This window comes from Anolis sagrei, chromosome X (genome assembly GCF_037176765.1).
Source record: "Anolis sagrei isolate rAnoSag1 chromosome X, rAnoSag1.mat, whole genome shotgun sequence".
In the NCBI taxonomy this organism is placed as follows: domain Eukaryota; kingdom Metazoa; phylum Chordata; class Lepidosauria; order Squamata; family Dactyloidae; genus Anolis; species Anolis sagrei.
Genome location: NC_090034.1, coordinates 25303339 through 25591696, shown reverse-complemented (window position 1 = coordinate 25591696; position 288358 = coordinate 25303339). Strand labels below are relative to the sequence as shown.

The 288358-nt window shown below is 42.1% G+C and overlaps 9 protein-coding genes and 1 long non-coding RNA gene across 15 annotated transcripts; 8 read left to right on the top strand and 2 right to left on the bottom strand.

Moving 5' to 3' along the window:
• The first annotated feature begins 4707 nt into the window (after window positions 1–4707).
• Window positions 4708–27760, top strand: TMC7 (transmembrane channel like 7). Its single transcript, XM_060786304.2, has 16 exons — window positions 4708–4834; window positions 7542–7776; window positions 8935–9083; window positions 11185–11352; window positions 11475–11560; window positions 13112–13257; window positions 14789–14936; window positions 15792–15965; window positions 16468–16622; window positions 18078–18195; window positions 19516–19613; window positions 20886–21069; window positions 21567–21697; window positions 22068–22223; window positions 25111–25189; window positions 26010–27760. The coding sequence occupies exons 1-16, from the start codon at window positions 4768–4770 to the stop codon at window positions 26067–26069; spliced, it is 2154 nt and encodes a 717-aa protein (XP_060642287.2). The 5' UTR covers window positions 4708–4767; the 3' UTR covers window positions 26070–27760.
• LOC132781822 (uncharacterized) lies at window positions 27750–38483 on the bottom strand. Of its 3 annotated transcripts, none has more exons than XM_067460947.1 (9): window positions 38400–38483; window positions 36739–36823; window positions 36114–36278; window positions 35880–35929; window positions 34719–34836; window positions 33757–33905; window positions 31016–32363; window positions 30247–30380; window positions 27750–29254 (listed from the first exon to the last, which is right to left on the bottom strand). In XM_067460947.1, the coding sequence occupies exons 1-9, from the start codon at window positions 38444–38446 to the stop codon at window positions 29158–29160; spliced, it is 2193 nt and encodes a 730-aa protein (XP_067317048.1). In that variant the 5' UTR covers window positions 38447–38483; the 3' UTR covers window positions 27750–29157. The 3 variants fall into 3 exon arrangements, with proteins under 3 accessions (XP_067317048.1, XP_067317049.1, XP_060642288.2); XM_067460948.1 differs by having other exon boundaries at window positions 38337–38476; XM_060786305.2 differs by lacking the exon at window positions 36114–36278.
• A 257-nt stretch (window positions 38484–38740) lies between these two features.
• On the top strand, window positions 38741–44097 carry COQ7 (coenzyme Q7, hydroxylase). The gene is made up of 6 exons (XM_060786311.2): window positions 38741–38834; window positions 40603–40802; window positions 41752–41866; window positions 41957–42096; window positions 42729–42797; window positions 43930–44097. Exons 1-6 carry the CDS (start codon window positions 38798–38800, stop codon window positions 44005–44007), a joined length of 639 nt encoding a protein of 212 aa, XP_060642294.2. The 5' UTR covers window positions 38741–38797; the 3' UTR covers window positions 44008–44097.
• A 7834-nt stretch (window positions 44098–51931) lies between these two features.
• On the top strand, window positions 51932–61572 carry ITPRIPL2 (ITPRIP like 2). Its single transcript, XM_060786312.2, has 2 exons — window positions 51932–55062; window positions 61056–61572. The coding sequence occupies exon 1, from the start codon at window positions 53144–53146 to the stop codon at window positions 54572–54574; it is 1431 nt and encodes a 476-aa protein (XP_060642295.2). The 5' UTR covers window positions 51932–53143; the 3' UTR covers window positions 54575–55062; window positions 61056–61572.
• A 22480-nt stretch (window positions 61573–84052) lies between these two features.
• On the top strand, window positions 84053–133783 carry SYT17 (synaptotagmin 17). 4 transcript variants are annotated; one of them, XM_060786314.2, is made up of 8 exons: window positions 84053–84454; window positions 105341–105363; window positions 108302–108450; window positions 114117–114268; window positions 115881–116500; window positions 119521–119641; window positions 122271–122426; window positions 130610–133783. In XM_060786314.2, exons 1-8 carry the CDS (start codon window positions 84217–84219, stop codon window positions 130804–130806), a joined length of 1656 nt encoding a protein of 551 aa, XP_060642297.2. In that variant the 5' UTR covers window positions 84053–84216; the 3' UTR covers window positions 130807–133783. The 4 variants fall into 4 exon arrangements, with proteins under 4 accessions (XP_060642297.2, XP_060642298.1, XP_060642300.1 ...); XM_060786315.2 differs by having other exon boundaries at window positions 84377–84454; window positions 105346–105363; XM_060786317.2 differs by lacking the exon at window positions 84053–84454 and adding an exon at window positions 94654–94709 and having other exon boundaries at window positions 105346–105363.
• A 4431-nt stretch (window positions 133784–138214) lies between these two features.
• CLEC19A (C-type lectin domain containing 19A) lies at window positions 138215–159055 on the top strand. The gene is made up of 5 exons (XM_060784367.2): window positions 138215–138433; window positions 149325–149490; window positions 153040–153133; window positions 156079–156211; window positions 158849–159055. The coding sequence occupies exons 1-5, from the start codon at window positions 138343–138345 to the stop codon at window positions 158926–158928; spliced, it is 564 nt and encodes a 187-aa protein (XP_060640350.1). The 5' UTR covers window positions 138215–138342; the 3' UTR covers window positions 158929–159055.
• On the bottom strand, window positions 142596–148732 carry LOC137094923 (uncharacterized). Its single transcript, XR_010908742.1, has 2 exons — window positions 147947–148732; window positions 142596–144836 (listed from the first exon to the last, which is right to left on the bottom strand). It is a non-coding gene; the product is annotated as an uncharacterized lncRNA (long non-coding RNA).
• A 23110-nt stretch (window positions 159056–182165) lies between the features above and the next one.
• SMG1 (SMG1 nonsense mediated mRNA decay associated PI3K related kinase) lies at window positions 182166–258681 on the top strand. Its single transcript, XM_060786319.2, has 62 exons — window positions 182166–182501; window positions 187939–188102; window positions 189619–189774; window positions 191958–192094; window positions 193840–193898; window positions 194768–194981; window positions 196073–196198; window positions 196282–196354; window positions 196636–196733; window positions 198942–199115; window positions 201583–201807; window positions 202712–202813; window positions 202966–203235; window positions 204185–204315; window positions 205251–205412; window positions 205796–205914; window positions 206600–206687; window positions 206782–206883; window positions 207402–207542; window positions 208273–208472; window positions 210907–211103; window positions 212395–212559; window positions 213758–213912; window positions 214027–214172; window positions 214534–214735; window positions 216415–216524; window positions 217020–217167; window positions 217550–217709; window positions 219889–220009; window positions 221502–221750; window positions 222569–222853; window positions 228018–228162; window positions 228902–229037; window positions 230402–230632; window positions 230740–230917; window positions 231137–231298; window positions 232383–232600; window positions 232765–232919; window positions 233299–233521; window positions 233733–233979; window positions 234395–234624; window positions 234984–235232; window positions 236978–237226; window positions 237455–237673; window positions 237942–238132; window positions 238645–238817; window positions 240363–240642; window positions 241151–241423; window positions 242077–242311; window positions 243326–243549; window positions 245990–246140; window positions 246229–246418; window positions 247656–248125; window positions 248655–248792; window positions 249616–249768; window positions 249902–250081; window positions 251152–251379; window positions 251890–252101; window positions 252441–252547; window positions 254003–254182; window positions 254297–254403; window positions 256258–258681. The coding sequence occupies exons 1-62, from the start codon at window positions 182398–182400 to the stop codon at window positions 256333–256335; spliced, it is 10995 nt and encodes a 3664-aa protein (XP_060642302.2). The 5' UTR covers window positions 182166–182397; the 3' UTR covers window positions 256336–258681.
• Window positions 258682–263903: 5222 nt separating this feature from the next.
• Window positions 263904–275085, top strand: ARL6IP1 (ADP ribosylation factor like GTPase 6 interacting protein 1). The gene is made up of 6 exons (XM_067460858.1): window positions 263904–264010; window positions 269882–270015; window positions 271128–271247; window positions 272347–272464; window positions 273003–273087; window positions 273244–275085. Exons 1-6 carry the CDS (start codon window positions 263975–263977, stop codon window positions 273360–273362), a joined length of 612 nt encoding a protein of 203 aa, XP_067316959.1. The 5' UTR covers window positions 263904–263974; the 3' UTR covers window positions 273363–275085.
• Window positions 275086–278080: 2995 nt separating this feature from the next.
• Window positions 278081–287810, top strand: RPS15A (ribosomal protein S15a). The gene is made up of 5 exons (XM_060786322.2): window positions 278081–278176; window positions 281490–281627; window positions 282394–282473; window positions 287081–287166; window positions 287669–287810. The coding sequence occupies exons 2-5, from the start codon at window positions 281495–281497 to the stop codon at window positions 287760–287762; spliced, it is 393 nt and encodes a 130-aa protein (XP_060642305.1). The 5' UTR covers window positions 278081–278176; window positions 281490–281494; the 3' UTR covers window positions 287763–287810.
• The last annotated feature ends 548 nt before the right edge of the window (window positions 287811–288358 follow it).

Below are 288358 nucleotides of genomic sequence, written 5' to 3'. Positions count from 1 at the left end.
GGGAACATTCAGGACTCATGGGATTACTGCCGGATTGCAATTAAGTATATTTGACCAGCTGAATCATCCTTGGTTGCTTTAATGAAAGATAAAAATGAAACCTTACAACAAATAAGTAAGTCTATGAGTTGTTTGACTATGGAAATAAATTTGAGATATTGGAAAGAAAAATGTTGATGTTAATAATGGGAGGACACTCAGAAGCCTTCCTGGAATTAACAAAATTACATTATTGGTTAAGAACAGATTATAAAGGATGAAGTAAGCTTGTCAAATATTCTTGGGAAGATGATATACTAAGATTGGAACTGGAAACCTTGGGGAAAATGGTCAATATTGAAGAAAATTTGGTTTGTGATATAGTTCCTATGCCTATGCATGTGGGGAAATGGTTCTGGGTTCCATATTTGTTATCCAAGAAAACCATATGCACAAGGTCCAAATATACAAATTTGAATGAAACAATTGATATTGATAGATGCAATAAATGGGATATGTATGTTCTTTAACAGTAAAACAAGTTGAACCATGTGCATTGGAAATGGCAGATGCAATCTGCAAGTTACAAAAGCTAAAGCCCAAAACCATGGTATATGACAATGGAATATAATGCCTATGTGTTATATCACCTAATGATTTATATTGATCTGATGGGGAAACACAGAACACCACTGGTATGATATCTTCACTGGATACATCCAATAGTATGGATAAGAATACTTATATTGCTGCTAAGCATTTGGATCTTATGGCCTCTTAGACGAATGACAGGACTGACAAATCGATTATCTATATTTGAAAACAAGTTAACGTGTTTAGAAACACATTTATGAACTATGATGTTTGATTAATCATACAAGTTCAATATTAACCTAAACATATGTACTCTACACTTAATCAAGTTTGATTATAAGTATAACCAACACTGAATTGCTTATCATGTATGGATCATGTATGTGATACGATAAATTAGCATTTATGTATCAAGGGGAGGAATATGTGAGGAATGAATGTTTGAATGCATGGAAAAGAGAAGAAACAGGCCTGAAGAAAAACCAACGTGGAGTTATGATATGGGACGAACTTGGCAGTCGAAGCGAGGAGGCAGTAAGGCATAACTGAACAACAATGGACAATGACGTGTGCGGCCGAGCATGTAAGGAGTGCAGGAGGTACCCCATAAGTCATGAGGCCTGGAATGCGAATGTCTTGAACTTTGGAGAGAACAAAGACATATTGTCCTTTAGTAAGAGGACAGAGCAACCTGACTGTTGAAATGAAGAAAAATGGATTTTGGCCTATAAATGCAGGGGACCCCTGACAATCTCCACGCTTCCTGAACTGCAGCAACAGAGCGTCCACGCTTCCTCGGAAAAGACTGATCATCTTCGCCGGAGGAGGCCTGTGTGTGCATGAGTATGAATGAATGTGTGTGTGCACGAGAGCTCTCCTTGATGTGATTCTGATATGATTCTATGATTTAGGCTGTAGCATCCTGATGCTATACCTGTGCCAAGAAGAAACTTGTGTGACTCTAAATACTACAGTTGCCGTTAGTACACATTTAGGACATTACCCCACCTGTGAGAAGATTGTTGCTATGGTACAATCTATCTACTCCCCAACAGGTGAAAGTTGGTGGAATTGGCTAACCTCAGGGTTACCAGATTTCGGATGGCTAAAGGGATTGTTCCTGGGTATTGTCCTGTTGATTATTGTATTTTTTATAATTGTGATGTGTTTTCCCATCATCATGAGGATGTGTTATAAGTTCACCACAAGTGCGGTTCCCAAATGCCAGGGTATCGTAAAAATGTTATAACTAGATATTGATCTTGCTTCAGCTTCTGTATGATCAGCTTTCGCAAAAAGAAAAGGGAGGAGTGAAAGGGTTAACAGAACTTAGAAGTGTTTAAGTGCTGAAATGCAAACCTAAAGAGGGGTTTGTCCCTCTCCTCTGGCCTGCAGAAGACCAAAAGCTAAGAGGAGATAATGAATCTGGAAGACACAAGATACTGTATTGTCAAGTTCGCCTAGAGAGTACTCAGGGTGGGTTAACACCCAAAATGCTTATCTGTAACAATAATGTGTGTGTTTACGTAGTTTGTAGAAGGTTAGCAGTGAAAGACACTGAAGTGGCAAAATATGAGAAAAACATGTTTTTGAATGGTTGATCCGATAAGAGAGGTGTGTGCCCATGACACAGTGAAAAGACATGTATATAAGGTGACTGAAATATCCAAATATGAGAGACAGCCTTTTTTGAAGACACTGGTTTGTCTTGGTTGTTTCTCCCTGTGTGGCCACACTTGAAATAAAGAGATTTTCTGCTTTACCTCTGGAGACTAGACTCTCTTCATTTTGCTGCCCTCTGTGACGGACTCAGCAAGGACCCCAAGCAGGGGGTCCCCTACAAAAGCAAATGCGAATGTTGCACTTAGCAAGCTTGAATAGCATTGAGTAGCCTTGCAGATGCAGAGTCAATCAGTGAAGGTATCTGCATGGAGGTAGCCTGGCTGTTGTGCCTGAAGGCATCATTGTTTAGGAGGTGTTAACTGGCACTTGATTGCTTCCTGTCTGGAGTTCTCCTGTTTCTGAGTGGTGTTCTTTATCCCTCGCCTCATCCCTTTTCCCCTTTCACTTTCCTTCCTTCCTTCCCTACCTTTTTTCATTCTCCCTTTCTTTCCATTCTTCTTCTCTTTCTCCCTTCAGCAACAGGACTCTCTTGGTGGCTCTTTCCTTCCTTTCCCCTCTCCCCTCATAGACACTTTCTTTCCCAGTGACACCACAGAGGGGCCACTCCACCCAATAACAGCTAAAGCTTATGACACCACAGAGGGGCCACTTCACCCAGAAGTCTGTGACACCAGAGGACCACTCCACCCAGCAACAGCCAAAGCCGGTGATCTCACAGAGGGGCCACTCCACCCAGTAGCCTGTGACACCAGAGGGCCACTCCACCTAGCAATAGCTGAAGCCTGCAATCTTGCTGAGGGGCCACTGCACCCAGCTACAGCTGAAGCCTGTGACACCACAGAGGGGACACTTCACCCAGAGGCATGTGACACCACAGATGGGCCAATCTCTCCAACAACAGCCAAAGCTTGTGATACCACAGAGGGGCTACTTCACCCAGAATTATGTGACACCAGAGGGCCACTCCACCCAACAACAGCCAAAGCCGGTGATCTCACAGAGGGGCCACTCCACCCAGCAACAGCCAAAGCCGGTGATCTCACAGAGGGACAACTCCACCCAGTAGCCTATGACACCACTCCACTTAGCAACAGCTGAAACCTGCAATCTCGCTGAGGGGCCACTGCACCCAGCTATAGCTGAAGCCTGTGACACCACAGAGGGGACACTTCACCCAGAAGCCTGTGACACCACAGAGGGGCCAATCCACCCAACAACAGCCAAAGCTTGTAAAACCACAGATGGGCCACTTCATCCAGAATTTTGTGACACCAGAGGGCCACTCCACCCAGGAACAGGGGAAGCCAGTGATCTCTCAGAGGGGCCACTCCACCCAGAAGCCTGTGACACCAGAGGGGCCACTCCACCCAGCAACAGCCGCAGCCGGTGATCTCACAGAGGAGCCACTCCACCCAGTAGCCTGTGACACCAGAGGGCCACTCAACCTAGCAACAGCTGAATCCTGCAATCTCACTGAGGGGCCACTGCACCCAGCTACAGCTGAAGCCTGTGACACCACAGAGGGGACACTTCACGCAGAAGCCTATGAAACCACAGACGGGCCAATCCCCCCAACAACAGCCAAAGGTTGTTGTTACAGTATATGATTTTGTAAGTCTTGACAAGAATCATCTCTTGCTTATATGTGTGTTGAGGAAGAACCACTCCCTGATTAGGATGTATATCAGGTGAAGTTTTCTTGATGCAGGTGTGGGTGAAATGAAGTAATCAGAGATGGAACTACACTACAAGGTTTGCTGGAAAGAAGCAGATTAATGCATTGTTTTGTAAGTTTCTTTTCCTTCTGCGATGGACAATGTGAACTATGTGTTTTCAAGGCTACTGTATTTTTCTTTATAAAATACATGTGTTGACTACTCAAGAGTAAAGACATTTTTCTTATATACTCTGTGTATTTTCAACTTGCTGCCTAGAGCTGAGAAGACTACTGTGTATTTTCAATATAAACTAACAAACTGCAACACTTGTGACACCACAGAGGGGCCACTTCACCCACAATTCTGTGACACCAGAAGGTTACTCCACCCAGCAACAGCCAAAGCCGGTGATCTCACAGAGGGGCCACTCCACCCAGTAGCCTGTGACACCAGAGGGCCACTCCACCTAGCAACAGGTGTCTGTCCACCATTTGTTGCCAACCAGTCAAAGGAACAGACGGGCGGAGACTGACGGCGGGAGGGCCCGCCCTCCACGTCCTCCCCGCTCCTCCCATTGGCTCCGGGCGGAAAGGGGCGGAGAAACAAGAGTCCTCCCTCCCTCGCTCCTCCCATTGGCTTCCCCTCCCTCGCTCCCTCCCACTTTCGCTCCTCCCATTGGCTCCCTCCCTCCCTTGCTCCCTTTCTCGCTCCTCTTATTGGCTCCAAGCGGAAAGGGGAGGGGAAGGCGCGGAAGCCAAGATCCCCAACAAGAGCCCGCCCTCGCTCCTCCCATTGGCTCCCTCCTTCTTCCTTCCCTCCCATTGGCTCCCTCCCATCGCTCCTCCCATTGGCTGCCTCCCTCCTCCTTCCCTCCAGGCGGAAAGAGCCGGAAGGCAGCGCGGGGCCGGCGGACATGAGCTGGGCGCGGGCCGCCCAGGATCCCGGCAACTCTGGCCGGGAAGAAGAGGAAGGCCGGCAAGGTACGCTAGGCTGAACTGAGCTGGACCATGAGGCCGGGTAGACCAGGCCTGGGCCTGCCCTCCCTCCCTCCCGGTGTTTGGGACTTCAACTCCCACAATTCCTAACAGCCTCCGGCCCCCTCCTTTTCCCCCTCAAAACACCTGAAGTTGGCCCAGACCTGGCTTATAGGATTCTTGCTGCTATAAAGATGTAAAGCAGTATTCTCTCCTCGTCATTATTATTATAACAACTAGATTCGGTTGTTTGAAAAGGGCATTGTTTGTTTTGGATGTTATGAATGGACTCATTAGAAATTGGCGCAGATCCATGGCCGATGGGCTTTGCAGTAGTCTCTGGATGTGGTTGAAGGTACAGCAAATCCCATCATCCAGGGTCCTTCCCCCCCAAACTGCACCAGAAGTTTAAGGGGGTCATGGGGTATGTGTGTGCCATGTTTGGTGCAGATCCATGGCTGATAGAAATAAACGATGGGGGAAAATGGACAAAACCTTGAATGGTAAAAGACTGCTAGGCCTTGTTAAGGCCCTGTGTATTTATTTATTTACTTTACTTGTATACCGCACTCTCTCAGCCCGCAGGCGACTCAGTGCGGTTTACAGCCAGGACAACATACAAAGTGCACAACATTAGCATTTAAAACAGTAACTAAAGCAACTACATCGATATAGCAATACAACAATACATCAATATAACATCTATACATCTATATAACTAATCCATCACGTCTCATCAGTAAAGTCATAATCCGATCTCGTCCATTATTCCAAGTTCCAAGATCAATCAGTTGGTTGCACTGCTTAATTAAACGCCTGTTCAAAGAGCCAGGTCTTTACTCTTCTCCTGAACGCCAGAAGGGAGGGGGCCGATCTAACGTCTGCGGGAAGGGCGTTCCACAGCCGGGGGGCCACCACTGAGAAGGCCCTGTCTCTCGTCCCCACCAGCCATGCTTGTGAGGCTGGCGGGATCGAGAGCAGGGCCTCCCCGGACGATCTTAATGTCCTAATTGTAGTGACAGTAAATTGCAGATCAGATGTGGCAATCTGGGATAACTTTCTGGAGAAATATCCATGTTCAAAGGAGTCAGACAAGGCTGCATTCTGGCCCCTACCTTGTTCTTCCTCCCTCCCTCTCTCTCTATATATATGGTTGCAGTTACATTTACAAAATGTACCTCTTGCAACTTACATGCAAATACAAATTAATATAATATAATATACTGTATATACATCTAAAATGTATAATATTATTATGTAATACAATATAATACTAATAATAATACAATACCATAATTATATATTTTATATTACATGTAATATTACTAATAATATTACAGTATAATGGTATAGTGCAATATAGTAATATATAATACTGATATAGTGCTATGCTAATAATACTGTATGTATATATATCTTGTAAGTCCCCTTCAGTTGGGGGTCCATCCCAGCAAAAATCCCAATGTATATGTGTATGTGTGTGTTCCGGCTTGTCTCCTGTGCTATGCTAATAATATAATATAATATGCCCATTCTGTTCGATTTTATATTGTGTTCATTTGCTTTATTTATGTTATTTTGCTACTGTATGTATTTTATTCTGATGTAATTTTTGTTTGCAGTCTTTATTTTATTTTGCTGTACTGTACCTTTGGGCTTGGCCTCATGTTAGCTGCCCCAAGTCCCCTTTGGGGAGATGGTGGCGGGGTATAAAGTTTATTATTATTGTTATTATTATTGTTGTTGTTTGTAACTTGGGGACTTTTCTGTATGTTCAATCTGTGGATATAGAGGGTCAATTGGAGCTGCTCCAGAGAAGCCTTGGAATTCCTAAGCTCATTTCCTAATCCTTGCTGTGAGTTTTCCAGGCTGTCTGGCCATGTTCCAGAAGCATTCTCTCCTGACGTTTTGCCCACATCTATAGCAGGCATCTTCAGAGGTTGTGAGATGTGTTGGAACCTGGGCAAGTGGGGTTTATACATCTGTGGAATAATGTCAAGGGTGGGAGAAAGAACTCTTGTCTGCTTGAGGCAAGTGTGAATGTTGCAATTGGCCAGCTTGATTAGCATTGAATGGCCTTGCAGCTTCAAAGCCTGGCTGGTTGCTGCCAGAGGGAATCCTTTGTTGGGAGGTGTTAACGGGCCCCGATTGTTTCATGTCAGGAATTCCCCAGTTTTTTGAGTGTTGCTCTTCATTTACTGTCCCTATTTTAAAGGTTTTTTTGATACTGGTAGCCAGATTTTGTTTATTTTCATGCTTTCCTCCTTTCTATTGAAATTGTCCACATACTTGTGGATTTCAGTGGCTTCTCTGTGTAGTCTGACATGGTAGTTGTTAGAGTGGTCCAGCATTTCTGTGTTCTCAAATAATATGCTGTGTCCAGGTTGGTTCATCAGGTGCTCTACTATGGCTGATTACTCTGGCTGGATTAGTCTGCAGTGCAGTTAAAAAAAACCCTCTAAAATCAGGACAATAAATAAGGAACATGGACATTCCACAGATATATAAACCCCACTGGCCTGGTTTCCAACAGACCTCACAGCCTCTGAGGATGCCTGCCATAGATGCAGGCAAAACGTCTGGAGAGACTGCTTCTGGAACGTGGCCATACAACCCAGAAAACTCACAGCAACCCAGTGATTCTGGTCATGAAAGCCTTCAACAACACATTAAATCCTTCTTCTCTTTCCTTCTCCCTCTATTGTTTGGATAGAGGTTTTCCTTTTTGATCCTCAGAGCGCATCACCCACCGTTGCCTTTCTGCAAGAGTTGCCCAGTTTCCAGTCAATGCGGAGGAGGAAACCCTCAATCAAAAGCTCACAGGATTATTACAGTTTAGTGCGGGTCACTTCTGGAGAGACCAACAACTTGTTGGATGGGGTCGGACCAAGCCCCACACGCCCACTTCGAGAATATGCCTTAACGATTGCAGAGAAACGGCGCTTAAGGTTTGACCCAATTTTTTTCTATGTATTTTTTTTCCTGTAAGTGTTCTGGAATCCATTTTTGATTTAAAATGACTTTTGGGAATATATGAGGGTGTGTCAAAAGGTTTTGCCTCCTGTGTCATAAAAACATTATGAATGAACATAGAACAGCAGAAGTTGCTCCAGATCCTAGCCTAGTTTGAGTCTCCTTGTTAAAAACATTATCCAATAGCATTGTCCAGTCATTCAGTTTTTTCCTCTTTGTCTGTTATATTGTATCTGCAAATGCCTGCTCAAAAAGCCAAGTTTTGACTTTTTTTCAGAATGTTAAAAGGGAAGGGGCCAATCTAATATCCCTAGGGAGGGCGTTCCATAACCAAGGGGCCACCACTGAGAAGGCCCTGTCTCTCATTCCCGCCAAACGTACTTGTGACAAAGGCGGGACCGAGGGTAGGGCCTCCCCAGACGATCTTAAAGTCCTGGAAGGTTCATAAGGGCAGATGTGTTCAGACAGGTAAGTTGGGCCAGAACCATTAAGGGCTTTATAGGCTAAAGCCAGCACTTTGAATTGTGCCCGGTAGCAGACTGGCAGCCAGTGGAGCTGGCGCAGCATGGGAATTGTGTGCTCCCTGAGCGCAGCTCCTGTTAGCAATCTGGCTGCCGTTCGTTGGACCATTTGAAGCTTCCGGACAGTCTTCAAAGCCAGCCCCACGTAGAAAGGGTTGCAGTAGTCTATACAGGATGTAACCAGAGGGCGTTCCATAGCTATAGCCAGATGTGCTCCCGCAAAGACAAAGTTTTTGTAGTCTAATAAACTTTCCCCATGTTTTTATGACAGAACCCTTTAGGGAATGACACTTATTACACTTTGTAACACGATTTTTGTTCCTGGGTGATAAAGAACAAAGTGTAACAAAGTGTAATAAGTGTCATGGCTTTCAAGCGTGTATTCCTACTAGAAAAGGGTTTGTGTATAATAAAAGGTCAGATCTGCGTAAATCTCTGCCAAATTCCACATTTCTCCTAAAACCAGGAGCAAAACAAGCCTCCGAAGGTGTGGAACAGGCATGGCCACAGTTGCAGGCCAAAGAGGATCTTACTGAACCCTCCAAAAAGTAACCGACCTTTCCGGGACTCAAAAACCTGATGCTCTTCTCATATTTTATTTCCTATTTTCAGAGATATCCAGGAAGCCAACAGGAAATACCTGTCAGGTTGGAATCAGTGGAGGCAGTCAAGCAAAAAGTCCCTGAAAAGAATTGTAGAGGATACCAAGGAACTGTCCTCCTATTTGGAGCTTTGGAGGCACGATATCCACAGCATTGAAGGTACCGTCATGCTTTTTCAAAGTTATTTATTTCTAATATCTTTATTTTTCCCAGGAGGTAAGAGGCTGAGTTTAAATATACAAATATTTAAACAGAATTAAATACAAACAGCACTTTAAAAAAATCACAGTTAAAATCCATCAAAACATATTCAAAGTTAGTAACCCGCCTAGAGCCACAAGGAGAGGCGGGTAAGAAATCAAATTATTATTATTAACTGCTATCGGTCTTAACACTACAGCTGCTCCAGTTTTGCACAGTTGTATTTTCTACCTTGAATTCTGCTATCTGCTACTTTTAGCTTACCTTTCTATCTTTAAACACCTAAAAGAAAATTCCCCAAAAGTCTTACCTCCCCCCCCCCCCCGTTTGCTCTCTGTCCCTAAACCACAACCTAAACCAGCCAGCAGAGTTTTAATTATCATTTAAATAAAAGTCAAGAGGCGTAAAATGGTTTTTGCACAACATTCAAAGTATGATAGGCTTTGTTCCAATCAGACTACGCGCAAAACATCCCGAAGGCAGGGAGCTACAGATGAATTTGTATTTATTTTAAGCAATGTCTACTCTATTAAGACTGCTTGCTTTAGGAAAGTGTATGTGTTGTGTTGCACATCTAACAATCAATGCATTGTGTCTTCAAAGGCTTTCATGGCCAGAATCATTAGGTTGCTGTGAGTTTTCCGGGCTGTATGGCCAAAGTGTTCCAGAAGCATTCTCTCCTGACGTTTTGCTTACATTTATGGCAGGCATCCTTAGAGGTTGTGAGGTCTGTTGCAAACTAAGAAAATGAGGTTTATATATCTGTGGAGTGTCCAGGGTGGGAGAAAGAACTCTTGTTTGTTGGAAGCAAGTGTGAATGTTTTAATTGGCCACCTTGATTATTTATTTATTTATTTATTTATTTATTTATTTACATCACTTATATCCCGCCCATATCAGCCCGCAGGCGACTCAGGGCGGTCTACATATCGGCACAATTCGATGCCATCAATACAATACAAAAGCAAAAACAATTAAGTGCATTTAGACAAAAAAGACAATAACAATTTAAAAAAAGCTATATCCTCTCAATCCAATCCTCATCCGTTTCATCGTCTTGGCCGTTCCTGGGTCATTCTCCATCTCAAGCTTGACTATTCCAGGGTTCCGAATGCCTGCTCGAAGAGCCAGGTTTTCACTTTCTTACGAAAGGTCAGGAGAAAGGGGGCTGATATAATATCCCTAGGCAGGGAGTTCCACAGCCGAGGGGCCACCACAGAGAAGGCCCTGTCTCTCGTCCCCGCCAAGCGTGCTTGCGAAGCAGACGGGATTGAGAGCAGGGCCTCCTCAGATGATCTTAACTTCCTGGAGGGTTCGTAGGAAGAGATGCGTTCGGATAGGTAGGCTGGGCCAGAACCGTTTAGGGCTTTGTAGGCTAAAGCCAGCACTTTGAATTGGGCCTGGTAGCAAACTGGCAGCCAGTGGAGCTGGCGCAGCAGAGGAGTTGTGTGCATTGAATGGTCTTGCAGCTTCAAAGCCTGGCTGTTTCCTGTCTGGGGGATTGCTTTGTTGGGAGATGTTAGCTGGCCCTGATTGTTTCCTGCCTGGAATTCTCCTGTTTTCCGAGTGTTGCTCTTTATTTACTGTCTTGATTTTAGAGTTTTTAAAATATTGGTAGCCAGATTGTGTTCATTTTCATGGTTTCCTCCTTTCCACTCTGGACATTATTCCACAGATAAACCACTGGTGTCTCTTTGGTGATTATTGCTAGAATAATAATCGGGGCCAGCTAATGACCTCCTGAGAAAGGTTTCCCCCAGGCAGGAAGCAGCCAAGTCTTGAAGCTGAAAGACTATTTAATGCTAATCAAGGTGATTGATTGCAACATTCACACTTGCCTCAAACAGACAAGAGGTCTTTCTCCCACCCTGGACACTCCCCAGATTTATAAATCCCACTTGCCTAGTTTCCAACAGACCTCACAACCTCTGAGGTGCCTGCCATAGATGTGGCCGAAAAGTCAGGAGAGAATGCTTCTGGAACATGGTCAGACAGCCTGGAAAACTCATAGCAACCCAATCAATTCATTCATTTCTAAATACCTCATTTCTTTTGGTAGGGAAATTTGGCACTGGGATCCAGTCTTATTTCTCCTTCCTTCGGTTCCTTGTGATCCTGAACTTGGTGATCTTTCTCCTTGTGTTCAGTTTTATAACTCTTCCGAGTGCTGTTTTCCGACATGGAATTGTCAATGGCAGCTACGTTAAAGTCTCCCCACAGGAAGCAGGTAGGCGCTTACTTCCTGCAGCGCGATTAGATTTTTTTTTTTTTTGCAGAAATGGAGATGTGTTTCATTCTTACCATTCTAATGATTTTTAAAAAATCAAAATCAAATCTTGTTACTTACAGACACACATTGCACGATTTATGAAGTCACTGGCACCAAGGGACTCATTTACTTCTACAATTATATTATAGATCTCCTGTCTGGCACAGTAAGTAATGGAATATACTCTCTTTTTTAGTTCAAGAAACATATGTAGAATAAGGAAAGAGGTTTCATTATTTTCCCCAAGAGTTTTCTCTTTCTACCTTTAAAGAAAAGTCCTGCCTTCTTAGTAGAATTTTTGTCTAGTGAGCTTGACAAGGGTTGGCTTGACGTGCCTCCTTCCTCTTGACACGCTCCTCCCTTTCACCCTCCATTCGTGCCTCTTCGAATTCCACAGTACTGTTGGTTACAACTCACCTCCAGTTTCAACGCTCAAGGGCCAGATTACCAGTTCTCTCTTGGTGTCTATGCCACCATTTTTAAGGTTAGGTTTACGCCCATCTTTCAGTCTCTCTTCCTGTCCATCAACATTCTGTTTTCTGTTCTTGATTTGGAAGTTTCGTAACTACTTTGGGAGATGGTGGTCTTTGGACATTTGGACAATGTGGCATTCAGTCCAGCGAAAGTTGATGGTGGAGGATCATGGCTTCAGTGCTGGTGGTCTTTGCCTCCTTCCAGAACGATGAAAGTTGTCCGCCTGTCTTCTTCCCAATAGATTTGCAGGATTTTTCAGAGGTTTATGCTGATGGAATCATTCCAGGAGTTGAGTGTGACATTTGTAGACAGTCCACGTTTCATAGGCTTATAAGAGCCGCCGCAAACTAGCGTCTTGGGAGAGCAAACTGTGCCAGCACGGCCGATGACGTCAAAGACTCTATCTCTTTCTCCACATTCACGTGGTTTTCCCTTTGCTAGGGCAGCGATGCGAGCATACTCTCGCTGTTGACAGAATTCAACAGCGAGAGTACGCTCGCATCGCTGCCCTAGCAAAGGGAAAACCACGCAGGTGCGGAGAAAGGGGCGGAGTCTTCGACGTCATTGGCCGTGCTGGCAGTTTGCTCTCCCAAGACGCTAGTTTGCGGCGGCTCTAACAGAGTTGGGAGGACAACGGCTTTATAGAAAAGCATCTTAGTCTCCCTACGAATGTCCTGATTCTTAAACTCTCTGCTTCATTTGGGAAAACGCTGCACTCGCAGAGCTCAGATGTTGTATTTCAGTGTCCATGTTGACTTTTGTGGAAAGGTGGCTGCCAAGGTTGTGGAAATGGTCAACAATTTCTAATGTTATACCATTAAGCTGTATTTCTGGCATTGCAAAGGAATTGGCTAGTGACTGCTGGAAGAGCACTTTGGTTTTCTCGATGTTCAGTGAGAGGCCAAGCTTTTTGTATGCTTCTACAAAGGTGTTTAGAGTGGCTTGTGGGTCTTCTGAATGAGCACAGACCACATTATCATCAGCAAATTGGAATTCTATAACATATGATGTTGTGACCTTGGTTTCGGCTTCCAATCTGCTGAGGTTAAACAGCTTGCCATTTGTCCAATAGATAGATGATTTCTGCACCGGTGGATAGCTTCCCCTCCACACGGTGCAGTATCATAGGTGTCAAACAGTGATGTGTTATTGCCCCAAACTTATTCTCCATCTCCATCTCTATGATACTGTACCTTGTTCCCTATTGTATATTTGTCTATATATTTGTGCTCACCTCTTGCAGGGTTTTCTTGAGATGACCAGCCTTTTCTATGGTTATTACACAGTCGATGCAATACATTTGGGCCGCCTGACATACCAAGTGCCGCTTGCTTATTTGCTCACCACGATGACCTACCTTTCATTGAGCTTCCTGTGGATTGTCAAGAGGTAAAGTGCACCTGAAGTGTCAGCTGTAATGACACATCATTGGCTTTTATGCTGTTTTTATTACACCTGCAGCTGAAATAATACATTTGAACTGGGAATAATCAAAAGTGTTTTTGACGATGTCTAAAAAAGGCTTTATATGTTTTTGCAAATGAGTAGATAAAAAAAACTAATAACAACAAAACCAAAGCTATAATGATATTTTTATTGCTGGCCTTTAAAAGCCACTAGCTATCCTTATTTTGAGTTGAGGATCAGAGGATTTAACCTGCATTTTAACTCTGAGTATCTTGTGTTTTAATAGTGTTTTATCTCTTGGTTTTAACAATGTTGTTCCCTGCCTTGAGCCACAAGGAGAGGCGGGTAATACATGTGTTGTTGTTGTTGTTGTTATTATAGCATGTAGTAATAATAATAAGTGCAGCATCTTGTAGGTGCATAATGCTCTGTAGGAGCTAAACTGTGATTCATGGCTTAAGTGATTTAGTAAAAACAAATTTCTTACAGTTATAGAGCCTTGTGTTACTACTCAAGTAATTTTATGTCCTATTTTCAAAAAAAGAGAGGGGGAAATGCTTAAACAGCTTTTGGACAGAGATGATTTGATTATTATGTTCATCCCACGCTCCTTTGTGTTAGTAAAAATCAAAAGAACTATTTCTGAAAACATGGTTGTAACAACAACAATTTTATTTCTTACCCACCTTGCTTTGTGGCTTGAGTTGGGACATAATATAATTAAAAGCACATTATCATAAAACATTATGTAAAGTACATATATTAAATGAATATGAAACACATATAGAAAAGTACACAGAACGAAGATTAAAATACAATAAAGAACGAACAAAACCTTGACTATAAGTATGTATGCTGGATTTCTGTGAGTTTTCTGGCTGTACGGCCATGAAGAATTCTCATCTGCTGTTTCACCCATTTCAATGACAGACATTTGCAGGATATTTCAGAGGTTTACACTGATGGAATCATTCCAGGAGTTGAGTGTGACATCTGTAGACAGTCCATGTTTCATGGGCTTATAACAGGGTTGGGAGGACAGTGGCTTTATAGATAAGCATCTTGGTCTCCCTATGAATGCTTGGGGGAATCCTTTGTTGGGATCTGTTAGCTGGCCCTGATTGTTTCCTGTCTGGAATTCCCCCGTCTTTTGAGTGTTGCTCTTTATTTACTGTCCTGATTTTAGAGGTTTTTTTAAAATACTGGTAGCCAGAATTTGTTCATTTTCATAATTTCCTCCTTTCTGTTGAAATTGTCCACGTGCTTGTGGATTTCAGTGGCTTCTCTGTGTAGTCTGATGTGGTGGTTGTTAGCATGTCAAGCATTTCTGTGTTCTCAAATAATATGCTGTGTGCATCAGGAGAGAATGCTTCACAGCAACCCACTGATTCCAGCCATGGAAGCTTTCAACAACAGAATGTATTGTCTTTCAATATTTGGACAAAAATGAAAAAGTTAATTGCGTTTCTAGTCCACTGGTTCATTGCTCAAATCATGGGGCTCTTTTTCTTAGAGCCGTCGAAGGGTTTAAACAAAGCCTGGTGTGCAGCGATGACCGGTTTCAGAGCTACTGCAACAAAATATTTGCTGGCTGGGATTTCTGTATTACGGATGTCAATGCTGCACGGCTGAAACACTGCAGCTTACATTATGAACTGAAAGTGAGTATGTGCATTGAGCTCTCCTACCTATTAGCAGGCTAATAATGCATGCACTGAAATAAACCATTTTTTTCCTGTCAGGAGTGACTTGGGAAATTGCAAGTCGCTTCTGGTATGAGAGAATTGGCTGTCTGCAAGGACGTTGCCCAGGGCACAATTGGGTGTTTTGATGTTTTACCATGCTTGTGGGAGGCTTTTCTCCTGTCCCCGCATGGGGAGCTGGAGCTGATAGAGGAGCTCATCCGTGCTCTCCCCGGATTTGAATCTGCGACCTGTCAGTCTTCAGTCCTGCCGGCACAAAGATTTAACCCAGGGGTCCTCAAACTAAGGCCCGAGGGCCGGAAATGGCCCTCCAAGGTCATTTACCCGGTCCTCACTCAGGGTCAACCTAAGCCTGAAACGACTTGAAAGCACACAACAACAACAACAATCCTATCTCATCAGCCAAAAGCAGGCCCACACTTCCCATTGAAATACTAATACGTTTATATTTGTTACAGTTGTTCTTCATTTTAATTATTGTATTGGTTTTAAGTGTTTTTTGCACTACAAATCAGATATGTGCAGTGTGCCATAGGGATTCATTCATGCTTTTTCCAAATTATAATCCGGCCCTCCAACAGACCTGGCCCTCTGTTTAAAAAGTTTGAAGACCCCTGGTTTAACCCATTGCGCCACCGGGGGCTCCAGTGAAATAAACATGATAGTACCAAACAACCACAACTGTTCTTATGGGAGAAAAACTGAACTAGTGGTAAGGCAAACTTCAGCAAAACAGTTAGTTTCAACCACAAGAGTCCTTTTTATGGGGATACGGACTAACTTTGTTTTATCTTTGAATATTTCCGCTTACAGACTGACTTGGAGGAAGAGAGGTTGAGGCAGAGAGTAGCGGAAAGAACTGCCAAAGAGAAGATACGCATCTATTGCTTGAGGATATTCTTAAATGCTGTAGTCCTTGCTGTTTTGTCAGCTTGTTTTTACTCTATCTATAGAGCAACTGTCTACTCGCAGGAAATTATTTCCAGTGTAAGTGACAGGCAAACATTGTTTATTGTGTTTAGATCTTATCTTGAGGCTGAGGTGCTGAAAGCAGTGTATGTAGTTTATTCCCACCACTGCCAACTTTTAATCTTACAATGAGCTTGAAAAATTAATTGTGCGTTCCTTACTTTGAAATATGTTGTTCTACTCCAGAAACTTTGTTTTTATGACTGCCACAAACGAGGTTGAGACTCAATGATGAGAGATTCATTGGAAAACTAGCAAACTGTGCTGCAAGATGATATCCCTCCCACAAAGACAAAGTTTTTTGTAATTACGTAAACTTTCCCCATGTTTTTATGATAGAACCAATTAGGAAATTACACTTATAAACCAGGAACAGAAAAAGTGTTACATAGTGTAATAGATTCTGTAGGCAGTAGGTTAAACACATGTCTTTGTGTACTACACAAACCCCGTAATCACCTGTGGAATCGTTTTACAACCAATCAGAGACAAGCTGAATGTGCCTACCTCCTATACACAGGACAACAAAACCCGATTTGAAGATAACCTCCTTGTGCAGTACCTTCCTTCGATGGTGATCACAATGGCCAACTTCATTGCCCCCCTGATATTTTCAATGATCATCAAACTGGAGGATTATTCGCCAGGCTTTGAAATCCGGTTGACTCTGATGAGGTAGGAATGAAGACTCGTATTTCCATTCATGTGTTGATTCCTGATGCAATATCAAAGGAATCCTTTCCCATATGAGGTTGACACTCTGGTACTTTAGTTTGAATTGGTGGCAGCTAGTTTTAACTACTGATGGTTTTGCATTTTAAATTGTGTTATTTTATTTTATGTGTCAATAGTGGTTGTTTTATAATTTTTATGCGATACTGATTTATACTCATTATTGTTTATGTTATATTATTATTTCATGCATTTCTACCTCACCCTACTCCCCCTGAAGGGGGACTCAGGGCAGCCTCACACAAGCATCATATGATGCTATCAGCATATAAACAATTAAAAATTACATTTAAAACATTAACAGTAATTAGAAACACGTTATACAATTCATTAAACAATAAATCAAACATGCCAATTAAAACCAAATCCAAGTCAGGGTAAATCCAATTTTGCAGATATCCTAAGTTTTCTTTCCAATTGCCACTGTCCACTAATCCAATGCCTGGTCCCAAATCCAAGTCTTCAGTTGTCTTCTAAAGGACAGGACGGAGGTGGCCAACCTGATGTCCTTAGGGAGAGAGTTCCACAGATGGGGGGCCACTGCCAAGAAGGCCCTTTCTCTCGTCACCACCAGCCGCATTTGTGAAAGTGTTGGGATCGAGAGCAGGGCCTCTCCTGACAATCTTAAGCTTCATGATGGTTTGTAGCAGGAGATACGTTTGGTCAGGTAATCTGGGCCAGAACCGTTTAAGGCTTTAAAGAACCATTTAGGGCTTTATATACTGCACCGTAGCGTCTTGTAAGCCACCCTGAGTCCCTTTTGGGAGATGATAGCAGGATATAAATAAAGTTTTTAATTATTATTATGCCCTATCTCCATGTACCTGTTCTCTTTCTTTTCTAACCACCTTGCATCCTATAGTAGCTTGTGGCTTCATGTGCCATGTATTCCTCACTCCCATTTTGAACATATTTGTGTAGTCCACTTCTTTTCTGCATACCTTTTGACAAGAATGCATCAAATTATACACTTGCCCTCTTCCTTCTCCTCTTCTCCTTCCTTTACTACTTCTTCTCTTCCTCCTCTTTTCCTTCTTCCTCCTCTTCTTCCTTTTTCTCTTCTTCTTTCTCCATCCTGTTCTTCTCCTTCCTCATCTCCTTCCCCTTCTTCTTCCTCCTCCTTCTTTTCTCCTCCTCCTTTTCTTCTTCTTTCTCCATCCTGCTCTTCTCCTTCCTCTTCTCCTTCTTTCTCCCCCTCTTCTTCCTGCTCTTCTTCTCCCCCTTCCCTTTATCTTTATCTCTGTCCCCTCTTTTTCTCTGTAGGGATTCCAGGCCATTATCAATCACTTTCACAGATGCTCCTTCCTCTTCTGCTACCAGAGTCTTGTATTTTAGCAGTTCTCATGTACAAGTCAGAGTATTGAGAAGGGTTTCTCCTCCCTTGTTTCCCCTTTGAAGGTGCGTCTTTGTACGGTTGGCCAATATTGGTGTTCTCTTGGCCTCACTCTGGATCCGGATCAAGTCCTGTGCCGATGAAAAGTGTGAGGCCTGTGGATACAACTACCAGGTCTATCCTGTAAGTAATGTCAAGTATCATCATTCCTAGACTAAGTTTCTGGAAAAATTGGCTGTAGGAGCAAAGGCACACTGCAGGAACTCATTGGGAGCTAAATGAGATGTTTTGTAACTAGATCAGAACACTTGGAAAGCTTCTTTTAAAAAGTAATTCTAACCACAAACTCTTTATACTATAATCTGTCACTGTTTCTGAAAACTGATCAATGGTATTGTATAGCATCCTTTTATTAATCATTCATTAGATGTGGGTAACAAGTGTTAGGTAATTTCAAAAAGGAAAAAAAGTTTTTAAAAGTAAAGAGCAGCAATAACTGTCATTTTAGCAGATCAGAAGCTTCTTGAGCAGAGCAGGAGAGCGAATGAGCTTAAGCAATCCAGGAGCAGAGTCAAGCTTTAAAGGTTTTCAGAAGACTGTGTTGAAAGACCTACATTATAGGAAAGTTGGGACCTATCTATCTATCGACATGTTGTCTCTCTCTATACTCATTGGAGAAGAATACAGTGGAGACTTAGAAGCTTACTATGTGGCTCGAAACTGAATAAAGAAGCATGTCTCTGAGAAGTAGCAAGTCTAACAGACAGAAAATTGCAGGAGAGAAAGCGAGAGAGGCAGACAAAGAGAAAGGGATTTCCCTGCCTGTCTAGTTCCTTGATCTGGAATATAAACATGTGCAGGATATGGTTGAGTTCCAACAACAAGGAACTGAAAAAATAGAGTAAAATGCCCTTTAATGAAAAACTTACAGTCAGTGAAAAGCCTGATTTGTTTCAGTAATCATGTAATTCCCACTCATTATATCACTGTTGATGTGCAACTTTTTTATGTCTTCATTACCAAAAAGATAACTTTGGTAAGGCACATGTTACATGTGACTCAAGGTGTCCATGTTCTAGTTGGGTGCTCTGCGGTTGGGCCTCACCCTCCCATTGGAGAATGGGGCAGTTGTCTCAGGGAGGCAGCATTGGCCATCTTTCAGCTGTTTGGCCTAGACTCCATAGCCTTGCTCCTTTTTCTGACTTTTTCTGGCCTGCCTAATCAGGTCTGATGCTTCCAGTGCATTGAAAGACATTCCCATCATGGCCAGTGTCAAAATAAGGTTGGATTGTCAATGTGTCAACCTTTGTACCATGAAATGCAGCGGATGTGGCATTTTTCTTCTTTGCATCATGCAATATAATATCAATGACTGGCGTCTCCTCACTGTGGCTCTTGTGAACTTGGTTTTGGAGAATGAAGTAAGAAGCAGTATCAGTTTGGTGATTAGCTAATTTCTTTTCCCCTGATTTATTCTGATAATGCTCTTCCCTTTTCTTTCAGTGCTGGGAGTCTCGTGTTGGCCAGGAGATGTATAAGCTTATGATCTTTGACTTTATCATCATTTTTGCTGTTACAGTCTTCATAGACTTTCCTAGAAAGTGAGTGTGAAACTCAATGGGGAGGGATCTCTTTCCCATAGAATAAAACCCAAATATAAGAGTCACACACCCCCTTTTTATTAAAAAAAAATGGGTGTGCGACTATTATGTGAAGAAAAAAACCCTGCCTTTGATTCTCCAGTTTCTGGGTTTTTTTAAAAAAAATCAAATGGCTTATCTATGAAAGTGGAAGAGGAGAAAGAATTATCCAGCCCCAGACAAACAGCTCAGATTCTTTTTGCTTGGCTTTTCAAAACTTCAGAGCCATTTGGGGCTGATTTTCCTTTCTTTCCTCCTTTCTTCAAAGGCAAGGCAGTTTAAAAACTATAAAATGAAGGTCTTTGAAGATCCACTCTTCTCTCCTCCCTTCTCCCTCCAGAACAAGGCAAATTAAAAAGCCTGAAAAGAGATTTCTGGGACTTGGATCTTCCCTCCTTCCTTCTTTTTGCAAATAACTCAATTCCAAGTTTTGTAAACTGCTTTGCTTGCAGAAGGAGAGAAGAAAGAAGAGTGGAGCTTCAGAGTCCTCCACTTAATATTTTTAAACTCTCTTCCCTTTGGAGGCAGAAGGAGGGAAAGAAGGAAGGGAAAATCAGCCCCAATTTCTTTTCTTTTTGGGGGGGGTGTGTGTGTGACTATTATGTGAGGAAAACAAAAACATTTTCAATATTGGCACCTAAAATGGGAGTGTGACTATTATGTGATGAAATTTGGTAGTTTTCTGTTAGCTTAATCAAAATACATGTTTCTTGTGACATCTGTAAAAATTTAGTTGGTGAAGATATATTAGCTATCAATTGTGTTTTCAGATCTTGGCTTATTGTAAAATTGTGTTTAGAATGTAACATTTCAGATTTAGTTTAGAAACAAAACCATTGAAAATTGTCCTTCCATACCCAGAACATGTGATTTAAATGAGTCTCAAGCTAAGCTCTAGTGTTGCTCCTCTATAGCAGTCTCAAGTAAAGGATGGATGTACTCCAGACGGGAAGAGAAGAGATGTAGTTGGATAGTGAGATATAAACTAAACTTGGAGGAGATGTCCACTCATCTTAAAGAAGCCTACTGTCTCTTCCTACTGTTCTCTTGGTGACCACTGACCATGTATTAGATTAATTCATTATCTGGTGATATTATGGTCCAATAGCTTGTCTCATCTGGAGTATATCACATTGAAAAAACTATAAATGCACTTCAAAAGTTTCTTTGATGCTAAGACGTTGTTTCTCTTAGTGGCTTGAAATAAGCTGTCGTTGTTCTAATTGTTATTAGATTGATGGTTACCCATTGTTCGGTGAAGGCCTTCCGGTGGTGTGGGCTGCAGGAGTTTGCCATTCCAGACAATGTTTTGGAAATAGTTTACGGACAAACAATTTGTTGGATTGGAACTTTCTACTGTCCACTCCTGCCTGCGATCGCAACAATAAAATATTTCATTGTATTTTACATTAAAAAGGTGAGTGGTCTTGTTTGTTTGTTTGTTTTGGTTTTTGCCCTTTCACCCACTTCCTCCCCACAAACATAACATCTGGAAGGTAAAATGTAAGGTCCAAGTGTTGTTGACCTCCAGGTCCCATTTGCTCTTACCAGCTGGACGTTACCTTAAAGCAGGGGTCAGGAACCTTCGGCCCTCCAGGTGTGGTGGACTTCAACTCCCACAATTCCTTGAGGCTTTGTAGGCTAAAGACAGCACAAGGAATTGTGGGAGTTGAAGTCCACCACACCTGGAGGGCCGAAGGTTCCCCATGCCTGCCTTAAAGGTTAGGTTGGGGTTGTATTTGCCAACCCATGGATACAAGACGGCCATAGATTAAATGATATCTGTAGTAGTGGTGCTTTTTGACAGGCCCATGCTTATAAGACAAATGAAGGCTTTGTCCCTGGCTTTTGTGTGCCTCAGAGCCAAAACATTAACCTTACAGCACCTAAACAGAGGCACTTTCCTATCTCCAGGTCAGTCTGATGCATACCTGTAAGCCTTCAACGCGTCCTTTCAGGGCATCCAGTTCCAACTTCTTCTTCTTGGTGGTGCTCTTGATTGGCCTCATCTTAGCTTTCATTCCAGTGGGACTTAGCATGACACGGTAAGTCAGTCATCATAGTTTCAAATATTAATCCATGTAGGTGAACTTGCTATTACCGTGAAACAAAATGGACTTTGTACTTCATGCTAGATGTTGCCAAAAATCTTGAAATGTCCATTGACATGTTATGAGGGTGAATAGAATACAAGATGGAGGGACCATGTTCTTCCAGGCGTTGGATCACAGCTCCTTTTTTCCCCATAAGCTTGGTCAGTAGTCCTTCAAACAGTCCTTCAAAAGGGGTTGTGGGAGCCATAGCCCAATATATTTAAAGAGCACTTTGCTTACTGTGTCCAGTCAACCATAAAGGAGGTAGATAACTTCCACTTCTTGTTCTCTTTCTCCTCCACCCCTCCCTCCAACGGAACAGCATTCCCTCCTCAAAGGCATGTGGACCTTTTGTGACATTTGAGCATTCGTGGGACATTCTGCATCACACTGTCAGTCAATTCCCAGATGTATTGAGAGCAGTCCTGGATGGCCTCGCATCCGAAGCCTTTGCAGTGCCTTTCTTTATATTGATCTGGTGAGTGCAGCCAGGACTGACCTTGGTCTTTTGTTTACGTTGGCAAATTGTAGATGACCATAAACTGACAGCCTGCACCCAAAGTCTCCTATATGAGGCAGCCATCTCATTTGGCACTATCATAGGACCAGCCCCATTTGTTGTTCTCATGGGCGACGGCTCTAGCTGTTTAATGCTGTTTATCTGTGTTTCCTTAATGCCACAACTGGCGGGTAGTTTCAATATGAGGTTCTTCTGTGTGATGTTTGATAAGTTTTTACATTGTTGAACATTTTTTATGTGTGTATCCTCCAGCATAACATACAGTGTTTTTGCATTTGAAGTTTCTACATGAAACATGGTAAGATCATTTGTTGCTGGGAGCATTTTTCTGTTAATTTCCTTGTTCCAGCCCTGAAAATATTCCAGGGTCAAGCCATTTCCCAAATTCTGTTTGGTGCTCTTTATCTGGGGATGGGATGATTCTCAGGTGACCAAACGGGAGACCCTTCAGAATATATTTCTCAAGAAACGTTTCATACTTCAATGTATTGTCGAAGGCTTTGATGGCCGGAATCACTGGGTTGTTGTAGGTTTTTTTCAGGCTATGTGGCCATGTTCTAGACGCATTCTCTCCTGACGTTTCGCCTGCATCTATGGCAAGCATCCTCAAAGGTAATGAGGTCTGTTGGAACTAGGAAAAAGGGGTTTATATATCTGTGGAATGACCAGGATGGGACAAAGGACTCTTGTCTCTGGAGGTAGGTGTGAATGTTTCAACTGACGATCTTGATTAGCATTTGATGGCCTGGCAGTGCCTGGGGCAATCTTTTGTTGAGAGGTGATTAGATTGTTTCCTCTCTGTTGTTTTGCTGTTTAAATTTTAGAGTTTTTTAATACTGGTAGCCAGATTTTGCTCATTTTCATGGTTTCCTCCTTTCTGTTGAAATTGTCCACATGCTTATGGATTTCAATGGCTTTTCTGTGTAGTCTGACATAGTGGTTGTTAGAGTGGTCCAGCATTTCTGTGTTCTCAAATAATATGCTGTGTCCAGGTTGGTTCATCAGGTGCTCTGCTATGGCTGACTTCTCTGGTTGAAGTAGTCTGCAGTGCCTTTCATGTTCCTTGATTCGTGTTCGGGCGCTGCGTTTGGTGGTCCCTATGTAGACTTGTCCACAGCTGCATGGTATATGGTAGACTCCTGCAGAGGTGAGAGGATCCCTCTTGTCCTTTGCTGAACGTAGCATTTTTTGGATTTTCTTGGTGGGTCTGTAGATAGTTTGTATGTTGTGTTTCCTCATCAGCTTCCCTATGTGGTTCCCTTGATGTATGGCAAAAACACTTTTCCTCTGGGTGGATCTTTGTCTTTACACTCGTGGCTTGTTCTCGGTCTTGCAGCTCTTCTGATGTCTGAGGTGGAGTATCCATTGGCCTGTAAAGCCCAGTTTAGGTGGTTCAGTTCATCTTGGAGGAGGTGGGGTTCGCAGATTCTTTTTGCACCATCTGCCAAGGCTTTAATGGTGCTTCCTTTTTGACTTGGGTGATGGTTGGAGTTTTTATGTAGATATCTATCTGTGTGTGTGGGTTTCCTGTAAACGGTGTGACCCAATTGTTGATCTGGTTTGCGGATGACTAGGAAATCTAGAAAAGGCAGTCTTCCTTCATTTTCTTTTTCCATTGTGAATTGGATGATTGGGTGGATGCTGTTAAGATGGTCCAGAAACCTGTTTAGTTCTTCTTCCCTATGGCTCCAAATGGTGAAAGTGTCATCCACATATCTGAACCATATCGTGGGCTTTTTTGTTGCTGTTTCCAGGGCTTGTTTTTCAAAGTGTTCCTTGTAGAAATTAGCTATGACCGGGCTGAGAGGGCTCCCCATAGCTACTCCATCTTTCTGTTCGTAGAATTCATTGTCCCATTGAAAGTAGATGGTGGTGGGTTGAAACAGTGAAACAGAGCTGTGATGTCTTCTGGGAACTTCTGGTTGATTAGTGTAATGGTGTCTGCTACCGGGACCATGGTAAATAGAGACACCACATCGAAGCTGATCAGTTTGTTGTTGGTATTTAGCTTGAGATTGCTGATTTTTTTCTATGAAGTGGGCTGAGTCCTTGATGTAGTGTGTAGTGAGCCCAATATGGCTTTGTAACTGTGCAGCAAGAAACATCACGAGAGAATGCCTCTAGAACATGGCCATATAGCCTGAAAAACCTACAACAACCCAGTTTCATACTTCCACCTTAATACTTCCACTTCCTGCAGCTCTGGTTTGAGCAGAGAGGTGTTTGCTGTTTGTTAGACTTCATATTAATTTTATTTTATTTAAATGCCATAGAATTCTAAGATTTTTCAGTTTGGATTCCCCTCCAAGTCCTGTTTTGAACAACTACCAAACTGCAAAGTTTTGAGTTCACCATGTCAAAAGTTGTCTGTCGTGTCTGACTCCACTTGACTTTTATACCTTGAACTCAAAAGAGAAGCTTCATCATCAATACATTGTAAGCCATGGTGCACAACTGGATATACAAGCTATCAACCATTCCCCCCCCCCCCCCCCCAATTGGGGCAGACTATAAACCTAACCAGCAATAAGCAGTTGACCTGGCAAAACTCACTTTTCCAAAACGTAGCCAAGCTTTGACAGCCCTTTGCCTTCAAAGCCAGCACGCAGCCATGTTCAATGGCCGATCTTCTCATGCCATATTGGGGAACCAAGAACACAAACTATCATTAGGGGACAAAATATGGAATGAACTTTTAGTCTGTAAATGGTATTCTTGTGTTTAGGACCTCTGCTTTTCTATTAAATCTGATGAATCCATCTCCTCGTGTATTTGTTTTCTAGATCGCGTTTTATCCATCTGTATTAATGTGCACTGTTGTATTCTTCCCCCATTTATTCGACAGCCTTGTTCTGTTCTATCTCATGGCCTTGGCTGGTGCACATAAACGAGTTGTTAATCAGCTGAGGGAACAATTAGTGATGGTAAGTTCTAATCCAGTCCTGTGATTTCTTTATTCTTTCCCTACTCCATTGAAATGCACCGATAGCCTTAAAATTATGAAGACGGAATGGATTAACATTTTAAAGACCCCTTTCTCTCTCCCCAGTTGGTTACTTTTTTGCATCATTTCTATGGTGCTCTATTTTGGTTAAGCTTTCTTTTGGATCTGATTGCTCACTGTAGCATTTGGAGGCTGTAGAAAGAGCTGTGCCATAGAAATGCTGTCATGAATTTTGGCCTTTAATAAAAATTATGGGACTGACGAATGGCTGCAGGGAAGTCTTATAAAACAGCTGATTGGATCTCTAGCAAAATTTAGACAAATTACTTTTTTCAAAATCTCTGTTGTGAATGCTGAAGTCCTAGACCGAATTTTGTTTGTTTGTCCCAACTACAACTGGACTAATTGAATACATGGGATACATGTAAGTTACATGAGGTGAATGTAAGACTGTGGCATAGGCAGAATTCATTGATGTTCCACTGATTCAATAAGTCTCCTCTAGTTTGGATTAACAGAGGGATTTAGATTCTCATAAATAACATTTCCAAGCTGTGTTCCTTGCATGAAAGTGTTTTCTACCCTGTAAAAGCGCTTCTGGTTGTCAGTCACAACTAAAAGAACGGCAAAAAATGCTAACATTTATATTCATATTTATAGTCATTTATATTATAATAATAATTAGTATTATTACTTGATCCTGAAGCAATCTTTTTAGTCACCTTGACACTGACATTGCATTGTGCAGATTGAAGGACCTGAACTTGTATTTATGATATCTTTCCTTCTCATTGCCTTAGGAGAGCCGGGACAAACTCTTCTTGATCAGGAAGTTGACTGAAGCCCAGAGACTTGGCTGAGAAAAAATTCATAACCTTTTATTTTCCTAGCGATTTTTGGAACAGCTACTTAAAGGACCACAGAAAAGTTGAACCTTGAGCAAATAGAGATTCATTGTTGCCGAGGAAGGGTTTTTGTGTACCTTCGGCAACATGGGCCTTTCTCCTTGTTTCAATGTGCTGAGAACAGTGGGTTCTTTCTTATTTTCTGGCTTTTTACAGCCTTGCTGTGTTCTCTTCTATGCATAAGTGAGTGGTTGATTGACTCAGGGAACTCTTACGCTGAGCTGTTATACTTGTCATCAAGTATATGTCTTCCTTTTTTATAAGCTTCTCCCTTGTAAAGAATGACGAACCTCTTAATGACTCTGCCCAAAAAAAACTACTGTATTGGGGGCCTGTGTGACAATATCTTTCACTCTATACATTTTAAGCCTCTATTTTTCAGGGGCCTTATTTTTGTATTATGTATTGCTTTCTAGAGTTGGAAAGTTGCTTGTAGAAACCTTTGCCACAGTATTATAGTTGTTTTAATCCAAATGGTAGCAGAAGCAGGGCTGCAAAGTTAAGTCATATGGTGACGTGGGTCCAGAAGAACATCTATTTCTATGTTTCTCAGTCTCCTCTAGCACATGTGTGCAACTCGCTATGTGTAGTGGAAGGTCATGCATGGGGGAGGGGCAGATACATTGCCTGTCAATAACTCAAGGTTGTGTGGATAAATGTGTCTGAAGATTTGTTGGGGAGCAAACTTTGCATATATATATATATATCTCCAATTTTGAACAAGAAGCATCAGTTGCTGTTGCTGTTAGCTCTGGTTTTATGGTGGGTAACTTACATGTAAATGAAAGAGCTTTATGTTGAATGGATATAAACGCATTCCAATTATATGCTTACAGTGGTTGAATCCAGACTTTTGCTCATGCTTTTTATAGTCAGTGAAATTAAGGGGATTTAACATGCCTTCTTGATTTTAGCGTACAGTATGTGCTCTCACTTAGTCTTGATCCAACCCTTGGTCTTATTTAAATTCTTTTAGGAGAGTTATAATAATGGCACTGATGGCAACTCAAAAGTTGTATTGAAAGAGGACAATGGGCATTGATATAGACCAAAGCTTTGAATCAGAAGCCTCCCACAGCAATGACTTTCAAGCCTCTACTCACTGACATAAACTGAAGCAAAATGCTGTTGGCTCATACTATTTGGAAAGCTTAAATCACTGCGTAGAAGGAAACAATCGGACAAGGAAGGAGAAATGGGTTTCCTGCATAATGTGAACACAATGCTTTTACTATATAAGATGTATTACTTTACTCAGTGTTGCTCAAAATTGTCTGGAAACTCAGGTCATTTCACTTGCAGAAGCAAAGTTCAATGAGAACAAGCCAACCAAATTCCTCGTTAGTCTTAATTACTAAGAAGCTAACTTTTGTACATTATTAGATTCCTGCGTTTTCATACTCTGGATAAGCATTAAATGATATATCCTTAACACTTTGTTCTAAATGGACCCATTCTCCTGTGATTTAATGAAACACAGAAAATATATATATATATAGAGAGAGAGAGAGAGAAAGAATACGTAGTTTAAAGAACACTGTTACTTTCAGAGTCTGACATTTTTTCCTAGCAATTTTGAGAAACATAAACATTTTAAAGGTTGTAAAATATGTGTTAATAAATATGCTACATAAGTTTTAATGAAACGAGTTTATTTGTATTTATTTTGGGCTGCGTTCTAAAGCACTACCAAATCATAGCAACTAGATACAACATGAAACATTGAAATGGTTCCATGCTTCAAAATAAAAATAAAATAAAATATGTATGTCTTTATAAAAAAGCGACAGATTCAAAACAAAGGTAAATATTTTTGGCTGACTTCGAGGGATGGAAGATAAGCTGGACTTCTAATGTACTTTTCCATTTTGTGTGTTTCTTTGGTGAGAAATTCAGGCAAAACAAAAAGACATTCTTCTTTGTATAGAACATATGCTAGTTCAAATTATGGATTTTCTGTCATAAAATGTGGCAATGCTACACCTAGGATCAGATGCAGCACTCTTCTAAACATCAGTGGCCAGAGTCCAGTGGTAGTGGATGGCTTCTGCCCTGATTCTCATGTTGCACATATCCTGGCTGACCCTGGTAAAATGGGATGCTCAACTAGATAGGCTTGTGGTTCTGATATACAACTTAAATTGTCTTAAGTTTGACATTTCTCTGTAAAACATTGTTAGAAATGAGGTATCACCTCTAGTTGTCAAGGGAGCCTATTAGTATGATGGACATGTTATCTGTTTAAGGTGTTTATATAGGAAGACCTATATCCAACTGTCGCAAATACAGGAAACCTATTGAATCAATAAAAGGGGCTGCGATGGTGCAGCGGGTTAAACTACTAAGCTACAGAACTTGCTGACTGGAAGGTCAGAGGTTTGAATCTGCGGGACAGGGTGAGCTCCCATTGTTAGCCCCAGCTCTTGCCAACCCAGCAGTTCAAAAACATGCAGGCGTGAGTAGATCAATCAGTATCGCTTCAGCAGGAAGGTAACGGCACTCCATGCAGTAATGGACCTTGACCTTGGAAACGTCTACATGGCCTTGGAGACATCTATGGACAACGCCAGCTCTTTGGCTTAGATATAGAGATGAGCACCCCCCCCCCCCCCCCGAGTCAGAGATGACAAGATTTAATGTCAAGGGGAAACCTTTACCTTTACTATTGAATCAATAGAAGTTATAAAATGCTGACTTACTAAGCTGATATTCTCATTGATACTAACAATTAGATTTCAACCCAAAGCAAATGTGTAAATGTGACATAGATTGCCTATCAAGATTGCCTATCAATAAATACCTGAGGTGAATGTAAGACTGTGGCATATGCAGAATTCATTGATGTTTTAAAAAAGATAAAAACCCATTTTTGAATTCTTACTGCTTGTTAGTACTCAATGGTAAGTATGCGAACACTGCATTAAATTATGCAATGAGAAGGCCAAATTAATAGTTGTCATGCCATTAAGTTGGGAGGAAAAAAACCCAACAGATTATACGCGGTACTATTTTAAGCTCTGTAGGTTTCATATTTTGGAAACAACTAACATGATTTGGGGAAATGAGAAAAATAAACTATTTTACTGGTACAGATACCCTCAGTTCCATGATCTGTGTTTGTTCTCTCTTCATCAGTCATCCTGTAAAAGAATAAAATGCTCCATGTCACAATGCCCAGGTTTCCAAGGGAGAAAAAGGTTGGCAAGGGCTCTATCTCATAGTACTGAAGTGAAATAAACAAGGCACAGAGATGCTGTCCTAAAAAAAGCACTTTGCTTCCTGCTTTGTTAGAGGATGCCATCAGCTGTTGTTGCAATCCAGAGCAGGGAAGGAAACCCTTGGCTGTGAAAAACAATCCTTTTTTATTGAAGAAAAATGGTTACAAAATAAAGGAAAAATGCAAGTCAAAAGCCACAGCAAAATCAGCAAACATGAATTTAAATGGACAAAGCAAAACCAAAAGCCTCACTGGGAAAATACTGGAATCTGTTAGCAATCCACTAACCGTACTTGATATCCTAGAAATCTTCCCTAACTATGGCCAGGGAACCGGGAGAACTGCCAAGGTCTTCATCAATTCTGAAACGATGCCTGAACTGAGGCAATCAGCCTGGCGTATTGCAATTAAAACTCAAGAATCGGTTCCGTGAACCGCCCTTCTGTTTTGAAGCCAATGTTTTTAATTCTTGAATTCGGGAGGATCGACGCAAACTGAGTGTTTTACTTCTGTCTTCCCAAATTTGGCCCCTTCTGTTGTCATTACAGTTAACAGGTGCAGAAGGGAGGGAAAGTTCAAGGTCTCCCTCTGAAACATTCTCAGGAACACTGGTACTTTCATTTTCCAAATCTACAGAAGTTCCTTCCTCACTAATTTCAGGAAAATTGGCATTTTCCAAACCTACAGCAGTTTCTTCCTCACTAATTTCAGGAGCATTGGCATCAAAAGGTACATTTCCACTAGCATCAGTAAATATACTTTCATTAGCATCAGGAGGAACAAACAGAGAATCAGGTTCAAGTTCAAACTCAGGCTGAACCCCAACAGCTGTATGCAATACATCTGACTTGCAAGAACACCACATTTAAAAAGCTAACGCATTGCTCAAAAGTAGAATCAAGCCAAAGGGCTTACCTCTGCTTTCCACTGTCTTGAAAAACGATGTCTTGCCACGTAGTGTTGCTTTCTGGCATGGCTTTCAGAACTCTTTCAGGAAGCATTTCCATGCTAGACTCCGTGTTGTCAGCGTTTTTTTCGGCAGTTCCATTCTAAAGGGAAAATAATGTATAGGTACACTGTCCAAATCTATTTCATGGGGGAAAATAAATTAAACCTCCTGGGCTGTGATAGCAGCTATGAGATACCTGCTGGACAACCACTTGGTAGTTTATGAAGAACAGGTTAAGCAAAGCTATGCTGGCTTCCTAATACCCCTGGGTGCAGGTTTGTTTTATTATAACAGGATGGAGCTGGATCTGTGTGTCTGATTCAAAAGGAAGCTCCCCCCCCCACCCCACACACACACCACTGCTGCCTTGCTTTCTTGCACTGAAAGTAATGGTTGGCAAGATGTTGCTTCTCTTTCTTGCCCACAATGCTTTATCAAGGCCAGAGGATAAAGACAGTCAAGAAAGTAAGTCCTAATGGTCAATAGGTGTAGGATCAGAAACCTCTGGGGGGTTCTAGTGTATGGGCCTCGGCAGACTTGTGGGCTGTGGGAAGAGCCCAGAGGTAAATGAAATCTGGGATGCCTTCAGAGTATCTATGCTAATAAATCATAATTGGGAAACCATTTTAAAAGAAGATACTGGTCCCATGAGGCAGCTTTCAATTTTCCTTAAAAACCTAGGGTGAGTTGGTATCAGACCCAAAAAGTGTGAATAATTAAATAAGAACTATTTACCCTTTGTTTGTTTAGCCCAGTTAATGATGCAGCACTTGAGCTACTAGATGCAGATGACATAGTAAATTCTTCTTCCAAATTGTCACTTTCCAGTGTCTCTGAAATAGCTGGGGCTAAATCCTGCTGTTGAAGGGATTCATTGACACGGTCAATCAATAGCTCTGAACAACTGCAACCATCTGCCATCTTGGATGGGATATACATCATTTGCTGATTATGGGACTCTCCTAAAGCAATATTCTGCATCTTTGTGCAACTGACAGGATCTTGAACTACGCTGCTATTTCCTAATTCGTTCAGAGAGGATGGTGGATTCAAAAGAGAATGTGTGCTTTGATTTCCGTCAGTTTCATTTGTAGTCACAGACCTGTTCATCAACATATCAGCTGGCGGATTTCGGTCCATTTCCTGGCAAAGTTCATGCAGAAAAGATGAGCCATGCTTTAACACGGCAACGGGGCCATTGTTGTGATCCTCTTGAACATATGCTGCATATCCAGTGGGCTTATCTACCATGGCAGGTGCCAGAGCGGCATCTTCCGGGACTCTAAGGTGATGGAGGCTACAACCATCCAAGGAATTATATTCCTGAGTAAGAACGCCAGAGATGCAGGCCTTATCATATTCAGAGTTTTGTTCAGAGACTGAATCACAGGTATTTTGCTCTCTTTTTTGAGGACAGCTCTTTTCAGAATTTCCCAGGAGCACACTTTTTGGATTCCCCTGATCACCTATGCAAACACCGTGTCCAGGAAATACAACGCACCTAGAAACTGCTGTAGAATTGTAGTGTTCATCCATCTTTTTTCCAGTCATTGCAAGTTGGGTACTTATCACTGCAGTTGTTGGCTCTGCAGAGTATTTGGTGTTATCATTTTTTGATAGTTTGAACTTTTGAATATTTTGGGAGCGGAGAACTAGCCTTGGATCCAAACACTTGCTAGCTTGATTGGTTTTGCTTGAAGCTTTTTCAGCAGGTCTGTGAGAGAAGTCTTCTGTTTCCATTTTCAATGACTTATTGAAACATCCACCAGAACTGGGTGGGTTTCCCTGAGAAAGTGAAAAGGTCTTTTCTTGAGCATTCAGTCTCCTCTTATCTTTGTGTTCAGAAATAACTGACAAAGTGCCAGAGACAGAGATTTTGCTTTTAAGTATGTCTTGACAATGCCCTTTGTTTTCTCCCATTTGCAAACCTGAAACGGAGGAACCTCTATTCAGTGAGTTTCTAGCAGTAGGTTTAGGAAGAGGTTGAGACAAAAATCTCTTTGATTTAGCAGAGTTGCTGGAGATGTTTGGAAGTTCAACCGTCCTCTTTACATCTTCCCTATTTTTTCTTGCTTGCTTAGCTCTGAAATGCACCAAAAGATGAAAGTTTTAAAACATCTCATCACTTTACCTTTCTTTAGAGAAGCACTCCCTAAAAAGCAAGGAAGAAAACTAAAATTCAGATTACTTTCACACTGCAAGAGATACAGATAGTAGTTGCATCCCCAGTTACACAGCAATGATTTATTCACTTACACCAGAACAAAAATATTCTACTGGTATGCCAGCAGACAAACTGCTGGCTTTGGAGGAAACAATGAAGGCAGACAAATACACACTGATGGTAACAGAGGTTGGATAGGGCCTGTTTTATATAGGAAATTCCAAATTCTAAACTGTGTTATAACACTGGGAAAAGTGGAGAGAAGCCCCATGTATTTGGACAGACCTGAGCCAATCAGCAGTCATGCATGGACCAATATGCTGACCTTAGAAGGGACATCTAGCCTGCCCCCATTTCCCCTCCAGTAACCCAACAAGAAAAGCTATTACAGTGATTAAATGACATTTACATAGAATCATAGTTGGAAAAGGCCACATGGGCCATTTTCCCCATTCCACCATGCAAGAAATGTACAATCAAAGCATGCCTGACAGATGGCCATCCAGCCTCTGCTTAGAAGCCTCCAAAGAAGGAGTCTCCACTAGACTCTGAGGCAGAGTTCCTACTTACAGTCAGGAAGTTCTTCCTAATGTTCAGGTGGAATCTCCTTTCCTGTCATTTGAACCCATGTCTCTATTGAATCATATTATTATTATTATTATTATTATTATTATTATTAAATCTTATTTATATCCCACCACCATCTCCCCTCAGGGACTCAACGCGGCTAACATGAGGTCAAGCCCAGCAAATACAGTAAACAAATAAGATACATACAACAAATAATAATTAAAATTAAAATTAAGATCACAATAAAATTAAAATAAAGTACAGCAATAAAACAATAACATACAAACAATAAAAGGAAATTAACGCAATGGGATATAACACCAGGTATGAAATAAAATAAGATTAGGGATAAGGAGTTAATCAGAATGGGCTGGGCCAAGATGCAAAGAAAAAAACAGGGGACACAGGACAAGATAGGATAACATAAGAGAATTAGCTGGTAGCATGCAAAGGGGGAGGGGCAAACTATGGGGTTTAATTACTCACTAGGAATAAGGTGAGGTGTATCAAGAGGACGAGTATATGCTGGGACAGCCATGGTATGGGGTTATTGTTCATTCATCAAAAGCAAGGCAGAACAGCCAGGTACTCAAGCTTTTCCTAAAAGCTGACAAGGTGGGGGCCAGCCTAATCCTAGTCTCCGGGGCAGCAGAAAAGAAGCCTTCTCCCCTTTCCATTATGACATTTCAAATACATTTTTTTTAAAAAATGCAAATGGCCTAATGTTGTCAAGTGTGCATACCTCCTTGCTCCATGCTTATAGAAAAGTGTAGAAGAAAAGTGTTGCCTGCTGCTATTATCCAAAGTCTGGATGCTTTTGACATCTCTTCTCTTTAGAAATGAGGCCTCTTCCTGAGTTGTTCCGAGTTTTTCTGAAGGGATCTCAGAAATCTCCAGGGAGAAAAACAACAGCAATTCTTGCTCAAGGTATCTTCTTTCCAAATAAATCATTACATAATTGCCCTCACAAACTCTGAATAAACACACTGCAGAACTAAAGCAACAGCAGTGAAAATACTGTTCTTATATTTGTTGGAATGCAAATTATGGGGTTCTCCAGATTTCTTGGTCGGCAGAGTTAAAACACTATTTATTATTAATATTATTTACTTCATTTCTTGATCCTGGAAGGGACTCAAGGTGGCTTACAAATCCAGCAAAAATTTAATGCCGCACAGATAAACAATAAACACATCTCATCAAAATATAAAACAATCTAAACATATAAGCAATTAAATTACATATCAATCAATCACTCACCATCATGCATTGAACATTTGTATCAATGGCCTGACCAGTGGTAAAACATGATGGTAACTGTGATTATAAGGCACATGGGTTACCAAGAATTCAAAATCTTTGACTTTCACATGTAATGATTGCAGTTCCCCTAATGTTTTACTAAATTTTTTACTGTAGCCCCAAATACCCGGAGGACCAAACATTCCTCAAATTGACCAATTTCACTGTCTTTAACAGACTTTTTCATTAAGAGTCAAAGTGAAAGAAGTGATGTAAACTAATTTGTAACATGTGATACTGTCATCTAGCCCCCACAGATATACATACTGACACAATTCTGTGTCGTAGGCAGAACAACTGTATAGCAGATGCTTCAACCAGGAGCACTCTCTGTACAATGCAGGAGGAACATAAAGGAACAGTAAATGTTAATTCTGTAAAAGAGTGGGACTCGATACGTACTGTAGCCACAATAAGCTTGGAAGCCGATGAAACAAGCCTCTCAACTTCTTCCGGTGACATAAATGGGGTAGCAGTTCTATGTAGACTTTTTTGAGAGGGTCTGTGAAGCCCTTTTTGCCTAATGAAAAATGAAATGGCATTTCATTAATTCTAATAAAAGTTACAGCAAGAGATTCTTTTTCCAGAGGGAAGAGTCGATTTCTGTATATAGAAGGCATATAATCATATGCATACATTCTTTCAGGGTCCCCTTAGTGATGACAAGGCCTCATACAATTAGCCACTGTTTGGCCCAATGAATTACCTCATCCAGAGTACTCCAAATTTGTTCAGTGTACAACATTTCAGTTGGATGAATGCCAACACTACCCACACTATATTACTCTTAGGCAGAATAAAGCAGTTTGATGCAATTGCTTTACTCTGCTAAACAGTGTGGCTAGCTCTCAACAGAATAAGGTATTGCCTAACTATACATTTGAGAGCATCATCATCATCATCATCATTATTTATACACAGCTTTATCTTTCTCGAAGGGGACTTAAAAACATAAATGGGGTAATAGTTCTATGTAGACTTTTTTGAGAGGGTCTGTGAATCCCTTTTTGCCTAATGAAAGATGAAATGGCATCAGCATACAATTTAAAGTATACAAATATACAAACATTAACACAGGATCAAATATAAATAGTATTAATAAATTCTCAGTTAAAAACCATTAAAATATATTCAAAGTTTTAAACACACACACACATATATCTACCAACCCCTCTAATTACAAAAAAAATCATGTTAAGGGTTTTAATTGTTTATTTTAATGTTCTTAATATTTAATTCTACGTAAATGTTTGTATATTTTGGGTTTTAAATTGCATTGCATTGGTTTTACTGTGTGCTGCTTTAAATCTCTTAGTGAAAAAAGTGGGAAAATAAAAAGAAATAAAAATAGTACACAAACATTTTTCAAAAAGATCTGATAACATTCATGGATGTATATTACTGATTCTGCACATGAAAGCATTCAACAATATATATTATTGTTTCCTATCTCACTAGCAAACAAGTAGGGAAAGAATGGTTTCCATCAATTACATTGGTTCAGAAAAAATGATTCTCAAGTCGCTCCTGACACACACACACACACAAAGCAATATGTCATACCATCGCACATTCTTTACATTTTCTTCATTCTTTCTCTCTGGTACGTAACTCTACAGAAAAAAAAGACAGGCCACAACATTAGCATAACCTGGTTTGCTGTTAAGTGTGACTTAAAACAACTCTTAGACAAACTTATGTGGGGTAATTTTGTTTTTTTCTTGCAGTATTTGCTCAGAGTGAATTGACCTTGCTTTCCTCTAGTACAGTTGTATGAAATCCTGTTTTAAGCATTACCCGTGCCATCTTTTTAATACGATTTCCCAAATCCTTTTGCTTTTCTGGAGCTTTCTGGAGTTTTCTGTGACAGTCTTCAGCAGTGCCCATAAAGGCACGAAGGGATGGTTCCAATTTAATGTTGGAAAAATCGTGCTCCTTCTGGTCAGTCAAGCAAGCAGGCTTCTACAAGAAAATTTTTAAAAATTAGCTCACAGTCTGAGGGAAGTGTATAGCAAATCATCAGCAGAGATGAGAAGACTTGGTCTTAAAACCACAAAAAATGGAGGAGCTATGACAATTACAATATGTAACAACATTTGAAAAAAAATGTTCTGTTCCTGGTTGGAAAGTGTGATTTTTCATTTAAGTTCTTACTTTGAAGGTAGTTGTTCTACTCCAGAAACATACTTTTTGTGGCTGAATTGGTTGAGACTCTGATGAGATATTCAATGAAAAACTAGAGTAAAATGTGCTGCAGGATGATGTCCCTCCCGCAAAAAAAGGTTAAGCAATTAAATCAACCCTTTCTATGCTCTTATGGCAGAACCAATTAGGAAATAACATGTATAATCCAGGAACAAAATTGTGTGACATAATGTAACTATACAGTGTATAAGCCACATAGCAGCTAGAAAATGCTTACCCCATACAAGCCTTCGGTGTCATAATGGCTGACTCCGCATGAAGTGAAGGAATCTTCTTTTCTCTGTACATCAATGTAATATTTTCTAGGGGGAATATTTTCAAAAGCATGTGTTCTCATTAATAATTCTGCTACTGTGTTAACAATTTTAGAGGAAAAAGAAAAGCCAGGTTGCCATGCTGCTCTCAAGTCAGGTTTTAAGGATGAATTTTAAAATGTCCTGCATCTACTGTATTTCTAATTTTGCTCTATTTTAATATGCATATTTATGTTATTGAATGTTTTCATTATGTATTTCAACTATGTTGTGCTCCACCTTGAGCAGTGCGGAGAGGCAGGAAAGAAATGAAATGTGTTGTTGTTGTTGTTATTATTATTATTATTATACAACCCTTGAGTCCAATTTTAGTAAGATACTAGCAGTTTCACTCAGGTGTTGCTGGGAGTGCTGCCCGCCTGTTTTCTCCCTTCTCCAGCTCTGAGAGGGCTTGCCTCACAAGGTCTCCATGGCAACACTCAGGCACAACACAATGTTTCCATGGCAACCTGGGCCTCCTGTTGGCTCTTCCCTTCCCCTCAGACACATGCCATCTTTCCGAGTCACATAGCAACAGCCAATCCAGTGACATTAGAGGACCACTTCACCCAGCAACAATGCAGTGGCATCTGAGGGCTACTTCACCCAACAACAAAGCAGTGACATCAGAGGGCCACTTCACCCAGCAACAATGCAAAGGCACCTATGGACTACTTCACCCAGAAACAGCCAATTTGGTGGCATCTGAGAGACACTTCCCCTAGCAACAATGCAGTGGCACCTGAGGGCCACTTCAGCCAGCAACAGACAATCTGAGGCATGAGGCCAACTTCCCCTAACAATAAAGCAGTGACATCAGAGGGCCACTTCCCCTAGCAACAATGCAGTGACACCTGAGGGCCACTTCACTCAGCAACAGCCAATCCGGTGGCATGAGGCTAAGGCTTCCCTTAGCAACAGTGCAGAGGGCCACTTCTCCTAGCAACAGCCAATATGGTGACATCTGAGGGCCACTTCTCCTAGCAACAATGCGGTGGCACCAGGGGGCCACTTCACTCAGCAACAGCCAATCCGGTGGCATGAGGCCAACTTCCCTTAGCAACAGTGCAGAGGGCCACTTCCCCTGGCAACAATGCAGTGACACCAGAGGGTGGCATGAGGCCAACTTCCCCTAGCAACAGTGCACTTCACCCAGCAACAATGTAGGGGCACCTGAGGGCTACTTCACCCAGCAACAGCCAATCTGGTGGTGTGAAGCCAACTTCCCCTAGCAATAATGCAGTGACATCAGAGGGCCCCTTCCTCTAGCCACAGTCTTTGTGATACAAACACACCCACATACTTTGACTTATATAATAATAATAATAATAATAATAATAATAATAATGTAGCGGTGTAAATGCCCCAAATCTTCCTCCAAGTACATCAATGAGCGCACGAATCCCCCCTGAGCTGCAGTCTCTGTGTATGACTAAGGCGGCCTTTTCCTAGGACAGGCCTGGGCCCACTTCGGCCTGCTCGCCAGGAGTTTGGGATTCCAGCTCTCACAATGCCTAACAACCTGGAGGGATGGCCGAAGTGGTTCGTGCTCTTGCGCCTCCTCCCTCTTTCTTTCGGGTCTTACAGGCGGTGGGCGACCGCGCGAGCCAGGCCCCCTTCCCACGACGCCATGGCCTCCAAGTGCCACCGTTGTTTTGGCGTCGCCAGGGCAACCGCCACCCTCGAGATTGACTACCCTTTTCCACCAATGGGGAAACGAGGCTCCGGAGACGCGTGACGGAAGCGGCCAATAAAAACCCAGCAAAGGAGAGAGCGGCGGAGCCCCTCCCTGTCATGAAACCCCACTTCAGGGATTGACTCCCCTTTCCACCAATGGAGAAATGAGCCTCCAGAGGGCGGTAACCTAATCGGACAATAGAAACCCACCGGAGGAGAGAGAGGCGGGGCTTCTTCGTGGAAGAGAATCCCAACACCTTCGGGAAAGGTTTCGTCATCACTGTGCGCCGGAAGGGAAAGAGAAGTATGGTCGCTGCTGCTGTTTCTTCTCTTCGGCTGTGTGGTACGGAGGGGCCTTGTTGTTGCTGCTGCTGCTGCTGCAGAGAAGTTTCTCAGGATTCCTCCCTGCCAGGATTCTCTCATTTTTAATACCTTTTGAGCTTTGGGCTGTGACACTCTCTCAGCCACATCCCAGCATTAATTTTAACTATTATTATTGCTGTCTTGAAAGCTGCTCTTCAACTAAAGGAACCTTCCCGAATGAATTATCTGGTTTTGAGTTCGCTCATTGCTTTTCATCCCCGAGTAGAGACAATAATCCTAAACCATGAAACTTTCAGCTTGTTTTGTAAATAATAGTAACGGCGTTGACATGCATGCATCACGTCAGGCATCACCTTCGAAGAGGCATTTCCCTTCCCATCAGAGCAGGGCTTCTTCAGCCGCAGAGCCCTTTGTGAAGGAAAAGTTTCTCGTGGAACCCCCCAAAAAGTTTATATAAGATATTATATATTACATTATACATATATGTATATGCATATATATATATATATATATATATATATAAGGAAAACGTAAAGGTTTTCCCCTGACATTAAGTCCAGTCGTGTCCAACTCTGGGGGTTGGTGCTCTTCTCTATTTCTAAGACGAAGAGCCGGTGTTGTCTGTAGACACCTCCAAGGTCATGTGGCCGGCATGACTGTATGGAGCGCCGTTACCTTCCCACCAGAGCGGTATCTATTGATCTCACATTTGCATGTTTTTGAACTGCTAGGTTGGCAGGAGCTGGGACTAACAACGGGAGCTCATGCTGCTCCCTGGATTTGAACCTGGGACCTGTCAGTCAGCAAGTTCTGCAGCTCAGTGGTTTAATCGACTGCGTCAGTGGGGGCTCCACATATATATACTACACACACACATATCTATCAGTTTTTATAACATAAACTTAACAGTATTTCAGTGGACGACCCCAGAGGCTACCCAGTCCAGTGGCCTTCTGCCAAGTAGGAAAGCACAATCAAAGCACCCCCAACAGATGTCCACCAAGTCTTTGTAATAATAATTAATAATAATAATAACAGAAACCCCAAAGGCCATTGAGTCCAACCCTGATCTGCCATGCAGGAAAAACACAATTAAAGCACCCTCAACAGCCTTTGTAATAATAATAATAATAATAGCAACAACCTCAGGGGTTATCCATTCCAATCCCGTTCTCCCATACAGAAAAAACACAATCAAAGCATCCCCTGAGCGGTGGGAGGGAAATAGGGTTATGGAAAGAAAGAAAGCAGTGGGGGAAGGAGGATTTGGGAAGCAAGAAAGAGACTTGGCAGTGAGGGAAGCAGGGGAAAGTGTCTGTGCTCTGGGAGGATACTGCTGCCGCCACTGCTTCTGTTCTCAGGAGAAGGAAAGAGGAGGCGGCGAGAAGCAGCATGGTGCCACAGAGCCCCTTAAAATCACCTGTGGAACCCCAAAGGCTCTGTGGAGCACAGTTTGAGAAACCATGCATCAGAGAATGCTTCTTTTCTGAACAAGGTTTCCATTTGCGTCACTGAAGGTTATATCTTTAAAGTTATATGTTTAGTCATCATTGACTTTTGAAAGACCCACCGCCGTATGAAAAGGAAACAACGCCTTTGTAATTGATCAGAATTCTTTTTATTAACCACTTCTCTGATCATAACCATTCCTTGTATACTGTTTTCAAAAGTAGATGGTAGAATCTGGTGATCAAAATTTGTGAACTTTAGGCTTTATTAAAAGCAGCCCAAAGGACAGAATTCTTGGTCTACTTCTCTATGTTAAACAAAATACTGTGTTTTAACAGGTGTGAGAAGAAGATGGGCTTTACAGTCCATATACTCATCTGTCAGATTTTGTGGAACTGGAATGAACTTGGATAATGTCAATAAGGCAGTTCTTGATCGCATAATCAGAGTGGATCATGCAGGCGAATATGGAGCAAACCGCATTTATGCTGGGCAAATGGCAATACTTGGTAGAACATCAGTAGGACCAGTTATCCAGGTACTTATCTGCATGTTTCATACATATCAGAGTGAGCTTTTTAGTAAAAGTGGAGCATGTATAAAATAACTATGAAGTATTTTCTAGTCATAATCGTGCCTTGCTGTTTAAAGTGTGAGTGCTGGTTCTCTGATCCAAAGCAAAATCACAGAGCAGATCACACACTCAGAGGGCTTTTATTGTGTGCTCCTTCATGCAGGGGTTGGACTGGATGGCTCTTGTGGTCTCCTCCAACTCTCGGGGTCTATGAATTTGCATTGTTTATGCATCTAAAATGTTGGCTGTATTCAGAGGAAACACTCCCAAACCGTGATTTGAATGAGTGGGAACCAGTTTCCATGCTCCTCAGAGTGACTGTTCATGAACTGGTACCAGTCTGCAAGGCATTCACTAGCAGGTTTCCAGGAAAGAAAGAATCAGCTGTAGTCAATAGGAAAAAAATAATGCCCCAGTGTATGATTAGAGATTGCTGAAGGATGGAAGCATAAAAAAGTGTGTGTGCACACCTGTTTGTGATCATCCCAGATAATAATTTGCCAAGGTATGCATGTAAACATCGATGTGTTCCTGAAACTTAGGGCCCTTCCACACAGCCCTATATCCCAGAATATCAATGCAGAAAATCCCATATTATCTGAGTGTGGACTCAGATAACCCAGTTCAAAGCAGATATTGTGGGATTTTCTGCTTTGATATTCTGGGATATAGGGCTATGTGGAAGGGCCCTAAGTGTGATGGTTTGAAAGTTTGAAGGTATAGTGTCTCAATGAAGTAATGATAAAATAATGTTCAGATGTGTATCTTTGTATTTGTCTGTGGGTATGAGAAAGGCTGAGGGGTTTAAAAATCCTTTGTCACCATAATTATTGGGGAGTTTTTCGCCTAAGCGATTGTATATGTGATGCTGAATGCCATTTTTTAACTATATGTGTGTTGTTTTTAAACACAGCAAATGTGGAATCAGGAAAAGGAACATTTGAAAAAATTCAAGGAGTTAATGATCATGTACAGAGTCCGCCCAACTGTTCTGTTGCCCTTTTGGAACATTACAGGATTTGTGTTAGGTGAATTTCCCAAATTGTTTTGTTCATTTTTAACCCAAATCTATATTTGAGGCACAGATTTGATTTTTGAAATGCACTTACAACAAACAGGAGCCGGAACTGCCTTACTTGGAAGAAAAAGTGCAATGGCTTGCACTGTGGCTGTGGAAGAGAGCATCTCCAATCATTATAACAACCAGATCAGGACGCTCATGGAAGAAGATCCAGAAAAGTACAGAGAATTGTTAGAGGTATCCTTTAACTATATAGTAGTTAAAGAAAAGTTACTTATTTTTTATTTCTGTTTCTTACTCCAAAGTCTTTAGGCCTTACGGGTGTTCTTACCTGTAACATCTGTTTTCAAAAGGCTACAACGTAAAAGAGATTAGTGTAGGAATAATGAAAAAGATGTGTAGTTGCCAAAAACCCTGCTTAGATCTTGAAACCATGGGACCATGGCTTCCTTGATTATGTCTACCCACTTATAATGTCACCTTCCTCTATTCCTACTGTTTTCTAGTTGGCCAAGAATCATTGTCTTTTCTAAAAAGTCTTGTCTTTACACACTATTATTTATTTATTTATTTATTTATTATATTTGTATACCACCCTTCTCAGCCCTTAGGCGACTCAGGACACTATGGCCAAAGTATGATCATGGGAAGTGTGGGCCAGTTTTTGAGTGATGAGATAGGATTGTTGTTGTTGTTGTGTGCTTTCAAGTCGTTTCAGATTTAGGTTGACCCTGACCAAAGGCCGGGTAAATGACCTTGGAGGGCCATATGCGGCCCTCAGGCCTTAGTTTGAAGACCCCTGATGTAGAGTGTGCATTACTTATACCTTTTATTGTATAAACAAATATTCTTCTTTGTTTTTAAACCAGACAATAAAGAAATTTAGAGATGAAGAGTTGGAACATCATGACACTGGACTTGACCATGATGCAACACTGGTAAATATGCAACATGAACTTTACTAGTTAGGGATCAGGATAATTATTCGATGTTAATACCTACCATTATTGGGCAGTTGGTCCTCTGATGCCCCAGAAACCACTGTTTAAAAGTTGCTCACTATTTTAATTACCACTAATGCTTCCAGTGTAGTTTTACTCCAGCACATTATGGCAAATTGAAATGGTGTGCCTAGATCTCCCAAGTTCCGTTCCAGTTCTCTAACCACTGTACCACACTGGCAAAGTGCATGGTTTGCAAAATATGGTTAAAGGTTTGATCCTCAGCTCAAAGTTAACCATGAAGCATCATAGGCTATGTCATCCTACAATTTAAGTCAACATTTGTGTGGCTTCCTATGTTATGTATTTATCGTGTCAGAAGTGAATTGAAGGTACAGTTAAAATGTATTTAAAACACAAAGTTTACAAGCTTGGCATTATGCTAAATGTCCTTTGACCCAGTAGCTGGCCACTTGGAGTGCTTCTGGTGTTACTGTGAGATGGTCCCCCATTGTGTATGTGGCAAGGCTCAGGTTGCATTGTAGTAGGTGTCTGTGGTTTGCTTTCCGCCACACTCGTATGTCATGGATTCCACATTGTAGCCTCATTTGGCTCTGCATCTCGTGGTGTCAGAGTGCAGTCTGTTCAGCACCTTCCAAGTCGATCAGTTTCCTGTGTGCCCGGGGGGAGTCTCTCATTTGGTATCAGCCATGGTTCTGCCTCTTTTGGACTCTCACTTGCTGAAGTGTTCCTGTGAGTTCTTGTGACATGAGAGAAGCCTCCCCCCAGGATTGTAACACATCCAGGCATCCCCTGGGGAAACGTCTTCATAGACGGCTGATTCTCTCACACCAGAAGCAACTTGCAGCATGCTTCTTGTATTATGGATGATACGAAGATGTTTCCCCAGTCCTGAGAATTTGGCAATATGCCTAGGGCTAGGAAGAGTTGCATTCTAACAATATCTGGAGAGCCATATATTCCCACTTCTGTTCTTCATTAATCTTCACATTCCAGCATTAGTTTTTTTCTGATATGACATTTTTTATTATTGAAGTTTGCTTCAAAGTAAAGTACAAAAATATACTAAACAACCTTCTATTTATTTTTCTTTCTTTTTTTGCTACAGGCTCCAGCATATTCTGTTCTGAAAAATACAATACAGATAGGATGTAAAGCTGCAATATTTTTATCAGAAAGAATATAGAAAACGTTTTGACCAAACTAGAATAACAGGGGTAAATTAAGGATTTATCAGTATATTTCAATAATATAAAATAAAATTATACAGTAATTATTCTGTCTTTCTATTCTGTCCATCTGAATTTTGTTAAAGGTAAAGGTTTCCCCTTCACATTAAGTCCAGTCATGTTCAACTCTGGGTGGTGGTGCTCGTCTCCATTTCTAAGGTGAAGAGCTGGCATTGTCCATAGACGTCTCTTAGCTAATGTGACCAGCATGACTGCATGGAGCACCATTACCTTCCCCACAGAAGCGGTACCTATTGATCTACTCTATTCATCTATTGAGTCCCCCTAGGGGTGAGAAAAGCGGTATATAAATACTGTAAATAAATAAATAAATATTCACATTTGCATTTTTTCAAACTTCTAGGTCGACAGAAGCTGGGGCTAATAATAGGAGCTCACCCCATCCCGTGGATTTAAACTGCCAACCTTACAGTCAGCAAATTCTGCAGCTCAACGGTTTAACCCACTGTGCCACCGCATCCCCTCATATTCTTATTACAGTACTTTGGAACGCCCTCCCAAAAGATCTTTGACAGGCCCCTACTCTGGCAGTTTTCAGAAAGAACCTAAAAACCTGGCTGTTCCATTGTGCCTTCTCAGATTAGGAATTCCCCATCACCAAGTCCTAGAAGCACTTTAGTAGAATAAAGATCGCTGCACACCGCACTTATTTAATCCTACGCTCCTCCTGCCATCTCAGCACTTTTAACCTTGTACCCATTGCTCTGGCCGGCCCAGTTTTAAAGTGTCCGACGTATTGTTACTGTTGTTGTTATTGCTTAATTATTTTGATTTGCTCCTGTTTTATTGTTGTGTTATGATGTGTTTTATTGTGTTTTGAGGCTTCGGCCTATGTGAGCCGCATCGAGTCCTTCGGGAGATGCTAGCGGGGTACAAATAAAGTTAATAATAATAATAATAATAATAATAATAAAGTAGCCTTGATTGAAGGAATGCCATGCTAGTTAATATTATAAAAGACAATGCTTTCATAGCATCTCCTTTCTAATGTGTAAAATTGTTAATACCAATTAACTATCTTGTTGTTAATACAAATCAGATAGTTGATTGCGTTATTAATATCTATGTACGAAGTTTTGCAGATCAAATTGAATATATACTGAATATGCCCAAAACTGTAACCTCTGTTCCAGGCTAGAAAACATGGAAGTTTGAAAACGACTATTCTAAATGGTTTGGGGATTGCATCTCCAATCATCCTGAACACAGGATATACTTGCTAGGGCTGATGGGAGTAGCAGTGCAATGCAGTGCAATGCTTAAGTGGCTGAGGGGGGAAAGGAAGGGGCCTGAGGCTGTTAGGAATTGTGGGAGTTGAAGTCCAAAATACCTGGAGTGCTAAAGTTTGCCCATGCCTGCTCTATAGTGAAGCTTTCAGATCGTGAGGACTGCAAGCTACAATTTTGTTTGGTTTGTGGACTCAAATCTGTGTAACTCCTTTGATTGAAGGCAATCAATCAGGGATTTTTAAAAAAGTTTATAAAGAACCTGGGAAGAAAACATACAAGAGGTAACAGATATCTTGGTTCACTAGGATGTAACTGATATGTAGGTGCCAGGTGACTAAAAGCTGGGCCAGGCATTTCAGGACCAGAGACAGCTCCAAAAGCAACCCTCCAGTGCAAAGCATCATTGGCCACTGGCAAGACTGGAGCCCCCAGTGGCGCAGTCGGTTAAACCCTTGTGCCGGCAGGACTGAAGACCTACAGGTTGCAGGTTCGAATCCAGGAGAGCGCAGATGAGCTCCCTCTATCAGCTCCAGCTCCTCGTGTGGGGACATGAGAGAAGCCTCCCACAAGGGTGGTAACACATCAAAACATCTGGGCGTCCCCTGGGCAACGTCCTTGCAGATGGTCAATTCTCTCACACCAGAAGCGACTTGCAGTTTCTCAAGCCACTCCTGGCACAAATAACAACAACAACAATAATGATGATGATGACTGGCAAGACTTGCCCATTTTGCTGCCAGAGGCAAAGAATAAGAAACAATCCCTCACTCCCCCATCTACAGAAGCATATGACAAGCTATTGCTCCCCTTTCAATATTAGTGACAAGATGCCTTCCACCACATCTGATGGCACCATAGTGGAGTGCTTTGTGAGTTATGCGCTGCATATAGTTCTGCTTTGCAACAAAAAGGAATTGTTATTAAGAGTGTTTGTGTGCTTCTCTTTCTCAAATACACTATTTGACCTGATTTGGAGTAACATAGCTTTGTAGGATCTTAAGGAATGCTTGAATAAACTCTTACGGGAACACCATATCTGTCCTCATTTCTTAGGAGGCAATCTTGATATCTGTCTAGTTCAGAATTAAATTTACTACATCGTATTGTAAGGAGGGTTCAGGACAACGTTATTCTCCCAAACCCCCATTATCCCATTTTATCCTCACACAAGCTTTGGCTTAAAATGAAAGGTTACTTTGCACTGTCTCTGCAAACAATGGGGAAAGGACATGTACTTTGTACCACTATGTTCCATTAGCACCATGACAGGTGTTAGTATGTAGATATGGCATTTGTTTATCTGAAATGTGTTTTGCTTGACTCTTCAGTCGGCTACAATTCCTTAAGGTTCCAGTCCAAACCAGTGCTTTGTAAGGTACAATGGGGACTGATGGATATTTTTTGGACCCAACTTTCCAGGAACCACACCATACTTACACCTGTTGACTGTAACTGTTTCGATTTCTCCCTGACTACCGCTGTCACCAGTAGCCCTTGCTGTTGATTTGTGAGTTAGCAACTGGGACTCTCCCAGGTATGTTTTGGCACAATTCTGTTTTGCTGCTAAGGAACGCCAGAGTCCTCAGAGAGGGCAGTGTGTACCTGGAATGTTTTATGTATACACAGAGCCCTGGAGATGAGTCAAGGAATTAGTTCCTTCAAGTAGGTGCTTGAAAAACAAACAGTTACTTTAAGTGTCCTATATTCCATGCCATTTTTATCATCCTTGTAGAATGAACGGGAATAATGGGTTCGAGGGAGGAGGATGGCGCCAGGAGCAACAATAACAACACAGATGGCTCAGGACCCTGTCGCACTACAATGTTGTCATGCTGTTATTCCACTTGGACAGCAATAGCTCCCAAAGTGACCCATCTAAGGTGTAATCAGGTGTCAAACAGAGATGTGTTATTGCCCCAACCTTATTTTCCATCTTCATTGCTATGATACTTCCATCTTGTTGATGGGAAGCTTCCCATTGAACAGATGGCAAGCTATTTAACCTCAGCAGACTGAAAGCCAAAACCAAGGTCACAACATCTGTTATAGAACTCCAATATGCTGATGACAACATCATCTGTGCGTATTCAGAAGAAGACCTACAAGCCACTCTAAACACCTTTGCAGAAGCATACGAGAAGCTCGGCCTCTCATTGAACATTGAGAAAACCAAAGTGCTATTCCAGCAGTCAGCAGCCAATCCCTCTCCAATGCCAGAAATACAGCTCAATGGTGTAACATTAGAAAATGTTGACAATTTCCGCTACCTTGGCAGCCACCTATCCACAAAAGTCAACATTGACACTGAAATACAACACCGTCTGAGCTCTGTGAGTGCAGCATTTTCCCAAATAAAGCAGAGTGTGTTTGAGGACCAGGACATCCGTAGGAAAACCAAGGTGCTTATTTATAAAGCTATTGTCCTCCCAACCCTGCTACACGCCTGAGAGACGTGGTCTATCTACAGACGTCACATGCAACTCCTAGAACAATTCCATCAGCGTTGCCTCCGAAAAATCCTACAAATCTCTAAGGAAGACAAGTGGACAAATGTCAGCGTGCTTGAAGAAGCAAAGACCACCAGCACTGAAGCGATGGTCCTCTGCCATCAAATCCACTTGACCAGCCACATTGGATGCCCGACCACAGTCTCCCAAAGCAGTTGCTCTATTCCGAACTCAAGAATGGAAAACAGAATGTTGGTGGGCAGAAAAAGAGATTTAAAGATGGGCTCAAAGCCAACCTTAAAAACTCTGGCATAGACACTGAGAACTGGGAAGCCCTGGCCCTTCAGCACTGCAGCTGGAGGTCAACTGTGACCAGCAGTGCTGTAGAATTTGAAAAGGCATGAATGGAGAGCAAAAGAGAAATGGGCCAAGAGGAAGGCATGTCAAGCCAACCCCGACCGAGACCGCCTTCCACCTGGAAACCAATGCCCTTACTGCGGGAGAAGATGCAATTCAAGAATAGGGCTCCACAGTCGCCTATGGACCCACCGCCAGTACACCGATCTTGGAAGACAATCCTACTCGGACAACGAGGGATCGCCTAAGTAACTAAGTAAGGTCTGAAATAAGAAGTAATGATCCATTCGTTTTACAAACGGCTGCTCCTTATCCCACACCTCAGAAAACACACTTTTAAGTAAGCAACCCGTCGTTTAAGAATGCTAGATGGGGACTCGATATCTATTCACCCCATCTGACATCCATATCTAATAAAATAATGGCATCAGGCATATCACACAAGCGAGCGATGACTCCTCCCAACCCATCCAATGTTCCCCTACACACTGTCCTCTTTTACTGGGGGTGAATGTTGTGCAGCCACTGCTGTCAGATGTGTGCGCTGAGCCTTTTCGGCAAAGCTGAATTGAGCAGGATGAAAAGACCACCCCCAAAACACACTTGAAAAGACATGTCACTGGCACAGAAGACGGGATGCTGAGAGGTCTACCTATCACATATAAAACTTTTCTGACACAAAGACTATTGAAGTGGATTGGTTACTGCTTTACTTGTGGCAGGTTCTTTGGCTGCGAGTGTCTGGCAACACGGGACTTTGTGTTGTGCAATTGAACCCGGGAGGCACCAGTCAACAAAGAGTGCCAAAGGCTGGGTCTAAGTTTGCATGGATTGGTTTATTGCCATGCCTAGATCTTTACACTCCAATCCTGCTGAGAACATTGTTGTGATGAGCAATAGCATTTCAAAATTTACCACTCTTCCCTCTACACTGTACAGTATCTTTGCTGAAATCAGGCATGGGGGGGGGGGGCTCGAGGGGCTTCAGCCCCCTCCGAAATTCTCATGGTGGTTCGCGAAAAGGCCTTACTGGTGCATTATTTAAACTGTTATGTTTATTCATATCATGATCTGATCACCATACTCAATATATCCCATATGCATAGGGGTATTGGGGTAATGATACAAAAGGTTTGCTAGGCTAGACCCTCTTTCACTCAGACTCAGCCTCCGCCGAAACTCAGCCCCCCCGAAACCACCCCTGAAAAAATTCAGCCCCCGAAACGAAATCCTGGCTACGGGCCTGGCTGAAATGAAGTGTTTAGACTCACATGCTGTACTCTAAATGAGAATATGCCACTGATTTATTCACAAAGGTGACATATTTCTTCTCCAAGATATCTCAGTTCCAAACTCGGCTCTTATCACTCACCTTGCCCTTTGACCCCTTATATCCCTCCCTAAATTTGATGCCCAGGGCTCAAGGTGACCATAGCACTGCACTGGACAAGTCAGTGGCTGACCAGGCGGTTCGTTGTCGTAAAGTGCAATAGGTCTCCCTTGTCAATTATTAAAGGATGTTAACAGAGCAACTGAAATCTCTCGCTCTTGTGCCAACAGAAATGGTTCGCTATAACAGTAAGTAACTCTGATGTGGAACAATAAATCAACAGAATGATCAAGATGTGTTCCTAAGATTATGGATCCAGGAACACCTTCAGCAGACGATGATGAATAGAAGGACAGAACATTTTGTCATCCCAGATGAGAAATGGGAATGAACAAGAATATAAGGGGGAAAACAGACTCTGGAGAAAGAAGGCGTCAGTCCTGCAAATCTTGCCTCCAAGAAGAAAACTTTGAAAAACAAGTTTCAAAGTACGGGTGAAGACATAAAATAACTTTAAGTCACTTCTGGTGTGAGAGAATTGGCTGTCTGCAAGGACATTGCCCAAGGGACACCCAGATGTTTTACCATCCTTGTGGGAGGCTTCTCTCATGTCCCCACATGGGGAACAGGAGCTGACAGAAGGAGCTCATCCACGCTCTCCCCGAATTCGAACCTATGACCTTCACTCCTGCTGGCACAAGGGTTTAACACTAATGTGCCACTGGAGGCCCCTGGGGAGTGGGGTGAGCTCCCACTGTTAGCCCCAGCTTCTGCCAACCTAGCAGTTCGAAAACATGCAAATGTGAGTAGATCAATAGGTACCACTTCTGCGGGAAAGTAACGGCGCTCCATTCAGTCATGCTGGCCACATGGCCTTGGAGATGTTTATGGACAACGCTGGCTCTTTGGCTTAGAAATGGAGATGTACACCAACCCCCAGAGTCGGACATGGACAAATTAACTTTTTTTCTGAAAAAGATCTCGGGTACCCCGATAAAATTGACAAATTGGAAGCCTTTCGAAGATTATGAAAAAGACAAAAATCTATTTGGGACACCATAAGACAATGGAAAATGGTAAATAACGAACCCCTCCGTTTCCCACTCCATCTTTTATTCTGTATAATATTTTCAATTTTCTTTTTTTAAAATAAATTTTATTGAGTATTTTAAACACAAACACATGGAAAGAGGGAGAACAATTAAAAAGGAGATAGAAACGTAGGAAACATATCCACCACCAAGAAGAGAAGAAAAAAGCCAAAAAAAGCCAACAAACTAGAAAAAAGGAAAAAAGAAAAAAAGAGAATATATATATATAAAAATGAAAAAATGACGAAAATACAAAAAGGGTACAAAAAATACAAAAAAACCAAAAACAAAACCTAAAACTAAAATGACCTCCACTCAAATCCCAGGATCTTCTTCAGTTATTTCTTCATCTCATTTATATCTTCTTAGTCTATATTGTTTTTCTATTTTTTTTCATAGTCATAAAAAGGGTCCAATCTGTCCTTTTTATAGATTTCCTGGTAATTTTTTTTAACTAAAAAGTAAGTTCATCCATGTCTCTTATTTCTTTAAGCTTATCTAGCCATTCATCAATAATGGGAATTTGTTCTTTTTTCCAATGTCTTGCAAAGCTAATTCTAGCTGCTGTTGTAATATAAGTTAGTAAGTTGTCTTCATTCTCTTCAAGTTGTAGTTCCAGGTCTGTGGAGCCTAACAGATAATATTCTGGTTTCTTCTTAAACTTTCTCTTAAGAATTTTTTGTGTTTCCTCATGTATTAATGACCAATATTTGGATGTTTCCTTACATGACCACCACATGTGGTAAAATGTACCTATCTGGTCACTACACTTCCAGCATTTATCAGATGTGTTTTTATACCTATGCCTTAGTTTTTTGTAGTATACCATCTGTGGAACATTTTAATCCAATTTTCCTTCCAATCCATTGCATAGGTGTATTTCAACTTTTTGTTCCACATTTCTTCCCATTCTCTAAATTGAATTGGTCTTCTTAAGTTTTCAGCCCATTTAATCATACCTGATTTGACCGGTTCCTTTGCAGTTAACCACACTAATAATTTATTGTAAGTTGTTGTTATAATTTTCTTTTCCATTCTTAAAAATTTGTCCCATGCATTTTCTTCCCAGTCAAATCCTATTTTTATATCTTGTTTATAATATTCTTTAATGTGTATATAATGAAGCCATGTTCAATTTTCGTAGCTATTGTTCAATTGTTCAAAAGTTTGAATCTCTGTTTTACCTTTAATTAAAATGCCTTTGTATCTTGGCCATATTCTCCAACCTAAGAGTCTCCTTTGGCGTGCTCCATTGCGGAAATCCACAATGGGGTTGCTTTATAAATGCTGGCCACATGGCCTTGGAGATGTCTATGGACAACGCTGGCTAGTGCTCTCTCTCTCTCCCTCGTTCTCTTCCTCCCTGGGCCCTTTCCTCCTCCTCTCTCTGAGCTCAACGGGGCGGCGACACTGAGATCTGGGTCTCCTTAGACGAGGAGGAGGAGGAGGAGGAGGAGGAGGAGGAAGCAGCCTCCCCGGCGGGGCCTCGGGAAGTAACGGTCCGGCAGAAGGAAGGAAGGAAGGAGGGGGAGGAGAAGGAGAGGAGAGCCTCCTCAGCCCCGTCCCGGGACAGGAGAAGTAAGCAAGCAAGGAGGGAGGGATAGAGCCGCCTCCGCCGTCGGAAAGAGGCCGAAGGAGAAAGAAGGAGGAGGAGTTGGAGTTGGAGTTGTCCTTCCTTCCTTCCTTCCTTCTTTTCGGAGAGATTGCATGGCTTGAGACTCATGGGCAGGAATCCCGGTCCATACACTCCCAGTGCTGCTGAGCTGTAGTTTGGCATCCCCACGGACTGGGCTGTTCCCTGTGCTGAGAAGGAAGCTCCACCAAAGGACTCTGGAGTGTGGACAGAGGTTAGAAGAGGACCACGTTCTGTTGTACTCAGACTCCTTGTGTGGAGGCCAGCATGCAGGGCTTGGTCATGGAATGCTTTGGTTCATAGTGAGCGTAGGAAGGAAACACCTCCAAGACGCCTTGCCTTGAGACAGAGACTGTGAACCCACGCTTCAAGAGTTGGGACACCAATGGCCACGCCATGCACTCCGCACATGCTCAGAGGCTCCTTCAATGCCAGTTATGACCACCACCTCCTCCTCCTGGGGCTTAGTCATGGAAAGATTGGATTCATGGTGACCTTACGCAGGAGAGACCTCCAAGATGTCCTTCCTTGAGACAGAGACAGAAACTGCTTCGCTTCACGAGTTGGGGCGCCAATGGCCAATGCTCAGAGCCCCCCTCGATGCCAGCCATGACCACCTCCTCCTCCTGGGGCTTTGTCATGGAAAGATTGGATTCATGGTGACCTTACACAGGAGAGACCTCCAAGACATCCTTCCTGTTCGCAACAGCCCTTGAGAGACAGAGACTGTGAACCCCATGTGTCAAGAGTTGGGGCGCTATGCACTCTGCGCATCCTCAGAGGCCTCCTCAATGCCAGCCATGACCTCCTCCTCCTCCTCCTGGGGCTTAGTCATGGAACGATTGGATTCATGGTGATCTTATGCAGGAGAGATCTCCAAGACATCCTTCCTGTTTGCAACAGCCCTTGAGAGACAGAGATTGCGAACCCCACGTGTCAAGAGTCGGGGCGCCATGCACTCTGCGCATGCACAGAGGCCCCCTCGATGTTAGCCATGACCACGGCCTCCTCCTCTTACCGCCTCAATGAGTGGGTCTTCTGGCCCTTGGCGCTGCTGTGCCTCTGGCAGGTCTGGAGGAGCCGTACAATTGTCGTTGGAGGAGAAGGTGCCACGACGACCTCCTTCCTGAAAGATAGCTCATTATTGCTGTTGGTGGCCCTGCTGGTTTTGAGTGCCTGGGCCTTGAGACGACGTCTCCGCTGCCAACAAGGCACCAAGGAGGCAAGAGCGGTGCCATCAAGGGTCGAGGTCAAGGCCCACAGTGGTCGTCGCTTGGCCTTGGAGGCCTTCTCCACCCAGCAGCAGCTGCTCCGTCCCTCCTCACACGTCTTGGGCCATAGCAAGGCTCGCCTGGGCCGGGTGGCAACCACGGTGGCCAAGGCTGGGAGAGAAGGGGGCCCCTTGAGGATGGCGCTGCGGGGTGACTGGGTGCTGGGTGGTGCCCACGAACAACCTCGACGTCCTGGCGCCGCCTTCGAGGTGTTGCTGCCTTTGCGCCTCCCGCCAGGAATCTGCCTCCAAGTGGCTCCCTCCAAGGAGCCCCAAGGGGTCTTTGCCTGCACCCTGGAGGTCTTTCTCAAGGAAGACGGAGCTGGAGTAGAAGCGCTGTGTATTGAGGGGCCCCAAGGAGTCCCCCACTTGTCCTCGGCACTAACACTGCGCTGGTTCGCAGCACAGCTTAAGCGGAGCCTGCGGGCAGTCCGTTGTAGCCTGCAGGAGCACCTGAGCCTCAAGGCGGGCCCTGGGCGGCCTCCCGTCCTCCGCCTTGGCCCTTGTTCTGACGACTACGTCTGCAGCCACCTCTGCCTTTCCTTACGCCTCACTCCAGCCCTTCCCATTGGCAAGGGCATCTTTTTGACCCCATTGCCAGGTCACCAAGGCACCCTCTGGACACTGGACACCTCCCACCTGGAGCGGCGCCTGTGGGGCTGGGTACGGGAGCGGGCCCCCCAAGACGCCTGCCACCTCCATTGCCTCCGGATCCTGGAAGAGCTCCGGGACCTCACTGGGCGCACCTTGGGGCCCCCGCTGCGTGACCAATGGCACCGGGCCCTCCGCTCTGAGGTTCTTGAGACAGCCCTCTTGCGCCTGTTGCTGCAGCGACGGGGTCCCTGGGGCAGGCAGTGGCTAGAGGACTGCCTGGGGGAGCTGGTGGCTTCCCTGGTGGGTGCCCTGAGGAGGCACAGGATGACGCACCTCTTCCTGGGCAGTGGTGCTAGCCTGCTCCCCCCGGCCCTGGGCCTGCCCCGGATGCTCAAGGAGGTTACTTCCGTCAACCTCAACCTCCTGGCTGGCTTCGAGGAGCCCTTCTTGGACTGGGTGGCCCTGCAGCTGTGGGACGCCTGGCAGCGGGCCGAGACCCTCCTGGGCAGGAATGGCACCCACCACTGCGATAACAGGAAGCATGCCCACTGAAGTCCAGGCCGGGACCCTTGGTGAGGAAGTGACCTCCACCTTGGTGGGCAAGGATGGAGCAGCATCGAACCCTTGAGTCAGAAGGGATCCCCATAGAGGGCCACCCACTCCAACCACTTTGGCCATAAAGGAGGACACAGTTAATGAATGAATGAAGGAATCCTAGAATCCTAGACTCGGAAAAGACCCCAAGGGCTACCCAGTCCAACCTCCTTCTTTCAGACATAATCCAACCCCCCCCCCCCGACAGATGGCCACCCAATCTCTGCTTGAAAACCCCCAGAGAAGACTATTCCACTGCTTTACAAGGCAGTGTGTTCTATTGAACAGTTATTACCATCAGAAAGGTCGTCCCAATGTTCAGTTGGAATCTCTTTTCCTGCCATTTGAATCTATGGCTCCATTATGTCCCATTCTCCAAAGCAGCAGGCTTCTGTCTTTCTTCTTTTGGAGGTCACTTGGGGCCAAAGTGACATGCTGTATGAAGGGTACGACTGACATAACACTTCTTATTATTATTGTTGTTGTTGTTGTTGTTGTTATTATTATTATTATTATTTGAAACACACAATGTATGCGAAGGAGGTGGTTGAGACTTTCTTTGGCATCCCCTTCCCATTAAAACAACCTTCGTACGCCTTCCAGCTCCAAACAGACACCAAGAACTGATGTTTATTATGGACAGAGAACTGGTTAGTTTCAGTAGCAGGATCCCTTTTGTGATCAATCACAGATTCCAAGATGGGGTTGAGTTTTCTTAGAGCTGCGATGGAGGAGGGTGAGTGGGCTGCTTTCTCCATTGATCTCACCTTAAAACCAAAGAGGATGAATTCCATGCACTGAGTAGCTTAGCCCATCGATAGCCTTCTTATTCTCATTTTGGGCATTGTTGATAGCACTCCTGATGCTGTTGGTCTCCAGCTCCCATCAGCCTCATCCAGGATTGTTGTGGTCAGGGATGGTGGGAGCCAGAGTCCAACAACATCTGGAAGATGTGGCCATGTGGTTTCCTTAGTGATCTGGTTCACCTGTGTTATGATTGTGCTGTTTTCCACATCCAGGAAATAATGACACGCTCTTCACCCTGGTTGTGGTGTATCTGATGCCTGAATATATCCTCAACCGGGACATGCGTGGTCCAACTGAGTGGATGCTTTTTTGTCATATGAAAGGATGCAAATCTTGGCCTTAATATACACAAATCTGCACTATTTTTGGAAACGTAAGGGCCATTCTGTTTCTCTGCCGTGGTAGTAGTAGAAATGCAGCCCTGCAAGTATTGTGGGCTTCCAAATAATAATAATAATATATGGTACTTTAGTTATATTCCACTCTATCTTCCTGAGGGGACTCAGGGTGGATTACAGAACACATATACGGCAAACATTCAATGCCGTTATACAATTAACAAGGACCGACAATACATAAACAAAGGTAAAGGCTTCCCATCTTTTTCCATCTCTACCATCTGGAGGTTGTGTTCAATTCCGGCCACGGGAGGAGTGGGGGCTGCTGTTGCTCCATCTTCCATGCCGAGGAGCTTTGTCGTCCATAGATTTCTATACAATTGGCATGTCCTTATGGGCGCCTTCTTTTATTACCACCCCGCTTAAAGAGGTGCCTATTTATCTACTTACATTTGTTTTCGATCTGCTAGGTGAGCAGAAAGTGGACTGACGGCGGGTGTTCTCCCTGACCCAGGCTTGAACTGCCAACCTTTTGATTGGCAGGATTTTCTACAGCTTAGTGGTTTAACCCGCTGTGCTAAGCCCAGCCGCAATGTTGCGCCTGAGCTCTCATCATTCTTTACCATTTTCATGGGCTGGTTATAGTTGCTGGCTAACAACATTGCGGGGGGGGGGGGTGCCTTTCTTTCATAAGCCTTTATTTAAACAGAATAGTATTCCAATAGCTCTAGTCAAGTGGTTCCAAAACCGAAGGGAAAAACGCTATGCCTGGCTCAACTTGATTCAAAGCATACTGTCTCAGGAACGAGTGCTTAATTTCCTCTAAATTTATGCAGGATATATGTGTCAAAGAGTGAAAGCACTTGCAGACCTTCTCCTTTATCTTTTAGGAACTGCTGCTGGTCCTCTTTTTCATGCCTTTGTGATGCATGGATGCTACTTGGGCACTGAAGGGTTGTACCAGCAAACTGTATGACGCTTTGTGCAGGGAATTTTCAAGGTTGCAGAACAATGGAAGTTTGGATGAGTATTTTTCTCCAATGGTAAAAAGTGGAGGAAGGAAGCCTGTAATGTTTTTAAGAGATGAATTGTGATTCTTGGAAGCTTCCAAGACTGATCAGTCACCCCATGAAGGCGAGGAAACTCGGGAAATTGATTGGAGCGGCCCGGATTTACACTGCTATATCAAATCCAGGCTATCTGTTTTGAACTGGATTTTAGGACAACGTAGACTATAATCCAGTTCAAAGAGGATAATGTGGATTATCTCGTTTGGATAACACAATGTAACAGATTTTGAAAAAATGTACTGTTCCTGGATTTAAAGTGTTATTCGTGTTTAATTGGGTGGCCCTTACTTTGGAAGTAGTTGTTCAACTCCAGAAACTTTGTTTTTGTGGCCACAAATTGGTTGAAACTCGTATCAGATATTCATGGGAAAACAAAATGTGCTACGGGATGTCCTACAAAAACAAAGTTTTAATTGTGAATTTGTGCATAATTCTATTTTAATTTGTGTAAACAATATTTTAAATAATGATTTTATGTCCCCTTTGGGGAGATAAAGTGGGGTATAAATAAATACAATAATAATAATAATGTTGTTGTTCATTCGTTCAGTCGTCTCCGACTCTTCGTGACCTCATGGACCAGCCCACGCCAGAGCTCCCTGTCGGCCGTTACCACCCCCAGCTCTCTCAAGGTCAGTCCAGTCACTTCAAGGATGCCATCCATCCATCTTGCCCTTGGTCGGCCCCTCTTCCTTTTGCCTTCCACTTTCCCCAGCATAATTGTCTTCTCTAGGCTTTCCTGTCTCCTCATGATGTGGCCAAAGTACTTCAACTTTGTCTCTAGTATCTTTCCCTCCAGTGAGCAGTCGGGCTTTATTTCCTGGAGGATGGACTGGTTGGATCTTCTCGCAGTCCAAGGCACTCTCAGAACTTTCCTCCAGCACCACAGTTCAAAAGCATCGATCTTCCTTCGCTCAGCCTTCCCTAAGGTCCAGCTCTCACATCCGTAGGTGACTACAGGGAATACCATGGCTTTGACTAGGCGGATCTTTGTTGCCAGTCTGATGTCTCTACTCTTTACTATTTTATCGAGATTGGACATTGCTCTCCTCCCAAGAAGTAAGCGTCTTCTGATTTCCTGGCCACAGTCTGCATCTGCAGTAATCTTTGCACCTAGAAATACAAAGTCTGTCACGGCCTCCACGGTTTCTCCCTCTATTTCCCAGTTGTCAATCATTCTTGTTGCCATAATCTTGGTTTTTTTGACGTTTAGCTGCAACCCGGCTTTTGCGCTTTCTTCTTTCACCTTGATTAGAAGGTTCCTCAGCTCCTCCTCGCTTTCGGCCATCAGAGTGGTGTCATCTGCATATCTGAGGTTGTTAATGTTTCTTCCAGCAATTTTCACCCCAGCTTTGCATAATAATAATAATAATAATAATAATAAGATGATGATGATGATGATGATGATGTCAAACCGCTTTGAGTCCCCTTTGGAGTGATAAAGCAGGGTATAAATAAATATAACAACAATAATAATGTCAAACTGCTTTGGGTCCCATTTGGAGAGATAAAGCAGGGTATAAATATATAGAATAATTCTAATACTAATAATGATAATAACTTTTTATGTCATTATGATAGAACCAGTTAGGAAATGACATTTATAACCCAGGAACAAAAACCATAGTGTTATAGAGTGTAATCTGGATTATATGGCAGTGTAGATCCAGCCTAAGCAAATTTCCTGTTGTAAGGAGAAGTCAGCAACACTCCAAATGTCCCGGCCTTGGCACTAAATGCACTTGCTGCCGCTGGTGCCTTTCATCACAGATACAGATAAAGCATTTGCAAGGCACCCGGAGACTATTTTTAGGGGCTGTTTGGTGGTTTGCAAAAGAGATGTGGCCTCTACTTTGGAGATAACATGGTTGGCGTGACCGCAAATGCATTCCTAGAGAAATCAAAGCAAGAGGGCATCCTGTGATTTGGCTTTTAGCCCCAGGACTTGGAGAGGTCTGCTGATGGTGGGGCGCATGATGAAAGTGTGAAAGAGGATGGCGTGAAGGGAAGAATGGTGCAAAGCATGGAAGGAGAAATGGGCCGCTTTGTTTCCCCGTCTCAGTGCATTCAGACCATGCAGAGTTTGAAAACCAGAAGTACAAATGCATATCCTGGAACCAAAAATAATACTCGTAGCACTTTATTTTCATAAATCTATTTTTAAACTAATTTTAGCCTGTGTTAAATGTGTGAAATATTTTCTTTGAAGCAGGAAGCATCTTTTTTTTTACTAAAGAAGTGGATGCTCTAATTTGTAATCTGATAGAAAACAAGAGGTACTCATAAACCAGAAGCAATACTTAATGGCTGCCTTATGAAAAGCTGTTGTCTTTGATGTGTCATTGAGAGAGAATCCGGTTCAGAAAGAAAAGGCTTATGTAAAGAGCTTCATGGTACAACAAACTTCCTGTGATGATGATTCTAGTGAGTCTCCTGGGGTTCGGCCAAACTGGAGTCTTCCCAGATTAGTCAACTGAGGTTTGATATTACACTTCATGTATGGAATGCTAAATTTCAAAGATTGGGAAAGAGGCAGAGGACCCTTCTACACTGTCATACAATCCAGTTTGATGCAGATTACTCTATGTAACCAAATTTTAAAAATGCCCTATTCCTGGTTTGAAAGTATCATTCCTATTTAATTGTGTGGTCCTTCCTTTGAAAGTAGTTTTTCTACTCCAGAAACTATGTTTTTGTGGCACAAACTAGGTCAAATTGGTGGAGACTCTGAGATATTCATTGTAAAAATTAGAGCTAATAATAATAATAATAACTATAACTGCAAAGACTCTGGCACAAGCCAGTCAAGGTGATCTTAGTGGTGATCAGCACACTGGGTGCAGTGCCTAAAGACCTTGACCTGCCCTTAAACACAATCAGCGCTGACCAAATTACCATCTGTCAGCTGCAAAAGGCCACCCTACTGGGATCTGCACGCATTATTCGCCGATACATCACATAGTCCTAGACACTTGGGAAGTGTGTGACGTCTGATCCAATACAACAACTAGCAGAGTGATCTTGTTTGCTGTGTACTAATCTTGTTTCAAATAATAATAATAATAATAATAATAATAATAATAATGTATTTATATAACCCCTCCAGAGAGGTTTAATCGCCACAGAAGTGGGATGCTGGTATAGGTACTCTTTTGTTAAAAACAGCCCTTCTGTATGGCTGCAGATTGCCTTTGTGCTGTTCTGGTTCAATGGCTGCACTTCTTGTTTACATTGCATGTTTCTGTATGTCTTATATTCAGTATTTGTAATAATTATAACAATAAGAAGAATAATAATTTTCTTAGGTACATTCATGTATGGAACAAATCATTACACTTAACAGAATATCATGGTTGTAAAACTATGAACTCGTGATTTTAAGAAATCTGACTGTGAAGTGAAAATTTTGGAGATTAGTTGGTTAATTTTGCAAAGGAGGCTTCTCCAATAAAGATGGAAAAGGCAGTTCATGAGGGCCATTCTATACTGACATATAAAGTCCAGATTATTTGCTTTGAACTGGATTATATGGCAGCATAGAAAGGACCAAAATTATCTCTTTCTTATGCCATTCCAGAAGGTTAAAGTACTGAACCTCACACTATCCAAACCACCTTGAGTCCCCATGGGGAGAAAGGAGAGGTATAAATACAGATGATGATGATGATGATGATGATGATAATAATAATAATAATAATAATAATAATAATAATACAAACAGCAAAAATGCTTCAATGCTAAACCCTCCTGCCTCCCCCAAATTACCTTCTGCTTTTGTTGTTGTCATTGTTGTTTTTACAACACAACCAATTAGGAAATGACCTTTATAACCCAGGGACAAAAAATAATTTACACACTGTTATAATTGATCAGAGGTCCCCCTGGTGGTACAGCAGGTTAAACCGCTGAGCTGCAGAACTTGCTGACCAAAAGGTTGGCAGTTCGAATCCAGGGAGAGGGGTGAGCTCCTGTTGTTAGGCCCAGCTTCTGTCAACCTAGCAGTTCGAAAACATGTAAATGTGAGTAGATTAATAGGTACCACTTCTGCGGGAAGGTAACTGTGTTCCATGCAGTCATGCTGGCCACATGACCTAGGAGGTGCCTCCAGACAACGCCGGCTCTTCATCTTAGACATGGAGATAAGCACCACTCCTCAGAGTTGGACACAATAAGAATTAATGTCAAAGGGAAACCTTTAATACAATTGAGCTTTTGCTTTAACAGGGTGGAAAACACACACCAAAAAGGGAAGCATGTCATGGGATCCTCAGCAATGTTTTCCTCCTGAGATGTTGCGGCTATGTGAAAAGAGGAAGAGCAATGAATGTTTTCCATGGGTTGCAAAAGTTTTTTGGATGATACCAAAGCACTTCGTGAGTTAACTTGTGCAGCCTTGTATTGAAGCACTAACCAAGGATGCACCTACACCATAGTACCTATGCAGTTTGACTCCTCTTTAACTGCTGTAAATCAATGCTATAGCATTATGGGATGTATAGTTTCGCAAGGTCTTTAGCTTTCTTTGCTGAAGAGTGCTGGCAACTCACCAGGCTACAACTCCCATAGTTCCACAGCATTGAGCCATGGCGGGAAGTTTATCCTTAAGATAATCAGCAAGTTTTCTAAGTGTTATGATTGTTCTTGTTTGTACAGTTCTAAACATTTGCACTTGCCTTGCTTCCTTTCTGAAAGGATTATCAGTTTTGAAACTTGCCCCTAATAATAAAGATATTTTTTGAGACTGCTGTGTTTCTTTGATAAACTGAGACTGAATCTACACTGCCCCATATCCCAAGGTCTGGTCCCATTTCCTTATCTCAGATTATATTTTGTAACAAAATTTGAAAACAATTCTGTTCCTGGTTTGTACAGTCCACACTTTGAAAGTAGTTGTTCTCCTCCAAAAACTTGGTTTTTGTGGCTACCACAAACTATGTTAAGTTGGTTGGGATTCGATGAGATAGTCCTTGAAAAGCTATAGCAAAATGTGCTGCAGGGATGTCCACTAGCTGCAGGAAATCTGCTGTCCAGAGGGTTAGCAGTTCAAAGCTGTGAGTCGGGGTAAACTCCCAATTGTCAGCCCTAGCTTCTGCCAATCTAGCAGTTCGAAAGCATGCAATGTGAGTAGATCAACAGGTACTGCCTCGGCAGGAAGACAAAAGGGCGCTCCATGCAGACATGCCTGCAAAACATGATCAGAGATGTCTTGTGCTGGTACAGCTGTACCAGGAGCTCCAATTTTGTTTGCTTTGCATTGAATGTTTGTTGCAGTCCTAAGTTTCAGGGACTCTGCAGATAGGTGGCTTCTTTTGGCTGCAATCATAGGGCAAGCCACCTGTCAATTATAGTTAGGTTCCCTGGTCCCACCCCTTTTTGAGTTTTGGAGGGAATAGAAGCCTTTTTGAGTCAGTTCTCACAGAGAAGCCTTTCGCACAGGACATAAAACGAAGAGCTCCTGTAGAAAGCTTCGTCTTCTACGGCCTGGCCGGGGAGATATACAGCCTACAGCCTACAGCTTGGCCGGGGAGAAAAGGCTCTACAGCTTGGCTGGGGTTATACAGCCCACAGCTTGGCCAAGGATCATACAGCCTTACAGCCCTTTTGCTGAGGGACTTCAGCCAGCCATCACAGAAACCTGAACTCCTTTTTCCCTCATGTTGTGGCAGCTCCACTGGCTGCCGATCTGCTTCTGGGCTAGATACAAAGTGCTGGTCATTACCTTTAAAGCCCTAAATGGCTTAGGTCCCGGCTATTTGTCAAATCGCATCTCCTCTTATATACCAACTCCAACACTGCAATCAGCAGAGGAGGCCCTACTCTCGGTCCCACTCCTGTCACAAATGCAGCTGGTGGGAAAGAGAGAGAGGGCCTTCTTTGTGATCAGCCCCCACCTCTGGAACTCCGCTCCCTAAATAAATAAAAACAGCCCCCTCCTTCCTCTCCGTCAAAAAACAATTAAACTTATTTCTGTACATCGACATATGGAGAGGAGGATGGCTAGAAGTTCACAGTCACTTAATATTTATTATTTATTTACTTTATTTACTTTATTTGTATACCGCTCTTCTCAGCCAATTAGGCGACTCAAGCGGTTAACAATAAGAAGCGGCAAAAATTCAATGCAACACCATACAGCCATTTAAAAGACAACACACTAACACACTAAGCAAATAACATCAGTGACCATCAATAACATCAATAACCAGTTCACTAGCGTCTCATAACTAAAATCATAATCCAAGTTCGTCATCCGTTGTTCCGATTCCTAGAATTCATTGTAATTCATTGCACTGCCTATTCAAACGCCTGTTCGAATAACCAGGTTAATATTTATTTATTTATTTATTTATTTACTGTCCTTGTATACTGCCGTTTCTCAGCCTAACTGGCGACTCAACGCGGTTTACAACAGAATATACAGTACACAGTATACAATTAAAACCGTAAAAAACATAATACACAATATTTCACATAAATCACAATCCAATACATCTCCTAACTAAAATCGTGGTCCAATTGCATCATCCATATTACCAATCTGTAGTCGACACATTCATTGCACCGAATTAACCAAATGCCTGCTTGAACATCCAAGTTTTTAGTCTTTTTCGGAATACCATCAGCGAGGAGGCTGATCTTACCTCCATGGGAAGGGCGTTCCAGAGCCGAGGGGCCACCACAGAAAAGGCCCTGTCTCTCGTCCCCGCCAGCCGCACCTGTGAAGCAGGCGGGATAGAGAGCAAGGCCTCCCCAGAAGATCTTAGGGTCCTGGTGGGCTGATAGGCCGAGATACGTTCGGATAGGTAGGTTGGGCCAGAACCGTTTAGGGCTTTAAAGGCCAACGCCAGCACTTTGAATTGAGCCCTGTAATAGTCCTGTTCTGAATTTGTCACTGCACTCTGACTCAGTTGGCTTTCAACTTAGATTATCCCGTTGACCTCACTGGCTTCATCAGCTGTATTATATTTTAATAATGATTCTAAATGAATGGTAATGTGTTGTTTATATAATTTATGTTTAATATCTGTTATGTTAGATGTGGATTAATTGATTGCTTTATGTTGTTATTTATGTATTGGAACTGGCATTGAATGTTTGCCATCTTTTGTTGTAATCCGCCCTGAGTCCCCTCGGGGAATGTGGGTGGAATATAAACAAAGGTGATTATTATTATTATTATTATTATTATTATTCTCATCCAAGAATTAAATCCACTAAGGCAACAAGTAAGGTCCTACAGTGGAACCTCTACTTTAGAGTGTCCCAACTTAAGAACATTTTGAGTTAAGAATCATTGCTCGACCCTGGTTTTGCTTTGGCATAAGTGCAGCATTTTGAGTTAAGAGCTAGTGCCAGAGGGAATGCTAGCGCCAGAGTCCAGGGCTTTAGGGCTTCAAGGGAGCAGTCTCCGGGCTTCATGCTGTTGTCCACTTTGGGAGATTGCTGTCTGCTGCTTTGCAATTTGAGGAACTTTGGGTTAGTTGATTTTGTCTGTGTGTTTATTCCTGGTATGTCTGGCTTCATGAAGAAAGAAAAGGGAGTCTAGAATGAGGACAGGATGAAGAAGAAAAGGATGCTTCTGCCTCTTCACTTTGTGCTTCCTTGCCACAACTTTGTGCTTCTACCATTTTAAAGTTGATCTTTCTTTCTTTCTTGTTCCATGTGAATGTGCATTTATACATTATTTATCTATATAAATAAAAATGTAATGTTCGTTTGTGGGATTAACAGAACTCAAAAACCAGTGGGCCAATTGACACCAAATTTGGACAGCATACACCTAACAACCCAATGTATGTCCTTCACTCAAAAAGTTTTGATTTTGTCATTTGGGAATTGTAGTTGCTGGGATTTATAGTTCACCTACAATCAAAGAGCATTCTGAACTCCACCAATTATGGCATTGAACCAAACGTGGCATACGGACTTATCATCTCTCCTCTACTAGGCAGAGGACCTTCTCGATTGTGGCCCTTATTTATGGAATGCCTTGCCAGTTGAAACCCGATCTATCCAAGACCTACTTGCTTTTCAGAAAGCCTGTAAAACCTTTCTCTTCTGACAAGCTTTTGAGCAATATTACATTGTCGGGATGTGAAGAACAGGGGTGGGTGGGAGGGGGAGAGTTCCAGTCCTCGGGGGGCCCCCATAGAGGTGATGATGGGGAGGGGGAGATACGGAAAAGGGAGAGTTAAGAAACCAATTTGGCCAATTTGTGAACAAACCCTGAAGAAAATTCCAAAATGTTCTCCTGACTTGCTAAACATGGGTTCCAAGGTAGACGGCCCCCCTGGATTGAAGGTGGTGCTGTTGAACGCCAGGTCTGTCAATGGCAAAACAATAATAATTCAGGATGTAATACTTGATGAAAAGGCAGATCTGGCGTGCATTACAGAGACCTGGTTGGACGAGGCTGGAGGGGTTAATCTCACCCAGCTCTGCCCACCAGGTTATGCCGTGCAGCACCAACCGAGATCCGGGGGGCAGGGAGGTGGAGTTGCAATAGTCTATAAAGATTCCATCTCCTTGATCAGGGGCCCGGCCTTACAGTTGACCTTGTTTGAATGTGTCCACCTGAGGTTAGGAGACCGGGACAGAATAGGGCTGTTGTTGGTGTACCAACCACCCCGCTGCACTACGGCCGCCCTATCTGAGCTTGCAGAGTTGGTCTCGGGCCTGGCATTGGAGTCCCGGCGGCTTGTAGTGCTGGGGGACTTCAATGTCCATGCAGAGACCACTCTTTCAGGAGCAGCTCAAGACTTCATAGCCACCATGGCAACTATGGGGCTGTCCCAGCTAATATCTGGCCCTACCCACTGTGCTGGACACACACTTGACTTGGTCTTCTGTCAGGGCTGGGAAGAAGGTGGCGGTGCGGAGGAGCTGTCAATCTCTCCTTTGCCATGGACTGACCACCACCTGATCAAGTTTAGACTTGCCGCAACTTCTAACCGCCACAGGGGTGGTGGACCTATTAAGATGGTCCGCCCCAGGAGGCTTATGGATCCAGAAGGACTCCTGATGGCTCTTGGGGATGTTTCCGCTGCCTTGGATGGTGATTCTGTCGATGCCCTGGTCGCTCACTGGAATAGGGAGTTGACTAGGGCAATAGACATGATTGCTCCGGAGTGCCCTCTCTTAAGTCGCCGAGCTAAACCTTCCCCTTGGTTTAACGAGGAGCTGGTGGAGCTGAAGCGAACAAAGAGGTGGCTAGAGAGCGTGTGGCGGAAAGAGCCCAGCGAGCCAAATGGAACACGCCTACGCCTTTATTTAAGGGCGTATGGCGCGGAAATAGAGGGCACGCAAAATGCTTTCTATTCAGCCAACATTGCGTCCGCAAGGAACCGTCTGGCAGAGCTGTTTCGAGTAGTCAGAGGGTTGTTGAATCCCACCTTGAGTGGGTCCCCTGACGACTCAGCAGCGCACTGTGAAGCATTTGCTCAGTACTTTGCGGACAAAGTCGCTTTGATCCGTTCGGGCTTTGACACCACATTATCTGCAGTCTCTGAGGATGTAACCCAAGTATCTGCTTGTCCAGTTTTGTTGGATTTGTTTCGATCTGTTTAACTCGACGAGGTCACCAGGGCTCTTGGAGAGGCGAGGCCTACCACATGCATCCTAGACCCCTGCCCTTCCTGGCTGGTGAAAGAAGCCAGAGGGGGTTTGGCAGAGTGGGTAAAGGTGGTGGTTAATGCCTCCCTTCGGGAAGGCAATATTCCAGCCAGCTTAAAACAAGCTGTTATTAAACCGCTGTTGAAAAAACCATCACTAGACCCCACTCAATTCGTCAACTTTTGGCCAGTTTCCAATCTCTCCTACTTGCGCAAAGTCCTGGAACGTGTGGTGGCCTCGCAACTCTAGGAGTTCCTGGTAGACACAAACTATCTAGATCCGGCACAGTCTGGCTTTAGGCCGGGACATGGTACCGAGACAGCCTTGGTCGCCTTAGTGGATGATCTGCGCCGGGAACTGGACAGGGGGAGTGTGTCCCTGTTGGTTCTGCTGGACCTCTCTTCGGCCTTCGATACCGTCGACCACGGTATCCTTCTGGGACACCTCGCAGGTATGGGTCTTGGTGGGAACTGCTTTGCAGTGGCTCCGGCCCTTCCTCGAGGGTTGCTCCCAGAAGGTGTCACTAGGGGGCACCTGCTCGACTTCTCGGCCATTGTACTGTGGAGTCCCGCAGGGTTTAGTACTGTCCCCTATGTTGTTTAACATATACATGAAGCCGTTGGGAGAGATCATCTGGAGTTTTGGGGTGCGGTGTCATCTGTACGCAGATGATGTCCAACTCTATCACTCCTTTTCACCTGCTACTAAGGAGGCTGTTCAGGTCCTGAACCGGTGCTTGGCCGCTGTAACAGACTGGATGAGGGACAACAGATTGAAACTAAATCCAGACAAGACAGAGGTACTCCTGGTCAGTCGTAAGACTGAACAAGGTATGGGGTTACAGCCTGTGCTGGACGGGGTCACACTCCCACTAAAGGCGCAGGTTCGCAGTCTGGGAGTTCTCCTACACTCATCGCTGAGCCTGGAACCCCAGGTCTCGGCGGTGGTCAGGGGAGCCTTTGCACAACTAAAACTTGTGCGCCAGCTGCGCCCGTACCTTGGGAAGGCTGACTTGGCCACGGTAGTCCACGCTTTGGTTACATCCCGTTTAGACTACTGCAACGCTCTCTACGTGGGGTTGCCTCTGAAGACTGCCCGGAAGCTGCAGCAAGTACAACGTGCGGCAGCCAGATTACTAACGGGTGCTGGGTACAGGGAGCACACCACTCCGCTGTTACGCCAGCTCCACTGGCTGCCAGTTAGCTTCCAAGCACAATTCAAAGTGCTGGTGTTAACCTATAAAGCCCTAAACGACTCCGGCCCGGTTTACCTCTCCAAACGTATTCTCCCCTACGAACCATCAAGATTACTAAGATCGTCTGGAGGGGCCCTGCTCTCGGATGAGGGACAGGGCCTTCTCGGTGGTGGCCCCGCGACTCTGGAACTCTCTCCCGCCAGAGGTTAGAACCACCCCAACAATCCTGACATTCAGGAAACAGGTGAAGTCGTGGTTATGGAGACAGGCTTTCGAATAATGAAACAATGATTTGGATGGAAGATGGTGTATATTCGATTTTACTATGACAACTGACCACTGTAGTTTTAAATATATGTGCTTTTAAAATGTTTTATTGTAATGTGTATTTTGATATTATACCGATTGTATGTGTTTTTATGGTTGGAAACCAGGCTGAGTCCCTCTTATGAGGTGAGAAGCTCGGTATATAAAACTTTGAAATAAATAAATAAATAAATAAATAAATAAATAAATTGATGGGTGAATAACTCGGGACTATGCCTGTTCTTGTTTTTATTGTATTTTAAAGTTAATTGTATTGTTTTAATCTATTGCTGTAAACCGCTCCGAGCCAAATTGGGAGTAGCGGTATACAAGTCAAATAAATAAATAAAAATACAGGACTCCCATGACTATCAGAAAGCACAGAAGGGTTTGGTGGACATTGACCTTGAGTTTGGGAGTTGTAGTTCACCTATATCCAGAGAGCATTGTAGACTCAAACAATGATGGATCTGGACCACACTTGGCACAAATATTCCATATGCCCAAATATGAACACAGATGGAATTTGGGGAAAATAGACCTTGACATTTGGGATTTGTAGTTACTGGGATTTATAGTTCACCTACAATCAAAGAGCATTCTGAATCCCACAAACGACAGAATTGGGGCAAATTTCCCACACAGAACCCCCATGACCAACAGAAAATACTGTGTTTTTTGGTAATCTTTGGTGACTCTTCTGACACCCCCTCGCAACCCCCCCAGGGGTCCCAAACCCCAGATTGAGAAATGCTGCCTTAAGGCCATCCAGTCCAACTCCCTTCACCAGGGCAAGAAAACATAATCAAAGCCCTCCTGACAAAGGGCCATCCAGCCATTCACACACACACACATATGTATATGACAGATGCAGTATCAAAGATTTGAAAGGGACCCCTAAAGAAGGACAATTATATGTTGCATGTTCCAGAGTGGGCAAACCAGACAATCTCCACATCAACACTGGCAAAGAAACAGCAAGAAATACTGTTTACCAGAAGCATAAAGACATTACATATATTAGAAACCAACACTTTCTCATTACTTTATTTTCCAGATCACAAGACTGAGCCACAGCAAAGCGTGGTAGGGGACCACTAGTTATCTATAAACACATAATGAAAAATTAGGGTTTTTTGTAGGGCTTTGATGAGAGCATTTCGAGTTGAGAGCTCAGTCACGGAACAAATTAAACCCTTAAGTCAAGGTATCACTGTACCCCAAAGAGATTTGGGAATCAAGATGATGACTGCTCCTGCAAGCCGTGGCAGGCAGAGGAGGAGGAGAGTGAGGAGGAGGAGGAGGAAGAGACCCTCAAAGGGCATCTAGCCCAACCCCCTTCAGCCAAGGAGGAAGACACAGTCAAAGCCCTCCCAACAGACAGACATTCAACCTCAGTTCAAAAACCTCCAGAGAAAGAGACTCCACTGGAGTTCCAGGCAGCTTATACTTTACTACTCAAAGTAAGAGTACCCCAAAGGGCATCTAGCCCAACCTCCTTCAGCTAAGCAGGAACGCACAATCAAAGCCTGTCTGGAAACTTCCAGAGATGTTTCATTACTACAGAAGTGGAGTGTTGGTGTTTTTTTAAGTATAGTTACTGTTACAACTTTTATAATTTGCACAATTTGTTGACTGAGTTTCAGTAAATATCACTAAAATGGAAAATTTTCTAATCAAGAAAAGAAAATCTCTTGACAATGATATTTGTGATTAAGCCCATGGACTAGTTATAGAGGAAACAACACAGGAACATCAGCAAAACATCTGAGTCTAATGAGATAGATACTTCACTACATTCATTTCCCTCCCTCTCATCTCAATGTCCACAGAGCTCATTTCTGCTAAAAATGAGAGGGCAGGTCAAGTGGATTGTAAACAGTGTAAACAATGCCCTTAGGAATTTTCAATTTATTGGTGAGTCAGCTTTTGGAGCTGTATTTCAATTTTCAAGGTTTCCATCAAGCGAGGCAAGCAAAGGCAGGAAATTGGGAGAGGGTCAGCGAGACCTTTATGCCAAGCAACAAGCCTGAGCAGAGATGGAAGTGACCATGAGCAACTCCACAAGCATCTTTCATAACCAGGCCTTTGTTCAGGGAGATGGCATTTTCTAATCTGACAGTTCTCAAAATAGCCCAACTCCACAGTGGGCTTGGAGAAGGCAATGCAGCCAGAAAGAGGAAAAAAACCTATAGAAATGCATCCAACTTGAAAAGAGCCACAGCTCAAGAGATACAGCACCAACTTTTTGGGCAGGATGCCCCAAGTTCAATACCAGCTGGTCTTCAGGTAGGGATGGAAAAGAACAACAGAACAACAATACTGAATAGATCAACCAAATGAGTGATCTGGTGGAAGATCATTTTGTCTTGTCCCTTAAAAGCAGGCTCCCCTTAGAATCATAGAATCATAGTTAGAAGAGACCTCGTGGGTCATGCAGTCCAATCCCCTGCCAAGAAGCAGGAAAATCTCATTCAAAGCACCCCTGACAGATGGCCATCCAGCCTCTGTTTAAAAGCCTCCATAGAAGGAGCCTCTACCACACTTTAGGGTAGAGAGTTCCACTGCTGAACAGCTCTCACAGTCAGAAAGTTCTTCCTAATGTTCTGGTGGAATCTTCTTTCTTGTAGTTTGAAGCCATTGCTCTGCATCCTAGTCTCCAGGGCAGCAGAAAACAAGCTTGCTCCCTCCTCCCTATTACTTCCCTTCACATATTTATACATGGCTATCATGCCTTCTTTTCTACAGGCTAAACACACCCAGCTCTTTAAGCTGCTCCTCATAGGGCTTGTGCTCCAGACTCTTGATCATTTTAGTCGCCCTCCTCTGGACACATTCCAGCTTGTCAATATCTCTCTTCAATTGTGGTGCGCAGAATTGGACACAGTGTGATTCCCGGTGTGGTCTAACCAAGGCAGAATAGAGGGGTAGCATGACTTCCCTGGATCTAGATAGACACTATATTCCTATTTATACAGGCCAAAATCCCATTGGCTTTTTCAGCTGCAGCATCACATTGTTGGCTCATGTTTAACTTGTTGTCCATAAGGACTCCAAGATCTTTTTCACACATACTGCTGTCAAGCCAGGTGTCCCCTATTCTGTATCTTTGTATTTCATTTTTTCTGCCTAAGTGGAGTATCTCGCATTTGTCCCCATTGAACTTCATTTTGTTAGTTTCGGCCCATCTCTCTAATCTGTTAAGATTGTTTTGAATTTTGCTCCTGACTTCTGGAATATTGACTATCTCTCCCAATTTGGTGCCAATTTTTGCCCTTTTGTTTTAAAGTCCAATGCAATGGTCCAAGTACAACACTTAGTCCTAACCACAACAATTCTTGTAAATTAATGCTTACACAAGCTCCATTTGCTCAATGGCTCTTCTCCAGTTGGGACTAATAACTGGATATAGGCCAATAGCAACACCTTCGGCTTGCCCCAGTCCCCTCTTGTAATCTGGTGTCAAATTTATGCCGATGACACCCAACTCCATTACTCCTTTCCACCCAATACCAAGGATGCCATCCTAGTCCTAAACTGATGCCTGTCACCAGTGATGGACTACATGAGGGCCAACACGTTGAAATTAAATCCAGACAAGACAGAGGTACTTCTGGTTAGTCAGAAGTGGGATCAGGGTGTGGGATTACAGCCTGTGCTGAAGGGGGTCACACTCTCCCTGAAGATGCACGTTTGCAGTCTGGGGGGTGATCCTGGACTAATCACTGACTCTGGAACCCCAGGTGTCAGTGCTGGTCAGGAGCACCTTTGCACAGTTAAAACTTGTGCACAGTTAAGACTTGGCCATGGTAGTCCACGCCTTAGTCACATCCCATTTGGACTACTTCAATGCTCTCTATGTGGGGTTGCCTTTGAAGACAGTTCAGAAGCTTCAATTAGTACAAAGATCTGCGGTCAGGTTATTAAGAGGAGTGCCGCACAGGGAGTGAACTACTCCCATGTTGTGGAAGCTCCACTGGCTTTTTCCCTGGAAGTCTACAAAGCTCTGCTTGGTAAGGGTTGCTCGCGGAAGCCAGATGCAGTTGGTACCGGGTGCAGGGGTTCCATGCCAACAGAGGCAAGTACAGACTGCCCAGATTAGAAGTTAAGGATTTCCCCATTAGTTAGTATACAGTTATGAAGATAGTGCCTGTTCCCAGTGAACAAGATTGCAAGAGCCAATAGACTGTTAAGAATACTTTAAAGTACCTGTTTGTTTTCATCAGTAAAGAACTTTGTTGGACTTACTTTAAGCCTCTACAGAACTTTGTTTTGGGGAGGTCCAAGGGCCTTTAATCTGAGGCAGCCCTTGCGTCCCGTTGGGCACACAGAATTTATGTCCTGTCTACAGTCATATGCATAGGCCCAGCGTGCGACAGCACATGTCTACAGACAACAGGCTCTTCGGCATGGAAAAATGGAACAACAGTACCTTCCCATGGCCAGAGTTGAGTATTGCCTCCAGACGCCGGAGATGGAAAAAGAGGAAGGCCTTTACCTTTGTGTATGTATGTATTGTTGTTCACTGTGTAAAAAGGCATTGAATGTTTGCATATACAGTAATCTGCTCTGAGTCCCTCTGGGGAGATAAAGCGGAATATACATAAAGTGTATTATTATTATGTCCCTCCCACAAAAACAAAGGTTTGGCAGTTTATTAATCTTTTTCCATGTTTTTATGATAGAACCAATTAGGAAATAGCATTTATAACCCAGGAACAAACACTGTGTCACATAGTGTAATCTGGGATCAGATCCTGGGATATAGGGCAGCCTATAACTCCCAAGATCAAGGTTGCGCTTCCTGTTTGGCCATGGAAGCCCATTGGGTAGTGTAATAGATTGGCTTACCTGAAAGGATTGGGTGTAAAAAGGCAGAGAATGGGCCCAGCTTGTAAAAGCTAAGGAGAAAAGTAGGTGAACTCATAGCTAGAAGTGCAGTCTGATTGGCTAATGAAATTGGAGGGAAAATCTCAACAACTGGGGATGGGCGAAGCCAGAAGGGGAGAGAAGAAGAGAGGTAACAGTCATTTTAAGTTCAGTTAGGAGTTTGGTGGGGAAGAAGACAGAAGTTTTGAAGAGGAAAGGAAGGGTTTGGGAACTATTTGTGGTTTAAAAGTTAGCTCTTTGAGGATAATAGTTAATAGGCCTCTATAGGGATTAGAGTGCTGTGGGAGGAAGGGAGATTTCAAAAGTTTAAAAGATCCTGTTTGTATTTGTGTGTGTGGAACTTTGTTTTAAGAAGCTCAAGATAAAAGTACCATCCTCTGTAAGAAGTGAAGCCTGACAAGTTAATGGAAACAATTACGCATATTGACTGTTCAAAATAAACAACATATTCCTCTTTCATTTCAACTGAAGTCGTTGTGTGACTTTTTGAACATTCTAGTGAAGGAAGGAAATTAAAATAGTAAAATAATATTTATTAAATTATTTATTAAAATAAATAATAATAAAATAATAAAAGCAAAAGAAATATTAATAAATAGAAGGCAGCAAAGGCAAAATATAAAAATACAGTGGTAGTGCCACACTGACAGACCTTGTGTATGTGAGAGTGTGTGTGCTTTGATCCCCTCATGGCCTTGCCTTGGGCCAGACCTTGTCGTTTGTCTTTTGTCCTTCATCTTGTGGACAAGAGGCAAATTCTGAGGCAAATTCTGCCTTCCCTCCTTCCTTTGTTTGTGATAATTGGTGGCAGTCTGCTATAGGTAGCCTTGAGTAAGCCACACTTTCACAGCCTCAGAAGAAGGCAAAGTCGACACTGTTCTAAAGGAACCATGCCAAGAGACCCCTGTGATACATAGGGTTGCTTCAGGGTTTCCATAAATTGTAAATGACCGAAGGCAGAATAACAACAGCTCCATCATAAAAAAAGGGAAATTCCAGACAAGAAACAATCAGGGCCACCTAATCACCTCCCAACAAAAGATTCACCCAGGCAGGAAACAGTCAAAGCCTTGAAGCTGCAAGGCTATTCAATGCTAATCAAGGTGATCAATTGCAGTATTCACACTTGCCTCAAACAAACAAGAGTTCTTTCTCCCACCCTGAACATTTCACAGATATATAAACCCTACTTGCCTTGTTTCCAGAAAACCTCACAACCTCTGTGGATGCTTGCCACAGATGTGAGCAACACGCTAGGAGAGAATGTTTCTGGAACACGACCATACAGCACTGAAAACTCACAGCAACCCAACAACAGCTCCATCTTAGACAGAAAGACCTGTTTTGACACATTGGTCCTATTTGAAAGGCCCTTTGTAAAAGCCTGTCACTGGCAGCTGAATCCTTGCAGATGGAAGATGCTTCCCACGTTGCCATCCATGGAAGGATGTCTTGGAGTGAATCATAGCTATGACTGACTTCTCAACAGAGCCATAAATGGCAAAGCCATCTGTTATCAAACTGTGATTCTGCTTCCTGTAAGGCAGGTTGGGGCTGGACTAGATGACCTCATGTGGTCCCTTCCAACTTGATAATTCTGTGATTCAAGCAGTGACCATCATCTCCAAGGAAAGCCCAGGAAGGAAATGCCAAGCTGGCAAAAGGCTGCCGAACCATTCTTCATTCTTTTTGATGGTGTGTTGTTGAAGGCTTTCGTGGCTGGAATCACTGGGTTGCTGTGCATTTTTGGGGCTGTATGACCATGATCCAGTAGCATTCTCTCTTGATGTTTCACCTGCATCTGTGGCTAATGGGATCTTCAGAGGTCTGTTGGAAATGAGGCCAGTGGCCATACAACCCGAAAAACTCACAGCAACCTAGTTTGAGGATGTTTTCTTAAACACATATTGCTTTTTAAAAAAGATATATATCTTGAATTTAAAAGCAATAACCTTTTAAAATACACACACACACCCAAAAGCAGCCGCTAGCAAGATATATTGAACAGCGGCGACACAACTCTCAGGAGAGAAAGAACATGATTCATTTCCTCTTAGATCCTTTGAGTTTATCCAGGAAGTGGGATATCTATGCCAGGAAGAACTTAACAGCTGAATATAAAGAGATTGTTGACTGTACAAGAATGTGGTGCATAAAAGAGTATTGTGTTCAAACATGTTAAAAAGAAAATATGAATAGCCAATAGAATAGCATTATTGGCATCTTCCACTGGCGTCTCTTTGGTGATTATTGCTAGAATGATAATCAGGGCCAGATAATCACCTCCCAAGAAAGGGTTCCCGCAGGCAGGAAGCAGCCAAGCCTAGAAGATGCAAGGCTATTTAATGCTAATCAAGGTGATTGATTGCAACATTCACATTTGTCTCAAACAGACAAGAGTTCTTTCTCCCACCCTGGACACTCCCCAGATATATAAACCCCACTTGCCTTGTTTTTAACAAATCTCACAACCTCTGAGGATGCCTGCCATAGATGTGGGTGAAACATCAGGAGATAATGCTTCTGGAACATGGCCATACAGCCCAGAAAATTCACAGAAACACAGTGATTCTGACCATTAAAGCCTTTGACAACACAACCCCATGATAATAATGGTGATGATGATGATGATTTATTTATTTATTTATTTATTTATTTCTTGCATTTATTGACCGCCCCTCTCAGCCCGAGGGCGACTCGGGGCGGTGAACAACAACAAAAAGACAGTGTACAGTGAGCCGTGACGATACAAACCAGACAAATACAACATAACATATACTTATACTAAAAATCCGCTTCGTCAAGTCCTGGGGTCATAGCCAAAATTCGTAGTCCTAGTTCATTCCATTGTCATTCAATACACTCAGTTGAAGGCCTGCTCGAAGAGCCATGTTTTCAGGCCCCTACGAAAGGCCATCAAGGAGGGCGCCTGTCTAACTTCAGCAGGGAGGGTGTTCCACAGCCGGGGGGCCACCACCGAGAAGGCCCGCTCCCTCGTCCCCGCCAGGCGTGCCTGCGAGGCAGGCGGGACCGAGAGAAGGGCCTCCCCGGATGATCTCAAGGCCCTCGTGGGCTCGTAGGCCGAGATGCGGTCTGCAAGGTATTTTGGGCCGGAACCGTTTAGGGCTTTGTAGGATAACACCAGCACCTTAAATTGGGCCCGGTAGCAGATCGGCAGCCAGTGGAGCTGGGACAGCAGGGGCGTTGTATGCTCTCTGCGTCCAGCTCCCGTTAACAACATGGCTGCCGCGCGCTGGACTAGCTGGAGCTTCCGGACCGTCTTCAAGGGCAGCCCCACGTAGAGAGCGTTGCAGTAGTCGAGGCGGGATGTGACCAAAGCGTGTACCACCGTGGCCAAGTCAGACTTCCCAAGATACGGGCGCAGCTGGCGCACGAGCCGAAGCTGTGCAAATGCTCCCCTGGTCACCGCTGAAACCTGGGGTTCCAGGCTCAGTGATGAGTCCAGGGTCACACCCAAGCTGCGAACCTGCGCCTTCAAGGGGAGTGCGACCCCGTCCAGCACAGGCTGTAACCCTATACCCTGTTTGGCCTTGCGACTGACCAGGAGTACCTCTGTCTTGTCTGGATTTAATTTCAGTTTGTTCGCCCTCATCCAGACCATTACAGCGGCCAGGCACCGGTTCAGGACTTCGACAGCCTCCTTAGTAGCAGGTGGGAAGGAGTGACAGAGTTGGACGTCATCTGCGTACAGGTGACACCGCACCCCGAAACTCCGGATGATCTCACCCAGCGGCTTCATGTAGATGTTAAACAACAAGGGGGACAAGATGGAACCCTGAGGAACGCCACAGGTCAACGGCTGCGGCGTTGAACAGGAATCCCCCAGTAACACCTTCTGAGTACGACCCTCCAGAAATGACCGGAGCCACTGCAGAGCAGTGCCCCCGAGGCCCATCTCTGCAAGGCGCCCCAGAAGAATACCGTGGTCGACGGTATCGAAGGCCGCTGAGAGGTCCAGGAGCACCAACAGGGACACACTCCCCCTGTCTAGCTCCCGGCGCAGATCATCCACTAAGGCGACCAAGACCGTCTCGGTACCATGTCCCGGTCTGAAACCAGACTGTGCCGGATCCAGATAATCCGTGTCTCTCAAGAATACCTGGAGTTGTGAGGCCACCACGCTTTCCATGACTTTGCCCAAGAAGGGAAGATTGGAAACAGGCCGAAAGTTGTCCAATTTAGTGGGGTCAAGTGATGGTTTCTTCAACAGCGGCTTTATAACAGCCTGTTTTAGGCTCGCTGGAATCTTGCCTTCCCGAAGGGAGGCGTTAACCACCACCGTTACCCACTCGGCCAATCCCCCTCTGGCCTCCTTAAGAAGCCAGGATGGGCAGGGGTCTAGGATGGATGTGGTGGGTCTCATTCCTCCAAGTACCTTGTCCACATCCTCGGGTTTCACAAACTGAAAAGAATCCAACAAAATCTGACAAGCAGGTGCTTGTGTCACATCCACGGAGACTGCATCTAATGTGGCGTCCAGCCCGGAACGGATCAAAGCGACTTTGTCTGCAAAGAACCGAGCAAATGCTTCACAGCGCGTTGCCGAGTTGTCAGGGCTCCCACCAGTGGGGGGAGTTAAAAGGCCTCTAACAACCCGGAACAACTCCGCCGGACGGTTCTTTGCAGACGCAATAGTGGCCGCAAAGAAAGTTTTCTTTGCGGCTTTTATTGCCGCGGCATATGCCCTCAAAAAGGACACAAACCGTGCTCGGTTTGACTCGCTTGGGTCCGATCGTCACACGCTCTCTAGAACCCTCTTCCTTCGCTTCATCGCTGCCAGCTCCTCGGTGAACCAAGGGGCTGGTTTAGCTCGGTTACTTGAGAGGGGACGTTCCGGAGCGATCATGTCAATAGCCCTGGTCATCTCCCCATTCCAGAGAGCGACCAAGGCCTCGACATTGTCGCCTACCGCGGTGGCGGGAAACTCCCCAAGAGCCGTCAGGAATCCGTTCGGATCCATTAGCCTCCTGGGGCGGACCATCTTAATGGGTCCTCCACCCTTGCGGAGGTTAGGGGGAGCAGTGAGCCTAAATCTAATCAGGAAGTGGTCGGTCCACGGCAACTGAGAGATGGACAACTCCTCCACACCGCCACCCTGCTCCCATCCCTGGCAGAAAACCAAGTCCAATGTGTGTCCAGCACAGTGGGTGGGGCCAGTTATTTGTTGGGACAGCCCCATGGTTGCCATGGCGGACATGAAGTCCTGAGCCGCACCTGTGAGGGTTGCCTCGGCGTGGATGTTGAAGTCCCCCAGCACAAGAAGCCGTTGGGACTCCACCGCCAGGCTCGAGACCACCCCCGCTAGCTCAGGTAGGGAGACTGTAGTGCAGCGAGGTGGACGGTACACTAGCAGAATCCCTATTCTGTCCCGGTCACCCACCCTCAGGTGGACGCATTCAAAATTTGTGGTCTGCGGGATGGGGCTCCTGGTTAGATGGATGGTATCTCTATAGACCACTGCGACCCCGCCTCCCCGTCCTCCGGCTCTCGGTTGGTGTTGCACGGAGAAACCTGGAGGACAAAGCTGGGAGAGATTTACGCCCCCCGCTTCATCCAGCCAGGTCTCCGTGATGCACGCCAGATCTGCCCGCTCCTCCAGGATTAAGTCCTGGATCCAAGTTGTTTTCCCGTTGACAGACCTGGCGTTCAACAACACCACCTTCAAGCCAGAGGGCCCGCTCACCTGGTTACACCAAATTACCTTAGGAGACCTATTGGGAATAGTTAATTTAGAAAAGCGGTCCGAATCAGGCCGAATTCGAGGTCTCCTTCTCCCGCATCTCCTCCTTCCCACCACGACCTCTATGGGGGCCCCTCGGCTAGTGGAACACCTCCCCCCCTCCATGCCGCAGTTCTGAGCCATAAGAGTGTTTTCTTCTATGCTTGTTGTTAAGTTTATTGGTTCTTGCCAGCATCCCCCCTCCCTCTCCTCCCCCCTCCCTACCACACTCTCAATCCCAGGCTCCGGACTACCTCCTCTTCTGCCCCCTCCGCTACACCAGAGCAACATAAACAGTACCCAAAGGGGGGCAGGGGACCACATGGGTAGCGGCAATACGGGTGGTAGTCGATATTCCGACTGCTTCAATAGACCAGTTCTTAAAGTGCATAGATTTCAGGAGCAGTCCGTCGGTGAGCGTGAATGATCGTAAATTAGTTAGCAGCAACACATATTCAAAGGCACATTAATAAAGTGCTAGGTCTAAAGTGCTCTACTTATCGATATAAAGTGCGGCACAGAGGGACAGGGGAGGGGCGAAAGTGCTGGTGCAATCTAGCAGCAGATGGCAGGCGCCTAGATGCTCTAAATCGTTCTTATTACAATGATGACAGATGACAACAATGACTACCAGGAAAGTGCTAGTTGATATTATACAATTACCCCTTATGGGTGATAATGATGGTAGTTAACTAAATATTGCTATGACCCCGATGAGACTCCAGACGGTTGGTAAACCAGCGGATAGGCTTCCGGAGTTGATAACTCGGGGGTGGGCAGCACAGATGGTCAATCACATTTTGCTCAGTAAATACCAGCAAAGAAGCCAACTTAAAGATCTACACAGGCTTAAAGGTCTACACAAGAATCTACATAAAAGGGCTGCACGAGGTCCACACAAGGTCCACACAAAGACGGTCAGCACAAGGGTCCCCCAACTCGTTGCTTTGCCCTGGTGGAGTTTAGGCCGGAGAGGGGCCGTGAGACCACAGCCGCCTGATGGAAGAGGGGGCTGGATCATAAGATGGAAAAGCGGCGACGGCCCCCCGGCCACGGCAAAGGCGACAGACCGGCGAATCGTTCGGCCGGTCCCACAGGATGGTAATAGTCTCGTCGGGCAGCGGCGGCAACGACCTAGCGGCAGAGGAGGCCACCACTCCGCAGCGGCCTGATGGATGCAGTAGCGGCCTAGCTACCGTGGCGGCCTGGTGGCTGCGGTCCAGCGGCGGCCTGGCGATGGTCTGGCCGGCCCAGTACCTCCCAGTGGCAGGGCCGCTGCAAGGCAACGATCCCTTCCGGACAGGAGGCAGCGATCTTCTCCGGGCGCCAGCGCTGGCAGCGGCCTGATGATGGTGTCGGCCGCGGTAATTGCAGCCGCGGCAGCCGAGCCTGGTGGTGATCCGACAGCTGTGGAGTGGCAGGGCGTCCGGCCGGGTCCTCCCTGAGCTCACGAGGCCCCCCAACGCCGAGGCTTTTCGCCAAGCGCGAGGCTTTCGCCAAGAGCGCGGCGGCGCTAGGACCTGGGGCGCTAGGACCTGGGGCGGGCAAGATGGCGGCCGCGACGGAGCTCTCGCCGGGCCAGACGGAACCCACACAGTGGTCCTAGGCCCAGGCGGCGGCGGGACCGTCGGCCAGCCAGGAGGCTTGCCAGGGGGCTTGCAGCAGCGCTGGTGAGCCCCTCCTCCGGGGCCGTATGCAGTCTTTCCTTGACCGCGGCAGCAACAAGCGCGCAAGGCCCGGCGGCAGGCAAGATGGCGGCCGGGACGGCAACCACGCCAGATCCCACGCCGGGTCAAACAGAGCTCCCGCAGCGGTCCCAGGCCCAAGCGGCGGCGGGATCGCCGACAGGAGATGCCCAGACAGTCAGCTCACCAGAAGGCCAGCAACGCTGGTAGGTATCTCCCTTAGGGAGGCCAGTTCCAGACGCGGCGCTCCCTTCCTCCGCCTCCTGCCTCTCCCGTCCCTCGGCCCTTGGTTCTTCAGGTTCTGGACCTCAACACCTCGCCCTTGATGATTGTCATTTTGAGATTGAGGGATGATTCCACAGCCTTAAACCAGCCTTAAACCAAAAGGCAGGTAAAGAGGGCCACTGTTTATTAAAGGTTACCCATTAAAAATAGAGTTTGAAAATATTTTCTTTAACATTGAAAAGTTTATGTGGCTGCTCTACAGCTCCCACAGATTATTAAAATCAGTGCAATTAAAAAAAAACTGGTGGGAGAAGCTGTTTCTTACCTTTTCTGTTCAGTCAGAGCTTGGGAAACTTAAATTTTCTACCTGAAAAACAATATTTTTCCTATTGTAATAGTTTCATGTATTTGGGCTTAATGTATTGTGCTTGATGAGACCCAGTTATGCAACTAGAGCAAGAGAAAAAGAAGCTGATGGATCCTAACCACCCAATATTTTATTTGCCTCAGTTTTCTTTCTCCCAACAGCGCAACAGCGCTCAACAGGCTGTGCTCAGCTTGGCCATGAGGAGGTGCTGTTGTTCCATTTTCCATACCAAGGAGCCTATTGTCCATGGATGCCTTCCTGATCAAATTGCTGGCACGTCTTCATGGATGCCTTTACCTTCCCGCCAAAGCAGTACCTATTGATCTACGCACATTACTGTTTTCAAACTTCTAGGTAAGCAGAAGCTAGGGCTGATGGCAGGAGCTCATCCCAACCCGTGGCTTTGAACAAGATTTTCTGCAGCTGGCGGTTTAACCCACTGTGCTAGCTGTGGCCCCTGGCTAGTCTAAATAAATAAATTCAGGTCTCCAGGACCAGATGAATAGCACCCAAGGGTATTAAGCTGATGTTTGCCCAGCCGAGAATCTCACTTGGGCTGAGATATTGCTTACTGCAGAAACAGGAGCTTGGAAGAGATATATTTGTGGATTTCTTTATTTCAAATCCAAGGCTTGATTCAAGAGATCTTCACCTTTTGTCCCCGGGATATCTCACCTTTTGTTTTCCTCAAAACATTTCCCCATCACCTGGAAGTGGACAATTAAACCAATTGGAAACTCATTAGCATTTCCAAATATTGACACAGGTGCGGATCCAAACCAACCCCTTTCTTGGCCAATCAGGGAAGGGAGCAGGAGATTTGAATGGCTATGAAATGTATAAAACCTCGTGTCTCTGTATTCCTGCTTTATGCTGTATCCTTTCTAGCCAGATCAAATATACCTCTGTGGCTTGTCTGCAGCCTGGCGAGTGATGTCTCTGTCCTGGTCTATTTTGGTTTAAACTGAATGCTCGCCGGGCATGGATTCTCTTATCCGTGGTCTGGACTCTAAATTTGAGTACGCTAGGAGTTGGCACTATAGTCCATACATAAGGAAAACAGCAGCTTGGCTCTTTCTATGCTATTCTATTCCTATTCCCACTCCTTCAACCGTTCATGCGCCACAGGCACTGAGCATGCCCACTCTGCATTCACTCGTTTTGGGTTGTCCAAGTATAAGTATTTTTAGAGATGTTGTGCAAAGCGATATTGAATATGACTCAGTATCGTCTTATTATGCATTACTGAAAAATGACAGCTGGGCAATGATAGATGTAGCTCTGTTCTCCTGGCCCATATAATCACTGACCGGTCACAAGGGGTGCCAAGAAAGCTCCCCTATACCCTTCCTCAGCTGAACATCTTCACCCTCTCAAACCTATCAGAGTGCTGTAGCAGCTTTTGAAGCTCTGAAGAAATGGATGCTTGACACTTCAGTATAAAACAGATATTTAGCTTTACTTATTTTATTTTTATTTATCGTGTCAACAGCAACCAGACATTTGTATTACATTTTCAACAAAAACAAACAGACTAAGCAGCTCACACATACAGCATACACCATCAGTAGACAGACAGGAACAAGAAGGAAGGATGAACACACTCACTGAAGCTATAATGACTTATCTCTGTATCCTCCCTACTCGCTCAAGGTAACGCTCAGGGTCACATCTTCACAGCTTATTAACTCTACTGTTTAACCCTTTCTGTAGCAGAATACTCTCTGGCAATACAATCCTGTTACAATCACAGCCATTGTACATAAAATTACTTTTAAACATACACTATACATTAATTTTACACTGACAAAACCTACATGCAACCTGTATTCACCCTTTCAGTTCCACATAGACCATACAATGCGATGGCCATGGTTCTGTAGCCAGCATGTGATGGGGGAGTCTGGGAATCGCAGTTCACAAAAATCAGTAGTTGCACCCCACTGATGACCACAGCACCACACAAGAGTCCTGAGTATAAGCAAACCGTTTATTGTAAAAAAAAACACATAAAAGGTATATGGAACAATCAGGTATTAAGATATAAGGTGTATAATCCAAAAGGGTCAGCAATAGATGATAACCAAACAGGAAATTAATTGTCTCTTATAAATCCAAAGATAACACAGTCCAAAAGTAGTCCCAAAACACAAAGTTAGCTTAAGTCCACAGGCAGAAGATATGCTTAGCAAAACTGAAACAGGAATACAAGACAAGAACTTGGAAAAACTCCCAGGATACTTAAATCCAAGACCAAGGTTTGAAACATGAACCAGAGAACTCGGGCCTAGCTTCTAACTTGAATGCTACGTTGCCTGGACTGAAGTCATTGTGTATGTTAGCTCTTAATAAACAGACATGAAATCATTACATCTGCCATAAAATTTCTATTTCCCACTAAGTCGTGTTGATCTATGAAGCTAGCTATCTGCCCTAATTTGCCAGCATGATTCCTTGCTCAGGTCTATATCACCAGGTGCTTTCCCATGAGAGCTTCCTGTCAATTTGTCTTTGCTCAACCCCTTATCTAGGGAGGATGATTCCAACTCCTGTGAGTGACCTTGAGGCTCAGAGGTAATTATATTCTTTGGGCCCACATCACTATCTGAAGCACTTTTGTTTTCTTGGCCTGTATCATTCCCTTGGTTTGTATCACTATGAATCCTAGGAAAGCACACAATCCCTTCCAACTCTAAGTCATCAGTGAACCCATCAGCCTTTGGCTGCTGTGACTGCTGCCGAGCTACAACACCAATGTTTCCAATATTCTGCCAGAGAGCATCTCAAGTATCAGATAACTATCAACCTCTGGTTCTTTTCTACAATACTTCTCTTTATTGGACTTGATAAGGCTGAATGCCAACTGTCTGGTATTTCCTCTGCCCAGGTCAGGTCATTCTCCATGTATTAATTGTGAGAATTTGCTGTAAGGGTATTATGTACTTCTTGTTTAATTTATAATAAATTCCCTTTCCTCCACCTCGAAAGCCTTCTCCCTCGATGCATTGGCTCTCCCACGTGTTGCTCTTTGGCAACTTCTCCTACTGCCAACAAACAGATGGATGTTTCCGCTTCCAGGAGATGCTTCCTCCAGATAACATCATTGGGTTTGAAAATGATATCCCCCCCCCCCCCCGCCAAAAAAACACATGCACATTTCAAGCAAAGATGTACTGAAAGAAAAGGATCCAAGTAACTAAAAATGCACTTGCTTCTGCATAACTAAACTGGGAGAACTTTACTGCTTGCCAAACATAAGAAAGAAAACGTGCATGTGTGTGTGTGTTCATAAATCACATGTCAAGTGACAAGCTGGAAAAAAAGTCCATCCTTTCCAGTAGAGAAAGCCATCCGCACAGCATGCAATGAGGATCGGAGGGACGGACCCCAAAGCAGAGCTCTTTCCAGCAAGAAGTGCCAACGGGAAAGGACACCAAGCTGCCGAGAAAGAAGGAGAGAGGATGGGAGACAAGAAGGGATGGCCCACCTTATTGAACAAATCAAGCACGCCGATGTTGGTGGTCGAGAGCAAAAATGAAAGGTGCCATGGTCAAAACACACCAAGGACTGATAGGAAACCTGCTGAAGATGGCATATATACAGGTAAGTCTTGAAGATCCTTGGGGGACAAATAGTCTGGCCATCGGGAAGCAAAAGAAGACAGGAGTGGCCAGTTGGGGATTTATTTATCAGACTCTCCCAATGCAGTTTGTTGATCCTGGCTCCTAGCATCCTTCACCATTGGCCAGGGATGATGGGAGCTGCAGTTGTAGAGTGTATAAAAGCACGCATAGTTTAGGAGAGATTAATTATCCTTCCTCTCACACTTAAGGAGGAAAAAATAGAAAGGCAGCATTATGCGATGATTGAGAGGGATAAATGAGAGGCACCACTAGGAAACCACAGATCTCCGTAACCCGCATTCTAATTCTCCTTTGATCAATGCAATTGCACCCACTCTTGTGAGATAGGGAAGTGATGGTTGTTTCATGGCTGATGTCTCACCTTTCCAATATTTCAGGAGTTTGACCAAAGTGTTCAGTCTTGGCAAAGTACATAATCTAGATAACTTTATTATCATTGTACATTGTACAACAAAATTAAATGCCTTCCCCAGCACATATCACAATACAATATCCCCATCCCTCCACACTCCCACTCCCACTGCACAGCTCTCAGTGCCACATTAATGTGAAACCATGGAGTTCGATATATTCACAGCCCTAGGATAAAGGCTATCTCTCGGTCTGTTTGTCCTTGCCTTTGTCACCCTGTACCATCAGCCAGATGGTAATAATTAAAAAAGAAAAGAAAAGAAAAAGAGGATATCCAGGGTGAGATGGGTCCTTAAGAATGCTCTGAGTTTTCTTAAGGCTGCAGGGGACCTATAAAGTCCTTCCAGAGAGGGGAGAAAGAGGGCAACCAATGATTCTCTGTGCAGAAGTGGTGACCCTTTGCCTCTCCGCTTCTGGAGCCAATGAACAGACTGAGTAGTTGCCGTATGCATGAAGTCCTCAATAGCAAAGGGCCTGGCACCAGTCTCAGGTTGATGTTTGCTGGCACACTGCTTCCATGGAGGGAAAATAAGGTGCCTCCTGTAAAAGCTGCTGCTCGCCCTGGAAATCCAAGAAGAGAGCCAATAATTCATCCCGGATGGGAATTGGAGAGAAACTCCTGCTACAGAGTTCTTCCTGCAGGAAACTGGCAAGTTTATGGCAATAGGAATGTTTTGTTGAAGGCTTTCATGGCTGGAATCATTGGTTTGTTGTGAGGTTTTTTTTGGTTGTATAGCCATAGGAATGTCGTTTGTCGTCAGCTGACCCTTTCCTTAGGGAGACAAGGTTAGACACTCTGTTTCCCAGCAAATGGAGTGTGAAGTTAGCAGAGGAAGAAGGCTGGTGACCTCTTGCTGTGTCCAGAGGGAGAAATCCCATGCTGAAGGGCTGCTCTGCATTTCCCAAGGTCCCTGTCCTTTTCCAGCCTCTGTTCCAAGAAGCCGCTGTGTTCCCCAGGCAGTCTTCTCCTTCATAGGGTGAACCACAGGGTGGCCCCATCTCCACAACTGTATTGTGTGCAGATGAAACTCAACCGGCAGCTGTCTTTCCTGCCATTGCTGCAATGAGGTGTATGTCCTCCACTGGACCTGAAGTCTGTGAGCCAATGGCGGGGGCACAGGGCACACCAGATGGGACTCTCTTTCAACATATTTCTGCAATCACTTGGCCTTTGCCACCTAAGCAAACCCTTCTGCTTCAATGTAGGGCTGGGCATCATGATGTTGCAAAAAGCCATCCGTTTTCACTTTGGAGGGCTATGAGGAGTAAGCTTTAGGAGTGCAGTAGAATCACTGGTCTGTTTCTTTTATTGCATGTCTCTGTTGCTGGATCTACACTGCCATATTTTGGGGGAAAGGATGACCTTTGAGATCATAACCTTTTGGAAAACCAGAATCTCCAAAGCCCTTTGGAAGCTTGACCTTTTGGAGATTAATTGGCATTCATTACCATTTGAAATGATCATAACCCTTTTCCTTGGTTGAGTTCATCTTTTCTTTAGTGGTATATATCTGCTTCACAAAATCTTGCCGATTTAAAGGTAGGGCAGTTCAAGCCTGGGCTGGGGTGTCAGCCCAGCTTCTGCTTACCTAGCAGTTCGAAAACAGCAATTTGAGTAGATAAATAAATACCATTTTGGTGAGGAGGTAATAAAACATGCCCATGCAGACATGGAGCAACAGCACTTCCCCATGGCTGGAGTCAAGCACAGCCTCCAGATGCCAAAGATGGAAAAAAATGATAAGCCTTTACCTCGGTTTATGTACTGTCTGACTTTGTTAATTGTATAATGGCACTTAGGTTTCTCAGTTGTTAGACTGGTAATCTCTTTGAACTGTTAGGAACAAAGATTATGCCAATGCACAAAATATAAAGCAAATCTTCAGAAGTGTTATTTCAGTTGCCTAAAACATCTACTCTCCCATAAAATATACTTGGTTTTAAATCATGATCTCAAGAGACAAAAATAAGTAGTCTTCATTAAAAGTAAGATATTTGGTTTACATACAAACTTCATGTATCCAGCATACAGGTTCATTGGTTATCAATTGAAAGTTTAACCAGTAGGTTCTCTAAGGCATTCTGTTGCAATCTCTTCTCTGTTTTATGTCTAATGCATACTCTCTTAATGCAAAACTGAAGACAACCTAAACACAACTAACTATTCAAAACAATATTGACTTCTAAAATGGAGTCTCAGTCTGAATAGTCCCAGATCTGATCACATGGTCTACAGTCCCTTCCACAACCTCAAACAACACAGAGTTAAGTGAATACTGCACATCAATATACACATATACAATATTGCAAGCAATCTGAATTATATACATAACAAATAACTAGTATAGAAGGTTTGTAGAAGGTTGCTATTTCCAACACATACGATGCAGGGTAAACTCACATAATCCAGTTCCATGCAATTCATCTGCATTCTGAAATGGCAATATATGTTTGTGTGTGTGTGTGGCATGCAGGAAGTCCCAGAAACAATCCTAGCACCTTTAGGTAGGAATAGGAAAGGTGCGTCCATGAAACCCTAGTACGAGGCAGGGAAACATGACTTTGAAATGCCTTTTGCGCTTTTCCTATCATTTTCAATCGGCCATTTTTGAGCTGGCCACTTGAGAGAAATAGAGAGTATTTAGCCATATTTGTCAGTGCCACCATAGTAACAACAAGAGCGATAATTTGGTAATGAGTGTTTTGTTGAGTTAACTTTCTGGAGAAGGTAGAAATAATAATAATTGAGAATTCCGTGGAAAGTAACTGATCCCTTTAAAAATAAAATAAGTAATTTCCAGAAGCTCAAACTCCTGTGCTTGAATGTGCTACCTAAAAACTGTCAGGCCATCAAATGCTAATCAAGGTGGCCAATTGAAACGTTCATAACTTGCTCCAACAGACAAGAGTTCTTTCTCAAACCCTGGACATTTCACAGATATATAAACAGACACACACATACACAGACACACACACACAGACACACACACACACATATATGTATGTATGTGTGTATATATATATATACATATATACTAGCTGTGCCCTGCCACGCGTTGCTGTGGCCTATAGTAAAACTTATCAAAGTTGAGGTAGATATCTGGACTATTACGAAAGAGAGGTCCCTATCTATTCCTTCCCCCTTTTCCTCCCCCTTTCTCTACTTTCTTCCTTCTCTACCTCTTTCTTTCTTTCCTTCTTTCACTACTTGGTTTCATCCTTCTCTCTTTCCTTCATTCCCTCCCCCTTTCTTCCTTTGCCTTTCTTCCCTCCCTGTTTGCTTCCTTCTTTCTCTTTTTATTTCCTTTTATTTCACCACCATCATAACAATAACAATAATGCAGTGCATTGCCTCTGGGACCTGACACCTCTCCCATTCCCCCTAAAAGAGTCTCATAGGAACAATAGCATAATAATAATAATAATAATAATAATAATAATAATAATAATAGAAATAACAACCTTTACCCGCCACGTGTTGCTGTGGCCAATCTTCCCTCTTTCTTTCCTTCTTTCCCTCCCTCCCTCCCTCCCTCCCTTCCTTTCCTTCCTTCCTTCCTTCCCATCTTTCCTTCTCCTCTTCTTTCTCTCTCTTTCCTTCCTTCCCCCTTTTTCTTTCTCTTCTGCTGTCTCTCTTTTCTTTCCTTCCATCTTTCCTTTTCTTTTCTTTTCTTCTTCCTCTAACTTTCCTTCCTTCCCCCCTTTTTTTTACCCCCCTTTCTCTTTCTTCCTTCTTTCCTTCCTTCCTGTCTTTCCTAGATTTTGACAGGGCGGGAAGGGGCGGGGTGGGGTTTGGAGGTGGCCTGAAGTAAAAGGAGGTAAGATTGGGGCAGGGGAGTGATGGAGCCTGGGGTTGCGTGTGTGTGTGCAGCGGCGGGGGGAGTGGGGTTGCGTGTGTGTGTGGCGGTGGGGGGAGTGATGGAGCGTGGGGTTGCGTGTGTGTATGCGGCGGCGGGGGGAGTGGGGTTGCGTGTGTGTGTGCAGCGGCGGGGGAGTGGGGTTGCGTGTGTGTGTGGCGGTGGGGGGAGTGATGGAGCATGAGGTTGTGTGTGTGTGTGCGGCAGGGTGTGTGTGTGTGCGGGAAGCGGCGCGGCGGGGCTTGGAGTGGGCATGGTTTCCGCAGAGGGAACGTTGGCCGGAAGGCCATGTGCGCGCGCGATGGAACTTGCGGCTGGGTGCCAATGCGCATGCTCAGTTGTTTTGCCGTTTTGTGAGCGTGTTGTGTTGTTTTTCATTTTGAGTAGATGTGTTTGTACCTTGTGGGTTGTGTTATGGGCATGGGAATTTTGGTTAAGTTTCGTTGGGGCTTTTTTGAGTTTTGTTGTTTTGCCGTCTTGTGAGTGTGTTGTTGTGTTGTTTTTCATTTTGAGTAGATGTGTTTGTACCTTGTGGGTTGTGTTATGGGCACGGGGATTTTAGTTAAGTTTCGTTGGGGGATTTTTGAGTTTTGTTGTTTTGCCGTTTTGTGAGTGTGTTGCTGTGTTGTTTTTCATTTTGAGTAGGTATGTTTGTACCTTGTGGGTTATGTTATGGGCACAGGGATTTTGGTTAAGTTTCGTTGGGGGATTTTTGAGTTTTGTTGTTTTGCTGTTTTGTGAGTGTGTTGTTGTGTTGTTTTTCATTTTGAGTAGATATGTTTGTACCTTGTGGGTTGTGTTATGGGCACGGGGATTTTAGTTAAGTTTCGTTGGGGGATTTTTGAGTTTTGTTGTTTTGCCGTTTTGTGAGTGTGTTGTTGTGTTGTTTTTCATTTTGAGTAGATATGTTTGTACCTTGTGGGTTGTGTTATGGGCACAGGGATTTTGGTTAAGTTTCGTTGGGGGATTTTTGAGTGTTGTTGTTTTGCCGTTTTGTGAGTGTGTTGTGTTGTTTTTCATTTTGAGTAGATATGTTTGTACCTTGTGGGTTGTGTTATGGGCATGGGAATTTTGGTTAAGTTTCGTTGGGGGGTTTTTGAGTTTTGTTTCCTCATTGGATGCCCCTAACAAATTTATATATATAGATTCCTAGCTTTCAACAGACCTCATAACCTCTGAGGATGCCTGCCATAGTTGGAGGCAAAATGTCAAAATGTCAGGAGAGAGTGCTTCTAGAACATGGCCATAGAGCCTGAAAAACCTACAACAACTCAGTGATTCTGGCCATGAAAGCCTTCGATAATACAATAATAATACACTTTACTTATAGTCTGCTTTATCTCCCTGGAGGGACTCAGAGCAGATTACAATACACATATGAGGCAAACATTCAGTGCCTTGCACACACAGTGAAGGATGACATACAACACAGACAACGGTAAAGACCTTCCCTGTTTTCCATCTCCGGCGTCTGGAGGCAATGCTCAACTCCAGCAATGGGGAGGCGCTCTTGTTCCATTTTTCCATGCTGAGGAGCCTCTTGTCCATAGACATCTCCAATTGTGTTGCCAGCATGTCTGCATAGGGCACTCTTTTACCGCTGAGGTGGTACCTATTGATCTACTAGTATTGCATGCTTTCAAACTGCTAGGTTGGCAGAAACTAGAGCTGACAGTTGGGTACTGAGCCTGGCTTGTGGTTTAAAACTGCCAACCTTTAGGTCAGCAGCTTTCCTGCAGCTAGCAGTTTAACCCGCTGTGCTACCGCTGCCCCTGTGCAACCACGGCAACTGAGAAGGAACAGGGTCAGCCGATCGGGAGCCATGTCCGTTGACTGTATAAATATGTGAGAGGAGGCCACAGGGAGGAGGGAGCAAGCTTGTTTTCTGCTTCCCTGGAGACTAGGACGCGGAACAATGGCTTCAAACTACAAGAGAGGAGATTCCATCTGAACATGAGGAAGAACTTCCTGACTGTGAGAGCCGTTCAGCAGTGGAACTCTCTGCCCCGGAGTGTGGTGGAGGCTCCTTCTTTGGAAGCTTTTAAACAGAGGCTGGATGGCCATCTGTCAGGGGTGATTTGAATGCAATATTCCTGCTTCTTGGCAGGGGGTTGGACTGGATGGCCCATGAGGTCTCTTCCAACTCTTTGATTCTATGATTCTATGATTCTGGTAGGGTGTGGTAAACAGTGCTTTATGTTGTGATAGTCTTGTGGCAAAAACAGCGCATTGGATGGGTGGATACTGGTCATTCCAGCACTGTTGCATCCGCTGGTGGTGAGAGAGACCCCCCTCAAAGGACTGTGCAGCCGTCGACAATTCCCTGCCAGGCAGCCCGACTGTTTCTAAGAACTCCCAAAGTTCCCAAAGGCAGCTCAGTGCAGAGCACATGACAGGCATCCAAACGGGATTTGTGTGTGTGTGTGTGTGTGTTAGGAGCAGCTTGAGAAACTGCAAGTGGCTTCTGGTGTGAGAGAATTGGCTGTTTGCAAGGATGTTGCCCAGGGGGATGCCCAGATGTTTTATCACCCCATGGTAGGCTTCTCTCATGTCCCCACATGAGAAGTTGGAGCTGACAGACGGGAGCTCACCCCACTCCCCGGATTTGAATTGCCGACCTTTTCGTCAGCAGTCCTGCCAGCACAAGAGTTTAACCCATTGCACCACTGGGGGCTCCTCTCCAAACGGGATGCAACCAAGGCATGGACCACTAGCCTCAGAGCTGATTGCTCCAGGAAGTGGCACAGTTGGCTCATAGAATCATAGAATAATAGAGTTGGAAAAGACCACATGGACCATCTAGTTCAACCCCCTTTTGCTGTCATGCAGAAAAAGCACCATCAAAGCATCCCCGAGAGAAGGCTATCCAGCTTCTGTTTAGAAGCCTCCAAGGAAGAAGCTTCCATTAGACTCTGAGGCAGAGAGTTCCACTGCTGAACAGCTCTTCTTACTCTCAGGAAGTTCTTTCTCATGTTCAATGGAATCTCCTCTCCTGTAATTTGAACCCATTGCTCCATTGAGTCCAGGTCTCCAGGGCAGCAGAAAGGAAGTCTTCCCCCTCTTCCTTATGGCATCCTTTCACATATTGATACATGGCTGCCATGTCTCCTCTCAGCCTTCTCTTCTGCAGGCTAAACAGACCAAGCTCTTTAAGATGTTCCTCAGAGGGGTTATTCATGGTCTCCAGACTTTTGATCATTTTAGTCACCCTTTTCCTCTGGACACCTTCCAGCTTGGAGTCAATATCTCTTTTAAATTGCTTTGCCCAGAATTGGACACAGTATGATTCCAGGTAACACGGTCTGATCAAAGTTGAACAGAGAGCCACCATGACGTCCCTCGATCTGGACACTAGACTTCTTCTGATGTAGCTCAAAATCCCATTGGCTTTTTGAGCTGCTGCATCACACTCTTGTCTCATGTTCAACTTGTTCCCCACGAAGACTCCAAGATCTTTTTCACATGAGACTCTGTTGTCGAGCCAGGCGTCACCCATCCTGTATCTTTGCATTTCATTTTTTTCTGCCTAAGTGAAGTATCTTGCATTTATCCTTGTTGAAATTCATTGTGTTAGTTTTAGCCAATCAGCTCTCGTCTGTTAAGGCCCTTCTCATTCTGACCCTGTCCTCTGGAGTATTAGCTATCCCTCCTAATTTGCTGTCATTGCAAACTTAATCAGCATGCCCTCTAAACTTTCATCCAAGTCATTAATAAAGATCCTGAACAGAGCTGGACCCAGGACTGAACCCTCTCTATGCACGAAATAGTCACTTCTTTCCAGGAACCATTGGGGAGAAGCACCCATTTGGTCGCTTATCCCATTACAGATCCATGTACGAGCAGCCTTGCCTAGCCCACATTGGACCAGTTTGCTTGCAAGAAGGTCATGGGGGACTTTGTTGAAGACATTACTGAAATCAAGATATGCTCCATCCACAGCATTCCTTGCATCTACCAAGCTTGCAAATCTATCGAAAAAAGAGATAAGATTAGTCTGGCATGACTTGTTTTAGAATCCTAGACCTCTAGAACTCTAGAATCATACAACCATATGGTAGAATGGCCCACGAGGGTTGGACTTGATGGCCCATGAGGTCTCTTCCAACTCTATCATTCTATGAAATAATTATTATATTATATTATATTATATTACATTATTAACACAATGCAGGAGACAAGGTGGAACTGTCTTCCTGGTCCCTCTCTTTGGTAACGATAACGTATTTGGTTTACTCACAACCTTCCTGTGTTCAACATACATAGGTATACAACCTATAAGTCAGTTTCAGATATGTTTGAGATAGTTTCTGTGCAATCTGGTCGCAACATCTCTCTACAACCGGTATGTTCCGAAGGGAAGGTCTTCTTCTTCTGCTTGCTGGTGTCCATCCAGGTGGGCTCTCTTCCTTGGCTGTTGTTGTTGTTTATTCGTTCAGTCACTTCTGATTCTTCGTTACCTCATGGACCAGCCCACGCCAGAGCCCCCTGTCAGCTGTCTCCACCCCCAGCTCCTTCAAGGTCAAGCCAGTCACTTCAAGGATACCATCCACCCATCTTGGCCTTTGTCGGCCCCTCTTCCTTTTACCTTCCACTTTCCACAGCATCATTGTCTTCTCTAAGCTTTCCTGTCTCCTCATGATGTGGCCAAAGTATTTCATCTTTGCCTCTACTATCCTTCCCTCCAATGAGCTGTCGGGCTTTATTTCCTGAAGTATGGACTGGTTGGATCTTCTCGCTGTCCAAGGCACTCTCAGAACTCTCCTCCAACACCACCGTTCAAAAGTGTCTATCTTCCTTCGCTCAGCCTTCCCTATGGTCCAGCTCTCACATCCGTAGGTTACTATGGGGAACATATTTGTGTATATGTGTATATATGTGGTTTTGTGCATACGTTGTATTTTTTTATATATATTATGGCTGCTTAAGTCTCTTCCACTGTATTTTTCAGTGTTTTTCTGAGTGACTAGCCATCCCCTGCCACACATTGCTGTGGTCCAGTCTGTATATATGTGTTTTGTGTGTGTATATATGTGTATATGTCTGTGTGTATATGTTTGTGTATATATGTGTGTTTGTGTGTATATGTGGTTTTGCACATGCTTTGTAATGTATCTTTTGTTTTTTGGCTTTTCTAGTCTCTTCTGCTGTGTTTTTCAGTGTTTTTATGAGTGATGATCATGCATTGGCCTGATAGGTGTCTTGTGTCCAAATTTGGTATCAATTTGTCCAGTGGTTTTTGAGTTATGTTAATCCCACAAGCAAACATTACATTTTTATTGATATAGATTAGCACAGTGCAGAAGACAAGGTGGAACTGTCTTCCTGGCTCCTCTCTTTGGTAAAGATAACATATTTGATTTATTGTCGAAGGCTTTCATGGCTGGAATCACTGGGTTGTTGTAGGTTTTTTGGGCTATATGGCCATGTTCTAGAAGCATTCTCTCCTGATGTTTTGCCTGCATCTATGGCAAGCATCCTCACAACCTCTGAGGATGCTTGCCATAAATGTAGGCGAAATGTCAGGAGAGAATGCTTCTAGAACATGGCCATATAGTCCGAAAAACCTACAACAACCTATAACATATTTGGTTTACACACAACCTTCCTGTGTTCAACATACCTAGGTATACAACTTATCAGTTACAGATATGTTTGAGATAGTTTCTGTGCCATCTGGTCACAACATCTCTCTACAACAGGTATGTTTGGAAGGGAAGTTCTTCTTCTGCTTGCTGGTATCCATCCAGGTGGACTCTCCTCCTTGGCTGCCCTTGGGCTTTCCCTTCAGCCTTTCCTTGCTCCTGGGGAGCGGATGGATGCCCTCCAGGGGGCAGGGATCGGGGCGTGGCCTGAGGGCAAGGCTTAGAGGCGTGCATGTGGGTGCGGGGGCGCGCACTTGCAGGGAAGCAGAGGCAGAAGCTGGAGCAGAAGATGGCCTATCTGCAGGTGAGTGGGGGGGAGGGGGAGGGGGAGGAGGAGGCGCAAGGGAGGGGGTTCTCCCCGCCTCAGGACCCCCTTCTCCCCAACCCCAAAGGAGAAGGAAGCCTCCACCTGTAGCATCGCAGGCGGAGGAGGAAGGCAGGCAGGCAAAAGGGAAGAGAAGGGCTCTCCTTGCTTGCGCAGACCGGCATCCAGAAAGAAACGCGGGCGGAAGAGTTTCCCCCAAATGTTTCTTGTGCCTTCAACAGCTGGCTCTCTTTCGCCTCCCGAAGAGAAGCGGGAGAGAAGGGAAGAGGCTCTTCTGAGCAGAAGGGAGAGCCGTGTTTCAGAAAGGCTGCCCTAAGGGAGAGGCAGCAGGGCAGGGAAGGAGCTCCGGAGAAGGAGAAGAACTTCTTGGAGGCGCTGTGGCCAAAGCTCTCAAACCTCCATCGATATGGAGCAAGGGATTCAAATGGCAGGAAAAGAGCTTCCCCCTAAACGTTTGCAAAAACTTCCTGATGGTAAGCACTGCTCAGCAGTGAAATCTGCGACTTCCTTGGGGATATTAAGCAGAGACTGGGTGGTCATCTGTCGGGAGGGCTTTGATGTTGTGTTCCCCTAGAAGGTCCTTGTGGACTCACTCGGAGGTCCTTGTGGACTCACTCGAAGGTCCTTGTGGACTCACTAGGAGGTCCTTGTGGACTCACTAGGAGGTCCTTGTGGACTCACTCGAAGGTCCTTGTGGACTCACTCGAAGGTCCTTGTGGACTCACTAGGAGGTCCTTGTGGACTCACTCGAAGGTCTTTGTGGACTCACTCGAAGGTCCTTGTGGACTCACGAAGGTCCTTGTGGACTCACTCGAAGGTCCTTGTGGACTCACTAGGAGGTCCTTCTGGACTCACTAGGAGGTCCTTGTGGACTCACTCGAAGGTCCTTGTGGATTCACTCGAAGGTCCTTGTGGACTCACTAGAAGGTCCTTGTGGACTCACTAGGAGGTCCTTCTGAACTCACTAGGATGTCCTTGTGGACTCACTCGAAGGTCCTTGTGGACTCACTAGAAGATCCTTGTGGACTCTTCCATCTCAGTGACTTTAACACGGAACAGTGGTTCTCAACCTTCTTAATGCCCCAACTCCTTAATTTATTAATTTATGATTTATTTACTATATTTGTATACCGGCTTTCTCAGGCCGCAGGCGACTCAAGGCGGTTTACAGAGGCAACAATTCAATGCCCAACAACATCATAAAAACACTTAAAACATTTAAAAACATTAATACAGTTCCTCATCTTGTGGTGACCTCCCAACCATAACATTATTTTTGTTAGTACTTCATAACTGTAATTTTGCTACTGTTACAAATCATAATATAAATATCTGATACGCAGGATGTATTTTCATTCACTGGACCAAATTTGGCACAAATACCTGATACGCCCAAATTTGAATACTGCTGGGGTTGCGGGGAATTGATTTTGTCTTTTGGGAGTTGTAGTTGCTGGGATTTGTAGTTCATTTACAGTCAAAGAGCATTCTGAACTCCACCAACAATAGAATTGAACTAATCTTGCCCCACAGAACTCCCATGACCAGCAGAAAATACTGGAAGATTTTGGTGGGCATTGACCTTGAGTTTTGGAGTTGTAGTTCACCTGTATCCAAAAAGCACTATGGGCTCAAACAATGATAGATCTGGACCACACTTGGCATGGATACTCAATCTGCCCAAATGTGAACCCTGGTGGAGTTTGGGGGAAATAGATATTGACATTTGAGACTTGTAGTTTCTGGGATTTATAGTTTACCTACAATCAAAGAGCATTCTGAACCCCACCAATGATTGGGACAAACTTCTCACACAGAACTCCCATGACCAACCAAAAATACTGTGTTTTCTGATGGTCTTTGGCAACCCCTCTGACACCCCCTGATGACCCCCCCGGGGTCCTGACCCCCAGGTTGAGAAATGCTGACATAGAAGCATGTACAATCTAATATATGATGGCAATGTCAAGTACCAAAAGCTTATAACTGGGTAGGAGATGTGTATTGTGGCACAGTGAAAGACAGAATATATGTTTGGATAGATACAAAGGCATTTGACACAGTGAATCATGGTGCTCTCTGGACTTTCCTCCATGAAGTCGGATGCCCTGACAGATTTGTGAGCATCCTGCATGGTGACATGATGGCAACAGTCCTGGACAGCAATGGCTCCCAAAATGACCAATTTAAGGTGGAATCAGGTGTCAAACAGGGATGCGTTATTGTCCCAACCTTATTTTCCGTCTTCAATGCTATGATACTTCATCTTGTTGATGGGAAGCTTCCCACTGGAGTGGAAATCACCTATTAGACAGATGGCAAGCCATTTAACCTCAGCAGACTGAAAGCCAAAACCAAGGTCACAACAATATCTGTGATGGAACTCCAATATGTTGATGATAATGTGGTCTGTGCTCATTCAGAAGAAGACCTACACACCACTCTAAATGCCTTTGCAGAAGCATATGAAGAGCTTGGCCTCTCGCTGAACATTGAGAATACCAAATGCTCTTTCAGCAGGCACCATCCAATCCCTCTGCAATAAGATTAATGGTGTAACATTAGAAAATGTTGACCATTTCCACTACCTTGGAAGCCATCTCCACACAAAAGTCAACATAGACACTGAAATACAACACTGTCAGAGATGTGCAAGTGCAGCATTTTCCTGAATGAAGCAGAGCATGTTTGAGGATCGGGACATCCGTAGGGATACCAAGATGGTTGTTTATAAGGCCATTGTCCTACCAACCCTGCTATATGCCTGCGAAACATGGACCATCTACAGGCGTCACACTCAATTTCTGGAACGATTCCATCAGTGTTGCCTCCGAAAAATCCTGCAAATCTCTTGGGAAGAAGACAGACGGACAAACGTCAATGTGCTGGAAGAAGAAGCAAAGAGCCCCAGCCATGAAGCCATGATTCTCTATCATCAACTTTGCTGGACTGAATGCCACATTTATTTATTTATTTATTCCTTTATTTATTTACTTGTATACCACAGTTTCTCAGCCCAACAGGCGACTCAACGCGGTTTACAACAAGGATAAGAATCAATCAACGATATACAATTTAAAACCATAAAAGCATAATATACAATATTGACACAACAATAGACAACACAATGCATCTCATAACTAGAGTCGTGATCCAATCCGTTGTCCAAATTTCCATTCCTGTAATCATCACATTAATTGCACTGTTTAACCGAATGCCCGTTCAAACATCCAAGTTTTTAATCTTCTTCGGAACACCATTAGCGAGGGGGCTGATCTTACCTCCATAGGAAGGGTGTTCCACAGCCGGGGGGCCACCACAGAAAAGGCCCTGTCTCTCGTCCCCGCCAGCCGCACCTGTGAAGCAGACGGGATAGAGAGCAGGGCCTCCCCAGAAGATCTTAGGGTCCTGGCGGGCTGATAGGCAGAGATACGTTCGGATAGGTAACTTGGGCCAGAACCGTTTAGGGCTTTATAGGCCAACGCCAGCACTTTGAATTGAGCCCGGTAGCAAATCGGCAGCCAGTGGAGCTGGTGCAGCAGAGGAGTTGTATGCTCCCTGCGCTCCGCTCCTGTTAGTATCATGGCTGCCGAGCGTTGGACTAGCTGGAGCTTCCGAGCCGTCTTCAAAGGCAACCCCACGTAGAGAGCATTGCAGTGGTCCGAATGTCCAAAGACCACCGTCTCCCAAAGGAGTTACTCTACTCCCAACTCAAGAATGGAAAACAGAATGTTGGTGGACGGGAAAAGAGATTGAAAGATGGGCTTAAAACCAACCTTAAAAGTAGTGGCATGGACACTGAGAGAGAACTGGGAAGTCCTGGTCCTCGAGCATTCTAACTGGAGGTCAGCTGTGATCAGCAGTGCTGTGGATTTTGAAGATGAACCAATGGAAAGTGAAAGGGAGAAACATGTTAAGAGGAAGAAGGAGCATCAAGCCAATCCTTGTCAGGACTGCCTTCCACCTGGAAATCAATGTCCTCACTACGGAAGAACATGTGGATCCAGAATAGGCTTCTACAGTAACATTTCGGCCCACCGCCAAGACCCTGCATTTGGAAGGCAATCAGACTCAGCTGAGGATGTGATAGCCAATGATGATAGCATCAGCACATGGCAGGATCTTAGGATAGGATCCTGGCATCTTCTGGTCCTGGTCTCCTCACTTGAGCTCCTTCCATCCGAAGCGTAAAGTATTCCAAGCCTTTGAAGCAGGAGTGGGTGTGAACCCATCAAAAGATCTTCTAGTATTTAAGACACTAAAGGAGTCCTATTTCTGTTGTTATTTTATCCTCTTCTCCTCTTACACGCACCAAAAATAGTGGAAACTTCTGTAGCCAAAATCAAGAGCCGTTTCCTAGATCCTGGAACAAGAAGAGTTTCTTTCGTGTTTAGATACTCAAGCATCACTTGGGACAGGATTGAGTGAGTCATGGGCTTCAAGTTATCGGTGCATTGTTGTTTTTTACTCTTCTAAAAAAACCTATCATTATAATATAATGTAAAAATAATTATTATCCTATGTGAAGATGTTATTTTCGTTGTTTATTCGTTCAGTTGCTTCCAACAAGATAAAATGTATTTATTAACTGCATTCATTTCCTGCCTTTCCTCCAAGGCTTCATTATTGTCAGGAAGGAATGGCATATGGAAATGGGAGAGAATATTCACAAGGAATTCTGCAAAACTGCCAAGTTTTTTGCGAAGGTTAAGAAAAATGGCAAAATTAATATCTCGAAGCCATATTGCTCCCCCTGTTAGACCTCATCCCAGAGGTTTCTGGCTCCTCCCTTAATTCTCTTTCCCCGTTCCTGGTTTTGCCACACAGCTGCCTGTGTTTGCCTTTATGGATTTATAAAGGGGCTGTGTCAGTTCACTGCCTTTCTCCTCTGTTTGCTTTTGCGCTCATGCTTCCAATCTGTTGCTATCTGGTAGCAGAGCTTCTGTTTTCAGGACTCCATCCCTTATTACTTGTGGGATATAGGCTTTTTTTGGTTCAAATGATCTGCTAATCTGCTAATAATGCCTTCTATGTCCTATGAACTGTATGTTCAAGCACAGATGCAGCCTAAGTCACCATATTTCAGGAAGGCTAACACAAATCTTGATTGATGTATTTTGACTGTATAATAGAGTAAAACAATGGAAATGTAACAATAGCAGTAATAATAGAGTAAAAAAATAAATGTAATAATAATAATAATAATAATAATAATAATAAATATAGTAAAATTTATTTATTTGTCGTGTCAGGGCAACCAGTCAATTGTATTAATAAATGTAAAATAGAGTAAAATAATAAATGTAATAATAATAACAGAGTAGTATAAATAACCTTGACTCAAGTATAAGCCGAGGGGGGATTTTTCAGCCTAAAAAAGGGCTGAAAAACTAGGCTTATACTCAAGTATATACAGTATTCAGTTTATTGTCTGCCTTTTTTCTCAAACCACTTTATAATTCGTCAACTTTTGGCCAGTTTCCAATCTCCCCTATTTGGGCAAAGTCCTGGAATGTGTGGTGACCTCGCAACTCCGGGAGTTCCTGTTTGACACGGAGTATCTAGATCTGGCACAGTCTGGCTTTAGGCCGGACATGGTACTGAAACAGCCTTGGTCGCCTTAGTGGATGATCTTCTCCAGGAACTGGACAGGGGGAGTGTGTCCCTGTTGGTTCTGCTGGACCTCTCTTCAGCCTTCGATACTGTCGACCACGGTATCCTTCTGGGACGCCTTGCAGGAATGGGTCTTGGGGGTACTGCTTTGCAGTGGCTCCAGTCTTTCCTCGAGGGTCGCTCCCAGAAGGTGTCACTAGGGGGCACCTGCTCGACTCCTCGGCCATTGTACTGTGGAGTCCCGCAGGGTTCAGTACTGTCCCCTATGTTGTTTAACATATACATGAAGCCGTTGGGAGAGATCATCTGGAGTTTTGGGGTGCGGTGTCATATGTACGCAGATGATGTCCAACTCTATCACTCCTTTCCATCTGCTACTAAGGAGGCTGTCCAGGTCCTGAACCGGTGCTTGTCCGCTGTAACGGACTGGATGAGGGACAACAGATTGAAACTAAATCCAGACAAGACAGAGCTACTCCTGGTCAGTCGTAAGGCCGAACAGGGTACGGGGTTACAGCCTGTGCTGGACAGGGTCACACTCCCCCTAAAGGCGCAGGTTCGCAGTCTGGGAGATCTCCTGGACTCATCGCTGAGCCTGGAGCCCCAGGTCTCGGCGGTGGTCAGGGGAGCTTTTGCACAACTAAAACTTGTGCGCCAGCTGCACCCGTACCTTGGGAAGTCTGACTTGGCCACGGTAGTCCACGCTTTGGTTACATCCCGCTTAGATTACTGCAACATTCTCTACATGGGGTTGCCTCTGAAGACTGCCTGGAAGCTGCGCAAGTCCAACGCTCGGCAGCCAGATTACTAACAGGTGCTGGGTACAGGGAGCATACAACCCCTCTGCTACGCCAGCTCCACTGGCTGCCAATTAGCTTCCGAGCACAATTCAAAGTGCTGGTGTTAACCTATAAAGCCCTAAACGACTCCGGCCCTGTTTACCTCTCCGAACGTATTCTCCCCTACGTACCATCAAGATTCCTAAGATCGTCTGGAGAGGCCCTGCTCTTGGTCCCACTGGCCTCACAAGCGCGGCTGGTGGGGACGAGGGACAGGGCCTTCTCGGTGGTGGTCCCGCGACTCTGGAACTCTCTCCCACTGGAGGTCAGAACCTCCCCGTCTATCCTGACATTCAGGAAACGAGTGAAGACGTGGTTGTGGAGACAGGCTTTCGATGAATGAGACAGCACCCTAGGATTGTGGATGGAAGATGAGGTATACTTGTTTTTAATATGACGACTGACCACCATAGTTTTAAATATAGTTGTTATTTTAAATGTGTTGTTGTAATTATGAACTATGATATTTTACTGATTGTATGTTTTTGTGGTTGTAAACCGGGCTGAGTCCCTCTAAGACAGTGTTTCTCAACCTTGGGTCCCCAGATGTTTTTGGCCTACAACTCCCAGAAATCCCAGCCAGTTTACCAGCTGTTAGGATTTCTGGGAATTGTAGGCCAAAAACATCTGGGGACCCCAGGTTGAGAATGACTGCTCTAAGAGGTGAGAAGCTCGGTATAGAAAACTTTGAAATAAATAAATAATAATAAATAATAATAAATAATATCTAAAATACATTTGAACTCAATATTTGTTTTACAAAATCAGACACCTTGCTACAACTTCTGAAGGGGTCTGGGGATGGTTTTGCAATGTTTATATGTAGCATGAGAACTTATTTGCGCGAGGAAGTAACCCAGGTGTCTCTTTGGGTTCATTTCTTGCACTCTGAACCAAACTTGGTATATATACCCATCATAATGAACTTTAAATACTGCTGGGGTTTCAGGTGGCTTGCCAGAGGATGATAGGAGTTGTAGTCCACTTCACATCTGGATAGCCATGTGTATCCCACCAATGATAGATCTGGACCAAACACCACCTTAAAATGACCCACCTTAAAATCCCTAGGCATTTAGGGGCCATGGTAGTAGATGATGGGAATTATAGTCCACCCACATCCAGAGAGCCTCAGAATTCCCACCCTTGATTAAAAGCACAGATCTCCTCTGAGCTAATCATATGACTTAGCCTACTTCCCAGAATACATAAGCAAGCCTGGGATGATGGGAGTTGCAGCCCAAGAAGAAGGCTGGGCCATCTGAACTGTTAGGTGTACAGCCTGGAGTCACAGCCCAGCCAGATCTGAAACGGATGGGAGTTACAGTCAACAAGAACCAAATGCAAGAGGTCAGTAAGGCCACTAGATTGTTGCCATGGAGACCTATATCACCAGAGTGTGGCCAGTACATCAGAATCAAAGAAACTACTGCTTTGGGTTTCATTATGGTCAATATGTTTAGTTATTTAATCAGGTCAAGTGACTGTGAAATACCTTAAAAAACATAGGACAAGAGACTCCAAAAACAGACACAGTACAATTACTGTGTGTATGTGAGACACCTGAGCAACACGATGGACATCTTAGAAATGTGTGGGAAAGAGCCAGCTGTGATCCCAAGAGGTCATTGGAAGGTTACAGGAAAGAGCCAGCTGTTACTCCAAGAGGTCACTCGAGGGTTGCCATGGAGATCTAAATCAGCCAGGTGTGCTCACTACCTAAGGGACAGAGAAAGTACTGCTCTGTGTTTCAGCCTGGTGACAGAACTATGTCTACAATCATAACACTACTTATTAATTTTATGAATAAATAACAAAATGAAAACCCAGACAATGCCAGATACCTAACACAGGTATTAAATGAAACACAGTGGTCTATGTAATTAATAGTGCCACAATGTAATGTTTTAGTGTAACTGTATGCTTTTGGTTTTGCCTTTCTTGTCCTGAACTGTTAATCAACATACAAAACTAATAACCATAACAAATACTGCAACCCTCTCTTTTCTTGATCTAGTGTCCCATTGTTCAGAGTGGCCCTTTTCTCCCATTTTTTCCTGTCTCCAAATTCCAGAAAAGAAGGATTTCACTGGGTATGAGCCATGTCATCTTGGCCGAATCTCCCTCTTAGGGCTGTTGTGAGGATAAGAAGCAACAGAAATCCTTTGCTTAGAAAAAGATTGGGATTGTGTGTTGCTGTTGTTTTGTTTTTTTAAAAAAGATTGATTGAATTGAAATGTACTGTTCTGGAAGCATTCCTTTGGCTTCTGCTTTATGAGTAAATGTTGGATTCCTCAGGAATGAGTCTTATTTATTTTAATCGTAACAATAAAACAAATAAGAATTGCAATCTTAGACAAGCATCTTCTTCATTGCTGGTGCCCTGATGATATGCTGTTGCACTTACCATAATCCCCATGAACGCATGACTCATGACATGTGTAGCCTGCAATGCCATTTTTTGCATTTGTAAAGTATTTGCATTTGTAAAGCAACAGGCTTGGGAAGGCTGTCTTGAGTCTACAATACTGTTGAAAGTCATTGCCTTGTCCTTTTAAAAGGCAACCCCCAAACCCCTATTAGACACTAGGAGCAAGGAGAGCATTTCAACAGGTTTATTTGGCCAAGTCACCCTGCTGGGTGGAGCAAATAAGAAAAGTGCCACACCAAAAATGGAATTCAGCTTTATAGTCAGTATTTTTGGAAAAGGCATAACCCTTTGGAAAGGCATCCATAACCTTTTGGGAAAATTAGACTCTCCAAAGCCTTTTGGAAAGGATGACCTCAGGAGATTAATTGGCATTAACACTATTTGGAATTATCATAACCTTTTTTAAAGTACGATCTTTCTGAGAAGAGCTAAAAACTTGTTGAGTGACTATCTTCTTTAGTGATAAATATCCACTAGCATTCTTGCAAGGCAATTTAGATTTCTCAGTTATTAGACTGATATACCTGGTTTCTCTCTTTGAACTGTTAGAAACAAAGATTATGCCAATGCACAAAATAAATAGATCTTCAGAAGTGTTATTTCAGTTGCCCAAAAAAACATCAACCCCCCCATAAAATATATTGGTTTTAAAGCATGCTCTCAAAAGACAAAAATAAGCAGTCTTCAAACTTACAAACTTTGTGTATTTGGCATACAGGTACATTGCTTATCAGTGGAAATATGAAACATTAGATCTCTAAGGCATTCTGTTGCAGTCTCTTATCTGTCTGTCTAAAGCAGGGGTCCTCAGACTTTGTAAACAGAGGGCCAGGTCGCAGTCTCTCAAACTGTTGGAGGGCCAGATTATAATTTGAAAAAAGCATGAATGAATTCCTATGTATATTGCACATATCTTATTTGTAGTGCCAAAAAACACTTAAAAACAATACAATAATTAAAACAAAGAACAATTTTAATAAATATAAACGTATTAGTATTTCAATGGGAAGTGTGGGCCTGCTTGTGGCTGATGAGATAGGATTGTTGTTGTTGTGTGCTTTCAAGTTGTTTCAGACTTAGGTTGACCCTGAGCGAGGGCTAGGTAAATGACCTCGGAGGGCCGTATCCGGCCCTTAGTTTGAGGACCCCAGGTCTAAAGCATACTCTCTTAATGCAACTGACTAATGCATACTGACCACACACTGTACTGACAATACACTGACTTCTGAAATGGAGTCTCAGTTTGAACAGTCCCAGATCTGATCACATGGTCTATAGTCCCTCACACAACATAGAGTTAAGGGAAAACTACATACCAATACACATATATACAATATAGTAAGCAATCTGAATTATATACATAAGAAATGACTAGTATAGGAGGTTTGTAGAAAGTTGCTATTTCCAACAAATACTAAGTGTAATCACAACCAGCTGGGGCAAATGCAATGCTAGGGGCTGAATCTCAGAAAAGGAAGGTATGAGAAACAGACCAAATACGAGCCCCTTTGGGGGTAAATGCAGGAAAGCCGTTGATTCTCCTCTGCCCTCCCATGAAATATGTGAAAAATCAGAGCTGAAAATGGCATCATTTTGCTGCCGAATTGCAGCTAAGGCCAAGTGCTGGGAAGGTGGGGTGCCTTGGAGTCTTTTCTGGGGCTTTGCTAAACCACTCTTGTCTCTCTGCTCTTTTTCCTCCCCTCTGCTTCTGCATGGATCTCTAAAAGGACAGTTGGAACCAATAAATGAGGTGAGTTAATTGGATGATTCATCCCTCCTCCCCTTGCCTCTCCCCGTGCGTTTCGGTCGTGCTTTTCAGTCTGCTTGTCTTGCCTTGTCTGTCTTCAGCTTTTCGAACGTTCCGACAGGCCTCTTTATGACCAAGTTGCCTCTGGGTTTATTAAAGACAGCCCCCCTTTTTATGCAAGCACGTCCCTAGATTTGTATCCAATTTTCATTACTGTGTGCTGCATTTTTCTACACTACTCTCCCTGTACGTATGTCTTTTTGAACAAAAATAGCACCTCCAAATTCAGAGAAGATATAAATGTTGGGTTGTTGCAGGTTTTTCGGCTGTATGACCATGTTCTAGGAGCATTCTCTCCTGACGTTTTGCCTGCATCTATGGCAGGCATCCTCAGAGGTTGTGAGGTCTGAGGTCTGACCTCACAACCTCTAAGGATGCTTGCCCTAGATGCAGGCGAAACATCAGGAGAGAATGCTTCTAGAACATGGCCATTCAACCCAAAAATTCTACAACAACCCAGTGATTCCAGCCATGAAAGCCTTCAATAATACAATAAACATGTTCCGCTTTAGACATTACTGTGGAATTGTTTGATTCGTGCTAAAGTGTGAACCAAAGGACATTCCTTCAAAAATGATCAAGCTTGGAATATGTGCTATAATGGCCTAAATCTCCTTGACTCCCTTTTTAATTTTTGAAGCATTAGAAAGGGGTTTGCCCCCAGAGCCAAGCCTTGGTGTTCCCATTGGCTTGGAATCCCAAGCACAAAGGGAGCCCCATTGGCCAGCACCTCTATAACCCAAGAGATCGTATGGTCCTCCTCATGAAATGTGGGGAAAACCAATTGCTCCTATTGAACTGCAGCTCTATTTGAATCTGAGCCTCCGGTGGTGGGTTAAAGCGCTGATCTTCTGAACTTGCTGACTGAAAGGTCACAGGTTTGAATCCGGGGAGCAGGGTGAGCTCCCGCTGTTAGCCCCAGCTTCTGCATACCAAGCAGTTCGAAAACATATAAATGTGAGTAGATCAATAAGTACCATTCCGGCGGGAAGGTAACAGTGCTCCATGAAGCCATGCTGGCCACATGACCTTGGAGATGTCTACGGACAATGCCGGCTTTTCGGCTTAGAAATGGAGATGAGCACCAACCCCCAGAGTTGGACACAGCCAGACTTAATGTCAGGGGAGAACTTTACCTTTACCGAACTGCAGTTCTATTTGAATCTGAGACTATATGATGTTGAAGCAGTATTGCTTCTGTGTGAACCTTTGTGAGCTGTCCATGGTGCTGCACCCTGAACTTCAGCTCTACTCACTGTAGTGAACTTGCTTTGCAGGAATCCAGACTTTATTTGACCTTCTTTCAGCTTCTCCCTCCCCTTTCTCCTTCCCATTCCATTCCCTTTCCTCCCTTCCATCCATCCCTTCCATCCATTGCTCTTTCCTGTCCCTTCATTTTCCTCCCTCCCTCCCTTCCCTTAATAATAATAATAATAATAATAATAATAATAATAATAATAAGCTTTATTTGTATCCAGCCCCTTCTCCTCAAAGGGACTTGGGGTGTCTTTCAGCAAAACAAAAAAATACAGTAAATAATATAACATTTCCTCCCTCCTGCCCTCCCTCCCTTCCCTCCCTTCCCTCCCTCCCTCCCTCCTTCTCTCTCTTCCTTTCCTCCTTTCCTTCATTTCCCTTCCCCTTTCCTCCTTTCCTTCCTTCCTTTGCTCCTTTCCTTTCCCTCATCATCATCCTTTCCCCCCTTTCCCCCTTCTCTTCCCTTCACTTCCCTTCGCTACCATTCCCTTCTCTTTCTTTCCCCTTCCCCACCCCTCTTTCCTTCCTCCCTTTCTTCCTCACTTCCCTCCTTACCTTACCCTCCCTCCTTCCTTCCCTTTCTCTTTCTCTTCCCTCTCTTCCTTTCCTCCTTCCCTTCATTTCCCCTTCCTTCCCCTCCTTTTCTCCCCTCCCTTGCTCCTTCCCTTCCTTTCCCCTTTTTCCTCCCTTCCCTTCTCCTCCCTCTTTCTTCCCACCCTTTCTTCCTCCCTTCCCTTCCTTTCCCCTCCCTCCCTCCTTCCCTCCCTTCCTCTTTTCCTTCCCTCCCTTCCCTCCCTTTGTTTCCCTTCCTTCCCTCCCTTCTTCCTTCCCTCTGTTTCCCTCTCTCATTTGCCTCCCTTCCTTTCTACTCCTTCTCTTCCTTTCCTCTTTCCCTTCCCTTCCCTTCTTCTTTCCCTTCCCTCCCCTTCCTTTTCTCCCAAAGCACTATGCAGAATTAAAAACAAAGACAACTAAAACACAGTGAGATAAACAAATGTATATCAAAACACATCAGCTAGTAGTTACTAATAATCTGCCCATATAGAAAGATCTTTGTTGGCTGGTGGAAGGAAAGGGAGCAACCCACCTCTCTTGCAAGGCGGCTTTACAATTGGGATCCGCTACAAGGTTGGCTATCTTTCGTGTCCTCATGCATTGGGCCCATGGGATTGGCAGGACAAAGATACGAATCTGCCCTGATGATCTCAAAACCAAAGCAGGCACACTTCAACTCACACAATTCCTAAAAGCCTCAGGCCCTTTCCTCCCCCCCCCCCCAGCCATTTAAGCAAAAGGAAGGGGCCTGAAGCTGTAAGGAATTATGGGAGTTGAAGTCGAAAACACCTGGAGGGAGAGCCCAAGTTGAGCCGGGCCTGATCCACAATGTAATCAATCCACAGCTCACAAAGTGGATCCTTTCCTCCTTTCCAGTTTCCACTAAGACAGCTAATAACTGAACCCCAGATCCTTTTGCAATAGGGGCTAGTAGAGCCATTCATACTCTCTCTCTCTCACACACACAGGCACTTGCAATCTGAGCTTGACACATAAATAACAAGTGTGTTTATGTCTGCCGGTAACCAACGGGTTGTAATTTTTGCTTTCTGGTTTCCAACGGCCTCAGGGCCTTTTGTCTAGAATCTCCGATCTCTTACTGTGCAGATGGACTTGCCGGAATTGTTGCCAGAAGTGTTATGACTGCAGCTGTTGCCAGTCAAACGAAGACGAAGTGGAAATCCTGGGGCCTTTTCCAGGGCAGACACCTCCCTGGTTGTAAGTTCAGAGGATGCTTTTCCCATCCTATTTGTCTGCTTCATTTCATGTTTCTTAGGGATCACTTTGGGAACGTCTTGTTTACTCGCCAGGCTTCACCCCCCCCCCCTCGTGCCTCTTTTCTAGGGGAGCTATTGAGCTTTACCAGAAGGTAATATTGAGGTAGATTGAAGGGACAGTTCAGGTGCCACACTCAAGACTGAATGGAAAAATGCAGTTTATTGTGAGAGCATCTGTTTGGCGATGACTTCATGTTGTGACGATCCAAGGAATAGATAAAAACAAAAATGTCATTTAAATATATAATCCCATAATCGTAAGGTTATGGTGGAAACTATCCAAGATGAGAGAGTTCTATTCATTCTCCTAGCAATGAAAAACCAGACTGGAGATGAATTTGGAACATGTTGCATCTTCTCCTGTCTTAGGAATGATAATAAAAAAAGATGAAGGGAATGCATGGATCTCATAAGCCAAAGGGAGAGAGAGAGTGAGAAAAGGAAGAGGAGAAAGAAGTAGAAGAAAAAGAGGAGGTGGAGGAAGAAGTAGTAGTAGAAGGGGGGAGAAGGAGGAAAAGGAAGAGAAGGAAGAAGGAGAAGGAGAAGAAGAAGGGAGAGGAGGAAGAAGAAGTAGAAGAAGGGGTGGAGGAGAAAAGGAAGAGAAAGAGGAAGAAGAAGAGGAGGAGGAAGAAGAATTAGAAGAAGAAGTAGAAAGGGGAGGAGGAGGAAGAGGAAGAAGAAGTAGTAGAAGGGGAGGAAGAAAAAGAGAAAGAAGAAAAGGAGGAAGAAGAAAAGAAAGAGAAGGAAGAAGTAGTAGAAGGGGGAGGAGGAGGAAGAGGAAAAATATGAGAGGGAGGAAGGTGAAATATGGGGAGGAAGATGAATAAATAGTAGAGGGGGAGGGGGAGGAAAAGGAATAGAAGGAGGAAGAAGAGGAAGAGGAAGGGGAAAAGAAAGAGAAGGAAGAATTAGAAGAAGTAGTAGAAAGGGGAGGAGGAGGAGGAGGAAAAGTAAGAGAGGGAGGAAGAAGAAGAGGAGGAAGAGGAAAAGCAAGAGAGGAAGGAAGACCAAATATGGGAAGAAGAAATAGTAAAAGGGGAGGAGGAAGAAGAAAAGAAAAAGGAGGAGAAAGTAGTAGAAAGGGGAGGAGGAGGAAAAGGCAAAGGAAGACATGGAGGAAGAGGAGGAGGAAGAGGCAGATGAAAAGTAAGAGAGGAAGTAAGATCAGATATGGGGAGGAGGAAGAGGAAAAGAAAAAGAAGGAGGAAGAAGAAGTAGAAGTAGTAGTAGAAAGGGAAGGAGGAGGAAGAGGAAAAGGAAGAGATGGAGGAAGATAAAGTAGAGAAGGAGGAAGAGGAAAAAGAAGAGAAAGAAAAGGAGAAGGAGGGATTAATTCCAAACTTGATTTTGAGTTTCTTAAAAGATTAGAAAAAAATTAAAATCAAATCTGAAATTAATCTTCCTCATCCTCATCCTTTAGTTCCTAGCTTATTAGATGAAAAGTTGGCCCCTGTGGTATTATAAGCTCCTTCCCCAGTTGACTTTATTTTTCTATCCATTGATGCTCTTGGTGACTTTCTGCCTTGAACAATCAAAGTTTCATCCTATCCCAGATCACAGAGAACTGATGTTGGGCCCAAGTGCGGATGAATAATTTTGTCTCCAACCTCAGAGAAGAATGTAATGATGTTTTGTTTTTGTTTTTTATCTCATCGTAAAACATTGACAATGTGTCGGTTCTTCCTATGGCAAATCTAATTATGTTGACTTAGCACACATGGCAACAACACCTTCCTGTCATTTCCCATCTAATATTTGCTTTCCTGAGTTGTTGAGTAAAAAGATATTATTAATTTTCTTTTTTCCCAAGACTAGCAGGGGCTTTTCGGCTTTACGGATTACAAAATGTGAAAAGTGAAAAGCAAATGCTTCCTGTGAAAGCGTAGCTTGGTTTTCTTCCGAGTCATTCCAAATAAACAAATATTAAATTCAGGAAAATGATTTAAACAGAACCAAGATAGAGAAGAGAAAAGTAATAGTAATACTTGATGAAAGGCAATCACTCATTTCTTTGGTTTCACTTGTTATCCTCTTTGTTCGTTGACATATTTTAAAATGATTTTTCTTGGCTCCAGCATGGGCTTCCCACTCAGTTGGAGTGTTTTCTTATTAACACAGTTGCCATCTTAGCATATTGTACAGGATTTTAAGCCAAAAAAATTGTGAATCCTGTGAGAAGCAACCGGAGCTGAAAACTTTACAGCAGGCATGGGCAAACTTGGGCCCTCAAGATGTTTTGGACTTCAACTCCCATAATTCCTAGCAGCCTATTGGCTGCTAGGAATTGTGGGAGTTGAAGTCCAACACCTGGAGGGCCCAAGTTTGCCCATGCCTGCTTTAGAGATTGTATTTTTCCTCACTGAAGTCCTGCAGCATCATACATTGGACTTCCACATGTTAGCCCTGCTTTTTCTGCACACTTTCTTTATACCCAAGCTTAGGATTTGATGTCTCGACTCCCAAGATGGGCAGGTTTTCCCCTCACTTTTCTTTAACGAATTTGGTTGCTGCACCCCAAAATCGGCCTGAGACAAAGGTGCAGATCTGTGTAATGAGTGTGACTGTTAATGCCACAAAAATGCAACTTAAAGGTGCCTTCAGCAAGAAAGAGCAGTCATCTTTCTTTGTGCAAGAAAAGGTCTGGAAGTGGCGAGGCTTCATGTATTGAAGGAACTAGCAGAAGTCATTTCGGAACCACTGGCAATAATCTTTGGGAGTTCTTGGAGAACGGGACAAGTCTCAGCAGATTGAAAGAGGGCAAAGGTGGTCCCTATCTCTTTAAGAAAGGGAAAAAGGACGACCCAAACAGTTCCTGTCCAATCAGCCTCACATCGATACCAGGGAAGATTATAGAAAAGATCATTAAGGACGTGGTCTGCAAACACTTAGAAACGAATGATATCATTGCTAATAGTCAACATGGATGTATCAAAAACAAGTCATGCCAGACAAATCTGATCTCTTTTTTGGATAGAGTCACAATCTGGATAGATGCAGGGAACGCCGTGGATGGAGCATATCTGGATTTCAGGAAGGTCTTCCTTGGACAAGGTTCCCCATGACCTTCTGGCAAGGAAACTAGTCCAATGTGGGCTAGGCAAAACTATGGTTAGGTGGATCTGTAATTGGTTAAGTGAACGAACCCAAAGGGTGATTGACACAATGCTTCCTCGTCATCCTGGAAAGAAGTGACGAGTGGAGTGCCTTAAACAGGGGTCCGTCCTGGGACCGGTTCTCTTCAACCTCTTTATTAATGACTTAGATGAAGTGTTCGAAGATATGATCATCAAGCTAGCAGATGGGAGCCAAAACCCCTGAAGACAGGAGCAGAATTCAAACTGATCTTAACAGATTAGAGAGATGATGGGCCAAAACTAATAAAATGAAGTTCAATAGAGACAAATGCAAGATACTCCACTTAGGCAGAAAAAAATGAAATGCAAAGATACAGAATTGGGGGGGGGGGGGTGCCTGACTAATAAAACTAATAAAATGAAGTTCAATAGAGACAAATGCAAGATACTCCACTTAGGCAGAAAAAAATGAAATGCAAAGATACAGAATTGGGGGGGGGGGGTGCCCCCCCCAATTCTGTATCTTTGCATTTCATTTTTTTCTGCCTAAGTGGAGTATCTTGCATTTGTCTCTATTGAACTTCATTTTATTAGTTTTATTAGTCAGGCACCCCCCCCCCCCCCCAATTCTGTATCTTTGCATTTCATTTTTTCTGCCTAAGTGGAGTATCTTGCATTTGTATATGTGAAAATGATCTTGGAGTCCTTGTGGACAGGAAGGTGAACATGAGCCAACAATGTCAAGCGGCAGCTTAAAAAGCCAATGGGATTTTGGCCGACATAAATAAAAGTCTAATGCCTAGATCCAGGGAAGTTATGCTACCCCTCTCTTCTGCCTTAGTCAGACCACTCATGGAATCATGCTGTGTCCAGTTCTGGGCACCACAATTGAAGGGAGGCGTTGACTCTAAGCTGGAATGTGTCCAGAGGAGGATGACTCAAAGAATCAAAAGTCTGGAGAACAAGCCCTATGAGGAGTGGCTTAAGAAGCTGGGCATGTTTAGCCTGCAGAAGAGAAGGCTGAGAGGAGACATGATGAGGGCTATTTATCAAGATGTGAAAGCGAGGAAGTCATAGGAAAGAGGGAGCAAGCTTGTTTTCTCTTGCACTGGAGACTAGGACGCAAAACAATGGCTTCAAACCACAGGAAAGGAAATTTCACCTGCACATGAGAAATAACTTCCTAACTGTGAGAGCTGTTCAGCGGTGGAACTCTCTTGCCCGGAGTGTGGTGGAGGCTCCTTCTTTGGAGGCTTTTGAAAAGAGGCTGGGTGGCCATCTGTCGTGGGGTGAGGCAGGGCTTTGAATGTGATTTTCCTGCTTCTTGGCAGAAAGGGGTTGGACTGGATGGTACACGAGGTCTCTTCCAACTATAGGATTCTATGAGTCTATGTAAAAGCATTTTAAAAATTCAATGAAGGTCATTTATTATTGTCTCTTTCATTTTGACTTTCAGGTGTACCCTACTTGACTGTGAATGCAAAATGCTTCATGTGGAGAAGGCAGACAGATTAGCAAAGGCAGTCGTATTAATATTTATGGAACTGGGGGGTTTGCAGTGATTAAAATAAAACAAAGGGCTTCCCTACAGACTTGCAGTGTAAATGATGAGGGACGGAGAAAAGCCACGGAGATCCATTGGTTTCCATGCTGGTTAATCCAGTGATGGAAATGTGATGTTCCAGACTTTAAAAAACAAAACAAAAAAAAACAAACTTGTGTTTATTTCAGAAATCAAGGTAAGGCATGGTTATGTATGTGATGCATAGTATATTAATAAGGTGAGTACCATATTAGGGAAAGGAGGATGGCATGGGGTGGTTGGCTGAGTTTTTGAGTGGGATTTTGAACAAGTGGCATGTATGGCAACTGTCAGTGAGAGGTGCAAGTCAAAGTCAGAGATAAGAATTGAATTCAGTTAGAGATATGACTTAGTTAGATAAGAGACAGCAAAGAACAGAGTTCGAGATGAGCTAGGGCCCTCCTACACAGGCCCTAAAACACAGAAGGAACCATGATAAAAGGGATGTGTGTGGCTAAATGATGTTAAAGGAAAATATGCACTGATTCGGATTAACAGCTAAAAACACGTGTTTAAAAGGTGCACTTAAAACCTGATTTGGACCAAAAAACTGTGCATATTCGCATGACTATATATCTCTGCACCAAAGAAAAACACATGATTTCATTCCGATATACCGGTGTGGATTGCTCCAGCACATATGCGTATTTTAAAATCCTGAAACAGCTGATCAGGGCTGTAAACAAATGGAGCCACAGACACACAGATGGCTGAATGGAAGCACAATTAGAAAGCAATTACATTGAGAATTCTCTGCAGCCATTGCTTTGTTTCGATGTTTATGAAATTAAACAGAGCTTGAATTACAGTAGGGTAAGGAGAGATAATAAGAAATATTGGGGAGACAAGCAGAGTTGCAGTAAATCTTGCTCCTCACAGGACAAAACAACAAATCATTGCGATGGTTTTCCTAGATGACTGTGAAATCTTTTGTTAATTTCTTTCCAACAGGATAAGCAACAGAAGTGAGGACAAAGACGGTGACTCTGACAACACAACAGCTAGCGAACCTCCTGTGACTCCTCAGGACGATTCACCAGATAGAAGACGATCCTCTTCAGATACGTCTCGATCCACTTACAGCCTGACAAGAAGGATTTCAAGTATGGTTGCTGCTGTGTATCTGGTTGATATTGGGGCAATGGGGTCACTCAGCCTCCTAGATTGCGGGCCATGAGCCATGGCAGTGTAGTTTTGCTGAATTTGAGTCAGCAAGGACCCAAGGAAGCAGATGTGTAATGCTGTTGAGGAGTTAGTTCAGTTCAGGTCATTCAATGGTTCTCTGAGCAAATGCAGAGAGAGCATGAAGATGGTAGTTGGCCAGTCCAGAAATTGTATCAGCAGGTCAGAAGTCCCGACACACAATTCAGCATGGTGTCAACAGTCATCCAAAGTGCAGCCACAGTAATCTAAGACAACCAAGTAAGACAGTTGGGAATATCCAGGTTCATTCCTTCAAGGCCATATGTTCCTATTTTGTTTTTTAACCCTATAGAGTGGAGCCTCCCACCTGTAATCCTGTTACTGTAAATGCCTAAGAATATTGCTCTCCCAGCTGTGAGCTGAACTGAATTGAATCGTATTTTTCACTTTCCCTGGGCTCTATCTAGGAATGATTGCACATTTCCTGATCCTTCCACACTCAGCACCTAATCTTTCAGACATTATACTGTTTTTAAAATGTGCATTGTGATTGTACTGTTTTTTTCTGATGCAGTTGTTGATTTTATTTTGTTTCATTTCATTTTATTGTGTACGTTTTAATATGCATTTTCAGGCTTGCCTCCTTGTAAGCTGCCCTGAGTCCCTTCGGGGAGATGGTGGTGGGGTATAAAAATTAAGTTGTTGTTGTTGTTGTTATTATCATCTCTGCCTAAGAGTGTTCTGAGTTAAGAGCTGTCATTCAGCCTGGGTTTGCTTTGATATATGAGTAGTGCTTTGAGTTAAGAGTGAACTCCAGGGGGAGTGCTAACACAAGAGTGCAGGGATTTGGGGCTTCAAGGGAGCAGCCTCTGAGCCTCATGCTCTTGTCCGCTTTGGAAGATTGCAGTTTGCTTTGCTCTCATCCACTTTGAGGAACTTTATGTTGGTTGGTTTTGTGTGATTTATTTTTATCCCTTCATTTACCTTATTTAAATCCTCCTTTTCTCTACCCCGAGGGGGACTCAAGGCAGCTTACAATCACACCTCCATTGTGCCTTAAAACATACAATATCTTTGGCTTCTTGAAGAGAGAGGGAGAGAAAGAGAGCAAGGGAGGGAGAGAAAGAGTCGGGAATGAGGACAGGAGGAAGAAGAAAAGGATGCTTCTGCCTCTTCGCTTTGTGCTGCTTTGGGCTTCTTTGCCACAACTTTGTGCTTCTACCATTTTAAAGTTGATCTTTCTTTTTGTTATTATTCCATGTAAATGTGCATTTATACATTATTTGTTGTTAATAAAGTACATTTTCCTATTTAAAAACATGTAACAAAAAATGAGGGGGTTCTGAGTGGGGCAGAATGGATTAATAGCATTTCAGTGGGAAAATTTGCTTTTAGATAAGAGCATTTTGAGTTAAGAACTCAGTCACAGAATGAACTAAACTCTTAAGTCAAGGTATCCCTGTATCTCCCTAAGACCATTTCGACTTGGGTGGAGTATAAACATTTTAAATAACCAAACCAACGTAATCTCGTGCTATTTATCAACTCTTGCCCTTTGTTTTCTTTCTGGAGGCCTTGAGGTGAGGCGGCCGAGTTCTCCCCTCATTGACATCAAACCGATTGAGTTTGGGATTTTAGGAGCCAAGAAAGAAGTTGTCCAGCCAAGCATCCTGAGGAAAAGCTATGCTCCTGATGACTATTTTAGGAAATTTGAACCAAGACTGTATTCCCTTGACTCCAATAGCGATGACATGGATTCCTTGACAGATGAGGAAATCCTGGCCAAGTACCAGCTGGGCATGCTGCACTTCAGCACACAGTATGACCTCTTGCACAATTACCTCATTGTCCGGGTGATTGAGGCCAAGGACCTGCCTCCCCCAATCTCCTATGATGGTTCCCGGCAGGACATGGCGCATTCGAATCCCTATGTCAAAATTTGCCTCCTGCCGGACCAGAAAAATTCCAAGCAGACCGGGGTGAAGCGGAAAACCCAGAACCCAGTGTTTGAGGAAAGGTACACCTTTGACATCCCATTTTTGGAAGCCCAGAGGAGGACTTTGCTCTTGACCATCGTGGATTTTGACAAGTTTTCACGCCACTGCGTTATTGGGAAAGTGTCGATGCCCTTGAGCGATGTCGACCTCGTCAAAGGTGGGCATTGGTGGAAGGCTCTGATCCCCAGTTCTCAGGTAATCTTTCTTGATATCTTGGTGTGATAATGGTCTGCTTACTTAATATTGGCAATCTGGAATGATGACCAAAATGATCAAAGGCCAGGAAGTCCAGTATCCCTATGAGGAGCAGTTTATTTATATTATTTATATTCTGCCCTTCCCACCCCAAAAGGGACTCAGAGCAGATCACAGAACACATACCTGACAAATATTGGAAAGGAAATCCTATTGAAGGTGGTGCCAGGTTGTTTTCTCTGCTCCAGAGACTAGTATGGAGAAATGGATTCATATTGCAAGAAAATAAATTCCACCTAAACATTAAGAACTTCCTGATGGTATGAACTGTTTGACAGGGAAATGAATCCTCTGTCTGGGCATGTGACTGAGTCTCCTTTTCTGGAGGTTTTAAAATTTAGACTGGATGTCCATCTCTCATGAGTTCTTTTACTATGCATTCCTGTATGGCAGAAAAAAGATTGGATTGGATGGCCCTTGTGGACTGATAACTCTATGATTCTGAGTCTATGACCATTGAGACTGGCAAGTCTGAGCAAAGACAGGCAAATCAGCTAGACTGGGCTTTAATACTACCATATAGGCCATATAGGCTGCATCTACACTGCCATATAATTCAGTTCAAAACAGATAATCTGGATTTTATATGGCAGCAGATCCAGCCTTTGTTGTTTTGGCGTTTTATACCATCCACCACCAAGCCAGATTCGTGCTTTTATTTATCGTGTCAGAAGCGAATTGAGGGTACAGTTGTAATGTATTTAAAAACACAAAGTTAAAAACTTGGCATTATACTAAATGGCCTTTGATTAGCAGCTACCCACTTGGAGTGCCTGGGGTGTTGCTATAAGAAGGTTCTCCATTGTGCATGTGGCAGGGCTCAGACTGCATTGTAATAGATTGTCTGTGGTTTGCTCTTCTCCTCATTCGTATGTCATGGACTCCACTTCATAGCCCCATTTCTGAAGATTGACTCTGCATCTCATGGTGCCAGAGTGCAGTCTGTTCAGTGCCTTCCAAGTCATCCTATCTTCTGTGTGCCCAAGAGGGAGTCTCTCATTCGGTATCAGTCACTGACTGAGGTTCCGAGTGTTAACCTGCCACTTTTGGACTCTCACTTGCTGAGGTGTTCCTGTGAGTATCTCTGTAGATCTTAGAAAGTTATTTCTTGATTTAATACATTGGCATGCTGACTGATATTGGAACAGAGGGTGGGGCAGAGATGTCACTGCCTTGGTCCTTTCATTGCCAGCTGCTACTTTCCAGCATATGTCAGGTGGTGTGACACCTGCTAAACAGTGTAATTTCTCCAGTGGTGTAGGGCATAGGCATCCTGTGATAATGCGGCATGTCCACACCCACTGTTTTAACATGGTGATATGTGTTGTAGATGGGCATGTGTATTCAGTAGCAGAGAAGTGAAACGCTGATGTCTTCACTGTGTCTGGTTTTGTGCCAGTCAGCTTTTGTATGATATTATTTCTAGCACCCACTTTTTACTTGATAGTCAAGCAGTCCTTCCTGTAAGTCAGAGCACAGTCCAGGGTAACTCCCAGGTATTTTGGTGCACTGCAATGCTCCAGTGGGATTCATAGGAAACCTGCTTCATAGGAAATCTGCTACAAAACAGGAGCTTTCTTGTTGAGTTCCAAGGCCAGAGAAACAGGCGAAAACAGAAGAACGACCTGCCTCAGGGGAGCGAGTTTGCTCCATCAGTGTTTAACATTTACACAATAACCAGCTACAGCCAGAAGGGACAGAGAGTTTCATCTGTGCTGGCGATCGTGCCATCACTGCCCTGGAAGTGGATGGACATATGGGTTGGGTCCTTCTGGGGCTGTTCTGGGATTCCATGCCCCTTGCCTTTTCCCTCATGGCAGAAAAGGTCCAGGCATGGGAAGTTACTTTAATTTAATTCAACAACAAGATCAACAACAACACTTTATTTGTAATCCACCCTATCTCCCCAAGGGGACTCAGGGCGGATCTCTGCATATAGACACAATGCAAACATTCAATGCCTGGAGACACAGATACACAGATAAAGGTAAAGGCTTCCCCTTCTGGCACTGAGGAGTAGTGCTCTGGGAAGAGCCTGCACTGAGGAGTAGTTCTGGAAAGAGCCTGCATTGACCGTAGACACCTACTAGGTCATGTGGCCAGCATGACTGCATGGAGCACTATTTACCTTCTTGCCGAGGTGATACCTGTTGATCTACTCACATTTGCATGTTTTCGAACTGCTAGGTTGGCAGGAGCTTGGGCTAAAAGTTCACCCTGTTCTGTGGATTCAAACCACCGGTCTTCCAATCAGCAACTTCAGCAGCTCAGCAGTTTAACCTGTTGCGCCACCGCAGCCCCTTATTTTAATTTAATTTCTTGCAGTTACCTCCCTCTTTCCTTCCCCCGCCATGGGCACAAGAGGTTTCTCAAATAGTTCCCATCCAGGCATTGAAGAAGCTGCATACTCAGACCATTTTGTGTGATGATGGGTTTTTTAAAAAAGTTTGACCAGAAGATATTGGGAGGGATGGGTTGTATTCACTTGGAGGCACGGTCCTATTGTGCACTGCTAAATGAAAACACATCCAAGTCCCTAAGATGGCTTGGCTGCCTTCCAACAGTCAACAGCAAAGAACATTTGATTTAGCCCAAATTGTAGTTAAATGTTGTGGTGACTGAGGCCCCTTCTACACTGCTATATAATCCAGATAATCAAAGCAGATAATCCACATGATCTGCTTTGGACTCAATTATATGAGTCTACACCGCCATATAATTCAGTTCAAAGCAGATAAGATGGATATTAAATAGCAGTTTAGAAGGCACCTGAGATAACATCATGGCAAACACGAGTCAGAAAAGCAGATATCCTCAAAGGATGACTATCTAGTTGTATTTTCAATTTTTAACTTTAAGGTAATGTTTGGTTCTTGGAGACACATGTTTGTTTACCACACTTTCCTCTTGGTTAACACACCCTGTTGTTGTAGCATTTGCTTGGTATGTTTCTTTTGTAGAATGAAGTTGAGCTGGGTGAACTCCTGCTGTCCTTGAATTACCTTCCTAGCGCAGGAAGACTGAACGTAGACATCATTAGAGCCAAGCAGCTGCTTCAGACGGATATGAGCCAAGGTTCAGGTACCCACTTGTGCTTTGTTCTGAATGATGGGCACGCATTGTCTATGTCGCACTGTGTATAACTGAGCAGAGTTACAAGTGTGCAGCACATGGGAAGAAGTGTGCAAAGTTAAAGCGGTACCTTTTGGGACCCTATGTTGTTAGAGAAGGGTGTGGATTTTAATTGACCATGGGCACAGTCTGAGATATAAGTCTTCATCAGATGGAACCAGGGGGAAATGAAGGAAAGAGGGGGAAGTGTGTGGAACTGTCTTGCCCTGTCCCCTCTCATCTTTCCCAGTCATGAGGGATGGCCAGCCAACCCACATCCTGACTGCATTGATGGTTGTATTTCCCTCGCTTCCTCCCTTCTTCTGGCTGTTTGGAGTTGGGTAACTCCAAAGACAGGTGTAGGGCTCACTAAGGACCTAATCAGATGGGTGTAGGAATCACTAAGGACCTCATTAAACAGGTGTAGGGATCACTAAAAAGCCCATCAGATAGGCGTAGGGCTCACTAAGGACCTCATCAGATGGGTGTAGGGCTCATTAAGAACCTCATCAGAAAAGTGTAGAGATCACTAAAGACCTCATCAGATGGATGTAGGGCTCACTAAGGACCTCATCAGACAGCTGTAGGGATCACTAAGCATCTCATCAGAAAGGTGTAGGGCTCACTAAGGACCTCATCAGACTGATGTAGGAATCACTAAGGGCCACACCAGACAGGTGTAGGGTTCCATGTCCATGTTGGTGCCTCAGCCAACTATATTCCCTGTGATTCTATAGCATTGAGCCATGGCAGTTAACGTGTTATCAAACTGTATTTCTTCAGTAGTGCTGATGCTGCGTCCCTCCATTGCAATAATATTTCCTGCTCTCCCCCTTCAGCTGTTGCTTCTGTTGAGTAGCATTTGCTTGCTGTCCAAGGGATCAGTGTATGTGTCTTTCTGTCATTTAGGCTGGCCTTGAATTTTTACCTAGTTGAAAGTCCGCTGTGTACGTTTTGATCTCTGCTGATGAGAATCAGGAGTGAGTCATCAAATGCTTCCATGAATGCATGGAACGTGGCAGCTTCCAAACACCAAACAGAGCTGAGCTGACATTTCTGAGAATATGTTTTACCTGAGAACATTTTTCTCGCTTTCTGTGATACAAAAAGAAGGGCTCTGTGTGGAAATTTTTCTTAATATTCTTCAGCATTTACGCAAGGTTTCCCACAGCCATGCCTCAGGCTGGATCTGCATCTCTCTATAATCCAGATTTTCTGATTTGAACTGGGTTATATGAGTCTACACTGCCCTATAATCCAGTTCAAATCACATCATCTGTATTTTATAGGGCACTGTAGAAGGGGCCTTAGAGTGCCCTATAAAATCCAGATAATCTGGTATGAACCGGATTATATGGTAGTGTAGACTCCTATAATCCAGTTCAGAGCAGACAGTCTGGATGAGTATCTGATTTGATAATCTGGATTATATGACAGTGTAGAACCAGCCCCAGGCAGGCTGCAATGTTCTCCCAGGATCAGGGCAGAGGACTGGATGAAGTTGGAAGAAGATTTGCTTCCAAGCCCTACTGTGGATTATGCTCAATCCATATGACTTCCAAGCACGTTTTAGGGAGGGAGCACCCCTTGCCGCCACACATGGTGTGAGGCATTATGGTAGGGAATGGGATCCTGGATCTCTGGCAATCTTGGAAAAAGACAAGACTCTTTTTAAGAACACATTGGAATTTTCCTTCAAAAGCCCCTCCCTTCTGCCGACAAAGAAATGGTCTCATTGCACATGAGGCACAAACTCATCACTTTGAGCACATGGGGACTCTTCTGTTGAACTCCCCATAGATAACATTAAGGCCATGTTTTGTCCCACACAAAGGTGTCTTTCACTCCAGGATGCAGCTCCAAGTTAGGTTACATTTAGGCAAAGGAGCAAAGCAAAGGCATAGAAAGTAGGAAGCCATCTACACAGAGTCAAAACAAAGCAGAATCTCCAGAGAAAGGGAAGCAAATCTGCAAAGGAGGCACCTTCTACATTGCTATATAAAACTCAGAGTATCTGCTTTAAACTGGATTATCTGGCAGTGTAGACTCATATAATCCAGTACATTGCCATATATCCAGTTCACAGCAGAACATCTAAGTTTTATATTGCATTATATTGCATTTTATATCGGGGCTGGTGGGGACAAGAGACAGGGCCTTCTATGGGGTGGCCCCTCGGCTATGGAATTCCCTCCCAAGTGAAATCAGATCCACTCCTTCCCTCCTGACCTTCCAGAAAAAGGTGAAATCCTGGCTGTGGGATCAGGCCTTTGCGGACTAGATCGATGTGATGGTAGAGCTATGGTTTAATGGACTCTGATGGACTCGAATGGACTGTGTGTAGGATGACAATTTAATTCTGGCGATTTTTCTAATGTTTTACTGTTTTTATGATGTTTTTATAATGTTTTATACTGTTTTTACCATAGATGTATATTTATGCTTTTGTTGTCAGCTGCCCGGAGTCCCTCTGAGGAGGTCGAGATAGGACAGGATATAAATGTCTGAAATAAATAAATAAATAAATTCTAGATGGGGCTTAGATTGGTTTGGAATAGAGCTTCTTTAGTAGCTGTCTTTGTGCTAATTTCCTCTCCAGATCCCTTTGTGAAAATCCAGCTTGTTCATGGATTAAAATTGGCCAAGACCAAGAAGACGTCTTGCATGAAGGCCACCATTGATCCATTCTACAATGAATCCTTCAGCTTCAAAGTCCCACAAGAAGAACTTGAAAATGCCAGCTTGGTCTTCACAGGTAAGTTCTCCAGTCTCTTTTGCCGGATCATGCTTATCCAATAAATCCCTGTCTACATAGTCCATTAAAAAGAACTTTCCCCCTTCTTCTGTGCCATGGTATATGTGAAGGCATCCTGTGGTGAGGCAGAAAAGTATATATAAATAATAATAATAATAATAATAATAATAATAATAATCAACTGCAGGGCTCAATACTATCTCCCATGTTGTTTAATATCTACACTACCCTACATCCTAGGATCTAATCTCAGATTATTTGCTTTGAATGGGATTACATGGATCTACACTGCCATATAATCCAGTTCAAAACAGATAATCTGGGATCAGAAACTGGACAATGTAGATGGGGGTCCGAGGAGGCCTTTGCACTCCTGACAGTTTCTGCTCCCGATCTCCAATACGTTCTGTGACTCTTGGTCTGCTCAACCTTCATGGTGCAATAGTCCTGTTGGAACTCACTTCCAGGTTTCATTTCCAAGTGCAGGATAATCTAACTGGACACACAACTTTTAAGATTCAATTTTCTCTCTCCATTCTTAGTCAGCTCAAGTCAGACATTGCATCAAGCCGTGGGTATAAAACACTCCTGTGGTTTAATGTGCGGGTGGAGAACCAGCCTCCTTCATGTTGCATGCAGCTATGAAGTCCTCTGTGAAAAAGTACCATTGATTTGACACGACCTTTGTCTTTTTGATAATCCAAATCGTATACACCTTCTGCCTTGTTTGCAGGCACATTCATGCTTTGAGACGCTTGCTACTGGCCTCAGTAGCAAGCGTCTCGAAGCCTGAATGTGTCTACAAACAAGGCAGAAGGTGTATACTTTTCATTTCAAGGTTTTGCAAGGATTCAGCACTAATCTGGGTTGGAGGTGGAACGGAGAAATTGCAACACAATAAAGCCCCATCCACACTGCCATATAAGGCAGTTTGGAACTGCATTATATGGTCAGTGTGGACTCATATAATGCAGTTTTAAGTGCTTGGAAATGGATTGTATGACTGCGTCATGCAGTTCAGTCTGCATCACATTTGCAGTGTGATGTTCAGACCGAGCCTCTATTGACTATAGTAGAATTTTCCCTTCCCCTTTCTTTATATTTTTCCTTTCTCCCCGTTGTTTTCTTTTAACACTTCAGTGTCTCTGTTTCAATGGAAGGCTGAAAAATGATGCTGTGGTTTTCATTTTGTACATGAGAGAAACAGGCATTCTGCTTGTGAGGAGAAGGTGCAATTGAATCCATTCAGTTGTTTCCAAACATTTCATCACCAATTTGTTGGTTGCTCATCAGCAATTCAGATCTCACCCGTCAGATGCAGACATGCTCCTCTCTTGAAAGGAAGCAATTAATGAGAACATTCTGCACCATCTTGAATATTATACTGTGTCAGGTGTGAAATTATGGGACCATAACTTGCAGTCCACTCGATGGCCTCATTGTTCACAAAACCCCAATCTTGATTAGAGCAGAGGAGGAGGAACCCTGTCCAAATGCCATTTTTGGAAAGATCTTGCAAGTGTGTTTAGGCCGGGGGTAGAACCAAAGCATGAGTGCGGGAGGAGCAGATATAAATCTTGGACATTTCAGACAAAGCACAGTTTAGTTCTGTGTATGTCTAATCAGAAATAAGCTCCAGTGCATCAGCTCTCATGTGTGCAAAATAATCTCAATGACGGACTGTGTCGCGACACATTCGTATGTCTGCTGTAGTGTGTCGCATGAAGGTTATGAGAAACCTCTGAGTCTATAGGAAGTAAGCAATCAAACATATATATTTAAAAATACAAATGAAAAGGAAGATAGGGAAGACTATAAATAAAGATAACGATGATGATGATTTTAATGAGATATGTTGTTTCCCTATGCATTTTGTCATTACAATTTATGTATGTGTCTCCATATCTCTTATAAGGCTGGGTTAAGCTCGGGTTTTGCTAGACAAACTGAATTACTGTGTTGCAAAATGATGCATGTCTAAAAAGTGTGCCCTATATCCCAAGATCTGATTCCAGATTATTTGAAGTGGATTATATGATTCTACACTGCCAGATAATCTGGGATAAGGTAATCTCAGATCTGATGCTTGGCTTTAATAATAATAACAACAACAATACAACAACAGCAAAAAAACAACAGCAAAAACAGCAGAGAGGAAACAGGCAGGGACATCTAATTACCTTTCAAGAAGAGTTTGCTCCAGGCACAGTCAGACCACTGTATGCTAATCAAGGTGGTCAGTTGAAATATTCACACCTAGCCCAGCTGACAAAAGTCCTTTATCTCACCCTGGTCATTCCACAGATATATAAACCCCTTCCCAGTTCCAACAGACCTCACCTCTGAGGATGCTTGCCATAGATGCAGGCGAAACGTCAGAAGAAATGCCTCTAGAACATGGCCATATAGCCCGAAAAAAACCACAAGAACCTAACAACAACAATAGTTATACAGTGTTCCCTCGCGACTTCACGGTTTGTTTTTCGCAGACTCGCTGTTTTGCGGGTTTTTGCCTCCTGGCAACAATGGAGTGTAGAAGGGGGTTTCATCCTCCCCCACAGGAGAGAGGCAGCCAATCATTTAAAAAGAGAGAGAGAGGAGATATAGAGCAGTATATAAATTACTGCATTATAGTCCCTTCCTTATAGCTAGCAAAAAAAGAAAAAAGAAAAAAAGAGGTGCAAGGTGCCTTTAAATCTCTCCTTGCTTCTGCCTCACCCTCAGAATGTGAGGTATATATATAGCATCCCTACTTCGCGGATTTTCACTTATTGCGGGTGGTCCTGGAATGTTACACTTGCAATAAGTGAGGGAACACTGTAATACACTTTATTTATGCTCCACCCTACTCCGTTAGGGAACTCAGAGCAGATTACATCATTTACATACATAGCTAAACATTCGATGCATTTACAATCATATACAATGAGACACACAAATGCAAACAAAGGCAGAGGCTTCTCCATTCATTTCTGGCTTCTGGAGGCAGTGCTAATCTTTGGCTCTGGGAAGGTGCTTTCTTCCATTTTTCAAGCCAAGGAGCCTGCATTCTCATCTCCTGATTGTGTGGCTGGCAAGATTGCTTGGATTATATGGCAGAATAGATCCAGCCTTTGATGGATTTGTAACTGGTTGATCAGCCAAACCCAAAGGCTGCTTACAAGGCTCCTCTTCACCCTGGAGAGAAGTCTCACTAGGTTCTTGCCATTCAACATTTTTATTAATGAGGGAAGAGAAGGCATGCTTATTGAGTTATATATAAAATAATAATAATAATAATAATAATAATAATAATAATAATAATAATAAATGTGCTGGTGCCTCACCAGACTATAACTCCCATGTTTTCATAGCATTGAGTGATGGCAGGAAAAGTGGCACCAAACTGCATTAATTCTACAGTATAAATGCACCCAGGAGAAATGTACAGTACTACACTTTAAAAAAATGAAATTCAGAGATTGAGAATGAGTGGCACATGCTTTGAACCAGAGTGCATGAGAAAGCGATCATAAACTGAACATGGGTCAACAGTGTGGTGTGGTTACTAAGAAAGCCATTGTGATTCTAGGCAGTGTCAATAGTAATTTATTGTCTAGAGATCAAGAGAAGCCACAAGAATCAGTGTGAATTGTTTCTGTTCTTGACATCTCAAGTAGGGAGCAAGTTGCACATTGCAAGCAGTGTACCAGTGAATCACACAGGCTAAACGGTTAATTATTTGAAATGTTTTACATAATGTAAAAGGGAAAACACTCTCCATGGAAAGAGAATCTTTGGTAACATATGTTAGGAAGCTGGCATACAGATAGTTTGCATGGTGTTGGAATGAAGGAAAGAACACGTTATTTTGGGTGGTGGATTTTGAAGGCGAGGCTGGCACTTGTGGTCATAATTGACATTTATATTTCTGTTATTCAAAGACTTTTTGTTTCAGGTTATATGCTTTGAACTGGATTATATGAGTCTACACTGCCATATAATCCAGTTCAAAGAAGATAATCTGAGTTCTATATTGCAGCATAGATGGGGCCATAGTTTAGCATTATGTGGACACGTCATGGTGTGCCCTGTGCTTCCAAGGTCTTTCTCTACTACTTCAGGCTGAATTTACACTGCCATATAATCCAGATGATCAAAACAGATACTCCCAATGATCTGATTTGAATTGGATTATATTATAGTGTAGGTTTATACAATCCGGTTCAAATCATACAATCTGTATTATCTGCTTTGATAATCTGGATTATATGGCAGTGTGGATCCAACTTTAAAGCATAGGTTCTGTTTATTGCAATTTTCCAGTATGAGAAAGAGTATCAGAACTTTTACAGAACAGTTCTTGGCAGATGTTGACTTTTCTTAATGGGTATTGGTAAACGTAAGGAACCTTGTGTTGACTTCTTTCTTAACATAAGGAACCTTGTAAACATTTCCTTAGCTTAAAGAGCCATTGTCTCTGATAATGTAAAGACATTAATCATTTGTCACTGGCCATCAATGTCAGCAGTTTAAAAGGTAAAGGTAAAGGTTTTCCCTTGACATTAAGTCTAGTGTCCAACTCTGGGTGGTGGTGCAATGTGGCTGGCATGACTGCATGGAGTGCCATTACCTTCCTACCAAAGCAGTACCTGTTGATCTGCTCACATTTGCATGTTTTTGAACCGCTAGGTTGGCAGAAGCTGGGGCTAACAGCGGGATCTCACCCCAATTCCCAGATTTGAACTGCCGCCCTTTTGGTCAGCAAGTTCAGCAGCTCAATGGTTTAATCCACTGCACCACCGGGTAGTAACTTTTAATTACAGTTCATGAATTCTTCACCTCTTGTAGTTTTCCAGGCTTCAATCTTAGGAGGGCATCTCTAGACTATATAGACCTCAACCATACATTTTTCATACAATTCAATTCAAACTGTACATCAGAGCATTACTGTACATCAGAGCATTACAGACCTCTGAACAAACCTCTGAGATGCCATTAGCCACAGATGCAGGTGAAACCTCAGGAATGGATGCTACTGGAATATGGCCATACAGTCAGAAAAACTTACAGCAACCCAATCCTTACACTTATTTTTTTTTAAAGAAGCCAAGTTGTTAAATAGTGTTTTCAAGCTGGCTTGCTTCAACAAATCCATTTTGAGTGTTAGCCACAGAGTATCAGGTTCAGATGGCAATGCAAGATGTGATTAAACAAAACGGAAGACGAAAGCTTTCACCCTTTTACAGCTTCAGTGAGAGGAGACAGAGGTGAAAGAAACAAACCAAAAGCTCTCTTAGGCGCCTTTTCATCATGTTCAATAATGTCCTCAGGAGTTTCCTCCTAATGCATAGCTGAGTGCTGCCATTTTTGGCTATATAAACATGCTGCTGCTGTATTTGTTAAAGCACAGATTTCAGGGCAGGTCCCAAGACATCAGTAGGGGAGTGTGAAAAATAATATTCGCCTGATAATGTCATGTCTGGGTGCATATGTGCAGCCCTCTGATGTTCTTTTCATTGTTCTGAAGGAATTTGTCCCACATCCTTGGATTGCGTGCTACACCACGTTGTGCCTCTCTAAACCTCTTTCTCCAGGGAGAATGTCCTGCAGATATCAGAGGAACACTTGGAGTGTTGTGGTGGGCCCTGGAGGGTGCATTAATGGCCCTGCGTGGCTCTTTCTCAAAAAGGGTTTTCGCAAACACGCTAATGACTGAAAATGAATGCTTTGTAGTTCTGCCTGGTCTGCACCTGATGGCTTCTCTGTAGATCAAGCGCGCTGATAATTATCACTTGGATGACTCATAGGTTGCCAGCATTTGGAAAAATGAAAGGTTAGAAGAATAGCGTTTGCTCTTTAAAAGCAAAACAGAACTTTGATGCTGCTTTGGATCTTTGATGCAGCACATCGACCTGTTGCTGGCAGCACATCATTCAAGGCAGGAGTGTACTAGAAAATGTTGAAGCACAAGGGTCCATCATACAGCTCTTCCACACAGCGACATAACCGAGAATATCAAGGCATATAATCCACAATATCTGCTTTGAACTAGATTATATGAGTCCATGTAATCCAGTTCAATGCCATATAATCCAGACTTTATAAGGCTGTGTGGAAGGGACCATAGTTAAACCCTTAAGACATCTGGTGTTCAGTAGCATCAGGGAATATTTTCTCTCTCAAAAGTCCAGCTCAGGAGGAAGGCAACCTGATATTTTCCAAACATTTTGGACTGAAATCCTGGGTGGGACTTTTGGGAATTGTAGTCTGCAATACCTGTGGACTAGGTACCAGGACCTAGGTATCATGTTTTAATAGTTTTGTGGTATTTATATGTTTTTATCTGTTTTATTGTTTTATGATGCATTGTATTGTATATTTGTTTGAATATAGTGTTCCCTCACTTATTGCGGGGGTTCCATTCCAGGACCACCTGCAATAAATGAAAATCGGCAAAGTAGGGACACCATATTAATTTTAATATGTATACATTATTTTATATATTTTATATATTATTTTCTTACCCATGCTTCCTTACCCACCTCCCAGCCCATCCCAAGGGCACCTGCCTGCCTCCCTGGCCTCCGCAGAGCCTCTGGAACCATGCAAGCAGCAGCAGGTCAGGGAGGCAGGCCTTCTCTGCCACAACTCAGGCCACTGAACTTCTGGGGTCTGTGGAGGCCAGGGAGGCAGGCCTTCCCCACTGTGCCTCTGGCTGCCACACTTCCAGGGTCCCTGGCCTCCACTGGATGTAAATATTTAATATTTAATATTTTTAATTAATATTTTCCAAAACCCTCAAAACAGCAAGTCTGCTAAAAGCGAACCATGAAGTAGTTCGGAACACTGTATGTGGTATTGAATATTGCCAAACTGTAAGCTACTCTGAGTCCCCTTCGGGGTGAGAAAGAGCAGGATAGAAATATAGTAAATAAATAAATAAATACATAAATAAATAAATACCTGAAGTGTACAGTAAAAATAACAATGAATGAAGATTTTATCCACACAAAAAAATGAAATTAAAAAAGGAGTAAGATAAGGATGCCCTCTTTCATCTCTGCTCTTTATTCTAGCAGTGGAAGTTTTGAAAAGAAAGATTAGAGCAAGTAATAATATGTAAGATCAAACAATAAAAAAGAAACTTATAAAACAAAATTGTTTGCAGATGACATAATGATTTTAACTTCAAACCCATTAAAGAAGCCCTAAAAAAGCCCTAAAAATTGCCCACCAATTGATCTAACAGAGGCTTTTTCTACACTGCCAGATAATACATGTTATCAAAGCAGAACATCCACATTATCTGATTTGAACTGGATTATTTTAGTCTACACTGCCATAAAATCCAGTTCAAAGTGTATAACGTGGATTTTATTCAGCTTTGTAGAAGAGCGCAGAGACCCCTTCCAAACCACCCTATATCCCAGGATCTGATCCCAGATTATCTGCTTTAAACTGGATAATATGAATATCCACTGCCAGATAATCTGTGATAAGAAGATAATCTGGGATCAGATTGTGGAATATAGGGGCAGTGTCGAATGGGCCTGATATTCTTGCTGTTTCAGTACAAATGTATCCAGTACTTAATATCAATTTGTTTTAGTAGGCACCTTTAATACAGAATCCTTTTTTGCTTTTTTAAAAATGTTATTTATAAATTTATCAAACAAAATGTATAAGTATACATTCTTCCTTCTTTTAACAACATCTTAGACAGAAGAGTATGTCATATTATGTACAATGTAACTAAAAAAATCAAAAAGATCTTTAAATATATTTCTTATCATTTTTTTAAACTTTCCATTACAACTTAAACTATGCATACCCCTACCACACACCTTTTATCTACTTATACAGGTTTTCTTTTTTATAATTAGTATTATACAATTTTCCCCTCTTCCCCTTCCCCTTAGTTTGTGCCCCCTTCACCAGGACCAACCTACTCATGTTATTTCACAATTCCAAAATGTCAATTCCAAAACAATGACATTTTGGAATTGCAAAATCCTTTTTTCTAGCAGGATTTCTACATCTCCGTCACTTCTGTTTATTTATATGTGCCTTTGTATTTTTCTTCAAAACAACAGGGAAGTTTTCTTGCAGTTTGAGGGCTAATCAATGGCCACAAACAGTTTTTGTACTGCACGTTTCACCTGGTTTCAGCTTTATTTTTCATTGGTATTTGTTCTCTTCAGTCTACGGCCACAACGTGAAAAGCAGCAATGACTTCATTGGGCGGATCGTGATTGGCCAATACTCAACTGGCTCACCTGAATCCAAACACTGGCGAAGGATGCTCGGCTCCCATCGCACCGCCGTGGAGCAATGGCACAGTCTCCGGTCGCGGGCCGAATGCGACCGCGTCTCACCAGCATCCCTGGAGGTGACATGAGGAGGACGGTGACAATGCTGCCAACAGCTATTGAGCAGCAATAGATACACAAGACAAATCACCCACATATTTGCACACGGACACCATGGAATCAACAGCAACTGGTAACAGAATAGTTGCGTTAACCTCCGTGCCTCCGTCAACATTCACTCATAAGTCCCATTGTTTACTTGTTTCAGGACCATGGACCCACCATTTGTACCAGCCACTACATTCACATTTATGGTCTTGACATTGCTGTGTAGGACAGTGGAGACTGTTCCAAAGGTGTTTCACAGATACATTATAAGGATTCCTTTTTGGCCTGCTGTGTCATTGTCTAGTGCAGACCCCAAACTGAAAATGCTGAGTTGCTTTTCAGTTGCCTTTACTAAACCTTAACTCTACATCCCTGTGAATCAGTGTATTGGAAGGTGTCCGTTCCCATGTCTTTTTGTTGACGAATGTGCAGTAAATAGGATAGAATGTCAAAATGCTGTTTTAGGATTAGAGTGTAGGGCACAATCAGTCATGTCTAAATCCAGTCTCTTGCCTGTGTACACACTTTTAAAAATGTGCTGTGTGTTTTTCTGTCTGGAATTGAACGTGTGGGTGGAATGTAATGGAAGCAACCATCTCTTTCCTCTTCCTCTCATGAATTGACATTGTGTCGCATGAATCCAACCTCATGCTGCCAAAGAATCCCTGGGACACTACCGTTAAAAGCTACAATGGGTCTACTTTTATGGAAACCCATTAAAGCCAAGCTGTCTCTTTTCCAAAGTGGGGGATTCTAGGCTACAGTCTGTCTCTAGAATTCCAGGGGTTTTCAGAGGTTTGGAGTGTATGAGCTGCATCATTGGCTTGCTTCCCCTCTGCAAACATGAAATGGTACAGGACATCTGTGTACAGCAAGAGCCAGTCATCTGGTCAGATGGTTCTGGACTGTGGGACTTGTACTCAAGAACCTCTTAAAGGCCAAATATTCCCCACCACAAATGCATGTATGAGGTGAGGGCTGTTAAACTCAACTTCATTGAGAGCCACATCAGCCTCAGGGTTGCCTTCAAAGGGCCACTGAAGCCATGGGTGTGTCATGAATACTTTTTAAACATTAAAAACATTAAAAGGGTTCTTTTATTTCATTCACAATGAGACAAAGTATACCACAGAAATACAAAGAAAATAAGTAGACACACAGACTCTATAGCTACATTGGGTACACAAACAAGGGGGTATTACATTTCACTCAACAGTCACACACATATAAACATTCATCATGCATAGATTGCCATCTCTTCTTCTTTCTCCTGGAAAAGAGATCCCGAAGTAGGCCAGATTGTGTTCCCTGCAAATCTGCCATTCTGCGAATACACCATCTCCTTCTATCCATTCAGAATCCTCTGGTCTGCCACAATTTTTGGGCAATAAAATATTTCTGCTGATGTTGTTCCAAAAGTTGTAAACGAATGACAGGTGTTTTCTTGCTAAAACATGCTGACTCCATCAGTTCCTGCGCAGATGTTGGCTTTTTTTCCTTAACTGATAATTGGTTTTCCTTCTTAAGTAAGGAATTCTTGTAAACACTTCTTTAACTTAGAAGAGTCATTGTCTCTGGTAATGGAAACATGTGTTTTCCACCAAGAGTTCAACACTTAATCATTTGTCAGTGGTCATCTATGTCAGCAGTTTAGCAACTTTTAATTATACTTCATGAATTCTTCACTTCTTTTTGTAGTTTTCCAGGCTTCATTTCTTAGGATGGCATCTTTTGCTTCTGTAAGTCCCAACTATACTTCTTTCATACAATTCAGTTCAATCCATATATCATTTTTGTCAGACTGAGAATCTGTGGATACAGAGAAAGGACCAATTGTAATTTCTTTTACATAGTGGTCGGTGCCCTTTAGTTTTTCCCCTGTTTGGTCCCCAGATGAGTAACAACTCCCATCCCTTTTGATGATCCACCATGTGGACCAGGAATGATGGGAATTGCAACTCAACAGAAATTTTGGCTCTGAAGTTGGGCAAATTTTAAGGTCAGGCATCATCTCCACCAGCCTTGCATCTCAATGCAAATCTCTCTCTCCTGACTCAACAGAACAAAGTGCAGCCTCCCAAATATTCCTGTATCCCAACTCCCATCTGTTCTAGCCATGATAATGTCTAATGATGAGGAATACAAGAGTTGTAGCCCGGCATCTGGAGGAGGGCCATATACAGTGACACAGGAGATCAGATTTGGTGTATGGTCCTTGAGTTGGACACACATGTATTAAACCTTGACCAGACTGTTGCTTGGTGTGCACCACTAGGCGCGTGCCACTAGCTGAAATACTTTTAGCCTTCAAAGAACAGGAAACAAAGAACAGGTGCCTTGAATGCGATTTTTCTGCTTCTTGGCAGGGGGTTGGACTAGATGGCCCATGAGGTCTCTTTCAACGCTATGATTCTATGATGGAATCAAATGAAGAGGTGGGGAACTTGTATAAAAAACCTTTTAGAAGCCTTTGAGGAAACATTCACTCAGAGGCTCATGCCAAGTTGTTTCATCAAATTGTGACATCGACATGAGCTGTCTGCCCTCCTCCCTGTTGGATTTCCATGTGTTGACCTATTCCTGTTTGTGCTTCAGAAAAAAATTGCCTCACCTTATACTTAAAAACATGGTGATTTTTAGAGTCTATATCAGTGTTATCCTAGCAAGCCAGCACACTGAGCCCCAACCTGAAAAGGACATCATCGCCACATGAGAAAAATTCATGCCAGTTGGTTGGTAGAAGCGAAGGTTGTGGGGCTTTCTTAGTCCTTAATCATGAGGAGGCAGCCATATCTTCAGTGTATTTTAAAACCATGTTCCCCCTCTTCCCCAAAGTGGCAAGTCCTCAAATTCAAACAGTTCTGCTTGGATGATTCTGTACGGTTATCCTCCTGATCAAGAATATGAGAAGGCATATTTAAAGAAAATAAAGTTCTGTCTATTTGTGTGAAGAATGAAGCAAGTCTTATTGTGTTTTTTTTTTTGTATACTACTTTCCTAAAGAATGACAACCATCAGTGTTTTTATTTTCTTACCATTCTCTCGAAGAGAAATTAATCTGAGTTGAGTTGCTGTGAGTTTTCCAGGCTCTATGGCCATGTTCCAGAAGCATTCTCTCCTGGTGTTTTGTCCACATTTGTGTCAGGCATCCTCACAGGTTGTGGGGTGTGTTGGAAACTAGACAAGTGTTGTTTATATATCTGTTGAATGTCTAGGGTGGGAGAAAGAACTCTACAGATATATAAACCTCACTTGCTTAGTTTTCAACAGATCCCTCAACCTCTGCAGATGCCTGCCATAGATGTGGATGAAACATCAGGAGAGAATGCTTCTGGAACATGGCCATACAGCCTGGAAAACTCTCAGCAACCCAGTGATTCCGGCCATGAAAGCCTTCGACAACACTTTAATCAGAGATATTCCGAACTCACAATTGTTTCTACAGAGTGGCACATTCAGCCAAATTTTGCATTGTTAAGCATCTTTGCTCTTAAATCCAGTGTGCCTTTTTATTTATTGGCTTGTTTTGTATTCCAGCTTTCTCTCAAAGTAGAATGGCACATATGCTTTGTAGCTGCTTTGCACTCCGTAAACTATTTGTCTGCCCTTGGGTGGGATGGAGGATGCTGTTCTATCTCCAGGATTGAAATAACATTCATTCGTCACATTCAAGTCCCGCTTGCCTTCCATGAGCTTGCAAATCAGGCTTGCTAATGGCACCCTTCACACTGGGTTAATAGACAATGGTTACTTCTCCCACTATGGGCATTATTCCACACATATTGTATATTATATACTTCACTTGCTTGACCACCATCAGATCCTCTGAAGATGTCAGTAGCCACAGATGCAGGTGAAACATCAGGAGAAAATGCTGCTAGGACACATTGGCTGTACAGCCTGGAAACACAACACTCCAGTGATTCTGGCCATGAAAGCCTTCTACAATACAATTCCTACAAATGCTTGCTAGTTAGTCTTACTACATTGAATGAAGATGCTTGTTCACTACGTGTTTCAATAAAGAACACACTCCAGGTGTTGTCTTCTTGTTGTTGTCCCTGGAATCCTGTTTCTTTCTGCTCTTTTGATCATGGGTTTGCCTGATCAGTTTGGCTTCAGGAGACAAATGGGTTCTGCTTCCCTGATGGTTGAAGAGTGAAAGAGCTTTGACCCACCTGTTATTCCCAGTCACCCTTGTAATCCTCTTCTTCGAATCAGCACTGACCTCCTGCACTTCACAGACCAGTTGTGCAACTTAAAAGAAGTTAAAGAGGGTCAGCTGCATGCAAAACAGGCAGAATTGTGCATGAGTAAGTATATACAGTCCTCCTTGTGTTCTCTTGCTTTGGTATGGCTGCAGACATTATGCTCTGCCTTTAAATGGAAGAAGAAGCTTTTAAAAAATGGAAACTGAAAAAAATAAAACTCTGTGCTCTGGACTAGGACTTATTAAATGTTTTTCCACTTGGGACCCCTTTTCTGCCTGAGATATTTTTATGCAGCCCCAGGTATATAGGTATATAAAATAAGTATAAAACTAAAACATTGACTAATAAAAAAGGCTCTCTAAATTTGCTGATTTTCCTATTTATGAAGTACTGCTGAAGCCTCTTTTGCAGAGTCCACTGTAAACACTCTTTAACAGATTTGTGTATATGTCTAAAACAGCCACTAGGTGGCGTGCAGAAACCTGTCATTGTTGCCAAATGTTATTGTGACCCCAATGTTGAGCTCAGGGGACCCCATTTGAGGTCAGGACTCACAGCTGAAGATAAGAAGTGTTCAAGACTGCTGCAATACAACCCTCCTCAATCAGCACAGTTTGCATCAGGAATGAGATTGCCTTCTTTAGCTTATCCTGGGGATTCCTGACTCTTGATTGTCAGGATTTGGAATATCTGTCCTGTACATATATCTGTATGAGAGGGAGGGAAGTGTCAGTGTGCATGCGCATGAGAGAGAAAGAGAGAGGATGAAGTAGAGAAATCGAGAGACAGAGATGGATTTGTGTATGTACGTACGCAAAGTTCTTGCGTTTGTGTAAGAGGGAGAGAATGCTATATGTCTTATAGAATCATAGACTCATAGAATCAAAGAGTTGGAAGAGACCTCATGGGCCATCCAGTCCAACCCCCTGCCAAGAAGCAGGAATATTGCATTCAAATCACCCCTGACAGATGGTCATCCAGCCTCTGTTTAAAAGCTTCCAAAGAAGGAGCCTCCACCACACTCCGGGGCAGAGAGTTCCACTGCTGAACGGCTCTCACAGTCAGGAAGTTCTTCCTCATGTTCAGATGGAATCTCCTTTCTTGTAGTTTGAAGCCATTGTTTCGCGTCCTAGTCTCTAGGGAAGCAGAAAACAAGCTTGCTCCCTCCTCCCTGTGGCTTCCTCTCACATATTTATACATGGCTATCATATCTCCTCTCAGTCTTCTCTTCTTCAGGCTAAACATGCCCAGCTCCTTAAGCCGCTCCTCATAGGGCTTGTTCTCCAGACCCTTGATCATTTTAGTCATCCTCTTCTGGACATATTCCAGCTTGTCAATATCTCTCTTGAATTGTGGTATCCAGAATTGGACGCAATATTCCAGGTGTGGTCTAACCAAAGCAGAATAGAGTGGTAGCATTACTTCCCTAGATCTAGACACTATGCTACTATTGATGCAGGCCAAAATCCCATTGGCTTTTTTTGCCACCACATCACATTGTTGGCTCATGTTTAACTTGTTGTCCATGAGGACTCCAAGATCTTTTTCACACGTACTGCTCTCGAGCCAGGCATCCCCCATTCTGTATCTTTGCATTTCGTTTTTCCTGCCAAAGTGGAGTATCTTGCATTTGTCAGTGTTGAACTTCATTTTGTTAGTTTTGGCCAATCATCTCTTTGGCCAATCATCTCTGTCAAGATCGTTTTGAATTCTGCTCCTGTCCTCCTGAGTATTGGCCATCCCTCCTAATTTGGTGTCATATGCAAACCTGATGATCATGCCTTCTAACACTTCATCTAAGTCATTAATAAAGATGTTGTACAGGACCGGGCCCAGGACGGAACCCTGCTGCACTCCACTTGTCACTTCTTTCCAAGATGAAGAGGAAGCATTGGGGAGAATCACCCTCTGGGTTCGTCCATTTCACCAATTACAGATCCATCTCACTGTAGTTTTGCCTAGCCCACATTGGACTAGTTTCCTTGCCAGAAGGTCATGGGGGACCTTGTCGAAGGCCTTACTGAAATCCAGGTACGCTACATCCACGGCATTCCCCGCATCTATCCAGCTTGTAACTCTATCAAATGCATTGGTGCATTTGTGTGTGAGACAGACAGTGGGTATAGTGAATATATGTGTGGATGAGTGAGAGATGGTATATGTGTGCGCTTGAGAAAGAGAGAGATGCTTGTATGTAAACACAAGAGTGTGAGGGTTGCTGTGAGTTTTTTGTGCTGTATGGCTCGGCTGTTGCTGCCTGGGAGACCCTGTGTTTGGGAGGAGTTGACTGGCACTTGATCGTTTGCTGTTTGGAGTTCCCCTGTTTCTAGTGATGTTCTTTATTTACTGTCTTGATTCTGTTGTTTTTTTTAAATACTGGTAACTAGGTTTTGTTCATTTTCATGATTTCCTCCTTTCTGTTGAAATTGTCCACATGCTTCTTATGGATTTCAGTGGGTTCTCTATGTAGTCTGACATGATTGTTGTCTGAGTGGTCCAGCCTTTCTGTGTTCTCAAATAATATTCTGTGTCCAGGTCGGTTCCTCAAGTGCTCTGCTATAGCTGACTTCTCTGGTTGAATTAGTCTGCAGTGCCTTTCATGTTCTTTGAATTGTGTCTGGGCAATACTGCTGTGTTTGGTGGTCCCTATGGAGACACTACTCAAAAAAGGGGGAATTCCAGACAGCAAACAACCAAGTGCCAGTTAACACTTCCCAAACAAAGGATGCCCCCAGGCAGCAACAGGCTACTCCATGCTAATCAGGTGGGCTAATTGCAAAATTTACACTTGCTTCAAACAGATAAGGGTTTTTTACCCCATTCTGGATGCTCCACTTGCCTCATTTCCAGCAGACCTCTGAACAAACCTCTGAAGTTGCCTGCAATAGATGCAGGTGAAACGTCAGGAGAAAATGCTGCTGGAACATAGCCATACAGCCCGAGAAACTCACAGCAACCCAGTGATTCCAGCCATGAAAGCCTTTGACAATACAGTGAGAGTGTGAGTTTGTGTGTGAAAGAAGGGGATGGGGGTGAGAGGGGCATTTATGCGTGAGTGGAAGAGAGAGGTGGGGGAAGGTAAGTGTGTGAGACGGGGGGGGGGGATGTAATTCTCCTGTGAGGAGCCAAAAGTTCGGGTTGGAAGTCCTTCCTTGCAGAGGAGGGAGTTGTCCACAAAGCCTCCAAGTAGCAGCAGCAGCTCCACTTATTTCTTTGGTGGCATTTCATACAGAGGGGCCGGGAGCTGCTACAAGGAAGCATTGAACAGCCAGCTGTCTGCTGCTCTGGAGGGACTTCTTCTCAGTCATGATATTCAGATGGAATTGGTATGCTACCCTCAGTGGGACATTCCTCATCATCCAGGCTTTCCCACACACCAATATTAAAATCAGTCAAGGTAAGTCTGGTTTGAACATTGTCAAACTTGCCATGAGCCATGGCTTTTGCACCTTTTTTTTGATCAGGCTGAAGTTTTATTTTAATCCTAAACACCAGCTCCTAATCCTTTTCTCCTTCCTTCCTTCCTTCCTTCCTTCCTTCCTTCCTTCCTTCCTTCCTTCCTTCCTTCCTTCCCTCCCTCCTTCTCTCCCTCCCTCCCTTCTTCCTTCCCTTCCTTCTTTCTTCCCTTCCTTCATTCTTTCCTCCCTCCTTCCCTTCCCTCTTTCCTTCCTTTCTTCCTTCCTTCCTTCCCCTTCCTCCCTCCCTCACTCCCTCCCTTCCTTCTTTTCCCCCCTCCCTCCCTTCTTTCTTTCCTCTCTCCCTCCCTCTTTCTTTCCCTCCTTCCTCCCTCTCTCCCTTCTTTCTTTCTTTTCTTCCTTCCTTCTTCCCTCCCTCCCTCCCTCCCTTCTTTCTTCCCTCCCTTCCTTCTTTCTTCCCTTCATTCATTCTTTTCTCCCTCCCTTCTTTCCTTCCCTCTTTCCTTCCTTTCTTCCTCCCTTCCCCTTCCTCCCTCCCTCCCTCCTTCCTTCCTTCCTTCCTTCCTTCCTTCCTTCCTTCCTTCCTTCCTTCCTTCCTTCCTCAATTACACGAAGTGACATTTTTGTTCCTAGGTTATAAATGTCATTTCCTAATTGTTTCTGTCATAAAAAACATAAAAAAAGGTTTATTAAATTGCACAAACTCTGTTTTTGTGGGACATCCTGCTCTAGCACGTTGTGCTCTAGTTTGTCAATGAATATCTTGTCATCGAGTCTCAACCAATTCAACCTAGTTTGTGGCAGCCACAAAAACAAAGTTTCTGGAGTAGAACAAGTACTTTCAAAGTAAGGACTGCACAATGGAACAGGAAATCACACCAGGAACAGAATTTCTTTTCAGATTTTGTTAGATAGTGTTATTAAATGACAATAATTGGTATTAATCGATGACTGTGTAGGAATCAAGACATACTGATAAAAAGGTAACTCAGAAAGTTTTGAAAACTCTCTTCAATTTTCTCACTGATTCCATTGACAAATATTGTCTCTGCTTCATACAAAAAAAAAATGCAAATCCTGGGAAAGTTACATTTCCAAACTGTGTTAAAAATATATTTACACAGCAAATGCCTTATCAACTGGGACTGCTGGCATTATTACAGTATGCCTGGTATTATTTGTCCATTGAATAAATCTCTTCCATTTCATTTCCAGGCAACTGTTTGAATGAATTATGTGCATCTATTTGTATTATTAAGTGGCCATGGAGTTCTGGATTATTATTCAGCTGCCATGCAATGAGACAACAAATGGCTTGAGGTCATCTTTTTAATCATGTACTTTTAAACTTTACTGAAATCTTTTAATTTACTGAAACCGTAGCTACTATGTTGAGAGAGTAAATGGAAAATAGCTGTTAAGAATTGTGGGAGTTGAAGTCCAAAACATCTGGAAGGCTGAAGTTTGCTTAGACCTGTTTTAGACTCATCAAACTGCGGACTTGTCCTTTTGCTGGTGATCAACTCACCCAAATAGGAGCCCCCGGTGGTGCGGTGGGTTAAACCCCTGTGCTGGCAGGACTGAAGACCAACAGGTCGCAGGTTCGAATCCGGGGAGAGGCGGATGAGCTCCCTCTATCAGCTCCAGCTCCTCATGCGGGGACATGAGAGAAGCCTTCCACAAGGATGATAAAAACATAAATTCATCTGGGCGTCCCCTGGGCAACGTCCTTGCAGACGGCCAATTCTCTCACACCAGAAGCGACTTGCAATTTCTCAAGTCGCTCCTGACACGACCAAAAAAACCTCACCCCAATCTTATGCCTATTGATCCTCCTTATTTGCCTTCATTTTAGAGTAGGAATAGCAAATCAACCCAAGGGCAATTAAGATATCTTTGATCATTATTCCCCCATGTGAGCTCAAAAGGCTCATGGCTAGTCTTCAAATGACTGACAATTTGACAAGCAAGGTGCTAATAAGGGATTGGCCTGTTCCCCTTTCTTCTCGGTCACATTTAACCTCAACATTCCTGGAGTCACCTCTTGCGCACTGGAGCTAATCAAATTAATGGGGACCTGCTGGGATAAGTTGGTGGAGCACATCACAAGGTTGAATGGCTCCGGTTTCTTCATTTTTCCATGAGACTTGGGGTTAAGAAGCCATTTGCTGAAGAGAATATTATTATTAGTTGTAGGAGTAGGAATAGTACTTATATCCCACTTTTTCTCTACCAAAGGAGACTCAAAGTAGCTTTTCAAAAGTCAACACACAGAAAATTTGTGTTAGGACCTAAGTTACTGTCTTGACGCACATAGTGTGGAATGGTCCTATAATACTCCTAAACTAGAAAAACATCTGTTTCTGTTTTATTGACTATTATAAAGCCTTTGACTGTGTAGATCATACTAAATTGTGACAAGTCCTTGGTGGTATGGGGATACCAAGTCACCTTGTCTGTCTCCTGAGGAATCTGTATCATGACCAAGTAGCAACTGTAAGAGCAGACCATGGAAAAACAGACTGGTTTCAGATTGGGAAAGGTGTATGGCAGGGCTGTCTACTCTCATCCTACCTATTCAACTTGTATGCAGAACACATCATGTGATGTGCAAGGCTTGATGAATCTAAGGCTAGAGTTGAAATTGCTGGAAGAAACATTAACAACCTTAGATAGACAGATGATACCACTTTGATGGCTGAAAGCGAGGAGGAGGAGTGTCTATCATACAAAAGCTGACTGGCACAACCTGGGGATCACAATCAGACACAGTGAAGACATCTGCCCTTGGGCTTTGCTACTCTGCTGCTGAATACACATTCCCAGTGTGAAATACATCTCACCATATTAAAGCAGTGGATGTGGCTCTTAATGAGACATGCCACACTATCACTGGATGTCTACACCCAACATCGCAGGAGAAATTATACTGTTAAGGCAGTATTGCACCACCTGGCATCTGTCGGGAAGTAGGAGCCAGTAATGAAAGGACCAAGGTATTGACATCTCTGGCCCATCCTCTGTTCAGATATCAGCCAGCATGCCAACATCTTAAATCAAGAAATAGATTCCTAAGATCTACAGAGACATTCACAAGAACACCTCAGCAAGCAAGAGTCCAAAAGTTGCAGACGAAAACCTGGAACCTCAATCAGTGGCTGAGACTGGGCACACAGAAGACTGGGCAACGTGGAGGGCACTAAACAGACTGCACTCTGGCACCACAAGATGCAGAGCTAATCTTAGGAAATAGGGTACGAAGTAGAGTCCGCAACATTTGGGTGTGGAGAAGAGCAAACCACAGACCACCTTCTACAATGCGGGTTGAGCCCTGCCACAAGCCCAAAGGAGGATCTTCTTACAGAGACACCAGAGGCATTCCAAGTGGCGAGCTTCTGGGCAAAGGATATGTAGCATAATGTCAAGTTTTTAACTTTGTGGTTTTTCTATACATTATAACTGTATTTCCAATTTGCTTCTGACACAACAGACAAACAAACAAACAAATAAATAATCCTTGTATTTGGGAACCTTCCCAAGTCTTTATGTCACAATAACTTGGGGGAGATGGGATTGTGAATAAGACAAGCACAGTAAAGTATAATTTGTTTCTGCCACATACAAGCATTTATTCCAGCATTTAATCCGGGGACAGAGTGAATGAGCTCCCTCTGTCAGCTCCAGCTCCCCATGCGGGGACATTAGAGAAGCCTCCCAGAAGGATGATAAAACATCAAAATATCTGGGCATCCCCTGGGCAACGCCCTTGCAGATGGCCAATTCTGTCACACCAGAAGCGACTTGCAGTTTTTCAAGTCACTCCTGACATGAAAAAAAATCTATGTGTATAATAAAAGTCAAAATATGTATATATGTAATGTATATATATAGCTATCTACCTACCTATGTTTGTATGTATTGTTCAAGATGGTTCCCACATCCAGAGAAACCTGTGAACACCGCTGACAATGGATCTGGACCAAACTTGGCAGACATACTCATCATGACTAACCTTAACTACTGCTTGAGTTTGGGGACAATCACAAATAATGATGGGAATTGTAGTTCACCTACATCTATATGTTAGAGACTGGGAATTTATGGTGACAGGCCCAGAAGGCAAGGGAGGAAATGAGATTCCGATGAGGTTTTCCAACAAGGCTTTATTTCAAGTTGATCAACATGAGATGAATAGCCTCTTGACCATCCTGGTCAAAGAACAAAGACCATTCACACCTTTGTGGCGTACTTAACAATGGTTTTATATCAAACTTGTAAAAACAACACGTAAGCAACTTCTGATTGGTTGTTTTGTTTCTACCATTACAGCATATTCATGTTTCTGTTGAATGTGTGACCCTGAGCTGTAATTTTATCTATCTGTAAGCTTGCTTATCCAAGGCAGAAAGAATTTGTGGGAGTATGGGAGTATATCTGCTTGTGTGGAACACAGGCAATTATTTTTTCCTATCAGCAGCAGCTGTTGGCAAGCAAAGCTCTCTCAATAGACAGGGATTCTGGGTCTCAATAGACAGGGATTCTGGGACTTGTAATAACTGGAAATTTATTTTTCTTAATCATGTCCCTATATTCCCTCCTCTTCTTGTTGCTAAGCGAAGCCTTTGAAGCGAGCGTTGCAATCAGTAGTATAAACAATATCATTGTCTTTTGTCATAGCTATCTCTGACACTGTCTCTATCTTTGTTCTATTTTTTCATGTGAACCTGGCAGTGTCAACATTTGCATGTATAGGGTTCTATGCAGGGATATCATATTTTTAGCAGTTATTGAATCTATGAGGCTTTGAGTTATCAAGCCTTTTTCCATCAAAGTAAAACAGCACAAGAATATCAATAGCATTATGACAATTATAATTTGAGACATAACCAAACTTTTAACCATTGTAAGTCTGGAAACCATGATGTGTATATCTTGGAAACATCTTTTCATTTTGCAACAAAATGCATAGACCCCCTTCTCTGTTTAGGTGGTCTATTGTCAATCTGTGTTGCATCTGGGTGTCTTTTATCATATAGTTTGTCAATTTCTCTAGCTGTGCTGAAATGTGCCAGTTAATGTTATTTTAATCTATGGAAACAAGATTGCACCAATTCTTTGTGATCCAGTGAAGTATGCATTGTCAGTGTCATTGTTATGTGTCACTTTGTGCCCCTTGAACTCAGGCCCATCCAAATTGTTTTGTCCTATGTCTCAAGCAGCTGTTGTATCAAAGACTCTCAATCTGGACATGTGCCATTTTAGAGTGGGGCAGTATCTTTCCTTCTTGCCCAACTTCTGTAAATCCAGTAGAATCCTGCCCCAATCTTGCCAGTGTCTTTATATGCATGTTGTAATGCAATGCGGAATCATCTGCACATGTCAAATTCTGTTTAGTGGTATCGGTCTGTGTCTTGTATATCTGACAGGAGTACAGTGATGTCACGTCTATGGTATTGTCCCAATTGGACATGGGGCACGGTCATAGTGAGATGTCTTTTCTGTCAGTGAGGTTTGGGCTGAGCTAAGTGGTGCACAAGGGCGTACAAAGGTGTAAGGGGGTGAAGACCTCCCCTTTTTCAAATTGAATTAACTGGGATCATCTGTCTGATCAGTTGTCTGTTGTATGGTTATGGTGTTTAGAAGTGAGCTGTTTGTTTGTATCATACCCAACAGACCTGCGCATGCAATCCTTTTGCAATGCAATTTACCAATTGGTGGAGGGTATCCTTCTCCCATTTTGTTGTAATGGGGTGTGGCATCAGGCTGTGAATGACATCACCTCTGTTTCTTTCTAAAACACAGTTGTAAACACTTGACTGAAACAGTATAAACAAATGAAAGCTTATCAAGCTAGCAATCAGAACTAAATGGTAACAATAACCACTTTAACGATTTAGCAATAGAAATCATTCAACTTGAGAAAGGATATCAAGTCCAGGTCTTGCTGTCTAGCCCAAATGTGGCCATGCACATATGTGAAATCCAGTTTTCATTATCAGGACCAAACGTGGCCGCACACATATGTATCCAACCTTTATGTCTTTTTAGTCTCCTGTATAAAGGCAATCTGAGTCAAACTGGGAATGTGTTCCCCTTCTTGATTGAAGAAATGAGTCTATTAAATTCCAGGTAAAATGAAGAAAGTCTCTAAGTCCAAAAAGTCTCTGTATCCAGCAAAGTATCTAGTCTCTAAAGTCAATCTCTGTGTAAAGAAAGTCTATAAAATAAAGTCACCATATCTCACGTCTTTAGCTTTAGCCTATCCAGCAGGTGGTGCTTTGGATAGGCTCCTGTATTTTGGACTCCCATTAGGCTTCCCAGCTGGCTATGATGCCTTTTGGATATCCAATTTAGGATCCGGGTCTCATACCAGGAGCTCAAGAGCTGAAAAAGATAAATAGAAAGATAGTGAGAGGAAAAGGGGGAGGGGATACTGATTACCCATTTGTTGAAGTCTTTTTGGCCAGTTCTGTCGTCAGCTCCATCAACATCCTTCGCTTCTATATCCATTGGCGGGCCTCTACGATCTCCCACTCCGAAGTCCTCTCGACCAATCTTCATCCTTTTTAAACAATTTTCCACGGTTTTCCCCACGATTTATCTCACGGTTCCTCTCCACGATTTATCTCATAGTTCCTCCATCCATCTGCTGTAAGCAATCCTTTATCATTCCATCTTCGACTTGCTTTTCCAACTTCAACCTGCTTTTTTTTAACTAAATAAACAGTTTAACCTTTTTGCTGGCAATGTCTCTCAAATCTGGCAAAAAAAAAACAGAAACCTTCTTGGCCCTTTGTAAGGCATTGTCTTTTAAATCTGGCAACTCCAGGGCAAACTGCCCTGTCTTTCTGGTTCAATGTCCCATTTCAGAATTAATTCTTTCAGTAACTTTGTAGAGGGATTGGGTCAAAATAACAAAATCTGTAGAGGTATTTTGTCCTATGTTTGAAGAAAGCTGTGAAATATAGCCACCTCGGGCTAAGAACTATAATGGAGGCTGGATGGCCATCTGTCAGGGGTGATTTGAATGTAATATTCCTGCTTCTTAGCAGGGGGTTGGACTGGATGGCCCATGAGGTCTCCTCCAACTCTTTGATGTTATGATCTATGATTCATGTCCAGGGTTATTGTATCCACATAAAGTAAATTCTGTTGTAAAAATCAATTGCTGGCTTCCTTTTGAATTAAATACCAAACCAAACAAACAAAAAACAATGTAAAGAACTCTGTTTATCAATCAGTGTCGCAATCTACCTACAGGTAAGCTGCGGCTTGGCTTTTAAAAAGGCAGTTTTGTTTTGTTTTTTTGTTTAACTTAAAACATATTTTATCTGTTGACATCTTGAGGGAGTTTCTATGTACTCCTAACATAAAACCACAGCGGTCACCTCACTGTCATATGAAGAAGAAAAAACCCATCTTGTTATCTTGTGTCTCCAACCCAAAAACTTTGTGTTTCAAAACAATTTTAGACATGAATCCTGTGCCTCTTCTTTGTCTCAAGAGAAGTTGCAGGGAAATCCCTATTTTCTGTAAATTATTAGCTCTCACACAGTTCCTAGTGTGGCATCTTTAAATAGCTAAAAGAAAAAGTTTAAACTTTCAACATCTGAGGATGCCTGTCATTGGTGCAGGCAAATTGTCAGGAGAGAATGCTTCAGGAACATGGCCATTCAGCCTGAAAAACTTATAACAACCCAAACTTTAAACTTGGTCCACACACAGATGTAACTTTCCCCTTTCGGCACAAGCCTCAAAATGTCCCAACCTGCAAGGAGTTAATGTCCATCAGCAGTTCATAAAGGAAGGGAGGGCAAAATGAAGCATTTTCCCCTTTGAACCAGAAAGCTACAAGGAGCTCTGGTAAGCATTCATAAATTTGAACACAAAAAATCCAAAACGGTATTAGATACTTTTAAAATGTACCATTCATAACCATTTTTTTTCTCTTCTGCCAGAGAATGGCAGGAGAACACCATGTTCTTTTCCAGTTATCTCTCTTCTGGCTCTGTAAAGCAGGAGCCCTCCACATAGCATCCATTTTAAAACGACTCTTAAAAAAACATTTTAAAACTCCGGCACATGATTTCACTTTCTCATGACATACAGTTGCTTTAAACATAAGAATTATTTCCATGTTCTTGAGCAAAAATAAAGTTAGAACTTCAGTTTTAAAAATGCACTCTTAAAACACAGTCAGTCCATTTCATTTGATTCCATCCTGGCTGGTACCAATCTAAGTTCTTATCTCCATAACATACTGTACATTCAGGGCATTGTAAAACATCAGTTTCTAACAGTTTTTAAACAGCCTGCTTTTAAACATTTTTAACACAGACAATGAGTTTCTATCAGTCTTCAAATGTTCATTTTGATGTGCCCTGGCCTCTTTCAGTGCTTGAAAAACTCTTTTGGCCAGTCACAACCCTTGACACAAAAACCCTTGACATCAGGTTTTTGCTTTTTTTTTTCTCCACACAGTTATTTATACAGCCCATGGGGGCAATTTTTCATGTTTTCAAAAGATACGTATTCATAATGCAAGACTCATTTTTTTTTCCATAGACACAGAACAAATCAGAATTTTAACCATTTCAGAAAATGTCACATCGCATAATATTCATTCTCCAAATTCACACACACACAGCTGGTTAGTGATTAGTGGTTAGGCCCTTTTACACATTCACACACAAAGAGAGAAACCTCGTTCACACACACACACGCACACAAACAAGTTTCCCAAGGTCAGCTCCTTTTTTTTCCCCTTTGCACACAGAACAGAGAACATCAAACTTTTAAAGATCACCCGTTTTGTCATTACCCAAATTTTTTACATTTTAAAAACACAGTTTTTCAAATGGCAGCATTTTGAACATAAATCAATTCCCATTGAATCAGCATTTTTGTTTCTTTCTTGTTTGAATCCTTCAAACACAATTAACATTCCATATATACCTTTCAGTTCAACATGTCTAAGTTTCTCTTGTAAAATATCCATTACATCATTTGAAAGCACAAATTTCAAACTCGGTCCCGTGTCATTTAGACATACATATCTCAAGTGATCTGCCAACTTACACAAAGCTCTCTCTTTTTAGCACATAATTCCATCAAACACATTCCTATCCTTTCCTGAGTACTGGAACAACAGATTTCCATTTGAAATAACAAGAATCCAACTCCTTTTTCTCACTTTCCTTTTCACAAAACAGCGCTTCAGACATGCACAAATCTCAATCCAGTGTTGCAACACACAGACACACACAATTTATTTCTACAGTTCCCTGACACGGCAAACTGTTTAAACTTTCAAGGGGTCAGTTCCTCCCCCCTTCTCTGTCTGTTTCTCTTCTTTCTTTTTTTTTTTTCCAAGGGGGCACTGCTGACTGTTCTTGGGGCACCCTCACAATCAGCTATCTGGGGGATTTCTGCCTTCCCCCCTTTGCCTCCCTCCAGCTAGCTTTTTTCCCCAGGAACAAGGCCTTACAACCCACACACGACGGTGCTCCTCTGGAATGCCTGGTTCCTCCTTCCTCCGACCTGTCGGCAGTCTTCTTTCAAGCGTTGTTGAACCTCTTTCTCGGCAGAGACGGACGGGACACACCTGGGGGCTGCGACAAGCAGAGCCACTGGTCAGTCAGGTGGGGCCCCTTTTCTCAGCGCACTCCAGTAGCCACTGCCACCAGATGGGTGCCGTCCCTCCGGGCCTCCAAAAGCCACCTCTTGTCCTCCAGCCAATGGGCACTCACCACCCAGATCTCGGTGGAACCTCCAAAATGTTAGAGACTGGGAATTTATGGTGACAGGCCCAGAAGGCAAGGGAGGAAATGAGATTCCGATGAGGTTTTCCAACAAGGCTTTATTTCAAGTTGATCAACATGAGATGAATAGCCTCTTGACCATCCTGGTCAAAGAACAAAGACCATTCACACCTTTGTGGCGTACTTAACAATGGTTTTATATCAAACTTGTAAAAACAACACGTAAGCAACTTCTGATTGGTTGTTTTGTTTCTACCATTACAGCATATTCATGTTTCTGTTGAATGTGTGACCCTGAGCTGTAATTTTATCTATCTGTAAGCTTGCTTATCCAAGGCAGAAAGAATTTGTGGGAGTATGGGAGTATATCTGCTTGTGTGGAACACAGGCAATTATTTTTTCCTATCAGCAGCAGCTGTTGGCAAGCAAAGCTCTCTCAATAGACAGGGATTCTGGGTCTCAATAGACAGGGATTCTGGGACTTGTAATAACTGGAAATTTATTTTTCTTAATCATGTCCCTATATATATGCATTTTCTAATGGGACAATTCATAACCCACCCTCCAAAAGAATCAATGGGTACATCTCATAAATCGCATTACAAAAAGACTTAAATCGGGCATTGCGGGGTACCTAAGTGAGTCACTAATAAACGTGAGAGAGACCTAAATGCAAATGATTGCTCCCCACAGAATTTAATACTTGCTGAAGCATTTGGAAAGTTTACACTTTCAAAGCTTTCAATGACAATTGTTGTCGGGTCCACATGACTGACCTAAATGCATGCCCTGAAGATGGGCATGGCTTTTAATGAGTCAAAAGGCTTTATCTAATCTACAGTTACAGGACTGTTTATCTTTGTGTTTCCGCTTGCACTTCTTTTCCCTCTTCCCCACTCCTTGCATTGTCCAAAAGCGGTGGTGTCAGCACACAAAGGCCTGACAGATGCTGCGTTGAGAACAGGGCTTGCTGTGGTCGAGGCAGGCATGCTCCTTGACCCCTGTGCCCTTCTGTGCTCCCAGGACTGAGAATAAATGGACTAACGGCTCTTCCAAGTGCGAAATTTGGAGCTGCCTGTCTCTCATCAATGCCTCTGCTTCCTCCTTCTAGCTTTGCCAGAACCAATCCTGTCCTACTCCTGTCCTCTCTTCTGGACTGAATATGAAGGCTATTGTTACAGATACTTTCCCATCAATAAAACGTGGGCAGAGGCTGATTTATATTGTGCAGAGTTTTCCATTGGTCTCAAATCAGCCAAACTGGCATCCATTCACAGGTAAGGAGCAAACCATAGGCATGATGTTGTCGAAGGCTTTCATGACTGGAATCACTGTGTTGCTGTGAGTTTTCTGGGCTGTCTGACCATGTTCCAGAAGCATTCTCTCCTGACATTTCACCCACATCTATGGCAGGCATCCTCATAGATTGTGAGGTCTGTTGGAAACTAGGCAAGTGAGGTTTTTATATCTGTGGAATAATGTCCAGGGTGGGAAAAATAACTGTTGTCAATTTGAGGCAGGTGTGAATGTTGCAATCGGCCTTGCAGCTTCAAAACCTGGCTGCTTCCTGTCTGGGGGAATCCTTTGTTGGGAGATGTTAGCTGGCCCTGATTGTTTCCAGTCTGGACTTCCCCTGTTAAAAAATTCTAGGCGATCCCTCGTTGTCTGAGTAAAATTGTCCTCCAAGTTCGGTGTCCTGGCGGTGGGTACATAGGTGACTTTGGAGCCCTATTCTTGTCCTGCATGTTCTCCCGCAGTGAGGGCATTGGTTTCCAGGTGGAAGGTGGTCCCAGTTGGAGTTGGCTTGACGCGCCTTCCTCTTGGCACATTTCTCTTTTTCACCCTCCATTCGTGCATCTTCAAATTTTACAGCAGAGCTGGTCACAGCTGATCTCCAGCTAGAGCGCTCAAGGGCCAGGGCTTCCCAGTTCTCGTTGTCTATGCCAGAGTTTTTAAGATTGGCTTTGAGCCCATGTTTAAATCTCTTTTCCTGTCCTCCAACAATCCGTTTTCTGTTCTTGAGTTCGGAGTAGAGCAACAGCTTTGGGAGACGGTGATCAGGCATTTGGACAACGTGGCCGGTCCAGCGGAATTGATGGCAGAGGACCATCGCTTCAACGCTGGTGGTCTTTGCTTCTTCCAACACGCTGATATTTGTCCGCCTGTCTTCTTGCTATCAGAAATGATCTGGTGAAGTATCTGACTGAAGCAGCCATTAGCATAAATGAATAAACTCTAGAATCAGGACAGTAAATAAAGAACAGCACTCAGAAAACAGGAGAAGTCCAAAACTCAAAGCATTACACTACATTGTTTCAGCATATGTGTTATTTAGTTAGAAGCAGTTCCCCATTGAATTCAGTGTTACTTTGTTAATACACCTTGAGCCCCCCTCATCTAGGATTCTGAAATCCAAAATACTGTAGTCCAAAACCAAAAATTATCCGCATGGGTGGCTGCTGTAGTAATGCCTTGGCTTCCCCAACCGTTCATTGTAACAAACTTTGTTTCATGCTCAAAATTCCTAAAAATATATATAATATCAAATTCCCTTCAGGCTATGTGTCTAAGGTGTAAATGAAATATAAATGGGTTCCACTTGGATCTAATTGTCATGTCATTATGTACGTATATGCAAATATAAGCATTCCAAAATAACCCAAACTCATATCCAAAATGCTTCTGATTCCAAGCATTTGAGATAAGGGGCACTCAATCTCTGAAAGCTGTGAAATCTCCAAATGAGGCTGTCACAGCGAATCTGTTCTTCTTATCAGCAGCCCAACCTCCTGGGACTTTTCAATTCTTGTTATTTGCACCCATGCCTTTTTACTGGGGGGGGGGGGGGGATAATTTCATTTTTAATTTGTATTTCGGATCAAATTAGTTAAATTTGTGCATACAACGTGATATTAGAACCATGCAGGAAAGGTGGGTGGGATTCTGAAATTGAAACACTCAACAATCATTTTCGTTAATGTTCTGTAACATTCGGATGTCTCTCAAGGTCAGTTCCATTTTCATTTTCAGTTGAGCATTACTCAACTTTGGTAAAACCAAGAGAACATAAAGTGCTTTAAAAACCAATCCTTTTTCTTTGACCCGATCGCCACAATTAAAGCACTGCAGGCAGGACTAAAGCTAATGGGTGGGAGACTAAGAAAACAGCAAGCTTTAAAATGTAGTTTAGGAAGGTAGGCCCCTTGTTGCAGAGAAGGCAAAAGGCCCTGCCCTAAACTACATTTCCCAGAATGCAATGCTCAGCATTGGGCTGCAGCAGCCAGCTCTTTAGAGTCAGTCTAATAATAATAATCTATATATATATAAATGCTCTGTGCATAATGAGTACCTTAAAAACAAAAGAACCAATGAACAAAATCACACCAAATTTGGCAACAAAATGTCTCACAACACAAGGAGTGACCATCACTCAAAACATTATGATTTTGTCATTTGGGAGTTGTAGTTGCTGGGATTTTTAGTTTACTTACAATCAAAGAGCATTCTGAACTCCACCAAACGTTCAACACAAAATTCCCATGACCAACAGAAAACACTAGAAGGGTTTGGTGGGCATTGACCTTGAGTTTGGGAGATGTAGTTCACCTACATCCAGAGAGCACTGTGGACTCAAATAATGATGGATCTGGACAAAACTTGGCTTGAATATTCCATAGGCCCAAATATGCACACAAATGGAGTTTGGAGGAAATAGACCTTGACATTTGGGATTTGTAGTTACTGGGATTTATAGTTCACCTGCAATCAAAGAGCATTCTGAACCCCACCAACAACAGAATTGGGGCAAACTTCCCACACAGAACCCCGATGACCAACAGAAAATACTTAAGGCCATCCAGTCCAACTCCCTTCACCAGGGCAAGAAAACATAATCAAAGCCCTCTTAACAAAGAGCCATCCAGCCATAGATATAGATAGATGATTCCCACACATACAGATATAGTATCATAGATTTGAAAGGGATCTCTAAAGAAGGACAATAATATGTTGCATGTTCTAGACTAGGCAAAGCAGGCAATCTCCATATCAACACTGACAAAGAAACAACAAGAAATACTGTTTACCCACAAGCAGAAAGACATTACATATATTAGAAACCAACACTTTCTTGTTACTTTATTTTCCAGATCATCAGACTGGGTCACAGCAACGTGTGGCAGGGGACGGCTAGTAATAAATAAAATAATTGAATCTGCAAAGAGGACTAAAATAAGTAATAGTATAAATCTGTGCTAAGTTGAAGTTATATGATTGTATGTCATAAAGACAGACAAACATTCAAAGGGATTGCTGTGGTTGCTTTTTGGGGGAGATAAATTGTTTTGATCTAAACTTTTAAAAATCTCCCAAAATATGTAGATGTGTGAATCTTTCTGAAACTTTTGAGGATTGATGCCCTGGTTATTTTGTGCATTGTATATACAATTCAAAAAGATAGCTCTTGTAGGTTTTTAAAAAATGTTTATAAAAACTTTGAAAATTCCCCAAAATTCCATGGACAAATGAAACATTTTGAAATTTGATGGGCTAACAGTGGTAAATGTCTTCTACCATTGTAGGCTGTTTCATTCCAATACCTGTAAAAATGAGGGAGAAAGGAGCCCCTGAAGTTTCCTCAATTATAGTAATTTAATTGTGTGCATGAGCAATTACTGTAACACAATAGTAATGAAATTTTGTTACTCTCATTACAGTAACAAGTTTTTCACTAAGTATACTTTAGAAATGAAACACCAGCGCCGCTCAGGTTTGTAAGTACTTTTGAAGCATTTTTTTAATGGATCACACATCCCTATTTTTTCCAGCTGGGAAGAGAATGTATTTGTATATGACCTGGTGAACAGCCGAGTCCCTGGAATACCCACTGATATCTGGACAGGTCTTAATGATCTAAGGCAGGTGAGTAGCCCTTTTTAAAATCATATGAAAACGACTGCACTGTTGGCAATAATAAAGATGCCAAAATGTATATAGGGAGAACATCTTTGTGAAGCCAAAACCAAAGTTCTCAAGACATTGTGCAAAGTTTTGAAATCGACAGAACTTTTTGCGAGGCTAGACAAAGGGACAAAAAGTGGCAGAGGCACAGAGTTTTAGCAAAGAACTGCTTAGCGACCTCTTGTTGTCTGTTGTTTCTTTTCCCGTTGGAAGAAATCAATCTGCCCATTGCGTGTTCTTCATGTTTCCCTATTACTGAGCATTGTTGTCTTTTCCAATGAGCCTCGTACTATATCCAAAGTACAATGGTCTCATTTCAGGTTTTAGTGAGAATGGAGTTTAGTAGGTAAAGGTAAAAGTTTTCCCTTGACATTAAGTCTAGTTGTGTCTGACTCTGGGGGTTGATGCTCCTCTCCATTTCTAAGCTGAAGAGCCGGCATTGTCCATAGACGCCTCCAAGGTCATGTGGCCAGCATGACTGCATGGAGCACCATTACCTTTCCACCGGAGCTGTACCAATTGATCTACCAATTGATACAGAATGGGTGACGCCTGGCTCGAGAGCAGTACGTGTGAAAAAGATCTTGGAGTCCTCGTGGACAACAAGTTAAACATGAGCCAACAATGTGATGTGGCGGCAAAAAAAGCCAATGGGATTTTGGCCTGCATCAATAGGAGCATAGTGTCTAGATTAAAGGAAGTAATGCTACCCCTCTATTCTGCTTTGGTTAGACCACATCTGGAATATTGTGTCCAATTCTGGATACCACAATTCAAGAGAGATATTGACAAGCTGGAATGTGTCCAGAGGAGGGCGACTAAAATGATCAAGGGTCTGGAGAACAAGCCCTATGAGGAGCGGCTTGGGGAGCTGGGCATGTTTAGCCTGAAGAAGAGAAGGCTGAGAGGAGATATGATAGCCATGTATAAATATGTGAGAGGAAGCCACAGGGAGGAGGGAGCAAGCTTGTTTTCTGCTTCCTTGGAGACTAGGACGCGGAACAATGGCTTCAAACTACAAGAGAGGAGATTCCATCTGAACATTAGGAAGAACTTCCTGACTGTGAGAGCCGTTCAGCAGTGGAACTCTCTGCCCCGGAGTGTGGTGGAGGCTCCTTCTTTGGAAGCTTTTAAGCAGAGGCTGGATGGCCATTTGTCAGGGGTGATTTGAATGCAATATTCCTGCTTCTTGGCAGGGGGTTGGACTGGATGGCCCATGAGGTCTCTTCCAACTCTTTGATTCTATGATTCTATGATTCTACTCACATTTGCATGTTTTCGAACTGCTAGGTTACCAGAAGGTGGGGCTAACAGTGGGAGTTCACCCCACTCCCCGGATTTGAACCACCAACCTTTCAGTCAGTGAATTCCGCAGCTCAGCGGTTTAACCCGCTGAGCCACCAGGGGCTTGGAGTTTAGTAGGCATCCTTAAAAGATGTAAAAATTTAAAGGTATGTTTAAAGATATGGCTGATTGAAGGTGGTCAGGGGGACAAACCTTTTGCAAATGATGAGCCCTAGATCAAGTCTCTTCTTTGGCTTCTGGCCTAACTGATGCACATGCAATGCTCTTTCCTTTCAACAGAAGCTAGTTCAATGGAAAAATTAAAGGGCAAGCTGGCAATGCATTTTTTAATTCTTATTTTTATTTATTCACAACTGATATTAACACAAAACATACAATAAATCAATCTAAACAATTAATCACATATTTTATACATTTAATCTCTTCCTGTACCCACCACTCATGGGACATGTATTCATCCTTAATATTAATGATTCTTATAATATACTTTATTTATATTCCGCTCTCTCTCCCTGAGGGGACTCAGGGTGAATTACAGAACACATATACAGCAAACATTCAGTGCATTTATTCAATTAACAAGGACAGACAATACATATCAGAGGTAAAGGCTTTCCCCATCTTTTTCCATTTCCAACATCTGGAAGCTGTGCTTGACTCTAGCCACGGGAAGATGCTGTCGCTCCATCTTCCATGCCGAGGAGCTTTGTTGACCATAGATGACCCCCCGATCGAATTACTGGCATGTCCATATGGGTGCCTTTTACTACCTGCCCGCTTAATAGTGGTTCCTATTTATCTACTCACATCACTGTTTTCGATCTGCTAGGTGAGTAGAAGCTGGGCTGATGGCCAGGAGCTCACCCCAAATCAGGCTTGAACTCCCAACCTTTTGATTGCCAAGATTTTCTGCAGCTGGCAGTTAACCCGCTGTGCTAAAGCCTGTCCCATAACCTCTTCTCCAAAAAGCGAATATATGTTGATTTAGTTTTATTCCTTTTTTCTTGGACAAATATATATTCTAAGGATGTGCTGCGTATTGCCTCAAAATAATTTATTTTCGCTGATGTCCCTTTGCATTTTATTTAACAAGTCAGTTTGTTGTTTACTGCCATGTTCTACACCTCTTTGTACCAATAATCAATTTTGTATTCATAATTCCTTTCCATTTTTGGGGGGCTATAATTTTGGAGCAGCAGCAAAAGTTCTTATTCATTCTTTCTTTTGCCATTTTAATTTTATATCTTCAAAATTTATTAGAAGCAATGCATTTCTGATGCGATCCCTGCCAAGAGTTGAATGCAGCGACGCCAGATGTTTCGCGCAGCAATTTCCATCTGCCTCGCGCAGCTTGGGTTATAGTTAGAGGCTGTGCGAAATCCCATCCCAAACATCCTGAGGACTGGAGCTTCCCCACACTTGATTTAATACAGATCTCTTCTCATATATTTTGGCTGGGGAATCTTTGGCCTTCTAGATATTGTGAACCACAGTTCCTTAACCCTGGTTATTCTGGTTGGGACTGAGATCGCAACGCCAAAGGTACTTTTCAGGCATTTCCTACCTTGTCTACATTCATCCCTTGGTGATGCCTTTGGCAGGAGAGCGACTTTGAATGGACGGATGGCTCATCGTACGACTATAACTACTGGGATGGCAGCCAGCCAGATGATGGGATCCATTCTAAACCAGAAGACGAAGACTGTGTGCAGATCTGGTACAGATACACCAGCGGTAAGTGGGGACCAGTGCTCAGACTGCCTCTCCCCTCTGGTCTCTCTTTGCTTCTGAAATCATCCAAGGAAGAAAAGCTGCTTCCTTGGTTTCCCTCCTTTAGTGTCAATGCGGGAGCAATGCCCCCAAGGTCGTGGGAGAAGCAAAAGATGGGAATCTATATTACAGCATACCATTCTATTACATCACATATGTCAAACTAAAGGGTGCAGGTCAAATCCAGCCCGCCATGTCCTTTTATGCATCCTTCCTCCAGATGCTGGGCTACAACTCACACATTCCTCATCATTAGCCATTATCATGACAAGAGCGGATGGGACTGGGATACAGGAATACCTGGAAGGCTGCAGTTCATTCTGTTCAGTCAAAAGAGTGGGGTATGGATTGAGAGACAAGGCTGGTGGATGGATAGGATGTATGAGTCTGTTCCAGGAGAGATAAAGTGGACTATAAATAATAATAATAATAATAATAATAATAATAATAATAATAATCTATATAAACAAAAGTGTAATGTTCGTTTGTGGGACTAATATAACTCAAAAACCACTGGACGAATTGACACCAAATTTGGACAGCATACACCTAACAACCCAAGGAGTGATCATCACTCCAAAAAAAAAATGATTTTGTTATATGGGAGTTGTAGTTGTTGTGAACTCACCCAATGATGAAATTGAACCAAACGTGGCATACAGGACTCCCATAACCAACAGAAAACCCTATAAGGGTTTGGTGGGCATTGACCTTGAGTTTGGGAGTTGTAGTTCACCTGCATCCAGAGAGCACTGTGGACTCAAACAATGATGGATCTGGACCAAAGTTGACACGAATACTCCATATGCCCAAATATGAACACAGATGGAGTTTGCGGGAAATAGACCTTGACATTTGGGAGTTGTATTTACTGGGATTTATAGTTCACCTACAATCAAAGAGCATTCTGAACCCCACCAATGATAGAATTGGGCCAAACCCCCCACACAGAACCCCCATGTGGGCCACAGCAACGCATGGCAGGGGACGGCTAGTAATAATAATAACAACAACAATCATCATCATCATAATTGAACTCCATAGACTCTGGCACAAGCCAATAAAGGTGGTCCCAGTGGTGATCAGCACACTGAATGCAGTGCCTAAAGACTTGGCCTGAACTTAAAAACAATCAGCGCTGAGAAAATCACCATCTATCAGCTTCAAAAGGCCACCCGACTCGGGTCTGCACACATTATTTGCCAATACATCACACAGTCCTAGACACTTGAGAAGTGTTTGACATGTGATTCAATACAACAGCCAGCATAGTGATCTAGTTTGCTGTGTACTAATCTTATTGTGTATCAAATGATAATGATAATAATAATGTTCTTTAATCATTCCCCAACCTCAGAGGCACATGTGCTGTTGGGTTGCCATTCCCATCATAGCCAGTCTGCGTAGTGGATAATCAAGAGTGATGGAAGTTGGGGTTTTGTGTGGTTTCCAGATGTACAGTCAATGTGTTCTAGCAGTATTTGCTCCTGATATTTTGCCTGCATCTGTGGTTATTGGCATCTTCAGAGGATCTGATGGTGGTAACCAAATGGTGTGTGTGTGTATATATATATATGCACACACACACACACACATACACACAACACACACACACACACACACACACTCCATACACACATACACCTGTGGAATAATGTCTAGGGTTTGAGAAAACAACCAATGTCTATTAATCCAGTGTGAAGGGTGCAGTTAGCAAGCCTGCTTTGCAAGTGTGCAGCTGTGGACAAGAAGTCTATAGAGGGACCCCCAGACGAAGCAGCATTGACCTGACACGAATCAAAGAACCCGAAAGGCACTGCAGACTAACTCAACCAGAGAAGTCAGCCATGGCAGAGCACATGATGAACCAAGCTGGGCACAGCATATTATTTGAAAACACAGAAATGCTGGACCAATCTGACAACTACCATGTCAGACTACACAGAGAAGCCATTGAAATCCACAAACTACGTGAACAATTTCAACAGAAAGGAGGAAACCATGAAAATGAACACAATCTGGTCACCAGTATTATAAAAACACCCAAATCAAGAAAGAACACCACTGAGAAACAGGAGAATTCCAGACAGTAAACAATCAAGTGCCAGTTAACACCTGCCAAACAGAGGATGCCTCCAGGTAACAACAGCCAGGCTACCTCCATGCAGATACCCTCACTGATTGACTTTGCAGCTGCAAGGCTACTCAATGCTAATCCAAGCTTGCTATTTGCAACATTCACACTTGTTTCAAACAGACAAGGGTTCTTATCCCACCCTGGACATTATTCCACACAGGTATCTATATATGCACTCCAATTGCTTCACTGCCTGCACAACCTCTGAAGATACCATTAGCCACAGATGCAGGTGAAACGTTCGGAGGGAATGCTGCTAGAACAGGGCCATACATCCCAAAAAACTCACAGCAACCCACTAAATAGAACATTTCCTTTATTACCATGTAGACTTGGTATGAATTGGTGTGTGATTTTTCCTTCCTTCCTTTCTTTTGAACTAGATTTCCACTATCAGTGCTTAAAATTCGTCTGATTCTGTTTTTCTACCATCCTATCCCCCCCCCCCCCTTTTCCTTTTTCAGCATTGCGTTCATGGAATGACAATAGCTGCAACAGAGAATTCCCGTTTGTGTGCAAAATTCCATCCCTGGCGGCCAATTAGCTCTTTCGTCGCCTGGAACAAGAGAGACAAGCAGACTCTTCAGCTACTGGCAGCAAGCGACACGGATGCACAGCTTCCTCTTTAGACGTCATTGTTATCATTCTAATAAATCCCATTCCTGATCTGACTCACCAAGCCCTCTGGCTTGCCATGTCCCAGGCATTGTCTGCATGTATTCTATATGGCTGGGGCTGAATCTCATCAGTGCATTGAGGCTTCCATTCATTATGGCATATATCATCATTATGATATATGTAAAGTTCTTTTAAAATAAATGCTGAACGCCCACTTGCAAGGATGGGGAGCAAATAAAAACACAATTTGTTCAGCAGGGAAAGTGCACAGCAGATTCATAAACTGATAACTTTAAAACAGGATGAGTGCAATGTTAAATACATATGAACAAGGGTAAAAACGCTGCAAATGTATACAAATATATAGTGATGGAGAACATAGCATGCTTCTAAAACTCCACAGGTAAAGGTAAAGATTTTCCCTGACATTAAGCCTACTTGCGTCCAACTCTGGGGGGTGGTGCTCATTTCCATTTCTAAGCCAAAGAGCTGGTGTTATCCGTAGATGCCTCCAAGGTCATGTGGCCAGAATTACTGCATGGAGCACTGTTACCTTCCCATAGAAGCAGTACCTATTGATCTTCTCACATTTGTATGATTTTGAACAGCTAGGTTGGCAGAAGCTGGGGCTAACAGCAGGAGCTCACCCCGTTCCCCACATTCGAACCACCAAGCTTTCAGTCAGCAAGTTCAGCAGCTCAGTGGTTTAACCTGCTCTGCCACCAGGGGCCCCCTAAGGCCCAATAATAATAATTATAATTATACCAAGTGACAGCCGCACTGGGGAAAAACAACAGGAAAAACTCAGCTGCTATGAAGACCTCAAAATCGAACTGCAAAGGGTCTGGCATAAACCAGTACAGGTGGTCCCAGTGGTCATTGGTGCACTAGGTGCCGTGCCAAAAGATCTCAGCCGGCATTTGGAAACAATAAACATTGACAAAATCACAATCTATCAACTGCAAAAGGCCACCTTACTTGAATCTGTGTGCATCATTCGAAAATACATCACACAGTCCTAGCCGCTTGGAAAGTGTTCGAATTGTGATTTTTTGATACGAAATCCAGCATATAGATCTCGTTTGCTGTGACATACTGTGCTTTTGTGTCAATATAATAATAATAATAATAATAATAATAATAATAATAATAATAATAATTTGTAGGCCTATCTCCCATCGACACTTCCACATAAAATCTGCTTTGAATTGGATTATATGGCAGTGTAGACTCAATGCAGGTCATGTGGATTATCTGCCTTGATACTCTGGATTATATGGAAGTGTAGAAAGGCCCTCATATCATGCAGTTCAAAGCAGATAATCTGGGATTCGATCCTGGGATATAGGGCAGTACAGAGCCAGCCTTAATCTCCTTCTACACTGCCAAATAATCCGTATTATCAAAGAAGAAAATCCACATTTACTATGCAGATTCAAAGCAGATAATCTGGATTTTATATGGCAGTGTAGAAGGGGCCTAAATTAACATGGAATCAAATTACTGTTAATACCAATTCTTAAAGGAGATATTTTAATCTGGGCTTTAATCATTACTGTTTTTAATGAATGCTGCTAATGTGTTCATGATAGTGTTTTATAGTGGATACATAACATAATGCAATAGATAACATTTATAAATATATACACCCTACTTGCCTCACTAGCAACAGAACCTCTGAGGATGACATTAGCCACAGATGCAGGTGAAACATCAGGAGAGAATGCTGCTGGAACATGGCCAGGCAGCCCAGAAAACTCACAACAACCTAGTGATTCTGGCCATGAAAGCCTTTGACAACACAGTAGATAATATAGGTTATATATATATAAAGGAATACATGGATAACATAGGTTATCTATGTAACATAAGGAGAGGAGAGCTGTGAAGACTTTTGGTTCTGTGCAGGAAGACTGAATTTCAATCTTTGGCAATAGTTCATAACTGCATCTCCATCTAAGCGAGTGGGTGGGCAGAGATGCTAGAAGGAGTGGGTGGCAATTACCACCGCCGTAATGATTTCAAGGTGACTCAGCTGGCCAAGTGGGGAATTGATCAGCTTCCATATGGCCGGACTATCCTTCTGGCGTTCATTCGGCAGAAATACCGCGTGATTCCAGACCAATTTGACACAGGATTAGAGCCAAGAGGACTCCTGCCATATTGAACTCTTGCAGCTGACTCACTCCCAGGTGCAGGCAAAGAGGAGCTGGCTTCGTGCAATGAAGTCCAGTGGTGACACAACATACTTGAGTCAACAGAGCTCCTGGGGAAGCGGATGCAGAGAGAGAAGGACAAGACTCTCTTTGGTGCCATTTCCCTTCTGTCTAATTTCTCCCAGGCATGTTTATAAAATCATAGAATCCTAGAGTTGGAAGAGACCTGGTGGGCCATCCAGTCCAACCCCATTCTGCCAAGAAGCAGGAAAATCACATTCAAAGTACCCCCGACAGATGGCCATTCAGTCTCTGCTTAAAAGTCTCCAAAGAAGGCGCCTCCTCCACACTCTGGGGCAGAGAGTTCCACTGCTGAACAGCTCTCACAGTCAGGAAGTTCTTCCTAATATTCAGGTGGAATCTCCTTTTCTGTAGTTTGAAGTCATTGTTCTGCGTCCTAGTCTCCAGGCCAGCAGAAAACAAGTTTGCTCCCTCCTCCCTATGACTTCCCCTCACATATTTATACATAGTCCTCATCATGTCTCCTCTCAGCCTTCTCTTCTGCAGGCTAAACATACCCAACTCTTTAAGCCGCTCCTTATAGGGCTTGTTCTCTAAACCCTTGATCATTTTAGTTGCCCTCCTCTGGACACATTCCAGCTTGTCAACAACTCCCTTAAAATGTGGTGTCCAGAGTTGGACACAGTATTCCAGATGTGGTCTGACCAAGGCAGAATAGAGGGGTAGCATGACTTCCCTGGATCTAGGCACTAGACTACTATTTATGCAGGCCAAAATCCCATTGGCTTTTTTTGCTGCCGCATGACATTGTTGGCTCTTGTTTAACTTGTTGTCCACAAGGACTCCAAGCTCTTTTTCACACATAATGCTCTCAAGCCAGGTATCGTCCCCCATTCTGTATCTTTGCATTTCATTTTTTTCTGCCTAAGTGGAGTATCTTGCATTTGTCCCTGTTGAACTTCATTTTGCTAGTTTTGGCCAAGCATCTCTCTAACCTGTGAAGATAATTTTTAATTCTGCTCCTGTCTTCTGGGGTATCGGCTATCCCTCCCAATTTGGTGTCATCTGCAAACTTGATGATCATGCCTCTAATTTTTAATGTTTAATTTATCCATTGCAAAGAGGAAGGAGCCACAGTGTGAGCCAAGCATTGTGCAAAGCAGCAGCCACCCCATGGCAGAGGAAAGAAGCTTACTAACATCCATAATTAATAATAACACTATCTAACATGATTTTTGTCCCTGGGCTATAAATATTATTTTCTAATTGATTTTATCATAAAAAAAAACATGGGAAAGGTTTATTAAACTGCAAAAGCATCCTGCTATAGCACATTTTGCAATAGTTTTGCAATGAATATCTCACCATTCTCAACCAATTCAACATGATGCAGGGAATGCCTTGGATGTAGCGTCCACATGCTTGTGAGAGGCAGGGCCAAAGACAAAAAAAGGGATAAAAATAGCAGGAAATATTAAAGTTTTGCTGTCAGTAGCTAATCCTTCCAAGAGGTATCGCGGTCTTTCAGAATGCAGCATGTGAAAGCAAAACCCAAAAGCTGAGAATCCACAAAATGATGGCGTCATATTAACAGTCCATTACCAGTCCCAGACATCGGTTAAGCATGGACACACTATAATGTCTGGTTGCCTGTTTCCTTTTCTATAAATAATTTCTTTAAACTATCATATTATATGACCCCTTTGCTTACATGAAGCATTCCTTAACCTTTCCCTCATTTAAACTTGCTTTATTTTAGCAAAGGAAAACAACATTTTCTTTAGTTGAAGCAATGCAATCAAAACTCAGAAGCTGCCCAAGCAGATGAAATCACCATTGGCTTCTCAAAGGCTGGTTGAGAGAGAAAGATCTTGAAATAGGAACATCAATGCTTTGAAGAATGCTGTTATGAGGAGGAAGCTGCCTCTTGGGAGGCTCAGTTGCATTCACAGATTTCAGAAGACAGGAAGGAAAAGTTATGATGTCATGCTAAAGGTTGGCTTCATCATTGGCAGCAACACTTCATATATCATCCTCTTTATTTCCTCAGTGCAGCTCTAGTACTACCCATGCACAACAAGAACTTTATCCGTAGGATAAGAGAAATTCAAGGTCGGCAGGCATATGACTGAGAAATGGAAGGTCGGCAGACATATGACACACATATATATATACACATACATACATACATACATACATACATATACATTCATACACCAGGCGGACCAAACTCAACTCGGTAAGGACTAAGATTCATTAGTAGTGATGGCATGCTTCCAAATGTTGGAAAACCAAGTGGGAATGGAAGTGTCAGACTTTCACCTGGAATCCTATGTATTTTGGGCACAGGATGTTGACAGGCTGTTCTCCCGTTTCCAAAACTGAAGAACATAATAATAATAATAATAATAATAATAATAATAATATCCCAGGTGACAGCAGGATTGAAGAGAAACAACTGGAAAAGCTGACATGATATGAGGATTTAAAGATTGAACTGCAAAGACACTGGCACAAACCAGTCAAGGTGGTCCCAGTGGTGATCGGCACACTGGGTGCAGTGCCAAAAGACCCTGGCTTGCATTTAAACACAATCGACACTGATAAAATTACCATCTGCCAGCTGCAAAAGGTCACCTTACTGGGATCTGCACACATTATTCACCGATACGTCACACAGCCCTAGACACTTTGTAAGTGTCTGACATGTGATCCAATACAGATACATTTAGAATGCAAGCAGAGTGATCTTGTTTGCTGTAGATTACAGTATACACATATACAGGTAAACATTCAATGCCTTTTACACAGTAAACAATAATGACATACAATACACCAAGGCAAAGATTTCCCTTTCCATCTCTGGCATCTGGAGCAGATGCTCAGCTCTGGCCCTGGGAGGTGCTCTTGTTCCATTTTCCACGCCGAGCAGCATGTAGATTCCTCCTGGTCGTGCTGCCGGCATGGGCACCTTTTACCTTCCTGCTAAGGCTGTACCTATTGATCTACTCACATTGCATGTTTTTGAACTGCTAAGAAAGCAGAAGCTGGGGCTAACAACGGGAGCTCATCCCAACCTGCAGCCTCGAACTGCTAACCTTTTGGTCAGCAAGTTTTTCTGCAGCTAGCAGTTTAACCCACTGTGCTATCATGGCCCCAGGCGAAGGGGAATAAAGGACTAATTTCCAGATTATACAGATACATTTTAGAATGCAATTTAGAAGATAATCCAATAAAAACAGCAATGATTACATGGGCAAAAGATTTAGAGGAAAATATTGATTTGGAAAAATGGGAATATTTATAAAAAAGAGGTTTTTAAATGTTCAGTAGCTGGGTCCATTAGAGAGAAAAAAAATTATAAAATGTTCTATAGAAGTTATAGAACTCCCATGGTGATAAGCAAAATAGATCAATCCCACCAGGGATAACACTGGAGATGCCAAATCCAGAAAGGTACCTTTTTCCACACTTGGTGGACTTGTGGGCTGGTATAGGGGGGTGAGTGTGGTAGGTAGATGTATTTGTATTATGTGTATTTGATGTATTTCTTTTGTTTTCTTTTGCATTCTGTGTATTACCTTTACAGAATAAAAACATTTATTTCCAAAAACAAAAACAAAACAAGAATGTTGACAAGCTGGAATATGTTCAGACAAGGGGGTAAAGGAGGCATCTATGCTGAACACTTAGATTGGAGTGTATTAGGCTCAGCGTATCATAGAGGTGGAAGTGACCACGAGGCCATCCAGCCCAACCCCCTGCCATGCAGGAAGCCACAACCAAATGGGCAGCGGTTCCCAACAACATCCAGCCAATAGCTCTCAGGGTTTTCCTGTTAATGTTTAGGTGGGATCTTTATTTCCTGCCATTTGAACCCATGGCTCCATTGTGTCCAAGTCTCCACAGCAGCAGGAAACAAGGTTGTCTTGTTTTAAAGCCACCTAAACTGGGCTCTACAGGCCAATGGGTATGTATTCTACGACAGACATCAGGAGAGCTGCAAGACCAAGAACAAGACATGGGAATAAAGACAAAAATCCACCCAGATTAAAAGTGTTCTTACCATACAACAAAGGAACCACTGACCGCATAGGGAAGCTGATGAAGAAATACAACCTACAAACTATCTACAGACCCACCAAGAAAATACAACAAATGCTACATTCAGCAAAGGATAAGAGAGATCTTCTAACCATTGCAGGAGTCTATCACATGCTGTGCAGCTGTGGACAAGTCTACATAGGGGCCACAAAATGCAGCAGCATTGCCCAGGCACAAAGCAAAGAACATGAAAGGCATTGCAGACTAATTCAACCAGAGAAGTCAGCCATAACAGAGCACTTGAGGAACCAACCTAGATACAGAATATTATTATTTAAGAATACAGAAATGCAGGGCCACTCTGACAACCATCATGCCAGTCTACACAAAGAAGCCATTGAAATCCGTATGAAGCACATGGACAATTTCAACAGAAAGGAGGGAACCATGAAAATGAACACAATCTGGTTACCGGTATTAAAAAAAAACCAAAACACTAGAATCAAGGCAGTAAATAAAGAACATCACTCAGAAACAGGAGAACTCCAGACAGCAAACAACTAAGTGGAAGTCAACACATCCCAAGAAGAGGGTGCCTCCAGGCAACAACAGCCAGGCTACCTCTACGTGGATACCCTCACTGATTGACTTTGCAGTTGCAAGGCTACTCAATGCTAATCAAGTTTGATAATTGCAATATTCATACTTGTTTAAAACTGACAAGGGTTTTTTCTTCCACCCTGGACATTATTCCACACGTATATACACACACATCACTTGCTTCACTGCGAACACATCCTCTGAATATGCCATTAGCCACAAATGCAGGCAAAACGTCAGAAGCGAATACTGCTGGAACATGGCCATGCAGTCCAGAATACTCACAGCAACCCCTTCCTCAATGTGACATCCTTTCACATATTTCAACATGGCTATCATGTCATCCTCTCAGCTTTCCCCCCCCTCCAACCTAAACATATCCAGCTCCCTAAGTTGTTACTGATAGAGCTTAATGGCACATGGGGCTGATTCAGCTTAACCTGGGGCAAGACTGCCTTCACATGGCCTTACCCTGAGTTAAGCCGAGCCGGGGGAAAGCCCAAATCTTAACTCAATAACAGTTCAAACAGGGCAGGATACTATACAGTATGGGTACATACAGATTCAGGCTCAGTGTCATCATCTGTGTTGCTTGTTTGGAAGCACCAAACGGCCGGAACACTTTGCTGAGATCACCCTGAAAATGGTACAAGGATGAGAGAATGTGTCTAACTGAAACACCTGCAGGCTTGTTTTGAATCTAAAACAGCAACGCCTGATGAATATGTTGCAATATCTTGGCATTGAACTCTTGACAAATCCCCACAAAGGATCTTGTCTGATCGTAGAGCACAAATGAGAGAGACCAACCCAGATCTGGAATATTTCAAACATAAAGGAAGGGTGTCTTGTCTAGTGTTACTAAAATAAGGAGCCATCAATTTAAAAGAGATATACATATATACATAAATATTTCCTAGCAATTCCCATAATTTTTTGGACTTATATTGGCAACTCAGCTCAATATAAGGCACAGAAGGTGTTTCTAATTCCACCCACAAGTTATTATTCTGACTTGTGGTTGCCGGCATCAACAAACCCACTCCCACTTTGTGACAAGTTGCAATTGGTGTGCAATAAGGGACCCTAGTAAAAATAAAATAAAAAAGAGCTGAATTATGTTTCCTGTCATGTTTTGCAGAGTGCCATTCTTGCCAGAAAGCTGTTGTTTATTCCTGACACAGTTGGTGTTTCCAGATGAATTGGTGCCTGGCTTTCTTTGTAATTTTCTTAATGAGCCAGGGACAAAATGTGATCATTCCATGGCTCTTGAAAAAGTGACTTTTACAAAACAGATGCAGCCAGCTGTTCTTGCTGTGGGCATACTGGTTGGAAATTGTTGAAATTTATTATTACGATCAATAGATCAGACAAAACAAGGCAAACCGAACAAACAATATCAATAATACAAAACACCATTCAATACAGGTATTTATTCATCGTGTCAGAAGCAAATTGCGAACAAAGTTATAATTAAAAAAAACCCCAAACAGAACAAAATAAAAACTTGGCATTACGCTAAATTTCCTTTGACCAGAAGCTTGCCATTTGGAGTGCCTTTGTTGTTGCTGTGAGAAGGTCCTCCACTGTGCATATGGCAGGGCTCAGACCGCATTGTATTATTATTATTATTATTAAACTTTATTTATACCCCATCACCATCTCCCCAAGGGGACTCATGGTGTCTAATATGAGGCCAAGCCCAGCAATTACAATAAAGCAAAATAAAATACATACTACAAATAATAACATCAAAAAATACAACCAATAACACAATAGGGTAAACACAGGATACAAGATAAAATAATAAGAATTGAGTGCAGTGGGCTGAGCCAAATGCAAGGGATAAAATTATAAAACCCTGGGTGAGATAGATAAATAGAGTAGTGTAACTGGTGGGTGATTCGGATGGGACAAACAATGGGGTTTAATTTCACTAAGGGATGAGATAAAGCACATAAAAAGGACATCTTGGTATGAGACGGCCATGGTACAGGGGTTTGTTGTTCATTCAGTAAGTGGTCTGTGGTTTGCTCTTCTCCACACTCACGTGTCATGGATTCCACTTTGTGGCTCCACTTCTTAAGGTTGGCTTTGCATCTCGTGGTGCCAGAGCACAGTCTGTTCAGCACTTGGGAAGGAATTTCACTGGAGCATTGCAGCCCACCAATGTTCAGCACCTTCCAAGTCGCCCAGTCTTCTGTGAGCCCAGGAGGGAGTTTCTTATCTGGTCTCAGCCACCGGTTGAGTTTTTTAGTTTTAGCTTGCCACTTTTAGACTCTCGCTTACTGATTTAAGGTGTTGGCATGCTGGCTGATATTTGAACAAAGGATGGGCCGGAGATGTCACTGCTTTGGTCCTTTCATTACTGGCTGATACTTCTTGGTGGATGTCAGGTGGTGCAATACCGGCTAAACAGTGTAATTTCTCCAATGTAGTGAGTAGACATCCTGTGATAACACGGCATGTCTCATTAAAGGCCACATCCACTGTTTTAACGTGGTGAGATGTATTCACTGGGCATGCACATTCAGCAGCAGATAGCAAAGCACAAGGGCAGATGTCTTCACTGTATCTGGTCATGATCCCCAGGTTGTGCCAGTCAGCTTTCATATTATATTATTTCTTGCAACCAACTTTTTGTTTGATGTTCAAACAGTGCTTCATGTAAGTCAGAGCATGGTCCAGAGTAACTCCCAGGTATTTTGGTGGGCTGCAATGCTCCAGTGGAATTCCTTCCCAGGTATTTCTCAGAGCTCGAGATGCTTGTCTATTCTTAAGGTGAAAAGCACATGTCTGCATTTTAGTTGGATTAGGAATCAGTTGTTTTCCCTGTAATAGGCAGTAAGAGCACCTAAAGCTTCTGAGAGCTTTTGTTCAACCATTTCAAAGCTCGCAGCATGAGCGGTGAAGGCATGATCATCAACATAGATTAAACTCTCTGTTCCTTCTGCCAATGGCTGGTCATTTGTTTAAATGTTAAACACTGATGGAGCAAACATGCTCTCCTTTTATACAGGTAAAAAATCCCTTAAGTTTTTTACCTTCCCGCCAAGACGGTAGCTACTGATCTACTCACATTGCATGCTTTCGAATTGCTAGGTTGGCAGAAGCTAGGACTCATGGTTGAGAGCTCACCCTGACTCATGGCTTCAAACTGCCAACCTTCCAGTCAGCAGCTTTCCTGAAGTTAGCAGTTTAACCTGCTGTGTTACCGCTACCGTGGGATGGAAGTGACTTGATACTTCTCTGAGCATTTGCAATGGCATCAATAGATTGAACTTTCCAGGAGCCTGAGGCTTGAAATGTCACTCCCAAATATTTATAAGATGTTACCTGCTCAATTGGTTGCTCATTTATTTGCCACTTATGTATACTCCGTTTCCTAGTAAACACTAAGACTTTGGACTTATTATAGTTAATGACTAGCATTTCAGTTTTGCAATGACTACCCAGAGCATACCAGTAACTCCTCAGTCTCTTCCAGGACCAGTCCCCCAGCAGTAAAACAAAATGCTCCTAATGTTTGAATGGTATGATATTGCTAAAGCACCTTAGCACTGACTATCATGCCTATTTCTAAAAGGTTGCATGAGACCAGATGTGGCACGATGTACACCTGTGAATATGCAGGTACATCACTACAAAAAGATTTGGAAGTTCAATACTTTGAGGCAGCCTGGTTGAGCCAATTACAGGAGTGCAGGAACAAGTAAACACTTTGTATTAAAGGAAGTGGGATGTGAAAAGCAATACCATTCATTCAAAGTACAGTGCAGCTGCATCAGTAGAGGTCAGGGTAACTTAACTTGATTGCTATTCGGCCTTGGCATTTAATGATGGAAAAAGATAGCTTAAATATGAATTTCTTTTGCATTCTCTTCTGCTATAATATACACAAAGGTTGCTCTCTTCTCATCAATACCCCTTTCTGGTCTTATTCATAATATTTTATTTAGAAGTAAACTCACCTAAAGCATATTACAAGGAAACCAACAGAATAAAAATAACAATGCAAAAGAGATGCCAAATTATTTATTATTTATTTATTTACGACATTTATATGCCACTCTGGCTGCCAGTTTGCTACTGAGCACAATTCAAAGTGCTCGCTTTAACATATAAAGCTCCAAACAGCTATGGTCCAACTTACCTGTCTATGAACCGTTCAGAGAGTTAAGATCTGCTGGAGAGGCTCTGCTCTCAGTCCCACCCCCATCGCAAGTGCGACTGGTGGGGACGAGAGACAGGTCCTTCTCAGTGGTGGCCCCTTGGCTATGGAACTCCCTCCTCAGTGATATCAGATTGGCCCCTCTCTCCTGGCTTTCAAAAAACAAGTGAAGACCTGGCTTTGGAATCAGTGGTTTAAGTAGAGCAATATGGAATCAGCACAATGTAGCACACAAATGATGACTTTGAACTAGGTATCAAGTTTTTACATTGGTATCAAGTATATTAGCCATTTTCTGCCTCACGTTGCTGTGGCTCAGTCTGTGTATATGTGTTTTGTGTGTGTGTGTGTGTGTGTGTGTGTGTGTGTGTATTTGTGTATATGTGTATATATGTGTGTTTGCATATGTGTGTGTGTGTGGTCTTGTGCATGTGTTGAAATGTATTTTTTATTTCTTGGCTTTTTAAGTCTCTTCTGCTGTGTTTTTCAGTATTTTTATGAGTGATGGTCGCTTGTTGGCCTGATAGGTGTATTGTGTCCAAATTTGGTGTCAATTCATCCAGTGGTTTTTTAGTTATGTTAATCCCACAAATGAACATTACATTTTTATTTATATAGAATAGATACATACTTTTAATGTTTACTGTTATGTGATGAATTGTATGTTTGATGTTAAATGTGTGGCATTGAATATTGCCATATTGTAAGCCATTCTAAGTCCGCTGTGGAGTGAAAGGAGTGGGAAATAAATAGAGTGTGTGTGTGTGTGTGTATATATATATATATCTCCGCTGCCAGATAATCTGGGATAAATAGATAATCTGGGATCAGATCCTAGCATATAGACAGTGTAGATCCATCCTTAGATGATGGTTCCACACTCAGTCTTTCTGAATGCAAGAATTAAGAAGGATGATAAAAACAGAAAGGTATGCCTTGATATGGAAATTTGGAGTGTTATTTATTATGCTGATTCAGGCAGCATTTTTTTTTAGGTGGCAGGATCTGATTTGGCCTTCTGGGATAGCTAGACAAGCCAGGCTTCTGAACCCACATTCTTTGTGGTTGCTGAAATCTCTCAGATAACACTTGCCTTGAAATTCTGGACATTAAATCCAAGAGCGCCTGTATATAAAGCATGTAATCATTTATGGATATTGGGTTCTGAGAGACTGATCACTAACCTGGATTGTTAGATTGTTTAACAGCCTGGAATGGCCCAAAAAGGAGAACATGACCTCAAATGAAGGGATTTATGAATGATGCACACCTGTTGTTCCTCCACCCTGACCCCATGGATTGCTCATTCATTCTAGAGAGATATTTTAAGGACATATTCATCGACTAAAAGAAAAACTCTATCAGCCTAGTTCTGAATGGAAGTGGGAAAGAAACTTCATCAAGAAGCCCAGTGCTGGCTGGAGAGTCCTTATTCCACAAGGAATGAGAACAGCTGCACTTCACTTGGGAGGTAATTCAGATTCTACTTTCCTTTGGATGATGTCATTCCTTTTGAAGACCAACACAGTGGATGTCTTCAATTAAGATTCCATCACAGTGGGAGTCCTATAGGACATGACAAGAAAACCATGACGAGACTTTGGCCCCTTCTACATTGCCATATAATCCAGATTATTAAAGCAGGCCATGCACATTATCTGTTTTGAAGTGGATTATATGAGTCTACACTGCCATATAATCCAGTTCAAAGCAGACAATCTGGATTTTATATGGCAGTGTAGATCTAGCCTTTGACACGATCGCATTGCATTTGGGATGATCCCCTCCTTTTAGCAAAACCGAAGGCTTTCCCAAGTAAGAGGAAAGTTTGGGTTGAGAGAAGCTCCTTCTTGCACCTAAAACAGGACAGCAAGGTCTCCAAAAGATGGCAAAATTAATTACAGTCTTAATTTCTTGTCATATTTTGTGACAATCATAATGTAACTTAATGAGGCGTCAGAATTGATTGTACATAGCTGATTATTTGCAATGACTCCAAAGTTGTGGGGCATTCCCTACAACCTTTGTTTAATTCCTGTCTGTATTGTCATTTTTCCCCCTAATGTTTAGGTTTCAAGAGGCAAACTTGGAGTTTTAGCTTCTCTGAAACGTCCATGCATTTAATTTAAAAAGGTGTGCTCAATTACAATATCCGGCATGATGCTCGCTATTTCTAGTAAATGCAACCCTCAATGGGTGGAAAAGATGTTGCCAACTTGGGTCTTAATGCATCGGAGATAAGATTATCTTAACACAACCCTGCTTTTAGCAAGGCTTTTATTCCATTGGTTCAAACAGAAGCCTCTGGACATCAGGTCGAGTCTTTGCTTGTGGATGTCTTGAGTAATGGATAGTTATTTTCAGACCATGGGTGCAGGACAGATTATTGCACCCAGCTGCCAATCTTTTCCTTTTTTGGTCAAAAACAGTAGTACATATCCCTTGTTTACTATGCAGTCTGAATTACATTGCAGCTATTCACTTATTACTCTTTCAGGGTGGCCACATAAGTGTTGCCCAAAGAGGAACTGTTTTCTTATTCCTATGTGGTTCCTATCTTCAAGAAGGGAAAAAAGGACGACCCAAACTATTACCGTCTGGCCAGTTTCACATCGATACCTGGCAAGATTCTGGAAGAGATCATTAAGGAAGTGGTCTGCAAACACTTATCACTTCATCACACTAGAGAAAAAGTCCACTTAAAATCTGGTTTCTGCCTCCTGCAGAATTCTGGGTTTTTAGAAAGGAATGTGGTCATTGCTAACAGTCAGCATGGATTTATCAAAAAAAGTCATGCCAGACTAATCTGATCTTTTTTTTCGATAGAGTTACAAGCTGGGTAGATGCGGGGAATGCCGTGGATGTAGTGTATCTGGATTTCAGTAAGGCCTTCCTTTGACAAGGTCCTCCGTGACTTTCTGGTAAGGAAACTAGCCCAACATGGGCTAGGCAAAACTACGGTTAGCTGGATCTGTAACTGGTTAAGCGAACGAACCCAAAAGGTGATTCTCCCCAATGTTTCCTCTTCGTCCTGGAAAGAAGTGAGGAGTGGAGTGCCATAAGCAGGGTTCCGTCCTGGGCCTGAAATTGATAGGAGCTTTAGGAGGGTCTTCCCCAGGAGGAGAGACCCTGAGACCCCACCAAAGAGGGATCGCTACTTTGGAGAGCAAAGAGAAGCCTGATTTTCAGCAGTTTTATTTCCCTAAATATCCAGAAGAAATCTCACCAAAGTTGAAGAAGCGCCACTGAGATGTTTTTATTAGCGATTCAGCTGAAAAGGATGCAATGCAGCAATCATTTGCTAAGAAGAGCATGTAGTTAACAGAAAACAGAGGCATTTTTATAGGAAATATAGGCTTGTGAGTTCAAAATTCCCACTCCCCGCCCTCCTCCCGGCTTGATGGTGATTGGCTGGCATGATAACAGCTGGGAGGAGGATCAGCCACCCTCCCTGCGCCAGAGCCAATCACAGAGCTCCTCCGGTGCACTAGAGCCTATGAGGAAGCTCCTACCGCCTAGGCGCTCTGGCGAATCAGGAGGAAGGGAGGTGGGACGAAAAGAAACAATGCTTTCTTGAGTGGATTATAGGATTTCAATGTCCTGGGGCTTCTTGAGTCCGGAATCGGCCTTCTAAAGAAACTAATTTTATTGTCTTTAGATGGGTCTGCAATAAGTAATGATTACTTAATCCGAGTTTTCCTGTCGCAATCAGATATGACACAAAGAGGAGGCTGGGGTGGGTGTCTGTTGTGAAGAGGTTTGAATGAAGAAAATGGGGTCGGGGGAAAGAGACTTTTCGAGGGTCGTCTCACCCCCATTGTTATGTGATTAGAAGTTTGCCAAGCAAAACCCCAATTTGATGGCCTGACTCCAATGTCAAAAAGGGATTTTCTGTTCTATTTTCCATGCAAACATGTTTTAAGATAAGAGTTCTTTTGTGATTGCTGATTGCCTTTTCAGAGCCAGGGCAGCTTCCTTGTTGACTTCCCCCAATGAGAGGGGAGGGGGGCAAAAGATTCAGGGCAAGGTCAGAAAACATGAGGGGAAATACATGTGGAAATATAGGAGTCCCAAGAAAATCATATCAGCCACCTTCTCCCTTTCCCATCCAACAGAGAAATTGATTAAAGTTATGATTTCAGCAAAACATGAGTCCATAGTTCATTCAAGGGGAATTCATGAGTAGAAACAAGTCCTTTTAAGTCCAGAACTCCTGGCAGAAAGTCCGAAGTCACAAAAAGGAGTTTGGTGATGTCCACTGAGCCAAAGGATGAAGTCCTGCAGCGCTGAGATTGAAGCTAGTCCTTTGTCCTTGGGAAACAATAGCTCCCTCCAAGGACTGAAGTCCGGTGGTTAGACTGTTCCCTAGAAGCCTTGTGGGGTAGCCGCACCAAGTCTCCAGGGCAGGGGGCTTCACAAGGGCAAAGAAGCAGCGAAGGCAGCGGCAGCGTGGCAGCAGCGAGGCTTGGATTTTGACAATCAGCTGTTTCTTTGAAATTATATTCTTAAAATCCAAAAGGTTATTCCCCGAGCGCAAGGGCCCGAAATGCAAAAAGCGAGATAGCAGATAGTGTTAGAATTTAGCCAGGAAAAATATGCCATCAAAATTGAGCCGATCCGCCATTTCGTGGATATGGGGGCCCGAGGGGTTTCCGTATCCGCGGTTTGGAGGATCGCAGGTTCGGCCTCCCCAAGACGCCAGGGAGGCATCCCGGGCAGGCCTGCATTCTCCCGCGGCCTGGAAAAGGTTAGTTTCATGCACTTTGATAGTTTCAGGCAAGAAAGGGACACAAAGTATCAAGCTGGAGAGTTTAAAAGTTACAATTTGATTAATCTTTATTGAGGGATTGGTTACATAGTTGGGGCTAGTAAAGGAGTGAAAGGAGAGAGCATACGACTGTAAAGAGTCCCTGGTTGAGGCTGCTGCTGGGACACATTTAATCAGTTTGGCCCAACTTGGCATTCAGGAACTGTGGAACTCCCTGCTGCTGGTCAGATCAGCTTGAAGGCAGGGGTCTGGGATGCCCTCGACGTCAGGCCTGGTTCTGTTCAACATCCTTGATTAATGACTTAAATGAAGAGTTAGAAGGCATGATCATCAAGTTTGCAGATGACATCAAATTGGGCAGGAAAGCCCATACTCCAGAAGACAGGAGCAGAATTCAAAACGATGTGAAACCCAAGAAATTCCAGAAGGTATTGAAAATTATTTTGCAGCTTTCTATTAGAGAAAAACCTAGAAAACAGTGTTGTCAGTTACATTGTTTTTGCTTTCTTTTACTTTTGTTTGGGGATTGATAAAAAAAATCTTGAAACACTTAGATGTATACTGCCAATGTTGAGTTTATTTGTTGTTGTTAAATTCGTGATTTACCGGCTGTTAGGAATTGTGGGAGTTGACGTCCAGAACACCTGGAGGGAGGGCCAAGCTTTGTCCATGCCTGCCCCAACCCCTGCTGCCCCCTTCCCCATCTTTTGGGATGACTCATGCGCCTGTCACCAGGTATATTTTTAGCATCCTCTCACAATGGACTCTTCTTGCGGGTTCAGTTGCTTAGCAGCCACCTCTTGACTTGCGCGACTTGTTTGGGACCAAAAGGCTCGCTCCCTGGGAGATTGCATTCAGCATGGCCTGAGTGCAGAATGTCTGGGGCTTGCAGCATGATGGCGGCCCTTTTCAGGTTCCTCTTTCCATAAGGTTTTTTTAAAATGTAGAGTGTTCTTGGGAACAGGAGGGAAAAAAAGCAAAACAAACATAATGGATACACCAGGAATGACATATATATTGCAAAAGGTGCAGAAGGAATGGGAACTTTGTGCCAGTATTTATGGGGGGAGGGCTTAATGAAGACTGGTCCCTTCTACACTGCCATATAACCCAGATTATCAAATCAGAGAATCCGCATTATCTACTTTGAACTGGATTATACGAGTCTACACTGTCATAGAATCCAGATTATCAAATCAGATCATCCACATTATCTGCTTTGAACTGGATTATACAAGTGTACACTGTCATATAATCCAATCTAAAGCTGATATTCTGGATTTTATACGGCAGTGTAGAAGGAACCTGTATCCCAGGATCTGATTCCAGATTATCTGCTTATCCCAGATAATCTGGCAATGGAAATTAATATAATCCAGTTTAAAGCAGATAATCTGGGATCAGATCCTGGGATATAGAGCAGTGTAGAAGGGGCCTCAGATAACCCAGTTCAAATCAGATAATCTGGATTATATGGTGGTGTAGTTCCAGTTCAAATGTCTAGGGACTGGTTTGGTAAGAGGATACTATAGCAAAACACTTCTCTGCCCACTAATCCAGGGGTGTCAAAGTCATTTTCATTGGGAGTCACATCAAATTTATGATTGTCTTCAAAGAGTCATTGACTACAGAGGGCCAAATACAATATTTTAACATTGTGGTTGATGCACTTTACCTTTTACCCAGTTTGGGTCCCCAGGTGTTATTGAACAACAACTCCCATCCTGTCTGATTACCCACCATGTATACTGGGGATGATGGGAATTGCAACACAACAGCACTTGTGGCTCTGAGGTTGGGGACAGGTTAAAAGACATTTTAAAATCAGACATCATCTCCAAGTCAAACCCTACTCACCCTGAGTCTCACTCTGGCACTATTCAATGCTCATCCAGTCTTCCTCCAAAAAGCATCCGCTGGCCAACAGTTCATCTTTTAGAATTGCAGATAAGGGATGCTCAATCTGTCTCTCTGTGTGTATGTATATATGCAGAGGCGGCCCTAGGTAATTTTCAACGGTAAGCAAACAGTATTTTGGTGCCCGCGCCCCAACCAATCACTGATATATATTTTCTGTTCGTCGTGGGAGTTCTGTGTGCCATATTTGGTTCAATTCCATCATTAGTGGAGTTCAGAATGCTCTTTGTAGGTGAACTATACATCCCAGTAACTACAACTCACATATGTCAAGGTCTATTTTCCCCCAAGAGCGCCTCAAGAGCACCCCTGGGCAAAATCAACTATACTGCAAATGCGTAATGGGCTGAGCCGCCCCTGTATGTATGTCATATTATATAAGTCCACGTCTGATTGTCGAGTCGCCATTAACATGTTAAGTAGTGGGACCAAAACAAGATGGTAAGGTTTGGGATTTGTGCCACAAATAATTTCAGTTGCTTCACAAAGAAACTATTTTTCTTTTTGTACATTTTGCTCTACAATGAACTAGTTGTTGTTATTTATTATTAGTACTAGTAGCATCAAACTTGATATCTAGATTCAGGTGGTCATCCTAATCAAACTTTCAGCAAATAGTTATATTTTGTCCATTTCGTATAGAATGTTGTATGAACAAATTTTCCAGTTTGAGGTGCTTTCACTCCATTTTTAATTTCATCAGAATCAAAAGTAAAATACTCAACATTATCATGGTGACAACAAGAAAATCTGTGTATATTATGGGCAAATTCAGAACTTCATAGTCTACATTTTATATATCTGTGGGGAAATGCAGCCATCTGCTGGTGAATATATAGTAACAGAAGTAGAAAGAGTTAAGTGCTCCAGCCAAACCTCCATATCCATAGATTCTGTAACCACAGATCCAATATGCATGACTTTTTTTGGTATCCACAAGGGGTCCTGGTAGGTGGGGTTTCGACAGCACAGTCTTTGTCAAACCCTATCTCCCACCCAACAATGCAAAGTTAAAATAGCAATGGAGTGAGATGTTTTGGTGCTTCTTTTTTGCATTTTTCAACATTTTCAACCCAATTGCAAAGAACTTCCAAAGATGCCTACTATATGTCAATCGGTTTCTCTAAGCCGGGATATCAGTTTATCACTCAATCACAGTTTGTTAATGGCCATGAAAAAGATAATGATCCATATCTGGAGCTTTTGCTTTTCAGTTCCTCCCGTATCCAATGTGTATAAACATCTGCCAAGTGAAGCAACTCCAGATACAATTTTCATGATCAAAATCACAAAGGATTACCACCTCACCCGCTTCATAGGAAATCTGCTACAAAACAGGAGCTTTTTTGTTGAGTTTCAGGGTGAGAGAAACAGATGGCGAAGACAGAGGAATGGCCTGCCTCAGGGGAGTGTGCTTGCTCCATCAATGTTTAACATTTACACAAATAACCAGCCACTGCCAGAAGGGACAGAGAGTTTCATCTATGCTGATGATTGTGCCATCACCTCTCAAGCATGGAGCTTTGAAATGGTTGAACAGAAGCTCTGTGAATCTTTAGGTGCTCTTACTGCCTATTACAGGGAAAACCAGCTGATTTCTAATCCATCTAAAATGCAGACATGTGCTTTTCACCTTCAGAACAGACAAACATCTCAAGCTCTGAGGATTACCTGGGAAGGAATCCCACTGGAGCGTTGCAGTCCACCAAAATACCTGGGAGCCACTCTGGACCGTGCTTAGACTTACAAGAAGCACTGCTTGACTACCAATCAAAAAGTGGATGCTAGAAATAATTTCATACGAAAGCTGACTGGCACAACCTGGGGATCACAAGCAGATACAGTGAAGGCATCTGCCCTTGTGTTTTGCTACTCTGCTACTGAATATACATTCCCAGTGTGGAATACATCTCGTCATATTAAAACAGTGGACATGGCTCTTAATGAAACATGCCACATTATCACAGGATGTCTAAGCCCTATGCTGCTGAAAAAATTATACTGTTTAGCCGGTATTGCACCACCTGATAATCACCTGCAAGTAGCAGCCAGAAATGAAAGGACCAAGGCAGTGACATCTCCGGCCCATCCTCTGCTTGGATATCAGCCAGAAAGCCAAGGCCTTAAATCAAGAAACAGCTTTCTAAGATCAACAGAAATACTCGCAGGAACACCTCAGCAAGCGAGAGTCCAAAAGGGGCAGGTTGAAACCCAGAACATCAATCAGTGGATGAGAAACTCCCTCCTAGGCTCAAAGAAGATGGGGTGAATTGGAAGCTGCTGAACAGGCTGTGCTCTGGCACCACAAGATGCAGAGCAAACCTTATGGAATAGGGCCACAAAGTGGAGTCCATGACATGCAAGTGGGGAGAAGAGCAAAGCACAGACCACTTACTACAATGCAGTGTGAGCCCTGCCACATGCACAATGGAAGACCTTCTCACAGTGACAACAGAGGTGCTCCAAGTGGCCAGCTTCTGGTCAAAGACATTTAGTATAAGGCCAAGTTTTTAACTTTATTTGTGTTTTTTTCTACATTGTAACTGTATTCTCAATTTGCTTCTGACATGATAAATAAATATGATCAAAATAAAAGAAATAGCCATCAGTCAGGATGAAGACAATTAAGTCATTTCTCCACTGCAGACAGCTAGAGTTGACTAACTGGTATAAATCCAATAAATAAATAAATGGCTGGTCTAGCTATAGTTATCTGTAATCCAGGTAACTATAGATTATACTTTCATATTAGGCACTTGCTACAGTATGCATGGAGGCTACACTCTGATAGCTTTCCAAACAATTCATTTATTTCAAAACACTGTTTTTAGATTGATAATAGCCCAGGTCAAAGCATTGGTAGTTTGCTATGGTTAAAGCTTTCAGTCAACATTTTCACAATTTGCTCTTTGTGGTATTTTAGGCTTCAGATCCCAGAATCCATAACTATTGCATGGTGTTCTGGGGCTTGACTTGAGTCCAAAAAATTTGGAGGACTAAAACACTGTGAGCCATTGCTTAAATGAATCTGATAGCCGAAGGGCTTCTTGCTCTCCCATGAATCTGGCCATTACATTTGTCAACAGAAATGTGTCTCTAAGGCTTCTTCTACACCACCATGTAACCCAGTTTCTGAATCCAGGTTATCTACTTTGAACTGGATTGTGTGAATCTACATTGCCGTATAATCCAGTTCAAAGCAGATAATCTGGATTTAGAAACTGGACTATATGGCAGTGAAGATGAGGCCTTAGACTATGTCAAATGACTCTTCTTCTATTCTTTAAGGCAGTGGTTAGAGGCATTCTTATGTTTTCTTTGCAAAGATGCTTTGTCTTAAATTATGCAAACTGTTGTCAGGGAGACATCTGTCTCTGCTAGCCTGTACATTCTCATATACTTAGTATTTAGACAGTATATCCCCATGGTGACTATCGGAAAAACATATAGAGTGTGCTATCCGAAAGGCAAGCAATACCATCTGGGCTTGTGGATCACGCGATTGGGACTGTGGCATCTCTTCCTGCATAGCTGTATGTATTTTAAAACAGGGCATGTTATTTGGATAGGCCATGTTCTCTATTTTATTTGAATCATCTGTTTGGCTGCGAGTTCTTCTGTCTGCATAGCCATGTTCCAGTAGCATTTTCTCCTGACGTTTTGCTTGCATCTGTAGCTAATGGCATCTTCAGGGGTTCTGTTGCTAGTGAGGCAAGTGGGCTGTATATATACCTGTGTAATATCTAGCCCAGACTACCTGTCCGAATGTATATCCTGTTACGAACCATCACGAAATTCAAGATCATCAGGAGAGGCCCTGCTCTTGATCCCATCACCATCGCAAATGCGATTGGTGGGGACGAGAGACAGGGCCTTTTCGACAGTGCCCCCCCCCCTCCCCGTCTGTGGAACTCTCTCACCAGGGACATCAGACTGACCACCTCCCTCCTGTCTTTTAGAAGAAAACTGAAGACTTGGCTTTGGGACCAGACGTTCGACTAGTGAACAGTGGCAAGTGGAAAGAAGATTTAGGAAACGTGCGACACTGAATTAACCCAGACTTGGATTTGAATTTTAACTGGCGTGTTTAATCTATTATTTTAATGAAATGTTTTAATATATTTGTTGATTGTTTATGATGGTGATAGCATCGTACGGTGCTAGTTGTGAGGCCGCCCTGAGTCACCCCTTGGGGGCGAGAAGAGTGGGGTATAAATATATGAGATAAATAAATAATAAATAGGACCACTCTGACAACCATCATGTCAGATATTGGTTTAAATGTTTCTAAATGTTTTTATGTATTTTATAATTCTATTTTTAAATGTTCATTTTAACTGTACATTTTTTTTATGGCATTGAATAGCTGCCTATGTGTAAAGCCGACTTGAGTCCCCTCTGGGGTTGAGAATGTCATAAATAAATGAATAAATGTCTACAGACACAGAGAAGGCAATAAAATCAACAAGCATGTGGACAATTTCAACAGAAAGCAGGAAACTATGAAAATGCACAAAATCTGGCTACCAGTATTTAAAAAAACCAGAATCAAGAGGGTAAATAAGGAACACCACTCAGGAAAAAGGGGAACTGCAGACATCAAACAATCAAGTGACAGTTAACACCTCCCAAGCAGAGGACGCCAGGCTCTGCAGATGCCTAGACCAACCAAACACTAAACTGTACGAGCTGCACAGCAGTGGACCTCTCTGCATCGAAGCCTGATGGAAGAAGCTTCCTGGAAAACTTTGAAACAGAAGCTGAGTGGCCTTCTGTCGGGGGTGCTTTGATGGTGCTTTTCCTGCCTGGCAGAACAAAGGGGGGGGGGGTTGGACTGGATGGCCATGTGGCCTCTTCCAACTCTAGGATTTTACGGATTCAATAGCAGTGTGGATCCAGCTGTCACAAGAGCAGTCACTGCCAATGTCTCTCCAAGTAAAGCTGCTGCCAGAATGATGGGATGGCCAGTGTCTGCGCATGCCCAGAGTCCTGGCGCACGGGCTCCCCCTGGAGGACGCTTCGATGCCCGTCTCTTCAGCCAAAGCTGCTGCCAGAATGGGGAAGAGACAGTCTGCGCATGCCCAGAGTTCTAGCCCGCGGGCTCCCCCTGGAAGAGCCTTCGATGCCCGTCTCTTCAGCGAAAGAGATAAGGTGGCGAGTGTCTGCGCATGCCCAGAGTATCACCTCACAGGCTCCCCCTGAAGGAGGCTTCGATGTCTGCCTCTTCAGCCAAAGCGGCTCCTAGGAGGAGGGTGGGGTGGAGACAGTTTGCGCATGCCCAGAAACCTGCCTCGCGGGCTCCCCCTGGAGGAGGCCTGGATGACTGTCTCTTCAGAGAGTGTCTACGCATGCCCAGAGTCCCGGCCCGCGGGCTCCCCCTGGAGGAGGCTTCGCGAAGAGCGCCTCCGCCTGGACCCTGCCGCCCCCCGTCCCTCCCGTCATGCTCTGCGGCGGGGGCGCAGCCATCTCCGCCCATTCCGGCTAGGGCCTGCCTTCCCGGCATGCCGTGCGGCCTGCTTCCCTCAGCCTGACTGGAGCCAGACGCAGGCGGGGCCTAGTCCGCGGCCGTCGCCCCGACCCTCCCTTTCCTTTCCTTCCCTTCCTTCCGCGTGAGGAAGAGGCAGGAGCAGCGGCAGAAGGAGGAAGAGGAGGAGAGGCCTACCTGCCTACCGCCCAGCCCCACGACCCCCGGCCGGCCATGCCGTCTCGGGCAAGGGAATGAGCCGCAGAGCCCCGGGGTCTCGGCTGAGCACCGGCACCAGGACGCAGGCGCAGCCGCACTGCCACCACCCCCCGCGGAGCTGGAATGACTGGCAAAGCAGGTGGGCACGGAGGGGGCGGCCGAGCACCGCTGGCAGGTGGGCCTGGCTTGGGCCTCAAGAGAGGAAAGGAGGAAGGCAGGCAGGCAGGCAAGGGCGGCTTCTTCGCCTCGCCCACCCGAGGCCTAGTGTCTCCAGAGGCCTTCACCACCACCAGGCAGGCCCATAGTAGTTGTAGTAATAATAATAATACATTTGATTTATTACCCGCCCCTCCTCATGGCCCGATGCAACACATTCAGGAACGAACGAACATACAAATACAACAGATTACTACATTACATAGATAAACATACACATAATAATAATAATAATAAATTTTGACCCGTCTCTGCTGATAATAATGATACATTTGATTTATTACCCGTTCCTCTTGATGGCTCAGCGCAGGATGCAACACATTCAGGAACGATTGAATATAAAAATACAATAAATTACATGGATAAACACACACATCAATAGTATTATTGATAATAATAATATATTTGATTAATGACCTACCTCTTCTGATAATGATACATTTTATTTATTGCCCACCACTCCTGTTAATAATGATACATTTTATTTATAACCCACCTCTCCTCATGGCTCAACGCGGGGTGCAACACATTCAGGAATGAATGAACATAAAAATACAACAGATTACTAAATTATATAGATAAACACACAAATAATATTAGTAATAATGATGCATTTTATTTATTACCCACTTCTCCTGATGGCTTGACACGGGGTGTAACACATTCAAGCCTATAAAGCCCCAAATGGTTCCAGCCCAGCTTACCTGTCCAAATGTATCTCCCTCTATAATCCGCCTGGCAGGTTAAGATTGTCGCTGGAGGCCTTGCTCTCAATTCCACCACCCTCGCAAGCGCGACTGGTGGGGACAAGAGGCAGGGCCTTCTCAGTGGTGGCCCTTTGTCAGTGGATCTCCCTCCCCAGTGACATCAGGTCAGCTCCCTCTGTCCTGATCTTTAGAAAAAAGCTTAAGACATGGCTGTGGGACCAAGCATTCGAACAGTAATTGTAGCAGTGCAATAATGATAATGAATTAGTGTGATTGATAAATGGACAGGCCTAGGACAACAATTTGAATTAGCATGGTTTTAACTTTTTAAAAATAATTGATCTTTTAATTGTTTGGAATTTAACTGCATTTGTTTATTTTTGGATTGATATGTGTTTGCATTGAATCGTTGCCTGTTGTTAGGCCTCCCTTCATCCCTTAAGGGGTGAGAAGGGCGGGGTACAAACGTGGGAAATAAATAATAAATAAATGGAGCTACAAATACGATAGCTAAATTTCATAGATAACACACACATACATAATATTAATACTAATACATTTGATTTTAAACCCACCTCTCCTGATAATGATAAATTTGATTCAAAACCCACGTCTGCTGATGACTCAACGCAGGGTGCAACAGATTCGGGAACGAACGAACATACAAATACAACAGATTACTAAATTACATAAATAAACACACAGTGCATATTGTGTTTCATCAAGACCCTACAACAGGTATGCAAGCATGATAGTAGCAAGCTATAGAAATCATAGAGAATTATGGAGTTTTAGGACATTTGTATCAGGTAATGAGAAAGGGGTATGAAATAGTAAGCAACTCTTGATGGGCACTAAAATAAAAAGTGAAAGTGGTACATTTACAACCATACTAAACATATATCTAATGTAGGATACATTCAAGTAATAATCAGATTCTTTTGTTGTTAGAATTACAATATTTGAATCCTATGGATGACTGAACTGCACTGGCTTAATACCTTTTTTCTTAATGTACAGCAAGGGGTGGGGGAGGCTGTTTTTTCACCAGTGAATTTGCTGGATCTTCAGTGGCTGCTTCAAGTTGAGTCCTAAAAGCTAAATGTGTTCTGCAGAGTTTGCCTTGCAGGATCACTTGTGTGTGGGATGATTTTTCATAAGTTTTAAGCTTTGGGTATCTATGTTGAAACAGGTATTTGGGTCCAACAGCTTTCTCTGTCCCCCACACCACACACCACTGGCATTGTTACTTTTAAAGAAAACTTCTTATTCTTCCATCTGCAGTAGTATAGTTATTCTGGCCAACAGGATCTGGTTCTGAGCTTCCTGTCTCCATTTTCACACCACTGCTAGTAATTTTAGTTCCTGATATGCTAAACCATAGTTTGATGTGAAACCAGTAAAACATGCTTCACTATTGATTAGGTTGTGTAGGACCAAAGGGAATTGGAATTCAACATTTGCAAGAAGGGCCACAAGGTTCTCAACCTTCCAGTGAAGTAAAGGCTGGGAAGAGTGTTTGCCTGGGAGAGTGATATAGTTGTGACATGGAAGGGGAGGTTTCCTCATATTTTTTCCTCTTATACATGCATTGCTGTTTCATTAGGTTCTTCTATTTCCTTCCCTTGCTTCTGAAACAAGACTTTGCAGGTTACACTTGTATTGTATTGTAGTGTTTCTGTCAAACTTCTAAACAGACAGGATATGTGGTAGGTTGTGTTGACATTGAGTAACAGACTGGCAAGTTGACAAACTAAGTGAAGTTGTGCAAAAAGTAAAGCATGGATCTGAGAAATATGAGATTTGTAATCTAATAGATTTTAGCAAATGTTTATAATTTAGAACAGTTTTAATCATTTTTTTCCATTCTGAAATTATTAAATGAATGACTGTATGTACTTCAGGATTAATCCCTTATGGGCTTTTTATTTGTCTTTATTTGGTTACTAAAAGAGAATCTCATAGAGCATAGAGCTTACAGAGCTTATTCGATTTTGGTTTTTCTTTCTGCTTCTCCAGTATTAGTATAGTAAGTGTACTTTCTATTCTGTGTACACGATACCTCTGTTTCATCATATCACATAAAGGCAGAATGGACCTCAGTGTACCATGTAACCCCATAAATCTGCATGATGGATAAAGCAAAACATCTCAGTATTATTGTGGCTCTGTTAATTTGATGCTAAATGAAATATTCAACGATGCTGTGAATATGTGGTTGTAGTTTCTTAAAGGCTAGTCCAGAGAATAAACAAACTCTTGCATTGTTTCTGCTAGGATATGTTCAATACTTAGTTATAATATGCTGACATCATTCTAGGTGTATGGCAATATGTATACTTGCATTGTACTGTGGCGCAATGGGTTAAACCCTTGTGCCAGCAGGACTGCTGACCGACAGGTTGGTGGTTTGAATCCAGGTAGCGGGGTGAGCCCCTGTCGCAGCTCTAGCTTCCCATGTGGGTACATGAGAGAAGCCTCCCACAGGATGGTAACACATCAAACATCCAAGCATCCTCTGGGCAACGTCCTTGCAAACGGCCAATTCTCTCACACCAGAAGCGACTTGCAGTTTCTCAAGTCGCTCCTGACACACACACACACACAGAAATCGTTGACTCTTTCCTGGGAAATAACCAGGGTGTTTAATTCTTACATAGTAATAGACTTTTACCTTGTGGAATGGTGGGATATTGTCCATATGTTTGGAGAAGGCACTAAGCAGATAGTTGTCTTTAACCATTTGTTATATAGGAACTTAATGCATTTATCTTGCTTTGAATCTTATCTGTTATAGGGATTTATGTTCTGAGGCTGTTGCTCTTTTAATTTGCTTATCTTCTGGATCCTTAAAAGGATTATTTTATACAAGAGAAGTGATACCAGTGTTAGACGCTTGAAGTATTAAATTAGGACTTGAGATAAAGCTCAAATATGTTATTTTGGTGGTGTTGCAATGCACTTTGTTTGATTGTGATATCTGTTCTTCAGCACATTATTTTGTAGAATGTGCTAGGGAATTCTGCCGTATCTATCTGTTACATTTGAGTGTTTTGTAGAATTGTTACCACTTGCAATGTGTGTCTTGGTCACACCACCATGGGAGTTATTAAGATTCCTGTAGAAACTCCTAGTTTGAAATAATTTGTCAGTTAAAGAGTTGTTTGTAGAAACATTAGGCTGTGGTTGTGTTTGGCGAGTACTAGCAAGGGAACTTTCCTACAAAGTAAGAATTAAAAAGGAAGCCTTAAAACAGTGTTCCTCCATCTTCCTAATGCCGCTACCCCCTAATACAGTTCCTCATGTTGTGGTGACCCCCAACTATTACATTATTTTCATTGTTACTTCATAACTGTAATTTTGTTAGTGTTATGAATTGCAATGTAAATATCTGATATGCAGGATGTATTTTCATTCGCTGGACCAAATTGGGCACAAATACCTGATACGTCCAAATTTGAATACTTGGTGGGGGTGGGGGGTTGATTTTGACATTTGGGAGTTGTAGTTGCTGGGATTTATAGTTCACCTACAATCAAAGAGCATTCTGAACTCTACCAACAATGGAACTGAACCAAACTTGGCACACAGAACTCCCATGATCAACAGAAAATACTGGCAGGGTTCGGTTGGCATTGATCTTGAGTTGTAGCTCACCTACATCCAGAGAGCACTCTGGACTCAAACAATGATGGATCTGGACTAATATGCCCAAATGTAAACACATTTTAGACCTTGAAATTTGGGAGTTGTAGTTGCTGGGATTTATAGTTCACCCACAATCAAAGAGAACTCTGAACCCAGCCCACAATGGATCATGGGCTGGCCAAGCACAGCTGAGGAGGGCTTTTATGTCTGTTTCCAGAAAGGAAGAGAGGGACATACGGAGAGATCTTCAGCCTTCTCTGCCAAAGGGATTCCTAAGACCATCAGAAATATGTGTTTTCTGATGGTCTTTGGCAACCCTTCTGAAATCCCCTCGCATGCCCCAGGTTGAGAAGCACTGCCTTAAAGGTTTTTTTTTTAGTTAAGCTGCACTATACTTTTGGCATCCATTTGGGGTGGAAAAATCTAGATGCTTGGTCATCTTGTCACCTAAGGGTAGTAGAAATAAAGGGCTGTCTTGAATGGCTGAATTCTCAACCTAATTGATATGTGTATGCATCTGCCCATGTTAGTCATTTTGTCGTATGGTCATCTGTTCTAATGTGATAGACTACCCCAGGCATTGTTTCACACAGATGTAATAATCTACAACTGAAAAAAAAAGTGACTGCACAAATTGGAAAAAAGTTATTCAATATTTGAATAACTTATGTCGTTATTCAAAGATGGTGCATGCATGTGCCTTCAGATGACCTGTTGACTTATGGCAATTCCTTGAATTCCATAGGCTTTTCTTAGCTAGGGATTTACCATTTCCTTCATCTGAAACATTGCCTAAAAACATTGTATTTGTTGACAATCTCTCATACAAGTGCTAACTAATGTTGACCATGCTTAGCTTCTAAGATCCGGTGCCTTTAGAATATTTAACTCTCCTAAAGTGTAATTATTCCAATATTCCAATGTTGATTCCTATATTTATTGGGAGTAGCAAGTGCTAAATTGGATTTCTTGAGGAAAGCACCTGAAACATTTTTCCTCTTGCAGAACTGACAATCCATCAACAGACCAAGAGAATTTAAAATACACCACTTCCCGTGAAAGAAGTAGTTCTTCATCCTATGGATTACAATCTTCAAATTCAGCTGTGGTGTCTCGACATAGACACGATGAGATCAGAGTCTCCACTGACATACAGAATGAAGAAAAAGGTACATAAAAAGAACACTGACTTTGAGAAAAATAGAGTCATAACTGACAATATCAAAGTAGTTAATATGTTTTACTGGATCTGTGTTAGTTCATCAAGCTATGGATTCTTCTGTTTTTTTTTGTCTGATTAAAGTAATGTTTTCATGTTATATGTAATTGAATTATCAAAGTGATAATCTTAATATATTTTCTTTTGCAAGAAATACAAGCTAATTAAATGATTTTTTATAGTAAAAGTAGAATATCTTCCTAGGCTTACAACACTTCAGTTCAGAAATTTTGTATTCTCTATAATGGCATGTTTACTGGAAGCATTTTTAATTTCTGGATAGAAAGGATGAACAGCCAAAAAGGTTGAAAAAATTGTAGCAACCTGGATTGTCCCTGCTTCATTCTTATTCTTTGGGTGAAAACACATCCAAAGGAAGTCAGTCTCTTGTCTCTACTACGACAATTATGTTATATTGTATTTCGTTTGTGCTCCTATTGTTTTGTGGACTTGATAATCTTTTTATCATATATTTAGGAGAGGTCTGTAATATTGGAAACTGAGATGCATTACATGGACTCAAGCGAATTGTTTTCAAATTGAGCCCTGCTTCAGCTCTTGAATATGACATTTTGTTGTTCACAGTTTACATGACACTACTTTAAGCTAGTTGTCCAGGCCCAAGAAGCACTATGACACAGAGTTCCCTTCAGGTAATTGAAAATGAAGCCAGGTTTCTCCAGTTTGCTGTTTCTTATATGTGAATGCTTTCATTAGGCTTAATTAAGGAATCTAGAAGGAAGAAGAGGTTGGACTCTGTGTCTGTTAAACTGAGCTTGTGTTTCTTCTTGCCTACATTCTTGGAGGCTGTTCTGAATCCATTTTGTAGTTAGGTTTCAACCTCCCCCCTCCCATAAGCACAGAAATGGTCTCAGGGCTTTGGTGATTGTGTAAGCAGTATCTATCAGACCCTTTACACTATTATTTGTAGCCTATTGTGGACACCTTTCTGCTTTTCTCATAACCTGGCATTTTCTGTGCTAATTATCACAGGCTCCAGTCAAGAGTGGACTGGTACAGTATATTAGGTCCCTGTAAACTGGATTGTCCAAGTTTTGGTTCAGATGCTGAGAAGGAGTGAGGGTGGGATTCTTGCCAAAAGCATGAACTAGTTCTAGAGATTTCTGAAAGTGCTGCTGTGCTGGTGTAGAATGACCCCTATGTATGAGTTCATACGTGAAAGACTACTTTTTCTTTTTAAATGTGTAAACAGTAGGAATGCTATCTCCTCCAAGTTATGCAGCTGAAATGGCAAGCCTTGGAGATGCTGGAAATCATCATGGATTTTTGTTTGGAAATACTCTGGGCCTCTTTCAGTTCTGGTATTCAGATTCTTGGCTTTAGAATTCTTTGTGGTGTGTTTTACACGTGCAAAGTGTAGATCACAAAGGTGTGAAGTCTGCACAGTGTTACTACATTTGCAGCATATGGCTTCCCAGAGAAACTAATGGCCTCTTTACTTCCAGGTGGCTACAGTGTCAATGGAGGATCTGGGGAAAATACTTATGGTCGGAAGTCGTTGGGGCAAGAGCTGAGAATTAACAATGTGACCAATTCTGATTTTACCAGTGCTCAGCATGGCAATCGTGCTTTAATCACAAAAGACATGAGGAAAACACAGGGTGAGAATTGTGTTGACCTGAACAATTCTGTTTTGATGGCAGTGATTCCCTGTTATCACAGTAAGACCAAGAAATGCATGCCCGAAGTAGAGTCCTGTTAAGTACATGAACGTGTGAAATCTCTTAACATTAGGTACAGTTACACCTAATGGGTACCCGGTGTTGCCCATGTTATTTGAAAAAGTCATTTTTAAAACATTTTACAAAATGCATAAGGTTGTGGGTGAACTACAACTGACATCATGTCAGGTTACCCCCAAAACTCCATCAGTAGTTAAATTTTATCGTGTGGGGCAAGTTTGCTCTAGATCAGGCATGGGCAAACTAAGGCCCGGGGACTGGATGCAGCTCCCTGGGTGTTTATCTCAGGCCCTCCTCATTTTCCCCTGTCCTCTAGGCAGAAAGACCTGGTGACCCTACCATGTCCTTATGCCAAAAAATGAGGGAGGAAGGCACATAGCAGCTGAGAGCCCTTGGAGCGCTCTAAGCCACTGTGTGTCTCCCCCGGCTCGAGGAAGGCATGCGGCGGCTGAGAGCCCCCCAGAGCGCACTCGGTCACCTCCTGTCTTGCCCTCCTCCTGAGATAATGCCAAGAGGACAGCCTGAGGATTGGGGCAGTCGCTGCGTATCCCGCCTTATGCTGGGAGGACAACCTGAGGATTACCGGGGCCCTCCCCTGGCCCCTCATGGCCCCACCCTCTCCCAGGCCCACCCCACCCAGCGTGTGCCCGGCCCCCTCCCTCCTGACCCGGCCCTCCTGGCCAGACTCACAATGTAGCCCCAAGGCAAAAAAGTTTGACTGTGCCTGCTCTAGATGCAGCACTGATGGGGTTCAGTGTGATCTATGGCTGTAGGATAAACTACAGCTCCCACCATGGTGGGTCAGCTCCCGCAAATCCCTCCAGTAGGTTCAGTTGGTCATGGGGGTTCTGTGTGCCAAGTTTGGTCCAATCTGTCATCGGTGGTGGTCACAGTGTTTCTGGATGTAAGTGAACTGCAACTTCCAGAAATGAAGGTCAGTTCCCCCCAAACCCCTCCAGTATTTTCAGTTGGTCGTGGTGGTTCTGTGTGCCAAGTTAGGTCCAGGGCCATTGTTGGTGGAGTCCAGAGTGCTCTTTGATTGCAGGTGAACTCTAAATCCCAGTACCTACAACAGCTATAAATTAAGGCGAATTCCCCCCAAACCTCTCCAATATTTTTCTTAGGTCATGGGGGTTATGTGTGCCAAATGTGGTCCAGGTCCATTGTCAGTGGGGGTCACAGTGCTCTGACTTGATTCAGGGTGAACTACAAATTCCATCATGTGGAGTCAATCCCCCAAACTCCTCCGGTATGTTTAGTTGCTGATTTGTTCTGCTCTGTTGGTTGTGTACATAGAGTTGAAAAGAGTAGGAAAGGGTTAAGGGAGAGGCAGTGGGTGGGATCGTGCAAAATTCCATGCCAATGGAGAAAGTAAAAAAAACACTGGGATGTCTGTGGTGGAGGAAACTTGTAAAATCTAGGATGAAATTGTTCCAAATGAAAGCATTACTTGGGTGGTGGGCTGTATGGTGTTTGGGGAGAACATTGGTTACATGTTCACGGTGCCCGCTATAACCTGAAATGTCATTGGAGGGAGAGCTTTTGGTGGCTCCACAGCACTGTGGGTTAGAGCTGTGTGGAAGTGGGAGCCTTTCTATGGAAGTGGGCAGCCCAACCACATGCACACATAAATATTTTCACTTTTATTAGATAGATAGATAGATAGATAGATAGATAGATTAAATATGCTTTAACTCTGAGGACTATTGTTAATAAGTGGCCTTTTAGTGATAAGATTGGCTCTTGGTCAATATCAAGGTATTTTGATTTGTTTCAGAGCAAGGCATCTTGTAGCAAAGCCCCCACAAATCAGGCTTCATTTTTGTTAAAGAAACATGAAGTATAAATTGACTATGCACATAACCTGTGCTAGAACGGGTTTTTTTATTTCATAATGTTTAAATATTAAAAAATCTTTTTGTCTATTTTTTTGTGTGCTTGTTTTTTCCTCTTATGAGCCACCTTGTATTTAGGAATATGGCAGATAGATTTTTAAAACACTTATGTACATTTTGCTTTGTTGTAATTTGGTTTTTAAAATTTTAAAACATATTTGGAGAGGGGAGGAAAGCATTTACACATGTTAATGCCTCCCTTTGTAGAGCGATCATTGTCTTACTCTGATGAGTCTCGACTGTCAAATCTTCTTCGGAGGATTACTCGGGAAGATGACAGAGACCGAAGACTGGCGACTGTAAAGCAACTGAAAGAATTCATTCAGCAACCAGAGAACAAACTGGTGAAGTATCAAGTGTCTTCTGTTATCACCACATGAATACAGAGTTTCTTGTTGTGTAAATGGATCTGCCTAGAGAAGGTGTGGTTCACCATGCTGAGGTTTGGGTTAATGGATGTCAGTTTGCCAGATTTGTCATCAGTGTCGGAGCAGTTGCAGGGTTGATATGGGAACCTTGTATATATGTTCTCTTCCAGTTTAAATACAAAGGAAGAAGCCAGTACAAGCAGTCCCAAAGTTACGAACAAAATGGGTTTTTAAGTTGAATTTGTATATTAGAGCAGATACTTTTTAAAGTGTAATTCCAGGCCAAAACATATCCTTTCTAGTGTTGGACAGCATAGGGAAGGTTTAACACCCCTGTGGTGTTTATTTTCTTGTCTATGTCTCTGCTCAAAAGACTTTTTGTCGCTGTGAGAATTGGATTTTGAAAAATTTGTCTTGTGGGAACAAGGATTGGTGATAAAGTTTCAGTGGAGACCCCTATGTCCCATGACAACTCTTTCAGAAATGAATTTTTCTTCTGAGAGGTAGATAAGATTTCTCTCACTTCCTACTGCCTCACCCCCATTCTTAACTATGAGTCGTCTGTAAGTCATATGTTTATAACTCGGGGACTGCTTGTACACCCCCACCCACTACCTTTCCCTTTCTAATGAGTCTTGGTCCTTTGTTCAGGCTGTAGTTGTAGAAGTGGCTCCTTGTTTGTCAAAGGGAAGAAACTGAGAAATGGGACTGGAGAATGATGCAATGTAGCAGCATCTTTGAGACAGTGTATCTGAAGACACAGATTGATATCTACACTAGCTCCTACTAAAATAAACTAATCTCAAAGCTGCTACCAGATTCTTCACTCTCCAACCATCATATGCTGAAACAGATCAATGTGCTTTGTCTTTGAAAACTACAACAAACTGAAGAAAGTTTTGAAGAGTGGCTGCTTAATTTGTCCTGAATGTGGTTGATTAAGAAGTTGGAAGTTTTGGGGGAACACATTCAGCATCACAGCTAATGGAAAGATTGCAAGATCACTGATCATTAGTATCACTGAACTTTAAGGAAGATCAGCAGCTTCACAGCTAATGGAAGAATCTGGTCGGGTTCTCTTTCTCCTTTTGTTATAAGTATCTCTGCTTAAAACAAGAATACTATAGATGCTTGCATTGGGGAAAGTACTCTTAGCAGTATATATAGGTAAAAACTAGAGACAGTACTCTCTAACTGTTACTAAGAACTGAAGGCATAGTTTAGGAACCGTCTCCATCATTCAAGGTTCCAAGTAGTTCCAAAAGGCTGAGAAGCTAACTGTCTTGCAATTGCTTGTTGGGACTAATTATTCTTAATATTAACAGTGCCAAGTATGCCTTCAAGCTATTTCATAAGTAAAGTAAATGTTGACCTCAAAGCCATTTGTCACCTGAAGGATATAGATTTATTTCTGTGACTTCCTTAGCTTGACAGGCTCGCGTCTCTCAAACAAAGTGTTCTTTCTTGCTCTCACCATCCCTCTCCATCATGTTAGCTCACTGAAGAACCTTCATAGGAATAAATAATAGAATGTCTCAATGGTTTCCTAGATATTATAGGACTCACTTCTGATAATTTATATATTAAATCTCTCCCTTTTTGGGATGGGCGGTCACAGGTGAAATAGAATAGCAGCATGTGATTACACTGTTAATGATAAGGCAACTTGAATTTAAACTGTAACAGAACTTTTCTAAAAGTGTATATGTTGACTATTTCAGGTACTGGTTAAGCAACTGGATAATATCCTGACTGCTATACATGATGTGCTTAATGAAAGGTAAGTTGGAATGACAAGTGTTTTCAGAGGTCACAAAGTGGCTAGATTGCATCTTCAGCCTGGGAGAGGAAGGCAGTGGACCAGCTAACATCTATTGTGCAACAGGAGCAGCAAAATGTAGTTAATCCAGAGTTTCTCAGCCAGGAATTTCTGGAATATTAGGTTTTCTTTGAGAGGCTGCATGCTTTAGATTTAATTAAAAGAATACAATATTTTTGAGGGGTAGATAATGCAGATTGAATAGCTCTTATCCGGAAATCTGAAAGGCTTCAAAATCATCCACAATGGTAACTGACATCATCACTTAACCAAGTTTCCTTCGTGCACAAAATTATTAAAAAATATTGTGTGCAAAATTACCTTCAGGTTGTTGTGGATACTGTATTCATGAAGCATAATTTCAAGTTTAGACTTGGGTCCCATCTCCGAAATATCTCATTATGCAAATGGAAATATTCTAAACTCCAGAAAAATCTAAAATCTACAAGACTTCTAGTTGCAACTATTTTTGGTAAGGGATATTCAACCTGTTATAATTTTTAATGCAGGAGTTCCTTGAAAGTTGAGAACTATTTTCAAGGTAAACGGAACCACATGTGGAGAGAGGAATCTTCTTTCATTTATTCATACCTTCAGTTCACCTACATTGCAGTTTTCCAGCTGTGGGTTCATGAAGCATGTTTTAGAGGGCTGCTGCAGCTTTGGTAGTGTGAGCAACTGGAAGGAACCCAGTGCACATTATGTAGTTCTGCATTTTTCTCAAAATAATGTCATTGGAGAGGGATAGCCAGATCATAGCCGTTCGTTTATTTATTTATTTATTGCCAGTAACTGAAATTTGTTAACATTTTCCCCTCCCATCATTGCAGTAGCAAATTGCTTCAGGAACTGAGACAGGAGGGAGCTTGCTGTCTTGGCCTTCTTTGTGCTTCTTTGAGCTATGAAGCGGAGAAGATCTTTAAATGGATTTTTAACAAATTTAGTTCATCCACTAAAGATGAAGTCAAGCTTCTTTATTTATGTGCAACTTACAAAGCATTGGAGACTGTGGGAGAGAAGAAAGCCTTTTCATCTGTAATGCAAGTAAGAACACAAATTGAACTGAATTTAGCTTTTCATATGCCAGATGATTTTAATGAACATGCTGTAGTGTAAATAAATAATATACCATAAAAATGGATTAAAACTGAATTTGAAATATTGTGTGTGCTTTCTTTCCGAAATGCATTTTATTCTACCAAGAATATGTTGTAACAATCCACTGTAACTGAGATATATTTTTTCTGAATCTCTAGAGTTTTCCAGTACTAGAAATAGACAAAATAGTAAAATTTAAAACTGATTTTGAAAGGTTCCTGTTTTCTTTCTGAGACAAAGAAGCCATCCACTAAATATTGGATCCAAATACATTTGATGCTGGAAGATATTGTTAAGGCTAAACTTGAGGTTGGAGTTTTATTTGTTGAGAATGCTAGATGATCATCTAGAAAGAAAAAATAGAAGAATTGTATATGGTCAGAGACGGAAGATTTCAGTTATCCCAATGCAAGAAGAATGGTTGATGAAAATCTGTAAAATAGCAGAAATGGACAGATTGACTATGCTGATTAAGAAAAATATATATCTTTGATTGACTTTAAGAAAGATTATGCCCTGTTCACCATCTTTTCATAATCATGATGGGAGCAATTATCAATTTTAGGATTAATGAATTACTAGTGTATTTCCTTAATTTGAAGTGTGATGACATTATTGTTTAAAAGGACTAGACTAATAATGGACATCAGCCATCAGTTTGAGAGTGTCACCATTTCTATAACTGCTCATCTCTTATTCATTTGATGCTTCTGAAACTGATGTCTAATTGAGAAGAAATGTGTTTCCTTGGGATTTAAATTGCATATTTGAAATAATTGTCTCCACGTCATTCCAAATATTATATTTGAAATAATTGTCTACACATCATTCAAAAGATTCAGGGTTAAAAGCTCTATCCACCCAACTCCTTTCAGAAAACCTTCTGATTGTGGAAGTATGTGCCTTATAAGTTTAGAATCAAAGTAGATCTGCCTAGAGCAGTTTTCTGTTTTTCAGCAGACTTTTCTGGACATATTTGTTAGTTCTCTGAGTGTTGGTTATGTAAAATTATAACCAAGTGCATATCCTTTTTAAAGCTCGTCATGACAAGCCTGCAGTCTATTCTAGAGAATGTGGATACGCCAGAATTGCTGTGTAAATGTGTCAAGTGCATCCTTCTCGTGTCCCGATGTTATCCTCACATATTCAGCACAAACTTTAGGGTAAGATCATTTGTCTCTCTTGTCATATCAGTATAAATACATTCTTAAGTACAGGTGGATTAATTTTTGTATTGCTTTTCAAGGACACAGTTGACATATTAGTTGGATGGCATATTGATCACACTCAGAAGCCTTCTTTGACACAGCAAGTGTCAGGTAAGTCTGGGAAAAATTATTTATTTATTTTGTGTAAAAAAGCATTGCATAAATAGGTATAAAACTAATAAAATAGAGGGAACACAAGTGACTAAATAATTTTAGACCAAAACCGGGCAACATGGACCACATTGTCTGTAGCTTGAAACATTTCTTTCTTTGTGCATGAGGCAGGGCATTATGGACAAGCATTGAGGTTGTTGTTCACAATATTTTTGTCAACTAAGGAAATTAAATAACCCTTTGGTCTTAATGTTTTAATTGTTCTGGCACTTTTACAGGTTGGTTACAGAGCCTGGAACCATTTTGGGTGGCTGACCTTGCATTTTCTACCACACTTCTGGGTCAGTTTCTAGAGGATATGGAAGCTTATGCTGAGGTAATAAATGTTCTGATATGACTATGATAGTTTTTCTTTTCTATATAAATTATGTGATATGCAGTGTAGTTGGAGAGGGTAGTGAATGTTGACACTGAGGTCTATATTGTTGCACATTAAAGTAACTTTCCCCCTGTCACCTCCCAGTTATACAAATCCTTCTTTACTACATCTGCTAAGATGTATTCTCTTTGAAGACCTAGCTAATAATAAATGTGTAAAAACGCAGAGAAAATATTTTGAAAAAAAAAGTAAAAAGTTGGGTTATGGGCGACTCTCTTTTAGAATGGAGAATAAATTGTTTTGTGTATTTAATCTGCATAACACCGTGTAGAACTAGAATTTTGGGAACATAAGAGGGGGTTCACATTACTGTCACATAAACTACTTTTGTGCTGTTCTATTTTATTTATGAATGCAGGATTCCTATCTGCTTTTGACATTTAGATTTTATTGAAAGAAACTAACTTGGGGACCCAGCATTGCCCGGGTTATTTGAAAAAGCCAGTTTCTAATTGTACAAAATGCATAAGGTTGTGAGTGAACTACAGCTGGCATCATGCCAGTTTAACCCCAAAAAACTCCATCGGTACTTAAAAATTGTTATGTTGGACAAGTTTGCTCTAGATGCATCATCAGTGGGGTTCAGTAGGTTGAGTTAGTCATGGGGGTTCTGTGTGCCAAGTCTGGTCCAGGTCTATCATCTGTGGAGATCACAGTTTCTTTGGTTAGGGGTGAACTACAACTCCCAGAAAGGAAGGTTCCGTTCCCTCCAAACCCCTCCAGTAATCAAATTTCGGCATATCAGGTATGTGTGCCAAGTTTGGTCCAGATCCATCAGTGTTTGGGTTCACAGTGCTCTCTGGATGTAGGTGAACTACAACTCCCCCAAATCAAGGTGAATTTTCCCCAAAGACCTCCAGTAGTTTTTGCTGGTCATGGAGCCTCTGTGCCAAGTTTGGTCCAATCCCATCTTTGGTGGAGTTCAGAGTGCTGATTGAGTCTAGGTGAACTATCAATCTTAGTACCTACAACTCCAAAATGCCCAGGCCAAGTCCCCTCAAAACACACCAGTATTCAAATTTGAGCATATTGGATGTGCATGATAAGTTTGATCCAGATCCATCGTTGTTTGAGTTCATAGTGTGCTCTGGATATAGGTGAACTACAACTACTATAAATAACCCCAAAGACCTCCAGTATGTTTTGTGTGCCAAGTTAGTTCCAGGTCCATCATTGGTAGAGTCCAGAGTGCTCTTAGATTACAGGTGAACTATACATCCCAGTACCTACAACACCTATAAATCATGGTGAATTCTCTCCAAACCTCTCTAGTATGTTCAGTTGCTGATAAATTCCTCTGTCTGCTGTGTGCCATAGAAAAGAATAGGAAAGGGTGGCAGTGGGTGGGGTCAAGCAAATTCCACACCAATTGAGAGAGTAAGAAACACTGGGATGTCTATGGTGGAGGTAACACATAAAATCTAGGATGGAATTGTCCTCGTATGAAAGCCTTCACTTGGGTGATGGTCAGTATGGTGTTTGTGGAGGACACTCGCAAGGGTTGTACACGCGCTCGCTATAACCTGCAGTGTCATTGGAGGGAAGGTATTTGGTGGCTCCTATAGGTGGGGATCATAGCTGTTTGTGGAAGTGAGAGCCTGTCTGTGAAAGTGGACACCCCAGCAACATACACACATACATATTTTCACTTCTATTATTTATATAAATGCAGGATTCCTATCTGCTTTTGTCATTTAGATTTTATTTAAAGAAATGGATGCAACAAAGTACACTGTCTGATATTATTTTTTTCTGAAATTTTGTTTCATGGCTCATTTGAGAGAAATGGGAATGCTCTTTTTATTATCTTTGTTTAATATCTCATTAAGTTTAAGTATAACTCTGTTTCTTTTTCTGTATCTAAAAGATTATACTGTAATACTGCAAAACATCCAGGACAATTTATTAAAACAAGAAAAAAAATGAAACAAAATATAAGTGTACTAAAGCAGTTGAAAAGTTCTGTGTTCATAACATTGTTGTCCCTATCACACTGATGTATCGTCGTATTCCTGAAAAGAATTTGAACACTTCTGAAGACTGAGTTTTATAGGTTGTGGTGGTGTAGAAATGTGATTTATATGTAAACACATTGCGGAGTTGCTAATTTGGATTCCTTGCATATTGCTATGTTTCTCCATGTAGGACCTTGGCCATGTGGCATCTGGAGAATCGGTCGATGAAGACATCCCTCCTCCTTCTGTTTCTCTGCCCAAATTAGCCGCACTGCTTCGTGTTTTCAGTACTGTGGTGAGGAGCATCGGGGAGCGATTCAGTCCCATTCGAGGACCACCCATCACTGAAGCCTATGTAACTGATGTGAGCTGCCTCGTTTGTTTTATAGTATTTGTGGCTTTGATTGGTACATTAATGGGAGTGAATGTCAACATGTCATTATAATGAACTTGTACTTTAATTCACAGCAGTACATGTGTTGTATTATTACTACGTGTTATTTGAACCAGGATTGGGTGGTCATTCTTCTTCATTTAAGAGGTAGTTTCTTTTAAAAAGAAAAGATTAGTTAGTCCCTGAAATTACAAATGCAGTGTTTCCTTTCTTCAGTAACCATAGTAATTACTGTCCACTTTCAACTGTTCTTAAGGATTAGTGCCAATCTCTTTGGATTTTAGCACCAAAACTTTTCTTTTGGTGCAAAAGCATTGCATGTCACTCCCTGTTGCCCTTGAGGGATTAGACTGTATTTCTCATATTTGGCCTCTAAACACACGACTCTTATGAATGAGAACATAATTTGAATGCTTCCCAGGGGCCCTTCAAAGTGAATTTTATCTATATTATATAGTCTATATTTCAAGTCTCACGATCCTAAATATGCCCTCTTTTCAGATATCCTTTCACGAGGTAGTAAAAACCTTTCTGTCAAAAACACTCACAGAATAACCTTCAGTAGACTGCGTGACATGTGAAATCACAATAACTGAATGTCATGTCAGATTAAAAAATTGCTGTTCTTAGTTTCTTCAGCATAAGAAGAAAAATGTATTTCTTCTATGGAACATACTGCATCCAGAAGTATTTATAATCCCATTAATTTTAGCAGGGATCCAGTGATATATGTCTAATTGGTCCTGTTCCTTCTGTCGGAATTGGCAGTTTCTCTAGAAATCCCTTCATATGCCATAAAAGCTTGTTCTTAGAATGGTGAGAAATACTCCCACATTACGGAAGCTGACAAAGAGGGGAAGGAAATTCTCACTTTTATCAGTGCTGGGGTCTGAACTGTATTGAAATTTTCTCCAAGATACATACATGTTTACATTTTCTGTTTAAAATGGGTGGGAAATGTCATTGTCCCTGACTCTGATTACATTTTGCCTTGGGTTTTTTTTTATTCTTCCAAACTATTCTGTGTGTTCGATACACAGTGAACATTTAAATAATGTTATTACTTGCCAAGATCCTGCATCAAGCAAACGTCATTCTGCCTGTGCAGTTCCGTGTGGCTCACACCCTTTGCCCAGCTTGTTGGTCAAGTCTTGAAAATATCTCATTGCTACTTATTATTATTATTATTATTATTATTATTATTATTATTATGTACCACTTTTTCAAAGCAGAAAACAGAAATAAAAATAGCACAATATATCATTTAAACCAAGACTATAAACATTTAAACAGAATTAAATGTAGTACTATTTTAAAATAAATAAATAACAACATTTGAAAATGTTCTTTTCCTGCTTTGAAAGTGTTATTTCCTGTTTAATTCTGTGGTCCTTACTTTAAAAGGAGGTTTTCTACTCCAGAAACTTGGTTTTGTGGCTGCCACAAACTGCTGAATTGTTTGAGTCTCTGAGATCTTTGTTGAAAGACTATAGCAAAATGTGTTGCAGGATGCAAAGACAGAGTTTTGCAGTTTCATAATTTTTTTTCATGTTTTATGATAGAACCAATTAGGAAAGGACACTTATAACCCAGGAACAAAAATTATGTTAAATAGTGTTATTAAAACGGTTAAAAGCATTCAAACCAATTTTAACGAGGAGTGGAAAAATGGGAGACCAATTGTATAATAAAGAGGTTGTTAGATTTCTGCTTGAGAAGGCAGAAGAAATGAAACGGCACTCACAGATGGAGTCTACCCATTGTCTTCTTTCTTCCTGGAGCCAAAATCAGCCACGTCTTCATTGTCCAAATTGCCTTCCCAATCCCTTTTCACTAGTGACCCACCTTGGTGGTTGGGAGCTGCTTGGGAGGGGGAGATTTGGCATAAGAAATAAAAGAATCCATCCAAAAAGAGACCTGTCCACTTGTAAGCCACACTTAGGATACACAAGTATGCTGCTAACAGTTTGGCGCCCACTTTTATAGGTGTAACGTGATCAGAATGGTGCCAGAATGGTTTGTCATTTTTGGCTGAGTTTTTTATTTATCGTGTCAGAATCGAATTGACAGTTCAGTTATAATATATTTTAAAACACAAACAAAGTTAAAAACTTGCAATTATGTTAAATATTATTTGACCAGAAACAGACCACTTGTAGTGCCTCTAGTGTTGTAGTGAGAAGGTCCTCCATTGTGCATGTGTCAGGGCTCAGGCAGCATTGTAATAAGTGGTCTGTTGTTTGCTCTTCTCTGCACTCGCATGTCGTGAACTCCACTTTTTAGCCTCATTTCTTAAAGTTGGCTCTGCATCTTGTGGTGCCAAAGCGCAGCCTATTCAGCGCCTTCCAGGTCGCCCAATCTTCTGTGTGCTGAGTTGAAAGGGATACAACACACCAGTGTTTCGGCTCAATGAGATTGTTTCACCTTTTTTTTCCAGGTTCTGTACAGGGTCATGAGATGTGTGACAGCGGCGAACCAAGTTTTCTTTTCTGAAGCTGTCTTGACGGCTGCCAATGAGTGTGTGGGCGTCCTCCTTGGTAGCCTGGATCCCAGTATGGCCATACACTGTGACATGGTCATCACCTATGGATTAGAACAGCTGGAAAATTGTCAGATTTGTGGTACTGATTATATCATCTCGGTGCTGAACTTATTGATGCTGGTACATATAACTCTAATAATATCTGGATTTATTTATATCATTCTGTGTGTTCATTTTTAGGACCTGAGAAAAAAAATTAGGTTCTATTTTGAGATATGAGATTTTAAAATAAGATAGATTAAATAGATGATGTCCAGAGAAGGGTGACTAAAATGATCAAGGGTCAGGAGAACAAGCCCTATGATGAGCGGCTTAAAGTACTGGGAATGTTTAGCCTGCAGAAGAGAAGGCTGAGAGGAGACATGATGACAGCATGTATCAAGATGTGAGGGGAAGTTGTAAGGAGACGGGAGCAAGCTTGTTTTCTGCTGCCTTGGAGACTAGGACACAATGAAACAATGGCTTCAAATTACAGGAAAGGAGATTCCACCTGAACATGAGGAAGAACTTCCTAACTCTGAGAGCTGTTCAGTCGTGGAACTCTCTGCCTCGGAGTGTGGTGGAGGCTCCTCCTTTGGAGGCTTTTAAACAGAGGCTGGATGACCACCTATCAGGGGTGCTTTGAATATGATTTTCCTGCTTCTTGGCAGAGTGGAGTTGGACTGGGTGGCCCACAAGGTCTCTTCCAACTCTATAATTCTATGAAATAGCTTAGGCTATATTCCAGAAATCTAAGAATTACTAACAGTAGACAGGTAGGGGGCATATGTTAATATCCTAGCGGTGTTAAATTGCTTTGGCAAGAGCTGTTAGCTAGGGAGTAGTCCAGAAATCTACTATCAAACTATTTTTTTAGTTCACTATATACATGTTTCTAATTTATTCTATGCTAGTAATCCCACATCTGTTGCAGCTATATACTAATAGATGCTTTATAGGACAGTTGTCAGAGTCTTTCAAGATAATAATTTTGAACCAAATGTTTGCTAAATGAATGTATACTGACATATGCCTTTCTGTTTAGATTGTTGAACAAATAAATACAAAGCTCCCATCACAATTTATAGAGAAATTATTTGTACCTCAGTCTAAGTTACTTGTTCTCCGCTATCACAAGGAAAAAGAGGTGAGCAGAAAAATTATCATACCATATTGATCTAAATAACTTTTAAATGTATGCTTTCTTAATTGCCAGTATGTCATTGGGAGTTAACGGTTGTGCTAAGTGCAGACTTTTGCAATCTTTATGTTAGTGCCATTGACTTTTCTGTTTTCAAGGTTGTTGCGTCAGCGCATGGGGTATATCAAGCCGTGTTGAGCTTAAAGAACATCCCTGTTTTGGAAACAGCCTACAAGTTGATTCTCGGAGAAATGGCCTGTGCCTTGAACAGTCTTCTTTGCAGCCTGCAACTTCCAGAGGCGTGTTCTGAAATCTTGCATGATGCTTTCAAAAACCACGTATTTGAAGTGTCTAATGCAAAATTTGTGGTTATATTTGACCTCAGTGCTCTGACTACTATTGGAAATGCAAAAAACTCATTGATTGGAGTGAGTATCTCATTTTAGAGCTCACATGTATAGTGTTTTTAGATCTTGGCATCTGCTCAAAATTTCCAAACTTTAGTATGAAAAGCCTAATTACGTTGGTCTTGTTTATTAGTAAACTGTTTGGTTTGCCTGAAGTAAATAATAGTTAATATTTGAGAATCATGGACAAAACGACAGTTTTAATTTGCTGGATACCAGAAAAAAGTTGAAATATTTATTTCCTATGGAGTATAGAGGAGCAACATTTCTATACTCCATGTGTGTATCATTGAGGGAAGTGGCAAATATGTGTAGTAGGGCATCCCACTTAACCATCAAATAGATATAGTTTTGTGTTGTCGAAGGCTTTCATGGCTGGAATCACTGGGTTGCTGTGTTTTCCAGGCTGTTTGGCCATATTCCAGAAGCATTCTCTCCTGACATTTTACCCACATCTATGACAGGCATCCTCAGAGGTTGTGAGGTCTGTTGGAAACTAGGCAAGTGGGGTTTATATATCTGGAATAATGCCCAGGGTGGGAGAAAAAAACTTGTCTGCTTGAGGCAAGTGTGAATGTCACAATAAGCCACCTTGATTAGCACTGAATGGCACTTCAACTTTAAAGTCTGGCTGCTTACTGCCTGGGAAAATCCTTTTTGTGGAGGTATTAGCTTGCCCTAATTGTTTCCTGTCTGTAATTCCACTGTTTTTTAAGTGTTGAATGACTGTGAGCAAAAAAGTAGGTATTTTCACCCTTATTTTCCCCTTTAATCTCTTGTCCCTTTCTTTTACTTTGAATCCTATCTGTGAGAAATGCCTTCACATATGGCTTGTGTCTTAGCCATTTATGTCTAGTATTTGTCATTAGGCAACAGTTATAAGAAGTCATAACAGTTTGCTAAAATGAGGTAGAACTGCTAGGAAAAGGACTTCCATAAACGTTTTTTTGTAATTACTTTGTTTTGGCAGATGTGGGCTCTTTCTCCAACGGTGTTTGCATTGCTCAGCAAGAACTTGATGGTTGCACACAATGATATCGCTGTTCACTTTCCTGCCGTCCAGTATGCAGTGCTCTACACTCTCTATTCACATTGCACCAGGTGTGAAGGTGTTCATTATATGTAATGTTGATGAGAAAAGAGCATCTGTCTGTCTGTCTGTCTGTCTCAGTTTGGGAACTATTGGGACCGGGCATAGCACAGGAGGCTAAACCACTGTGCTGCAGAAAAATCCTGCAGATTGGAAGGTCAGCCCCCCCCCCCCCCCAATGGCCTGAGTTGAGCAAAGCCTCCAAGATGCCTGAAATAAGATGGGAAAATCTGCCTTCACTTCTGTTTGTGATGTGTGTCCTTTGTTAATTGTTCAGTCAGCATTGCATGTTTGCTGTATGTATGTTCTCTAAAGCCACTCTGAGTCCCCTTCGGGGTGAAATAGGCAGAGTATAAATAATGTAAATAAATAAATAATATTGTCCTTTGGTATCCTAGTTGAACTACTTGCTTATAACATAGAAAATCCTGTTTGTCATTTTAAACGTTAGCACATTGGCAAGTCCTTCCTGTATTTGTAACACAGTCAGTACCATTGTCTCCATAATTTTTAGTGAACCATTACATATTAATTTCTATACATTATTTCTTATCTGCCTTTGAAATGAGAGCTCCAAACAAAAGGGCTGCTGTGTCTTCTGCATCCACAGATTGCATTTTAAGGTTCATCCATAGGAGATGGGGAACAAGATAATAAATCTTTTGGGACATGTTGCTGCTTTTCTTAAAAGTGAAAACAAAGAAGAGGATTTTGTTTAGTGAGAATGGAAAAAGGCAAAGTAAAGTCAAAGCTGTGATGAAAGGAATTTAGGGTCCTTAGTATTGTTTCAAAATTTTCATTGTTAAACTTTATTGCCTGAATGGCAGTGAGTGGTAATCTGCTTTCTGGCTATCTCCTGCAGACAGAAAATTAATTGATAATGCCTGCTCCTTCTCTTCGTTTATGATAATAGTATGACTAAAATAAATTGTGCATTGATCTGCAGGCATGACCACTTCATCTCAAGCAGCCTTAGCTCCTCGTCTCCTTCCTTGTTTGACGGAGCTGTCATTAGCACTGTAACAACAGCTACAAAGAAGCATTTCTCTATCATACTAAATCTCTTGGGACTTTTGCTTAAGAAGGATAACCTTACACATGATACCAGGTAATTCGAGGTTTCTTCCATTATAAAGAGAATTTCATACATCTGTGTTTCTCATAACATGACATGGCATTATTTCGCTTTCCAAACATATTTCTTTTTATAGAGAAACTACACTTGGCTCATTAGAATTTGCATGCCAGTATATATGTGTATGGTTGTAGTCCTAATTCATGAGTAACACATGACTGCTATTTTTTTCTGATTCAAAGGGAGATATGTGGGCATTACGAGGTGAAGTCATCTCCTGGATATTTGTAATGTTTGTGTTTAGTAGTTCACCTTGTCTACCATATGTAAATGTAAAAAAGCTTTAGTGAATGTGTCATTTGTAATGTAAATAAAAGTATGTAACTTACATGTATAATGGAAATATCCATGTCTAGGAAGCTGTTAATGACCTGGGCTTTGGAAGTGGCTGTACTAATGAAGAAATCAGAAACCTATGCACCATTGTTCTCCCTCCCATCCTTTCACAAGTTTTGCAAAGGACTTCTAGCAAACAGTAAGTTTTATAATTTTCTCTCTTTATTCTTCTTGAGACTTAGCCTGGCACAATAAAATAGCCTGTTCTAAATATAGTGAGTGAGAGAATGTGTATAAACATATTAGCTTAGATCAGTGGTTCTCGACCTGTGGGTCCCCAGGTGTTTTAGCCTTCAACTCTCAAAAATCCCAGCCAGTTTAACAACTTTTAGGATTTCTGGGAGTTAAAGGCCAAAACGTCTGGGGACCCACAGGTTGAGAACCACTGGCTTAGATACAGGAGAGTGGAATAGCAAATTCAAAGAACCATTACATTTATTACCCTGAGCCTTATAGGAGTTTGTTTATTGTTCTAATTACATCTATTTCACATTACACAAAGGCTGATGTTTCAAAAACAGTTTATGACACAGTACATTCAAAGAATAATATGGAATTCTTTTAACTCTGAACAAGTTATTAGCCTGACTTTTAAGTTCCCTGGGCCTCAGGGCAAATTTATGTTGGTAGTACATAAGAATTAGCATTTTTATATTGGCTTTCCTTTACCTTTGTGCAAAGGGCTTCAGTTGTAGGTATTATTTACGATGGTCACTGTGTGGATATAAGGAATAAAAACTGTAAATTTTCTTATATTTATCTTTCTTGAAATAATTAAAGCTACATTATATTAGTGAAAAATAATACTGTTTCCTTGTTACCAGCTCTCCTGGAAGATGTCAATATTTGTCTTCAGGCATGTAGTAGTTTACATGCATTGTCACCTTCTCTTCCAGATGACTTGTTACAGAGGTATGTTGTTAATGCTCTCTAGTTTCAAGACAAAAATGCCATAGTCAAATTTGTGCATGTCCCTTATTTATTTCTTTTCTCTAATTTGTTGCAGATGTGTGGATGTATGTCGCGTTCAGCTGGTTCACAGTGGTGCTCGCGTAAGGCAAGCTTTTGGAAAACTGTTGAAGTCTATTCCTTTAGATGTAGTATTAAGGTAAGAATCTTGGTTGTATTTTAAGGAATGAAGTGAATTTTTGGAATGAGGGCATCAGGAAGTTTTTTGTCTAATTCTTATTACATGCTAACCAAATACTGTACTTAAGATACTGTAACTTATTTTCAGAATGTTATTCTTCAGTGTTGACCATTTCAAAGCATAAATTGAGGCATTGGAGGCAGTGGTGGGATAGCATGTCTGTTGTTGGTTAGGTTGCCATGGGAGTTGTTTCAGGTTACTAGTGCCCTCTTGACAACTCTGGGATGAGACAGGGCAGTAGGCCAGGATTTTTTCCCCTTAGCATTGCCTCTTGCCACATTATGGATGTATCTTACTCTGTTATAGATGTATTTTATTGTGAGTATGCTAAACTGGAATGCTACTGTGGGTGAAAGAAGGAGTTGAGAGTTACCTGGATCTGTTGTAGGCTTGTGTGTGTATGATAGATGAAAGATGCTTTAGCTTGTGTTTCTGTGAAAAGCCTCACCCCAATCCACATATTTCTCCTTCAACAGCAACCACCACCACACAGAAATACAAGAGATTTCTTTAGCAATAAGAAGTCATATGAGCAAGGCTCCAAGCAATACATTTCACCCACAAGACTTTTCTGATATCATTAGTTTTATCTTGTATGGAACCTCTCACAGAACAGGGTAAGGATTTATGGATCCATTCACAGATTTGAAAGGTTGAATACAAAAGATACTTTTGTCAGCTTTCCCTTGCTGCTAGTCATATTAACTTGTTGAAAAAAGAATTCTTCCGACCCTGAAACAGCTTGGAGTTGCCCAGAACTTAGCAAAAGTGGCTATATGTGCAATGTGCAATGACTTTTGGAATGGCCCTGGATTATGATTGTGGATGGCATGATTTTTAATAGTGATTGAAATGTTTTATATGTTTTTAATGTGCATTTAATTTTAATTTTAAATCTTTAACTTAATGTATTTTAACTGTTTGTTTTTCAAAGGCATTGAATAGATGCCATATGTTGAGTTCTCTTCAGGGTAGAGAAAGGTGGGATACAAATGGAGTAAATAAATAATAAATAAATATATTCCTCAAAAATACCAGTCTTTCCCCCAGTCTTCAGTAGTTGCCCACCCCATCTATAAGATATGTAAGAGGCATTTTAAATAAATAGATTGGAGGCCACAGCAACATAGATGTAGTTCTTCATGTCTTGGCAGTTTCCTGCTAAACTATAAGTTACAGTTATACCTGAACGCAGCCAATTGTACATAGACCAGAGTTTGTCTACATAAGTAATAGTTTAGGGCATGTTATTATATTATTATACTACTCACCCCTATGACTCTCAGTGGAGTATTTCTCAGATATTAGCAGTTATCTTTTTATCTTAATATCTGATCTTAATTGCAGGAAGGAGAGCTGGCTAGAAAGGCTATTTTACAGTTGTCAAAGACTGGATAAAAGTGACCAACCAAGTATTCCACGCAATTTGTTGAAAACGGAAGCAGTCCTCTGGCAGTGGGCTGTCTGGGAAGCAGCCCAGTTTACTGTCCTTTCAAAGTTAAGGACACCACTAGGCAGAGCTCAGGACACATTCCAGACGATTGAAGGTAATATCAAAGACCGTGTTGGGAGGGGAGGTGGAAGTGTTTTGGTTTTTTTTTAAGTTTCAACATCATGGTGTAAAACTCCGAAATCTTGAATCCGTGGTAAAAAGTCTGTGTCTTTTCATTCACTTCTTTTATACATCACAAGGTGTAACAAAGCCCCTTCCATAATAGTTTACATTTTAAAAATGTATTCATGTTTGTTGGAATATAAGATCAAATTTGCTTTGAGGTGGGTAAGAGTTGACAGGATTCAAGCATATCAGTGCCTTTGTTTTGTATAAACTAAATTGTGGATGTATTCAATACTAGAGAAAAGAAGAGTGCAGAAACAGCTATCCTTATGCTACCTAATATATATATATCCTCCTTATTGCCTGTATGACAAGTAGAAAAAAAGTTAAACATTTGGAAAGAGCAATGGTATCACATATCATTGACACCAACAGTTTAATGCACTCACAAAATCAACAATTAGTGTTGTGTTGGATATAAAGGTGGCTTTTACAATATCAATAATATTTAAATCCTATGGAGTTTTGGAGTTTGGCATCAAATGTATGTGGACAACATCCAACGCTATTCCACTCAAAGCCAAGGATGCCGTCCTGGTTCTAAACCAGTGCCTGTCATCAGTAATGGACTGGATGAAGGCTTACAAGTTGAAATTAAATCCTGACAAGACAGAGGTACTCCTGGTCAGTCGGAAGGCAGATCAGGGTATAGGGTTACAGCCTGTCCTGGATGGGGTTACACTCCCTCTGAAGGCGCAGGTTCACAGTTTGGGGGTGATCCTGGATTCATCGCTGACCCTGGAACTTCAGGTGTCGGTGATGGACAGGAGCGCCTTTGCATGATTAAAACTTGCGTGCCAGTCGCACCCGTACTTTGAGATGTCAGACTTGGCCACGGTAGTCCACACCTTAGTCACATCTTATCTGGACTACTGCAACACTCTCCATGTGGGGCTGCCTTTGAGGATAGTTCAGAAGCTTCTGTTAGTTCAGAAATCAGCAGCCAGTTTATTAACTTGAGCACTATATAGAGAGAGAACAACTCCCCTTCTGTGGCAGCTCCACTTCCGGGCTAAATGCAAAGTGCTAGTTATTACCTATAAATCCCTAAATGGTTTGGGTCCAAGCTATTTGACTAATCGCATCTCTGCATATAAACCACCCCAGGTGCTGCGGTCAGCAGAGGAGGCCCTGCTCTCGGTTCCACCCCCTTCTCAAGCACAGTTGGTGGGAACGAGAGAGAGTGCTTTTTCTGTGATCGCCCCTCATCTCTGGAACTCCCTCACCAAAGAAATAAAAACTGCCTCCTCTCTCCTCTCCTTTAAAAAAACCTTTTAAAACCCATCTTTGCACTTTAGACTGTGGAGTGGAGGAGGACTAGAACATCCTAATATACAACCTCGTTGGATGCTGGAAACCCATCCTGGCTCTGTTGATGGCTGTAAACCATCTTATACTTTAATGCACTTTTGTGGTCATATTTTATTATGAAGTAAAAGTGTTTTATGATATTTTATTATGCTTTTTAACTAATTTTTAAATTTTGTTTCTCATTTACTTATTGGTTGGTTAGTATAAGTTTATATTGATGTTGTTTATTGGTTTGATTTGTTTTGTTTGTTTTCATTGTGGCATTGAATGTTTGCCACTTTTTTGTTTGGAAACTGCCCTGAGTCCCTTTGAGGAGATAGGGCGGGTTATAAATAAAGTTTATTGTTAAAATAATCATCATCATAATTCATTCATTCTTTAATACTGTACATGATCTTACATCAAATTTATGATGAAAACCATGACTAAAATCCAAGAGTACAGTAATATAATTGGGACTCTTTCTCGCCCTCTCTGGATCTTTATGGCAGTAAACCTACTCTGGAGAGTTTCCTGGCCTTCCTTCTAGAGCTGCATGTAGGATCTGTGTCGAATGCAGCAAGGATAGGCATTGCTGATCCTTTTAAAAACGGGTATCCAGTAGAAAAGTAAACATTGGGACCAAGACTCTTGTCTTAAACAAGCATTTCAAGGTTTCTTAAAAAGAGGAAAAGATCTTCATAGTGATGTGTGTGATGATGCTGCCAAAGGATATTTCTTCTGTTTCCTTCCCCCCCCCCCCCCCTTCTGATCATTCACATTTCTTGGGGTAATTCTACCCTCTTGTGGCTTGTCAAAAAGATGTGATTATAGAATTAATAAAGATCTGCGGAATTATGGTTCTGCAGGCTACTGTCTTTAACTTAAAGTATGCATTGAATTGGGTCTTGTGTAGGGACAGATTCATTAAGGTGTACATTAAAATGCAGTCAACTTGTGATTCTGTCTGAAACTAATGGATTATATTATTTGGGAGGATATTACTTTTAAGGAATTTGTAATTTGGAAGGTGTTAGTCTGTGCTTTGAAATGTTTGAAATGGATGTTTCCAGGCATCATCAGAAGTCTTGCAGCCCATACGCTAAACCCTGATCAAGATGTCAGCCAGTGGACTACAGCAGACAATGATGAAGGGCATAGTAGCAACCAGCTGAGATTGGTTCTGCTTTTGCAGTACTTAGAGAACTTGGAGAAGCTGATGTACAATGCGTATGAAGGGTGTGCTAATGCACTCACATCTCCACCCAAGGTTTGTGTCAGGGTAATGATGTTGTTACCTTCAGTAGCTCATGGTAGTTGTTGTGGAATGTATCTGTTGGCTGGGATCATATTGATTTGCATTGAGTAGAGGAGATCTATTAAATCATTTGTGGAGTGGCAAGTCAACAGATAGATAAATCCACTTGGTTTAATGAGTTTACTCTTTTTTTTTTTTTTTTTGCAATTCAGACCTACTTATAGCATAAAAATGTGACTTGAATTAGACTGATGGTCTGTTAAATCCACTATTATTTATTCTGATTGATAGCACTCATACTTCATATCTGCTGTATGCTGAAGCAGATGGAAGCTGAAATCCCTTTTTACATTGAATTTTTTTTTGTTGAAAAACCTGCTTTCAGTTCAGCATTATGTCTAAGTGCATAATTTTACATTAAAACATTTTATTTTACAGTTTACCAGCTTTCTTAAACATTGCTGGCATAATAAAATAATTGAGTATATGAACAATTTCTGTGTAGTTTTGGTTTTTCAGGATTTTTGTTCTCAAAAGAAAAAAGGTTAGAGGATGAGGCTCAGGCAACAGTCATCCATGCCACGGTCACATCTAGGCTGGACTATTGCAATGCCTTATATGTTGGCCTTCCTATGTCTACGACCCGAAAGCTCTGTATTGTTCAGAATGCTGCAGCCAGGTTACTCACAAAAACGCCTATGAAATGCCATATAACACTAGTGCTGCGGCATCTACACTGGCTTCCAGTTGATTATCGTGGTTTGTATAAGATGCTAGTCCTGACCTTTAAAACTTTATATGGCCAGGGTCCATTGTATCTTAGAGACCGTCTCTCCTTCTCCCATCATTGGAGGTCGCCACTACAATCTCAACGCGATTTGTGCTATATACCGGATCCTAGATAAGTGCACTTGGAAAGCACCAGACGCAGGGCCTTCTCTATTTCTGCCCCTGCCTTATGGAATTCCTTGCCTCTCTATTTGAGAGCCATGCGTGACTTAGGGCCTTTTATTCTAGCACTTAAGACCTGGCTTTTTACTAGAGCATTTGACTCATGTTAATTTATTAATATTTGTATGTATGTGTTTTATCCTGTATAATTTCTGCTATGTAAATTGCCTAGAGCATCTTGGATGGAGGGCGATTAATAAGTAATTAAAGATGATTATGATGATGAAAATAATGCTGACATTGAGAGGTATCATGCAATAGAGAAATTGGTAGTTATAGTGCAGATCATTCTGTGCTGTAGTTTTGTTCTGCTGAGTACCTACAACAAACATTTCTTTCTTCATTTATGAAGGTTATCAGGACATTTTTTTATACCAATCGGCAAACGTGCCAAGATTGGCTCACTCGAATTCGACTCTCTATCATGCGTGTGGGGCTATTGGCTGGGCAGCCAGCGGTGACCATCAGGCATGGCTTTGATTTGCTAACCGAAATGAAGAGCAACAGTATCTCTCAGGTATTTCCAGACAAATATTTTTCATAGTATTAATTAATTTTAATTTTTATTCTTCATGTTTAAATGTCCTATTATCTTATGGTGAATTTGTCCTATTATATTTTATACTTAGTCATATGTTGTTTGATTTATTATTTGGTTTATGTATGTAGGCTACTGAATTTTGCCCTTTTTTGTAAACCGCTTTGAGTCCCCCCAGGGGTGAAAAAAAGGTACATAAATATTTATTTATTTATTTATTTCAGGCATTTATACCCCGTCCTCGCCTTTGGAGAGGGACTCAGGACGGCTTACAATAGGCAACAGTACATTAAAAATCACAATACAATTTAATACAATAACTCCGTTATAAAACAATCACTTTAAAACAGTTCGCTGGTTTAAGACATTATCCAGTTCAGTCCATTGAGGTCGTTAAAACATTATCTTCCCAGTTTTTCCAACTTATTGCTCAAGCTTGACTCCACATCCAGGTTTTAAGTTTTTTATGGAAGGTCAGGAGGGAGGGGGCCGATCTAATATCATTGGGGAGGGAGTTCCACAGGTGAGGAGCCACCACGGAGAAGGCCCTGTCTCTTGTCCCCACCAATCGTGCCTACGAAGGTGGTGGGACCGAGAGCAGGGCCTCCCCGGATGATCTTAGCGTCTTTGGAGGTTCGTAGAAGGAGATATGTTCGAACAGGTAAACTGTAATTAATTAGCCACTAAATAAGAATAGATTTAGTTTTAGTGAAGAAATAATTTGCCTATCTTTTCCTAGTTTTTTATTACTGTAAGTAACTGTGTGTATATGCAATGACCAAGAAACAATATGTTGTGGTAGAAGAGGACAACATGTGATCACAGGCTGTGTTTGACATCCAAGACTATTTTGTTAGCTCCCATGTGTGCCCCCCTCCCCCTTTGTCCATCCTATATTATAATGATCTGATAATTCAATTTGTTGTTACTGTGTTATGGCAATTTGAAAGAAGCACAGTTTGTTGTTTCTAAATTGAAGCCTATTGCCATAATCTTAAATGCTCTGTGTAGAGGTTCCTGGAATGGGGAAATGCAATGACTTCAGTTTAGGGATGTCTATAAAAAAAGCCTTGCTGCAAATGCAATGAGTATAGAAGTGGTTTTTGGATTAAAATCATGTTCTTATCACCCAAGAATGTGAACTGAATTGTAATTCTTCTCTCTTCCCTGCTCCCAGGGAAATGAATTAGAAGTGACAATCATGATGGTTGTAGAAGCACTATGTGAGCTTCACTGTCCAGAAGCAATTCAAGGAATCACTGTCTGGTCCTCTGCTGTTGTTGGGAGGAGTCTCACCTGGATTAATTCTGTAGCCCAGCAAGCCGAAGGACGGTAAATTACTGCATGCATATGATGGCTTCTTGAACAACTAAAATAAGAGGCATACGTTTTAGTGAGGGATAGAATAGGTCAAATGTTTATTGGAACTTTTGCTAATTTTTGAAGGTTTGAAAAAGCAGCTGCTGAGTACCAGGAGCATCTTTGTGCCATGACAGGAGTGGATTGCTACATAACAGGATTTGATAAATCTGTTCTGAAATTGGCTAATTCAAACAGTGGAAACAACGCAAGCCCAAAGCACTCTCTAAATGGTAAGTATTCCTGAGGGTCTGATACCTTTATTTAGCAGGTACCCCTCTCAAGGTGAAAAGGGATGGCTTCAAAGTAGAAAGAGATGCTGATCTTCCAGCTCTGTTTCTTATTCTGGAGCCATTTGTCTTTTCTGTCACTTTTGGAGCCTCAGGGGAGGGATAGATTTTTAGGGCCCTTCCACACATCTGTATAAAATCCACATTGAACTGGATTATATGGCAGTGTGGACTCAGACAACCCAGTTCAAAGCAGATATTGCAGATTATCTGCCTCGATATTCTGTGTCTGCAAGTAACACAGGCTTTCTATATTGAAGTCTGTTATTTAAAAGGCCAAATATTTGAACTTTTCTTTTCACAGGGGATTCTCGAAAAACAGTACTGGCTAAGCCGAATGATTCATCACCTGAAGTCATCAACTATTTGGGTAATAAAGCCTGTGAGTGCTACATTTCCATTGCTGACTGGTCTGCTGTGCAAGTATGGCAGAATGCAGTCCATGACCTGAAAAAAAACAGCAGTACAGCTTCCGTCAGTTTAAAAGCAGACTTCAACTATATCAAGTAAGTATCATTGATTACTAGAGATTGCTACAAGAACTGGGTTTGGCTTGTTAGATATGCCTGAAGAGGAGAGAGAAACAGAAGTAAGAAAACTGCAATCAGTTCGTAAGCTGTTCTTAATGTGAAGGCAGATAGTTGGACGATTCTAATCAGGGTGAAGTCTGCAGAACAGTCCACAGAGAGCTTGGCTCGAGCGTTGTTTACTGTGTCCCAGAGGAAATGTGATGTTGGGAAAATACCTCTGTTTCTGTATTTTCTCTTGGTTGTTGCTTCTGTTTCCATTATTGAACAACTGCGGCATTCTTCCAGTGAAGCCTCTTCAAGAAACCTTTGGTAGAAAAGAGATCACGGAAGCCTTCTTCTAGTTTTCTTCTCTGAAACCTAATGTCTTGTATAATGGAAACACTGCAGGGGTGGGGAGTGTTTTAGAGCCCGGAGAAAACACTTTTTGACCACATTTTCAATTCTGTTTTTTAAAACTACCAAAATAATATTGCCATATACTGATAGCCCCCAATTTCTTGAGATATACCTCTGCCACATCTTGAGCCCAAATGGGGAGATGTTGTGTGTTGAATCTGGTTGAATGTTGTGCTTTAATTTCTAGATTCTCATTACTGCAGTGTTGTAATTGGAGATTGGGTTGGTTTTGCTTCAGGGATCACTAACCACAGGGTTATGCCCAGATATTAGATTATTTTAATAATCAAAAGTTGCTGAAGTCCTCATAAAGACATTTATTTTAAAGAAATGTAGTTTGAGTTTACCTTTCTGAACAACACAGGTACCATTCATGACAGTGAAGTAAAATGAAAATATTCCTTTTCATGAATTGTGTATTTATATCTTGTGCTGCAAAGCATCTATCTATCTATCTATCTATCTATCTATCTATTTATTTACAGTATTTATATTTCGCCCTTCTCACCCCGAAGGGGACTCAGGGCAAATTGCACAACACATATACAGCAAACATTTAATGCTGTTAGACACTAACAGGACAGACACAGTACATAGATAGGGGTGTATAGGTTTTTCCCATCTTCTGTGACTTGGAGGTTGTGCTCAATTATACCGGTGTGTGTGTGTGTTTGTGTGTGTGTGCTGTCACTCCATCCACCATGCCGAAGAGCCCTGTTCACAGACCTTCTCCTTTTGATCGAATCACCGGCATTTTTCTGGTATTTCCTTATGGTATCATTAAAATACCTTCCCCGCATGGCAGGACCTGTTTATCTACTCACAGCTGCTTTTGATCTGCTAGATGGGCAGTGAGTGGGGCTGAAGGTCAAGCACTCACCCCTGATAAGGGCTTTGAACTGCCAACCTTTCGATTGGCAAGATTTATTGCAGCTGGTGGTTAACCTGCTGTGCTAAAACAACAGTCATTCTGTCCACTGATACAGGAGATAGGAGCAGTTATTTTATATTTAAAGAACTAGGGATTCTTCTTTGTGGTCTCTGTGCATCACATCATGAGTTTTCAGGTTCACTCGTATTATGTGACTGCTCAGAAAACCGCTTGAAGAAACACAGTACAGATACGCAACATGCTCTTCTCAACACTTGGACTAACATCTTCTTGGTATATGTGATTACTGGGATGAAGAAAACCTCTGGTTTGATTTTAGCCTCATCTTGAAAATATACATAAGAAAAGCATTAAAACTGTATTGCAGGTCTTTAAGCAGTTTTGGATCAAGAGAGCTTGCAGAATGCACAGAACAACTAGAATTGCTTCCAGGGGAAGATATCAACCTACTTATTGGAGGAGCCAAAGAAAAAATAGGTACACATTGACAGTTGTTGAACATGCAAACATTTCCAAGTCTGTACTTATGACTCTTGGGAAGATCAGTGGAGTAATTCACTGTCATTGCATTACTGCCTTTATACCAGCTGTCCAAAGAAGGAAATTAATGTCCCAATCCATTATTACCATTGACCCTTTTTCTCTCCCTAAGTTTTCCTTCTTTTTCCTTGTCAGCTGGTTGAGAAATACCATATTTTGCTGAATGTAAGACACTATTAAATCTAAAGCGCACCGTGTTTTTGAAGCTTCAATTTTAGGGGAAAAGAAATTTCGTAGAATATCTTTTAGAATGTCCTCTGCATGCACAATAATACCTTTTTGTTGTTGTTTCAATGTAGCTCTCAGTCTCCACATTGTGTATTCACTCAGTATATGATGTTAGCTTTGCATATTTGTGTGGGAACAGGATTGAATGCTAATGAAATGTCAGCCACTACTGTTATATTTAGATGTGTTCATAATATTTAACAGATATGAAGAAGCTTCTTCCTAACATGCTGTCCCCTGATCCAAGAGAACTTCAGAAAGCAATTGAGGTTCAGCTCCTGCGAAGCTCAGTATGTTTGGCAACGGCGATTAATCACATTGAGCAGGAGCAAAAGTGGCAACCTATTACTGAGTGAGTTTTAAAAATGCTAATTTATCTTACCTGCTTTTTAGAAGAGGAGAAGAATTGTGCTTTTTTATTAAGGCAACTATAACTAAAGACTAGTTTTTTGATGTGTGGGTTCTCTCTAACCCCAGTCTCCACTTCAGAAGAGCACATTAGAACATGCACAATATATATGTGTAAGGCTGATACATTAATATTGAAGATATGGTAGAACCATGTACTATTCTCATTTTTATAAATTAAAGTAGATTTATACACTGTATCAATAAACCTACTTTAATGCTGCCTATTTGTAAATTTTATATTTGAGAGTTGTATACTTGATTTGTACAAGCAGATTTGTTTGTTGTTTTAACAAGACATTATAGCATATAAACTTTTATTTCAGGAACCTTATAAAATATTTGAAACAGACTTCGCGGATTGCCATTGGACCTCTAAGACTTGCCACTCTGACAGTGTCTCAGTCTTTGCCAGTATTGAGTACACTCCAGCTATATTGTTCATCTGCCTTGGAAAATACAGTGTCAAATAGGCTTTCTTCAGAGGTATATTTCTCTGCATGCTCAAGAAGCATACTGTGATTTCACATAGCATTAATGTATGTGAGTGTGGGGGTGAGAGGGCCACTCTGCAGTGAGAGTAGAGGATTTTTTTTCATTTTCTATTTGAAAAGACACCACTAGTTAAACCTTGTAAGTTTTCCAGGGATTCTCATACAGAGTGTAATGTGACTTTTTGTGTGAATTCACCCTTTTTTTGGGCTGCCGCATCTTTATATGCATAGAGAAACATATGGAATATGCTAACTGCGAGTAATGTTTTACACCTGCAAATATGGACTCAAGCCCGTGAAATTTTGTCCCATAATGAATTTCTTCATGTTTAGGGAGCCATCAAATTTACCCTTGTTTTAATGCAATATTTCTAATCTCTGCCACCCAGAAACAACTAGTATTACAGGAGAGGTTGGATCATTTGTAAGTATGCTGGCTCAAGAAAGCATAGCTCAAAATATCCTGCCTGTCTTGCTTATTGAGAAGTTATATATATATATATAAATAACAGTTTTTATTAACCATGTGAATTGTTGGTCCTAAGGGAAGGAATAACTTGATTATTGAAAGAATTGAAAAACAAGCCCTGGAAATAGCAACAAAAAAAGCCCACTATATGGTTCTGATATGTGGATGACACCTTTACCACTTGGAGCCATGGAGAAGAAGAACTAAAGAAGTTCCTGGACCACTTCCACAGCATCCATCCAAACGTCCAATTCATCAGCTGGGGGGGGGGGGGGGTGAAGGAAAGCTGCCATTTCTAGATGTCTTAGTCATCCGCAATCAACAATTGGGCCACACAGTTTACAGAAAACCTACACACACAGATAAATACCTACATAAAAGCTCCAACCATCACCCAAGTAGAAAACGAAGCACAATTAAAGTCCTGGCAGACCATGTAAAAAGAATTGCTACGTTTAACAAAGGACAAGAGGGATCCTCTCACCTCTGCAGGAGTCTACCGTATACCATGAAACTGTGGATAAGTCTACATAGGGACCACCAAATGCAGCATTGCCCAAACACGAATCAAGGAACATGAAAGGCACTGTAGACTAATTCAACCAGGGAAGTCAGCTATAGCAGAGCACGTGATTAACCAACCTGGATACAACATATTATTTGAGAACACAGAAATGCTGAACTACTCTGGCAACCAACTTGTCAGTCTACACAGAGAAGCCATTGAAATCCACAAGCATGTGGACAATTTCAACAAAAAGGGGAAATCATGAAAATGAACAAAATCTGTCTACCAGTACTAAAAAAACCTCTAAAATCAGGACAGTAAAAAAAAGAACAACACTCAGAAAAGTCCAGCTAACACCTCCCAACAAAGGATGGCCCTAGGCAAGAAGCAGCCAGGCTTTGAGGCTGCAAAGCATTTAAGGTAGCCAAGTGCAACATTCACACTTGACTCCAACAGATAAGAGTTCTTTCTCCCACCCTGAACACTCCCCAGATATATAAACCCCACTTGCCTAGTTTCCACAGACCTCACAACCTCTGAGGAAACCTGCCATAGATGTGGGTGAAATGACAGGAGAGAATGCCATACAGCCCGGAAAATTCCCAGCAACCCAGGCTTGATTATTCACAATAATTATACTTATTAAAATGGCTATGCCAAGGCATGGAAAGACTGTGAGGTATCATATAATGGTTTGTATCCTTCAGTGCCCAGGAAAAGCAGGGATCATATGACCTATGTATTTATGAGGAAGTCTGAGATTTCACCCTTTTCTTCCGGCCTTAGCTAAGGATAGAGATTATGTTAACTCATCTCAATGCTTTGACATTTAGATTCAGGGTAATGGAGCACACCCTTGAACAAGTTGGCAACCTTTCGAGATATAGGAGGAGCCATTGAGCTGCCCCACCAAAGTTTCTTGGAAGTGTATTCTGTTTCCCCTCAGGGAGCCAAATTCCACAGTACGGCCATAAATCCAGTGAATTAAACAGGAGTATAAAATCAAGTTAAATTTGCAAATTTGTACTGTTAGAAAATAAATGTCAAACAGTGATAGAGAGAGAGATGATAAGTGGCATCTGTACTAGGCATGTTGTAATTTTGGGAGTGAACATTTTGTTAAACCCTGGGGAAGCCAGAGGTGTTTCAATATCCTGGAGAGCTATCAAGCACTAATTATTTGTGTTTTTACAGGATTGTCTCATTCCTCTCTTCAGTGAAGCATTGCGTTCATGCAAGCAGCAAGATGTGAGGCCATGGATGCACGCCTTGAGATATACCATGTACCAGAACCAATTGCTTGAGAAACTTAAAGGTAATAGATATTAAAGTATGCAAGGAGTCTTGTAAAGCTTTAGACTGACTGAGAGAAAGAAACTGGTATCAGAAGCTTTTATAGACTTAAGTCCACTTCCTCAAGTGCGTTCTCAAGTGCTTACCATATATATTTATGTATAAGTTGATTTCATATCTAAATCAAGGGCAGTTTTGGGGGTGAAAATTATGGTTTTTTTATATGACCTGTGGATTACCATATTTTCTGGCGTATAAGACTACTTTTTGACCCAAAAAAATCTTCTTAAAAGTCAGGGGCTGTCTTTTACACGGGAGTAGCCTTATACGTGGGAATTGTCTTATACACGGGAGTAGTCTTATACGCTGGGAGTTGTCATATAGAGTGGGTGCTGAAACTTCCAATCTGGATTGGAGGATCTGTGCTTGCTGCATATGGCGGGGGGAACTAAAAAATGGCAGTGGCAGCTTCCCTGCTGCATGCAGCAACTGTATGAAAGCATTAAGGGCGACGCTGTACAAGTACAGTAGAAGAAAATCAATTCATCAGGATTCGTGGACTTAATGCGGTCCCGATGGTGAGGTGAAGGGGCACCTCACCGGGAAGGTGTAAGTGAAGGGTGAGGGAAGCTGCAAGCGTCCGGGGCGCCAGGGGTATGGAAAAAAGAGATAGAATGGCATTGGGCCCAGAAAAACACAACTCTTTTACCTATCTGGCCCGCCCTTGTATCCTATTACCGCACCTCCTCCTCTGCCTCTCAGATCTCGCTCCTGAAGACTGCAGTGAAGCAGTGCAGGTGCGCAGGTGCGGGATCTGAGAAGCAGAGGAGGTACAGTAATAGGAAAATTACCATATTGAAATCAAATCTGTTGCTTTTTAAATGTTTATTTGGCGTGCGTTAGAAGACGGGTAGTCTTATACGGCAAGTATATACCAAACTCTATATTTTAACTGGAAAAGTTGGGGGTCGTCTTATACGCCCAGTCTTATATGCCGGAAAATATGGTAGTTGTTTTTAAGCTGATTTTTTTAGACTTGTACATGAATATATAGGGTTGTCTATGAAAGCTTATCCTACCAGCCTCTTTCTTGTCAATTAATCTCAAAAGTGGTATCAAATCATTTGCATTGTTATATTCCAGGCTAACAACTCTTCATCGTTAAATAGCATGCTAAAGTAGAAGCCTCTCTGTCTTACATGTTTAAGGAATAACCAGTGTCAGATTCATGTTTTTGTTTATCCATTTTTAAAGTTTCTGGGTTTTTTAAAACTTGTTTTTGGAAGTCCATGAACTATTTCCCCTCAGGCTACCAATAAAAATGGAAGAGCCAATTTCATATATTCCAGGTAGTTTTTAGGCTTAAGGAGATATGTGAAAGTATCTCCTTAAGCCTAAAACTACCTGAGTAAATGTGTAAATTGAGCCCAAAGCAGTACTGTTTGTGTGGCTTGTTAAAAGTGAATGTTGTTTAAAAGATTTCACTGTACATTTCTGGCTCTGTATATTTTCAGAGCAAAGTATTCCACTTCGAAGCCATTTAATGGAACTGGGGCTTACTGCTGCAAAATTTGCAAGGAAACGTGGGAATGTTGCCCTGGCTACACGATTGCTTGCTCAGTGCAGTGAAATTCAACTTGGAAAAACCACAACAGCCCAAGATTTAGTCCACCATTTTAAGAAACTGTCAGCACCCATTCAGATGGATGAAAAATGGGGCCCTGAACTAGAAATTGAGAAAACAAAGTTGTTATACACAGCAGGTAAGTGTTATTTATTTTTTCCAGAAATTACATTTACATTTAGTTGTATCTTCTTAATGCATTTCTTTGAGATTAGAAGAACAAGAGTTATTTTTTAAACGTGTGTGTAATTACATTTTACATTGGGTTTCAGAACTGAAAGAGTATTAACAATTATTCCTTTTAATTTTATTTTGTGTCTAAAACATTGCATAAATAAATTAGTATAAAACTGATAAAATAGAGGGAATGCAAGCAGCTAAATAATTTTAGACCAAAACCGGGCAACAGCGATCGTGTTGTCTATAGCTTGAAACAGTTCTTCCTCTGTGCATGAGGCAGGGCATTGTGGGCAAGCATACAGGTTCTGAGTTGTTTGTTCTGCTCCACAGTTGCAACAGGCGGAGGGTTCTTCTAGGTTGTGCCATTTTCCCAGGTTATCTTTTGATCTGCCCACTCCACTTCTGAGTCTGTTCAGGGACTTCCAAGTTTCCCATTCTTGGTTTGTCCCTGGAGGCACACCCTCTTTGGGGGGCCATCCAGTTGGGATTGCCTGGTTTAACTGTCCAGAGGAATACGCTTGCTGTGGTAGCCAGCAGCAGTGGTAGCCAGTAGCAGACAGTCTTTCTTCACCTTTTAGATGACGTTTGTAGTCTTTCTCATCTCCACAGTTTGCTGCCAGGAAACTTTTGCTTGATATACAAAAGAAATGTGTTTTAAAGAATTTTGTCCTTTTCTGAAACTTGCATAAATAAAACGTAAGCTTTAAATAATAATAATAATAATAATAATAATAATAATAATAATAATAATACAATTACACAAAATTTCATTTTCAGGTCAGTCAACTCATGCAATGGAAATGCTGAGTTCATGTGCCATATGCTTCTGTAAATCTGCCAAAGCGGAGTATGCTGTTGCCAAGTCTATCCTTACGCTCGCCAAATGGATCCAAGCTGATTGGAAGGAGATTTCAGGACAGCTGAAGCAAGTGTACAGAGCGCGGCAGCAACAAAATCTCGCTGGCCTTTCTACATTGTCTAAAAACATCTATAGTTTGATTGACTTGCCATCTGTTAATACCATAGAAGAAGACTATCCCAGAATTGAAAGTGAATCCACAGGTAGAGGGGAAAAAGTCTCATGTTGGAGTTGTGCTTTGTTTGCATATATATGTGACATGGGAGCTCTAAAACTTGAGTAACAAGTGTCATTTTGAGATAACTTTAGTATTGGGGAACTGCATTACTATTTATTTATTTATTTGCATTATTTGTATTCTGTGGATGTCAGTCAACCCCGTCCCTCCCAAAGATCCCAAACAACTCCCTCAGACAAAGAAGGGAAGAAGCTAGAGGCGCTAGGGAAACAGATCTATGCCTCAGCCTGCCTTGCATCCAGAATGGCGCATTATGTAGCATACATGGCTGGCTACCAGGGTTATTTATGGAGCAAAGCAGCAACTTTGATCTCCTCCCATCCAATGAGCAGATGATGGCGAAAGCCTTTCAACAAGAAGCCATATTATTGGCCTCCTTTCAGAAAGACCTAGCCAAGCATATGGCAGATGCAGCAGGCAAGCAATTAGCAATGGCCATAGCCCTCCGCTGTCACTCATGGCTCAGGGCATCAGGACGATCTCAATCAGCTAGAACAGTAATTGAGGATCTACCTATGGATGAGGCTGTGCTTTTTAACCCAGATACAGACTCTCAATTAGAACACACACAGAAAATGCGCCAGACAGCTCATAGGTATGGTTTCTCTCCCTACCTTTCGCAGCATCATAGACCATACTGAGCGAATCGATTTCAGCACCACCGTAGACATTACAGCCCCCCAGCATTCAGCCAGTACCAGTCCTCCACTACAACGGCTGCCAGAAAACCTCCACTACCATACAAGAGTCAACAACATGGAGGAGGTAAAGAAACTGAGCGCCAGAGGCGACGCTTCTAGCTAGCAGGCCGGAAGCAACTCTTCAATACATACCTCAGTTACAAAAGTTCAATTTTCTACAGTTGACTCCGTTGAGTCTTGTTCTTTGTTCGACAGTTTCACACCCTGCAATAGCCCTCCTGCAGGAGCCTTTTGAGATCGCCTGGCTCCTTTTGCGCATGCATGGAAAAGGATAACCACAGACTCCTGGGTTCTTTCAATAGTAGAGAACGGATATGCCATAGAATTTCAACAATATCCACCAGTGGGAAACATTAAGATAACGAACCCCTCGCCCAAACTCTTTTGGATGAAGGAGCTATTTCCAAACTCAAATTCTCCGAGGCTAAGTACTGTTTCCTTTCCAGATACTTCTTAATTTCCAAGAGAGGCGGAAGCCTCCGCCCCATACTAGATTTAAGGGATGTCAGTTATTTCATCAAGCCTCGCAAATTCCAGATGGTCACCCTCTCGACTATCCTCCCACTATTAAGACCAGGAGCATGATTTGCAACAATTGATCTGCGGGATGGACACATATTTTCATTTTTCAATTAGACCAGATCATCAGAGATTTCTTAGTTTTGCCTTAGGCACCCAGTTATATTCTTTCAACGTACTCCCTTTTGGACTTGCAACAGCGCCCCGTATCTTTACAAAATGCATTGCAGTCGTAGCTGCTTACCTGAGCCAGAGAGGAGTCGTAATGTTTCCATATTTAGATGACTGGCTACTCACAGCGTAGTCAGTCACGCCTCCATTCTGATGTTGCCTTCATGCTGTCTCTCTTACAGAGCCTAGGACACATGGTCAGCTTCGAAAAATCCAATTTGAGCCCTTCTTGTCATGTCCAGTTCATCAGTGCGACAATAGATTCCATCAAAGAAAAGGCCTAGCTTCCAGAAGACTGTTTTCACACCATCAGATCTGCTGTGGACAACATTTGCGCTTGGTGATATGCTTCTGCATGGGCCATCCAATCTCTGCTGGGGCACATGGCCTCAACGACATCTGTCACCAAGTTCGCAAGGCTCAGGATGCGCCCGCTGCAACACTGGTTTCTGTGTGTATTCAGACCTCAAACCGACAGCCAAAACACACGGCTTCACCCACTGCAACGCATCCTATCCTCCCTTCGATGGTGGACGCCAAGAAAGCACGTCCTTTCAGGCATGCCCTTCAGACAACCTCGTCTGTCCCATTGGCTCTCAACGGATGCCTCGATGCAAGGATGCGCACCTCCAGGACTTGACAATACATGAGCAGTGGTACTAAGAGGAGGCAAGCCACCACATCAATTACCTCAAACTCTTGGCAGTACAGAAAGCCCTGCATGTGTTCGAGCCCCAGATCACCGGACATACAGTACAACTGCTAACAGACAATATGACAGTGGGATTTTATATCAACAAACAGGGCGGAACACGCTCCTCCAGCCTTCTCCACCTAGCTGTGGCAATATGGGAATGGTGCATTCCACGAAAGATCCATCTCACTACGGTGCACCTCCCGGGAGAGGAGAATCTCCTTGCCGACGCCCTCAGCCAGACACCAACCTCAAACCACGAGTGGCAACTCCACTGAGCAGAATTCAATCTCCTAGCCCGTCACTGGGGCCAGCCAGATGTTGACCTGTTCTTGTCGCCAGTGAACAAACAATGCAGCACGTTCTGTGCCAGACTTCCCTCCAGAACAGTACCGGGATGCATCGGGGATGCTTTCATGTACACATGGTTTCGGGGCCCGCTATATGCACTCCCTCCAGTTCCTCTAATATCCAGGGTGGTGGCTAAGATGATCGCGGACGAGGCGGACCCGATGCTCGTCACCCCATGGTGGCCTCGCCAGCACTGGTTCGCCCTTCTCCGAGCCTCTCGCAGGGAGTATCTCCGTTTGTGGTCCAGACCGGATCTACCGTCCATCCAGGAGGGTCGCGTCCACCACCCAGATCTAGCCTCCCTGCAACTCACAGCTTGGAGGCTGCGACCCCAGCACCACTCTTGGAGGCAGTGCAACAGATAACACTGTTCAACGGAGAAAAAGTTGCGGGCCTGAAAATAGTTGTTCTTTTATGATTTTGGGGTGCTGAAAACGAAAATGACATTTAAAAATGTATATTGGCTCTAGTTTTTATGATAGAAGCAATCACGTGATCACGTATGGTTGAAAAAATGCATGTTGCGACTTACACTATGGAAGATTCTAGAATATTCTAGAAAGTTTGATGATGCAGTATTAGTGCCGTGTGCAAAAGTCAGAAAGCCCTATATAAGGCCAGACTTTTGAACGGTGAGGGTCAGTCAGTTGAAGACTGAGACAGTATCGTTAAAAATCGTTTGACATTGTTCTTTTTACTGTAGTTATGCCTCCTCGCACGTGTGTAAATAAAGCACTATGGAAAAAAGAGATCAAGGCAAATGGACTCCTCAATGCTGTCAGACTACTGCTGGAGCATTGTAAGAGACAATCCTTTCCTTGAATACAAAAGAAAAGTCAAGAGAAGCAAACAGGATATAAACGAAAGTCACGATTAAAGCGACATTTAAACTTTCAGACTTTTCAACTGCATTAGGCCTACTAATATAGTTTCTTGCTGCACAAACATAAACAATACACTAATTAAATAAATATTTCTCATGTATACACTATTGGCAATATAATTTGACTAAAATTTAGTAAATATTCACGGTTTATATACATGCAGTAAGGTTAGGCGCATTATCATAATATTAACGAATTACCTATTGTGGAGAAAATTGAAATAGCTGTTGCATAAAAACCAGAGCCAATTAACACATTTAATTATTATATTTGAATTCAGCATGTTAAATTTATTAAGAAACGGCACATTTCATTTCCGACTGAGAAAAACTGAAAATTTGTAGAACAGTGTAATCAATGTAGCCCAGAAAGCAGCAACCAAGAAGGCCTATACCTACAAATGGTCTCGGTTCCTATAGTTCCTCAAGCCATTGGGGGCAGACCCGCTTATGGCCCCCACACCAATTATTTTGTACTTTCTGGTTCACCTGTCCAATAAAAGGTTATCTTTATCATCACTCAAGTGCTACCTGGCGGCCATCTCATGGCATAGACGACGTGCAGGAGGCCCGTCATGCTTCATGACTCCATGATCAAGCTATTTCATTCCTGCCAAAGGTAGTCTCTCGCTTGCATCTATCACAGGATATCTCCTTGCCAGCATTTTCCCCTAATCCTTCCTCCCCTTTGGCAGTGGCTCTACACTCCCTCGACGTCATGCGGGCTTTGGCCTTATACACTAACAGGACTGTTCTACACAGAAAATCAGTCAAGCTCTTTCTCAAGTACCAGAAAGACCCACTGGGCTTGCCTGTATCGTTGCAGAGGTTGGCCTCATAAATTGTCTCAACAATATGACTAGAATACCAGCTTGCGGGGAAGGAGCCCCTTCAGCAGGTCTGTGCTCACTCAACAAGGGCCGTTTCCACCTCGCAGGCATTCCCATTGATGACATCTGCAGGGCGACAACTTGGTCGACGCCGTCAACATTCACTACACACTACAAGTTGAATGCTCTGGCAAGGAAGGATGCAGCCTTCGGTCAAGTGGTGCTGTTTTCCTGCGTCGCATGACCCCGCCTCCAAAGGTTAGTAGCTTGCTAATCACCCATTATCTGCGTCTTTCACAAACTCCACGAAGAGGAAATGCAAGTTGCTTACCTGTAACTGTTTCCTCGAGTGGTAGTCTGTGAAATTCGCACATCCCCGCCCATCCTCCCTGCAGTGGTCATGCCTTCCTCTCAGCTGCTGCTGGCGGCTATGGGACTAAGGCTCCGCCCCGCTCGGGCACAATGGGGAGAGTGGGTGGGGTCTCCGCCAAAATGTTTCATTCATAAGATTCTAGAAGGTTCCGAACAGCTGCGCATGTGGAGAACTAAAACCCATTATGTGCGAATTTCACAGACTACCACTCGAGGAAACAGTTACAGGTAAGCAACTTGCATATTTTCATATCGCTACAGATAAATCACAACTAACTTAAGCTCCATTGATTTCATTGCAGCGGCCATACTATGTATCAAATCAATCCAGTAAATTTAAATTAAAAATGCTTCAGGATTTCTTAGGCAACATATACGTCATAAAGGTCTAGGCTTCACCCTAAAAAGCAGAGGCATTACAATAAAAAGGCATGTAAAAATCAAGCCATTCGGGCTTCTTCTAACCTTGTCACATGTACTTTTTAAAATTATTGCTACGTGTTTTGTTCTCCATTCTGTTTCTCAAAACATTTTGTTAAATATTTCAAATATATAAATACTAACTGAAAATATAGAAGACATTAACAACATTTTGTTCTCCATTCTAGTCAATATTGGTGTTGGAGAACCTGACTTCATTTTGGGGCAGCTCTACCGCCTGTCTTCAGCTCAAGCACCAGAAGTCGCTAAATCGTGGGCTGCACTTGCCAGCTGGGCTTACCGATGGGGCCGAAAGGTGGTTGATAATGCCAGGTAAATCTTGCTCTTAAACACTAAACAAGTTCGAAATGTGCTTCAGGCTAATGATTATAGGCAGTTGACTTTCTGACGGAATCATTATGACATATTTCTCTTAATCTTTGAACCTTTTTTGACAAAACTGTACTTGTTTCCTAATGTGTGAGCCTTGGGAGATGAGTAGAGCAAGGAAATGAGTAAGCTCGCCTTCATGAGCCGAGACGAGAAGAGTGCCCCAATGATTCCCATTTCTCATAGCCTAGGAAGTATAGGCGTGCATGCCAGCAGGAATAGTGAGAACAAGACACTGCCATTTCTCCTTGTCAGCTATTGGTTAATACACCTGAATTCCTCAGATATATAAAAGTTGATAAATTATAGATGGTTCTGGTCTGGTGTACGTTTTTATCAAATAGAATTTGTTCTTTGGATGGATTAAATACTTGATGTTTTGTTCTGTCCAAATATATCAGAATTTGTTAAACAGGTCAAATACAAAATCAGTTGAGTATATGAAAGGGCTTCATGTATATAGTTGTCTAAGAATATAAAAAGCTTATTATTAATTCAAGAAATAAGGGACGAGTTACACAATAGGTATATTATGGGTAGCCGATTTGGGAAATGAAAGGATTACCATGGAGTTTTTATTTTATTCTTGAAATAATACATTGGCAGTTCTGTAACATATTCTTTCACACTTTGAGAAGTTAGCTTACATACTTTTTGAAGAGATAAAATATGTGATTTCTAGTCAAGGAGGTGTTCGCTTGCTGCCAAGAGAGAAAGCCGAAGTTCAAAGCCTGCTTCCAGAAAATATTACAGAAGAAGACAGAGAGAAAATCTATGGAATTCTTGGACAAGCAGTGTGTCGACCTGCTGGGATTCAGGTTGGTATCAGCAGCTTCGAAAATAGCTGCCAGGTAGTAATAATTCAAAAAAGGAATATCCAGGGCGAAATGGATCCTTAAAAATATTTTGAGAATGATAACATTCTTCCAAAGAGGAGAGGAAGGAAAGATGGCAACCAATCATTCTCTGCCTTCCTATCTGTTTTGTACAATTAGCAAATCAGACACAGATGCAGTAGGTTGGAACACACTCTATAGCACAGCAGTAGAAAGTCACCAGCAGTTTTTCATTCAGTTGTTGGTTTCTTAAAAGCCTTACATAATACAGTCTCTGCTGGACCCTCTTAGCCAATGCCACTGTATAAATGCTGCCCCAGCTCAGGTCCTCCTTAACAATATAGCACCCAGGAACTTAAAAGTGGCCACCCACTCCATCTCCATTGGTAACCAAAGGCTGGATTTCCGATCTATGCCTTCTGTAATCTACTATATGCTCCTTGGTTATATTGTAGCATCATTAATAGGTTTTAAAAAGTTGTCTGAAAAAAAGTAAAGAAAAGGGGGGGTGAAATCCTTGGTTCGAAAAAGAAGAGACAGGAGAAAAATTGTGGACTGGAAGTGAGCAATGTAGAGCAGAGTTTCTCAAGCTGTGCTCCTCCAGATGTTTTTGGAGTTCAGCTCCCATAATTCCAGTTGACAAACTGGCTGGGATTTTTGGGAGCTGAAGTCCAAAACACCTGGAGGAAAACAGTTTGAGAAACATTGATCTAGAGAAAAGGCCAGAATGAGGATGTGTCTTTCAGTGTAATGTTTTTTTTAAAATATTAAAATATTATAAAAATAGCTCTTTGTGAGTCTGTCACTCAATTTCACATGTAAATATGTTTAGAAAATCAAGTCAGAAATCTGACAGTAGACATGGTCAAAGTGATGCTGTCTTAGCAGAAATTGAAAGAGACATGTAAGGCTTAAAATTCACATGCATCTGAAATAGCCAGACATTCATAAATCCTTGAATGTCTTGAAGCTAATCACTTGGTTATCTCTTTTGTTAAATACCTTGGGTTCTTAGTATCTGCATGGGGTTTTTGTTCTATGGTTCCCAGAGATACAAAAATCTGCAGATTATTCAGTCCCATTATATACAGTGATATAGTAGAATTAAGTCCCTTATATCTAATGGCAAAATCAAGGTTTGCTTTTTGGATTTTTTTTTTAAATACAAGTGGTGGATGGTTGAATCTGTGGATATGGAAATCTGGCTATATTCTTGTATCATCATTTTGAGGATCTGTTTTGTACATTTTTAGCATATTGGCCATCAGTAAACTGATTGGAAGATAAAATTATAGTAGAAAAGAAACAATGGATCTCCCATTTATATATTTTTGATTTGCATTTAGGATGAAGATATAACCCTTCAAATTGCAGAGAATGAAGATAATGAGGAAGATGATATGGTTGATGTTATCTGGCATCAGTTGTTGACAAGCTGCCCCTGGCTTTCAGACCTTGATGAAAATTCAACTGAGGGCCTGATCAAAGTGTGGAGAAAAGTTGTAGACAGAATCTTCAGTCTTTATAAACTCTCGTGTAGCGCCTATTTTACTTTCCTGAAGTTGAATGCTGGTCAGGTATGCTCAGCGTTGTGACCCATTTTGCAAGCAAAATCCTTTTGGTCTTTATTCTGTTTTAAAGTCTGTGAAGAAAACCGCTTTGCATGGGTTCTTTCAATACGCAGGTTCCTCTGGATGAAGACGATCCCAGGCTGCATCTAAGAAACATTTCAGAACAGAGCACTGATGATGTCATTGTGATGGCAACATTGAGATTATTGAGGCTGCTTGTGAAACATGCCGGAGAGCTTAGGCAGTATTTAGAACATGGGTTAGAAACCACACCTACGGCCCCATGGCGAGGTATGAAAATGCTGATCAGTCTAGAATTATGTGCTGGTATCTGCAAGAAGGCTGAAAGACACAAAGTAGACTCCATACGACTGTCTGAGATAACAATGATACTACTTACTTAAACAGAGTTAACAGAAAAATGGAGTTTAGACTGTAAAATATAAAAATGCTAATTGAATTATAATGTACAAACTTTGATTTGGGCCACCATTTTTTATCTTTATGAAGGTATCATTCCTCAACTCTTCTCGCGACTGAATCACCCCGAAGTATATGTCCGCCAGAGTATTTGCAACCTTCTCTGTCGGGTAGCTCAAGATTCTCCTCATCTAATATTGTACCCTGCAATTGTTGGTACTATTTCACTTAGCAGTGAATCTCAAGCTTCAGGTATGTTTCGTGGGCACTTTTTTCAAGTATTTCATTTCCTAAGTTAGTTGGTAATTTTATTGTTTAGTATATTTACTTTCACAAGCCAACAAGTATTTTTCATCAGGTATAATTTTAGGTCCTTCTAATAGAGTTTTTTGTGCTGGATTCAGATCTGTGCTTTTTTTTTTTTTTTTGCATCACATGTAGTTTTTATGATGAGGATAATCAAATAGTGCGTTTATGCACTGATATCAATTAGATTCTATTGATATCAATGCGTAAATGTATTATTCAATTAGCCTCATTGCAAAAACTACATGTGATAGAGAAAAAATAAACACAGATCTGAATTCAGTGCAAAAAACTATAGGAATGTCCTAAAGTTATATCTGATGAAAAATAATTGTTGGCTTGTGTTACACGAATATGATGCGAAATGTGCAGACTTTACAGTAGTCACTGTAATGTACCATTCGTCATATTTTTAAAAGTTGACATGATGGGAAAAAAATTAAGACATATTTAAAATCAGCATAAAATTGATTTAAACTGTGCTAATCTCATTTCTGATCATTACAAAAAGTTTGATTTTGTTGTGTTTATGGTAGAGACATTTTAGTGCCCCATGCCTTGCTTGTAGTTTTTGAGCATTATTAGTATTAGGATTCCTTCATATAGACTCACCCAGTGAGAGCAGAAGGGATAGGAAACTAATATGTGATTTGAATTAGGAGAAATTAATATGTTTTTTTTCTTTCAAAACCTTTAAAAAGCAGCTAAAGACCTTCCTGTTTGTGCAAGCTTTTGATGAAGACACTTAGTTGTAATGTCAGGAAGGCTAACTTTTATTGAGTTGTGCTAATGTTTACTATCTGTCTTGTTGAGTTGCCCAGAACAATTGTATTAGACAAATGTTTTAAAATATGTTTATTTATTTCTTATTGTAAATTCATTTTATATGTTATTTTACATATGCATATTGTTTTGTATGGTCATTTATATAATGTTGTAAGCCGCTTTGAGTCCCATTTAGGGAGAAAAGCGGAATATAAATAAAGATTTATTATTATTATTATTATTATTATTATTATTTTTAACCTAGGGAGCAAGTTTCCCTCTGCGATCCCTACCTTTTTGGGTAACATTCAAGGTGAAGAATTGCTGGGTAGTGAATGTGATGGAGGAAGCCCACCAGCTTCTCAAGAGAGCATAAAGGATGAAACCAAAATGGGCTTGAATGAGGACCAAGCGATGATGCAGGACTGCTACAGCAAAATTGTAGAGAAGTTATCCACTGCAAATCCAACCATGGTTTTACAGGTATAGTTGGATCTGCAGTTTTATTTATGTTATTTACACTTGCAAACAAGGGATACACAATTAAGTACCTCCATGCAGGAGGAAATTACTTTTACATATTTGGGGAATATATCCTGTGATATATTGTACAGCCACCATTTCTCTTTGCATTGATGTCAATCCAGGTTCAGATGCTCGTGGCAGAATTGCGCAGAGTAACTGTCCTTTGGGATGAACTTTGGCTGGGGGTCCTTTTGCAACAGCATATGTATGTCCTTAGGCGGATCCAGCAGCTAGAAGATGAAGTAAAGAGAGTCCAGAACAACAACACTCTACGCAAGTAAGATTTGCTTAATGCTGTAAGTGGAATGTCTTTCCTCTCAGAAACCAGAATCAGAGCTGGAGGAGGGATGTGGTTTACCCTGATTCACTGCTAATACAAGACATCAGTCTAACATCCCTAATAAGAAACAAACAAGTCACTCTTAATGAATTCAACCTGCCATGTTCCAGAACATTACTTTGTCATTAGCCTTTTGTTTAATATTATAGCATTGTATACTTTAGTTGGGAGTCACTTTGAGCATTCATTGTAAATGGAGGCCTGATTCAAAAATTAAATACATTATTAGTTATTAGCACTAGTATTTTATGAAAACACTTGTAGTAGTATTCTTGAAATCCTAGTAATATTTGTCCCAATCCCACTGCGTTTTTAGAGAAGAAAAAATAGCTATCATGCGTGAAAAGCATACCGCCCTGATGAAACCCATAGTTTTTGCTTTGGAACATGTGAGGAGTATTACTGCCGCTCCTGCTGAAACACCGCACGAGAAGTGGTTCCAGGACAACTATGGTGATTCCATTGAAAATGCCCTGGAGAAACTGAAGAACCCATCCAACCCTGCAAAGCCAGGAAGCAGCTGGATCCCTTTTAAAGAGGTAGAGTGTTTCAAGCTTGCCAAGTGTTCTGTCACTGTATATGTACTCAAAAGTCATGCCTGTTTTGTAATAAGTACTTGGAGGATCTGTATAATTTCACTATGATAAATTAAATAGTTGACTTCTCTGAAGTGACTTGCCCTTTTGTTACTAACAGTTGCAAGTATGCAGAGACTTGGACTGTATTTTAAACTTGTGTCTTGGAAAACAGGTGATGCTCAATCTTCAGCAGAGAGCCCAGAAGCGGGCCAGTTATATATTGCGCCTTGAAGAAATCAGTCCCTGGCTGGCTGCCATGACCAACACAGAAATTGCTCTCCCTGGAGAAGTCTCTGCCAGAGACACCGTCACTATTCATAGCGTGGGGAGCACAATTACCATCCTTCCTACAAAAACAAAGCCCAAAAAGCTACTTTTTCTGGGTTCAGATGGGAAAAACTACCCATACCTGTTCAAAGGTAAGAATGATATACCTTCTCATGGATTCTCATGGATTAAAGTGGGAGATCACTACTGGCTCTTCATATAGTTTTAAGGACGATGAGAGGGCATTAAAGTGCAAGCCAAAGACTTTGGCTTTTCCCCCTAGTCTTTAAAAAAAAAAAACAGAGGAAGGGCTTGAGGACCTAATCCTCTTCTCATGGGCCACAATTGCCCCTTTTAACTTTTGCCTGTTGCTTGGCATTCTTGTGTTTAGGCATGGTTTTCTCTTCCTCAGAAGATTCTGACTCTAGTAGCTCAATTCAGAGTCATTTCTCTTTGTTGTGAACAGTTGCCTGACTTTTTAAAATATGTGTCCACATAGATGTGTAATCTCAAAGAGATGTTTCTGCTATTTCATTCATAACTGTAAGCACCTACCTTTCCATATAGGACTGGAAGACCTGCATCTTGACGAGCGGATCATGCAGTTTTTATCAATTGTTAATACAATGTTTGCTACCATAAATCGTCAAGAGACACCTCGATTTCATGCCAGGCATTATTCTGTCACGCCACTGGGAACAAGATCAGGCCTCATTCAGTGGGTGGATGGAGCCACACCTTTATTTGGACTTTATAAAAGGTGGCAGCAGAGAGAAGCTGCTTTACAGGCCCAAAAGGTAAAACGTTTTATAAAGCCTGACACTATCTACGTATACTTTCACATGAAAGTTATATTAATATATAACCCATTAAGGTGTTATGATTTATTAAGGCAGGATCAAAAATTTGATCTGGAAGAATGTGCCCAAGACTTCAGTCAATAGGATGAATTGCTTTGTGTTCCAGTGCCAATCAAATATGACACAATAACTTTTTTGAAATCATATGCCAACCAAAAATTGAGTATTTGTTTTATCTATTACAAATCATCTTCTAGCCAGGCTCTAAATATATAGAATAATATTTCTAATAAACGATCAGAAATATTCCTCAGATTTGAAGGATGCAAATCGCATTTAATGGATTATATTTTTAGGCTCAAGATTCCTATCAGACTCCTCAAAATCCTGGAATTGTACCTAGACCCAGTGAATTGTACTACAGTAAAATTGGACCCGCTTTGAAGGCTGTTGGGCTTAGTTTGGATGTGTCTCGCCGAGATTGGCCTCTCAATGTCATGAAGTCTGTTTTGGAAGAACTGATGGAAACAACACCACCCAATCTCCTTGCAAAAGAACTGTGGTCATCATGTACTACACCTGATGAGTGGTGGAGAGTGACACAGGTAGGTAGAAATCCCCTGTAAGGTAGAACTAGCAAGTGTTTTGAATAAGTATGGTATCTAATATGTACACACTTCCTTGTGTATGAATGACATAGACCCCTATGACTTCATTGCTTTGTATTGAGACTTTGGGTGTCATGTACCATATATACTCAAGTATAAGCCGAGTTTTTCAGGCGTTTTTTAAGGCTGAAAAAGCCTCCTTTGGCTTATACTCGAGTCAAAGTTATTCATTTTTTACTGGGTTATTATTATTATTATTATTATTATTATTACTAGGTTTATTAATTTACTCTTATTTTATTTACATTACTCTATTGTTTTATTACATTTGTTATTTTACTCTATTATTATTATTACATTTATTTTTTACTCTATTATTATTTTTAGTTTTATTAGAATCTTTTTTTATTTTGAAATTTACTGTAGCTGCTGCATTTCCCACCCTTGGCTTATTCTCGAGTCAATACATTTTCCCAGTTTTTTGTGGTAAAATTAGGTGCCTTGGCTTATATTCAGGTCGGCTTATATTCAAGTATATACAGTAATAATAAGATTAGAGGCTATACTAAATCACAGTCTGCTTTAGGGAGGGTGTAGAGCAGGAGCTTATCTAATTTTTCTCATCTATTGCAAGTTATAAAAAAAATAGCTGTGTGCTGTAGGGAGACCTGCGTTCCAATTCCCACTCAGCTATGGAAACCCATTGTGTGATCATATTCTCTTGCCCTTAAAGGACAATAATGGCAAACTTCCACTGAAAAATCTGGCCAAGAAAGCCATATTGTAGGGTCTCCATAGGCTGGAATTGACTTCAAGGCACATAGCAACAAAAAGAAAAGTTCACAATCCATTCTTCCCAGCTCCTGTGCCTGACCTGTGCATGACTGCTATTATACAAGACTTCCAACCCCTTTTCACCTGGTTTTTTTTTTAACCTTTACTGGTAATAAATCATAAAATAAATTTCTTGGTATAGCTATAGTTTTATCATTTAGAAAAGATTAAAGCCAATTTGCATACTAATGAGATGAGGGTGCTTTTTGATTACATCTTGGCTGAATATTTGATACTGCGGGGCGTAGGGCATCTTCAATATTTTTCATGCCATGTTGGCATACTTGGTTTTTAGCCTCACGTAGCAGAATATCCTCTGTTGGCACTCCTTCTTTTCTCCTGAATTCATGTGAATGCCTAACACAGCCACTTAGGTAGCAAGCTACACCGATTTTTCAGTTTGAGGATCCCAAATGGGGCTGTGATAAGCTTTGGGGCAACTATCAGAGTTGGGAGGCTCATTATTATCACAGAGGTCCCTAGCAAAAATTCAAAAGTTTCTTCTCAGAATGTCTCCAAATGCCCCCCTGAGAGTTAGGGGTATTTCCACCATGTTCCCAGACCACTATAGATCCAGGATAGGGTTTTTTTTAACAACAAGAAGTGAATTGTCGAAGGCTTGGAAGTCACTTCCTGTTTTTTAAAAGGCTCCAGCTAGGCTTAAAATCACACAGGAGAAATGTGGCAAAATTGCCCCCTGTGCCTCCTTTTTGCATTTGGGGGCAAAAGCATCTTTTGACTGGGTGCACAGAAACAGCCAGAGGGATGTATAAAGGGCTGCATGTTATAAGCAACTGGTATACTTGTTGACATTATTGTTTTGTAGAGTGGTTTTACAGTTAGATTATATTTTTCCTATGTGATAGGAAACCAGATTTATAAACATGGAATTCTTTCTTCCCCTCAAGTCTTATGCAAGATCTACGGCAGTTATGTCTATGGTTGGCTACATCATCGGTCTTGGAGACAGACATCTGGATAATGTTCTGATAGATATGACTACCGGAGAAGTTGTTCACATCGATTATAATGTTTGCTTTGAAAAAGGAAAGAGCCTTCGGGTGCCAGAGAAAGTCCCTTTCCGAATGACACAAAACATTGAAACAGCATTTGGAGTAACTGGAGTAGAAGGAGTTTTCAGACTTTCTTGTGAGCAGGTAGGCAATGGGATATTGGGTGCTGTAAATGTGAATATCTGTTTATTCGAGTCTTTTCGCATTTGGTTTTCAGCAACAATTGTAACTTTAAAATATATTTTCTAGGGAGATGTGTTTTGCTGCCCCTGCTGAATGTCTTCAGACACTGGACAAAGCTTTTCAATAACATGTAAAAGGATTGTGAACAGTTAGTGTATAACTTAAGTAATTGATGTCTTTTAAAAATAGGTTCTGCACATTATGAGACGTGGGCGAGAAACCTTGCTGACATTGCTTGAAGCTTTTGTTTATGACCCGCTTGTGGACTGGACCGCAGGGGGAGAAGCAGGATTTGCTGGTGCTGTGTATGGCGGAGGAGGGCAGCAAGCGGAAAGCAAGCAAAGCAAGAGAGAAATGGAGAGAGACATCACACGCAGCCTTTTCTCTTCCAGAGTGGCCGAAATAAAGGTAGATTCAGGCTGCTTCCAAATGTGTATGTTCAGCTGTGTTAAATGTGTTATTTACTGTGAGCGTAGTGTGTACATTTTATTGGCATTAGTTACTTAAATTACTTTACTTGCAATACTGTATTTTAAACACTTTTTTTGAATTCAAATCACGGTTTGTTCATTTGTAAGTATATTAAAGACAACATTTAAAAAGAGATGACAGCTGTGCATTTGCATTTTAGTAACACTGAAATCTAGTTTATTTAAATTGTAATAATTGTTTACAGGTCAACTGGTTTAAGAATAGAGATGAAATGCTAGCTGTCCTTCCTAAACTGGATGGCAGTTTAGAGGAGTATTTAAATGTGCAAGAGGAGGTGACCGATGTTGAGAAATTGCACGGCAAATTATTAGAAGAAAGCGACTACCTGGAGGGAGCGGAAGGGGTAGATCATCCATCTCACACCTTGCAGCACAGGTATAATCATTCTTGCTTTCTATTATTTTAGTTTGGTGAATATCAGAATGTTTTATTGATGGGCCCTGTTTCTAATCTTAAGAAGTTGGGTGTAATAAGAATATTCAGATCTTGTCTAGACTTTTCTTCATATTTGTAACCTTATGTCTATATAAAGATTTCAGAAGGCAGAAACTCATGTGTTCTGCTGGAGAAATAAATTGTAAGCTTAACTGACTGCTTCACGGCAAAAAAATTAATAAACTGCAAATTTTAAAATATTTAAATCCTGATTAATTATGCTATAGCATGTTGGATTTATTAATTTGTTAATTAAATGTTAAATAAATTCTACAGACTTGCTAGTAGAATTAGATACGCTGTCAAATTTGATCATTTTTTTAAAATGTCAGAATTGTGTCTTCGAATGTGTTTCTGAAGGAAGTGAACTGAGTTGAATAAAATGAAGACAGTAGTGTCCCATAAGTACATAAATAAAAACCGATTGAAATTCTTACTTCCTTTTAATGCAGGTATTCTGAGCACACACAGCTGCAGACTCAGCAAAGAGCCATACAGGAAGCAATCCAGGTGAAACTGAATGAATTCGAGCAGTGGCTATCTCATTACCAAGCTGCTTTCACTAACTTGGAAGCTACTCAGCTTGCAAGTCTCCTACAGGAGATTAGCACTCAAATGGATCTAGGTATGGCTTAAACCCTTTGAAAGCTTGGCTTAGTAAATGGCTAAGGGAAGTGGTGGGTTATGGACAGGCTTGACTCATTTGGTGCTTTTTTAAAAATGTGAGTTAAATAATTTTTAATGGTTTATATGGTTTTTATAATATTATGTTGAATGTTTTTAATTGTACTTTATGAATGTATGACATCAAATTCTGCCAGTTGCTGTAAGCTGCCTTGAGTCGTTATAAGGCTGAGAAAGGTGGGCAACAAATGCCGTAAAGAAATAATAAATAAATAATGGGTAAATAAATTTGGGGTTTGGACCTCATTTGGGGTCATATTAATCTGTTTTCAGTATATTCACCAAGACATTTCAGTACTAAGACTAATAAACAGCTGCTCAGATACATCTCCCCATTAAAGGGAGATGTGGACTGTGGTTAATTAATTCTATGATAATGGGAATTGCAACACACTAGCACTTGTGGCTCTCAGGTTGGGGAGAAAGCTTAAAGGAACTTTTAATGTTAGGAATCCTATCTACAAGCCTTGTTTCTCAAATCAAACCTGAATATCCTGACTAAACAGAACAAACTGCAGCCTTCCAGATGTTACTATATCCTATTAGCTGTGATATATAATAATGAGGAATGCAGAAATTGTAGGAGGGCCACATAGAATGACATGGCGGGCATTAAGTTTGACACATATACCGTATTTTCTGGCATATAAGACGACTGGGTGTATAAGACGACCCCCAACTTTTCCAGTTAAAATATAGAGTTTGGGATATACTCGCCGTATAAGACTACCCATCTTTTAACACACACCAATAAACATTTAAAAAGCATCAGATTTGATTTCAGTATGGTAATTTTCCTATTACTGTAGCTCCTTCTCTGCCTCTCAGATCTCGCACCTGCGCACCTGCACCGCTTCACGGCAGTCTTCAGGAGCGAGATCTGAGAGGCAGAGGAGGAGGTACGGTAATAGGATACAAGGGCGGGCCAGACAGGTAAAAGAGGTGTGTTTTTCTGGGCCCAGAGCCACTCTATATATTTTTTCTATACCCCGGGCGCCCTGGATGCCTGCAGCTTGCTCCACCCTTCACTTACACCTTCCTGGTGAGGCGCCCCTTCACCTCACCATCGGGACCACATTAAGTCCACAAATCCTGATGAATGGATTTTCTTCTACCGTACTTGTACAGCGTCACCCTTAATGCTTTCATTAAGTCGCTGCATATGGCAGGGACGCGACCACTGCCATTTTTGAGCTCCCCCACCATATGCAGCAACCACAGAGTCTCCAATTCGGATTGGAAGTTCCAGCACCCGCTCTATAAGACGACTCCCGTGTATAAGACTACTTCCGGGTATAAGACGACTCCCTTGTATAAGACAACCCCTGACATTTGAGAAGATTTTATTGGGTTAAAAAGTAGTCTTATACGCCAGAAAATACGATAATTGAAAGTGTTCAAGCAAGGACTGTATTGATACCCTCTTGCCTAGTAAGACCATTTCTGAACAGTTTTGCTGCAACAGATTGTCTGTGTTTTCTCCAAGGCCCTCCAAGTTACGTCCCGGCAACCGCATTCCTCCAGAACGCTGGCCAGGCTCACTTAATCAGCCAGTGTGAGCAGCTTGAGGGAGAGGTTGGGGCTTTGCTTCAGCAGAGGCGCTCAGTGCTGCGTGGATGCCTCGAACAGCTGCACAACTATGCCACTGTTGCTCTTCAGTACCCCAAAACAGTGTTCCAGAAACACCGTGTTGAGCAGTGGAAGACCTGGATGGAAGAACTTATTGTTAACATGACCATCGAACACTGCCAGGATGTCTACCGGAAGTAAGTTGTCAGTTGAAAAATCTCCAAAAGACAGGGAAGTGCAAACATTACTTTTTAATAATTTCTCCACAAATTCTTAAAAGGTAATGTTCTAATAGAGACTTGATATTGGAAGCAATGAAATAAGTTTCTTGTTATGACTTCCATTTTTAATGTGACAGTAGTTCTGTACATTCCATTTATGCTGTATCTTTTACATGTTCAAATAGAACATAGGGAAATTCCTTAGCAAGACCTTAAATTACAGAAAAGATACAGAAGAATAAGTACTTTATAATGTCGAATCATAGAGTTGAAAGAGACCCCAAGGACTACCTAGTCCAGCCCCCTTTTGCCCTGCAGGAAAAGCACAATCAAAGCAGTCCTGACAGATGGCCACCCAGCCTCTCTTTCAAGGCGTCCAAACAAGGAGCCTCCAACGGACTCCGAGGCAGCAAGTTCCACTATTGAACAGCTCTTCTTACGATCGGGAAGTTTGTAACTTTTTAAAAACATTGCTGTTGTTCAGGTATGAAATCCAATATGCTCCCCAACCGCCTCCAGCTGTGTGCCAGTTCATCACCACTACAGAAATGACCTTGCAACGATACGCAGCTGATATCAACAGCAGGCTTATCCGACAAGTGGAACGGTTGAAGCAAGAAGCAGTCACTGTTCCAGTGTGTGAGGAGCAATTAAAAGAAATTGAACGTTGTATTAAGGTCTTCCTACATGAGAATGGAGAAGAGGGTTCGCTGAGCTTAGCAAGTGTTATCATTTCTGCTCTCTGTACACTTACCAGGTGAGAGAATTATTAAAACAATTGCAGAGGCTGTTAGTAGATTCTAATTTCGTCCCTCCTTCAGAAATAGATTTTCTAGAGTTTTTCTTTCTATATCAATTTTACTTGACATAATTTTGGGGGGAAATGATTGTATGTAGAAATGTGCTTATCTCTGAAAAGATCTTAAAGGATGCTGCCCATGATCCAATGATATAATTCTCGTAGAGTCTGATACTTCTGCTTGTGGATAGGATGTCTGGCTTTAAAATGCCCTTTATCCTTTCCCCAACCTGTGGGGTTGCAATTTCCATTATCCCCAGTCCGCATGGCAGATAACTAAAAGGGATGGAGGTTGTCGTTCAGTAACATTTAGAGACCCATTGTGGATAAAAACTAAAGGGATAAAAAATGTACTTGGCCTCTGTATCCATGGATTCTCTGTCCATGGATCTAACAACCCTTTAAAGGCAACCATGAGGCTGATGTGACCCTCGAGGAAAATGAGTTGGACAACCCTGTGACAGATGGCTTAAAGGTTGAGGGGAAGAAGTTCTCAATTCCACCAGCATTGTATTATATAGAGAACACTTCCAGATGTTGGCCATATATTAGAAATGCATTAATTGGAGATAAGTGTTGTAACAATTAACAATCAAATGTCTTCCTTTTAGGCGCAATCTAATGATGGAAGGTGCTGCATCTAGCGCTGGAGAGCAACTGGTCGACCTGACCTCAAGAGATGGAGCCTGGTTCTTGGAGGAGTTGTGTAGTATGAGCGGGAATGTGACCTGCCTGGTGCAGTTGCTAAAACAGTGTCACCTAGTTCCACAGGATTTAGATATTCCTAACCCATCTGAAGCATCAGAAGCCATCCATTTAGCAAATGGAGTTTACATATCACTTCAGGTGAAATACATCTTCAATATGTGTTTTTAAACACTCATGTTTAACTACAACCCTTGTTGTGTGATGATATAGGTTGAATATCCCTTATCTGAAATGCTTGGGATGAGAAGCACTTTGGCTTTTGAAACACTTGCACATACATAATGAGATTTTGGAAATGGAGCTTGAATCTAAACATGGAAATCATACATACCTTATGAGCATAGCCTGAAGATAATTTGATGCACAATATTTTTGATGATTTTATGCATGAAACAAAGTGTATGTGCATTGAGCCGTCAGAAAGCAAAGGTGTTACTACCACAGCCATCTGTGTGGATTACTGGAGCATATTGGATTTCAGATTTCCAGATAAGGGATCCTCAACCAGTACAGATGACTAAATCCACTAAAATACTAGTTGTCCTTTAAGGATTCAAGCAAGTGAATGAAATAAACCTCTGAGTTACCTGGGAATAAGACCACTGAAAATACTGGGAGCTTGCTTCTGATTAAATTGGTATAGAGCTTCACTGTAAAAAAACTTGTGATTTCACAACTGTCAATGTGAAAGATTTTATTGTCCTTTGTATTCTAAATTAATAATATAATTTAATATAAGCACTTCTGATTTAAAACGTAAATAAAAATAAGATTCTATGGGGTATATTCTGGACACAGGCTACTAAAGGTCCCAAGGCATTCTCTCTCTGTGTGTATGAGTGTGTGTGTGTGTGTGACTAGGAAGCATGCCTGGCTATTATTATTATTATTATTATTATTATTATTGGCCATTTAAAGGTTATTTGGCTCTTCCCCATTAGCTCTTTTTCAAGATCAATTCTAGTTTTACATGTCAATTAAAGAACCCTTTAAAAACATCTCAGATCAAGTGTGGAGGCATTTAAAGCTCAGTGTTTCATTTGTTACTTTTTAAGCTAATCAGCAACCTACTATCCTTTGAGAAGTCACAATAAAGAATGATTTAGTTTTGTTCTCTTTTAATCCTTACACATTTCTTTGTTCTTCTAATAGGAACTGAATTCAAATTTCCGTCAAATCATTTTCCCAGAGGCTCTCAGATGTTTAATGAAAGGGGAATACACCTTGGAAAGCATGCTTAATGAACTCGATAATCTCATTGAACAAATTACTGATGTCCCTTTGCAAAGTCTGGTTGAGTCTCTTCAAGCTTACTTAAGAAATGCAGCCATGGGACTCGAAGAAGATGTGCACACTCATTATATTGATGTTGCAAGGTAAATAGCAGCATAGATGTTTTCATTTTGTCTCAGTTACAAAAGGGATACAAAAATATGGTGCCAATCACTATCACAACAAAAGACAAAAATGACTGGTCCCCTACACCAGCCTGAGAAGAACTGCTTCAGATAGCCAAGAGATCTACAAGAGTACTTCCACTGATCTGAAAGAGGCATATATATGTGGATGCTCCAGGTCATCCAAATTAACAAATAGCTCTAAAGTTTTGTTTTTTCAATTGGGTTACCTTTCTCGTGCAGAAGCTCATGATTTATTTATTTATTTATTTATTTGCTATGCTTATATATCGCCTCTCTCCGCCGCAGGCAACTCAGGGCGGTTTACAGTGAGCACCAAAACATAAAATACAATTAAAACAGTTAATATAAATATAAAAACCAGTTAAAACAGTCAATATCAATTTAAAAACACATATCAATTAAAGTCTCCTCGTTAAAAGTGATGATCCTGGTAACTTCTCTCAAGGTTCAAGGAATCCCTGGAGATCTACTTATGAGGTCTTTATTGTTGCCTAGAGTTAGTTCTCAAACAGACCAAAGGATTTCAGATCCTGTTCCTGATTGATCTAAAGAAAAACAATTTTTCCTGCCCAGGAGGTTGTTGTTCTCTTTAAGGCTTCTCATAGACTCTTAGATCAGCTGAGCTCCTGTCTCCAGAAATAATGTCCAGGGTCTCATTGAAGATACCATTTTTTCACAACAAGCGGGTGGTGAAGTTCATGGCCTTGACCCATCTCTTGTGGCTGATGATACCTTATGAGCAAGTTGTGTCTTGGGCTCATATCCCCTTTTTGTCCTTTTAGTTGGCAATGGAGAAAAGCATATCCATCTTAAAGACGTGGCTGTTCCACTGTACTTTTGACTAAGCAATTCCCTGGATAGCTGGCCCTAGTTAGGACTCAAAAATCTTGTCCTCAAGCACTTTACAATTGTTATATTCAAATCTTTAATGATTAATCATTCTTATCCTTATTGCTGCTACATGATATTTGCCCTTTACTACCTGCTCTATACTCTAATGTTGTGGCACCAGTCCGCCCACCCACGACGAAACATTGAACTTTGCTATTGGTTGTTGGTTCTGATGTTTGTTTTATATGCAGCTTAATGTTGTTGTTCTTATTTTGTTACATTGCTTTTTGTTATTATTTTGTTGATATGCATTTTAATGTGTTGTGTTTTAACTGTTTGGTTGGGCCTGACCCCATGTAAGCCACCCTGAGTCCCTTCGGGGAGATGGAGGCGGGGTATAAAAATAAAGTTGTTGCTGTTGTTGTTATTTGAAACACAACAATATTAGTAATGCGTGCAGATCCTAGTAGGGTGGCCTTTTGCAGTTGACAGATGGTAATTTTGTCAGCACTGATTGTGTGTAAGTGCAGGCCAAGGTCTTTAGGCACTGCACCCAGTGTGCCAATCACCACTGGGACCACCTTGACTGGCTTGTGCCAGAGTCTTTGCAGTTCGATCTTTAAATCCTCATATTGTGTCAGCTTTTCCAGTTGTTTCTCTTCAATCCTGCTGTCGCCTGGGATTGCGACATCGACAATCCATACTTGGTTTTTTAACACAATCGTGAGGCGAGGAGTATTGTGCTCCAAAACAGTCTGAATTCGGGAGTCCCAGAGTAGTTTGATGTGTTTATTTTCTGTAACTTTTTCGGGCTTGTGCTCCAACCAGTTGTTGTTATTGTTGTTATTGGCTACATGGTTGAAGATGTATATTCGCTCAGTTTACGAGAGGTCTAGATTCACCTAAAACAGCTAGTTGCCACTCGGCCTGCAACCTTTTTTAAAATCACGTTTCCATTGCAAAAGATATGTAGAGCAGCCATACAGGCAAATCCATTTACCTTAATAAACAAGGTAGAGGTAAATGCAAAGATGAGTTTTTTGTTCTTGATCATTTCCCCTTAGATATATATGTGGTTTTAGGTCAGGCATGTCACAGACAGAGATATTGCTTGAGTCCAGGCATGGGCAAACTTCGGCCCTCCCAATGTTTTGGACTTTAACTCCCACAATTCCTATCAGCCTCAGTCCCTTTCCTTTCCCCGCTCAGCCGCTTAAACAGTTGAGGGGGAAAGGAAAGGGCCTGAGGCTGTTAGGAATTGTGGGAGTTGAAGTCCAAACACCTGGAGGGCCAAAGTTTGCCCATGCCTGCTTTAATCATTTACTATGAAGATCCACCCTTGTCTTTGAAGAATGAAACATCTAGCTCCACACAATTGATTATAAATATCTATTCTGGTCTTCATTTTTGTGGCGATCTGTCATACCTAGCTGCCTGTCATTGGTTGTAAGAAGATGGGGAAGGGCGAGCTGAGGATGTATGTAGTCTCTGCTTCTCTACAGAATGATTGGATCTTCACAGCCAGTGCTCCATATAACATTCTAACTGCCCTTCCTTTCTTTAGGTTGCTTCATGCCCAGTATGGTGAATTGATTCAACCAAGAAATGGCTCAGTTGACGAAACACCCAAAATGACAGCAGGCCAAATGCTATTAGTAGCATTTGATGGAATGTTTGCTCAAGTGGAAACAGCATTTGGATTATTAGTTGAAAAGGTATACTAGAGTTGCAGACTTGGCTGGCTTTGTAAAGCAAGAGATATAGAAGGCAAGCAAACTTATTCTTTGCTTAATTTCCAATCAGCTTAACAAGATGGAGATCCCCGTGGCATGGCGCAAGGTGGACATCATCCGAGAAGCCCGCAGCACCCAAGTTAACTTTTTTGACGATGATAACAATCGACAAGTTCTAGAAGAGATCTTCTTTTTGAAAAGGCTGCAAACGATAAAAGAATTTTTTAGACTCTGTGGTACTTTTTCTAAAACGCTTTCAGGTAAAAACTTAAAATGACCCCATTTTTCCTTAACATTTTGTTTCAAGCATTATTTTATATCCTGAGCCTTTGTGTAGAAGGCAGGTACAATTTCTTATATCAATTTCCTTGTGAGAAAAATGAAATGAAACAACTAGTTCACACTTAACACTGAATATAGACACAAACCAACAGTTGTAGGAAACTCGTATCTTATGATTACACATGCCCTATTCTTTGAATTTCCCTCCAAAACCTATTATTTCCATCATTTATTATTGGACAGTTGCATATACTTACTAAGATGGTGTAGTGATCTGAGCACTGTTCTGTATAGATCAGGGTCTGAATTGTCGTTTGGCCACAGAAACCAATGGGTTGCTTGGCAATCACACTCTTTCAGCCTCAAAGCAAAGGCAAATCTTGCAAATCTTCTAAGCAAATCTTGCCAAGAAAACCCCAGAATAGATTCACCTTAGGGCAGAGCTTTCCAAACATTTCATGTTGATGACACAGCTTTTTAGACATCAGTCTTTTTGTGAGACAGTCATTCAGGTTTACTAGCAAACCAGGCATGGGCAGACTTCAGCCCTCCTGGTATTTTGGACTTCACCTCCCACAATTCCTAACAGCCAGTAGGCTGTTGAGAATTGTAGAAGTCCAAAACATCTGGAGGGCCAAAGTTTTCCCATGCCTGGGTTAATACGAGATATGGACACAAACATCACTTGTAATAATGACATTTATGGGAACGCAACACCATCATATGAAAACTTTTCATTTATATATTTTAAAATATATGATTTGTTGCTTATTTGACATAGACTCAGAGGTTTCTCTTTACATTCACACGACACACACTACATACACTACATACACTACAGCCGACACACAGTTTGGAAAGCTCTGCCTTAGGTTCGCCACAAGTCAAAAATGACTTGAAGACACACAACGACAGCACATTACTAAATGTTTGCAGATTCTTTATGCAGTTCTTAAGAGATCAAAACTTAATCTGCATCTTGCGAGGTAGGTCAGCTCATAGCCACTGGAGGAACATTGTGACTTAAACATAGAGATCCCAAGTTCTGATACAATACTTTAACAATTGCATCAAAATTCTATTAAAATGGGTGTTATACTTATTGGCATAAACCATTTTCTCTTGCATAGAATACCACATTCTGTAGTGTTTGAAATCAGTAGTACTGAGGATTTAAGGGTCTTATAATTATTTGTAATCCTCTTCTTTTGTAAGGTATAAGCTCAACTGAAGATCAAAACACCGTGAATGGACCAGTGCAGATGGTCAACGTGAAAACTTTGTACCGGAACTGTTGCTTTAATGAAGATCAAATGGCCAAACCTATTAAAGCATTCACAGCTGACTTTGTCCGGCAGCTTTTAATTGGCCTCCCAAACCAAGCTTTGGGGCTGACGCTGTGCAGTTTCATTAGCGCCCTTGGTGTGGATATAATAGCTCAAGTAGAGGCCAAGGATTTTGGGGCTGAAAGCAAGGTCTCGGTGGACGACTTGTGTAAGAAAGCGGTCGAGCACAACATCCAAATTGGCAAATACTCCCAATTGGTTATGAACAGAGCAACGGTGTTGGCCAGTTCATATGATACTGCATGGAAGAAGCATGACTTGGTGCGGAGACTTGAAACCAGCATTTCCTCTTGTAAGACGAGCCTACAGAGAGTGCAACTGCATATTGCTATGTTCCAGGTAGGTGAGCAGTTCACTTCTGCAACTTTCCTCCAGACGTTGGAAAACTAACCATCTATGAGAACTGCTTTGAGTCAGAGGGAAATGTTGTTTTGTATGGCTCAGGATGCCCCTTGAGAATTTAATGTGCAATAATGTGTATTTTATAGCAACCCTGTATCCTAGATTCATTACTTTGGTACGTGTTCACTTCAGCAGATATTGGAGGCACAAAAGAATGGGAATAGCAGTATACTAGAACTGTGGAAAAGATCTACTGGAGATCAAGCATTGGCTTACCAATCCTCTCCTATTCTTTATTATTAACTTTATTATTTATACCCTGCCTTTTCTCCAGGAGGCCATTCTTTGCCTTTGTGTATTGATGGGCTCTGCCTTTTTTTAGAAGTAGTAATGCTATTTTAACCCTACGCTTCCCATGAGGATTCTGCCTTGGTTGTCGAAGATGTCTCCTACAGACAAGAATGGACATTGTCAGTCAATTTCCAACATGTCAGGCTGATGTTTAAAATTCTTTTTCTTTCAAAAGTGGCAGCACGAAGATCTCCTCATCAGTCGTCCACAAGCCATGACAGTCACTCCTCCTCCTCGGTCTGCCATTTTAGCCAGTATGAAAAAGAAACTTCACACACTTAGCCAGATTGAAGCTTCCATTGCAGCAGTTCAGGTAACAATTTTAATTGTTTCGTAGAGGAGTAAGTAGTGAGAAATGCTTAAAAAGATAGCATGAAAAAATAGTATGTTTATATATTTTAAGAGCCCCCTTGGTTGCACAGTGGGTTAACCTGCTGAGCTGGTGAACTTGCTGACTGAATGGTTGGTGATTCGAATCCAGAAGGGGTGAGCTCCCGCTGTTAGGCCCAGCTTCTGCCAACCTAGCAGTTCAAAACCATGCAAATGTGAGTAGATCAATGGATACAGCTCTGGCGTGAAGGTAATGGTGCCCCATGCAGTCACACATGACCTTGGAGGTGTCTACAGACAATGCCAGCTCTTCAGCTTAGAAATGAAGATGAGCACCGACCCCCAGAGTCGGACATGACTGGACTTAATGTCAGGACTTTATCTTTACTTATCTTTTAAGAGAGCTAAGTAAGTCATTGCGGAGCTAAGTAAGACATTTAAGAATAGTAATCAAAGACAAACTATTTTTCTTGGACACTGATTTTGTAGTCTCCAAGTTTAAGAAATGAAGTATTTACTGTTTTTATGGTCTCCGCCCTACACCTTCAATTTAAAACTTGCCCTGCTTACTTTCACAAGCTGCTGCTTATTACTGTTTTGTAGTCTCTCTTTCTAAACTGCTGATTGTTTTTCAGAATACAGGAAGATGCCCTACGGGTTTCCAGAATTAAATTTAAACTATGTCTGATGCCACAGTGTAACTGTCAGTTCTGCATTGTATAAACAAAAATGCTAGGATGTTATTATTATTATTATTATTATTATTATTATTATTATTATTATTTCTACCTCTTGTACCATCTCAGGAAAAGCTGGCAGCCCTTGAGGCCAGTATTGAGCAGCGCCTGAAATGGGCCGGAGGGGCGAATCCAGCCTTAGCGCCGGTTCTCCAAGATTTTGATGCCACAATTGCTGAAAGACGAAATCTTGTCCTCAAAGAAACACAAAGGGCCAATCAGGTACTATCAATTATATTTGAAGTATACTTTATTTCTTTTAATCTGATAATTCTTCAGTGCTTTTCCCCAAAGTAATCCAAGTGAATTTTAACTTTTGATTTCTGACTTCTTTTCGTCCTGCTTTCTCCTGCAGGTTACTTTCCTTTGTAGCAACATCATTCATTTTGAAAGTTTGCGTACCAGAACAGCAGAAGCCTTAAACCTTGATGCTGCCTTGTTTGAACTTGTCAAACGTTGCCAACAAATGTGTTCATTTGCATCGCAGTTTAACAGCACAGTGTCTGAGCTGGAACTTCGTTTAATTCACAGAGTGGTAAGTAAAGGAGAGAGAGAGAGAGAGACGGAATAAAATGTTTTACATCTACTAGCCAGGCTATTGGAACTGTATCTTGGATTTAAATGGCTCTTTCCTCCCCCTCTGTGCTCTATTTTTTTCTCCATTTTAAACAAGTCTGGTTTATAGAGACAAAATATTCTTACAAATCCATTCAAAAACATAGTTAATGTGAATCACGAAGTAAGGGACATAGTTGAGGATTTACAAGGGAAGTACATGTTCTCTTAAGGATAAAAATGTCTGCCTCGTTACACTTCTAAAGTGCTTGGATATTTAATCAAACCCTGTTTTCAGCCATAGCTTAGTACCTAAATCATAGTTAGAACATGCAAATGTACAGTGAAGCTCTAAAGTTTTTTTTACTTAGATTTTCTGGTTGCTTAGTATTCTGATTTCCTGCCATTATAGAGCAGGGCAATCACTACAGTTTTGATTTGTCAGTTCAGGCAACAAACCAAACATCGAAAGAAGCCATAGCTTGGAAATCCAGTTCACATCTGTTTGTGGTTCAGATAGTCTGATTGCAAACTACATCATGTCAACTCAGCCTTTGTTACATGTATAAGTCTCTTTTATAATCATCGTTTATCACGATGTCTGAATGGCCAGTTGTAGTACAATAGATTTAACCACCCAAACTTTGTTTCAGATTTTATGCACATTTTATTTATAGAGAAGCATGTTGTTGTTGTTGTTATCTTTATTTATATCCCACCTTTCTCCCCATGGGGACTCAAGACAGCTAACATACCCACACTAAACAGTTTAAAAAGAGCAATGCAAAAGTTAAAAACAATTTAATAATAACAGTGTTTGAAAACAAAATTAAAATACAGCCAATACATTAAAATGGCCTTTAAAAATGCATTCCCCCCCCCCTTAGGATACTAGCTTAGGGTAGTATATGTGAGGCCACCCTTGTCAACTTAATAAGAGTTTTAAAGATTTACTGAAGACGAGTAATTAGCCAACAGCTACTGAGCTTTCTGAATGAGTCCTGCTTGTCGAGGTGTTTAAACATTTGGTGAACTCTTTCTTCACTGTAGGGCACCAATGCTGAGCATCCCATTGGTAGTTCAGAGTGGCTCATCTCTGCTCACAAGCAGCTGTCCCAGGACACATCGACTCAGAGGACTGTGCAAACAGAAAAGGAGCAGCAGATCGAAACTGTGTGTGAAACCATTCAGAACCTGGTTGATAATATCAAAAGTGTGCTAACCGGGCACAACAGGCAACTGGGAGATGTCAAGCATCTGCTGAAAGCTATGGCAAAGGTGATCTCTAAAGTAAAATTGGGTATCTTTTATCTGAAAAGCTTGGGACCAGAAGTGTTTTGGATTTGGAAATACTTGTATTTGCATACATGTACATCTAAAGAGTCAGGACAGAAGTCTGAACTTGACATTCATTTATGTTTCATATATGCCTGATACACCAGGCATGAGCAAACTTGGACCCTCCAAGTGTTTTGGACTTCAACTCTGACCATTCCAAAGAGCTTCAGGCCCCTTCCTTTTCCCCCTCAGCCACTTAAGCAGCTGAGGGGGAAATGGGAGGGGCCTGAGGCTGTTAGGACTGGTGGGTGTTGAAGTCCAAAACACCTGGAGGGCCCAAGTTTGCCCATGCCTGTGATACACCATACATGAGCATATTGTGGGAACTGGATTATATAAGCCCTAAGCTGGAAGAGGAAGGTGTTCTATTGGCAAATGTCATATACACATTCTTGCACTTTAAAGTCACATCTCAAAAGATAAGTTACAATGATTGTTTCTTTATTACAGGATGAAGAAGCGGCTCTGGCTGATGGCGAAGATGTTCCCTATGAGAATAGTGTCAGACAGTTCTTGGGAGAATATAAGTTGTGGCAAGATAATATTCAAACAGTTTTGTTTACATTAGTTCAGGCGATGGGTCAGGTCCGCAGTCAGGAGCATATTGAAATGCTGCAAGAAATTACTCCAACTCTGAAAGAACTGAGAACCCAGAGTCAAAGGTAGGCAGACGTGATTGCTTCTTTGTATATTTACTAAAGGTGAACACATGCCTGTTTTTAATGGAAATATTCTAGTTACTAGAATAATAGAAAATGATAAAATCCTCAATGCAAACTTTATTGGATGTTCTTTAGTCCGGAGAGACAAAAATCTTTGAGAGCAACTTCAGGTTAAGGAGTATTTTGAGATACTGATTAGTATGAAATATTTGAATGTCTCCTCATTTCCTCAAGATATAGGAAAACATGTTTTATGTAATACAGCATTCTTATACTGGATTTTCTCTGGGGACCTCGAAATGCATACATCTGTTTATTGATTTTTCTTATTTTTCCTAGTGTCTACAACAACCTAGTAAGCTTTGCATCGCCCTTAATCACGGATACACCCAATGAATGCTCAAGCCCAACGTCTGTTGCGACATGTCAGCCAACATTTGCTGCAGGTGAATTAGTCCTCTAGATATTTTGAACTTGTCAAATACATTAATCATCATCGTTCCCTTTTCATTGGCGTCAGGGCAGCCTTCCCACTAGTTTGGTTCTTTTTCCTGAAAGATACAGATGTCAAGGAACAATTCCACTATGGAAAAATGGATCCACCCTCCTTCCAGGGTTTATTTATTTACATTTATTTACAGTATTTGTATACTACTTTTCTCACGCCGAGGGGGACTCAAAGCTGTTGTAGTTTAGGTTCTGACTGTTTTCTCTGTGGTTACCAGATAATAAATCCCCATTTCCAAAGATGTTTTTCCCTTGATTAGGAACCCTGAGAGAGAAACAATTAAGACTACTCTTTGCCACTAGCCTTCCAGAATCTACAACTCCCTGAATGCTAGTGGTTATGTTGGCAAGGTATTCTGTGAGTTGTTGTTTAAGAAGTAACATTTCCAGTACTGTGAAGCTTTCCAAGTGTTCATCTCAAAATAGAAATAATATTTGCCTCATTACCTATGGGCATCAAACGAAAGAAGAAAAATTATGGTGAAATAAATAAAGCATTAACATGAAGATAAATCCTTTTCTCTCTCTCTCCTGTAGTGATCTTATGGGGAATTTATTCCCTTCTATAAGCCCTTTCTCACCCTCCCTCTGTTTGAGCCAGGAATCTGAAGTCAGGATCTTGTTTTTCACTTTTTTAAAAAAACCAATCTGTATTCAACAACTTTATTTATATCCTGCACTATCTCCCCAAAGGGACTCAGGGCGGTTTACAACAGATATCGGCAAACATTCAATGCTGTGAGAAGCTGAACAAAGACAAAAATAACAAACCCCCAAGTCCCCCAAAAATCCAGATCTATATCAAAAATAATAACACATTATACTGCAATATTGCTAGTAATATTATATGTAATATATATTATACAATTATCATATTATTATACATTACTGCATTGTACTATATTGTTATAACAGCTTATCATAATGTTATATATTAAGAAAAAATATAATATTATCATATTATAATATGCGCCCCTGGTGATGCAGTGGGTTGAACCACTGAGCTGTTGAACTTGCTGACTGAAAGGTCAGTGGTTCAAATTCTGGAAGCAGGGTGAACTCCTGCTGTTAGCCCAGCTTCTGCCAACCTAGCAGTTCGAAAACATGCAAATGTGAGTAGATCAATAGGTACTACTCTGGTGGAAAGGTAACGGTGCTCCATGCAGTCATGCTGGCCACATGACCTTGGAGATGTCTATGGACAATGCCAGCTTTTCAGCTTAGAAATGGAGATGAGCACCACCCCCCAGAGTCGGACTTGACTTGACTGAATGTCAAGGGGAAACATTTACTTTTACTATATATTGTTCTACCTATCCTTCTCCTATATTATAACTTTTGATGGATTTTTATGACATTTTCAATATTGCTTTGTTTAAATTATATGTTTATAGCGGTCCGTAGTAATACAGGGCAGAAAACTCAGCCAGAGGTCATGTCACAGAATACAAGGAAGGTAATTCAGAAGAACCTTGTTCCATCAGCAGATACTCCTCCGGGTACAATTGCAGGGACTGGGAAAAGCGTTGTGTCTAGCCCTAAAAAGGCCATCAGAGATCCTAAAACAGGGAAAGGTAAGTTGCAAAATAATGTAGAACATTCTACTTTTCAATGAGCAAAACGCATCTGAATGTTTTATATCAGATATATTAAAATGGAGGTGTTCCCCCCCCCCTTTTTTTTTAAAGCTGTGCAAGAGCGGAATTCATATGCAGTAAGTGTGTGGAAGCGTGTCAAAGCCAAGCTAGAGGGCCGGGACTTGGATCCCAACCGGAGAATGTCTGTGGCTGAACAGGTGAGTCCATGGGCAATCCCTGTTCTCTTCTCAAATCCCTCCAAAGTATAATTTACTTCAGATAACCCCCTCAGCTCGGTTTTATACGATGAACTTTTAAAAAATATGGTCTTGTTTGGTGTTGTTGCTGGACAAGTACAGTGACCCATGAATCGTCCTTCGTGTATCTGTGTGGGCTTGAAACTTCTGTTACCCTGTAAGTATAAGAACAAAAAGTGGCTGATTGCTAGGTTTAAACTTTGCCACTATTACATAGTTTAATAGTAATAAATATAAAATATAAAGATTTAATAATAGTAATAAAGCAGCTGATTGTGAGATTTCAACTTGGCCACTATTACATAATTAAATAGTAAATAAAGTTAATAGTCATAAATATAGAATATAAAGATTTAATAATAAATAGTAATAAAGTGACTGATTTCTAGGTTTAAGCTTGGCCCCTATTATACAGTTTAATAGTAAATAAAAAGTAAATATTAACAAATATTAAATATACATATGTAATAGTATATAATAATAAAGTGCCAGATTGCTAGGTTTAAGCTTAGCCACTATGATATTGTTTAATAGCCCATGATGTGAGCATTACCTGTAAAGATACAGGAACGAATTCTGCATTTCCTAAAACTGTTTTGCATCTATTCGCCTTAAAAGCGGCGTTGCCCCAGTTTGCTATTCTTAGTTGTGTTTCAGATGGGCTCAAAGGTTCCATGTGTCAATGGAAACATAGCAGTAGTACTACTAGTAGTAGTTTCTGTATGTTGTTTTATCTCGGTAATGCAAGTTTTCCTCTGGTGTATCTGACTCCAAGAACACTCCTTCATAATAAACAGCCTATTGGGAATAATGAATGGGTCATGACCTGTTACGATCACTGACCAACGGTGGTATAGATCATGAACTGTTAGGATCACAACCTAATCAGGGTAGCAGAGTTTATTGGTAATGAATGGTTGCTGGGCATGTAGATACTTTGTTTCTGTCTGATACTTTCAGCAGACAATGATGCAAGCAGACTTTTACAGATAACAAGTTCTGTTTACTGATAACTTCATGTAATTAAAGATGCAGGCACATTCAAAGTCTTCAGTAATGTTTCAGAGAATTTTTTTCTTGAACTTAAAATATTTAACAGTTTCTTCACAGACTATGTTGTTTTATGCAGCTCTCTTTAATATGGGCCTCAACAGTTTCTAACTTCCTAACATGAGCTTCTGCACTCTGACAGACTTCTATACTCAAACTCATTCAAGGCTCAAAACCGACTTTTAACAGACTCAAGGCTCAATTGACATTCCCTGTCATCTTGTTTAAAACTGAACATTGCAAACTCTCATAGTCAGTCACGTGACCTGTAGCCCCTCCCACTGCTTTAGGTATATAGAGATAAGGAAACTGAAAATCAAATAAGATATATACTTCAGGTTATAAAACAACACATATTAAAACAGAAAAAATCAAAGGCTTCTAATAGAACGGGTTCATTAATCTTATTAACCTTGTCTTGAGGAACTGAGCAACTGTTGTTGTCAGTACTAATTTCAAAAGGTGTTTAAGTCAGATGTACTCACAGTTCTTTCCCCAAATAATTTGTCTAGACTCTATCCTGAGTTGTTTAGAAGCCCTATGGTGTGTGGTAGACTCAGGGCTTGTCCTGCTGTGTTTTCAGTTCTCCGTTTCAAAAAGACAGAGTAGGGAAAAAACAAATATACCAGAGCTCGTTAAAACACCTCTTATTGTGCCAGCGTCAACTTGCTTTCTCAGATACTCCTTCAGATACAGAGGTTATAAGCTCCTTAGAAGATGAAATTATACCTCAGACATCTAACTTCTCTTGTTGTGACTTCCTAGGTCGACTATGTGATTAAGGAGGCGACTAATCTAGATAACTTGGCTCAGCTCTATGAAGGTTGGACAGCCTGGGTATGAACAGGGAGATGACGACAACAGGTCCGCCTGGTTCCGCAAAGTCAGACCTCCAGCAGAATCCACTCGGCCTCAGGCGTCTATCCATGGCGGCAGCACCACGGTCAGTGGTGGTGCCTTTCGGGGGCTCAACGTGAGGCCACCCAGGCCCTCTTGGGGTCCTGGGGGAGGGAGTCCTGCAGAGTGGCTGCACTCAGGGATACGCTGAACACAATGGCCTGGAGGGACCCCGCAGGGCCAAGGGGGGAAGCCCACCGCAGCCTGAACCGCCGCAGCACAGCAGGGCTGTCTTTCTGCTGCAGAAGAACTGCCAACGTGTCGGGGGGTAAGAGCCGCAGAAAGGGAAATGGGGGGCACTCCAAAGGCCACAGAGCCACTTGGAACCCCATTCCGCCTGACCATGTGAACAATCCGGGGCAAAACCGAACACACACCAAAAGGGGGGCCGCAGAGGAAGATTTGCGAGATCGCGTTTCTTGAGTCACTCTGGCTGCTTGGCATCGGCACTGGTTGAGTCAACCAGTTAGTGCAAAAGTTTAAACAAAATAAAAAAATAAAATTGGGGGGAAATGCTACATAAGATGAACTTCAGATATGGACTGAAACGGAAAGAGCTCGATGTCAGCCGCATTGAAAGAACTTTCTGAGAAGAGAGAGCTTTTGTCTTTTTTTTTTTTTTTAAGGAAAAAGTTCTTTCCCACTTCTGGTTTATTCTTGTAACTTAGGTATATTTCCAGTATATTTTAATTTCAGTCCTTGTGTTTCACTGGTTGAGTCAAATAAATTGTTTTGCTAAATCATAATTTCAAAAGCACAGGGAATGCTGAACATTTAAGCAGTTACCTTTGAGTTGTGATCAAATGCAAATTGACTTTTCTGTTTGTTTTCAGGTGATTTGTGTGTGTGATTCTATCATGTACAGTTCCCCCAGATTCACTGTGCATTTCAAAGTAATGAATCTTCCACAGGCATTTTATTTAAATGTGCACCTCCCTCTGCTTGCATTGTATCTGCATTTTCATAATCCAACCTTTCCCCTCGAAAAGTTCATTCTATTGTGATTTGCTGTAGTTTCTTTTGTAAACATAGCTACTCCAATGTAACCATTATCTTTTACCAAAAAACAAGCCCCATGATTACATTATCTTAAGTGCATTGTTGATGACAGAAAAATCAATAAAGTGACGTTCTAGTGAAGGTAGTTTTATGCTGTTTGATTCACTTCAAATTTTGATTTACACTTGGAAATATATAGCATTTTAGTTCGGGCTGGGGATTGAAAAACAAAACTGCAAACTAAAACAAGACTCTTTGTTTTGTTCAAGTGAAATTTGTACAAAGATTTGTATGAAGTTGCTTTTCCTTATGACTTCCAATAGGTCGTGTTGGTAATGCATTCATTGTGAATTTCTCAAGACCTTTTAACTAAATCGACCTTGCACTTTTGAATGGTGGATGCGAAAGAAGTTGCTATTAAAATGGCACTTTAAACCAGTCGGTTTCCATATGTATTCAATGTTTTACTTCCTGTTCATAAAAATGTCCAGTAACTTTAATGAGCCTGTCTCGGATTTGCCATTGGAAAGAACAGGCTGCTTCCCGGCTCCAGCAAAAGGCAGCCATAACTTTGTGGTGTCATTTAAGGTAGAGGTATCTTCCTTTTGCATCTAAAATTTGAGGTTGAAATGGTGGGGTTAGGGGCCTCCCCTGCATACAGTTGTTATCTTGTGCATTTCCTTTATAAGCCATTAAGGAGGACAAATCAGGATTTGCAATATGATCTGGAGTGAACGTTTAAACCTCTTTTCAGACAGAGAGGCATTCACTTTTCAGTCTGTTTATCTAAAAGGGAGCTTAGAAGCCTTTGCTTAGAAGAGTGCCGCCATATATATGTTGAGGCCAAGTAGAAGGGGCAGAAACTAGTTACTTCCATCCTCTCAAATGGGATTGGGGTGAGGTGGAGTCTTCTGGCTTCCTCTGAACATCTCATAAAGGAATGGCTTCATGCTGTTCTCCATCTTCCACACAGGCTCCTGTTGCCCTTGGTTTTATTGGGCCTAAATGAGTCCTGTGTGCTGCCTGTGTATTTTGTTTTACCTTTGAGTCAATGCATTCCAGCCCAACATCTTCATGGAATTGGTGAGTGCATTTTGGTTTTCCCTTCTGTATGAAACCTCCTCGGTCTGTATCCAAATGCAATCGGGACGAGATTATGCCTCTTGTTTCCTGGAAGTGTGGACAGGGCAGTGCTACTCCCTTGCTTCGTGTGTTGTTGTTCTTTTAGCCAGAAATGAACAGTGTATGGAAATGGAATCTTTACTGCATTGTGTAATAAAGTTCAGAAATCTACTTGTGTTCTTATTTTTTGTATTGCATTCATTTTATATTGAAAATGGGAGAGCTGTTTCTCTGCACCAAACATGAGCTTTTTTAAAAACAACAACAACACGTGTTTGCTTGGTTGCAGTGGGTTTTTTGGACTGTATGACCATGTTCCAGAAGCATTCTCTCCTGATGTTTCGCCCACATCTATGGCAGGCATCCTCAGAGGTTCTGAGGAATATTTCATTGCAAAACTCATGTCCCATAAGGCACACTTAACACACTCTTCACTCTGAATGTATTAAACACCCAAGTCATAATGGGACACCGATCCTTCTCCAACATATTCCCGAAGCAAAATCACTGAATTCCCAGGGCTGATTATAAATGACATTAGCTTGATTTGAACCAATTGTACCAGAGAAAGGCTCTGGTTTTGGGTGTTTTTTCTTCTTACTCTAATGGCTTGCATGGTTTCACCTCCCGTTTTCCTGCTTAGTTCAAATACTCCTTAGCTGTCACATCCCGGCCAACCCAATACGATTATGCTTGCCGATTAGACCTGGGCAGCATTGTGAAACCACGTTTTAGTGTTCTCCTTTTGAGGCCACATGCAGAACATAATTGGACAGAAGGGACATCATAATAGGAAATCATCGACATATACAAGTTAAATTTGCTAATGCCTGCCTCCATGGTTGAGGCACATTAAATTCAGAGCCACCTTTCTGAGCATGCAGGCAGACATTCAAATAACTTTCTCAACCGGAGCTTTCTCAAACTGGTTCCATTTTGAACTAGAGGTATATATGTCCTGCCTTTCTGAAAAATAAACAAACTTTTAAAAAAGCAAAAAAAACAAGCACCTTGTGAAGGAGCCAGTATATTACTGCTACTAATTGTAAAGGCTTGGCCACTAATTTGCAACAATGCCACCAAATTGTAAGGAGGTATAGGTATAACTGTTACATATATGTAGAAAGTTGGAAAAAGGAGTCACCTCTTTGTGATGGCTTTTTAAATTGATGACACAACCAATAGCTTGTAATGTTGCTTTGGTCTTTCTCTAATATGTAGCATGACTTGACTTGGAAAAGAGTCAGGCTTGACTTCAAAAGGAAACGAACAAGTTTGTTGAGGTACAGAAATGTGATGGTTTCAAAGTTTCTCTTCTCTTAGAGGTACAGATCTTTAATGGTCACGTTCATAACAGTCCTTAAATAACTCTTAGAAGGTCTAATTATTCTAACAAACAGGTCTTAAACTTAGTTCTTTTAGAAAGAGATCTTTCTTTAACAGGTTATTTCAGGCACACGCTTATCCTTTCTTTATGATGGTTCTGTTACAATAAAGATGCTTATTAGGGTTTCCCTTCTTTTCCACAACAGTTACTTTTAATATAAATCATAGAATCATAGAGTTGGAAGAGACCTCATGGGCCATCCAGTCCAACCCCCTGCCAAGAAGCAGGAATATTGCATTCAAAGCACCCCTGACAGATGGCCATCCAGCCTCTGTTTAAAAGCTTCCAAAGAAGGAGCCTCCACCACACTCCAGGGCAGAGAGTTCCACTGCTGAACAGCTCTCACAGTCAAGAAGTTCTTCCTAATATTCAGGTGGAATCTCCTTTCTTGTAGTTTGAAGCCATTCCGTGTCCTAGTTTCCAGGGAAGCAGAAAACAAGCTTGCTCCCTCCTCCCTGTGACTTCCTCTCACATATTTATACATGGCTATGATGTCTCCTCTCAGCCTTCTCTTCTTCAGGCTAAACATGCCCAGCTCTTTAAGCCGCTCTTCATAGGGCTTGTTCTCCAGACCCTTGATCATTTTAGTCGCCCTCCTCTGAACATATTCCAGTTTGTCAATATCTCTCTTCAATTGTGGTGCCCAGAATTGGACACAATATTCCAGGTGTGGTCTAACCAAGGCAGAATAGAGGGGTAGCATTACTTCCCTAGATCTAGACACTATGCTCCTATTGATGCAGGCCAAAATCCCATTGGCTTTTTTTGCCGCCACATGACATTGTTGGCTCATGTTTAACTTGCTGCTCTTGAGCCAGGCGTCCCCCATTCTGTATGTTTGCATTTTGTTTTTCCTGCCAAAGTGGAGTATCTTACATTTGTCACTGTTAAACTTAATTTTGTTAGTTTTGGCCCATCTCTAATCTGTCAAGATCATTTTGAATCCTGCTCCTGTCCTCTGGAGTATTGGCTATCCCTCCCAATTTGGTGTCGTCTGCAAACTTGATGATCCTGCCTTCTAACCCTTCATCTAAGTCATTAATAAAGATGTTGAACAGGACCGGGCCCAGGACGGAACCCTGCGGCACTCCACTCGTCACTTCTTTCCAAGATGAAGAGGAAGCATCAGCCTTTCCCTGTAGTTCTATGACTACAGAATTCTCTCTGGTTCTTTACACAGGAAAGAACCAACCAGTTCTGCAGTTCACCAACCACAGACTGACCGCTTCCAAAATGGCTGTTCTGCCAAGTGGCAGTTGGCTCTGCCCCTATCTCCATAGCAACTCAGCTCAAAGCAAGCTAAGCTGGTTACCATCCCCCAATATTATGCAATACTATATACTTACCATTACTAACCCTTATCTATGTATATAATAAAAGTCAAAGTTTGTATGCGGAGGACAAAAGTGTGGCGGTGTGGCGGTGTATGTGCCAGCATTCTGATTGGCCACCCTGAAAGTTCCAAGATTCTGATTGGCTGCCGCTGTGGTGCTATTTGCATATGATCTCTGATTGGTCAGCTTTACAGGAGCCCCTGGTGGAGAAAAGGTTTCATGACAGAAACGGAGACATGAGAGAAGGAAATTTGCATATGGTCTCAGATTGGCCAGCCTCAATTCCAAGATTCCGAGATGACAAAGAGAGGAAAGGAAAGGCCAGGGGCTCTGTCAGAAAATTACCAATACAGACCAAACTTGGCACACAGAGCCCCCATGACCCACTCTACATCCTGCTGCAGTTTTGGAGGAGGACAGACGATGGATGATGCGACTTCCAGTACCTTCACTCACATTCTGAGACCTCTGCAAATCTCATGCAATGACTGATCAAGAGCATACTTGGCACATAGACCTCTCATGACCCACTTTACGTCCTGGTGTCATTTGGAAAAAAAACGGAGGTGGTTGATGGGACTTGCAGTAACCTCACTCACTTTCTGAGACCACTGAGACCCTCGCCAATGACTAATCAAGACCAAACTTGGCACACGGAGCCCCAATGACCCGCTCTACACCCTGGTGCAGTTTGGAGGACAGACCATGGATGATGGGACTTCAAGTACCTCTACTCCCTTCCCAAGATTGCTGCAACCCTCATCTAATGACCGTTTAAGACCAAACTTGGCACACACAGCCCCCATGACCCACCCTACATCCCAGTGCTGTTTGAAGGATGGACGATGGAGGATGGGACTTGCAGTACGTTCACTCACTTCCTGAAACCATAGCAAAACTCATTCAAAAACGAATAAAGACCAAACTTGGAACAGAGAGCCCCCATGGCCAAGTCAACATTCTGGTGAGGTTTGGGGGAGTACAGACTATGGATGATGGGACTTCAAGTACCTCCACTCACTTCCCAAGACCTCTGCAACACTCATCTAATGACCGATCAAGACCAAACTTGGCACACAAAAACCCCATTACCCACTCTCCATCCTGGAGCAGTTTGGAGGAGGATGGACCACAGATAATGGGACTCACAGTACCTTCACTAACTTCCTGAGACAACTGCGAGTCATATAAATAACTGATAAAGACCAAACTTGATACACAATTCCTTTCTTAAATAACCCGGGCAGCGCTGGGTCCCCAAGCTAGTCTATAATAATACATAACTGCAAGAAAAAATGTACACTTCATCACACTTGGGTATCTCAAAAGTCTCACGCCTGCTTAATATCAACATTTTGTTTTGGCCAATGACCAAAATACAAACGACAACAAAAAGGTGTTGTGTTCATCCTGTGAAGTGACCAACCCCCTTCTTTTCTTCCTTATTTCTTCCCTTCATTTCCTTTTTTTCCTGTCCTTCCTTTTTTGCTTCTTCCCTTTCCTTTTTCTTTCTTCCCTTCCTTCCCTTTTTCCTTCCTTCCGTTTTTCTTTCCCTTCTTCCTTTCCTTCCTTTTTTCTTACTTACCTTCATTCCCTTTTTCCTTCTTACCTTCCTGCCCCTTTTCCTTCCTTCCTTCTTTCTTTCTTTCTTTCTTTCCTTCCTTTTTATTTCTTTACCTTCCTTCCCTTTTTCTTCCTTCTTTCCTTCAAGGCTTGCATTTGGTGTTTGCCATTTCCTAGCTTTTCCCCAATTCAAAGTGGCTCAGAAACCTTTTGTTTCTATGTAGTGGTGCCTGTGGTTGATAAGAAACAAAATGCTTCTTTTCCAATTTTGTAAAGCAGACCTTTACAAAATGTCCAGTCTCGATAAAATAGTGAAGAGTAGAGACATCAGACTGGCAACAAAGATCCGCCTAGTCAAAGCCATGGTATTCCCTGTAGTCACCTACGGATGTGAGAGCTGGACCTTAGGGAAGGCTGAGCGAAGGAAGATTGATGCTTTTGAGCTGTGGTGTTGGAGGAAAGTGCTGAGAGTGCCTTGGACTGCGAGAAGATCCAACCAGTCCATCCTCCAGGAAATAAAGCCCGACTGCTCATTGGAGGGAAGGATACTAGAGACAAAGTTGAAGTACTTTGGCCACATCATGAGACAGGAAAGCCTAGAGAAGACAATTATGCTGGGGAAAGTGGAAGGCAAAAGGAAAAGGGGCCGACCAAGGGCAAGATGGATGGATGGCATCCTTGAAGTGACTGGACTGACCTTGAGGGAGCTGGGGGTGGTAACGGCCGACAGGGAGCTCTGGCGTGGGCTGGTCCACGAGGTCACGAAGAGTCGGAGACGACTGAACGAATGAACAACAACAAAGCAGACCTGGGCCAACTTGAGCTCTCTTTCCAGTGTTTTGGACGTCAACTCCCACAATTCTTCACAGCCTCGGCCCAACCTTAAAGGGCTGGGGAGCAAAAGGAAGAGGCCTGAGGATGTGAGGAATTGTGGGAGCTGAAGTCCACAACATCTGGAGAGAGGGCCCAAGCTGGCCTAGGCTTACACTACAGGGAGCCGCGCCTTCGTTTTGAAAATGTAAATAGGTAGGCGATTGGCCCGGAGGCTAACAAGACGACGCTGATTGGCTGGTGGGGTTTGGTTCCCCTGACCAATGGGAGGCGAGGTGAGAGAAAAGACTTGCCTTTCTTGGGGGCGGTGCCGGGCGGTTGACGGTTGGAGCTGTCGAAGGCGGACAAAATGGCGGAAGGCGACAACAGGAGCACCAACCAGCTGGTGGGTGAACGGTCTATTCTTCTCTCTCTCTTCTAGGCAAGGGGGAGGCGGCGTGGCCTCAGTCGTGGTCCCCATCCAGGGCGGGTTTGGCGAGACTTAAGGGCCCAGGCTGAGGCCTCGTTTCCGGGCTCAGGCCCAGAGCTTGCTTGGCCTTGAATAATGGCCCTTTGCTTTCAGGGTCTCTCTTTCAGTAGAATTGGTGAATGCAGGGATCATGGCACGGAGTAGATATTCTGGGGTGCGCGGTTAGGTCCATGTCGAATAGTAGAGTAGACGCCCAGTTAAGAGACCCCAGGGGCCATCCAGTCCAACCCCCTTCATGCAGGAAAAACACCATCAAAGCACCCCCAACAGATGGCCGGCCACCCAGCCTTTTTAGTAATAATAATTATAATAATAATAGCAGAAACCCCAAGGACTATCCAGTCCAACCCCATTCTGCCCTGCAGGAAAAGCACCCTCACAACACCCCCGACAGATGGTAATCCAGCTTTTCTAATAATACTAATAATACATTATATTATATAATACTAATACCTGTAGTATAATATACTGGTCGCGTATTATATATGTTGTGGTATAATAATATAGTACAATATAATGATATAATAATAATTGTATATTATATATTACATGTAATATTACTAATAGTATTGCAGTATAGTGGTATAGTAGAATATAGTAATATGTAATACTAATATTGTGCTAGGCTAATAGTATAGTATATTGTATAGACATATAATATTGATAATAATATTGTAATATAGTAATGCTAATGTATTAAATAGAATTACTACTGTTAATATTTAATCACATATACTGTTTTATTGTTGTATGTTTGTGTATTTTAAGTTGTAATGTTCCTTTATTGTGAGCCGCTCTGAGTGTCCGTATGGAGAGATAAAGCAGGATATAAATAAATAGATAGATAGATAAATGGAGCAACCCCAGAGACCATCCAATCCAACTCTCTTCTGCCTTCATACAGGAAACGCCCAATCAAAGTACCCCCAAGAGATGGCCATCCAGCCTTTGCAATAATAATAATAATAATAATAATAATAATAATAATAATAAGAGCTATCCCAGGGACCACCCAGTCCAACTGCCTTCTGCCATGCAGGAAAAACACAATCAAAGTACCCCCAACAGATGGCCATCCAGCCTTTGTAATAATCATCATCATCATAGCAGAAACCTCAGAGATCATCCAGTCCAACTAACTTCTGCCTTCATGCAGGAAAATCACCATTAAAGTACTCGCAACAGATGGCCACCCAGCCCTTCTAGTAATAATAATAATAATAATAATAATAATAATAATAATAATAATAATAGGAGCAACCCCAGGGGCCACCCAGTCCAACCCCCTTCCACTCCACCTTCATGCAGGAACAGCACAATCAAATCACCCCTGACAAATGGTCATCCGGCATCTTTTTAAATCTTCCAAGGAAGAAGTTTCCACCAGATTCCGAGGCAGAGAGTTCCACTGCTGAACAGCTCTCACAGTGAGAAGTTCTTCCTCATGTTCATTGAAATCTCCTTTCCTGTCATTTGAGCCCATTGCTCCATTGAGTCCTAGTCTCCAGGGCAGCAGAAAACAAACCTGCTCCCTCTTCCTTTTTACATCCTTTCACATATTTATACAGTGGCTTAACATAAAAGCATTTGTACACGATTTCAAATATACAAATATGTAAACATTAAAACAGGATTAAATATAAACAGTATACAGGGTTAGTCAAAATGCATAGGCCAATAAGCTATTCAATTGAATGGCTTATTGGCCTATGCATTTTGACTAACCCTGTATATTTAAAATCCCTAGTTAAAAACCATTGAAACATATCCAGAGTTAAAAACCACTATACCATACGCTCTGTATTGACTTGATACTAGTTTTAAAACATAGTGATTAGAACCAATTAGAAAATGCCATTTATAACCCAGGAACAAAAATTGTGTTACAGAGTGTTATTACTACTGCATTGATTTATAGCCCTCTTTATTCTCTTAATGAGACCCAAAGCGGCTGGTTATGAGAGGAGTCCGGGTGGCCTCATGGTTTGAGCATTGGACCAGGGCTCTGGAGGCTCAGCCATGGAAACCAACTGGGCAAGTCACCCTCTTAGCCACCAATAACCTTCTTTGGTGGCTGAGAGGATGAACAAGTGTTATTGGCCTGGCCCTTCTGAACAGATCTTGCTAAATTGTGACCTTAGGATCGCTGTAAGTGGAGAAGGACTCAGAGGCACACCAGAACATTGTGTCCTGTGAAAGGTTGTGTCCAATAACACATGTTCATCTTTAAGGCATAAAACTTTTGATTTTGATGGCCCAGAGTGAAGGTATGCCAGGTGGAGGTGCATTTCCAATTGCCTTTTGAAACTCCTAGGATGCTTTAAAATCAGGGGAGAGGTTAATGCATGAAGTGAGAGAAGGGAGAAAAAGATGTTTTGTCAAGTAGGTTTTCTGATAAATGAGCATAGGGTAAGTAGGTTAGCCTCCTCTCCCCTTCTACATACAGGTCGTACCCGAGTTACAAACACCCAACTTACAAATGACCCACAGTTAAGAATGGGACTGAGACAACAGGAAGTGAGGGGAATCTAGTCATGGAAGAGTTATTATCATGGGGAAACAAGATCCCCACTGAAGGTTTATCTGGAATTGTTATTTCCACAACTAGACACATTTTTCAAAACCCAGTTATCATAGGGACAGAAAAGGAGGCGAAATCCTCTAAAACAGTGCCACAAGCAGCAACAGAACACCACAGGAGTGTTCGCCCTTCCCTATGTGATCCAAAACACACTCTCTCTCACACACACACATATATATGTATGTATATGGACTTATACTTTAAAATATATCTGTTCCAGCATGCATACAAATTCAGCTTCAGTACAAACCCACAGAACCTCTCCTGATCGTAACTTGGGGACTGCCTGTGTTCATATTGCAGACTTTAAAAAAACAATCCTGCCACTGATTATAAAATGTATGCCATAATCTTTTCCTGAGTCTCTTGTCATTGTGGTTGCATTTTGGCTCTTTCCTCTAACAAGTGGTGCCAATAAAAAAATGCTTAGCCACACAGCTTTAAAAAAAAACCCCACAAAAAAGTGATGTCCTGTTTTTCTTGTTCTTCCACAAAAGTCTGCATTGTCATCTTCCCCCTTGGAAACGCCTGGCTGGCCTGTTTGCTTGTCTCATTGATAGGAGCAGAAGTACGCAGGGCACCTTGGCTGCCAGATGAGCCGGAGGGGATAGGCAGATGAAGCTGTAAACACAGCATTGAGCAAGAAGGTTGCTGAACATGGCTGTAGGAATTATTCTAGTCCACTTGTGCTGTGTTAGGTTTTCTTGAGTTTGAAAATCAAATCATCCATGTCTACTCTTGGGTCTGCTAAATTTCTTACTGCTTCCACTTCTTATGTGTCTTTTAACTATTGGGTATAACCTGTTCTTGGATATTATTATTTGAAACACAACAAGATGAGTCCACAGCAGACACTCTGCTGGCTATTGAATTGGATCACACGTAGGACACTTCCCAAGTGTCTAGGACTGTGTGATGTATCGGCGAATAATGCGTGCAGATCCCAGTAAGGTAGCCTTCTGCAGATGGTAACTATAATTTGGATATTATTATTATTATTATTATTATTATTATTATTATTAGTAGTAGTAGTAGTAGTAGAGTTGATCATAGATATTTATGTTAGAAGAATAACATCCTCTAAGACAGCGTTTCTCAACCTGGGAGTCGCAAAGGGGTTTCAGGGGGATCGCCAAAGACCACCAGAAAACATATTTCTGATGGTCTTAGGAATTCCTTTGGCAGAGAAGGCTTCTGTATGTTGTAAAAATGTTTGGGACCTGCTTATCTTCGTGACCGCATCTTCCCCTATGAACCTACGTGATCTCTAAGATTTTCTGGAGAGGCCCTCATCTTGCTTCCGTCCCCGTCACAAGCGAGGTTGGTGGGGATGAGAGTGAGGGCCTTTTCGGTGGTGACCCCCCTGACTTTGGAACTCTTCTCCTGAAGAGATTAGACTAGTAAGCACCCTGTCCACCTTCCATAAAGAACTAAAAACGTGGATGTTCCACTGTGCTTTTGACTAAATAACTCCCCAACTAATTTTGGCCCCCAGTTTGATCCAAAACCAGCTCTTGCACATTACCATTATTCCCCAATTAGAAACATATTTCTCTCTTTATATTACCCCCCCCCCCCAGTCTCTAATCTTGGCATTCGCTTCAGCACTTTATCCATTATCCCCGTCCTTTGTAAGTGATTGCACCAACCTGCCTATCCAAGCTCAGAACTGTGCACTACTCAGACCACTGATGGTTGTTAGATGGTTGCTATATATTGTATTATGTATTATTGTTTTATACTGTTGAAATTGTTTTTATGAATTGTATTGTGTTATATTTTAACCATGTTGAATCTCAGGCTTGTCCCCATGTAAGCTGCCCGAGTCCGTTTGGGGAGATGGAAATGGGGTACAAAAATAAAGTTGTTATTATTATAAGATCTCTCCACCTGTCCTTCTCTTCCTTTTTGGAAACAGAAGGCAAATCCTCCCACCAAAAGCCCTCCTCCGCTGTGATTGGCTGGCCTCTCAGCTAGCCTCTCAGCCAAGGGGAGAGCTGTTTCTGAGACTCCAAGCAGAGAGGGGAGAGCAGGCATGCTAGGCACATGGCAGTGTGGTGCGCATGTGTGAGTGAGAGAGAATGTGCAAGGCTGGAAGGAGACTTGCACCAGTGAGTCCCTTCAAGGAATGGGTGTTCTGTGTGGGAAGTTTGGCCCAATTCTGTTGATGGTGTGGTTCGGAATGCTCTTTGATTGTAGGTGAACTATAAATCCCAGCAACTACAACTCCCAAATGACAAAACCACACCCCCCCCAACCCCACCAGTGTTCACATTTGGGTGTATCGGATATTTGTGCCAAATTTGGTCCAGTGAATGAAAATACATGCTGCATATCAGATATTTCCATTACGATTCACAACAGTAGCAAAATTACAGTTATGAAGTAGCAACGAAAATAATTTTATGGTTGGGCGTCACCACAACATAAGGAACTGTATTAAGGGGTCGCATCATTAGGAAGGTTGAGAAACACTGCTCTAAGGAATTTGAGGGAAGTCAGGGCCAGACCAACAGATGTCTAGAGTGAAAAAAGAAACTTCCTCACCTCTAACAAATCAAGGTATCTTCTGCACTTTGTTTCCAGGATCCCCCTCCAGCGTCTATCAAAATCTAATTATATTCAAAATCCCATTTATACATTGGTGTAGTAGAATGGTGTCCTTTATAGAAAATGGCAATATCTGGATTTGCCATTCGGATATTTTAAAATGTTTTCAAGCTGTAGATACAGACTATACAGTACAGTAGAAAAGTCAGGATAAGTTATTTTGGCACCTGAACCATGGCATTTTGTAGCTGACTTCTCCAATAGTAAACATTGTCAATAAATACATTTATCTGGTAGACCATAAGCAATTTATCAAAATAGTGAAATGATTAAAATTATAGTTAATTAATAAAATGTCTCACTCCTTCCTTTAATGCCCCATTTGCCACTATAGTAGAAATAGGTTTAAGCAGTATAATCCTGTTTGAAATATTGTCGCAGTGCTATTTTTAAATTGGGAAAATAAGGCATTTGTGCAACTTTTCATATAAAAGTCCGGATTCAAAATAAAAGAAACACATTTGCAAAAATCTAAAAAGTATCAATTCTGGAGATTTAAGCACCAACAAACAGCTGTATTATCAGTAGCAAAGTCAGGTGACTTCTAATAAAACTAGTATTGATTGTACTAATGGTTTTAATGCTTATGTTCACAGGCTGCTGAAACAGCTGCTTTGGAGGAGCAGTTGCAAGGATGGGGTGAAGTGATTTTAGTGACTGACAAAATCCTGCGCTGGGAAAAAGCATGGTTTCCACCTGCCATCATTGCTGTAGTTTCCTTCATTTTTCTGTAAGTTAACATTATCTTCTAGAAAATTCTTATAAACGAGTTTGTGGCTAACTTACCCAAGAATAACTGGCATTATCTCGTTGTGTGAAATGTACATGTAATTTTTTAAAATGTAGTTGGAAAAATTGTGTTGATGTAGAAACCAATATATTCAGATTTTAAGTCATTGTGGTTTCTTTAAAGGGCTTATTAACTGGAAGACCTTTTTAAAAAGAAACAACTGAGGACAATAGTCATATCTCCTTGCCATTTTTAAAGCTGAAACAAAATCCACAATAACCTTCATATGTTTAGTCTTTGCTTATTTAAAATATGCTTAGTCAACAGTTTAGCCCAAAACAAAAATTCCCGGGTTCATGCACTAATTGTTCAAAGTTATCACAATCAGCTGACATGTTTGAGTAGCCAGTGGAAGAAATCTCACTAGAGACAGTTGAAGAAGAGCCAAGAGTAAGTAGCTGGGCTCTCAGCAGAGGTGATGATACAACTCTTTCTCTCGCTGCTTTGCAGTCTAATAGGAAGAGTGGTGGTTGGCTGGCAGTTGGGGAGAGTCAGAGGCACCTGATCTCTCAGCAGAGGCAGAGGAACTATGAATGGATGACAGCAGCAGGAACTGGGGAGGAATGGGTGAAACTCTAACAAAGCCCAGTGTAAAAGAGTAAGGCTGAAACTTAGAGAGCTATTATTTAATATGGACATGATGTCGACTTGACATTTTAAGTGGGCTTTTTTGTTAATCACTATATCACGGACAAGTGAAATGTTATCAAGTGCAGTCAAAATATGTCGTTCTCAAAATGCAAACAGCCATTAGGAGTACAGTTTTTTGATACAATGTGTTCCTCCCCCTTAAATGCTGTGGAAGGAAAGGAATCCAATCAATTTCTAACTTTCCTCTCACTGCTTCTTCAATAGATGTTTGCACAATAAGTGGAAGATGGCAAGTCAACCTCCAGCCCAGCCATGCTTCTTACTGTCTGATTTGTCTTCCTTCCTCCTTCCCTCCCCTTTTTTCTCCCCTTTCTTTCTCTCCCCCAGATTACTCTAATTGTTCTTTTAAGTGTTTGAATCCAAATGATAACTGGATAAAATGATTTTTTCTTTTTCAACAGGATGATCTACTACTTGGATCCATCTGTTCTTTCAGGTGTTTCTTGTTTTGTTATGTTGCTTTGTTTGGCTGACTATCTGGTACCTGCTCTTGCTCCTCGGATTTTTGGTTCCAGTAAATGGTATGTTTGAAGACTTGATTCATCTTTATTTTAGCCCCATCAATGTAAAATCTAGTTTAAAATACAAGTTGGCATTCAGAACTTATGGCATTTCCTTGCCCTTCTGTAACAGTTGCTATGTCTACTATGCTCAAACACTGCTGTATTACTTCTGACCTTTCTGCCAGCAGAATCTTTACAAGAACTAATTCTTACTAGTGTATAAGCTTTTAATATGGCTCTGCTGAAGTATTTCCTATGGCTGTAGCCAAACAGCCATAGGAAATACTTTTGTATGGTTATACAAAAAAAGTAGTATTTCGTTATTAGTCTTATATACCTATGTCTCCTCACCACTCTTGGAAAGAGCTATATTGTGTCAGCACTAGTCATCTACCAATTAACATACTAAACACTTACAATCCATAGTTGTGCATAAATCAGTAGTAAAACGTAGGGACTTTAGGAAAAGCTAAAGTGAAGAAGAAGATCTATTTATTTGAGGTGTTAGAATGAGGATGTAAATTGCATTAATGATCTTTAATGTCTATAGTTGTGCAATACAGATAAGGAAAGGAAAATAAATGAGGAAAAAGAATGAGAGTATGGGCCTAATAAAAGGGGTGGAAAGAGAGCAGAGCAAGGAAAGCAACCTTGCCTCTATTAAGAACGCACCACAAAGGCAGAAGTATGAAGCCTAAACTCTATTAACCTTCCCTTGCTGAAACCCGAGAAATAAACACATCCCAAACCTTTTTGTTCCTGCCCAAGCAACATTTAGCAGCAACACAGGGAGCCTGCATTTAGAGCACTTGAAATGGAGCAGAATGGTGTTAGCCATGTTAAACAAGGGCTTCCTGCAACAAGCCTCTCTGAAGACAGATTGTGCCTGTAAAAGCCTGTCTGCTTCTATAAAAATGGCTGCCACAGTCTCTTAGCAGAGAGGCTTATTATTGCAGTTAGGTTTTATTAAAAATGGCCACCACCACCTGAAGCACCCAAAATGCCCAATGCCTATGAAATGACTGAAGGTAAGAGATAAATGTGTGTGCAGTGTTAAGTGCTAACTTGCTATAGTAGATACAATGTGTCATCTTTTTCTGCTTAAATATTTTTAAAGGACTACCGAACAACAACAACGTTTTCATGAAATCTGTAGCAATCTGGTAAAAACACGCCGTAGAATTGTCGGTTGGTGGAAACGCCTTTTCACATTTAAGGAGGAGAAGCCAAAAATGGTAACTTCTGTGCTTTGAAGATTTTCAGACATGAAACATTCCATAAGCCATTTTGCTTTATATTTATTAAAACAAAGGTTTTCATTTGTTGATCAGAAACTACATTTTTTTAAAATGCCAAGTCCTAATTGAAATTTAGGGTAGTTACTCTAGTAATAGATAGATGTAGTCCCTGCTCCTATTTGGATCCCCTCTCCAAATTGCATATAGGAAAACTCTAATAATGTTTTATTAGTTTTAATGTGCATTTAATGTTAATTTTTAAATTTTTAACTTAATGTACTTTTACTGTTTGTTGTTCAAAGGCATTGAATAGTTGCCATATGTAAAGCCGCCTTGAGTCCCCTTTGAGATAGAGAAAGGCGGGATACAAATAGAGTAAATAAATAAAAATAAATAAATTAGGTCATGAGTCTATATGTGGTCAGAGTGCTAATCAACCATGTTTCCTGAAATAGCAACAATAGGAAATGCCTAGGAAATCCGTTTATATGTTAGAATCATTAGAAGACTATTGACTGTGTTGTTTATTTTCTAGTACTTCATGACAATGCTGTGTTCTCTGGCTGTGATTGCTTGGATAGGACAGCAAGTTCATAATCTCTTCCTCACCTACCTTATTGGTAAGCAGTGCACAATATGATGTGAATGGGGCAATGTTTGCCATTTGGAAGCCTGCAGTAATTTAAATAGAACATGAATGAAAATGAGGAGAGGGAGGGAGGGCATCTGGAAAAGATCATAAGTGATTATAACTTGTTTTCTCTCTTTTTTTTAAGTGAGCTGCTTCTTGTTGTTTCCTGGATTAAACAAACATGGAATCATTTCAAAGTATGCCGGAATGGCAAAAAGGGAGGTCAACAAACTCCTCAAGCACAAAGAGAAGAAAAATGAATGAAGCTCTGTTACACTGATTTTATGTTCTGGGAACAATTAAATGAATTCTTGTGTGTTTAATAGGATAGAAGTTTTCATTTCAGTAATCGCCTTTTAACCTTAAATGGGATTCCTTCTACAGTTTAAGTAGAAACCGTGTGGTCTTTCAGTCACACATGAATACAGTCTGCTATGACATGAGCAGTCATTCTTATAGTAAGTGTGGCTAAGCAACACCATAATGTGATAAGGTTGTTCATCAATAATAATTGGTGGTGGTATTTGTCTGAAGATAGCCTTTGCTTCTGCTTCTGGTGGAAAGATACTAGCTAAAACCTCTTCTTTTTTTAGTATTTTGAAGATTCACTGGACTGTCCATAGATGTATTGTATGATAACATCAAAAAACTTAGAAAGTTATGTGCCATGGGCAATTTAAATAAACAGGGCTCCTCAACTCTAGTACCCAAGCTGTCATTATTTCTGTATACAACCTACTGCACTGAAACTGTGGAAAATGAAAATTAGAATGCATGAACAGTCTACTTTCTTGCTTGTTATTTAATTTGTGATAGTTTTGATATTGTGCTGCGTGTCTTGAAGGTTTTTAATGTCTATAAACAAAAACATGTTGAAAATACTTGATGTACCCATGTCAGCGAGTCTCTGTAGAGTTGTGTTTTCTTAATGCTGTTTTGTTTTAATTAATAATTCACTTTTCTTAAGTAAAAGTTGTAACCTGTTAACACAATAAGCATCTTAAGTTGGTGTTTAAAAGACAAATTTCTGTCTTAATTGTAAATGGATAAGCAGTGTTATTGCCGGTTTAAAGAAATATAGAAATGTTGGGAAACCTTGAAACGTTCTCTTTTTTTATTACCTTGTAGGCATTCTTATTCTTTGGAAAAAGCATACCAGGATACTTGGTGCTTACATTATTGCCTTACAGGTGTAGCTTTGTCTCATTCTAAGCTGCCAACATAGTTTCATTATAGTTCTTTTAAACACAAAATGTTCCAATGGAGGTTAATTCCTCTTTTGTTCCTACTCTTCTTGCCTGTAGTTATGACTGTGACTGTCAGCAACAAAAAAATGAAATGTCTTCCATCTTGTTATCTGCCTAGAACCAACATGAAAGTGTAATACTAACTGTGAATGATTAAAAATAAGTTTGCCCAGATCTAAGAATTTGGCTATTCAAAAAATAGGCTTCAAACCCTAATCGATATTAGAATTTCTGATCAAAGAGGAATTATTTTCACAAGTTTGCTTGCAGGAATGCAACTGAACTCCCCATTAATTGCTGCATGGCTCATTCACCTTCATTAATAGACCATTCTTGTCTATTTGAATTCTCCGCCAGCAAGTCATGCGCACATTACAGAGAAAGGAGAATGGTATAAAAGGGAAATTAAAAGCTTTCAGCTAAATACAGAAAGAGGAACATAAATCCATTTCTCTGAAAATCTTTTGTATATTTTATTTGCTCTGCCTTTCTCTTATTTTGCATATTTATTTTACACAAAATACTTTAAGCTGAAGTAGGAATGTGATGTCGTGTGTAAAGAAAAAAGTGTAATAGGGTGGGTAGGTAGGGAGAGAAGGGCACATTCTTGGAGGGAGTGGGATTCAATGTCATGCAGTTGTTATTGTTTTGCTTAGCATTGTTCTTTTGCATTGATGTGTAGACTGCTGATAAATGTGTAATACCTAGACACCTAAACAAATAAATAAATAAAAGTGCAAGACAGTGATATTTTATTGAACATAACAGTTGTCAACCCCCTCTCACTTCAGAATAGCCAATTTTTTCAGAGCCCTAACATTGAGCTGATGCAGGCATCTTCAACCTGTAGCATTCCAGCTGTTTGGTCCTCTAACTCCTGGGATCTCCTATTGCCGGCTTGTCCAATGGTCAAGCATTCTGGGAGTTGGAAGCCCAAACCGCTGGAGGAGGCCTAAGCTAATGGGACCCTGTCTCTGGCTGCTGTTGGAATTCAACCCAACTCTGTATTCCTCGATGAGAAGACGACAGATAGAATTCAGCAAGGCTGTACTTCCCACTCATTCCTAAACGTCTTTTGTTGTTTTCTCTCACTCTATCCTTTCTCATCCCATCCTAATTGATAACAGAGAATAGAAGTCTTCAGAATGCATGTTCCTTTGTTGTAAGATCTCTGGTCATTCCTTTCACCTTTTCATTCTGAGCCTCTCTCTAGTTGTACATGAATGGGAAAATGTAGTCCTTAGATATTTTTCCTTTGGTATGAATTTAGAATAGAACAGAATAACTTTATTGCCATTGTACATTAATTGCTTTCCTCAGCACACATTACAAAACACAACATACCCATCCCTTCCCACTCTCACCACCACTGCAATGCCACATCACAAAACACATTACAAAACACAACATACCCATCCCTTCCCACTCTCACCACCACTGCAATGCCACATCAATGCGAAGCCATGAAGTTTATTTATTTATTTATTTGATGCACTTATTAACCGCCATTCTCAGCCCACTAGGGCGACTCATGGCGGTGTACAAATACATATAAAAGACAATTTACAAAAGAAATTACCAATTACAACAACATATAGACTAAACAACAATTACAGACAACATTAAAAATCCGCTTCGTCTCTTAGTAGAATCATAACCAGTCTCATATTCCTTGTTCCATTCCGATATTCTTACCACATTATTGCACTTAATTAAATGCCCTCTCGAACAGCCATGTCTTAAGGCTTTTTCGGAAGGACATGAGGGAGGGCGCCTGTCTGATGTCTGCAGGGAGAGTGTTTCACAGCCGGGGGGCCACCACCGAGAAGGCCCTCTCCCTCGTCCCCGCCAGCCGTTCAACAGCTCTAGGATAAAAGCTGTCTCTCAGTCTGTTTGTCCTTCCCTTTGTCACCCTGTACCGCCTGCCAGATGGCAATAATTTTAAAAAATATGCTTGGTGAGATGGAATTGTGGAAGTCAAAAACACCTGTAGGGGCAAAGTTTGCCCATGTCTGCTTTATAGCCAGACTATGTTGCTTTTGCTTGCTGTGAGCAGAATGCTCTATACCAGGCATAGGTAAACTTTGGCCCTCCAGGTGTCTTGGACTCCAACTCCCACAATTCCTAACAGCTGGTAGGCTGTTAGGAATTGTGGGAGTTGAGGTCCAAAACACCTGGAGGGAGGAACAAAGTTTGCCCATGCCTGGTCCAAAGTATGGGAGCCACTACACCAACCACATCACTAGTGGAACTTCTATTAAATATTTTAGTGCTCAGGATTTGCTACTGTCTTCAGTTTGTGGACAGACAAACAACTATCTAATTACAACCCCATAAACCAGTGGTTCCCAACTGTTTTTTTTTTAAACCAGGGACTACTTTGACCAAGGACCACTCTCCAACATTAGTACCAAAAGGGTTACGAATCAGTTTTTGGTCAACTTTAGATTCAGTTTGATTATTTGGGGTGTTGATTCAGGAAATCAGCCTCCCCCTTCCTGACTTCGCCGTTGCCTCGGGAGACCAGTCATTCGGGAGACCAGTCATTCTCAACTACCAGTTACTACCAGTTGTGTAGTAACAGTGAGGCCGTAGACCGTATTTTAGGGGACCACAGGTGGGCCACGGACCACAGGTTGGGAACCTCTGCCATAAACAGTAAAATAAAACTTGTCACTGATTTCTAAAGGCTTCTCCCACTTCTGCAACAGGCCAGGATCCGGACAAACCAAAGTTTTCTTGCCTATCCAGGTTAAGCATCCCTTATACAGAAATCCAAACTTGTCCATAGGGCTGGCTGAGATAGTGACACCTTTGCTGCCTGATGCTTCAATGTACCATTTCAATTTTACAAATGGAATAAACATTTAGAAGTTATACCCAGGTGTATCTGTAACAGGATAGTAATTATTATTATTAATAGGGCTGAAGCAGCTGAAGGGGAAAAGGAAGGGGCCTGAGGCCAGGAATTGTGGGAGTTGAAGTCCAAAACACCTGGAGTGCTGAAGTTTGCCCATGCCTGCCCTATACCATGTTGTTGTTCATTCGTTCAGTTGTTTTGGACTCTTCGTGACCTCATGGACCAGCCCACGCCAGAGCTCCCTGTCGACTGTCACCACCCCCAGCTCCTTCAAGGTCAATCCAGTCACTTCAAGAATGCCATCCATCTTGCCCTTGGTCGGCCCATCTTCCTTTTTCTGTCCTATACCCTACTCGAATAATATTATTGTTAGTATATAATATTATTATACATAATGTTTTTTTTTATATTCACCTTTTCCTCTCCATAAGTAGATCAAAGCGGCTCACATAAGCATAACATGCACCTTAAGTACTTTTTTCGTGTCAGGAGCAACTAGAGAAACTGCAAGTCGCTTCTGGTGTGAGAGAATTGGCTGTCTGCAAGGACGTTCCCCAGGGGACGCCCGGATGTTTTGATCTTTTACCATCCTGTGGAAGGCTTCTCTCATGTCCCGGCATAGGGAGCTGGAGCTGACAGAGGGAGCTCATCCGCGCTCTCCCTGAATTTGAACTTGCGACCTGTCAGTCTTCAGTCCTGCCTGCACAAGGGTTTAACCCACAAACATCATTAGTATCAAAAACAATCCAGATTAAATCCATCAAAGGACACTGCAGCCTCTTCCTACGGAGAGCTCTTCCTCATTTCTGGGAAATTAAATAAATCAACTACGTGGCCCCGCCCCGTTTTTCAAAGTGACGCGGGAATAAGAGAAACCTCGCGAGAGTTGCCGTGGTGCGCGGGGCCTCGGTTTCCCACAACTCCCCGCGTCCGGCGCTCGGCCTTCCTTTTTCCGCCATCTTGCTGCGCGGGTAAGTAGTGGACCATGGTGGCTCCCCGGGAGCATCTGCCTCGTATCGTGTCCATCCCGTGGCCTTGTCCCGATCTGAATTCGGGAGTAGAAAGAATGGACTCTGCTCGTCTTTCGGGACCGGTTTGGGGGCTTCGGCACCGCTCCGGAGCGTCTCGGGGGGCGTGGGAAGGGAGGCCGGGGGGCCGAGGGAAGGAGGCAGGCAGGCTGGGAGGCTGCCTGGGAAAGAAAGGCTTTTGGGGAGAAGTAGGCCGCAGGGGGCGGGGGGTCTCCTGCCATTCAAAACTTTGCCTTTGGTTTCTCTCGCAGAGACGGAAGGGCTGGGATGGGAGCCCCATTGGCTTCTGTTGGTGTTTGCATCCCATTGCTTATTAGGTGTTTGTGGCAGGCAGGTGGGGATGTATTCCCTTCCAAATGCAGGCAGTTAAGAATATGAGAGCTTCTGTAGGTTTATTCTGTTGGATTTTTTAATGTAAGTCGCAGCACGGACATTGTTTCAGTGCAACACCAGCCGTACATATAGTGTGTGTGTGTTTTGGGTAGCATTGGGAAGGGTAACACCCTCTTCTCATAGACTCGTGGAGTTGAAAGAGACTACATGAGCCATCTAGTCCAACCCCTACCATGCAGGAAACGAACAAAGTATCCCTGACAGATGGCCATTTAATGGGAGCCCCATTGGCTTCTGTTGGTGCTTGCATCCTATTTCTTATTTTGTGTTTGTGGCAGACAGGCAGGTGGGGATGTATTACCTTCCAAATGCAGGCAGTTATGAATATGAGAGGTTCTGTAGGTTAATTCTGTTGAATTTGTATGTAAGTCAACCCAGACATTGTTTACATCAGCCATATACATACATAGTAAAGGTTTCCCCCTGATATTAAGTCCAGTCATGCCTGACTCTGGGGGTTGCTGCTCATCTCCATTTCTAAGCCAAAGAGCCAGTGTTGTCTGTAGACACCTCCAAGGTCATGTGTCCAGCATGACTGCATGGAGCGCCATTACCTTCCCGCCGGAGCAGTACCTATTGATCCACTCGCATTTGCATGTTTTCGAACTGCTAGGTTGGCAGAAGCTGGGGCTAACAGCAGGAGGTCACGCTGCTCCCCGGATTCAAACCTGCAACCTTTCGATTAGCAAGTTCAGCAGCTCAGCACTTTAACCCACTGAGTTACTGGGGGCTCCATACATACATAAATGTAGAGAGAGTGAGTGTGTGTTTTGGATAGCATTGGGAAGGGTTATGCCCTCTGGCATAGACTCATGGAGTTGGAAGAGACCACATGAGCCATGTAGTGCAATGCCTTGCCATGCAGGAAAAGCACAATCAAAGTACCCCTGACAGATGATCATCTGGCCCAGGCATGGGCAAGCTTTGGCTCTCCAGGTGTTTTGGACTTCAACTCTCATAATTCCTAACAGCCCGTAGGCTGTTAGGAATTGTGGGAGTTGAAGTCCGAAGCACCTGGAGAACAGAATTGGCCCTGCCTGATCTAGCCCCTGTTTAAAAGCTTGCAAAGAAAGTGTATCCTGCACACTGGTATCACCTCACTTCCTGTCCCTGTGAGAATTGGATTTTGAGAAATGTGGCTTGTTGTGGAAACAAGGATTGGAGACAAAGCTTCAGTGGAGACTCCTTTTCCCCTTGATAATAACTCTTCCAGGAGTGGATTTCCCTTCCAAGGGGAAGGTTTCTCTCACTTCTTGTCTCGGTCCCATTTTTAACTAGAAGTTGGACGTTTATAACTCACAATCTGCCTGTATGTTGCTATGTCAGTCTATTGAAGACAATTCCACAAGACTTAGGACAATCGGTGTCCTTCTGGGTGTTTGAGGCTTTAGCTCCTAGAACCCCTGATTCTTGAACAAGCTGGCAATAGGGTCTTCTGGGAGTTGGAGTCCCAAACATCTAGAAGGACCCACCTGTTGTGCCACTCTAATCTTCACTACAGAATCCATGCCACTTGACATCACACAATGGCCATGGCTCAAGGAATCATGGGAGCTGTAGGTCTTTAGCCTACTCTGCCAAAATTGTTGTGTCTCATCAAACTACAACTCTCAGGATTCCAGACCACTGGGCCATGGCAGTTCAAGTGGTATCATACTGCATTCATTCCATTGTGTAGATGCATCCGCCCAGGATCTTCCTGAAGATGACATCTTTCTTACAGAGGCTGAGCAGTGCTCATTCCCATCAGTTGGACCAATGGACCTGAGAGTTAGTCCAAAATGTTCAGAGGTTGCCTAGAAAATAACACTGGTGCCCTATATCGCCATTGTGGCTATTTGGTTAGTGTTTTTTCATTGGGTATAGTCCTTTAGGCTCAAACACATTTGTATTAAGTCAACCCAAATAGGCTAGGGAACTTGGTGGCCAGGGCTTTTTGTCTGTGTTTGTTTAATGTTACCTGAAGTAATGAATAATTATTGGGTTCTCAATATATGCATTGTGCCTCTGTTTTGCCCTGTATAATTGATAGCAAATACGTATTGCAGTGTGGGTCTTTCTAGGGATATGATACATGTTACTTGTTTTATATAGTTTTGTCAGTTGCAAGTGAGAATCCGTAGCTTTCAAACAAGAGCTAGATGGATCTATCAAAAGGGAGAGAAGAACATTTTTTAATGAACGGTGTTGATGTGCTATGGGTAACTCGAATCTGCTTTAAACTAATTCAAAAGATATTTGAGAAAATGCGTTACTTGGCCTTTAATCAATGTAAGCAGGAACTCTTATCTATGTGCTAACATTGTGTTTTTAATATATAAAGCTTGTTGCAGACGTACATATATGGCAATCACAGTTAAATAAGAATTGTTTATAATTCCTTATTTGAAAGAATTATAAAAATACAGTAACTTAATTTTGTCTCAGAAGCCCACAAGCAGTCAAATTTGCATTTCATAGTGATCATGTTCCAATAACACGATACATACTCTCTGTAACTCTTGCTAATTATTTACAAACAAGAATCCACAGATCTCATTTGTTCAAAAGATGTATGTTGGTGATTCTTTTCATTGCATAGTGTTTTTATTTATTTATTTATTTATTATTTGAACTTATATGCCGCCACTCCCCTGGGGCTCGGAGCGGCTTACAAGAACAGGCTAAAATCGAACACAATTTAAAACAATTTAAAAATAATCAAAGATCAAAGGCCCATTGAAATAGATATGTCTTACATGCCCTGCGGAAAGCTGATAAATTTATGCTGCTTCCAGTGTTCATAAGCAGTCTGGCATGGAAATCTCTGATACACATGAAGAACTCTGCATCTCAGTTAACCATTTCTCTTTTTTCCACACAGGCATCATGGTGCGCATGAATGTTTTGGCAGATGCTCTTAAGAGTATCAATAATGCAGAAAAGCGTGGAAAGCGTCAAGTTCTCATAAGACCGTGCTCTAAAGTAATTGTCCGGTTCTTAACTGTGATGATGAAGCATGGTAAGTCCCCAGAATGAATAGGAAAGCTTGTGTATGATAGGCTGGAAAAGATGTGTATGTTTTGATTTGTGCTTTTATAGACAAAGGCTATGTTTTGCCCTGCCTGTCTTTGTGGAGAGAAAAAGTGGGGTATAAATAAACAAACAAATAATATTATCATTATCATTGTCACCATTACTTTATAAAGATCCAGATTCTTGGCCATGTACATTCAGCCTTTTATCTGCAGAAGAAAAAGCTGAACAACAGAACATTCAAAATTAAATTTAGATTTGAGTTCAAAGTGACTCCAGAATAAACCTTTCATATGTCTTAGATTGTAGTTGATTTTTCTTTCTCTCAAAAGAGTTCCCAGGTGCTTGGGAGGCAGAATCTCTCTCGCTCAACTGATTAACTCTTTTAGATCAGCAGTATGAACAGTATTTTTAATAATGTCACTTCCGTCTCATCCTTTCTCCAAGGGGTTCAGAGAAGGACCGGCAGTGTTGAGTGTTTGACAAGATACATGTCACAGCAGAGCTCTGAAGCCCATTATTAGCAATTTCAGTTATGTGCTGGCTCTCCCAAAGGGAAACACCTTGATTCTATGATTTTAACATTCAGGCCTCTCAGTGAAATAGTCAAGTATTCATCATGGGAAATGGATCTCTAGTTCTGAATATGAATACAGTATACCGTGTACATAATGTTTTGGTTCCCAGGTATATTATTGTGTTTGAACAGTGGAGAGGTTCGCTTATGCTTAATGCTCCTCTTTAAATTGCAGGTTACATAGGTGAATTTGAGATCATTGATGACCACAGAGCTGGAAAGATTGTTGTTAATCTCACAGGCAGACTCAACAAGGTAGGAACTGACTTGATTTTAAAGTTCAATACTCTTCTATAATCACTCCTGGGAGATAGGATTGTGAGATATTTAAATCAGGTGTATGAAAGCATAGCCAGTGGACTACATTTGAAGCCCTAGGGTCTTCCACTCCTATACCTGATATTTATGCTGAGGGCTCACCCATTTTAGGTCTGTGCATGACATAAAAGCCCATAGAAATATGGAAAATGGTTCAGTTTTCAGCAGAAATTTTTCTTTTTTCAGTACATGCTGATGGATGTGTGGGTGCCTGATAAATATGCCCGAGGTCCAGTGCTAATCACAAAAAATAAAATGTATACATTGTTTTCTTGAGGTTAAAAATCATACATTGACATTATGAGGAATCTCATTTCTAAACAAAACTGCTCTGTGAAGAAGCTGAAACGTATGTTTGAATTGATTGCTACAATTAGAGACAAATGTATTTTTCTTATTGAAGTTCTCTGCAAGATGTGTCAGTTTGTTGTATTATTTTCAAAGGAAGTAACAAGTTATTTGGTTCAACAGACAAACCAAGTCCTGTTGGCAACTTGGAATTCTCTACATTCGTGCTAAACCTTTGAACCACGCCTAACAGACATAATACTGAAATAGAAGTAGTAGTTTGAATTGGCTCAAAAATAATACCTAAGGCATCGAGCAAAATTATTTTATGAGATGAACTGACAGTCACAAAATAGTGAAGCCGTGAAATTTCACATAACTCTTCTTTAAGGCATTTATGTGAACAAACATTGAAGAGATTCCTGTACAGCCACATTTTCCTTCTCTTTATTCCGCATCTGCTTGGAAGAACTCTACAAAATTCCAGAGGTTTAATATTCTGGGGGTATTGATTGGTCCTAAAAGGAATATTGTGTAGTATGTTATGTAGTGGAAAACAAAGGTGTCTCTTTATGAATTTTTTTAAAGTAGTGAACCTAAAAGGATATATCTGTCATCTTACCAAACATTGGGGCAAGGGTGTTGGCGAAATTATATTTAAATTGTGTTGTTCAAAGAATATTTTTGTGAGTTAAAATTGAAATAATACGTTTAGAATATACCGTATATTCCGGCATATAAGACGACTGGGCGTATAAGACTACCCCCAACTTTTCCAGTTAAAATATAGAGTTTGGGATATACTCGCCGTATAAGACTAGATTAGAATTCAATATGGTAATTTTAATTCAAATGCTTCTGACATGCAGGTTCCTATGAGAGGGACATTGTACCTTACATTGGACATTATAGTTGCTCTTCCTCCCTTGAATTTCATTTACACTCTGGGTCCTTTACATCATGCTGGCAAGTATGAAAGCAGGCTTTAAATGGTTCAGATTACATGTATGTTGGCATAGAAGCTTGCATGCAAATAGAAGTCAGGCTTTGTACGATGAGTACTGAGGTGAAGGCAAAGCATTTGTAGAATTTTTATCTATAAGCAGTCTTTAAAAATAAGGACCTCCTACCAGAAGAGAGGGGCAGATTGAATCTCATCCTTCAGAAATGTAGCATTTGGCATGGAACATGTTTACTGGGTCACATCCTGACATGTCTTCATCCTCAAATCACCGTGACAGCTTGAATTGTTTTAGAGTTTCTCAAGAACACAGCCAGGTGATGTTTAATTGTTAGAAGGGGAAAAGAGATCAGAAAAGAGGAAGGGGGACCCTGGGTCAATAAGAGCTTTCCAGTTTGACTTCTGACAAAATTGAAATGCAAAGATACAGGATGGGGGACGCGTGGCTCGAGAGTGGTATGTATGAAAAAGATCTTGGGGTCCTTGTGGACAACAAGTTAAACATGAGCCAACAATGTCATGTGGTGGCAAAAAAAAAAAAACCAATAGGATTTTGGCCTGCATCAATAGGAGCATAGCGTCTAGATCCAGGGAAGTCATGCTCCCCATGCTCTATTCTGCTTTGGTTAGAGCAAACCTGGAATTACATTGTGTCCAATTCTGGGCACCACAACTGAAGGGAGATGTTGACAAGCTGGAATGTGTCCAGAGGAAGAGGGTGACTAAAATGATCAAGGTTCTGGAGAACAAGCCATATGAGGAGTGGCTTAAAGAGCTGGGTATGTTTAGTCTGAAGAAGAGAAGGCTGAGAGAAGACATGATGAGAGCCATGTATAAATATGTGAGAGGAAGTCATAGGGAGGAGAGAACAGATCAAGGGTCTGGAGAACAAGCCCTATGAGGAGTGGCTTAAAGAGCTGGGTATGTTTAGTCTGAAGAAGAGAGGGCTGAGAGGAGACATGATGAGAGCCATGTATAAATATGTGAGAAGAAGTCATAGGGAGGAGAGAGCAGATCAAGGGTCTGGAGAACAAGCCCTATGAGGAGTGGCTTAAAGAGCTGGGTATGTTTAGTCTGAAGAAGAGAGGGCTGAGAGGAGACATGATGAGAGCCATGTATAAATATGTGAGAAGAAGTCATAGGGAGGAGAGAGCAGATCAAGGGTCTGGAGAACAAGCCCTATGAGGAGTGGCTTAAAGAGCTGGGTATGTTTAGTCTGAAGAAGAGAGGGCTGAGAGGAGACATGATGAGAGCCATGTATAAATATGTGAGAAGAAGTCATAGGGAGGGGGGAGAGGGAGGGGGCGAGGAGGAGGAGTGGTAGCCTACTGGGCTGTCTTCACCCTTGCCGGCATGGAGTTGGCTCTGCCTCCACTCTCCATCTCAGAACAGCTGCTGCAGGAGGGAGCCAAAGCCAGAACAGCGGGGGCGGGGCCTCTGGCTGGTCCACCCCGCCCCCGCAGAGGGCCCCGCCCCCGGGGGAACCAAAACCGGAGCGGGGAGGCAGTGGGAGAAGAGGATCCCTCAGCAGTTGCTCTGGCTTTGGGGCCAGAGGCGGATCTAGCAGCAGACCAGTGGCGGAGGGGACAGCACAGCATGCAAACACCCCCGCCGGCCTGGTAAAGCAGCAGGAGCTGAAGCCGGGGCGGGAAGGGCGGGGTCGTCCGCGGGGGCAGGGCCTCAGCAGCCAGAGGCGAGATCTCCCAGCCCCGCCCCCGCTGTTCTGGCTTTGGCTCCTGCGGCAGCTGGGATGGAGGGCGGAGGCGGAGCCAACTCCATGCCGGCGAGGGTGAAGACAGCCCAGTAGGCTACCATGCTGCCAGCTTGGCAGCGAAGCCTGCCGCTCCTCCTCCTCGCCCCCTCCCTCCTCCGCAGGCTCCACCACGCGGGGATGCCCAGGGCGAGGGAGACAAGGGAAAAATGATCCCAAAAAATTTATACCAGGGTACAAGACGATTCCCCACTTTTGAGATGATTTTCCTGGCTTAGAAAGTCGTCTTGTACCCCGGAATATACGGTAAATCTTGTAGGGAATTTTCAATTTTTAGTTTTGCTTAACTGAGCTATCTACGATCCTGGTTAGTATTGAGATGAATAGTGCCAACAAGTGTGGGGTGCTTTATTTCAAAGGAAGGAACTGGCAAAATCACCTGAGATAACCGTATAAAATCCATAGGGCCGGTGGGCAACTTGGAGGCACTTAACACACACAATTTAATTATGTGCATTTCTAATAAACTTAGTTGGGGATTCTTTGAGGGGCTTGGAAATGTAACTCACATGACAAGAAAGTGAGTATCGTAATAGAGCTGTTCCTGCTCAGTGTTGGACTCTGTAGCTAGCTGTTGTTACCCATCCACTTACCTCTTATGATAAGGCCAGTTGCAGATTTGGCTACCATTGAAAGGGTAGAATGGCATAGCTGCTGCATTCCCTATTGTGTGGCGACAATTGTAACTTCGTTGGATCTCATTTGGCGAACAATAGTATAGTTGAGTGTGCATTGGCAAGCCTCGTTTTTTGGAACTGTTGAGAGGCATGTGCTGAATTCACTGCTGAGGTTTACTGATTTAAGACTAGGGATATGGGGGCTTTGAAGCGAAGCCTACCATGGGATGCTCCTTAGGCAGAGCAAGAAGGGCCTGCTGTCACTTTTTATTTTAAAAAACACCTTTGGAATAGGGTGCTCTGCCTTGTCAACATGTAAATGGCTCATTCTGTGGTCCTCGTTTTTTGCTGGAAATACAGGCTTCCAGGGTTGTCTCTTCATGTACTGATTTGACCCAGCCCTGCCTAGCTACAATAGGACAACTGCCCCATATATCTTCTGAAGACTCCTTTGAGGTGTTTGGGGCTTTTTTTATTTATTTTTTATTTTTTTGCAAAATTGTACTGAATTCACAACAAAGACTTCTTATGCTTGAGCAATTTTGTCTTGGTGACAGGTGTAAGTACAACAGCATTCCTCAACTTTATCCAAAGATTTGGATGTTACACCCTGCATTTCAAGTATACAGTTGTTGAAAAATAATGCAGAGGTTATGTTCTAGAGGCATTCTCTCCTGACGTTTCGCATGCATCTATGGCAAGCATCCTCACTACCTCTGAGGATGCTTGCCATAGATGCAAGCGAAACGTCAGGAGAGAATGCCTCTAGAACATGGCCATATAGCCGGAAAAAACCTACAACAACCCAGTGATTCCGGCCATGAAAACATTTGACAATACAATGCAGAGGTTACGTAAATAATGGAAGGGGAGAAAAATCTGCCTTTTCTCTTGCTTGTTTTGACAGTGTGGTGTGATCAGTCCCAGATTCGATGTCCAGCTGAAAGATTTGGAAAAGTGGCAGAACAACCTGCTACCTTCGCGTCAGTTCGGGTAAGTGTAAACAGAACTGAATTGCAGTTTACGGTTATGATAGTTAAGTCTGTAATTTTATTTATACTGCCAAATTAATATACTGTAAGAAATATCTGTGTAAGTAATAATGTAACTTCTGTGCAAAAATACTAAACAGCCACTCTTCAAAACATTGGTTAAAACCATGTGGTTAGGCAATGAAATGTCCCTTGCTATGAACATCAGCAGGAAAATTACCTTAAAACTAATCTAATGGAAATCTATCACAATAGCTACAAAACGAATGTGAGCACTTGACTGGTAACGTTTAAAGATTTTGCTATTGATTCCTATAGAATTGATCTCATAGTGATCTGTGTACAGTTATTTCTACTCAAGTTGCCTGTGTGGTTAGCTTTTAGCCCTAATAAAATTTCTTAGTTTGCATTTCCTGTTAAGACCAATTCCTTTTTCTGAATGGACAGATAGGATCTCTGATTGAGGTTGCCCCTGACAAATTGTTTTCCTTCCCTTTTAATAGATTCATTGTGCTGACAACTTCAGCTGGCATCATGGACCACGAGGAAGCTAGGCGAAAACACACAGGAGGAAAAATCCTGGGATTCTTTTTCTAAACTTGTAAAAAAAAGTCATACTAATAAATCGTTCAGATGAGCTCTGCAGCCAGTGTCTTAAAAGTTAGCCTTTGTTCACTGCGGTTCTTTCATGTGTATCAGATTCTTACATATTTTCCTAGTGTTTATAATCCTAGCTAGGTTACAGCAGATCTGCTGCTGGTCAGCCTCCGTTGTGGATGTCCAAAATCAAAGAACTAAAGAGGTGGAAATAATCCCAAAGCTGATCTGATCCCATCCCCTTCCATGTAGGAATCAATAGCCAAGCGCCCTTGAGAGTGGTCATTCAACCTCTGTTTTAAAAAAATGTCAATTTAAGGAGAGTGCACTGTCTTCAGTTTTCCTTGACAATGCCACTGTTTCTCTTTAAAGTGGATCGGATTGTGTTAGTGCTTTGGGAAGCCTCACATGGTGAATTTGCCTATCAAAAGACATCACAAGAATGCATGCGTAATCCAGATGGATATCTGGACAAGTTTGTCTGCTGGCATAGTGGGTTGAGTGTGTGTGTGTTGGGAGTGCAGAAACAAACCTTGCATTGTGACACAGCTCCTTGCTGGGACAGCCATGTGTTAATCTTAAATATCCTGCTTAGG

What these genes read in the sequence shown, in the direction of transcription:
- TMC7 (XM_060786304.2), top strand. Translation starts at nt 4,768, where the DNA reads ATGAGCTGGGCGCGGGCCGCCCAGGATCCCGGCAACTCTGGCCGGGAA. An exon ending in CGATATCCACAGCATTGAAG is followed by an intron (nt 9,084 to 11,184) that starts GTACCGTCATGC and finishes TTCTTTTGGTAG; the next exon opens with GGAAATTTGGCACTGGGATC. An exon ending in CCTTTCTTTATATTGATCTG is followed by an intron (nt 22,224 to 25,110) that starts GTGAGTGCAGCC and finishes TTTATTCGACAG; the next exon opens with CCTTGTTCTGTTCTATCTCA.
- LOC132781822 (XM_067460947.1), bottom strand. Translation starts at nt 38,446, where the DNA reads ATGGCGTCGTGGGAAGGGGGCCTGGCTCGCGCGGTCGCCCACCGCCT. An exon ending in GTATTAAAAAGATGGCACGG is followed by an intron (nt 35,930 to 36,113) that starts GTAATGCTTAAA and finishes TTTTTTCTGTAG; the next exon opens with AGTTACGTACCAGAGAGAAA. An exon ending in CCAAGCTTATTGTGGCTACA is followed by an intron (nt 33,906 to 34,718) that starts GTACGTATCGAG and finishes TTCTCCCTGGAG; the next exon opens with ATTTCTGAGATCCCTTCAGA.
- COQ7 (XM_060786311.2), top strand. Translation starts at nt 38,798, where the DNA reads ATGGTCGCTGCTGCTGTTTCTTCTCTTCGGCTGTGTG. An exon ending in TTCTTCTCTTCGGCTGTGTG is followed by an intron (nt 38,835 to 40,602) that starts GTACGGAGGGGC and finishes GTGTTTTAACAG; the next exon opens with GTGTGAGAAGAAGATGGGCT. An exon ending in CAGTAGGACCAGTTATCCAG is followed by an intron (nt 40,803 to 41,751) that starts GTACTTATCTGC and finishes TTTTAAACACAG; the next exon opens with CAAATGTGGAATCAGGAAAA.
- ITPRIPL2 (XM_060786312.2), top strand. Translation starts at nt 53,144, where the DNA reads ATGTTAGCCATGACCACGGCCTCCTCCTCTTACCGCCTCAATGAGTGG.
- SYT17 (XM_060786314.2), top strand. Translation starts at nt 84,217, where the DNA reads ATGAGGATCGGAGGGACGGACCCCAAAGCAGAGCTCTTTCCAGCAAGA. An exon ending in TGAAGATGGCATATATACAG is followed by an intron (nt 84,455 to 105,340) that starts GTAAGTCTTGAA and finishes GATCTCTAAAAG; the next exon opens with GACAGTTGGAACCAATAAAT. An exon ending in CCTGACAAGAAGGATTTCAA is followed by an intron (nt 114,269 to 115,880) that starts GTATGGTTGCTG and finishes TTCTTTCTGGAG; the next exon opens with GCCTTGAGGTGAGGCGGCCG.
- CLEC19A (XM_060784367.2), top strand. Translation starts at nt 138,343, where the DNA reads ATGATATTCAGATGGAATTGGTATGCTACCCTCAGTGGGACATTCCTC. An exon ending in AAACTGGCATCCATTCACAG is followed by an intron (nt 149,491 to 153,039) that starts GTAAGGAGCAAA and finishes TATTTTTTCCAG; the next exon opens with CTGGGAAGAGAATGTATTTG. An exon ending in CTGGTACAGATACACCAGCG is followed by an intron (nt 156,212 to 158,848) that starts GTAAGTGGGGAC and finishes TTCCTTTTTCAG; the next exon opens with CATTGCGTTCATGGAATGAC.
- SMG1 (XM_060786319.2), top strand. Translation starts at nt 182,398, where the DNA reads ATGAGCCGCAGAGCCCCGGGGTCTCGGCTGAGCACCGGCACCAGGACG. An exon ending in GGAACCTCTCACAGAACAGG is followed by an intron (nt 207,543 to 208,272) that starts GTAAGGATTTAT and finishes TCTTAATTGCAG; the next exon opens with GAAGGAGAGCTGGCTAGAAA. An exon ending in GTCGACCTGCTGGGATTCAG is followed by an intron (nt 229,038 to 230,401) that starts GTTGGTATCAGC and finishes ATTTGCATTTAG; the next exon opens with GATGAAGATATAACCCTTCA.
- ARL6IP1 (XM_067460858.1), top strand. Translation starts at nt 263,975, where the DNA reads ATGGCGGAAGGCGACAACAGGAGCACCAACCAGCTG. An exon ending in ACAGGAGCACCAACCAGCTG is followed by an intron (nt 264,011 to 269,881) that starts GTGGGTGAACGG and finishes TTATGTTCACAG; the next exon opens with GCTGCTGAAACAGCTGCTTT. An exon ending in CTTCCTCACCTACCTTATTG is followed by an intron (nt 273,088 to 273,243) that starts GTAAGCAGTGCA and finishes CTTTTTTTTAAG; the next exon opens with TGAGCTGCTTCTTGTTGTTT.
- RPS15A (XM_060786322.2), top strand. Translation starts at nt 281,495, where the DNA reads ATGGTGCGCATGAATGTTTTGGCAGATGCTCTTAAGAGTATCAATAAT. An exon ending in TCACAGGCAGACTCAACAAG is followed by an intron (nt 282,474 to 287,080) that starts GTAGGAACTGAC and finishes TTGTTTTGACAG; the next exon opens with TGTGGTGTGATCAGTCCCAG. An exon ending in CTACCTTCGCGTCAGTTCGG is followed by an intron (nt 287,167 to 287,668) that starts GTAAGTGTAAAC and finishes CCCTTTTAATAG; the next exon opens with ATTCATTGTGCTGACAACTT.